This window comes from Centruroides vittatus, unplaced genomic scaffold, assembly GCF_030686945.1.
Source record: "Centruroides vittatus isolate TY-2023 unplaced genomic scaffold, ASM3068694v2 contig_393, whole genome shotgun sequence".
Taxonomy (NCBI): Eukaryota; Metazoa; Arthropoda; class Arachnida; order Scorpiones; family Buthidae; genus Centruroides; species Centruroides vittatus.
The window spans coordinates 2,018,809-2,280,751 of record NW_027122209.1 but is presented as its reverse complement, the minus strand read 5'-3'; the positions used below and the strand labels follow the sequence as shown (position 1 = coordinate 2,280,751).

At 30.7% G+C, this 261,943-nt stretch overlaps 3 protein-coding genes across 7 annotated transcripts; 2 read left to right on the top strand and 1 right to left on the bottom strand.

Moving 5' to 3' along the window:
• Window positions 1-4,939: 4,939 nt before the first annotated feature.
• LOC136976119 (uncharacterized) lies at window positions 4,940-5,920 on the bottom strand. Its single transcript, XM_067271333.1, has one exon. It carries the CDS (start codon window positions 5,918-5,920, stop codon window positions 4,940-4,942), a length of 981 nt encoding a protein of 326 aa, XP_067127434.1.
• Window positions 5,921-14,666: 8,746 nt separating this feature from the next.
• Window positions 14,667-59,071, top strand: LOC136976095 (late secretory pathway protein AVL9 homolog). The gene is made up of 6 exons (XM_067271311.1): window positions 14,667-14,818; window positions 37,481-37,561; window positions 44,032-44,146; window positions 50,034-50,087; window positions 58,526-58,614; window positions 58,831-59,071. Exons 1-6 carry the CDS (start codon window positions 14,695-14,697, stop codon window positions 58,956-58,958), a joined length of 591 nt encoding a protein of 196 aa, XP_067127412.1. The 5' UTR covers window positions 14,667-14,694; the 3' UTR covers window positions 58,959-59,071.
• Window positions 59,072-81,811: 22,740 nt separating this feature from the next.
• Window positions 81,812-261,320, top strand: Tlk (Tousled-like kinase). Of its 5 annotated transcripts, XM_067271300.1 has the most exons (21): window positions 81,812-82,201; window positions 135,602-135,802; window positions 148,255-148,405; window positions 157,370-157,515; window positions 185,217-185,301; window positions 208,562-208,795; window positions 215,536-215,590; window positions 216,996-217,048; window positions 218,494-218,715; window positions 221,270-221,380; window positions 223,076-223,212; window positions 226,110-226,277; window positions 226,394-226,576; window positions 233,261-233,342; window positions 237,288-237,379; window positions 239,110-239,199; window positions 240,472-240,641; window positions 243,830-243,968; window positions 248,890-249,001; window positions 257,587-257,694; window positions 260,407-261,320. In XM_067271300.1, the coding sequence occupies exons 5-21, from the start codon at window positions 185,230-185,232 to the stop codon at window positions 260,536-260,538; spliced, it is 2,160 nt and encodes a 719-aa protein (XP_067127401.1). In that variant the 5' UTR covers window positions 81,812-82,201; window positions 135,602-135,802; window positions 148,255-148,405; window positions 157,370-157,515; window positions 185,217-185,229; the 3' UTR covers window positions 260,539-261,320. The 5 variants fall into 5 exon arrangements, with proteins under 5 accessions (XP_067127401.1, XP_067127400.1, XP_067127402.1 ...); XM_067271299.1 differs by lacking the exon at window positions 148,255-148,405; XM_067271301.1 differs by lacking the exons at window positions 135,602-135,802; window positions 148,255-148,405.
• The last annotated feature ends 623 nt before the right edge of the window (window positions 261,321-261,943 follow it).

Sequence of the window (261,943 nt, the reverse complement as noted above, 5' to 3'; positions counted from 1 at the left end):
TAAAGTACTATTTTAGTTTACAACGATTATCGACTCTACCGTGTCGGAAACAACCGTTAACCTACCGGGTACTTTACTCGGATTCGCGTTAGCGTGCCAGGCCTGGACTTTAAGCGTGCACCGAATTAAATAAAGACAATATTTGTCAATAGAAAAAAACCAAAGATTTAATTAGTCGTTTAACAATAACTATGTACAATATTTAGTAAAAATCAAACAATTTATTCTAAGAAATTCAACAAAGTCAACCCGACAATTCTCGATTCAAATCTATGTCTAACTTAACTCTATTCCCCTTGGGAATCCGACAAAACCAAAAAGCTTAACTTATAACAATAATTCTTATAAACTAGAGATCCTAATCGTCACCTCAATATACTCGGAACCTATTTCCTTTTTCTCTCAAGACTCTCAGACTGTCGATCCAAATTCGAATCACTTTAAATCACCTTGGAACTATTCGAGATCCTATTGGACACCTCTCTATTACTGCTGCGAAGCTCACCAAGCTCGTTGCTATCAGAATTCACCTCCCCGTCTTCACTTGAGATTCGGGATTTATAGTGTGAGGTGACGTCACAATTCTTAATGCGGTCACTCCCCTCATTTACATACTTAAATGCTAACAATAACGTTTTTCATCGTCTGGCAGCCCTTTTTCCGACAGTTTACTCACTAACCTTTTACATTATTAGTTTTTACAATTCTTTCCGGGACGTTTTTATTACTTAAGGTTTAGCGAGTTTATTTCGTGCTTGTGGGTTCTCCCCCCCCTCTTCTCGGTGCGGACCTATTTTCTGCCGCTCGGGGAGCGCAAATGTGCGTGAGTCATATGGCGCTTTTCTTTCGTCGGTGAGTTGGGTTTTATTTCTTCTCTTTTTAAATACTTAAGGTGAATGGTGAGGAAACCTTCGTCCTAACAAAACATAAGCCCCAAACAAAAATAGAATAATAAGCAAAAAAGTAAAATAAAAATAACGCTCGGACTTGGTTCCTTACACCCCTTCCCCTTTAGAGTAAAGAGAAAGTTATTTCTCTTTTTACTTACTGCCAAACCTCCAACTCTTTTTTTTTTTTTTTAAGTAGTGCGCCTTATTTACAATTGCTGCCAGGTTACAAAGGAATCCGTCCCTTACAATGATTTATCATAAGCGAGAGTGACTCGTTGCTTAGTAACTTTATTCTAACGTAATGATACAATAGAGGGGAAACTGTTGACATGTGCTCATTTCGTGTTCCAAGGTTTGTTGCCATTTTCACGCTCTAATTTGGCGTGAACAGGGTGAAACGTTAACCCAAAATTTTGTTCTAACGATTATTATCATCTTTCTTACGCTACGGACTGATTGTCGGGTTATAATTTAGCATTGTTAATGGTTTTAGTATGTAGTTACTCCAGTCCGTCATCGTGAGAAAAACAAACAAAAAAATTTTGTTTTTTATTTTTTTTTTCTTCCCCCCCGTAGCCAAAATCCTTTCCCTTCTAGGGACCCTTGGATTACAATTTGGTCAAGGACCATCTGTAAAGAAAATATATATACCTCTGGTTTCCTTCTCTATCTTTGGGCTGTCGGCTTCCTGGTGAGACCGGCGAGTTGTCTGTAATCCACTCGTTGCATCGGTCGTAATCGTCGTTGGATGACTCCAGACGGTCTGGCTCTGGCGATGGACGGCGCTCGGGTTCCGTGATCCATCGACGATCCCGTAACGGAGTGTGATCCTCTAACGTTGCCCCTATTGGTTGCGAGTAGGGGTGTAGCAGTTTTCCTCTTTGGAAAAAGGGTGTATCGCTTCAGATTAGCGATATGTTGACTTCCGTGGCTGGCCCCAGTGTGGGGATCTTTTATCTCGTAGACTACTGGTGAGATAATCTTAGCGATCTCATAAGGTCCTGACCACTTAGGTGCCAATTTAGCGCTGAAGTGTCGGCTAGAAGAAGAAATAGGGTGAGCTTTTAAAACAACTAATGAACCCACCTTGAATGTATCTGGCCGTCTTCGTGAATTGTAAGCCCTTCTCTGTTTCTGTTGTGCAGTTCGCACGTTGTCTCGGGCTTGTTTTCTTATCTGTTGTAATTCTGCCCATTTTTCTCTAATAGTCGTAGGGCGACTTGGATAAGCCGTTAGACGGTCCCACGGGAGTGCAATCTCTCTCCCGAGATGTAGTTTAGCTGGCGTATATTTCGTCGAATCCTGTTCTGAAGTTCGTAAGGCCAGCGCAAATTCCGATATGTGGGTGTCCCATTCTTTGTGGTTCCTTTCGATGTATGCCGCAATCATCCTACCCAAGGTGCGGTTCGTTCTTTCCGTAAAATTCGACTGAGGGTGATATGGCGTCGTCAGGATATGCTTAATTCCGGTGCGGTTACAAACTTCCGCTAGGAGGTGAGATATGAATTGGGGTCCGTTATCGGATACTAAGATTTTTGGCATGCCATACCTGCAAAAGTATTCTTTATACATACAATTTACCACATTTTCCGCGGTAATCTTCCGCAGGGGAAAAATCTCCACCCACTTACTGAAATAATCCACCATAACAAGAAGATACTGATTACCTTTGTTGGACTTGGGATAGGGTCCCATAATGTCTACGCCTACCTTTTCCCCTGGTTCCGTTATCTCGGGGACTTGCATTAGTCCGGCCGTTTTCTTCTGGTCGAACTTCGTTATCTGGCATGTATGGCATCCTAGTACATATTCTTTTATGTCCTTTCTCATTCCAGGCCAATAGCAACGTTGTTGTATTTTTTTCGTAGTCTTTCGTACACCTAAGTGGCCAGCAGTGGGATGATTGTGTAGTTCTTGTAATACATCCTCCCGTAAGTTGTACGGAATTACTGGTCTGTAACCTCCAGTGTCATCTGTTTTCCGGCTATAATATAAAACATCATTTACTAGCCGGTAATGGGATGACTTACCTACTATTTCTGCTGACATGGCTGGGTCATTTGGTAAGTTCCCAGTCGCTAAGTAATCGTACAGTCCGCTCCACTGTGAATCAGTTCGTTGAGCGTCTATAAGGTCTTTCTCTCGTTCAAATGTTGTTACCGCTAACAATTTTGCGGTTATGTCTGAGTCGTTACTTAGTTGTGGATCTTCCAATGGACGTCTAGATAAAGCGTCTGGCAATTGATTGTCCTTTCCACTTCTGTGTTGGATTTGGAAACTAAATTCCTGCAATCTTAATGCCCATCTCATTAACCTACCTGAGAGGGATGTAGAACTATTAAGCCATCGTAATGCAGAATGGTCCGTTACGACGGTGAATTTGGTTCCGTCTAGGTAGATTTTGAACTTCTCTGTAGCCCATACAATGGCTAGACATTCAAGCTCCGTGGCCGTATAGTTCCTTTCGGCTGCGTTTAAAGTACGGCTAGCGTATGCAATGACTTTCTCCTGGCAAAGCACTGCTCCCAGTCCTACCGTGCTAGCGTCTGTATATAACGTATAGGGCACACCTGGCCTAGGAAGCTGCAAAATAGGTGCAGTTATCAACTTACTTTTTAGCTTTTCAAAAGCTTGCCGGCATTCTTCCGTCCACTCCCATCGTTTCCTTTTCCGCCGTAATTGATACAATGGTTCGGCAATAGTTGCGTAGTTAGGTATGAATCTACAGTACCAGCTGCACATTCCTAAAAAGGTGCTAAGATCCTTCGTATTTCTGGGCGTCGGAAACTCTCGAACGGCCCTTACTTTTTCATCTTCCGTCGCAATGCCTTTATTGCTGACTTTAAATCCCAGGTACTGAACGTCTGGGCGGCAAAAGTTACTCTTAGCCAACTTAATGGTTAGTCCTGCAGCTGCCAATCGTTTGAGCACATTGGTCAAATGTTCGATGTGTTCTGTAAAAGTAGATGAGTATATAATAATGTCGTCTAAGTAAACTTGGCAATACTTCCCTTTTTCTTCCTTTAGGACTTTGTCCATTAGTCTTTGGAATGTTGCCGGGGCGTTTTTGAGTCCAAATGGCATGACCAGGAATTCGTACAAGCCACTATTCGTAATAAAGCTTGTCTTCGGTCTATCTTGTTCCTTTAATGGCACTTGCCAGTAACCAGACGATAAGTCCAAGGTAGTTATAAAGTTCGCTTCCTTAAGCGAAGTCAGTAATTCTGAAATAATCGGTAAAGGATATTTATCAGTCACTGTTACCTGATTTAGCTTTCTATAGTCAATACATAATCTCCAATCGCCCGTTTTTTTCTTGACCATGACGACCGGGGATGCCCACGGAGAATTTGATGGTTGGATGATACCATCTCTTAACATTTCCGCTATCTGGCGGTTCATTTCCTTTAACTTTACGTCAGAGTATTTATACGGACGTCCACATACTGGTGTCGCTTTGTCAGTGACGATTTCATGTTCTATCATATTAGTTAGTCCCGGCTTATCTGTAAACAGTTGCGAGTATTGCAATAATACATTTTTCAAAGTTACTAACCTTTCACCACTTAAAGTGGTTTGGAGTTCGTCCCACTTAGGTGAAATTCTCTCTTTGGGATGACTTACGTCCAAAGAAATTGTCAAATTCTTAAAGTCCATTGTTATTCTATGATTCTTGGCGAAATCACGCCCTAGTAAGCATGGCATTATAAGTCCTTTTACTACTACGCACGTCTGTCGAAGGGTAACACTTCCAATCTGGATTTTTGCCAGGAATTTTCCAATGGAGGTTCCTTTTCCTCCTTCAATGGCTAACTTAAAATTCGGTCCTGCTTGTAACCGAATATTTCTATTCTGCAAAGAAATTCTCCTCCACACTAACTCATTGATTAAAGTAAAGTCAGAACCCGTATCAATCCGGGCTGAGGTTAGTACTCCATTAATAAAAATATTTACCTCAGGCAACTTGGAGGCTTCACTCACGATTAGTCCTACGGTGGAGGTATTTGGATCCATATCGGAGACAGGATCCTCCCCTCGCTGTCTCCGGTTTAGTTTAAAGGTTTTCTTTTTCCATTACCCTTCCTTTTCCAGGTTACTTTTCGTTCGGGACTATTGGGCGTCTTGACATTTGTTTGATCATTTTGTCCTTTCCCTTTTGGACAATTCCTCGAAAAATGTCCCACCTCACCACATGAATAACAGGTCATGGGTGACTTTGCCGGTGCAAAAGTTTTCGGCTCTAGCTGCTTACTTACTTTTCGACAGTCCTTAATCTGCTTTGCACTGTCAGGAGAACCTTGGTCGTTTCGTCTAAATTCGTACTCTTTCGCAGTACGCACTAACTCGTTTAATGAATAAGAACGGCGATTTTCCAGATACTCACGTAACGGAAGAGGCATCTGGGCAACTACACATTGTATAATTTCCTCATCCCGAGCTAAAGGTCTCCACGTGCGGTATAGCTGAACTGTGGTCCATATAAACTGCTCGACTCCATTGGTTCCTGTGTATTGTCGACTAAATAGTTCTTTAGCGACAGCTACTTCGTCAGCTAAAGGAGCGTAAAGATCCAGAAAAGATCGCTTAAACAACGGCCAACTGTTGCCGATTCGGTGGCGTCCTTCATTCTTCCACCACATTGCTGGGCTACCGCGAAGACAACTAGCGGCAGTATCAACCCATCTAGTGTTCGGTATTTGGTTTACCAGGAAATGCTGTTCGAGGTCCTGCAAGAAATCATTAGCAGTTAATGCTGACCTACCGTTAAATTGGATGGCTGGCGGCGGCGGTGCAGTCTGAAGCCAGACCATCGATGCATTAGATGTAGGCACTTCCTGTCTCGGAGTAGAAGTTTCGGGCCGTACAGCACTTGTAACGTTCGGTGTTGTTGGCTCTACAATTCCAGACGTGACACATGAAGTCAGATGAGTCACGGCATTTGACAAGGATGACACTTGTTGCAACAGTACTGACAATTGTTGTTGCAACTGGTTATATTCGGCTCGGGTGACTGGTGCACTATCTTCCATTTTTTTTTTGAGATTACGAGGTGTTATTCCTCTAAGCTAAAGTCAAGATCAACAAAGAAAGCAACAAAGTCTAATATTAACCTTTAGAGTCCCTGTTCGGGCGCCAGTTGTAAAGTACTATTTTAGTTTACAACGATTATCGACTCTACCGTGTCGGAAACAACCGTTAACCTACCGGGTACTTTACTCGGATTCGCGTTAGCGTGCCAGGCCTGGACTTTAAGCGTGCACCGAATTAAATAAAGACAATATTTGTCAATAGAAAAAAACCAAAGATTTAATTAGTCGTTTAGCAATAACTATGTACAATATTTAGTAAAAATCAAACAATAATTTATTCTAAGAAATTCAACAAAGTCAACCCGACAATTCTCAATTCAAATCTATGTCTAACTTAACTCTATTCCCCTTGGGAATCCGACAAAACCAAAAAGCTTAACTTATAACAATAATTCTTATAAACTAGAGATCCTAATCGTCACCTCAATATACTCGGAACCTATTTCCTCAAACTCTCAAGACTTTCTCAGACTGTCGATCCAAATTCGAATCACTTCAAATCACCTTGGAACTATTCGAGATCCTATCGGACACCTCTCTATTACTGCTGCGAAGCTCACCAAGCTCGTTGCTATCAGAATTCACCTCTCCGTCTTCACTTGAGACTCGGGATTTATAGTGTGAGGTGACGTCACAATTCTGAATGCGGTCACTCCCCTCATTTACATACTTAAATGCTAACAATAACGTTTTTCATCGTCTGGCAGCCCTTTTTCCGACAGTTTACTCACTAACCTTTTACATTATTTGTTTTTACAATTCTTTCCGGGACGTTTTTATTACTTAAGGTTTAGCGAGTTTTATTTCGTGCTTGTAGGTTCTCCCCCCCCTCTTCTCGGTGCGGACCTATTCTTTGCCGCTCGGGGAGCGCAAATGTGCGTGAGTCTTATGGCGCTTTTCTTTCGTCGGTGAGTTGGGTTTTATTTCTTCTCTTTTTAAATACTTAAGGTGAATGGTGAGGAAACCTTCGTCCTAACAAAACATAAGCCCCAAACAAAAATAGAATAATAAGCAAAATAAAAGTAAAATAAAAATAACGCTCGGACTTGGTTCCTTACAGTATTAGCATCCTTGTGGAAGTTAGTGTTCAAGAATTTGATCATTCATGATCAGAAATTTATGCATCAAAATTTCCCTGATACAGGAGGACTCAACAACAAGTAGCCAGCAATTGCATGATAAGTTTGTATCAAAGTATCATACTATCCATTCTGTGTGGTGAAGACCTGCATCCATATCACTTCACAATGATGCAAGATCTTCATCAGCAAGATTGCTGATGAGACAGGAATACTGTGAGCACTGTTACAGCAATGTACAGTGGGTGATCAGTTAACAAACAGTTTGGACTGTGAACAAATCAGACTACAAACACATGTTTGAAGTAATGAATACCTGACAGAGCAAACACAAGAAGTGATGATGCATTTAAAATTTGTAAAACTATATTTTACTGGTATCTATGAATGGTTTATGGAATGAGACTTTCAAAGTTGTATACATAACCTTTTTTGCACTAGTTGATTCTGTTCTCTGAATTTTTGTAAGTATTTTTATGAACTTTTTATTTTAAAAAACACTGATAATATTATTGGACCTAAAAAGAGTGGAGTGTCAAGAACTGTGTTCACAATAGAAACTTAGTAACAGATAATAGCCATGGTAGAGAATGGGCAGATGTCTAATGTTGCTAGGCAGTATGGCTTCAACAGGTCTACAGTACAATATTAGCTAAGAATGATAAAATCAAAAAGACTCAAGCAGCTAAAGTAATGAAAATGGACAGATTGCTGTTTGTTTGTTATTATATGTAAATAAACATATGTATTAAATGTAATTTTTTGGTTTCCAGAACGAAATTCCCATAAAAATCTATGGTAAATTGATAATCAGTTAACAGACAATTCGGGTAGTGAACATTGTCTTTGAATGGATTATGTTCATTAACCGATCACCCACTGTACTTTGGATAATGTTTCCATCTACCAAATCTTAAGGGCTGACAAAGCAACATTGTCATCTGAAGGTGTCTTTAACAGCCAAAACAGCCATGTTTGGGAATAAGAAAATCCCCCATGCTACATATTCACATGAACACATTCACATATCAAATCCATTGGGATATCAATATGCGGTGTGGTATTGTGTGTGATATTCTAGTGGGACCATATCTTCTTCCATAACATCTACAGCTGGAAACTTCCTAGTGTTTTGCACATTGTGCTGTCAGATTTCTTAGATTATGTAACTTTCGATGTTATTCACAGTCTTAGTTTCAGCATGATGGAGCACTGACACATTCTTTGTTGGTTGTTTGTCAGTGGTTGGATGGGAAATATCCAGGTCAATGAATTGCCCATGGTGGTTCAGTTACATGGTCTGCTAGATCATCCAATATGAATCTTGTAGATTTCTTATGAGGGCATCTCAAAACATTGTTTACAGATAGCCAGTAGACTCCCAACAAGATCTAGTGGCTTGCATGTGGCCATCAAACTATAATACTTGTCATGTTGCAAGCATACAAAATACTGTATTTACTCGTATATAAGACAATCTCGTATCTAGAATGAGGTGTGACTTTAAAGATCAATATAAAGAAAATTATATTTATTAATACAATTCTAATTTTATTTTGTTTAATCATAAATAAGATATCAAATGCACGTAAATTCACTCATTGTCTCGCAAAAATTACTGGCATTTTAAACTTTAAGGAAAAATATTGTAAAATTGACATAATTTGTTCATTTAAAGCTGGACAATTGGGAACTTTTTTGCCGATTCTTAACAGTCGAAACCACTCTTCGTTGATTACACTTATGAGTTTCTCTGATTTCTGAATAATTATTTGTTTTCACATGGGAATGGATTAAAACTTATATCGGGCTCCTGTGTGAATTTGGAATTTCAGTTTAGAATTTAATTTAAAAGCTTTGCTTTTTCTATTGCTATTCATCTTTACTCCTAACAGTACACAAGAACAATTGAAATCACCCAGATAAAATACTTTTGTTTTTAAACACTAGAGGGTGAGCATCTGGTAAAAAATGCAAATACATGGTTTACAAAAATTATTGCAAAAATGCAAAAAAATCATTCACTCATGCATATAGGATGACCTAGGCTTTTCGAGCAGTGAAAAATGAATAAAAACCTTGTCTTATATGTGAGTAAATAAGGTTATATTATTTGATGAGCAGCCACTTGTTCCTCGCTAGGAAGGGGTCATTTTGAACATTTAATATAAAATAATGTAACGAGTTTTACTACCATTTAATAAATAATTTCTTTCTATAAGAGTTATTTCTGATTTGTCTCTTTTAAACCAGAAGTGACATCATAAACCTTTTGACACAAATATCTCTGGAATGGATAGCAGGTTGGATAGCTTTTTTAGGTTGGTTTTTGACTAGGAATCATGTGGTATGATTATTGAGCAGTTTATTCTGATCACTCTGTATATTATAATACTGATAAAAATTCATTTTTCAGATATTAGTAATTGGATATATATGTAGATAATGGAAGTGTACAGACCTGAATACTATAGATGAATTATAAAATGATTATCAATAGTGCTCTTGTTTTTCCTGAAATTCATCTATTTTTCCATTATCATGAATTCCATTTTTTCTTCAATCTTTCTTGATTATGATATTCTGAGCATGCTATTAGCTAACATGGCTGATAAGTTTAATGGTTTTGTGATTGCTTTATTTTTAGTTGATGTTTTTTTTTGGGATTTGTGACTATTCATTTCCATCTTACATTAATTTTCAATTAGAACATTAAATATTCTAACTGTTTGAATGAAAAACTGATTACATCAAAAACATCAAAAGAAATAAATCTTCAAACTAGCAGAATTTATTCAAAAAGAAACAGTCAAATGTTTTGAACAGTTGTTTTCAGATTCTAAACTAGTGTTCTAAAATATAGCTGTCAAAATTGAGAATGTATAAAGTCATGGTGTCCAAAGTGTGGATTTTCTAGACTTATACTGACTCTTGTATACTTACTCTCCTCAAAAGGGAAATTGCAACACCACAAAGAAATGCATTTAGCTACATGCACATTGCAGGACCAATAGAGGTGATACAGATATGCAAATGATTAAGTTTGCATACACATCAAGTCATGTGGGACCTAGTTTCAGACTATAAAGACTAGCAGCTGGCTCTTGCCATAAATGCTATTAGCAATGGTTCATTGCAGTTGAACTTTTGAAGAAGCACAGAAAATGCCTCAGAGACAAGTTAGCTCAATACCACCAGTTTATGGGGAACAAGACTGCATCCTAAAGCTGCACAATCTCAGTTTGTCGATTTGTGCAATTTCCATGTGTGTTGGGCACGATGTGAATACTATCCAGCAATGTGTATAATGATAGACAAAGGAATGTCTGAAAATATGCCAAAGAGGCAGTGGATTGCACTGGCACATGAGAGTGCACAGAATGGCAGATTCATCAAATGACCTGTTGGGACCCATTCATCACATGACATGACATCTGAAGCTGCCTGTTGCCATTAATGGGTGCATCCATGTCCACCCAAACCATTCATAACAGATTACATGAAGTTGGGCTGCACGCATAGCAACCAGCAACAGGAGTGCCATTAACTGCTCGATGCATAGTTGCATGTTTGGTGTGGTGTCATCATCAACACAACTGGACCACTGAATGGCATTGAGTATTGTTTACAGATGAATCCTGCTTCTGTCTGTGAGGAATGACAGTTGTGGCAATATCTTGGTGAACACTATGTGCCAGCTCTTTTTGCTGTGCATCACACCAGCTCTACACAGAGCATCATATTCAATCAGTGGATAGACCTGGTGCAGGCCATACCCAACAGGGTGTTCCAGCAAGACAATGCCATATTGCACTTTGCACAGTGAACTCTCACTAGCCTGAACAGAGTTCACATCCTTCACTGGCTGTCATTCTCGCAGATCTCTCTCCCATCAAATACTTGTGGGAGTTCGTCTGACATTAAGGGCACCAGAGACCACCACCATATACTGTAGACAACATGTGCATGCTGCATTGGATGCAGCTTGGCAAATGATACCTCAGGCAACCATTAATTGCCTCATTGATAGTATGCCTCTCTGTATAGTAGCCTATGGGGGCCATATTTGTTACTGAATAAACAGGTGACTGTTGCATATCTTTGTTTGTTCTTTTAATCATTTGCATATGTCTCTCATCTCTACTGGTTCTGCAATGTGCATGTGGCTATGTGCATTCCTTCATGATGTTGCACTTTTATTTTTGAGGAGTGTATATTATTTATTTTTGTAAACTTGGTATGGTACATATTAATTACACATATATAATATCCAAACAAAAACATCTGAAATGTAAAAAAATTGCACCAAGTTAAAAATTATGACAATTTAGATAAAAATAAAATTTTTTTAATGAGTTTTTCATTAGTGCTTGGAAGAGATTTGTAGAAAACAATAATAGAGGTAAAAATCTAGTGGGTACCATTTTGAAGAAAATACAGCTTTTTTTAGCAATTTTTACACTTTTCTATTGCTTATTTTTCAGCAACTCCTTTACAGAAAATCTTGAAATTTTGCACACTAAGAAAACAAGTATCTTTTGAACAAAATATTCAGAATTACTTTAGGTATTTGGGAAGGCAGAGAAAGGGACCCCCAAAAATCAACAGTTCTGGTTCCTGTATATATAGTCAGTCAGTGACTTTTTCACTTGGTGCAGAGTCTCACGCCTGTGACTCTATTATTATAAGTTTGCTGGCTGTTTACATTTTCTAATAATTTACTTTGTGAAACAGCTGTAGGTGAAATGGAGTTAATAGAATTGCAAGAATATGAAGGCCTTAAAACATTTCATAAATCTGCAAAGTCAGTTAATGAATTTTGGCAACATTATCTTAAAAAACAAATATGAACATTTAAAGAATGTGTCACTTATCAATATTTGGAACCAAATATAGTTGAGAATAATATTCAACTATGAAGTTTATTAAATCTCAATATCATTCACAGTTAACAAATCAATACCCAAAGAAATTTATGTGGAGGCCAATTACTGAATACGGATTGAATTCTAAACTGTTAGTAATCCAACTATAAACCCACAATCCTTCCTATCAGTAAGTAATAAAATATACACACCCTTGGGGTAAAGTGATAGCTGGCTGAGTGCCAAAGTAGATGATTATAAGGCTGTGGGCAGTCATCCTCAGTCAGAACTGTGAGTAACCATGGATGGTTATATCTAAGATTAGATATGTCTGGAAGCAAAACATTGCTCATAGGTCTGGGTAGCATAACTGGTAACATATCTGCAGAGATTGTGGAGTTTGAGTTTCTCTTTAGGCCGATTCTTTTTTCAGAATATTTAATAAATTATTTATTAAATATTAATGTATTTTAATTATTAAATTTAATAAGAGATTGTACTTAACATCTAAATTTAGTAACAAATTACTTAAAATTTAACTAATAATGTAGCCAAAAAATGGTTGATGCATTATGGTATCATTTGGCATTAAGTAATGAAAGAGAAATGTTATTAGTTAATTAGTGTAATTAATGTGATTAATTATTGTTAGAAATGTTATGTATTTAGATAAAAAGAAAAATAATTCATTTATAATAAGCTTATTTTTACAAAAATTATTTTAGATATCTTTTCTTACTTACTCAAACATTCAATTTTTAACTTAATATAACAGGATATCTACTATAAAAAAGTAAAAGCTAAAGTGTTTTAACTGTATACAGCATGGATGGAAAGTAACTAGACATTGAGAAATTGCTATAATTTTTATATATCTAAAGCAAAGTTAATTAAAATTATTTGACATGTATCTTATTAAATGGAAATGCAGATGCATACTTAAAATGCAATGTAAACCAGTGGTTCTCAACTGGAGTCCATGTAACATTACTGTGGAAGTCCACAGAAAAAAATACCGATTTGGAGGTTTACGGTTATATTTTAGTGATCAATAGGGTAATTCTACTTCAAAACAATTGTTTTACTGAGAATTAAATTTCTACAGTATATATATTGTCAATTTCTTTATTACTCATTTCTTGCATAACGGTTAAAATATAAATTATTTAAAATATTGAAATACATATATGACATATATATCTCATTGACAAAGGTCAAAGATATGATATATATATATATATAATATATATATATATTTACTATTTCTTTTTTTGATACAATTCTTTTCTTTTTTATTAGTGAAAAATATAAGTTTTTTCTGTGCAATGTTTATGGGGGTCCACAAAAAAAATTAAGAGGAAAAGGGGTCCATAGGTAAAAGAAGGTTGAGAACCACTGCACTAGACACTATATCATTCACTAATGGCAAATTTTCATCAGGTTGTGATGTGGATGAGCAGCCATTTCTCTGTGCACCCATAACTGAATCTGTGGTCATTTTAGTTTCAAATGACATTTTTGTTTGTTTTCAGCTAGATTGTGGCATGATGTACTGTACTTTCACTATATATCATCATCTCTACACAATAACCACTGATTTTCATACCTCATAGCATGCAGCAATCTGCACTTACTCCTGAACAGACAAGCATTCAGCCATCTTTTTTGCCACTGCAGATGCAGCCTCTCTTGGTCACTGCTCACACCAACAATGCAGGAATTATAAAATTCCATTGATTGATGTACATGTACACGCAAATTTTATTATGATTGCATTATTATTATTATAAAAATTATAGAATTTCTCAATATCTAGTTACTTTCCACTTACTCTGTATAATATAAAACACCATTCCAATAGAGGATGCAGTTCTTATGTCTTTCTGATAGGCTATATAGTGCTTCAATTGTTACAAGATTTGTCCATCCTGGTATAAAGTATAATGAGATTGTAACTTATAATTTAAATTTAGTTTACTGTGTAGATGTCCTGCACTTTTATTTGTATTATCTACTAGTTTTCAGTATACAGTATTATATGTCCATCACTGTGATCGACAGTGATGTCTCTGTACATAATTCACCATTGATGACCACATCACATGGTTGATTTTGTTTTGTTGAGCACCACCTTGATAGGAGGAGCTATTATGTGGAATTGGATGCATTTTTAGCAGATTTGTGCATAAAATTATAATTTATGACAGCAAATAATAAAGCAATGGTTGTGCAATCCAACATACCATTATTTGAGGAGCATGTTTTTTGACTTCCAGTTATCTTTTCATTCCAGCATACGAATAAAATAATATATATATATAATAAATTAAGTTACTAATAAATTAAAACAAAAGCATTAAATATTTTTACAAACTGCCATTTGTGTAAAAAATGAAATAAATTAAAAGTATTGCAGTATCCACAACCATATCCTAATGCACATGACCTAACTGATATAAGAAAAGAAGTTGGGAATTGGAACCTCAGGTATTTAGGCATTTGGTAAAATGAGAAGTATAAATATTAAATAAATGGTATTTATAAATTTTATAAATGGAAAAATTGTTTTTAATCAGTAAGAAGGTGTTGTAATATTAATGTTTAATTTTTTTTTGTTTGCTGTAAAATAATAATAAAATTATTAATACTTACTAACATTTTATACTAATACTGATGCTGAAGAATTGTTCAGTATTAAATAAATAAATTTTAAATTGTCTATAAAGTTTCAAACAAATAATATATATTCTAATAGATTGATGAAGTAAAAATGGAAATAATTGATTTGGAGCTAAGAAATCAGCTCCATCTTACAACTGAAGATCTGCGTTTTGCTGATCACATCGTGCGTCATGTAATGGATGATACAGAAGATGTTTTTCTAGATGGAACTGGTAATTTAATTTTAAAGTTAAAATTTGCAATGCTTTTGACTTAAATGAAAATAAAGATAAATGTAGGAACTAATGCAAATTTATTTATATTGGTAGTATTTTTAAACTACACTTTTTCAATCATTTGAAATACAGATTAGATAGTTATTTTTAAAATATATATTTTTTTAATGAATGTTTTTAATCAAATGGATAGAAATGCTGTCAATATGAATAAATTTATGTTGGTTGCTATGTTTAGCTATAATCATTATCATCATTGATTTAGTTATGGATTGGATAGTTTCCTGCTTCATTTAGTTGAATAACATAGAAAATTGTTTCTTTTGTCATTTTGGATACCAACAGTGTAAATGTTTTCCAACAAATTTGAAGCTTAATTTTTATAGATTAATAAATGAGTTTTGATATTGTCCATTCTTTCAATATTTTCAACTTCCAAATTAGAGCATCAATATAAATACTGTATTTCTTCAGTTTGAAAACAAATTTTTAAAATTTATTTTTACTTGTCCAAAGTAGAATTACACAGCTTAGAACTGATGGTATCTTACAATTGAAGTCCAAAACAAGAATCATTGCAAGTGAACAATGAAATGTTTTATCCACAAAACCTATGCAAAGAGGGTTGTTCTATTCCTTCTGATGTGACACACACAGTTTGTTACATTTTCTCCCTTTATGCAATTTCAAGTGCATTAAGGGAGAAAATATAACTGTATTATAAATTGTTGTTGTAGGCTTTATTGTTAAAATTTTATCATACAGATTTTGGCCTTATGAGAAGTTATGAGCATTTAAACTTGTACATGTGGTGTGGCACTGTGTAAATGTGTCTGTAGATATCTTGATATTTATTTAATCTTTTGATGAATACACTCATATAAAAGTGATATATGTGGCATGTGCACTCTACAGAGTAAGCACTTATATGTGTTTACCATATATCTCAGCAGATAAGACAAAGTATAAATTTTCATCAAAGTTTTATAGTTTTAGCATATGTCTGTCCTATAAGATGACCCCCAAACTATCAACAGCCTATGAATTTAGTTTAGATCACTGATCATCATCTGAATAATACTATAGAGCATATATGGAATTATGTCCTATTTATAATTTTTCAAATAAACAAATTTTATTGTCTTGCATATGGCAGCACTGCCTTGCGATTGTTGCAAACATTCGCATTGATTCAGCAATTGGGTAAGACCTTGACTATTCACAAAAACATTGTTTGGGCTGTTCTATTTTGTGCACATACCCTACTCTCTACTAGTAAATAATTACGGTTTGTCCGTTTTTTTTATAATTGTTTTAATTTATATAAATTTCAATCTAATTTTTTTTGTATCTGTCCTGTAAGACAATCCCAGATTTTGGGGGCTTTTTTTATGATTCAACTATCATCTTATCTGCTGAGATATATGGTATGTATATATGAATATATATGTGTGTGTATGTGTGTGATCTTCAACTAGAAAACTTTTTCACTTGATTTTTATAAGTATCACAAGATTTAGCCTAAAATTTTCTAGCGTAAAGACAAACATGGAATCTAATTATTGCTCATACTCACTATCTCCCGAATCGTTGGAATTATTGAATACAATGAAATCATGAAAAGAAAATATTGCTTAGTTTACAAAGAAATATGAATTGGAAAATGACATAGTAATTTTTCTATAAATATTACAATTTGAGATATGTGGTTACTAGCACAAGTGCACACAATCTTTTTTAACCCTTTTATGCCAGTAGTGATGTCACTCCATGGCAGTGGCAAGTGATCATTGCAGATGCCCCATGAAACATTATTATTTGACCTCTTAGCCTTTTGACTCAATTCTTAGATCATTTAGAGAGAAAATGAACCATGTTTACTTTAAAAACTAACTCACTTTGGGAGAAGAAGGAGCCAGCTGTAAACCCATTCATGAAAGAGTTAAAAAAAAAAAAGAAAGAAAATGATAAAAAAAATCATTACCATTATGACTTGGTGGAATCATTCACTTTCTTCAAATAATAAACTGATAAAAAAGCTCATGCCACAGTGTGTTAAAGTCATGATGTTTGTGATAAAGAGAAGACATTGATTTTGGTTGATTTTTAAAATCTGTCCTAAAGCTTAGCTAATTGTCTTAATGAAACTCCTAGCCTGTGCTTAATGTGAGTCTTCTTGCTTCTAACAGTTTTCTCCTATTGCAAATGATATTCAAAGACATTCCTATATTCTTGAATGCATAAGTTAATTCTCTGTTGGAATGTCTCAGTTTTTAGTAACACAGTTTACATAACCCTGTTCAAATAAAAGTGTATTGGCCAAGATTATGGATTCAAAAATTGGTACTGATGGATATAATGAAATTACATTAATTTTTATGAATATGTGTGAATGGATTGTAACTGCTGAGTGTCTTTTGTACATATTATTTTGCTTGTAAAGAAGAAACTACAAGATCAGATTTTGGGAGATGGGTCGACAATAATAAGGTAGCACCCTCTAGAAAATATTCTAGGTGAGATATGTCTTATTGACTAAGCAATCTTTCAGTCTATATTTCAAAGAATATCCCAGGCATTCTGTATTTGGAGGCAAAGCAAGATTATCATCCAATGTAGATTTAACACCAGATAGGTCAATAATTCTTTTAATTTTGTTAGTAACTGATGGAGAAGGATCTATGGTAAGAGGAACAAAATTGGATTGCAGTAGAAATGCACAAAGTCTGATTGTTTCTTCAGAACAAACAGTTTACACTTGTCTTGAAATTAATAACTTTAATTGATTTGAATGTATAAATTGTTTGGCTGCCATTAATCACACGAGAAAGATTGTTCTTGGGTTTGGCCTTTTTTAAGAAGCTGCATAAATTTTGCCAGTGGTTGTAACATCCAATAAAATATGAACATCATCTTGCATCACATCTTTAGTTGCACTTAAAACCGATGATATTAACTCCTCCAACTGATTGCAAAGAACATCAAAGGTATATAAGACAGGACAAGCAGACCACTAACTTATTAACATCTAATTTTGATTCTCTTTGGACTAATACACAACTTCTCAAACAGTACAAAAATCAAACATGTACTCTTTTTGTTGGAATCTATACTCATTAACTGCATGAAACCATGTTACTTCCCAATTCTGGATATTCCTGATTACTGCTTATCTTTTTTTTAAAATGCTACATTAACCCTTGACACTATTAAAGATAATTTAGCAAAAATGGCTTCAAGAATATAATATCACATACAGATTTATTTGTTGTATATACCAATAATTCACAGTTTATAAAAAATTACATATAAACTCAAATGTTACTAAATTTTTAATTAGATAAATCTGATAATCAATCAGAGCATATATTATTATTTTTTGTCTAAAGCCATATTGTCTAGGAGAGAACTAACTACTTTTATCATAAAATGGCATTCTTGTACATATAAGTTTTTCAAAAATTTTGCTTATATTTGAAATTTTTTACTTTGTGATCTGAATTTTCTGAACTTACAATAATGGATTTCTTAAAATATTTGGAAAAGATTGTTTTTATTTTATGCAGATTTTTGTTGTTTTTTGATTCCAATAAAACAGATTTCAATGAAGTACAAATACTTTGATCCATGGTTAAATATCTTACCAAGATGGTTTATTGAAAATCTTTATTCCTATCTCCATTAGGGAATGCCTTGTTGTCATATGAAATTTTTTTACAAATTACAAATTTTTTGTTTTTGTAATGAAAATGATTGAATTAATTCTTTAAAATAAAATTTTCTTTTTCTTTTAATGATGATTCTTTGTTTTTGTTTGCTGTTATTTGATTACATAAACAAATACAAATTAACAACAAAAATTTGGTAAGTAAACATAAATTTAATGGCAAAATTAAGATCATCTACTGTTTTGTAGAATTTTCTTAACCCTGAAGATAACCATTGTAAACCATAATTTTTCTATTAAATTTATGTTCAATTGCTGGATTATTGTTGTTGTTAATTTATACAAGCTTATCCAGTTACATGGTGATTTTAGATAAACAATGGTAATAAAATAATACTTTTTACCCATTCTTTACTCTCATTTTATACTTCATACAATTTAATATTCATCATCTTGAAATGTAATACAAATAAACAAACTAACTTGTTGCTCATCAAAACTTAAGCTAATGACCCTAGATGGCATGGAAGTAACTCCACCTGAGCACAACTGCAATTGTAACAAGATTCACTAGTATATAGTTACACCTATCAAATCAATATTGGGTTGTATATACAAATGTTTGAAAATGGAACATCAGTTAAAAAGTTGCTACAAAGTGAACAATAATATATAAATTACATTTAAATTAAAATGAAAGTGTGTAATGTTTTGCATTATATGTATATTTAAGATATAAAACCTTATAAATATAATGGCAAAACATTTTAAATATATTTGAACTACTTATAGTTTTATCCATATACACTGTAGCAAGTAGGGATTTCTTAACACTCATCTTATAATTTGTTTTTATCATATTCAATAATCTTAATATAATGTATATACTTAAACAAACATAGCGAAACCTGACAAATTTGTAAAGCCAAACAACCACCAGATTACATCGGGATACTTTTTTGCGATTATATTTAATTAATTACTAAAAAATTTGTCACTAAAGGGAGGCATTGAGTGCAGGGTTCCTATGCACCTGGAAAGTCAGGGATTTTCATTAGTGTTCAGAAAAAGTCATGTAATGTCATGAATTTGTTAAAAATTATCAAAAAGTCAGGAAATTTGCTTCCTTGGTTGTCTTGTTGATTTTTTGCTGACAATATGATTGACTAAGTGTAGTCATCTGTAGGCAGCAAGAGGTAATGTGGTGCAATATAACTTATGAAAAGGAGTGCAGAATATTCAGGACTCAAAATTTCTCCCAAGCTTAAACAAAATTGTTCCAAAAATTTACAATATATACATAAAATGATAAATAATTTAAATGGTATTATTTATAATTTTTTTATTTTAGTAATTTTGGTTGCATAACAAAACAATTTCTGTTTTTTTCCAGTTTATTAATAGTTTATAAAGTTCAGGAAATTTATTAAAAGAGAAATTTAATAAATATATACTTTTGTACATAGATTTATATAGAATTTGTTGATGAATAATAAAAAATAATTGTTTTTTTTCCAAAGCCACGTAAATTTATGGTTCTGGATTAATAACAGAATTTAATAAAACATTTTATTTTTGATTTTAATAATTTGATAGTTATAAAAAATATGTAACTGTTAATTAGAAAAAATAACTAATTAAAACATTATATAACAAACGAAGCAAAACATATGTGCATAGGAAGTCAAGTGCTGTTTTATTTTGTCAATGTGCTATACTGTAAGGGATAAGGGTCAGGGAATTTGTGGGAAGTTGGTCAGGGGAGGAGGTCAGGGAAAGTCATGGAAATTAAAACAAAAATTTAGTAGGAATCATATAGATGCCATTTCTTATTAAATTTAATAATTATAATTAAATTAATATTTATTAAATAATTTAGAATATTCTGGGTTTTGTGAGGTTTGTTTGTTTGTGTGTGTGTGTGTATATATATTATATATATATGTATATGTATATACACATACCAGGGTTATGCGATGGCTGGCTGAGTGCCACGAGTAGGAGTTTATAAGACGAGGGTGCTGAAGGCTTCCCAGTCGAAACTGTTTGTAACCAAGGATGGGTAAATCTCAATTAAATTATGTCTGGAAGAGGAGATTGGAACAGAGGCTTGGGTAGTGCAACTGGCAACTCATCTGCATAGTAAGCAGGAGTTGCAGGTTTGAGTCTTGCCCCTGGTCCATTCTTTTCTTCCATAATATTCTAAATTATTTAATAAATATTAATTTAATTATAATTATTAAATTTAATAAGAGATGCACCTAACACATCTCTCTAGCGACGAACTATTTAATATAATTATATAATTAATTAAATATAATTGTGGAAAAGTAGTCTATTGTAATCCTATGATTGTTTGATTTAATATAATGTTTGTAAAATTGTTTTTGATTGATTAGCTATCATAAGCAGCATTTGTAATGCATTGAGATAATGTTGTGACAACAGATAAAGAGGAAAAAATTCAATTAATCAAGGTTATCAGTATATGCAATGTGTTCTCTCTTGAGAGAGAGTTTTTTAAAAACTTAAATATATCATTCTTTCTTCCACGAAAAACCTTCGTAATCCAGTGGTAGGTGTTTCTACAACAGCTAATGTTTTCAACCCCCACGGGGTCTTCTTCAGGCACAGCACAAAAAATAGTTTCAAATACCAGTGAATGGAACAAAAAACCGAGACCGAATTCTATTCCATAATTTTGAATCATGAAATTGGAAGATGAGATAGAACATTATGCTCGAGATTGGATGTTGTTTACGCATGCGTGTTATTACGTTTGCCGATCTTTAAATATATATTGAATCAAACCAATATTAGGTTATTTGTGGGTGCGCATTTCCCTCATAGCAATACTTCCAGGCTTGCGAGATGTTAATTGCATCTTTGTAGTTGATGCATGTGTTATGCAAACCCGCCTTATATAGCAACATCTCCGCGCATTTCCTCGACTTGGACATTCAGATAAGGGATAATAGGGCCACACATAAGGTTTTTTACAAAAAGTGCCATGTTCCTCTGTTCATACCAGCGTTCTCGGAAGATCCATACTCGTATAAGATAGCGGCTTTTAGGGCACTAATTAAGCGCGCGTTCACACACAACTCGAAATATGAAGACACATTGGCCGAACTTAGCCGTATCCAGGAAGTGGTATCACAACACGGTTATGATAGGAGCATAGTGTACAACATAGCACGCAGTTACACACAGGGAAATACTAGGAACAGCCTACGCACCGGGGTAGGATCCGTTGATAATAATGCAAGAAGAAAAATTGTAGAGTACAACCACCATATGGATGCGATATACAGAGAAATCTCATCCGTCACCCAAAATAAAATAGCTTATAGGAGGCCAAGGTCAGTATACAGCTTACTTTGAAATGGGAAGGACAGTTTGGACATGAAACACGCACCGGGTATTTACGAGGTTCCCCTATGGGATGGCAGATTTAATAGAAGTCTGGTCTATGTGGGTTCGACCAAACGCTCTCACCAGCAGCGCCTCCGGGAGCATAGGTACGACATTGCCAACAATAAACTATCCACCACACTGGCAACGTACGCCACACAACAGGGAATCGCAACCGACCTCCAGAATGCTCGTATAATCAGAATGTCACACCATACGGACCAACTTAGAATACTAGAGACCCTATAGATATATAAGGAGGGTTTGCATAACACATGCATCAACTACAAAGATGCAATTAACATCTCGCAAGCCTGGAAGTATTGCTATGAGGGAAATGCGCACCCACAAATAACCTAATATTGGTTTGATTCAATATATATTTAAAGATTGGCAAACGTAATAACACGCATGCATAAACAACATCTGATCTTGAGCATAATAGTAGTATAGAAAAGATACACTTTGGATTATAAAATTAAATTAATATAGATTTTAATGTAAATGAATGATACAAACTGAGTTATAAAAATAAAGAGGATTTCACTCTGAAGTCAAATTGCAGTTCATTTCATTATTTTTTAAAAATTTTAACGTTATTATATTGTAAAAATTATCAAATACGTAATTATGAATTTAATCTGTCAATTTCTCCGAAAAAAGTTCTTTATATTAAACAAAAAAGGACTTGTAAGTCCCATAATTAAAAAATTGTTATTATACATTTTAATTTTTTTATTAACTTATCTGTGAACAAACACCTCTTCCGATGATAAAATGAGAAATTTAAAAAAATTTTATCAAAAAAATAAAAATTCACCTAATAAAGGGTTAAACATAACTATTTTTGTTTATATACACACTAGCGCCCTCTATTGTACAGTTTGTCCTGTGAAATAACTATTCTAGAGATTAAAAATCGTCTCCCACCACTAATAAAATTTAATTTGTTAGAATTTAATGTAAAGTAATAATAAAATCGAATTATTTAAAAAAATTATACTAGCGCCCTCTGTCATAGAGTTTGTACCCTGAACTAAGTGGTGTAAACCTGTTGCTTTTCTTTGTGTGTTAGTAGACGCGCTGGATTTGAATAGCTGGAATTATTTTTGTCACAAAGTTGGGAAATATTGTAAGTTATTATGATATATATTTAATCTGTAGATAATATACGATCTAGTATTAGTATTTGTAATAATTTAAAAATATATGATTAGTATTTTTAACAAAACGTGAGGAGTGAACTTTGTTTCTTTGTTCTATTCAAAGGTTTAGAATCTCTAGATAATACACGATTGCTGTTAATTAAAAACATGCGATTGGTTGTTAGGTTTTTTAAAAGAAAATATGATTGGTCACTATTTTTATATAAATTACTTTCTTAAAAAGAGGGAACTAGTTTTATATTTAAACCAGGATCATGGGGATGTATGGTTTCGTACTTACTTACGGCGACTCTAAAAATTATTCAGCCTCTAAGTGCTTATATAAGAGCTTGGACGCATGTGTTTCTGCAGCCAAAAATTTCTCGTTCGATGTTCCTGATAATTTTCCATTTATCCTTCGTTATTTTAAAGTCAAAGATATTTGGAAAGGACAAGGAAAATATGGTTTTATAATTGTCGACGAGGATGGGGAAATTAATGAGGTATGTAATGGATTATATGGTTCGTTCGAACGGTGTGCAGAAGACATGAGAGAAATATGTTTAGAAAATGATAAGAAAACTTTACTGATGTTTAAAGAGATAAGTCCAGGAATGAAATATTATAAATTTTCTAAATTTCCAAAGGTTGACAAGGTTGATTAATATGTATTTCAAACATCCTAGTACTTGTGTAATTGTGGGTCCTTCCCAATCGGGAAAAACCACATTAGTAAGAAAAATTATTCACAACAAAATTTATGAAAATTCTCTGAAGAAGATTTTGTGGTGTTACTCTGTATATCTACCGTTTTTTCAAGAAGAAAAGGATATCACATTTATGTATGGGTTACCAGAATCTGTTGAAGGATGGGATTTGATAATAATCGATGATTTGATGCATGAGTTGTCTCCAAAAACAGCATTTTTGTTTACAACAGAATCTCATCATTGTAATGTAAGTGTGATTTTAATAATGCAAAATTTGTTTCCGAAAAATAAGATTATGAGAGATATAAGTTTAAATACTCATTACTTGATTTTATTTAAAAATAATCGTGATGAAAGTCAGGTGAATTGCTTGGGTCGTCAGGCTTTTGCAGGAAAATTTAATTTTTTCATGGATGCATATAAAAAAGCAACAGAAAAGGAATTTGGTTATTTGTTATTGGATTTTCATCCTACAACAGATAAGAAATTTTCTGTGAGAGATTCCTGTTTTCCTGACAAACAAGGTATTTTCTGGATATACTTGCCTATAAAATGAAGAACGTAAAGAAAAATTATCATATGCTGGCTTTTTTAGCGAAGACTACTCCTTCTCAACGAAAAGCAATATTGAAAGAAGCTACTCCAAATCAGATTAAAGTTTTGTGCGAAATATGTGATAATTTGCGGAGAGGAAATATACCTGCTGATGTTCGTAAATTAGGAAAATATAAAAAAATTATCAGGAAATTAAGTGAAAAACACATTCCTTTAAATACCAAGAAAAAAATTTTGGTTAATCAATCCGGTGGATTCCTTCCTCTTCTACTGGCTCCATTATTGTCTATGGCAGGAGGATTAATTGGTAAAGTAATAGGAAAAAGAATTTAATGGCGAAGCAGATGGCCCTAGTTCCTCCCGAATTACTGATGAGTTATCAAAAGCCTGAAATAAGAATTGGTTCTAATATCGAGGAATTACTTGAGAGTACAAATTTACCTGACGACAGTAAAGTCAAGCTATTAAGTCAATTGATTTCGAGATATCAGAAAACCGTTCACACTCCTAAAGAACCTGTTAGAGTATCTGTTGTGTCTAACCAAACAGAAGAAACAGAATCTCAACTAAAAGAAAAAGCTGATCACGACGATGGATTTATTAAACAAATAACTTTATCAGTACCTCAATTATATCAAAAATATATACCGCATTTAATTGCTAAGCTTGATCGAAATCATTATGGATGGAATTCTAAAGGCGAATTAACAATTGAAGGGAAACCCGTTATCGGAAGTCATATGGTAGACCTCGTTTCGTATGTTATGCGAAATAGGAAAACGGTATCACCTCCTGTTGGTTTTAACGAATTTTGGACTATTTTAAAGAAAATAAACCTTCCACAAGAGTGGATTGGAAACAAAGGTTTGACAACATTACCTGAAAAAATACAATATCAACCGAAATCACTCGAAACTCCAGAAGAAATTTTCTCTCCATCGCTATTTCATCAACCGAAAAAATCTAAGAGGAAGAGGAAGAAAAATTTTGAATGGAAAAACTTTTGAAATCGATATACTATAATCCGAAATCTCCAGCATCTTTTGGTGGTGTGAGTAAATTAGTTAAAGAATCGAATTTACCGCGATCTGATGTTAAAAAATGGTTGTCTTCTCAATTAACTTATACACTTCATAAACCTGTACGAATTAAATATTCGCGAAGAAAAACTAAAAGTTTTTATCCTAACGACTTATGGCAAGCTGATTTAATTGTATTAAAACAATTTTCTAGATTTAATAATGGAATAAAATATTTACTAACTGTAATCGATGTATTTACTAAGTATTGCTATGTCGTAGCTATAAAAGATAAAAAACCTCAGTCAGTTTTTAATGCTTTTCAAACCATTTTTAAAAAAAGAAACGTTCCGAAAAATTTACAAACTGATAAAGGAAAAGAATTTTATAATAGATTAGTAAAAAATCTTTTTAAAAAATTTAAAATTAATCATTATTCAACTCATTCAGATACAAAAGCGGCAGTTGTGGAAAGATTAAATAAAACTTTGCGGAATAAAATATATAGATTATTTACTTATCGTAATTCTTATAAATATATCGATAAATTATCAGATATTGTGAAAAGTTATAATAATAGTTTTCATAGAAGTATTGGCATGTCTCCATCGGAAGTTACCCCCCTACATCATAGCATGATTTTCGAAAAGTTGTATGGTATAAAAGGAGGAAATACGTTTAAATTTAATATTGGTGAGTTTGTTCGAATTTCGAAAATACGTAAAACATTTAGTCGAGGATACCTACCCGGTTGGACTAAGGAAATATTTATTATTCATGATCGTTTTCCATCTCATCCTCCAACATATATATTAAAGGATTTAAATAACGAGATTTTGGAAGGACGATTTTATACAGAAGAATTACAGAAGGTAACAAAATGATGCAATCAGACTTTTTTGTGACTCTGACAAGCAATGCCAGCATGAAGTTATTCCCTGAAAATAACCAGTCTCATTTCACCGTGAAAATGAGTCCGCCTATTGATTTACATGGAAAATGGGTGGTTGGTTTGACAGAAGTTATTATTCCTAGAAATTGGTTTAATATATCTAATCATAATAATGATTATACTATTACTAGACATAAGATTAGGAGAGAAAAAATAGAAGATAAAACATATGTGATTCCATTAACTACAGCTAAAGAAAATGAAGGAGAGACTCTTTTCGATTGGATAAACAAGAATATAGTTTCATTAACAGGGTCTAACACGGCAGAATTCGTTTTAGACAAGAATTATAAAGACATAAAAATAAATTTGAAAGAAGGATTTGAGCTGCATATTACGAAAAAAAATGCTCACAAATTACTTTATTTATTAAATTTTCCGCTGAAAGAAATTATATTTAAACAAGGCACTTCAAATTTAATATTGCGAGCAGAGTCAGGGGAATATATATCAAATTCTAAATTTTATAAAGATCAATTTATACTTTTAATAGAAAGAAATAAAAAAGTTGTCGAGGAAATTGATGTAGAGGAAAAAATTTTTATTCCTATTGGACTTTATTCATCTGCAGAAAAATTTTTAGGGATTTTTAAATATACTAAATTAGCATTACTACCTAATAACAAAATCATTTTAAAAGTTCCTAAAAATATAACGATTGAATTTGGAAACGAATTAAAAGATTTGTTAGGGTTTAAAACACACAAATTTTCTGAGGGTGAATATGTGAGCGACTATCCAATCGAATTGTCTGCAGGAATTTCAGAAATTTTTATTTATTCAAATATTGTTGCTTCTCATCGTGTTGGAGATATATCTGCTCCTCTTTTAAGGGTTATACCTGTGATGGGGGAGAAGAGCGATCAAATAGTTAGAGTTTACCAATCCCCTCTATACTTTCCATTAACCCGTAATTATATTGATACGATTGAAATTGAGCTGCGAACTGCTAACGGGAAAGAAATCATCTTTTTTGGGGGAAAAACATTATTAGTTTTATCTTTTAAACAGATATAAATATCGTTATATTTTATTTATTAACGTTAGTTCGTCTTTGAGAAGTAGAAAATGAAGCTCGATCCTAAGGATTGTATAAATTATTACTGCAATCAGGCAGGAGGAACAATATGGAAACACGATTTTCCTTTTACACAACAATTTGGAAGAGGGAATTATTTTGCTGGACCGCAAATACAGAGAGGATACGGATTTTTCACGAATCTGTTTCGAAAATCTATTCCCCTAATTTCTAAAGTGGGGAAGTATCTAGGTAGCAAGGCTTTAAAATTTGCGTCAAATGTAGGATCAGATGTAATTGGAGGGAAGTCGTTTAAAGAATCTACAAAGTCTCGTTTTAAAGATGTGGGATCTGAAATTAAGCAAGATATACTTAAAAAAGTCCAGACAGGATCAGGTATAAAAAGAAAACGAGGAAAAAGATTAATTCAGTCACAAAAGAAGAAGAAGAAGCGAAAACTTAACGATATTTTTGCTGATTAGAAATGGATCCTCATTCGTGTGGTTGTCTCAAATCAGAATTGGACCTATTTAATACTGTTTCGACTCAACTAGCAATTGAGAATACTTACGAAGTTATCGCTCATCCAGTAGCCACTATATCAGATAGCAGAGCACCTATTGAGTTTCTGATATCAGGATCGGGTGAGCATTATATGGATCTACATTCAATTTATTTATGCATTCAAGCAAAAATTCTAAAGAAGGATGGATCGAATCTAAGTTCTGAAGACAAAGTCACACCTGTTAATTATTTTTTAAATAGTATGTTTTCACAGTGTACGATGTTTTTAAATGATAAACAGATTAGCGCTCATGTTAATTACCCATATAAAAGTATATTAGAAGCCTTACTATTTAATTCGAAAGAAATGCAAGAAACTTTTTTAACAAGCGCATTATTTTTTAAAGATACTGCAGGACAAATGGATTCGATAAATCCCTTAGATGAAAATAATACTAACCATGGATTAGTTAAAAGATTTAACATTAGCAAAGAAAGTAGAATAATAGATTTAATGGGGCGCCTTCATATCGATTTAGCAAATCAGCCAAAGCTTTTAATAAACAATGTGGACCTGAGGGTGAAATTGGAGAGATCTAAAGAAAATTTTGCACTAATGGCAAATAACGATGAGTATAAAATCATTATTAAAAATGCATCGTTGAAAATTAATAAAGTAGATGTCAGTTCATCAGTTCAAATTGGGATAGAAAAAGCCTTACAAACCGGTATAATAAAAATGCCATTTCGTAGAACTGATGTTAAAGTTTTTACTTTAACAAGTGGAATTCAGTCTACAAGTATTTCGAATGTAGTTATAGGTCAGCTACCCTACAGAATAACTCTGGGATTAGTTTCCAACTCAGCGTTTAACGGAAATGTAAAGCGTAATCCTTTTAATTTTAAAAATTATAATTTAAATTATATATGTTTATCAAAAGACAATCAGATGGTTCCCGCTAAACCATACTGTCCGGACTATAGCAATAAAATTTATGCAAGAAATTTTATCTCCTTATTTGAAGATACTGGATGTATTCACCATCACAGATCTACAAATATATTTTATTTTAGTAATAATATCACCCATCTTAATTTAAATTATATATTTTTATAAACTAATTCTAGAATTTGACTTTGATTTCGAAAAGAAGACAACTAAGAAGAGAACTTCAAAAACAAAAACTGGGGAGACTACCGAAAAAAAACAGAGATTTGATTTGGATTTAACCGAGGAGAAATGTAAGCAACCAAAAATTCCTGACTTTAAAGTTAAAATTAGCGATTCGGAGAGAATTGAGATACAGGAGTTTAAGGCAAATTTTTGTGTGTGTCTAAGCAAATCCAGAGGGTCATACCCTCCCAACAAATACAATATCAAGGTGACTGACTTCAAGAAGTATAAACAAGCATTTAACGCCATACAAGAACATTTGGATGAGTACAGTAAAATTTAAAGTTCTAGTTTTAATACTATGTTTTAAGTGTATAACGGTTTTTAGTATATAAAATTTATTAAGAACAACAGTGTTCAATTAATACTATGTTAAGTATATAATATTATATTTTAAGTGTATAAAATTTATTCTATGGTAATATGGCTTTCACATTTGCATTAAGAAAAACAGCGTTCAAAGGTTATGTGAGAAGTTATAGAGCATTTATCTCTAATTATAGCGATCTGAGTATTTTACTTGAAAATATTAGAGGTACTATTTATAGTATTTTAACTAATAATGATTTAATTTCGAGAATGAAATTTTTATTAAATTTAAAGATAAGATTTATAAAATATTTGGAGGATGAGATTATTACTCAAGACATATTTTTCTCCAGTCGGGTAGAACATATTTTATCTCAATATATGATCAATGAAAGGTTAACAAATGCTTTCGACACAATTTTAAACTTCATTGATCAGTTTATTAAAAATGGGTCTGGGTGGATTATTAAAGAAATTATATTTGTGGATATTCATTTAGGAATTTATAAGGCTGAGAATGGGGGGTGTGCGGGGGTCATCCTACCCAAACGTCTATCAAATAAGCATTGTTTGTTGAATATTAAATGTAGTGATAATTACTGTTTTTTATACTGTATAATTGCTAGTTTGTATCCAAATACTAATAACAAAAATTCAATTTATTCGTATAGGAAATTTTTGAAATATTTAAATACAAATACTCTAAAATTTCCAGTAAATATTAAAAATATCCCTTCATTCGAAAAAAATAATTGTTTGAAAATTCAAGTATTTGGATACGAAAAAGAAATAATTTACCCTATTTATATAAGTAAATATCAATTTGAAAAAGAAATTAATTTGTTATTATATAAATCCCATTATTTTCTAATTAGAAACTTTAACAGACTATTGTCTGAAAAATCAGGGATTAGAAAATTCTGTCCCCGCTGTCTAATAGGCTTCCAGAGAAGCCATACCTTAAACGAGCACATAAAATTATGCTCTAATTATAAATATCAAAAAGTTTCTACTCCGACTGGAGAAAAGGCGATTGCTAAATTTAGTAATTATGAAAAGCAATTATATCATCCTGTAGTGATTTTTGCAGATTTTGAATCAATTCTAGAGGAAGTTCACGTAGATGCTGTAAATCTAAATTCTAGTTTTACTAAAACTATTCAGATTCATAAACCTATATGTTATTCTATTGTTATTATTGAAAATGATGATACTTTATTATATTGTAATTTTTATTGTGGTAAAGATCCTATTAAGCATTTTTTATTTGATATTCAGAATCAATTAAATATTTTATTAGATAAAATAAATACTTATGTAGAAATGAATATAGATACTATTCCCGATAATTATGAACATCAGTGTCATATATGTGAGGAGGGGTTTAATAATGATGATATCAGAGTAAGAGACCACGATCACCTGACAGGGAAATTTCGGGGAATGTCCCACAATCACTGCAATTTGAATTATAGATTCAAAAAATTTATTCCCATTATACTACATAATTTTACAGGTTATGACTCTCATCTGATTTTCAAAAATATCCCCCCAAAACTATTTTCGAGAATTCAGATTATTCCTGTAAATTCAGAAAAATTTACAACGTTTACTCTAGATCATTTTAAATTCATTGATAGTTATCAATTTTTAAATTCCTCGCTAGATAGATTAACAGAAAATTTAAAAAATGCAAATTATAATTTTCCTATTTTTAATCAATTTTTCTATAACAACAAAAATAAAAATTTGTTAAAAAGAAAAGGAATTTTTCCCTATTCTTATTTTAAAAACGAGGATATTTTATACGAGAGATGTTTACCCCCAAAAAAATATTTTTATAATGAATTATCTGGAGAAAATATTAGTGATGATGATTACCAGCATGCAAAATTAGTTTGGGAAAAATTTCATTGTAAAAATTTTAAGGATTATTTAAAATTATATCAATATGTTGACACTTTATTATTAGCTGATATATTCCAAAATTTTAGAAAATTAAGTTTAAAGTATTATAATTTAGATCCAGTATATTTCATAACAGCTCCAGACCTAACTTGGAATTGCGGGTTAAAAATGACAAAAATCGAGCTGGAATTATTTCGAGATATTAATATGTATCTTTTTATTGAGGGGGGGATGAGAGGGGGGCTATGTCTCTGCGGAAAACGATTTGCTAAAGCTAATAACCCTCTAATTCCAAAAACCTATGATAAAAATCAACCACATAACTATATCATTTCGATAGATGCTAATAATCTCTATGGATTTGTAATGAGTTCTTATTTACCTGTAAATAATTTCAGATGGTTATCTGAGGATGAGATAAATGCTTTAGACATTCGTAATATCCCCGATAGAAATGATATAGGCTATATTTTAGAAGTTGATTTAAAATATCCCCCAAATATTCACCAGCGTCATAATGACTTACCGCTAGCTCCAGAACACCTCATCATTCCTTATGATTTATTATCAAATTATCAAAAATCAATATTAACTAAATTAAATTTAAAATATAATAATAATAATAAGAAATTAATTCCAACTCTTTTTGATAAACAAAATTATGTAATTCATTATAGAAATTTAAAATTTTATTTAGAAGAGGGGTTAATATTAACTAAAATTCATCGAGTGCTCGGATTTAACCAAGAGCCCTGGCTTAAAAAATATGTACTTTTTAATAACAAAAAACGCCAGGAATCGACAAATGATTTCGATAAATCTTTTTTTAAATTAATGAATAACAGCTTTTTTGGGAAGACCTGTCAAAATGTGAGGAAACGCTTAAATTTAAAAACAGCTACAACTGAAAATCAATGTCGGAAATATTTATCCCAGATATCTCTCGAAAATTTCCAAATTATTAATGATAATCTCACAATTTTTAAAATGAAAAAAATTAACTTATGTTTGGATAAACCAATTTATGTAGGGTTTTGTGTATTAGAATTAAGTAAATTGCATATGTATCAAACATTTTATAAAATATTTAAAAATAAATATGGTGAAAATGTAAATTTATTATATACCGATACCGATTCACTAACGCTTCAAATCCATACAGATGACATATATGAGGACTTTAAATCATTTCCAGATATTTTCGATTTTAGCAACTATCCAACTACACACAAACTATTTGATGTAAGGAACAAAAATAAACTAGGATATTTTAAAGATGAGACATCATCTAAACCTATAATAGAATTTTGTTCATTAAAACCAAAAATGTATTCGTATATTTTTGATAATCAAAATAAAAAAACAGCTAAAGGAATTAAAAAATCCGTTGTTAAAACCTTTCACCATGAAAAATATAAAGAAGTTTTATTTAATAGTCGACTATTGAGAAATCAGCAGTTTGGAATTAAAAGTAAAAATCATGTTGTGACAACATATCTTCAGAATAAAATATCACTCTCACCATTTTATGATAAAAAATTTATTTCTGATAATGGTATAGATGTGACATCGTTTGGGCATTATAATTTTTATATTTAAATTCTTCCAGATTTTCTGATATCATCATACCCTCAATACGGTTATATATTATTATACAAGAGGAAACGAAATTCAAAAACTTGTTTAATACATGGTGTTTCGAGTAAAACATATCTTTGTTTAAAACAAGCTGTGAATAAGGCCGGATTATTTAAATTACCGGAGAATAAGAAATACTATTGTAAATTTTTTATACTAACTAACCAGATAACAATACTGTTATGTAATAAGAATTTTATAAAATGCGGTTGTGTTAATTGTAGTAATCAACTGTAATAATCATTACTGTACTTTTTTAAAAATGTTGTAACCAATAATATGTTTATGTAAAAAAAAAATAAAAACTTTATCCTAATATCGAATTTTTTTTATAGACTACACATACATTACTTCACTGGAATGGAAAAAATTCTCGAGTTTACCCATGGATGAAAATAACATCAGACGTTTTAAAAACTTTGTTAACTGGGAAATTATAAGCCAAAAAACTGATTTAAGTCGAGACTTCATTTCTGAATTTGCAGATAGTTTAAACTGGGAATTAATATGGAAAAATTATATATTCACTACTACATTCATCAAAAAACATATTAAACATGCAAACTGGAATTTAATTTCTGAACATCAAGTATTAGATGAAGAATTCATGGATAATTTTTCAGAATATCTTAATTGGGATAAAATAGCAAAATTTCAGCTTCTCTCTGATAATTTTGTTAAGAAATATATTGATAAATTAAATATGAGAATAGTTTTAAAATATCAACGATTAAAAACAGATACACTGAGGGAATTAAAAGATTATCTCCACTGGGATTTAGTTTCTCGCTATCAAATACTGAACGAAGATTTCATTCACGATTTCAAATATCATCTTTTCTGGTGTTACATTATAAAATATCAGAAACTAGATCATAAATATATTACCGAAAATTCTCATAGTTTGTTAGTCTATATACTTCAAGATATTAGTAACATCGTTGATGACATAATGGATCGGTTAAATAAATTCGACGAAGAAGAAGAAGAAGAAGAAAATTAAAAATCTGTAATATTATATTAGATTTTTTAAAAATAAAAATTATTAAATCTTAAAAAGAGTCAATTGTATTATCTAGAAATATATTCTGATATTTCTAACATCATTAGTAAAAACTTACGTCTTAAAAAAGAGCACAGGATTTTACTTCTGTTCTTCTTACAAAAACAAAGGCATATGAAGGCATTGGTAAAGAAGTGCTTCAGGTAGAGAGGCTACTTCAAGGATGTTAGAAAGGTGAATTTGTAATTACTCTAAGGACATTGCAAAGAATTTTCATCATCTATTTTAAAGCCGGGGTAGATATAAATCTCTCATTTAAAAAAAACCAGAGGCTACTACAAAAACGTCTAAGGTCATTAGGGATGTGGGAAAGAATTTTCAAAATCAGGGTATAAGACAATTTTTATAAATAGAACCTACTTCACAGATGCTGGGGAGGGATTTTTGTAATTATCTTGAAGTCAGTAGGAGATGATTATCAGACGGGTGAGGTAGGAATTCTAACAAATTAAACTTTATTGATGGAAGGAGATGATTATTAGATGGGTGAGGTAGGAGGGGAATTATTTTTGATGCTGATAAGGAACAATTTTTGACTTCACTTCAGAGTAGAGCGTAATCCTCTTTATTTTTATAACTCAGTTTGTATCATTCATTTACATTAAAATCTATATTAATTTAATTTTATAATCCAAAGTGTATCTTTTCTATACTACTCATAATGTTCTATCTCATCTTCCAATTTCATGATTCAAAATTATGGAATAGAATTCGGTCTCGGTTTTTTGTTCCATTCACTGGCATTTGAAACTATTTTTTGTGCTGTGCCTGAAGAAGACCCCCGTGGGGGTTGAAAACATTAGCTGTTGTAGAAACACCTACCACTGGATTACGAAGGTTTTTCGTGGAAGAAAGAATTATAATTTATCCAGTATGCAGTAAGAAGTATACGTGTTAAATATACCAGTTAAATAAACAGAGGAAAATTTTTTGTTAGACTTTTTTGTGAATTTTTTGGCTAATATGGTTAGAATCCTTAATAAGATTGTTCAAATATATTTAAATGCAACATAATATCCATAAACTGTAAGACATTTTAACAGTTTTGAAATCAATTTAAAAGTGCTAATTAATAACAAGTTAGATGTGAAAGAAATACTTAATAATGGTAAAATGTTTGATAACAGGAAGTTATCAATTGTTTAAGTTATTTAAATTTAGAATTAAAGTGCCATGAGATTAAGGAAAGTTATTAAGTAAGAACTGTAAGTTAGTTAACTTTTTGAAGTTAGAACTGTAGTAAAATAAATTTTCCCGTAACATTTTCTGAACAGTAACTGGATGAAAGAAACAGAATTTCAGCATCTTATTGGATGGCCTGACCATTACAATTCATAAGGTCTTTATATGGTAAAGAAGCTCATCTTTTGCTGAACAGGTATAATAGTAATTATTATTATTATTATTATTGATATTTTCAATATTTAATGTAGTTTAGGCAGTTCCATCTTAAATATTCCCTTTTTCTGTTTTACTTCATTTATAATTACATTTGCAATAAATTGCTAATGAAAATAAAATGAAAGAAATACAAAAAAACAAAATACTGAGACCATGCCTTCTAACTTGCATATAGCTTTAAATGATGTTTTTTAACAGCAACTTCAGAGACAGAGTCATACAGTTTTACAGTTTTATATGATATTTAAAATTATTTTTGATAATTTTATGCAGAGTATTTATCACTAATATATGCATGAAATTATAGTAATTTTAATGTAAATAATTTTATTTAATTCAAATATCTATTATATAAATATAAATTAATTAATTTTATGTATGTGTAAACACAAATTTTCAAATTTGTTGGAAAACAGAAATCCATTTGTAATTTAAAGTGTATTCTAATAACTGATAGTCTTCAATGGTAACAAAGATAAATAAAATTTATTAAAATAATTATTATTAATTTTTCAGAATATCATTTAAATTTCATTAATAAGCCATTAATTAATGTTCTAGAATGGAAAAGTAATTTGAACAAAATACAGTTGACTTGCCTTAAAACGAACTCCGATAAAGTGAATACTGATAAAGTGAATTCTCACTTTAAAGCAGAATTGCCCTGACTAAACACCATTGTTACAATGTTAATTTTCATGCAAAAAATTTTACCAAAATTTGTTAAACCAAACTGTAAATTACTTTCACAACCTCCAAGATTTAACTCTCATACCAATAAAGGTTGCTTTTTATACTTTTTTATGTGAACAATAAAAAGTGATGCTGTAATAAATGTAATAAATATTTCATCTTGAATAGAATAATTTTCTTCTCCTAGTAAGCAAAGACTGGTTCGATCTCTGAGTGTGTGCAAACTTTATTAACATCATTTCTATTTAACAAAATACTGTAAACAATTTGCATACCATATATCACTGACAACGATAACAAATCTTCAATTGTAGAGCAATTCAAACATCTGATTTTAGTGCAGCAATCTACTTCATTCAGAAAATGGGTTAAAGTTACGGGTGTCAATCCCTTTAAGTGGATGCTGTCCCAAGTGAACACATGCTAGTTTGCATATCAGAGTGCATACAATGATTTGAAAATCATTTAGAACATAAAATTTCTTCAGAAAAATAAATTAATTTTATTTAACTGTATTTAGTAAATTAATTCAAAATAATTTAGAAATTTTGATTATCTATTACACCTTAACTCCCTAAATTATACAAACTTGACCTTGGAAATCATCAATAAGCTGTTTCCCTAGCAATTTGTATTAAAGCAAGTTGACTGTATTCTAAAAGATAGAACAGTGTCTGATTGAATGGAAATAGTAATACTCACTGCAACTGTTTCCAAATGAAAAAAAATTTTATATCACTTTAAACTATGACCTCCACATCTGGGAAAGAAAGTCATTGTCTTTACAACTGATGGCAGTATTTTTTCAACAGGCGCTATGTATATCTAGTTTTTCCAATTTCTTGAGATGGGTCATCTTCCTGGTATGATGTGTAATATGTGCATTGTCAAGGGATACTTATACCTGATTGTCTGTGGCAAAAGCCATTAAGGCTGTGTTGCTGAGGACCTTCTCGAGTCTTCCATCAAGAGAGCCTCACCACCATTGCCTTAGCAGCTTTTGTGACAGACAATCAGGTGCAAGTATCCCACAAATACATCATACCAGGGAGAAGATCCATCCCAAGAATTTGGAGAAACTAAGATATACAAGGTGTTCTGTAAGAATGTATTATGCAATCATGTTAGCAAATTTTGCCAGATGTGATCCATCATGCACTGAAGCAGTGGAAATTTTGTCATCTTCAATGTCTGTTACACAGACACTTTGAGCATATTTTGTGATTATACATTTTATATTGTATTATTATGGGACACTTTGTATATATAGCCTGTAAAAAACTGCCATCAATTTTAAGGACAATGACACCCTCTTCCAGCATGGAGATCATATTTTGAAGTCATATAAAAATTATTTTCATTTGTAAAAGATTGCAGTGAATATCACTCTCTCATCCAATCAGTTGTTTGTTCTATCCCTTTGAATATTTTGTTTTAATCTCTGTGCTCATCAAAAATTTTTTATTTTTAAAAATATAATTTATTCTAGGATGGGAAGGTGGAGATGAATGGCTCAGATCACAGTTCAAAGCATATTTAATGAGTTTACTAAGAACATCTGCTTCAGAAGGTACATTATATTTGGATTTTTTTTATGAATAATAACTTTAATAGATGTATAAATCATTTCTTATTATAGAAATATTTGTAAAAAATTATCTTTATGGATTATGGTAGAGCATTAATTATCTGAAATATTTAGGACAGGACAATTTTTGATAACTGATCATGCTTGGTAGAGAAAGAATAAAAAAGTAAAAATATTAATTTTATGTTAAAGTATTTAATTCTAGTACAGTAGTAAACAAAATAATAAATACAAATTGTAAGACATACAAATAAGAAATAAAAAATTGTATAATTATTAAAAACAAGCACTACTTTTTATTGCAATCTACAGTGTATTATTATTATTATGTGAGTACTGTTTAGTGTTATGTGAGTACAGTATTAATAATATTATTATTATTATTAAAAATAAAGTACAGTACTCATATATTTATTTATTTCAGTTCCTTTTTGGAAGAAATGATTTCTTCCAAAAAAGAACTGAAATAAATAAATATGAAATAACTAATGAAAAAATAAAAACAAATAATAACTATAAATATAGCAGGAGAGAAATTTTTATTTAATCTAACTCTATTTTGTTTCAGTTACTGAGTTTTAGAGTTGAATAATGTTAACCATCAATTGCTATCTCAACACTTTCTAACTAAATAATAAATGGAATTTCATGTTACTAATTTTCGGTTTAAATATGCTTAAAATGTTAAATAATAAACTACTAATATTTTTCTAAACAGACTTTAGTAGATACATGAGTTAAGCAAAATTATTTTTTTATTAGCATGTTCAATGTGCAAATCAGCAATGGATAAAAGACACTGCAGGCTAGTTTCCATTGTTGTTGGAGAATGGCTAGATGTTGAATTGCAAATGATTGGTGCTAATTAAGGGGGGGTTTGTTTTGCTAGGTTCTTTTTCTGATCAGGTTAATTATTTGAGATTATGAATAATTATAACTTTGTAAAAATTTTATTGTAATTACTGGATTGAAGATTTTTAACATTTGAGTTTTAAATTAATTGTTTTTGTAGTTGTAATGTATTTTTTCCCCCTCCCCTGAATTTTATACTTTGAAACAGGCAGATTTATGGAATAAATAAAACACATTTGTTCATTAAACCCATTTTCTGGAAAAGTGTGAATGCTTTTGGCTTTACAAAGTATTTTTTTTCTTTTCAGTCAGAAAGTTCTAGTGCTGGCATTAATAATTTAATAAAGTTATTTTAATATTTTACAAACTCTGAGGCAAGAGTCATTTATTTAAAGTTTTTGGACCTTGCATCATGAGTCATGACAATCAAGTAGGCAACATTTACAAGCCAGGGATTTAACAGAATTAAAAAGAAAAAACAATGTGTAACAGTGCAATAAATGATTGCAAGTTCCAATACTTTTGGTATAAATGTTGTTCCTTTAAGTTTTTTAATCTATTGAGGTTTAACATAACTTCAAGCATAAAATATAACAAAACAAACAAACAAAACAGAAAATAAATAAAAATGTAAGTTATATTTAGTTAGTTTTATTAAGATTCTTGCTTATCTCGGTGAGAGTTGAAAAGTAGCTTCAGATTGCATTTCTACGTCAAGCTGTTTCTAATGCACAATGAACTATTCAATGCATTAGGATATTTTCTATTTGTACTGTAATAAGCAAAACCTAATACTAGTGTTGGTAATGAGATTGCTCAATAGTCTCAATCTCAATCTTTATTATTTGATATAATAGGTGTTAAAGGGATTAAAGAACATTGTTATTTTAAGTTAGATACATGAACAAAGAAATATAATTTATACAGAGTTAGCATGGCAAAACTATCACCGAATAAAATTTGGTAACAAGATTGCTCAATAGTGGGCCTACAGAAGATTACTGATAACTATTATGATGTAAAAACTATTTTTTCAGATTAGTTTTTATAAAGTTGATTTTGGTTAATTAGATATTTGGATAATTGATTCTTTACTGTATCTGTATACATGTGTACTTGTTAATAACTTTATATTAAATATTCACCTTATATGTTCATATAAAATATAGCAATTAAAAATATATCCAATCCTAATGTAATACCCACCATCTGTTCTAGTTTTTTTGGTGTTATGAAAGCGTAGTACTATATCAAAAAATGCACTGTAACCATTTCACTTGTGAATTGCCTACATAATATTGTAGATATTAGTTTTTTGCAGAATTTTTCTTTTTCATAACGGAACAGATTCAAAACATGCCCTGTCCAACTTTCCATAACTTAAAAAATAAGGATCACCCTCCTGTATAGTTGCTTTTTTTCACAAAATTCCTGTTAAACTGATTATAAATCAATTTGTTTTGTTTCTAAATCAAAACAAATTTGATCTTTTTTTGTTTAATTGTTAATAAATTTCTGAGATTATGTTCTTCTAATCAAATATTTCTATAATTATATTATATTCAAACTTTTAAATAAATTTTGATAATTTCATAAATAAATCCTAAATAATTTCATTAATAACTCTCATTTTCACTACAATACTTAAGTTTTACAACAAAATTCTATTGTAGTGAAAATGAGAGTTATTAATGAGATTATTTAGGATTTATTTATGAAATTATCAAAATTTATTATAATAGACAATGCTAGATATGATGAAAATGTTTAAAATTACATTAAAAATTTATTTAATTCAAAGTAATAATGCTGGAACAACTAACATCAAAACCATACCATTCATACTTTTCCAGCCTGGGTTTATTTAATATCAGTAAACATTTTTGGTTTATTCATGAATGTGCTTCAGGTTTAGCATTAACATTTGAAAAATACAGAATTTTGAAATTCCACAGTCAAATGTCAAATGCATTCTATCATAATGTTTAAATTTAAAATATTCAATCCGTAAAAAATTAGTATATTTTAAATTATTAAATATAATTAAGCAACTACTGAGCCCTAATAATTTGCATTTTCTCTATATAAAGCTCTCTCTTGTTTCTAGAGAGTTATCAAAGGAAGACTTCCAGGCACCAGAAAGGGAATCAATCAGAGTATAATTAATGCATTCATTTTTTAAATGTTGCTTTGTAGATCTCCAGTATTTTGAGTGAATGTTGCTCATCCAAGACTAGTTTTATAATCTTAGCTTTGCTTAGTACTGCAGACACCCCAGGCTCTGTTGCAAACTGTGCCAAAGTGGTTGTTGGTTTATTATTATTAATATCTTATATATGTTTCTTGAGCCTGTGTTGTAACAATCTATTTATGGTACCTACACACACAAGTTGACATTTGAATCTTTCATTTGTTATTGGTGTAACCATGGAGTTGGCACCTATTCAATTCCGCATCCAGATGACACTGCTGTGTCCCAGTTAACAGACACAGAAGCCGCAATGACGATTAAAAAATTATTCTTGTTTAAATTTGTTACATGAGCGGTTGTGTATGTAGGCAATTGGATTCCAGATGGAGGAGGTTTGCTAGACAGCAAGATGGATGTGAGTCACTCTGATACCAGTTAAACAAACAAATCTTCATTTAATTGAGAAGGAAAAGATTTACATGATATATACATATTGTACTACAGTGAAATAAACAGACCTCTTCACTATAGGTGGCCGCAAGAGAGAGAGACGTATATATCTGCATAGACGTAAATATCTGGGGTTTGAAGGATTGCTTGTAGACCTGATGCAGAGAAGGATTCAGCCTGACTCTTAGGAAGGTTGAATAAATAAGAAGGTTAGCATGTTAGAAGAGTTCTGGATGATGTATTATAAGTGGTAAATGTCCCATTCTGGGAGTAGATTTGAAGTCAGTGGAATCTAGGATTATTCTGGATTTCAAAGACGAGGTTATTCCAATTTAGAGGCAATAAAGAATGCCAATTCAGTGATGACAAAGTATTCCATTTCGGAAGCACAGAGTTAACATTATCAGTCAAGGAACTGGTGACGACTGTTTGTCTTGGCTGCTAGTTGCCATATTCAAATGGCAGAATAGGGAGAGCAGGTCAGAAGGTTGCAGGAAAGTGTCACTTACTTTTTATGCTGAGAAAAGATAGCAAGAGATGTTCCCAGCTGTAAAGGTTGATAGATATCAACAATATTTTCTATTATTATTTTGTTAAGATATTGAGATGGAGTCTGGGTTCTCACATTGGATTAGAGTATATGCCTGGTGCATTGTTATCTTATATATATAATTCTCCTTTCACAATTTTTGTTACCGTACTCCTCTGAAACGGCTTTACCGATTTTTACCAAATTTTGTATGCATACTCAGTAGGTCTGAGAATCGGCTACTATCTATTTTTCATACCCCTACACCATTTCCCCCCTTTCAAAAATATATTTATATATGGATTAAGGGTTTTATGTCCAACAGATGGCGCTACCTTCTGACGACCTAAGTTTGCTTTTCTGTGAGGCATTCTGCTTTTCTGTGAGAAAGGACTGAAGCAGATCATTTTCTATCTATCTATATAAATAAAATATTTAATATAACGTATAATACGTATAATATAAGTATAAATAAAATATAACGTTCGTTTGTTCCTACCGATTCCTTTGAAATTTTGACACAACGTTGCATTCGAATACGCACATGTTTCTATATAATATACATGTCGAAATTCTCCATACTGGGGGGAGATGGACGGGATTAAGGCTTACCGTGAAGAACTCTGCTTCTATTATACTATTTTACATGTGGTTTTTTGCGTTTTTAATTGCGTCAACAGAATATACACTAAAAAGGGATTTTTCGATATTCCCCAGCGGGAAAAGTGACGGGATTAAGGCTTACTGTGAAGAACTCGGCTTTTATTATACTATTTTAGATGCGTTTTTGATTGCGTTTTAATAGGGTACGTCAAGAGGATGTACACTAAGAAGGGATTTTTTGAAATTCCCCCCACGGGGGAAGTGTTATACATTTATAATAGATACATTTTGAGCCACAACAACGCGTGGCCGGGTCAGCTAGTAGTTATATCATCCTTAGGCCGCGACTCCACTAGCCGTAAAAGGGCCGTAAAACCCCTCACCGTAAAAGCTTTTAATCACGTGACCATGATATTTTACGCCTGAGCAGGTCGTAAAATATCATGGTCACGTGATTAAAAGCTTTTACAGTGAGGGGTTTTACGGCCCTTTTATGGCTAGTGGAGTTGCAGCCTTACTGTTACATAGAAACTTGTAAACTATGGAGTTTCTCCAGAAGCAAAGTTCAGCTTCCAAATACTTAGCTATTTGCTGTAAATAGATGAGAGTCTATGGTCATAATCCACAGTTATTTCCCTATTTGATATATCATGTGAATGTGTGTTGGTATTTTCCAGGAGTAGATGATTCATAAATTGATCTATTCTACTTGTCAAATTCTGAATCAGTTTTTTTACTGTACAGTTTTTCTGTACATTTGAGCTCTGCTACAGTGTTTGTGATGTCCAAGCATAGATGTATGCTCTTCTGATTAAAGCCCTGAATGCTGTTACTTTATAAGTAAAGGAGTCATATGACTTCAATCGTATAAATAATGGATGATAATGAGGTTTGTAGAACAACCATGTGTTAACACACCAATTTTAGAGAGTAATATCTGTCTAGATATTGGGCTGTTGTGTTACTACACTGTAGGAGAGCTCAAACATATAGAAAGAATAGCTAAGTATTTGGAAGCTAAACTTTGCTTCTGGAGAAACCCCACAGTGTACAAGTTGCTATGTACACTGTGGTAAGGATGATATAAACTATAACAATGCACCAGGCGTATATTCCATCTAAATAAGTTGACATTTGAATCTTTCATCTGTTATGTGCATAGGTGCCACAAATAGATTGTTACAACACAGGCTCAAGAAACACAAATAAGATATTAACAATAATAAACTAACAACACTTTGGCACAGTTTGCAACAGAGCCTGGGGTGTCTGCAGTACTAAGCAAAGCTAAGATTATAAAACTAGTCTTGGATGAGCAACATTCGCTCAAAATACTGGAGATCTACAAAGCAACATTTAAAAAATGAATGCATTAATTATACTCTGATTGATTCCCTTTCTGGTACCTGGAGGTCCTCCTTTGATAACCCTCTAGAAACAAGGGGCAGCTTTATACAGAGAGAAAATGCAAATTATTAGGACCCAGTAGGTGCTTAATTATATTCAATAATAATTTAGTGATATATTTAAGTTACATTTTGTGATTTAAAATATTCTTATTTTTATGGATTGAATATTTTAAATTTAAACATTAACATCATAGAATGCATTTGACATTTGACTGTGGAATTTCAAAATGTTGTATTTTTCAAATGCTAATGCTAAACCTGAAGCATGTTTGTGAATAAACCAAAAATATTTGTTTGTTGATCTTAAATAAACCCAGGAAAGGCTGGAAAAGTATGAAAGGTATGGTTTTGATGAAAAATTTATTTATTTTATTATAAATAAAAAAAATGTGTTGTTGTTGTTATTTTTTAATTATAGGAAGCAAAGAATATGAAACTTTTAATCCATCTTTTATGAATGCCTGGAAAACCACTCATAATTACAAAATATGGAGTAGTATCATGCATCCTGGTATTTTTGAAGTTAATCCAGGGTAATGTATTAATTTGTGTAATTTATAAACTTGACCTTTTAATAATGATCAAAACAGTATAATTTCTAGCTTTCAAAAATTAAACCTTACAACAACAGTAGGATTTACTTAAGGAATCTTTAATTTTTATTCAGTTTAATTGTTCTGAGAAGTAGGTCTCTCCATTTTCAGAATCAAAAGTAAATATAGTTATTATAATATTTACTTTTGATTCTGAAAATGGAGAAAGTTCTCTTAGACTAATTATTTCTACATAGTTTTAAATATTTTTCAAAGTTATTTGCTTAGTTTAAGATATCAAATTGAGTGTATATATGGATATTTTAGAGTAATGTTTTAATAATCAATGATTAATGAAAAATGCTTCCAATTTAGAGATACTAAAATATTTCTTAAATTTTTGTGCATTCAGATTTACTGCAATTATCTTGTATGATTAGTAGAAAATTTGATAATTGTAAAAAAGATTGTTCTTTGGTAGAAATTTATCAAACATAATGGCTGATTACAGAAGCGAGAGCTGACTAGTCCAAGGCTTAAGAGTAAACTTCAGTCTCACTAACATGGCTTAAATTTTAATTAAATTTGTTTAGTAGCTGTATATATGTTTAATAGGTGGTTGTCTCTTTAATCCGAAAAACATTCGGTAGACTAACTTACAGCTAAACAGGCTTAAAACTTTTTAATTGGTTCTTGGCTTAATGAACACAATTACATTTGAAGTTGCTCTTTCCTGCTACTTTAAAATTTTTAACCAATTGCACTTTTGTGAATGATGTCACAGAAAGTGACAATAGACAAGAAACTATCATGGACAATTAGACAAATTGTTTGAAAATAAATAAGAAGTATTTTTAATAAAACTGCTGAAAAATTTCTTAAGGATTTACATTATGTAAAAGCATAAACAAAAGAAAGTTTCTGCAAAAACAAAACTTTTTGGAAGAGAAAACAGTTTTAATAGACCTGATTAATGCTTCCTCAGCAATAGAGGAAGAGTGATAGGACATAAATCTGATAAGTTGAAAAAACATTTGAGGTAGAAGATTCATAAAGAATTTCTCTTGTCATTTCCCATAACAGTAGTTTGAAGTCTGAAATAATTGAAGGTTGTTACTAATGATACTTTTTTACACAACATTTTTACAAAGTAATAAACAGAGTCAAAAGTGAATGTAAGAATATGCTTCCTTATATAAGTTAATATGTAAAAAATCTGATGTATTATGTTATGACTTGGGATTTTTGTTCTAAATGTATAAATCAATTTTCTTAAAGTTCCCATCACTAAAAATTGTACGTTGCAATATGCAAATGAATTACTTGCATATTTGTGATTAAAGGCAGAAATATACAAATCAAAAATGACCATACAGTGTACACTTAATTGCTAATTTATTTTGAAAATTGCTCTGTTGTTCAAAGAGTGATATTTTCATTGTAAATAATTATAAAATACAATCTCACAGCTAATATAACATATTATTGTCATATGTACTGGTCATAAAGAAACTTGTGAGGAAACATGAAAACTGATCATACAGTTAAAAAATGAAGGTATTTATGTCTCTAAGAGAAATTGGATTTGTTTGAATTGAATGAGAACATCCATGCTGTAGTTTGAAAAATTAAACAGAATCCCAACACTGGTGCTGTTAAACTTGTACACGAAATCTCTGATGTGAAAGGAACACTAGTAAGTGCAACTACTATCAGAACACTGTATTTCCATGAATTTCATTGCAGTGTATCAAGAAAATGAAATTCATGGAAATAAGTAAATTAAGTCATCAAAAGCATTAAAACTTTGCAAAAAGATTCAAAGATGCTCTTTTAGACTATTGGAAAATGTATTATTTACCGATGAATGTAAATTTGAGCTATTTGCATCTCACGAACATTCAAAAATTTGAAAAACTACAAATTCAGAACTTTAGCTGAAGAATCTAGTTTCTACTGTAAAGTATGGTGGAGGATTTCAAATGGCTTGGAGATGTGTGGCATCTTCAGATGTAGGCCTCTAAAATGGATTGTTTTGGCTATTTAAACAAAAATATAACAAAATTAACTCTGCAAAATTCCTTGGTCTTTCAGCAAGACAATGACCCACTGTGAAGCAATGACTCCTCTGCCATGTACCAAAACAATTATATCCACCACAATAATTACCAAGTTAAATCCAATCAAACATTTATGGGAAATAATTAAGAAATGAAACTATTACAAGCAAAGACTCACTTCAGAAAGTACTGAGAAAGGAAGTCTATTGCAGGTACAGATACAAAAAATTAATTCATTCTATGCCAAGACTAAATTTATTTCAATTGTGTATTGTCATTTTTGCACAAATTGACATGCCATCACTACTCGTGAATAGCATCAGAGTTGGTAATGTTGGAGTAATGGCATTTTTTACTATTGTTTGCAATTTTTATAAACTTTTACAATTAGTACTTCAAAAATGCATCCAAAATTTAATAGTAAATGTAGCAGTGGAGATAAATGCGAGAAGTGTCACTCTGGAAACTAAACTTGACATCATAAACCAAGTATGTTTGATGAAAAAAACTCCATTTGAAACACCTGCTATTAAGCAGTAGTGAGCATGTAAAGGAGTGTAATGTAAATCAACAAAATAAAACCTTTTTTATTTATATCCCAGTGATCCCATCCTATAGATGAAGACCATGATAATGGTCAAAAATGTTAATTTTGTCTAAATCTGTTTGTACTGGAATATAAAAAAGGTTTTTTTTTTGTTGATTTATCCTTCACAGGGATTGTGCAAGAAGTTGAGTGTAATGTTTTAATATAAGTACACTGAAGGATCAAACACTAACAATAAGTGGTTATTCTGTATACAAATGTACTTTCTCAGTTAATTTTCGACTTATGGCAAAACCCTGGAACCTAACCTGTTCATAAGTAGGGGAGCACCTGTACATATATTTACAATTTTAACCTGTACAAAACATATTCCAAAATTCAATGTTGGAATATATTTTGAGATTTGTTTGATTTCTTAATATTCTTTTTTGAATTTTTATGACTATATTATTTCTTTGATCTTGTTGATTTAATTTGTCACAAATATTCAATGTGCAAAACATTCAAGTGGTGTGGGGGGTGCCTTTCTCCTGTTGGGTTTTTGTTTACTCATTATCATTTGTAATGGTTTTTGTTTACTCATTATCATATCAAATGTGCAAAACATTCATTTTTAAGTTAAATTCAATGAAAATGCAAGAAACTAAAACAATTATTTCTTTGGCTGTATTGTCTAAATGAAGCACTCAATTATTAGTGCTACAGTCTATACTTGCCTCTAGCAGAGTTTAACTTATGACTTTTATTACCAGTTTTTGATCCATGGGTTCCACCTACAGACAAAAATTTGTTTAAGAAAACTACAATTTAAGTCATAGCTGTGGCTTAGATATTGTTTCTGCAATTGGCTGAAAGCATTTAAGAAGAAACTAGCATTTAAAATTTTTTAAAATAATTACATTTTTATAATGTAAACTATATTCTTACATGGTATGACAATCTAATTTCCAGAATGGCCATCTAGTGTTGCCTGTGTAGCAGTGTTGGTAGAATCACATGTCTATGCATGTCTGAACATGTTTTAACCAGTATATACATTCTGTCAAATAAATACTGGGAATCGAATTGTCCATTTCAAAAGCATGTGTAAAAGATATGAAAACAAATTTTTTGCTGTAAGTTGGCACTACTGTACTTGATGCTATAAATTCACATGACAATTATTTGTCAACCAGTTTATTTACAACTGTTGGTTTTGTCATTGAACACGTGTGCTTTGCAATTTTTAAAATGGGCAAAAATATTGAACAGAGAGTTTGTCTAATATTTTGTGTTGCCAATGAAATTTCTTGTGCTGAATTATTGAAAATGTTGCAGAAGGACTACAGTGAAGTCAGCCTTATTCAAAACATATGCATATGAGTTGTACAAAGCATTTAAAGATGGCTGAGAAGAGGTGGAAGACTTGCCTCATTCTGGTTGACCTTTAACATCTTCAACTGACAAAAACATCAACAAAGTGAAAGAAATGGTGATGGAAAATCATCATTCGAGCTTGAGAGAGATGGCTCAGAATCTAAACATGTTTCACGAATTCACACCATTTTAGTTGATGTTTTAGGCATGAGATGTGTCATAGCACAACTTGTTCTGAAGGAACTGAATTTTCTTCAAAAAGAGCACTGAAAAAAGGTTGCCAAAGACATGCTTAAATGAGCCAATTTGGATTCTACATTCATGAAATGCATCATAACAGGTGAAGAGATGTGTGTTTGAGTTTGACATGAAAACCAGCCAACAAACTTCAGAATGGCACTTCAAGAATGAGCCAAAACTGAAAAAACCATGTTAAAGTCACTCAAAAATCAGTCATGTTGACTGTTTTCTTTGGCTGTCAGGTGGTGTCCACTTGGAATTTCTTCCAGAGGGGGCAAACAGTCAAAAATCAATTTTAACTGGGTGTTATAAGGCATTTGAGAGAGAATTTTTGCTGAAAAAGGCCAGATTTATGAAAGAATAATTCTTTGATGTTACACTACAATAACGCACCATCTCATGCATTGACCCTTGTGTGTGAATTCTTAACCAAAATCCAACAAATGTGATAGACCAAGCACTGTATTCACCAAATATGGTCCAATGTGATTTTAACATCAAATTGTGTGTGAAGATTAGCAAAAGTGTTTTTCAACTACTTTCAACAGCTGTAATGTATGGTGAGAATGCTAAGAAGTCAAGAGTCTTTGAGTGGCACAAGAAATTCAAAGAGAGTGAGATGTGAATGATGATGCCAGAAGTGGACAGCCAAAAACACAGGACAGATACAAATGTGGACAATGTGTGAGCTTTGGTGCAATCAGACAGATGATTAAGTGTGCAGTTAATGGCAGTGAACTACATTTGAATATAGAAATAGTAAGAAAAATTTTAATATAGGATAATCATGTAAAAATTTTTTGCATAGTTTGTCTTGAATTTTGACAAATGCACAGAAACAGCGCACACACAAATGGTTAACGTTTGCAATTGATCTTTCTGCAGATGAACATATGTTCAACAAGGATATTATAGGTAACATGGTATTTCCAGTGTAACTCAAACAAAATGCATGTAATGAAAAACATCAAATTTGCCAGCTCAAGAAAACAGCATGCATTGTGCTAACAGTTCAAGACCATGCTTGCGTTTCTCTAATCACAAGATGATAGTCCATTACAAATTCATTGAACAAGGACAAAGTCAATCAACAATGCTATTTAAAATTGCTGGAAAAGTTAGGTCTTTTCTTTAATCAAAATTCCATGAGCTGTGGCCTTACAAATGGATCCTCCATCATAATATCTGAAGTCATGATGCATTCAGTGTTCACAATTTCCTGATGAAATCAATTATCAAGTTGGATCAAATTGGGACTAAGTCCCAATTTGATCCAACTTGATTACTGATTGTGATTTCTGGTTCTTCCCAAAAATAGAAATCACCATAAAAGGATAAAGTTTTCAATGTTTTTTACATCCAGCATCATGTACTGTACCTAAGAAACTCAAGAGTATTTCAGAAACAGAGTTTCAGGTAAGTTTCCAGCAATGGCAGCAGCAGTCTTGTTAAATGTGTAGTTCTGGAAGGGGATTACTTTGCAAGTAACAGTTGTTAGTTCACAGATACGGTACATGCACATTTTTTTCTACAGGTGCATTTTGGAAATTAAATTGCCTTAGCTTGTAAATTTATAAATGTTCTTGTTTGCTTAATTTTCTCTCACTATTTTCAATTCTTTGATTATATTTGAGAGTAATAAAATTGTTATTTTGCCTAATAATGTAATTTGAAATTTTTCCAGGCATCCTTTTCAGGGTCAAATGAGCATGGCTGATATGAAACTAAGAATATTTCAGTAAGTTGTTATTAAATATCATAAAATCATATAGATTACTATTTATGAAATTTGATAATATGCTGAATTCATAATATAACCAAGTAATATGAATAAAATAGAACATAAAGACAAATTTCAACTATTGTCTAGTTTTTTTTGTTGTTAAGTGCATATTTATTATGTAAATTAGAAAAAATAGATAAGAATTTGTATGGTTGACTTCTTAAAGAAAGATGAAATTATACAACTGAAAGAGAATATCTAGTATCATGGCCCCCCACATCCAACAACAGAGCCCCAGACCAGGATCATTGGTGAGCTCCTTCCCCTCCTTCCACCATCCCAGACTTTAGTGGTGAGAGGTGAGGGACCTAATCACTTGGCCCCCATGGCTGCTTTGGGATATGATAAGGCAGCTAAATGACAAAAAATATTATTTTAATTCACAAATTAAGCACTCATTTACAAAAACATAGATTAAATTTATTAGAGACAATAGAGGAATTACACCGACAAATTTTACAATGATAAACATGACATTAAAAACAAAAACAAAATAGGAACCAACACAAGAACTGAAAGAATGACACAAATTGAAAAACAAAGCACATCAACGAGACAAAACCCAAGAAACTATCAATTAAATTATTTCGCAGTAAATTTTCTGGCTTTTGCCATAATTGTGAATGGGAAAAATTCTGATAAAAGTTTTTTCAGCTTTCCTCGTGACTCAGAAAGATAATTTTTATACTTTATGATTGTTATATTAAGTTAGTAATAGCAGCTTAGAATATTAATTAAACTATGTAAAGAATTAAATATTCCAATTAAATTGAACTCAATATTCCACAAGAAAATCCAAGCAAAACAAAAAATACAAGCTGGCCATTTTTGTACTGTGTCCCCATGAACCCAGGCTCCCTGATTAGGGTCTGGTTAGTCACTACAATGTGGAGGCCATGTCTAGTATTTTACTGAAACTTTTAAAATTTTGAAAAAGTTAGTTTGTTTTACAAGTCATGAATGTTTGATGTTGTGTAGTAACCACAGAACAAAATGGTTCACTGACAATCTATCACTATCTACCTGTTTGTAATCCACATTATTTTGAATTATGTTTTGTTTTAAATTGTTTACTTTTTGTTATATTTTGGTACATAGATTAAATAATTAAATGTAATATATATATATTAGAGCTAAACTGACTGCCATCTGTAAATATTAAGTTTTGTCATCATTGACATAATTTTTCATTTCCTGGAACACAATAAAAATTATAGTTATTCCTATCAATTATTGTCAGTCTAATCAATTCAAAAAAATTACAAAATCCTTAATAAGTCAATATAGTTTCACAAAACTACAACAGACTGCAGACTTAGACTAAAAAAAGGCTATATTTTTTGTACTAGGATACTGTAACTAAAAGATTCAAACAGGATACTGTACTAGGTCAAAAAGAATGTGAATGTGTACACTCTTCTTGGCCTAGTAAAAAATATTGCAAAAACTATGAGTGGAATAGTGTGGATTACTTGTTTTCTTTTCAATTTTGTCCTTAACTAACAGAGATTGTCCATTCCAATGAGTTGACAAGAGAATAAAATTTTCTTACAACTGTATAATGGTATGTAATATGCAATCCAAATTATCTTATAAATTATTATTGTGTTGGGTTAAGTGAGAGATACTCGGTTAACACCGGTGGCTGTGTACTATGCCGGACCAAAGTCAAGGCATAGTAACCAAAACAGAAATTAAAGAAGTGTATCAGTGTGTGTGTCTGTATTCAGGAATTTTCTCACAATATGACATGTATTCAATATAGTGGCCTTCTGTAGTGTGATGTATGTGTTTCTATTCAATTGTAATGTGCCCAGGCTTTTGTGTAGTGTGTGTGGTATGACACCTGTAGAGGAGAGAACAACAGGTACAATAAGCACCCTATCCATCCTCCACAGATGCCCTATTTCCTGGGCGAGTTCTGTGTACTTGCTAAATTTTTCAGCACATGTGTTTTGTATATTGTGAGTGTTTGGAATGGATATGTCTATAATGTATGTGATTTTATTGTGTTTGTCAATGAGTGTGATGTCTGGTCTGTTGTGGTAAATTGTTTTATCTGTGATTATGGCTCTGTCATAGTACATTTTGTGCGTGTTGTTTTCCAATACTGTCTGTGGAATGTATTTGTAGTATGGTTCGTGGATGTCTACTAATTTGTGTTTCTTTGCAAGCTCTTGGTGTATTATATTTGCTACTTGATTATGTCTGTGTAAATAATCTGTCTGTGCCAAGAGCTTGCAACCAGAGGTGATGTGTTGTATAGTTTCTGGCATGATGTGACATTTTCTGCATGTGTCATTTGTGAGTGTCGCATCTTTGAGTATGTGTTTTCTGTAGTTTTTAGTATTTATAACCTGATCCTGTATGGCGATCATGAATCCTTCCGTCTCCCCAAAGAGGCATCCCCGAGCTAGCCAGCTGTTTGACGCAGTTTTGTCAACAAAATCCTGGGCCAGATCATAAGGATGCCTGCCATGGAGTGCCTTTCGAGCCCACGATTGCTTAATGGTGTCTATGCTTTTTATATGTTGTGTTGTGTCCATATGATGCGAGTGTAAGTTTAATGGTGTGTTATTAGAGTCTGCTAGAGTTACTGCTTTATGTAATTGTGATGTTTCTTGTTTTTTATAGAAAAACTCTCGCAGCGACTGTATTTGTTTGTAGTGAAGGTTAACTATGTCAATCAGGCCACGTCCGCCATCTTTACGTGGAAGGGTTAATCTTTCTGTGGCGAATTTAGGATGATGATGTTTATGCTTAGTAAGTGTTGTTCTTGTTTATCTTTGGAGTTGCTCAAGATCTGTGTGAGTCCAATGTATAACTCCAAAAGAATATGTGAGTACTGGAATGACATATGTGTTTATTGCTTTAACTGTGTGTTTTGCATTTAACTGTGTTCTGAGAATAGCATTTAACCTACTTTGGTATTCTTTAATTAATCTTTGCTTTATTTGTGTATGTTCTGTTAGTTTGGCCTGTTGGAATCCTAAATACTTATAGAACTCGCCCTCTTCCATGGATTCAATAATGTCTCCATTTCCAAGTGCAAAATCTTCTTTCTTCAGGATTCCTTTTTTTATGTGAAGTGTTTTGCATTTATCTAGGCCAAATTCCATTTGTATGTCCTTGGTGTATGAATGTGTGATTTGTAGGAGTTGATGAAGTTGTTTTTGTGTGGATGCATAAAGTTTTATGTCATCCATGTACTGTACATGAGATGTGACAGTGTAAACTGTGTTGTTTTTTCATGTCTGATATTGTAACCATATTGCGTGTTGTTTAACATGTTGGATAATGGGTTCAGGGCCAAGCAGAACCAGAGAGGACTCAAGGAATCTCCTTGAAAAATTCCTCGCCTAATAAAAATTTGCTTTGTTTGTATGGAAGTGTTACTAACCCTGAGATGTAGTGTTGTTCTCCAGTGCTGCATAGTGTTTTGAAAGAATGCAATGAGTGACAGATGTATTTTGTACATGTGTAGAATATGTAGCAGCCAACTATGTGGAACACTGTCGAATGCTTTTCTGTAGTCTATATATGCCATGTGTATGTTTCTGTGTTGTTTGTGTGCTTGCCGTAGAATGACTGAATCTATGAGTAGCTGTTCTTTGCATCCCCTGTGATTTCTACGGCAACCTTTTTGTTGTTCCGTTAGAATGTCGTGTTCTTCAATATGTTTGTATATTTTGTTTGCGATACAGGATGTCAATAATTTGTAGAGTGTTGGAAGACATGTAATTGGTCTGTATTGTGTGGGGTCTGTGGTATTGTTGTTTTTAGGTTTCATGTAGGTGATGCCCTGAGTAAGAAAATTTGGCATGTCTTGTGGATTGATGATGATGTGTGTTAGGTGTTTAGCTAGTTCCTGGTGCAGTGATGTAAACTTTTTGTACCAGAAATTGTGAATGTTGTCTACACCAGGTGTCTTCCAGTTGTGTGTTCTGTTAACAGTGTATTGGAAATCATGTATGCTTATTTCAACACAGGGCATAGTTGGTATGTTGTGCAAGTTTCTGTTCTCCTCCTCAATCCAGCCTGCTTCAGCATTGTGCATGACAGCCCTGGACCAAAGAGAAGACCAATATGTTGCGAGTTCTTCTTCTGTTGGTGTGCCACTGTGCTGTGTATCAGTGTTTGCTTTGTTATTAATTTGTCTGTAAAAGAGTTTTTCATTGTTTGTAAATAATTTATTTTGTTGTTTTCGTAGTGTACATGTTTTGTATCGTTTGAGTCTACGTGCTTTGGCAGCAAGTTTTTGCTTTAGTGTATCAATGTATTCTGTAATGTGTGTGTTGTTATGTTCGTGTTTTGTGTGTGTTTTTATTTTCTTGAAAATGTTTTTGAGCTGTTTCCTTAATTTGGGTGTTATGTTGCTTTTAGTGTATTGTGTCAGCCTGCCTAATTGCTGTCTAATGTCATTTATTTGTGTTTCTATTCTTCTCTGCCAGGCAGGCTTGTGATAGAATTGTGTTTTCTGTGTATTTGTCTGTGATTGTACTTTCAGTCCATGGTGTGTCACTACTGTGACTGCCCCAGCATAAACTAATGTATGAATGTCTGCGAGTGTAGAAATTGAATGAATGTAGTGTGGTAATAAGTGAGTGTTTACATAATTTAGTGTTTTTCCTACTTCTTTTGACGTGTTGATTTTTGGTATTCGTGGTCGTTGTGTGGGATCTGTACCTGTATATTTAGTGAGTGTTTCCTGAAATATAAGTGAGAGCGTATTAACTAAATCCATGTCTATGTTATCAGTGATGGATGAGGAAGTGTCTGTAGTATCATTAGTGGTAATTGTTGTATGTGTGTTATTATCAATGCTTGTTGCTGGATTATCCTGACAGGTTACATGATCTTCATTAATGTTAGATGTTTCTGTCTGTTGATGTATTTGATCAGCAACCTGTTGTTTGATAAGTTCAAGTGTTGTTTGTGGAATAAGGTTGTTGTGTATAATTGTTCTTTTTTGATCAACAACCCTTTGTTCGGTGACAGTGAGATGAGGATACTGTTGTTTGAATCTATGGTGTAGTTGTTGTCTGTATGCTGTCATGTGTGTTTCGAGTTTTGTGATCGTGTAATAATTACGGATTATAAACTCGTTCATTTCTACTGTCCATTTCATCCGTTGGCGTGGTTTTCCAGCCTTTGTGGTCTGTGGATGCATTGCCACAGAAACACCAAGGCTGGGTTGGTTCCTCACATCTGTTGAGGGCATTGCAGTAGCCATGCTTGGGCCGGTGCTGCTTTCGCCACCGGTAACCAAGGGAGACTGTGACCTATTTTTCGAACGTGAGCCTCTGCCTAACCCACGAACGCGGACCTTGTTAACCCGGGCGACGTCCGAGCCGGTATCACACTTTGATCTAGTTATTACCATGATGAATATCTCCACAGAATGTGGGCGTGGTCACTCTTAGCTTCATTTCTCCCCATAGACCTTACTGGCATGGGTGTCCCTACCAGGAGCTTATGCTCCAGCCTGCATTGCCCTATGGATCAGTAAAATTACTGGGCTCTCCCACCACGACCAGGTGGTGACCACGGGAGAGTTATTATTATTATTATAGCCATTTCTAGCCCGATAATTCGGCTTTGGTTGGTGTATTGCTTTAATGTATATTGGGTTAGATGATGAAGTTTGTTTAAATGTGCAATCCACCTAGTTGTGTCATTGTAATATAAGAAATCTTGTTGTATGATTGACAAATAGTCTTGGATGTGCAAACTGTGCAAATAGTCTTGGCATAAAAATTTACAGAGGAAAAACAAATACACATGTTTATTTATTATCAGGACTAGTTAGATATCAATAGACAGGGATGTTTGACTGGATACAGCTGGCCTTTTTATCATTTACATCATAACTCTTTTGAGATGCTTTGGATAAAGGAAACAAATTTGCTGTTAGATTTTTCTGCCAGGATTGGGAGTCACATCAGTCTACCTCACCACCATCAAATGGTGAAGTGAGATTGATCCGTATCATGCTTAGAAAAGACTTTTTTGAAAACGTATTAGACAATCAACTTTTATGCTTTTGTGTCCTTAACTTATGTATTTATGTTTAAATTGTCAACAAGCACTTAATTTATTAATATACTAGATAACTGGTTCTGCAAGTTAAATAATCAAATCAGAAAAAACAGTCTTTTATTTTTACCTGAATACATACATAATATCTTTGTGTTTCGGACCTTTTGGCCCCTCATCAGCAGGTTTCCAATTGACATTCTCTAAAAAATCAATTATAAAATTGTTATAAATTTATATAAAACAAAACTTCCAACAATGTAAAACTTACAATATCATGGTTTATAAATACATCCTTGAATCCAACAATATTTAAGACAATAAATAATACATATCCAATCCTATTCCTACATTTAAAACAATAAAATCAATTAAATTGATAAAATTGGATTAAACCCTTTTTTAAAAAAAAAAAAAACTTACATTATTTATCATTCACTTTCAATTAAACATTGTCCAATCCTGAGTTGATCTTTCCATTTATCCTTCCACCCTCTGTTCAATTCCATGATCGGTGTATTTCCCTTCCTGTATTGTTGTTCATTTTTTTCTTTCTAACTATGTGAATGTGTTCATACAATTGCTGTTTAAAATTATTTCTTTCTATATTTTTATGGTGTTTAAATCTACCTTGCATCCTGTTGTATTACAATGTTCAGCTATCGCTGAATTTGCATAATTCCCTTTGATTGCTTGAATATGTTCTTTTATTCTTATTTTTAATTTTCTTTTTGTTTCACCAATATATGTTTTCTTTTGTTGACAACTGCAACTGAATGAATACACCACCCCATTTTCTTCCATTATTTTATATTTTTCATCATTTCTATAACAAATGTGTTTTTTAGTTATTTTATTATATTATATTAATTAACTTATTTTTTGTGGTATTAAATTTATCTTACTTCCTATTATTTTTTTAATTCTCTTGAATAACTTTGGGACATACGTTATTTTTACAAATTGTTTTTCTTTATCTATTAGTTATTTTGGCTGTTCATTTTTTTCTAATTTTTCTATCCATTTTTTCAGTAATATTTTGGGTAATCATTAGTGTAAACATTTTAATTATTTCTTCTTTTTCCTGTTTCTGAGTTTCTATTTCACTAATTGAAACTATAGATTTGTAATTAAGTACTTTAGGAATCTGTTTGGGTTTAATATATTTTTTATAAATTAATTTATCTTCTTTTCTTTCTATAGTTAAATCTAAATAGTTAATGCTATTCTGCCCCTCTATTTCAATTTCGAATTTGATATATTTTTTTATTTGGTTAACTTTTTTTAATATTATATTTTCACTTGTTTCTCTTTTGTCAAAACTTATAATGCAGTCATCCACATACCTGTTGCAAAATTCGATTTCCTCTGTATTATTAATCTGTTCATCAATTTGTATCATGGATAGTTCCACCAGTTTCTGACCTATGCATGTTCCCATAGGTATTCCATCTGTTTGGGTGTAGAATTTTCTATCATACTGGAAATAATTGTTCTTGATTATTATTATACTTAATTTAATTAACCAATCTGGTGCATTTATTCTTATTAACGAGCTTTCTATGTCTTCTGTTGTAATACTTGAGTACACGTTTTTAATATCAAGTGATACTAACTTCATATTATCATTAATTATAATATGATTTTTTAATCTTTTTAATAATTCGTCTACATTTTTTAAACTATATATTTCTAATAGATTTAATTAATTAATTAATTTTTTTAATTGAAAATGAATGATAAATGATGTAAGTTTTTTTTTAAAAAAAGGGGGGGTTTAATCCAGTTTTATCAATTTAATTGATTTTATTGTTTTAAATGCAGGAATAGGATTGGATATGTATTATTTATTGTCTTAAATATTGTTGGATTCAAGGATGTATTTATAAACCATGATATTTTAAGTTTACATTGTTTATTTTATTGTTGGGAATTTTATGTTTTATATAAATTTGTAACAATTTTATAATTTTTAGAGAATTATAAAATTGTTACAAATAACAATTATAATTTTTTTAGAGAATATTGGTCGGAAACCTGCTGATGAGAGGCCAAAAGGTCCGAAACAAAGATATCATGTATGTGTTCAGGTGATAAATAAAAGACTGTTTTTTCTAATTTGATTATTTAGCTTGCAGAACCAGTGATCCAGTATAATAAGTCCTAGTAGACAATTTAATCATAAATACATGTATTAGACAATCTTTAAGGAATTTTTATTCCGTGTTTCGCTTATGTCCTGCTTGGTAGAAAAGACTCAGCAGGCAATTAGTTGGATATCTTGTACAGATGCAAATAGACTTAAGCATTTCTTCCTCCACTGACACTTAATTATAAAATATCTGGAATCTTTTCAGTACAATGCAAAGCACAGAAAGGGGTCGAAGGCTGAACAAGATGGTATCAGGGACAGGAAAAGTGGTATCACAGACTGGAAGAGCTGTGGGTAAGCAAATTTTTCAGTTTTAGTGGATATTGATATTTTTCCTTCCTTTTCATTTGTATCTCTTCCGTTTGACAAAAGAATTGAGTTTCTGGAAAAAGGCCCTCCAAATTGAAGGATGTGTTTTCCAGGAACTTTTGCATGGATCAATCCTTCTTTTTATTGGGAAACATCAACAGTCACTTTTAATATTCCCTTCTCACATGATTTCTTTGGCAGGAGGAGCCATCTCTGGAGCAAGATCAGCCGTCTCTTCCTGGTGGTCTCATCTGGGTGGTGCCAGAGTCCCAGACCAGTCTACCAAAGAAGACATGGATCAAGATTTAACAACTGAATCCCAACTCTAGAAGACACCCAGCAGAAGAAAACTGACAACATTCCTCTATTTAATATTATTAATCTTAATTTTGTATTCTAAGTTATGTAATAAAATGTCGCACTCTGGTTATATGTGAGAAAAGCTTATCTTGCCCCTCAATAATAGCATTAGACAAAGTTTGGTCTATTATAGTTTTAAAATGAAGCTGCCAAGATTAACCTGAGTCATTTCCCTGAAAAAAATTTTACACATTTAAAACATTAAGGTTAGAAAATAAAATGCTTATGTATAGTGATTTATTTTCAACAATAATCTAAATTTTATATGAATATAACCAATCTGATAATTACTTCAAATATCAAACAGCCAGATTCTTTTATTGGACTATTAAGACTAAATAATCACTAAGTAATATGGCAAGAGGTAGGCAGTTAAGCTGCCATCACTTATTTATACTTATTAAATTTAATTTTAGAATATTCTGGAAGAAAAGATTAGTCTGGAGTTACTGAGCAAAGTTGGCACAACATTCACATTTGTGAGCTAGCCTCTTTCATGTGTGTATGGAACATGTGCTTTAAAGTAGGAACGAATACAGTAGAGCATCGATTATCTGAAACAATTCGGGACTGGGGTTTTTGAGATAATTGATTTTTTGGATAATCGATTATGTACAAATCGATATTCAGATAATCGATGCTCTCTACTGTATTTGTGATAATTGGCTGCAGTTGTCGTGTGATTTTGGCATCAACACATTTCTCTAGGAGGAGCACATGGTGCACTAGGTATTTTTAGATCTCATGGATGTTAAATTACAGATTGTTTTTGATAAAAGAATAATCATTTTCCATATAAATGAACAATAACTTGAAATTCTTATTTTTAACCAAAAAATGAAGTAGATCTCATTTCATAATTGTACTTGGCAACTTTGATGTTACATAAAATCAGCAAATACAATTTCCTCCAAATTTTACCTTAATATTCTATGACCATATTTTCCTTTTTTCCTTCACTATCTTCATAGGTCAAAAGGTCTAATAAAGAAGTATTTACAACCACTTTTTTGTTTATTAAGTTTTTGAGGCAGTTTATCTCAAACACACAATATTTGATATAACATTGCTTTATAACCTTGTGTAATAGTGTAATTTAAAAGTCTCATATGCAAGATCACAGTCAGTTGCACAAACATGTTTCTTCATTTTTCATCATAAACAACTGAGTAACTTGACAGTTACTTGGTTGTTTAGCCATCAGTTATATGAAGAAATATTTTCCTCACTAGATCAAAATTCCCTCCAAAAGGGAAAAAAGTAGAGAAATGCCAGAGGCAATTGTCATATTTGCATCAACCAAGATTATGGTTTAATGATTCAAGAAGGAATCAGGACATTTGCATCTGTGGCAACACCGACAGCAGTTGTGTTATTTACAATAAGTAAGGAATGAAGTTTACACCCAGAATGGAAAACCAGGATAAACACTGAAAAGGAGGTGGAGTAAAATTTGCCACTGGAGCCACCAAGAAGGCTCGGGAATACAATAAAGTTGGATTTTCTGATCTATCTTGAGTCATTCATCATGTAAAGTTCATCATAGCCAATCATTTCATGATATTTGGCTAAGTTATTCATCTTCAACATCATCCTACTTGTTTCTAACCACCAGATCTGTTGCTTGTCTTATTTTTCACGTTCTGTTTGTTCACGTTGTAGTACATGCTTTGAATCCTTGCTCTCCTGTCCATTTCTTTTCTAAACCTATTTCATCTAAGTATAAGCAGCTATCATGAAATGTATTGGAATCCATTGGGTTGTTTGATATCTAAGTTACATGTGTAGGGTCTGTAAATTCTTTGATAAGCCTTTTGTTATTTAGTTACAAAAACCCTCCTCTTCACTATAAAAGCCTATTGTAGAAGTTTTAACAGCACTACAAAGAATATCAGTCTACCAATACAGCTTTGCATTTGCATACTTTACTTGAGATAATAAGCTGTGTGTTGTTAGAGGTCAAACTATTTACAGAGCTATTTTGCCATCAACTTTCAGGAGATCACAAAAATTCTTTTGTGGTCTGCTGAGAGTTGATGGCAAAATTTACAATAGATAGCATACCATTTATTGGGCAACTATTAACTATATTGATAATTTTAACTTTATAATTTGCTTTTCCACCCAAGTTATATGAACAAATAGATTACTTGTTAGGAAAGAATGCATTTCTTGCCTATTAGTAAGTCTATAATAATTGGAAATCTTTTTGTTTTTATTTAAGTTTAGAATATGGATGGTTAATTCATGATAAAATTGTTTCACCCAACCTTTCATGTGTTTTTCTGCATTTCTAACAAATTATTGGGTTTTAAATGAAATTACTGTCTTATTCCATCATTTTTAACAATTTTAAACTAGTTCTCTACAGAATTCTTAGTGTTCCTGTTGCAGTCCGGGAGCATAATTCCACTTCATAGTTGAAAGTAAGGTAAATATTGATTAAGGGATATATTGAGAAGATTCTCAATGAAAAATTCATTTCCTTCAACAAGAAAAGTGTAATATATCTTGTCTTTAAGTTGTAGTTTATTGAAATATGGGGGGGGAAGTAGATGAATCTTTCAGTGTAGAGCTAATGGTGAGTGCACTGATTGTCAATACTTGACTGATTGCTTTCTATTCCTTCTATTTACCGGAAGTTTGACTCCAAATCATTTCAACCAAATTATTAAATTGTTGTGATGTGAATGAATGTCTCTTTAATCCGAATGAATAAATCCAGTAGACTTCATTCACATTACGTATATACAACTACCACATCTGACATTGAGAAGAATATTAAATTGTTGTTGAGCTATATCAGTTTTTGTTTTTGATAACAGGATTACAAATATGGGGGTAAGAATGTTATTTGCTATTCTTTTAAACATTTAAAGTGGACTTTAAAGTTCCTTAAATTAATGCCCAGCTAAAATCAATTTCAATTCTACTTACTGGCAAGCTTTTAGTTCCATCTATAATTTTATAATGGTACTGAACTTTATCAAAATACTCTGATGTTGGTACAGTATGGTCATTTCAAAACATCCCAGCAAATTCAATTGGTGGACTATATCTATTTGCAGGCTTCAATACAGCTGAATAATAAGACTTGTATATTCAGGTAAAGGCAATTATGATACTCCCTGTTGCATGAAAATATAGAACAGGAAGCATTCATCTTTCCCACAGCAATAAATTTATTATTTACTGATCTGAAGATAGTATTACTCAGAATGGTGTAAAGCATAATTCCTTAATATAGCTAGACTGCTGTGCTCACTGGTAGAAGCTTAATTAGATATAGAACAAGTGAGCAGCTAATGATTTTGTAAAGCTTAAATTTCCTGAAATAATAGTTTCAGAATGTGTGAAGGTAAACGTAGCTTTATAAGCACTTGGTATTTCAAATCTTCAGATGCTTTTTGTCAATTTTGCCCTTTTTAGATGTCTGAAACATTTTCTTATTGTTTAGGCAATATTTTTCCTTTTCTGTCTTGTACAACACCCCTATTTGACTAGTTTTTTTTTATTATAAAAGTAAATATCAAACAATTTTTGTGCACACAGTGTGCTTTAGCCACAATGTAATGATGCCTTTTCTTTCTACCAATAGGAGAAACATGATGACAATCAAAAACTAAACATTGTTTTGTTATGTAAATAAAACTTTATAAAATAATTCATTCCAACCTATCTGACAGTCCAGTAACACTTAATTGTTTCTTCTGAATTGGTAAAATATCTTTCCATTCTTTTTCACTTAAACTGAAAGAGAATGGAGTAGGTAGAGGAATTAATTCAACTTCAATTTCTTGAAGAATGTACCTTTTTTTAAGGGAGTTGTTACTACAGTATCTAAACTATTCAAATTTTTACTCTTATTATTGGAGCAAACTGATATATTGCTTATGAAATTTACTTCAGTATTAGTAATGTTGAAACCATCCTCAACACTTAAATTCATCATTTAGTAATGATGAATTTAATTCATATTTTTTCATTTTTTTCATGTATTGGCAATTTACTGTACATTCATTACAAAAGTAGGGTGTTAAATTTTTCTAAGTGTTCTTTCCTTATCTATACATTACAAATGCTACCAATGCTACACTTATCACAAGCTATCATTGATAAGTCATCTAATCACCTTTTACATAACTATCACAAGGCATGGCATAGTTAATGATTTTGTGGTTGTCTTTGGTAATTCTACATCAAAATCTTTAAATTATTTTGGCAAATCTATTTTCCTAGGCCCACCAGTGGTCAAGCGGTCTTCGTACCCCGAACACTGGGAGTTCAGTCGTGGGTTCGCACCTTGCTCGGACGGGCTGGCCACGAGTTTTTCCGGGTTTTCTCCACGTCTGTAATGCCTAAATAGGGGCCAATTCCCCTTAAAAAGACCTCGCAGAAGGCATCCCTCGGCAGATCACCTAAGTGTAGCATTGCCATAACGTAACAATTTTCCTAGATGGTGAAATCATTCCTCTCTGAAGCCATTTGACCATTAAATCCTAAAATTTCCTGTGCAATATTAATTGTCTCAGTAGTTTGTGCACATTCACTATATACCAATGTGCATAATATGTCCGATTCTGTTTCCTTATTTTGTGGATCTCTATTTTCTGTACAACTTAAGTTTTTAACTGAAGCAACAGAAGTTTAAATTAAATTTGGCATCTACCATTAACTTTGCTATACACATTTTTCCTGTAAACATCATATAATCAAATATTTATTTACTTATTTGCTAAATACCTACTTACAATTGTCCATATATTACTTCCTCTATTTTTTTAGATCATGTATAGAAGTTATTTATAAGAGTATTATATTTGACAACTCTTCTACTGTCACTTTTTCCCAGTTCTTCAGATATTGTTTCCTCTAACAATGTATAAGCCGAAAGTAGTTAAGCACACTTCAACAAAAAATTAAATGGAAACAAACTGAAACTAATCTCAAACAAAATGATAAAGGGATGGTTAAATATGAATACTACTACTACAATGGAATTTAGCCAAAACAATCAAATGTTATCCAGACAATGGAGTAGTTCGTATAGTGGATATTAACACTTAAATATGTACAGTACAAACAATGAAATAAAACAAGTCTTCTATAGCAGTGTCAACTTGTTCATGCAGAATTGTTTGCTGCATAATATTCGTTACTTTTAGAATGTTTTAAGTACTCGCAATTACTACCAAGTAGCTTACGCAGAATCGATATAATAACGTTTATTTCCATAAAACAATCTAGTTTACTTGTTTTACTTGTTGTATATACCAACTTATCCAGAAAAAATTGGAAAACAAGTAAACAACACATTCAACAAATGGTACTCTCTATACGACAGATGGACGATTTACAATGGGCGACGGTTAACTGGGGCATAAACTTAAATACGTTTGCACGCTTAGCAAGCTTACTATTTGTCGAATATTTTTTGGAAACATTGTTAACCATATTTATATTTATAGGTATTTTAAGACTTACGAAGTACGAGTAATTAGTTATTTCCAAATTAGGAAAAGGTAATGTTTTGGAACAACGTACGTATATCGTTAATTATTGTATGTCAAGCGGTTAACAAAGCACACCAAAGAAAAGTACTTATTCTTTCGAAAAATTTTTATACTTTTTTGTTTTAATTAATGTATGTGACATGTGTAATTTTTTTTAAATTATAAAATCGTTCTTTTAACTCGTTTCTTAAAAAAAATATTTAAATTTACCGGGATCAATAGAAACGAATGACGATTTTAATAAAACAATTAAAAAATTGTTTTTTGTCTATTATTGATCTCTCTTGTCGCCCATTTGGCGGTATCCCAGTTGACCGTGGCCTAGATGACTGTATCCCTCGAAGTACCTTGTGCACTGCTGGGTAGACGAGGCGACGCCAAAATAACGTGACAGCTGCAGCCAATTATCACGAAAATTCGTTCCTACTTCAAAGCGCGTGTTCCGTAGACACTTGAAAGAGGCTAGCTCATAAATACATGTGCCAGCTCTGTTCTGGAGGGGGAATCAAACCCGCAACTCCTGCTTTGCATGCAGACTCATTTTCGGTTACGCTATCCTAATTTCAATTTTCGCTTCCAGTCTAATTAACAACTGTAGATAATGCATAAAGTAAAAGTTAAAAAAGAACGCTCATATTTAGAGGCTCGGTACCTGTGCCTTCACAGCCCTTGGTCCGGACTAACGAAGATCTCGTAACATCAATGGCACACCCAGGGGGACAAGGGCCTTGGCACCCTCCAAAGAAAAAGGAAAACAAACAAAAATTTTTGGAAATTTTGTAGTAATTAAAATTCATTTTTACTTTTCCGGCTGTTATAACAGAAGGAAAGTATGGCGATCCGGCAAAAAAAATGACCCCCTGCAGATTTTTAAATTTTTGGACTTAGGACACCATAAAAAGTCGAGAAATGCAAAAAAATTCGGTGGCAATTTCTGTATGTATGGATGTTAGTGTCTGTATGTGGGGCGCAATTTAGTTCATCCTGATTGAAGCTTAATAATTCCTGTGCATTTTGTCGAAAACTTCTGAAATTTTGTGACCATGATATTTTACGCCTAAAAGCGAGTTTAGCAGTGTTCAACTCGCTTTTACGTTGGTTTTACGACCTGCTCAGGCGTAAAATATCATGGTCACGTGATTAAAAGCTTTTACGGCTAGTGGAGTCGCGGCCTTTAGTGTCTGTATGTGGGGCGCAATTTAGTTCATCCTGATTGAAGCTTAATAATTCCTATGCATTTTGTCGAAAACTTCTGAAATTTTGCAAGGAGGTTTTTTTTTTATTAGGGATTAATGCTATTAAATTTTGGTGGTTAAAAATCGAGAGTTTTTTTTTGCTCTCCACGCTGTGGGCACTAAGAGAATCTGTTTTAGCAAGCCCGTTATGAGTTCGCGGCCTGGCCCACAATGGAGAGGCCAAGTGGTGAGGGACGGGGGCCGCCATATCCGGTCGGATCATCCCCGAAAAATTCCTGGGATTTTTTTGACCTGTCCGGATTCGATCCCGGGTTCCCAGAGCGGTAGGCTGCAATCTCGACCGCGCGACCATCATGGTCGAAGGGTGGGGAGATAATGAGGTCGTGTGTATCTCCAGTAGGATCGGACTTAATAACGATTTTCCTTATTAGCTTTCTCAATTTTTTATAAAACTCATCCCTACCCTCAAAATTAAGCTTTTTGCTGTTGTATAATAGTTAATAATGTAACAGATGGCGCCACTAAAATGTTAATGTTGCCGGAAAAGTTGAGCAACTCGTTGCTGGTTTTTTATATTGTGTTGTGTCTTCCGTTTCTATACTACTAATCAATTAGCGGTCACATAAGGTGGAAATTTTATTGAACTCGCAGTAAAAATGTTTTTATTCGTTCGACTTGGCTTCCCTAAATTTAAACAGTGCGCCACTGTTGGGTGTTGTTATCTTTATTGAACGCACTGTGTTTTTATGTAGTTATTTGTTAGTCGTATGTTGACCAAAATCGGATTCCTTATTTTCAAGGCAAGTTAGCCACGAGTGCAACTAGCGCTACCTTATTGGAGTGCTGATCCGAAGCTGAATCAGTTTGTTTGCTCCTTTTTGCAGTCTGTGGGCTCTGCTGTTAGATATCATAGTATTTACGAGACTACAATATTGTAACGGCACGATTCGAGGGGGTCGGCGACCCTCCCCAAATTGTAGCCTCCCCTTGTGAGAACAAAAAAATATCTAATGAACTATACTCCTACACGCGACCTTTCACGAGATATAGGCCTCCAAAAATTACCCTACGGGTCACGTGACCGCCTTTTCGACACAATTCAAGCTCCGAATGAGGGAGTCACCGACCTCCTCATTCGGAGCTTGAATTGTGCCATTATAACTTACGATGTGCTTTGTGACTATGAGACTTTTTGTATCTCGCAACTTAGGAATTTCGTCACAACTTAGGATACGAGGAGTTTGTAAATCCGGGCCTTTGCCTATTAGCCTTCCCCGTGGTCTCTCGAGCCTTCTCATCCAGACTTGTTAACAGAAGTGGAAGTGACAGTCTGAATTAGTTGGACCCAACCCTGATTAAGTTTCTCCCTCCAATTGCTTCTTTGGAATTCCGGATTTTTATCCCAGACTGGATCTCAGTGAAAGAAATTTGGGGACATTTAGCCTTGTCATCTCACATGTAAATTTTTTTTATTTGGAGACAGACAAAAATTTTATCTGCTTCCTAGAAGAAAGAGAGAGCTGCTGTGCCTGATCTTGTTCCTAAATCAAGGATGACGGGTGGTATTTGGTTGACATTTATGGCGAACCAGCTAATTATTCAGGTGAGGAATTTCTTCATCTAGAACAATAGTGATGCCCAGAATAGTATGAAGTGAACTGTCTGATGATGAATAAAACCAACACATAAGCGAGGTTGAGGCCGAAGTTTTAAACGCGAAAACGTGTACGTCGGACGTTCGGCGCCGCTTTCCTGTAAGCCTAGAAGTTTGACAATGGTGTTTGGAAAGTCAGTGGAATCATGCTCGACATTCCAAACGCCATTGTCAAACTTCTAGGCTTACAGGAAAGCGGCGCTGAACGTCCGACGTACACGTTTTCGCGGTTAAAACTTCGGCCCCAACCTCGCTATAGAAGGAAGTGGAAAGTTTGTTTGTTTGTTTAGTTATGGCAACACAACACTTAGACGATCTGCCTAGGGGATGCTTTCCGGGAGGTCTTTTTAAGAGAAACTGGTCCCTATTTAGAGTCCCCTCCTCCTGGAGAAAATCCGGAAAACTCTACGTGGCCAGCCAGCCGAGCGAGGCGTGAACCCACGACCGAACTCACAGTGTTCAGGGTACGAAGACCGCTTGGCCACTGGTGGGTCCGGAAGTGGAAAGAATGTATAAAATTTTCTTATTCACTATTATCTGAAAAACAAGTTTCAGTCAAGTTTAACAGTAAATATAGACTGCTTAAACAGGAGTCCTACCATAAAAAATTAGTTTTTCCGGTTCTAGGGTCTAGGGCTGTGTGTCCATCTGTTCAAGAATGCCATTTAGCAGTTCTTCCCATTTCCACCACACTTTCCTACCTGATATGGCACCATTAAAGCACATCTTTGTAGCGCAATATCTGCGAAACGGCTTAAATGAGCCAAAATGACCTAAGTTATAGGCCTATATTCGTAATCAGCGGAAAATACAGTGCAAGAAGTAATTTTCTTGGTTTTTTACCGAGGTACGTAGTCTAAAGTCTAACCTAGATGTTCACAAAGTACAAGGACTTCGCCTTGTACTTCTTGAATATCTAGTACCGGAGCAGCGCCCTGGTACACCCTGGCACCACCAGAGAGCTGTTTTCACCTTCTCCGCTTTTTGTTATTCTGGTTTCTACGTTTTATATTCTATAACTTTCCTTCCTTCTGGACTGCAGAGCTGATCAGATAAGGACGGAGAAGATAGATCCCAGGGGAGAAGTCGTCTTTATGATATACAGTATATGCAGACGGGTTAGAGACAGATTTTATTTTCGTTCTCCTGTTTGGTGCACAGTAAGACTAGCGTGGAAGAAAGTGTAGAGCTATAACTGGCAAACGAACAAAGACGAAAGGAGAGAGAACGGATTACATGGAAATTTCATGTTTGTGTTTGTTGGCATCTATTTCCCAGGGTGGGGTAAAGATTGAGAAACGAAATTGGCATCGTAACTTGTATATAAGGGATATTGATGATATTAAATTTTGGTTGATAAAGGTCGAGGGGTGGAAAGATAGTGTGTCATATGTCATAATTCGAATGGGTCGGATTTAATGAAAATTTTACTCGTTATTGGCATTTACTTTCTTTTTTTTTATTAATTCATCTTTATCTTCGAAATTAAGCCTTTTGTCTTTTTACAATAATTAACAATATAAAAGTTATTTTTAATAAAATCTCCTAACAGATGGCGCCACACACAATTTTAACTTTGTACTAATAAATATTTTTCGCCGGGAAAGTTGCTGGTTTTATATTAGAAGACTAACAAAACATGCTAGAAATAGTTTTTCAATTCAAGAAATTTTGTGACAAGAATATGTTAATTAAGTCTCTTTGTTGAACATTGTTTAATTTCTACGCAGGTAAATCAAGTGTAATCTCTAAACCAGTGTTTTTCAACCTTTTTTTATCTCACTGCATACTTGAACCAATAATTAAACTTTTACGGAAAAAATCACGTGATTGAAAGTTGTGTTTGTAAACATTCTATCGCCATATCACATGCCACTTAACATAATTCTTTTCGTCTATATTGTGAATTAAATAAAACAGTACAGTATTGTTGTTCCTTAAAATAGCAGCAGGTTACATTAATAATTATTTAAATTAATAATTTTCATTTACATAAGAAAAAACAATTAACATTAAGTGTTAATTTGCATTTAAAAGTGGCACGATAATTGCCTTTAGAATCCTGCCCAATGTTCCGCTATTTCTAAGTTTAAAAGTTAATCTGAACTAAATATGGGTAGTTATGGCGCATTTTTCGCATGTAACACGACAGAACTCCGTTTCCCTCTTCTTCATAAACTGCATCGCGAGTGCTAATTCTCATTCCAAAAGTTCTCTTTCGCCTGTTTTTCTCATCTCACGTTTGCTTAAACGCAGCTTAGGGTACGTCCTACGTAGCAGTGGCATGCCGTCATTGGAAGCGGTGGAAGCGCCACTTCCACCGTCCAATGACCTTCCCTTGTATTTTCTAAAATATAAATTTTCATATTTTAACGTACTTTGAATTAATTAAAATTAATATTTTATCATTACTGCATTATGTATCTTATTAAAAAATTCTATACTATATGTGAAAAAAACGATAAGATAGCTATTGTATATTTGTATATTCGAATGTTAGTGGCGGAATGGAAGCGCTTCCGAGACAGCTTCCACGGCGAGAATAACTGAATGATGTAAAGCAGCCAGGGCATTGGCGCATGCGCTTTACAGCGCACCAACCTCAGCCGGTTTAACTGGTGGAAACTACACACGTGTAACGCTTCCAACGATTCTATTCCTTAGCCACTGGGTAGGGAGCTGTCTGACTAAGTGAATTGTTTTAAGATTTAAAAAATAAAGAGTATTCAATGTTATTTTTATGTACGTTTTTTTGCAAAGTTATATTTAATTGTAATTTTCTTTTAATTATATTGTAATATAATATATGTAATTAATATATGTATTAATATATTGACAGATTTTCAGACAAAATCTTTAGAATTTTTATCTTTTAGATGTTAATAATTTTAATATTATGAAAAACAATTTTCCAAGCGTGTGTTAATTTTTTAAATTAAGTAAATTTTATGGAAAATTTTTTGATCTATCTCAATTACGTAGTGAGTCGCAATATTTATATTCGTGTCCAGACTATATTCACAAGTAACTCTTAGACATAAAAAGTATTATAATTAATGTCGATCAGAACAAAGACGTACTAAAAAAATTATATGATTTAATATCATTAATTTTTACGGTACTATCCACCAGTGCGTCTGTTGAGCGTAGTTTTTCGACCACGAAGCGAATTCATACATTGGGCAGGAACACTCGGTCGGAGGATAAATTGTGGTCGCTAGCGTTGCTTTCGATAGAAAAAGAGCTTTTAAATACGTCGATGGAGTCGACGACCAGCGGCTTTTATGATAAAGTAATTAACGACTTTGCGGAAAAATCGCCGAATAGAGTTAGTTTATAAAAAATTAAAAAAACAAGTTTTTCTATCATTGTTTGTATCGTATCAATTTGTATTATGTATGTATTATTTGTATTTTAGAACTAAAATACATAAATTGTTTATTTTTGTCATTTCCAGTATTTGTTTAAAACTTTTATGGAAATGTCATGTACCGGACAGGTCTGACCCGTCACGAAAGACGCGAAAAAACGGTTAATTTAGAGAAAAATTTATTAGTTTAAAAAAACATAGGTAAAAGTCGTTTGTAGTCGGACACCCATTGTTTATATCAAACTGCCAGGCAGAAACCATAAATCGCGGAGGAAGTCGTCCTATGATCGGTGGAAGATCGAATTCGTCTTTCGATTTTGACTTTTCTCGCTCTTCAGGTAAGAGTCTCATTACGTTTAGTAACGAGGGATTAACCACTCGGGAAGCGTGATTGAGGGAGAACGACCAATCAAAATGGATGAAAGAAAGAACGGTGATTGATATAATCTCCGACAATCGAGGACACCTGGCACTCGGTTAACGTTCCGAATAACCAAAACGCGTGTCAACGCACAAAAAAAAGAAAAAAAAAACAGTTTCTCGTCTATTGTGCCAACCTGTAACCCGTGCCACTTCGGACTTAGACCGTGTCCTTGACTCCAACGGACGAAGTCTCCCCCTGCCTTACAGACTTGTCAACGCCACTGTCCCGGGGCCACCTTCGATCGACCATCGAAGAACCACATCGACGCCCAGGACGTCCGAACGGCTGATTGTCCTAAAGCAAACTATTTTGTACATAGTGTATGTTTATTTTATGTTAAAATAAACGGTGTTTTGTCAGATACTTCTTGTCTTTGTCTCTACAGCCACCATCCATGTACGAATGGACCCTAGACCATTACTAACGCGCAATTAACTGATTGCCCCTGAAAGTCGGCTTCTTACAGAAACACAGCTTCCCTATCATCAAACGCCACGGCACGCCACTGCTACGTAGTATCGCCCAGCGACTGCGAGCGTGTACAGATTCGGAAAGAATCTGTACGCTCTTCCAACTCACCAGCGACTTCTGTCCAGAGTGGAAGCGTGTTGTTTACAAAATGGCGACGACTTCGTCGAATGCTTGCTATGGAAAATATGACAAGCATTAAAACGTCATATTTGAAAGGTAAATGTTATCGCTAACTAGATGCACAACAAATATAATGAATCTTCATAGAATAAGTTTTAAAAAGTTTTATTTTTAAAATGTTGCATTTAAAAAACTCAGAAATTATTAAATTACGTAAAATTATTAAAATAAATACATGTATGTACAATTTAATTGTCGTTCTGTCTTCATTCGTCTACAAAATCAGCCATTTTCTAGTTTGGAAGCGCGAGCAATGGAAGCAGCCATCAAATTTGCTTGTAGTCTTGTGCGTTTTAGTTCACTTTAAAGATCGGTCAATTTAGTTCATTACACCTCAATGAATTAGTTCGTTCTTTTAGTTCATTAATCTTCAAATTACTTGTGCATCCTAATTCACATTATAGTTCGTTCAACTTAGTTCAGGTCAACACACCAGTGGAGATCACCTTTTTTTTTTTTTAACTCTTTCCGCCCTGTGGGCACTAAGAGGGTCTCTTACAGCAAGCCCATTATGGGTTCGGCCAGGCCCACAATGGGGCGGCCGGGTGGTGAGGGACGGGGACCGACATATCCGGACGGACCACCCCCCGAAAAACTCCTGGGGATTTTTCGACCCGTCCGGACTCGATCCCGGGTCCCACAGGGCGGCAGGCTGCTAACCTTGACCGCTCGGCCATCCGGCCGCAGTGGAGATCACCTGTGAACTACGTGTATTTTGTCCGTTTCATTCATTATCCTTGAAACGTATGTCATTTTCGACTATATTCATATTTATACAGGGTGGGCCATGCGAAAAACGAAACGGCAGAGTGTTCGTGTTCCGTCTGAAACTATAGTCTTCAGGTAAAATTAGTCTACATAAAACTATACTTTTTTTTTTTTTTCGTTGTTGCATGCGCTATAAGGGAAAGTGCAAAGAAAATTAAATTTAAAAAAAAATGCTATACACTAGTGAATGCGGGCCGATCACCGGACATTATACGGAGATACCAACTAAGAATTTAAGATACGATAAAATAAAGACTAATATATACAGGGTGGGCCAGCGAAAACGAAACGGCAGAGTGTTCGTGTTCGTCCAAGCAAAGCGCTCGGACAGGTCGATTTTACTCTCGAGGGGACATCTTTTGCAATAAAGTTTTTGCCATTCTGAATATTAACTAAACAAACATTTTTTCGAAATAAATGCTTGTTTAGTTAATACAAAATAAATGAGTTTTTAAAAATTTTTTGTTGTCTGTTGTATTCAGAATCGCAAAAACTTTATTGCAAAAGATGTCCCCTCGAGAGTAAAATCGACCTGTCCGAGCGCTTTGCTTGGACGAACACGAACACTCTGCCGTTTCGTTTTCGCTGGCCCACCCTGTATATATTAGTCTTTATTTTATCGTATCTTAAATTCTTAGTTGGTATCTCCGTATAATGTCCGGTGATCGGCCCGCATTCACTAGTGTATAGCATTTTTTTTTAAATTTAATTTTCTTTGCACTTTCCCTTATAGCGCATGCAACAACGAAAAAAAAAAAAAAGTATAGTTTTATGTAGACTAATTTTACCTCGAATAGATAAGTTCCACACGGTATAAGGTGAATAATTATTTAGTTTATTCAACACTTGAATACCTCATACACGCACATAACAACGAATTAGATAATACTGGTCAGGAACTGAAGTGAACTAAAAAACTAAAAAAGTGAGCAGTTGTGAGCTAGTTTACTTCGATCCCTTGAGAGATTGATCTTTCGAACTAGTTCGTTCACTATTTGCCCGAGCCTATTTGCTTTGTAGCTGCTTCCTGGGCCGTGTTCAGTAATGCAGAACACTTAAGTTAGAATTCTGAGTGGTTTAGTGGACGGAGCTAAGAGTAGATAAAATAAGCTAGTGGTGGGAGGAGTCAAGCAGTAGTTAGAAACGAGTTCAACATTACAGCATAACTAGATTTAGCAAAGAATTCTGCGTTACTGAACACGGCCCTACACTCACTCGTAGAAGCGTCATCTGGTGGTAGCTGCACGCTAAACCCGGTTACTTCTAACACGCAGATTTGCTTGAATCAGTTAGTCCGCTCCGCTTGGAAGTACGTTCACGTCCGCTGTCGCTGGACGCTGCCACGTAGGACGTACCCTAAGGCTTGATTCCACAATTTTAGTAATTGATTCTCAATCTTTTTGGTGATAGAATCTTTTGCCTTAGGACAACTGTAGTTACGGCACAATTTGATCTCTTATCACATAATTTGCGAATCACTTTACGATTAATTTTAGAACTGGAGTCTCTCGTTTGTGTATTCCATTCCTCCACTGCAATAGGGAAAACATATACATTGGATGCGTCGCCTATCAAAGCCGTTTTACTATGCAACGTATGTACCTATAGTCCTTCATAAAATCTTACCTCCGATGGCATCGTATCCGGCAAACAAGGGGACACCATTCCGTAGCGTCTTGGCGCCGATCCACCACAGAGGAAGATGAGGGTCAACGTACGACCTCTCATTTTTGTGGTCAGTGGCGCCCAAACTACGGCCCCGGTCAAATCCGAGCTCGCGGCACACGTTGATCTGCCTCCAGAACATACTTGTCACATCACTTATAAATGACAAAAATTGGTTTACTTTTAGTATATTATATGAAATATACAGAATATTTTTGGTCTACTTACCTACAACTCATGCACAACTTGGCCCAACAATAAACAAATTTGTGTACCACTGGTTGCATCGTCTGCGGAAAAATCGGTGTGAAATGTGAAATTTTTTAATTTAATAAATAGCGAACGCATCATCTGAAGTACCTATTGTCCAAATGTTTCATTTCGAACAGTAGAACACATTCCAGAGCCCTCTGAGTTGGGGAAGTTATTTTTTAACAATCCTGTACTTAAATATTAATAACTAGCAGATGAGCCTGGCGTTGGTCGGGAAAAACTGACAGCAAAAATTAAGATTATAAGATTATTTCGTACTTCTAACCCTTATATTACATCTTTTCATTTCCTTGTATTACATTATGGTATTTAATTTATACAGTATTTACAAAGGTTATCTTTAATTATTTTTAAAATGTGTTAGATAAACCCTTACATAAAATAATCTTTGTAGTTATATAATTCAAATACTATAATATACAAGGAATAAAACGAAAACCATATAAACAGTTTGGTTATTTGAGTCTACCATTGTCATTTATCGCCATACTTGGATGTTACGAAATGGCACAATTTTCCATTGGTCAGGTAGACACCAATTGAAAATATGATATCTTAAAACTTTTCAACATAGGCCTATCATATTTTTTCATAATGTTTTGTTTAAGAAACGGTATCATTCACAGCTGAATATCAAACGGTAATGCCGACGAATGAAATTTCGCAAAAAACGGACCAAATATTTAAACTCGGCAACCTCGAAAACAACTTAAAACATATTTTGTGATCGCTGATAACCTTACATTATATAATTTTCTTATTCGGGTAGGTTGTGATGGCCCGCACGTGATCTAAGTTGCTAACCTTAACTTCATATGACTTGTATAAATAATTACAAAAAAACTTGTAAAAAAGCGAGAAGAATTGCTTTTATGTGATAATATTGTTTAAATTTTGGCAACAGATTGTATAAACTATGTGCGAAGTATGTTTTTATAAATATTGTGTTCATAGAAAAATTATTGAACTGCAAATTAAAAAAAAAATATAGACTTATAAATTCTGACTGACATCCGCCTGCTGTCTGTCCTTCTTTAATCTCGAGGACGGGGTTAGATAGATGAAGGTCGAGACAAGATATGGAAAAACCTATGGCAGGAGACTCAGGCTAACTATATACGAACTTCCGGTTTGAACGAAAATTCAAGCGACTTCAATTCACAGTTTTTCCTTGAAAGGAATTAGATAGATAATTGGCACGACTCTACTACTAACAGGAAAAGTATGATGAACAAGGGAAGACACCGCTAAAAAAATTCAGAACAATATGACGAAAAATTGCAGCCCGGCATTGCGACGATGCCACAATAAATAATCGCTCGTTAGAATTAGTTTGGTTTATTTGGTTATCGCAACTCGACACTTGAGCAATTTGCCGAGGGGATGTAACCCCCGGGAAGGATTTTATGGGAAGCCGGACCTTATTTAGGTGTTACTAACGTGAAGAAAACCCGTAATACTCCAGGTGGCCGGCCATGGCCGAACCCATTACTAACTACCAGTAAGACGGCCGGATGGCCGAGCGGTAAAGGTGGCAGCCTACCGTTCTGGGGGACCCGGGATCGAATCCGAACGGGTCGAATAATCCCCAGGAATTTTTCGGGGGTGGTCCGTTCGGATATGTCGGGCCCCGTTCCTCACCACCCGGTCGCCCCATTGTGGGCCTGGCCGAACCCATAATGAGCCTACTAAAAAGAGGCCCTCTTAGTGCCCACAGGGCGGAAAGAGTTAAAAAAAAAAAAAAAAAAACTACCAGTAACGTGTTCCGTAGTTTTAGCCACTCGGCACTTCTTAGAATTAAGAAAGGTACAGTACTTTCTTAATTCTAAGAAGTTCAGAAGTGAAAAAAAACCCGAGTTGTTAGATATGGATTAGATATTAGATGTAAATAAATACTTATGTATTTACTAAAGACTTCACAGGGTAGCACTTTCGATTCCATGCAGGCAAATGCTATATGCTACCTGTCTATTTTGTGCTATATCATTGATATAGCACAAAATAGACGCGCTATATCATTGTCGCAGTAATTAAATGAATATAATATGTATTTTTTAAAATTATGTCTTTTTTGTAAGAATTATATTTAGTTTATTATTTTGTTAAATTTTTTGCTAATAGATGGCGCTACATGTAAATCAGCAAATCGAATAAAAATTAATAGAAATTAATTGATTTTCAGAAATACAATGGATATTTAGAGGTGGGATGTACGACATTATTTAAGTTAGAAGTGTACGAACGCAATGCCGAGTTTCCCAGCAATTGGTCGAACGGCTTAGGGGTACATAGCGAACAAACCAACAAACAAACATTTTCATTCATATATATATATATAATATATATATATATGGATTACAAATTCCCATAATTAACCACTTAGAATTCAAAGTTAAATGTTTCCTTAGCAGCTAAAGAAAATTAATTATCGTATTTACTCTAATATAAGACGAGCTGTGCCTTTAAAGATCAAAATAAAGAAAATTAGATTTATTAATACAATTCTAAGTTTATTTCGTTTAATAACAAATAAAATATCAAATGCACGTAAATGCATACATTGTTTCCCCAAAATTACTGGCATTTTAAACCAAGGAAAAATCTTGTAAAACGACATCATAATTTGTTCATGTAAAGCGGACCAATCGGGAACTTTTTTTGCCAATTCTTAACAGTCGAATTCACTCTTCGTCGATTACACTTATGAGTTTCTTCGAGTTTCTGATTTCCAAATAATCATCTGTTTTCACTAGGGAATGAATTAAAACTTATATCGGGCTCCCGTGTAATTTTGGAATTCAATTCAAAAGCTTTGCTTTTCCTATTGCCATTCATCTTTACTCCCGACAATATACAAAAACGATTCAAACAACCCAGATAAAATACTTATGTTTTTAAACACCAGAAGGTGAGAATACGGTAAAAAATGCGAATACACCGTTACAAAAACGAAAAGAATCCTTTATTTGTGCATATAGGACGACCTAGGTTTTTGAAGCAGTGAAAAATGGATAAAAACCTCGTCTTATATGCGAGTAAATACGGTAATTAAATTATAACCAGTCTTGTAGTGAGGAATAAATCATGGGGCAAGCTGATAAAATTCCGACTGATATTTTTCTGTTTTCAAGCTAGCATTAGCTACAATCTAAGTGCGAAACGTGTGATAAAAATGAAGCATATACTATATGCGGGAGGCCCATACGGCCAAGCGGTTCCGTTTCCCTGAACACGGGTAGTTCGGTCGCGGCTCCGCGTCTTGCCAGAACAGGCTGGCCACGTGGGGGTTTCTCCACGTCTTTAACGCCTAAATAGGAACCAGTTACCTTAAAACACCTCTCTGAAGCATCCTCCTAGGCAGATCGCCCGACTGTTGCGTTGCCAAAAGAAACAAAGCATGTGGACACTTTCGACTAAGCCCAGAGGGATTTAACCACCTCAAGCGGCCGGATGGCCGAGCTCTGGGTGACCCGGGATCAAATCCGGATGGGTCGAAAAACCTCCGGGGATTTTTCGGAGGTGGTCCATCGGGATATGTCAGGGCCATTCCCTCACCACCCGGCTGCTCCATTGTGGGCCTGGCCGAACCCACAATGGGCTTGCTAAAAGAGGTCCCGTTAGTGCCACAAGGTGGAGAGAGTTAAAAAAAAGACTTAGCCACTTCATAGCCAGCTGTAGCTATGGCTCTGAGTATAACTTAATTATTTTTATAATTTTGAAAAATCAGAGAGAAGAGACCCTCATAAAGGGAAGTTTTATAGCTACAACTAATCTTATGTAATATTAGCGAGGTTGAGGCCGAAGTTTTAAACGCGAAAACGTGTACGTCGGACGTTCAGCGCTGCTTTCTTGTAAGCCTAGAAGTTTGACAATGGCGTTTGGAAAGTCAGTGGAATCATGCTCGACATTCCGAACGCCATTGTTAAACTTCTAGGCTTACAGGAAAGCGGCGCCGAACGTCCGACGTAGACGTTTTCGCGTTGAAACTTCGGCCTCAACCTCTCTATTATGTACGGTACTTACGTATAGGCTATAGTGAATGATAATGATCTTAATCGTTACAATATAAATGTATTTGACTTTGTATTTGGATATTTACTCTCAATTTAAATATTTAAACTTTGGTTTTATTTCTGCAATCCATTAATATTTCTACCTCCAGATTCGTAAATATTTGTCGTGTGACTTTCTTCTATAGCATATTGAATTTACCATAAGAAACTTACAATGTTCTTGTAATTGGATGACGTTATCTTAAAAGCCATTCTCTTATTGGTTTAAATATCAGAATAGTGAGAGTACTATCGATTTAATGGAATAGCCAACTTACCAGTTTAACTTTGTACTTTTGTGCATTCGAAACAACTTCTTCGTTACAAACGCTTGTGAACAATGACGTCAGAGAAACTCTATAGCTGTGCCGTTCTTTAAGTTTTATGCATATGAACCTTCCACGTTTCATTCAGACCTCGTATCTTAACCTTGCGTTAGGCGTATAACCCTGCGTTAGGCGTACCCTGTGTGTTAAATGTGTGTCATAATGTACAGTACACATTATGAAGACTTATTTTAATCATACCCATCTTGAGTTCGGCCAGTTCCTCAATGAGGAGCAATACAATGGAAAAGAAAGGAATCCGATATCTCCAAAACCCATCCGATATGCCCATGAAAAATTCCTGGGATTATTCACCTGGATTCTTCTGAATCTGAGGATTGGCAGCCTGACGCCTTAACAACTATGGTTATCGTCTCATCATCGTAATCATCAAAGGAATGTAAAAATATTTCCAAGTTTGTTAATAGTTTTTCTTTTGTTCAACACTTTTTTAAGTTGATCTTTATTGCTATTATGTTTGGAATTTGAAAATTGGGAACCTTAAGTATGTCGTTCCTCATTCCTCACTACCCAGCCGTCGTCCATTGTGGGCTTTGCCGAATCCGCAATGGACTTGATGGCCCTTTTAGCGCTAACAAGGCGGAAAAAGTAAAAGAACAAAAACAAAAATATACAATTAGTGCACATTCTTTCACAAAACGAAATGAGAAAACGATGGGCCATGGCGCACCGTATAGTGCCGCTTTCTATAAATATGCACTCGTCAGAAGTGAAACAACAGCACGAAAAAATGCGCTAGCCACATGCAAATTGCAAGACCGGTAGAGATGACAGAGTAATGATTAAGTTTGCGTACGCATCGGATCATGAGGTATCCAGTTTCGGGATTAAAAGACCAGAAGCCGGCTCGGGTCGCAAATTCTATCAGCGACAGTTTGCGGCAGCTGAATTTTCGAAGAAGTGTAGAAAATGGAGTGCATCGGAGATGACAGCGAGCAGATTACCAACAGTTAATGGCTGGGGAACGAGACCGTATCCTTGAGCTGCGCGACTTTGATTTGTCGATACACGCAGTCGGCATGCGTGTTGGACACGACTTGAGTACCATCCAGCGATGTGTGACATGACGGATGCAGGAAATCTGTGAAACACACCGAAAGGGAGTGCATCGCATCAGTATACGATAGAGCACATTGGCAGATCCGCCGACTCGTTCGGTACGGCACGTGACATTTGAAGCCGTTTTTTGCCGTCCACGGGTGCATCTGTGTCCACTCAAACCATTCGCAACAGGTTATACGAAGTCAGGCTGCACGCACGGCAACTAGCAACGGGTTACCATTAACATTAAACAGAAACAATTATCTCTTACGTCTTCCCTAATATCGTAAGATTCGTTTTCTTTTCCATCTGTTGGAAATTGCGTGCACGACCAAAAAGGTTTCAATCAGTCCTATATGGCAATATGGTTCTGCAGGGCGCAAAATACTGTAGATGGTAGTCAGTTGGCGCAAAGTCGGGGCTGTAACGTAGATGATGCAGAATCTCCCAGCCCAGACTAGCCAGTTTCTCTAACATCATCTTTGCTGCATTTGCTGGCGAGTTATCGTGTCTGTATCGGACTTTGCCACTTTTACGACAAAGTTCTTTAATCTTAGCGTTCAAACGATCCAGCTGTTCACAGTAGTAGAGTTCTTTCGTAACAGTGATGTTGGTTGGAAGCAGCTCCAACGTGATGACGCGAAACAAACGCAGATCATCGCCTTCTGCACTATGGGTTCTTTGACATTTGCAACAGCTGGTTGATCTTTGTTCACCCATAAACGCTTTAACAAACGCTTTGCAGATGACATGGTAAGCCTTGCTTGCATTGTGGACACTTTTGAAGTGATAAAGCAACAGAATGCGAATGTGTTCTTTCGAAAGTCATATTTTCAGACTTGACGAATGCGTCTATTTCCGCCCTTTGGTTACTGTACTTATATATCTAACGTCCTGGAACAAGTTTCAATTCGTTTCTAGAAAAAAAATCGAAATGTCTAAATTTCACCTTTACAACCCGAAACTATCGTTTTATTGGCTGTGGGAAACGGTCAGTCTTAGCGGCAGCAACAATAATTCGGCAAGTCGGAGTTTCCTTAGTGTTGCGACTAGCAGCTGAAGAAATGTCTCGTGGGATTGTTTCCATAGCAACAAGTCCAATCGAAACCGCAAACGCCGTCACTTTCGATGGAATCATGGAATAGAATGCTATATCTTTGCTGCGGCGTTTTCCGATCGCTTCCACCAATTGTCTATTCACATCTCGCCAGTCGAAAGAGGATTGGTCAAATCTTCGATGCAGTGTCACGGTTTAACAATATCCATGCGCCGTACTATGATACACCGCTAGCGACTCGACTCCCTTTTTTTTATATTAATTTTATTAATTCTCCATACAACGCGTGCAATCTATACTAAAATATTGCGTTAAATTAGATGATAAATATCTAAAAATGCATTTGCGTAAAATAGGATGATTTTCGAATGAAATTAACTTTGATTTAATTGAGAAATAGTGAATTAAGGAGGCGAAGGATGAAGTTTGAGAGCAAAAATAGTAACGCCAGATGTCGGTAGTTGTCCGAAGAAAGGATTTTTCTGTCACTTGGCGCCGATGCGCTTTACAAAATAAAATCTGAAAAATTGGTTTAACGCTAAAAATCGCATCACTGCGCGACGGTCCGTTCTTTATAGGAAAACAAAAGCGATGGCGTTGGAGGTAGTGGGCGGGCGAAATATTTGGCAGGGTCAATTTCTAGTCCTTCGGTCGATTTTCTCCGGAAATCGGAGCTGGGAAAGGTGGAGGGAAAATTCCTTCCTTTAGCAAGTCGCGCGTGACTAGCGGCCATTCTCGCGTCTTCTCGGTCCGTCTCGGGATCGTTCGTCGTAACAATGCGCGCGTGTTGTCCTTTGACGTCATTCGACGTAGGTCACGTGCCCCGGTGCGACTTTTGCTCCCTCTGACGGGTCAGTTTGAAAAGTCGGGGTTTTTTTTTTACGATGATGATGATGATAATGATGATCTTCGCTTCGAATCGGATATGTTAAAATGGATGTTGTTTACGTGACTATTTCTACCCGGGATGAACCGATATGTTGCGAAGGGATTAATCCTCGGATTCCTATTATAAACGTGTGGTTTTAAAGAGAAAAGATTATTCTACCAGTTTGGATATTTTAAAGGAATTTCATTTAATCGGATGATTGTCCTCATCTCGATTCCGCCATCTTGACTTATATCCATAGAAAATCGGATGTTTTAAATATAAAACATCGAAATACAGGAAGCGATTGGGGTTTAGATACGTCTGTAGAGGGTAAGGATTAACTTATTATAAAGATGCCTATTTTCGGGAATCGAAATGGCCTCGGTGGCCACACAATAATTCCAATTAATTATTGCTATTAACGAAATATTCTTCCCTTCAACGATTTTGAAACGAATTAATCGAAACGTCTACGCTTTTATAAATATGAATGACTTTTTTGATTTTTTAATTTTCCACGCTATTAGCATTAGTTTAAATGCCACCACCGACCAAATCTCTAATCGTTTTATTATTCTCTTTAAGAACTCTTAACCATTGCTATATCACACATGGCAGGATTTAGATAATTTCTTAAATATATCCAGGTGTGGCTAATCCAATATGGCTTCTAAAGACATGAATGCAATCAAGTATGGCTTATTTCTTTCGTATCGTTCAAAATACGTGTTATGTTTCAGATACGTTCCAAATCTTTCGTGTAAGTTTTGTCGCAAAATCCGCAAAATCCTCTTACCTTTCGACTAATTCTGTCCAAATTAACCTCCATGTTTAACTCGTCGAAAATTTGACAAAATTTTATCGAATTCGGACTTAAAAAATTTTCCCATCAAATTTGTTCTCGTGTATATTCATAAACACTTATTTATTATGCTAAAGGACTTATATTTCTGACTTGTTAGTCACCTAATCGTTCTAAACTTAATGAATCAAAGAAATAGTTTTTCTCTATGATGTTTGGTAGAGTTTGAATGAAGTCTTGAGTCACCCATAGATTGGCTGTGTTTCTGTACCAAATGTATTGTGTGTGTGTTCTAATTTCTCTCCCTTCTGTCTGTTTTTCTTGGAATTGGTCGTCCTGGAGAATTTGACCAAATGGATGGCACCACATTGGTTCCCGGTCTGGTCGGTTTCCCTTTGCTTTGCCGTTCTTTGGAAAGATGGCGAGACCATTGTCAATATTACATGCAATAAAACCTTAAATCGCCGGTAAACAACTTTAATATACTTAATTTTTGAACAAATGTTTTCGATCTTGTACTAAGACGGGACAAAGCTGTTGTTGTTAGAGATGTAACGGGACAATACCATTGTGTGGTTTGTTTGTTCCACAAAATTTTTAGGATTACTTTCTATTTTGTTTTTCCAGTTCAGTATTTCCATGGATGAAACTTTTGCTTATAAAATTTACTAATTTCTTTTGTTACATTTCACAATTTGTTAAGATTGTATGTTGGTGAATTGTTGCTTTTCAATTATACCAAAAAAGGGGTCAAATTTAAATCGGTGGGATCCAAGTGGGAATTTAAAAATTAATTTAATCACTGTTTAACTGAAATTGAATGATATAAATGAATTTGACATATTTAATTCTGTGATGGGTATAATAGATAATTCATTTATGAGCAGATTAAAAACAACACACATTTTATTTGATCATATTAACATAATGAAATGATAAAAGTTGTTTATCATTTAAAAAACATTGTTAGCTTGTTTTGTCTTGTCATGAAATTTATAACATACCAAGTTTTACTTACATGGAATTAATTGTCTTGGTATGCACACTACTTTTTCTATCTATTCAAAGACATTATCCATATACTAGTTTAAATAGAATAACAGTAGTAGTTTACAGTTTGTTTATTTAGACACTAGAAATTATGTTAGGATGTCTATTTTGTTGTTATTTTGTTACATATTAAGGTAAAGATTCTGAAAATATATTGTTTTACAGTATAATGATAATATCAAAAATGTATTACATTTTATATTTCTGAAACTATGAGTATATAATAATTTATTTTCCAATATAAACTAAAACTGTTTGTCAAATACAGTATATACAAATGAATAATAGCAATTAAATTACAAACAATTAGTTTTTATCTTTGACTTTTTATTCTTTTGTTAGAAAACATATTAAAATGTCTAGCATTAAGATTTGTCTTTAAAGAGAGACAAAATTTCTCAAAAATACTTTAGATTTAATATTATGTCGTATGTTTTATATATGAAATAACAGTCCAAGAAAAGTACACTCACAAAAGATATTGATAGCATTATTTAATAAATTTGAATTGAAAATGATAAATTTTAATTTTTTAAATATATTGTATTATTAACAATAAAACAGTCATTTTTTTCCAGGATTGATTTCAAAGCATTACCTACCACAATGAATTAATTTAATAAGAATGCCTTTATTTATTAGTAATTCATTTGGTTAATGCAATTATTTGAATTGAAAGAAGAAAAGCAAAAGAAATTATAATATGCTAGTTTGATAGAAAATTTATATAAAATGTAACATTTAGAATGCAAACTGAATATAATTTTAAAAACATATTTATGAAGTGACTGGAATATAATTTAGTTGATTTGTTTTTGTATGTTTATAGGAAGGTTGAGAATTTTATTACTTAATGGCCTAAGAGATTTCCAAGCTTAAGTGTTTTTATCTGAAAAAAATGAATATGGATGTATAGAGCAATATGGTAGACTGCATTCATTAATAATTAGTAATAAAAGTTTACCTAAGTTCCAAATAAGTGACTCAAACAAACTGCATGTTAAATGCTGTTTTTGTATCTTGACAATGTGGATAGTTAATTTAATAATTAAAAAATTTCAAAAAATCTGGTTAAATTTTATAATCATTAAATTACTTAATTGGACTAATTAAATAATTTAATAATTATAAAAACTGAATAAAATTTATTAGAATAGTTGTTGCTGTTATTGCTATAGATTAGTGAAGTTTCCAAAAGTTGTCAATATCATTATGTTGTAATCTTTGTAAATTGTAATTACATATAAATTTGTGTTTCCTGAATAGGATTTAAAAGTACAATTATCATCTAATATTTGAGATAATATAGTATAACTTTTGTATATTGTCAGTTATGTCATTTTGATTCCAGAAGTTTCCAATTAGAATATGAATTTGAAGATATGGACAGTTATGTGCTATTTGGAAGGGTGCTGACACCAAACTTTCTCGGTTGACATGACAATTGCTATAATTATATTCTATTCAAAATTAATAGTATATCTGGGTGAATTTTACTTGAATTCCATATGGGATAACTGCCACTGCATTTTCATTTGGTAAATTTGAATTCTATTTTTAGTGGATTTTTTTAGACATCAAAATATTATTAAATTAATGTAAATTTACATATATGAAGTTTTCTGACGAGATTTCTTCTACAAATATACTTTACTTTATTTCTATAAATATTACTAAAATATTAATCATAATCTAGAATTTTGATCATTTTTGTTAATTAAATTAGGTTCATTGACAAAATCTGAAACAGAATTGTCTGTCATTGACAATTGACTAATTTAAACTGAGAATTGCTTTTCTATAAAATTAAAATTGTTCAACTTATCCAAAATTAGTCTGAATGATGTGTTGCTTACTTGCCAAATTGATTAACTCCATAAAACAAAAAGTGGAAAAAAGTGATGAAATAATATACATTATTTTTTAAAATTTCTTTTAAAATATAAATTCAAATAAACATTTTAGAATGTATTATTGTAGATGTAGCTTTTATTTAATGATATGTCATAATCGTTATTATTATTACTATTTTGGTGTGATTGAGGGAGTTCATCAATTTGGCAAGTAAAAAAAGTAATAACATCAAATTTTGTCTTCATATAGTTTTTTTATTATAGAGAAACTTCGTTATTGTACATTTTTTATTAAAGATTTTTTGCAAAAATGAATAATAACTGTTCTGTTACTGTTACAATGGTTGTATTATTATTATTATTTTGTTTAAATTGATTATTCAGCAACATAAATGATGTCTTCTTCGTCAGCTGTATTTGAGGTCCCATCACATTGATTTGTTCTTAAATTTTTGTAAGAATCATGTTTAATAGAAGGAATGAAACAAATTATTTTTAGTTTTATCCATCTTGATGTAACAGTATAACTTTTCTCTTTTCTAAAAACAATTGCCACCAAAATTAAAATCGTTCAATAATCCGCAAGTATATTTACTTCTGTGGCAGTTGGACTATAACTAACTAATTTCTTTTAGTTGTTTTTTCTGATGAGATAACATTTAATTTACCATTATCTACAAGGCACTGGTCAGCGCACACTGCGATTGCAATGCTGCAGTGTGCACTGGCAGATTTATGTTACAGTATGGAGTTAATTAGATCGGCTTCTAAAATAAATAAAATTTTTTTTTTGATGGCAAATAAAATTTTGTCATTAAGTGGCATTGATCCTTATTATTAGGGAAACTTATTATGAATATAAAAAGTTATGAGTGTATCAAGTGTTTTGACACTAAAATTTAAAAAACTTTGAAATGTGGAGTTAATCGATTTGGCTTGTGAATGAATGACTCATATATTACTCAAAAAGTAACAACAATAAAAGTAATCATGTATTTAGGTTCTAAACATATTAAAATACTTTATTAAAAACAATATAGTTATAGCATTTTAGAAACTATTGCTTGTGTACTTTAAGATACTATAATTTATATTACATGCGGCAAATAAATTTTAGTTTTAAGACCAAATACATTTCTTTTGAAGCTAAAGGGGTTTTAGAAATATGTTTGATTCATTTATGTAAAACTTATCTTAATTGATGTTTCTTTTGTAATTTGTGAATAGGCTATTCATCATCTAGATTTCAAACATTTGTATATTAACTGTTACAACTTTTACTTTAAATGTTCTTATTTCATACCTTTGTTTTTGTAAAAGTGTTATAAGAAATATAACTGGCCAAAGAACAATTTTTCTCATTCTCTCTTAACAAAAGTTACTTTTCTGTATGTAATTGATATACTACTAAATAAAAGATTTTCCATTTGTTTTTTTATATAAATATTTTAAAATTGTAAAAAGCTGTTTATTAATTTTACATCATAATGAATAACTATTAACAAATAGTTTGATCTCTAATATCAAAAAGTAACATATGTGTAATGCTCATTTACAGCTGCTGCTATTATACTGATCTAATGTACTAATAAACACAAATATACACCTATAATCAGCATAAAAACTGATAAATTTTAGTGAAAACAAATGTTTTCCTCTGCTTTAAATGAACATGATCATATTAGATGGAATGAAAATAAAATCAAAAGTAACATTTTAATCCAGTTTTTTGTTATGTCAAAAATTTATATTTTTGGAGATCACATATACTGTTTATTTGGAATAGGCAATCTGCATTAAAATAAACTTTTTTTTAAATGTTTACTGTGGTGCTTGGGAATTAAGTTTTAGGGTTATAAATTTAAATAAATTGACATATTACAATGATGGAACTCTGCAGTACTGTCAAAAGTAATTTTGAGCAGCTGCATTTTTTTTTTTTTTTTTTTTTTTTTTGCATTTGCTGTGTTGGAAACATCCTTTTAACTTTATTTGAATTTACAGTTCCTTTTCACATTACATTTAATATCCTTTAATCCTAAAATTGTCTTCGTTTTATTATAAATTTTATAGTTGAGAACAAGAATTAATATTAAAATTACACTCTCAATTATAGAAATATTAAAAATCCTTCAACAAAGCAGGAATCTTCTATTTAAAAAACAAACAAGTTTTCCTAATTAAAATTACTCATTTAATTGATTTTAATACTTGAGTTTATTTATTAAAAATCTGTTATGATTGAAAGTGTAATTTTAATTATAATTAAGAATATCACTGCAAGAAAGATTAAAAGGAATAATATGTTGGAAATAAATTGGGAAATTAATGAGTTAGTTTACTTCTATATTCTGTACTTTATAAAATATCTCTTATTGTTATGAAAAGAAACTACACACTATTATTGAACAGAACTAACTGTCATCTGTTCTAAAGTTTAGGATTTATTTAGTAACTTGTTTTTTTTTTGTTTATACATTTCAACTTTCATCTAACTTGCAAGAAAAGCTAATGTTTATTTTTGTTTCATCACTACAAATAACCAGAATAATTTGCATTAAACAAGATCTCTAATATGGGCATCTTCTTGCATAAGATAATTGCTATTTAAAATTAGATTGATTATCATAGCCAGTTTAACTCTTCCTCTTTACAAGTATCTTGGCTCTTTCAAATGACTGAAATGGCTTTTATGGTTTTCATGTGGTTTTATATTCACATAAACTATAATAATACATTGTATGTGAAATTGATTATCATTACTTCTCAGGTTCAGATTACATATATAGTAAACTGTCAACTTAATGGACTAATTGGGAAAGGTGTGTTTACTATTCCCAAAATGAACTTTTGGGAATGATGAACTTTAATGTATTACAAAAACATATATTAATAACAAACTTAAAATGTGCAAGATATGTTAAAATGTTATGATGTATAAGTATGAATAAAATAATATAATTAAACTTGGAAAATTGAGATGCAAATTTTCTGTAAGAAAAAAAGGGCTAAAAATGTGATGGATTTTTGTGAAAAAGTTTTAAAAAAAGTACTAAAAATGTAACATGCCATATAACAATATCACTGCAGAAATTCTGCAGTGATATTGTTATATGGCATGTTACATTTTTAGTACTTTTTTTGAAAAGTAAAATTTGGTATTTTCCATGAGACTCCTTCTAGAATCCAACATGGCTCTGGTAAAAGAAAAAGTCTTGGTTCTATTTCTTCAAGAATGAAGTTGGATTCTAGGAGTCTCATGGAAAATAGAAAAAATTAGATGCAAAATAATGAATGAGATGCTTGATAAGGCTAATAACAGATATAAAAATAAAACCATTTTATTGGACATTATAGTATACATATAACACAAAACTCAAAATGATAGAAAATATGAATTGGTCACTTCTGGAATCTCATTCATCAGTTTTGTAGTTTACAAACAGAAAATATTGTACTTGCAAACACAATTGTTCTATATTCTTCATGGTCAGCTACAAATGGTGCAAGGAAAGTAAATCTTTGAACTGCAAAAACAATCTCCACTTGTGAGAAGCATATTTGTTTTCACTAAAAACTCTAGGTTTTCTGACTGCAGATACTCAGGATTTGTGTTTTGATTATGAAACTGGAATATTCTGTCTACTAAGAATATCTGGAATATACTCTAGATTTTCTCAGTAGATAGACTGCTTTCCTCAAGCTTAGAAACTAAACTATACAGGAATTTGTGTGTAGAGTTTCTTTAAGATAGGTTTCTTATTTCACAGACTTTTTGAATTTTGTTGTGGTTGCTGAAGATTTTTCATTCAATTTATGAATGAATGCTCCTATAGATGAGAAATTTTCAGCATAAAAACAAGCTGTTAAGATAAACTATAAACTGTTAAGATAGAAATGAATATTTAAAATGCAGGTTGAGGTGACACGCAGCAATCCCTATGAATTGTCAAGCGATACATCCTCTGCCTGGTTAAGGCAATGGGCAAGACAAGTGACAGTCGCAGATTCAGATACATCAACTTCATATTTAAGCATGCACTTAGTGTATACAGTACAGTACCTGGTCGATTATAATTAAGGTTGCCAGACTCTTTTATTTAATTCCTTTATTAAAATGAGAAAGGATACAATTTGTCCTTCATTTTCATTTCTCAATGTGTATTGTGTAATGGCAATAGTAGATTTTTGGACAGGTATATTACTATCCTTACATATTAATCCATATCCTTACTCATAGAAAGTTATGGTTTATCACTAAATGTTTTATATTCTAAATTAAACTAAATTTGCAAAAATTTATAGTCAATATGAAAATTATAATTTTTAAATTAAGATATAAAATTATAGACAAAATGTTTAGGAATTAGCTAAAATATCATTCACTTTTCATTTTTGTGATGGGATGGACGGAGTATTGGGTTGGCCCATAAGTTCTGGTGTTTTTTTTTTTAAGTGAAAATTTTGCATGAGAAGTGAAATGTTTTGGCAATGCGTTTTATGTTATTCGATAGAGTATTATGTTCTCTACAAAAAAGTGTGTTTAGTTTTTTATGCTGATGTACTTTTTGTTCTTTCCAAGTCAATAAAATGGTGTGTCAAGTCAACAAAAAAGGGTATTTTCGACAACTTCCTAAGAGGCATGCTTCTTCACCATACACTTCACAAATCTCTCGAGCAGATACTGTGGCTTTGGCACCTCGATTAAATGCAAAAAGCAGACGGTGTCAAAAATGTTTTTTTGTCGACTTGACATTCCGTTTTATTGACCTGAAAAAAACAAAAAGTATAGCAGCATAAAAAAACTGAACACACTATTTTGTAGAGCACATAATTCTCTATCGAATAACATAAAATGCATTGCCAAAACATTTTATTTTTCATGCAAAATTTTCACTTAAAAAAAATGCCAGAACTTATGGACCAACCCAATAAAAGTTGGAAAATGGTGGTATTATCCATTCCTTTAATTCAGATGTAGAAACCTGCAACCCTAGTTACAAGTAACCAAGTTTTTCAAACTGAATGGCAGAGTTCCACACTTTGGCACATGCATCATTGAAGACATGCATAACAGTTGTGGAATTTGTCTTTTCTAATTTGTAAAGTCTTAACAACATGGATTGTACTAGCTTCCCTGTTAACAGTCTGACAAGAATGTTCAGCAGGTATGTCTAGCACATCTGTTGGATGTACCTGCTGAACATTAGTTTGTTTTTACTATTTCCTGTATTTTTTTGAAAGTTGCTTTATATGTCGGCTACACATAGCTTTTTGTAGGCATGTTTTAGTTAGGGATTGAATGCTTGTGTATTTTTTCTAGGCAGTTTTTATACTGGATGATTTACCTTGTTAAGTGCAATCCCTCAGTGTATTAAAACTGTAGCCAGTTCATAATAAAATTTATTCTTCTTACTGCATTGTCCTGTGCAGAATTTAATGATGCCAAAATAAAATTCTGTCTCATCATTTTTTCGTTGTTTCTTTTCTTGTTGGAAATATTCAAAATATATTTAATGTGCTGCTTAACCTGTAGAGATGCTTTTAGTCCAAATTTATGGTAACATCACACAGTTCACATCTCAAAATACCATTGTTGGTCATATTTTTTTTGTCTTTAAAACTATTTACTAACTCCTTTAGTTTTGACTTTGGTATCTTTGGCATTTTTTTAACCAGTAAGTTGTCATATTACCATTATAGCTCTTTTTCATATGGAATTGTTCATATCATTTTGCACTAAAGAAAGTATTTAAATATCAAAATATCAAAAAAAATTATTTAAAAATTTAATTTCAGTTTTATAAGTAGAAATAGAAAAATACACAAAATACCCAATTTAAGTGCAAAAGGAGAAACTATCAAAAAAAGTGTTCAGAGGTAAATAGCTAGGGCAGGGGTGGCAAACCTATGGCACACGTGCCCAAAGCGGCACATCGGAAAACTCATCTGGCACGTAATATATCATATGATTTCTGTCTTTTTCAATCATCCTTTCTGTTTATCACCTGACCATCCTTTTTTCAATTAGATTTTTTACATTTATTCGAATTAAAGCGTATTCTTTTAATTTTTTTAAATGTCATTATTCGAAGGCTAAGACTTTGGCACGCATTAACATCTTTAAAGTTAAGTATGCTTACAATATGGCACGCGGAATTAAAAAGGTTCGCCATCCCTGAGCTAGGGAAATGGCTAATATCTCATCCAAACAATTGCAAACTTAAAGAACTATCCTGTGATACTTTCAGTCTCTTGTGCAAATAATGAAAAGGTTTTCCCTTTTCATTACTTGCACAGGGCAAAAGGGAGATTTCAACTTTTCAACTTTAATTATAAACATATATTGAGTAATTTTTATTCATTGGCTACTTGTTCCAAAAAAAGGTTTTAAATTTTTTGTATAGGACAGATTTTTTGTTCATTATGTTCGAAGTCCATTTAAAACAGGGTCTATTAAATCAAGGATATACTATACCCGAAATCTATAAAATGCCAATAAAAGATTCAGTTGTGTACTTGGTGCAATGTTACTAGAGTATTCCATTTTGAAATCTACACTATAAACTTAACAATTACTTCAAATTCTTGTTCAAAAACGTTCATGTTTAATGTAATGTTTGTGAATTAAGTTCTAGGATTAGTCATTGGCATCTTTCTTTAGCACAATGCAGAAATTTTTCATACCACAAATGATCTGAGACAAGTTCAGAATTCTGATTTGAAATTTTGTTTTATTCTCAATATTTTCCAGATTGCTGATTAGTACTTTTTGCTATTATTGACAACCACATATATAGTCAAATATTTTGAAATATAGAAAATGAAATTGAATAGTTTTTGCTTCTTGGAAATGAATTCTATTTGGAATTACTTTATGAACTAGTATCTCATTGGGAAACATTTGTTATGATATTTAATTTTTGAAATAAATTTGTGTTTATGTTTTATTTTTATATTTAAAACATGCAAATTTTTTCTGATTGATACATTTTTATGCATTTGTAGTGGATTCTGTGCTTGGATTAAAACCTTTGCCAAAATTTAGGCCTGTAAACTGACAGAAATGGAAATTGTTAGACTATGAAATACTATGTAATTTGTTGGATTTATAAAGTGTCAAATAAAGCACAACAGATTGAAGTTTAGAATTAATTCTAAAGTATTTGAAGTATACAGCAGCAAATGATAAAAATAAGTATGATTATCATTATTATAAATACACTTGTAAGTCAATTCTTTGTCATTTTCTTTATAGTTTGAGCATGATGAGCATTAGATTTAATAAATCTTTTCATGGTATTTTAAAAATACTCAATTGGAGATCAATCTGAAGATTGCTGGCCATCTTCAGATCATATCTCCAATTGAGTATTTTCTCAACATTTCTCAATGTCTTGTAATAATAGCCTATTTATAAGACACACTGAATTTTCACGTTGATATTCGAATTGCTATAATCAAATTGGATAATTCTTTTTATCTGTGATTGTTTCTCAAATTATGATTCCAGGTATTACAGATGTATGTCTTTCATTAGTTAAACCCAGGTGAGCTCTTCAGCTCTTTGCAGGGCATATTAATTAAAATAACTCACTTTCAGATAGAATTTGGACTCATCACTGAACAGTCTATAATTCAGTAGTCCATACTAACCATAAACTAGGTCATTCTATGTGGCAAGGATATCGAGTTAAAGATAAATACTGCATGAAAACTTGTGATCTTAGGTCAGTCTCATGTAGTTTGTTGATAAGGTTTCTGTTGTTGTGATTTGTTAGTGTCATAGGAGCAATTTTTTGATTTTACCACTATTTACACTATTTATAGTGTGAGAAAATATTAACATAAAATTCCAGCAAACTATGCTTAATTTAATGTAATGTTTTCAATTGTGTCGAATGGCCTTCATTAGATTATCATCTAAATCAACATGAAAAAATAAAATTTGAGATATGGAATTTCTTTTGAACCTAGAATGATAACACAAATGTTTGAACCACTTTCCATTAAACAAAACTAATCAAATAAAAAAGTGACAACAAAATATTTAACTCATACTTGTTAATATCAAAATAGTAAGTGGTAAAAATGTTTATCAGTTAGAGAACACATTGTCAACAACCAAGTTAGTTTCTTTGACCAAGATGCTAAACGACTTTGAGTTGTCCCTGTTAAAATAACAAATCTATTAGATGAGAATACATGAAAACACTATAACAGAAATGTCAACCAGATGATTACTGGATTTAAATCAGCTACTTCACCTATAGTAACCTGATTTAAATCCTCATCATAAAATGTCAGGTTTTGAGATGTTCAAATGTCAACTAGTTTTTCTTTAACCAAAAGAAACTGGTTGACACACAAAAATACACTTTATCATAAGTTTAATAGTAGAATTGTTGACATAGGCTTTGCACAGGTAGTGAATATGGTGACACTTCATCTTATATAAAGATCATAAAGTTTTGGCATTTATCTTATTTTAGTACAGAAATTATGAAGATAGAAAACAAGCATCAATATTTATCATCTAACAAGACATTTAGACACATTGTAAATAAATCTTCAAATCTGCTAGAAACTTTTAAATGTATAAATACAAAAAAAGTGCAGAACATTTGCATTTTCATAACCTCCAGCAGATTGCGTGATTATGGATTTTAGTGTATTAATATATGAAGTACTGTAAACATTTTAGAAATTTGTTATTTTTTTATATTGACAAATATGTATTACAGTTAAATTTTTGGTTGTCACATTTTATTTGATTAGACATGCTTAATGGAGCATGGTTCATACATATACTTGTATTTCTGTTCTGTTTAAAGGAAATTTCATATTAAGCAAACAATTGCACCATAAATAGTGAAGCTTTTATCTATGGAAAATTCCCACTTTCTGTAATGTTATATAATTGATAAAAGTCTAATGTTTCTAGATGTACAGGGGTGGCCAACTTTTGTGCACATAAGATCTACTTTTTATCGTAAAAATGTGTCGCGATCGACTTGTTGTCATAGGCATAGTCTAAGTGGGGAGGGGGAAGTGTGAAATATACACTATGTTTATACACTGTTTCAGTACGAAGTGCACTCACTGCTTATGAGTCGAGTCATAACTGCATGCATATAGTTGCGTTCGGTTACAAATATAATACATTAAGTCAAGACATCACTAGCGATCGACCAAAATTGGCTTGGCGATCGACCGGTCGATCGCGATCAACTTGTTGGCCACCCCTGGTGTAGTGTATGTGATATCACTTTTATGGAAGAAAATACTGGCACAATGAATATCTCTCTTCCATTTTTGACAAATCCATTATTTCTTATGCAAGTTTTGTACACTTAGGATTTTATTGATTGATTTTACCAATGTTGGTATTTTGCATATTTTGAGTGTTTGTGATAGCTATTTCTACAATTTATATAAATGATTCTATTTTCTTTATCAGTGAATGTGATGTCTGGTGTATTCTAGAGGATTGTTTTATCTGTAGTTATAGCTCTGTCATAATATAGCCTAGTTTGTGTATATTTGTAGAATGTTATTTTTAGGGTTTCTCTACTGGATCTGGGATCTTGGTTGTTTTTTAACCATTTAAATTTCCTGGGAAATCCCACAAATTCCTTAAAAATTATTTTTTCTTTATTTTGTTGGGGAAATTTTGCTAATAGAAAATATAATTAACTCATACATTGTCAGAATAAGCTTGTATTTATTAATTTAAGCTTGCTTATTATTTTTTAAATTTTTGCTTGTTATGATTGTCTATAATCAATATATTTGTTGCAGGACTGTGAAAATTCTTTACTTATCAGAATGAGTAATATTGTGTATAATTGCACTTATGCTGTCTTAATTTGGAACCATGCTCAGTAGCTCCAGTAACTGCTTTATGCCAGATTGTGCAAGTATATGTGTGACAACTCCATAAACCTGATTATTAATTAAAGTCAAACAAACTGACATAATAAGGCTAATTAAATGATTATTGGTAATATAATCTTTTAATTAAGATAACCAAAAACATTTGAGAATTAAAAATTGTACTGTATGTTAAAGGTCTGCGTTATTAGTATCAATACTATGGTTTATTACAAGTGTAGTTTTCAGAGAAGTATCATGGAATTGCAGAACATGTGAGAACTATAAAATATAATTATAATAATAATAATACTAATCTTTATTCATAATAAAGGAGCCCCTGTTACAGGGGGAATTGATTAAGTACAAAGAATTGTAAGTACTGTACAAAATATTAGGTTAATTGTAAAGATGATGATAATTTACTTAAACATATAATTAATTTGTGTAATGAACATTCAATTCGTTAACAATTTGGGTAAAAAAATTAGCAATTTTATACATAGTCATTTTAGATAGATTGGCCAAAATGGATGTATAATTTAATTTGTTATTTGTAGAAAATAGGTCTGAAGTTTGAAATTTTTTTTGGTAGTTTTTCAAGGCTGTACAATCTCTGAGAAGATGAAGTGTGGAAAATGTGTTGGAATTACACCAATAACATGATCTTGAAAAGTCAATATAAGTATTGTTTACAATTAAGGAATATTTGTTGAGTCTCAGTTGAAGTAACATACGTTTGATATTTAAAGATGTGTTCATTGTGATAATGTCCGATTGAGTAGGAAGGCTTAGAATATGTAAGTACCAAGGATGATATGTTGAATTAATTATAGCATTTTGATCACTAATCATCGATTGCGAGAATGCAGAGTCCATTATCATAGAATAGGCATTTTTACAATTGTCAATATCGTTGTCAAATAAGGAACTAGATACTTCGAAAGATTGTAAAACTTTATTAAATTTATAGCACCATGTTGTTTTGTTGATATTATCGTTATTTATTTGAGTATTCATAATGTGAAATAGAAATTTAATATTATCATCTTTTGAGTTCAATAATCGGTAGTAGAATTTGATTAGTCTTTTCATAAAGAAGGGGAAAAGTTGACATCTGTTTGTTTCTGCACGTATAGCGTATCCAGGAACAGTACGTTCGAGTTTATATAGTTTTTGTAGGAATATGATATGAAATTTTTCCAAGTCATAAAATAAATCAATGGCCCAAATCGGACTGGCATACAGAATAGCTGGCATTATCATTGAATTAAACATTCTCATATGAAGTTTTAGATTCGTAATTTTTAAACTAGCACCCAAATAGAGGATGTTATTGATTAGTTGATTGATTTTAACATTTAAGATATTTCAAATGCATCTGAAATTTACCGTTCCAGTTGAAAAACATACCTAAGTATTTTATATTATTGACCAGTTCTAAAGGTTGATCATTTATGTAGAAGGATTTCTCTTGGTTTGCAAGTTTGATATTGTTTCTAAAAATAACTATTTTTGATTTGGAGATGTTAATCGATAAGAATATAGAGTTCAAGTAGTCATTAATTTTATTAAGCTTATGTTGTAGAGTAACTTTGGTTGGGGCCAATAAAACCAGGTCGTTGGCATATAAAATGTAATGAAATGTTCTTCCGTATATATAAATGCCTTCTGAATCATTTAGAAACAGCTTATCAATATCATTAATGTAAAAATTAAACAAATAAGGAGACAGTGGTTCACCTTGAAGAATACCTCGATTTATAGTAAATTCAGGATATCGCTGATTTCCATAAATAATATTGATTTTGTATGAGGAAAAAAGATTCATAATAGTAGCTGCAAATTTATTACCAGTTCCAAATATTGTAAATTTTTTAACCAAAGAGAGTGTGTGTATAGAATCAAAGGCCTTAGAAATATCAATGAATGCGGCAAAAGTTTTCCTTCGTTTTTTTCTTGAGTATATTTGGATTAAGGAAGTTAGCAAGAATATAGCCGTTTCAGTTCCTTTAGATTTGATAAAAGCATATTGGAATTTCAAGTTCAATTTTTGGTTTATAGTCCATTTTTGAAAACGTGTTGCTAACATGGATGTGAAACATTTTCTTATAGTAAATAGAAGTGCAATGGGGCGATAGTTCTCTGGTGCTAATCTATTTCCTTTTCTTCTGTAAATCATGAGTAGCTTAACTGAGTTCCATGATAATGGATCCAAGTTGGTGAATCGTAAAAATAGTTAAATAGTTCAAGCAGCATTTGTTTTCCTGATGGAGGTAGGAGTTTAATGAATTTGTTGGTAATTAAATCTAATCCTGGCGATGATTTTAGTTTTAGTTTTCCAATGGAGTATTCCAGTTCATCATAGGTAATGGGTGAATCAAGAAAATCATTCGTTAAGGCTATTTGGTAATTATTTGATAGATTTTCATTAATCGGAAATCTATTGAAATAGTTAAACCATATTAAAAAGTCTATATCTGGTTGGCGTTCTGGACGAATTTTACGCAAGTTTTGAATTGATGACCAGAAAAGTAGATTATTTTTGTTTACTAGCATTCGTTGTTGTAGGCTTTTAAAATAGTTTAATTTTTTTGCTTTTAATAGATTGAAATATGATATTTTTAGTTGTTTATATTGCTTGAAAGATTCTTCTGAATAACTTATTCTAAATTGTTTTAAAGCTTTATTCTTTTTAGTTTTGAGCTTGTAGCAGTCCAAATCATACCATGGTTTCTTGAATTTATGTGATATATTATACTTTGAGTTACGTGTATGAATAAATTCTTTTATTACTGATTCAAATTGAAGATAATTTTTCTAATCCCTCTGTTGGAGCATAATTCAGTAAATGTTTAATTCTGTTGCTAATCGAAAGTTGGTATTGTTGATAGTTATAATTGGTTATTTGATGAGATATTGATTCATTCTTATGTAGTTGATTTTTTGCTATTTGAATAGACATTTTTATTGGAAAATGGTCAGAGAGATCATAATTCAATACTTGGATCTGCATACATAAGTCTATAATTAGTTCTGAACATATGATTAGATCTATTGTTGAACAGCCAGAGTTGGTCAGACAAGTAAATTCAGACGGGTAATCATTTTTAATTCTGCCATTCAGTATATAAAGTTGTAGTTGATCCATATATTCAAGTAATTGCAGTCTTAATTTGTTATGTTTTTTATCTTTTGATTTACGAGTATTTTGAATTAATAAGTTGGGTCCCTTGTATTCCATGTCCATTTTTTGGGCTATTCTCGCATTTAAATCTCCTATTATTATAACGTAAGGGGTAATAATTTTCCATTGTTCAATGAGTTTAAAGACGTCTTTTAAAATCTGAAGCTGGTCTGGAGGGATATAAACTAGTATAATGGCTATTAATTTGTTTATCAAAAACTGTAAGTCTGGATTGGTAATTTGGATTAAGACTGCTATACAGTTATCAAGTTTTTGTAAATTCTTAAATACTCCTATATTTTTCTTGATGAGCAAGCTTAAACCACCATATGGGCGACCAGGGCCGACTGGTTTATGCGCCACGGTTGATATAACAGTATATTCTATGTGTTTATTTTTTAAACCTTCATGTGGGGAAGTCAACCAGGTTTCGGTTAGTCCCATTATATCGGTATTGTTCAATAAACATTTAAACTCCATACTATCAATTTTTTCAATAAACCATTACAGTTCCAGTTTATTATGTTCAGGTAAGGTTTTTCTTGATTTTTATTGCAATCGGTTTCATTATTGAGTGTTGTCGAAGATTGATAATTATCGGAATTATTTAAGTCGTATATTCTAAAAAATCCTCTGCATTTACCAGTTGATTTGTTGAGAAGCTGTAAGTTACTTTTTTCTGTTTAATTAGAAGAAAATCATCTCGTAATTTAACCTGTATATTTTGTTTTTTTAGATCGATATAGTAAGGTAGTGGAGCTTTTCTTCTCTTACTAGAATTAATAACCAAATCTACAGACATGTTTAAATTTTGCCATGGTCCCAATGATTTATTTTGCTTTAATTTATTGAAGGTGATCATAATTTGATTTTGCAATTGATCAGATTTTAAAGTTAAGCATTTCATATTAATCTTAGAATTAGGAATATTATGAATGGATTTTATTTCTTCATCCATTTTGCATGGAATATTTAGTGAATGATTCAAGAAATTCAATAAGTCTTCTTCATTCCCGTCAGCAAATGTTTTCGAGTAATCGTATATTATTAAATTATTATTGTTTAATTTATTATGCAGTGCATCAATCTTAAATTGAAGCAACTCATTCTCGTTTCTTAATTTTGTAAGCTCGGATTCGAATTTGTCATTTCTATCTCTCATAGAACGGAGTTGATCAGTAAAGTCACTAATTTCTTTATGAATAGTAATGATTTCGTTGCGGATTAGAGAAAATTGGTTTTCTATTTTTTCGTTACTAGAAGTAATCAGATTGACTATCTTCGTCCAGAGAAGTGCAGTTGACGAGTTTGATAGTTCCATATTTGAAGTTGCAAGTGAAGAATTCGAAGTAAAGAATTTACTTACCGAAGTGGTCGATTCTACTCTTCGTGGTTGAGTATATTCGGTAATCAAGTTGCTTTCACCTTCAGCCGACTTTGTATTGGACGAAGATTGCATAGCTCAAATTGTTGGAGGTCTACCTCTTTTCGTTGGAGTTTTTTGAAGAGGACCTGGGTTAGGCTCAATTTCGGACATTAGTAGTAATAATTGAGTCAATTTTAGAATCAACATAGTGGAAAAAAACACAGGAAAAATGAACTGGGTAAAATATTTTCCGACGAAACCGGGTGTAATCAAAAACTCACCAGTCTCTGTAACAATCGGAGTGCTCCCCTCTTTAAATCATATTAAAGAAAAGATTCATAAAATATAATTATTGTAATTTGGCAGTTGCAAGACACTGCAATGAACAAGGCTATGAGATTAAGTTAAATACTACAAGTTATTGTGCTTATATTTATTGGTAAAATAACAGACAAAACATATATTAAAACAATTATTATGTAATAGACCCTACATAATTAGGATGCCTTCCACAATTACAATGTTTCTAAGGAAACCACATTATAAAATCTTTTTTACAAAATTTATTCATCAGAACTTCAACATGCATTACTTAATTCAATAATATGTAGATTTTAGGCAGCATTTTCTTTCCAATTGCATAATACCTATTAACATTTACATTAAGTTTACATTGCTTAACTTTAAGTTATAACAAATTAATACTGTTATATTTACATATATCACCACATTTGGATATACTTCATATAATTTAATTAGTATCTCAAATGATGATACAATTGCAGTGCGGTTTTTCTGGCTTCTACAGGCACTCAATGAAGCTGCTGCTATATTATGTCATCAACTTTGCAGAACTGGTATACATACCTGAAGATGTCTGTTATATACAGTGGAACCTCGCTTAATGAGCATAATTTGTTCCAGAATATTACTTGTAATGCAAAATACTTGTTAAGCGGAACAGTTTTTCCTATATAAATTAATATAAAATACGATAACGCATTCCATGCTGAAAAAAATACTCAAATATTTTATATATAACATTTATTCAAAGAAAATTATACAATATACAGTACATTGTTAAGGAGCATGAATCATCATCATCTTTTTTTCTAGTGAGGAATGAACCAACTTGGAATGTGAATTCGATTTGCAGAAAAGAAAAAAAACAGATACTATGTCTGATAAACATGCCAAACAATATTCCAAATTCTTGGGCTATGTAAACACTATAAATAAATATTAGAAATTAATTAATTTGCCTAGAGGTAGGCAGTTATTCTGCCATCTCATATTAAATTTAATAATTATAATTTTTAATTTAGACATTTCTGGAATTTAATTTGGAATTGGTCATTAAATTTAATACGAGATGGCAGCATAACTGACTACCTTTAGTCAAATTAATTAATTTCTAATATTTATTTATAGCTTTTACATAGCCCAAGAATTTGGCATATCGTTTAGTGTGTTTATTATATAACTGGCTATGGTTGTTGATGTTTATAAGTAATGTGTGTGAACACAAGTTTGGAAAAATGTGTGATCATAAGCGACACAAAGATGCTAGCAGAATGAGTGCTAAACACAGACTGATAAAGCATGAACATAACCCGGGACTTCCCCTTTGCTGACCACTCATTATGCGAAACATCGCTCGTTAAGTGAGTCAATTTTTTACAATTTGTTTCGCTCATTATGCAAAACACTCATTATGCAAGGTTCCACTGTATTATTGTTTAGTATTTGCTATGTTGTATTTTAGCAATAAGTACAGTACATTGATTACATTGTAGCCAACTGAGGAGGAATGTGTGATTGAAAAGTATTTAGGCTTAGAAATAGTATAAATGTATCACTAAACCAAAAATTAAAGCGGGATTAGTCTGTTTAATTGGTCTTATAACCAGTATAGTATAAGATATCTGAAATACAGACAAAAAAAGCAAAACATTAATATAGATAAGATGCAAATTAATTTGTCTAGACACGGGTGCTTAGGCTTTTATCTTGTGCTAATTTTAATTTAGAATTTCTGTAAGAAAAGAATCAGTCCAGAGTGAGTTCAAAGTGCTCAGTCAATTGACTATCTTTGTTTTTTGAAATCTTAGAAAAATTTACATTGATAATTTTTTGTTATATTATTCTTTGAAATTTGAAGGTAATTTTTTCTTTAAATTTTATATGCAATTCAAAGGCATTTTTTAAAATCAGTTTTCAATGAAACTTCAAGCAATTTCTTTTATTTGTGAAAATTTCTATGTAATTCAAAGATAATTTTTAATACATATTTGACCCAGCAATGTTAGTTGTCTTTATCTTTCATGGAAATTGCAGAATATATTAAAAAGTGAAAAAATAATTGTTGTATCTTTTATAGCTGGTGAATGATAACTCGTGTGGGTTATTTCTTAAGATTGATCAAGCAAGCAGCACTGGTGGACATTTTTTAGATACCAACTTTTGGTTGGTCAGTGGTCGACATACAACCTGACATCTTTTACAAACTTAACTAGGTCCCTGTATTTATCCCTGCTGCCTCATGTGATTCCTTTACATATAAAATAGCAGCATTCAGGGTGCTTACAAGGAGAACCTTTTCTCACTGTAACAACATTTATCCCTAGTTTGGACCTCACAAAGCCCTTCATTAACAAGCATGCTCCCTAGCTTACTAGCCAGTTGGATTCCAATACAGCCCAGACCAATATCTCTGAATACCTTTCTCAAATGTCTCTGTAAAATCATGCATACCTTTTTACTGAATACAACCAAGTCTTACATTGCTTATACAAAACACTTCTGACAAAAGGGGTGCTAAGTTAACCTATATGCACATTCCTATATAAACTACTCTTCAGTGGGAAAGATAATGCCAGTAAATGCAAAACACTGGGGATATATTCTGTTCTTATGAGGAACAATAGATTTGGCAGACACCTTGAATAATAGGTTCCACCAAGCACTCACTTCATAGATGTTAGTGGAGCATCAGTAAGTGCAAAAAACATTCCATCTCCCTATCTGTTTACACCACTGATAATGATATACATAATTAGTAATAAAATTCACACCTAAACACTAATTCCAGCAGGTGTGAATTTTGTTAGTATAGTTCCAGTTTATGTGTGCTAATTTTTTGTCTGATATTAGTAATGCAGTTCTTATCAAGTAATGCCATAACAATCTTAGAATTTTATAGGCTTTAGAGATATGTAAGTCTCAATTGAGCAGTGATTGTATCAACTACAAGGGAGAGCAGCATCTCTCATATGCATAGCAGCATTTTTATGAAAAATCTTAGATTAACCTTTAATGACAACTGTGTTAACATTACTCTTGTGAAAATTATTGGTGCTTCGATATATTTTTATATTATTTTATTTATTTATATTTTGGTTATATTTCTTGTTTTATTTTTATTTTATTTATTAGTATGCATTTTAAAAAGGTTTGTTCTGTTTGAAATAATTACTTGTATATTTAAATAATGAATAACTTTAAATAACATTCTATTATGCATTCCATTTTGAAATTGTAATTAAGGCTTGCACACAACTTTGTAATGTTTATACTATATATTTTATGCAACTACATCTTATGATACATTTTATTGTCTCTTGTATGATATGTTTTCTATATGTGTTGTCTGTAAATGTTGTCTTTTAATTTTTTTTCCCTGTAAGATTTTGTGTTTATGATTTGATCTTATGAATCCTTTGGTCTTTCCAAAGAGTTATCCCTGAATCAGCCTATATAGTTTGAAACAGTTTTGTTAATATAATATGATGATGTTTATGGAACTTTTGGGTTCAAGACTATTTAACATTGTCTTTTTTTTGTATATTGTGTTGTATCAAGATTAGTTTTATTTTATTTGTAAGAATTACTTCTTTATTTAAATTTGATGTTTCTTGTTTATAGGAAAACTCTAATTGATTGTTTCCATTACCAGTTTCTGTAAATTTTTTAAGCCTAAAATTTTGGCTTTTTTTTAGTGACTTATATCACACAAGGAACTCTTATTGATATAGACTTTATTACTAGATGTGGACATGCATTTTAAGTCTTAATGACCCCTCTTCAGCCTTTATTTTTATATACAGATATTATTAAAACAAATAAAAGTTATAAATTACATCACACATATGTGTTTACAGAGAATATTTACAAAATATTTTTTCTATTTTCATTAGCTGATTATTGGATACAAATTGAAATTTAAAAAAAGGTGCTGTATAAAATATATAAATAAAAAAATATAATTTTTTCAAAACAAAATAATTTAAATTGCTACTACTTGTAGATGGGTAAAATTACAAGTTGGTAAGATTTAAAACAAATTTAAAAAATTAAGAGTATTTTTCGAATGAAAACTAATAAACAGAATTAAAAAATGTGGGTTTAAAAACTTTTCTTCAAAAAAGTTGAAATTAAAAACTCTTAAAACCATTACAAAAAGTACAAATTACACTGTGTGAGAATCAACATAAATTGAGAATAATACACAGTGTGTTATAACCGGATGGGGGAACAGGTTTGAAAGGGATCTGCAGTGAACTCTACCTGTTATTAAGAATTGGTTGCTTGATCTCGCTAATAGTCAAATCATTGTTTAAGTTTATTTTATATTCATTTACTTTAATAATTTCTAAATGTTCATGTAATTTCTTTTTAATAATAATTTTTTTTTTCTTTGAGGATTTTAATATAATCAAGTGAGATCTTTCAACCTTTCTCATTACAATGTATGGCTACCACTGAATTAGTGTAATTATACTTTAGAGCACACAAATTTTTCTTAGTCTGATTTTTAGAGCTCTTTCGGTTTCATCTATGTATTGATAATTTGGCTGGCAACTGCAGGAAATTCTATATATAATATTATTTTGTTGCATTCTATCAATATTTTGAACAATACTTTCTTTAGTTTTTAGCAATTTTTTAATGTCGTTATTGAATACTGGAGCAAGAATTATAATGTATGGTTTTAATAGTTTTTAACTTTTTTAAACACTATGGGGATATAATTAGAATTTTTTAGGTCATTTGACTTTGTAATGTGTTTTATTGAGATCAGTATTGTTAAGCCATTGTTCTATTACCTAATTTGGATAATTATTTAGTTGAAAGGTTTTATAAATGTGTTCTGTTTCCTTAGTTTGTTCAATATAACTGCTCATATGTATTTTAATTTTTGAAATTACCTTCTTCTTAGTACTGGAATGAATCACAAACACACTTTAAACAATTTGTTCTGCACATTCCAATTTGGAATTTCATTAATTTAAGGTCTGAGGTAGACCTTGGTCAAAGTCAAAAACATTTGTCAAAAGTGTTTTATTTAAAAAATTTTTGTTACTAGACTTTAAAGGTTGTTTAAAGTGTTTGTAATTTTTGTGATGTATGGTACATGTTAAATATATTTCTCTTGATATACATAGGTGTACTGTAATAATAATTAATGACTTTACCTACATTACATGGTGAAATGTATTTTTTAAAACTTAAGCTATTATGAAATCTTTGGACTGTGTGAAAATAATGGTATTTCACCATTTTTAGACATAAAAATGGTGAAATACCATTATTTTCAATTTCAATATCAAAAGTTATATTAATTACTACGCTATTGGTACAGTTAAGGATTATTTGAGGGTTGGTTAGAGTATTATCATAAATGATGAAATAATCATCTACATACCTATTATAGTCAAGTATTCCATTGAGGTTTCTAATAATTTGATCTTATTTTTTATCATATATAATTCAGCTAGTTTAGGGCCTGTACACGAACTCATGGAGATACCATTCAATTGTCTAAAAATTTGGTATTACAAATAAAATAATTATTATTTAAAACAAATTGAACCAGTTCAATTACTCAATTATCACATTTTAAGTTAGTTAATGTATCAATTATAAATTTTTTATATATAGATGGATACATATTTTTGCATCTATGCTCAACATTCCACAGTTATTATTAATATTAAGTTTTTTATGGTTTCAAGGAAAACACATATATGATTTATAGTGCAGATTTATTATGTCAATGTAACCTTGTCTTCTGAACAAGGAGAATCGGTTTTTCTGTAGATTTGAATGATGTTGGATAGAGATAGGTGAATATTATTCATAAATAACTCAAACATTATGTTGATGAAAGATAAATTTGAATACTATGGATATTTCCTGTATTATGCCATAGATACAATGAAAGATTATATACACTAAGATGGTCAACTCAGTCACAAAAGTAAAATCATAGCCCAACACTTTGAGTATGTTCTTCCAGAACTACTTGCAAATAAGTTGATTATATGCTAAATACGTTATTTTAGCTTTTATAAAATACAGGTAGTTCCCATCATTACAAGTTAATTGGTTCCTAGAAGTTATTTGTAAAGTGGAAACTAATTTTTTATACAAATAAATACATAATGCAAAATTATATTCTTGCATATGGGATTTCAGATAGGAAAATGTTGAAAAACAACAAAAATATTTGACGACAAAAATTTTATTAGTATTTTATTTGCATTATAATAAAATAAAAATATTATATTTTTAATATTAATTAATTTATTTTCAAGCAAAAAATAAACAAAATTACTTCTTTAAATATTATTTTGTCCAATGCTCAGTCTTTTCCATAGGCTGATTAGATGCAGTAGTAGTGCATCTGTTGAGAAAATTCTTGGGATTTTTAATTTCTTTTAAATATTTTTCTTTTGCTTCAAAATAGTACAGTCAATAAAACTTAAAGATCTTTGCACCAAATATTCTATAACAGTTCTCCCAGCTTTATAACTGCTTATAATTTTGTACTTGTTTTGTCAAGTTATTGATTTACGTTGTTTTTTGTTGTTTGTAACAGTAACGGTATCATCTTTTCTTTTACACATGTTGAAAGAATACATGAAATATTTGAAAGCATCAAAATTAATAAAAATGAACTTATACACAGCTACAAACAAACATATGGCATCTGCTCTTAATGATGATTTATTAAGAAAACAGTCATTCACTAAATCATGCATATTGCAATGTTTCATTAATACTATCTCTTCCAATGCAGTAATGAATGAAATTGTAAAATGGGAACTACCTATATGCTTAGAGTCTGCAAATGTATTGGTCTGTAACACAAGAAAAACTGCATGTGAGAAATCTCTCCCAATTTCCACAAGATAAAGAAAGGTAAATTTTATTCTTTATTCTCCTATTAGATTTATCTCTAAAAATTCAATATATTAGGACTAAATATTTGTTACTGCATGAAAGATGATTATTTAAATATACAAATTATAATATATTATACTCATATTTCATATATTATATGTATGGATAATATATTTTGCATAATATATTACACATAAAATATGAATTTGGATAAATTGTTAATCTACGTATTTCTGTCTCAACAATTTAGATATTAATTACAGATTAATTAAATATAAAAGTCAGTATAATAAATAAGTATTAGTTTATCAATTTTGGATATTTAATTATAGTAATAATACAGTGTTATTTACTTAACATTAAATAACCATATTATATAATAATATCAAGCCTCTCCCACCAATTTATCATAACTGACAATTTTGCTGAAATTTTGTTTTTTTGTCACAAATGATGCACTTCAAATCATGCACTTTATTATGCACTTCAAATCGTGTCACAGAATTCTTGTAACACTGCAGACCTTTAAAAAATTAGAAAGAAGAGAATTTTATCATAAGTTTTGTTTACACTTACTCTATATTATATGTGACATAAAAAACTAGGTAAATTTATCACAATTTCTCATGAACATCACTTATAAAAAAATATTTGCCAGCTTGTGCTGCATATTTTAGTTTATTCATATTTTGAATTCCAATGGATAAGTGACTTTTCTTGTTTTCAAAATTGAGTTTTTTGGTAATTAGCTCACTTAAATAATATAATTTATCTTTAAATTTAAACATGTTAAGTTATTAGCAAAGATCTTCCATTAAACATGAATTTACCAAGAGCTGTTTCAAGTTAAATTACAGCTGCCAGGCTTGTTGTATACAGTGATAGTGATTCAAATGACATTTCGTATACTTTGATGGATCTTGATAATCAAATCATCATGTGAGAAAATAAAACAGAAGATTTTAATTATGGGACTTTTGTTTTGGAACCTGGGCTTTCAATTTTCAGTAATTCAATGCAAACTTACCTCAACCAGTACAGGAAACATTCAATTAACATTATTTACAGCCAAGTACTGTACATCCTGGAGATCAACTAACTCTTTTCCATATCAAACAGATGCCTTTCTTTGTAATTCTAGTTATGCAGATTCTGAAGATTCTTGTCATCTGAAGTCTTTATGTACAGGGTCAGCTGACTTAACACAAGTTAAATTTTATCATGTGCAAAGCATGCGCCACTGTACTCTTTCTGGGCCTGTAATAATGATAGCAAAAGTATTGTAACTGCCAAAACATGTCTTTATACTTTAAAAAAATAAGTAAAAGTATTTTTATTAGGTGAAATATCCTAAAAACTTATTATACACAACAAATTTACTTAATAGCTAATGTGTAAGAGAAAATAATTTAAAATATTGTTTCTTGTAAAATTTATTTTTTTGGCGATTACAATAAATTGGCAGGAAGGGCTCAATATATTGATACTTTTGAATTAATTATATTGCTTTATTTTAATATATTAATTTTGTAATGTATTTTTATGAATAAAAATTGTTATTTGTTTATTTATTTAAGATTTTTTCTTTTGTAGGTGAAAATCAATAGGAAATGTATGCAGGTTTGATGTGTTTCAAAACATATGACTAAAAAATTAAAACAAAGATTTTTTTCAATCATAAGAAGAAAAAATTATTGTTTATAGAAAAGTTTTGAAAATATTTTTATATATTGTTCATTTAAACTGTATGTTTACATAAAAACAAAATTAAAAAAAGTATTTTTTCTAACCTGTGTTTTGTAAATTTGTTTTAAATATTAAAAAATTGTTACTAAAAATTTAACTATATATTATATTAGATTAATAATTTAGTAATTTCATAAGAAGAAATGTCATCAGCATAATTATAAGACTTCAATATTTTAGAATGCAGTATGTAAAATTAACAAATACTAAAAATAATGTATGCATTTCTAATTAGTTATTAAAAGAATTATTACTGGTAATCAGCTTTTTTATAAAGTAATCAGTTGTCTTTTTATATTCATATGAGTTTTGTTGCTGAAATTAATTTCAAGAGATTTCTATGAGAGTTGGCTATCTTAATGTATAAGATCTTTGTGTGCAGTCACAGTAGTGGTTCCAGAAGACCCAAATGGGGGCTAACTTAAAAATTTTAAATATTGAATAATTAATAAGTACCTTTTATTAACATGTGCACACTAATTGTATTGCAAATGGTGTAATAAATCATATTTATCCTTATAAATGTTCTTAAGTTCAAATTTATTTTAATTTTTTTTTTGTCAGTGATTTTACCTTAAATCTGCCATTGCATATAGACCTCACCTCTTCAGCTTCTCTGATTTAATTTGTGACAAGAAAAGAAGCACACTAAATCCTGAATGTTTTTGAATTCTTATTTTCTTAAATAAAAATCTTTAGTAAGTGAAAATGAGAACAATTATTTTTTAATCTATTGTAGTTGAGACAAGAGTACTTAAAAGAAGCTACTTTTAAAACAAAGGAAAAATTGTTTGAAATTGAAGTAAAAAGAAAAACAATTTCATGTTTTTCTTTTTACTTTTTGTTTTACTTTATTAATTCATTATTATATTGAAATAAAGAAAACAAATTAAATAATAAATATTAAATAAATTATTAACCAAAGTTACATAAGTTAAGTTCACTAAGTATTTAAGATATTTGAGTATTTGAGAACTGATGAATACAGTTTGGAGGCATTCAGAAGAGATAAAGTACAAATTTTTGACCACACCTATTGATTTGCTCAGAATATTTTTTATTCACTGACATTTTCAGCCCACTCTTATAGGTTATCATCAGGTTTCTTAAAACTGTTTATAGAAAACGTTCCATGAATAGAATATTTCATTTAAATTTTAACCTTTGAAATATTCTAAATACAAATTTAAATTGAAACAAATTAAATAAATAACTTATGAAATATAAGGTTAACATTAAATAAAAATAAACCTAAAAATATACAATGTTAACAAAATATGAATAAATATGCAAATAAGAAAAATATATAATAAAAACTATGATAGTATAACGCAAAAGTGAAATGTAATTATAGGGGACACATAATTCAGGGGTTTTTGTAACTCCAATGTCATCTTTTTGGAACCCTAACTGTTCAACAGTTAGGGGTCCAAAAAGATGACATTGGAGTCACAAAAAGAAACCTCATGGTGTGACTCAAGGAACACAAGTACAATGTAGAAAAAGGCCATAGCAATACAGTTTGTGGCAGTGTCTGGAAGGCTCTGTGATAAAGTGAGATGAAGCAAACATCATTAAAAAGGTATGTTCTCCAACCTTCTCTATGGATATGGAATAAATAGAGATTTATAAGAACAAGATCAAAGAGCAGTGCCTGAACATGAGAGATGCAAACACATTACCTTCAGCCTGGAAATATATCATTGAAAAAAGATTTGGACACAAAAACTCCTTAATTATGTGTCCCCTATAATCATATTTTGCTTTCATGTTATACTATCATAGTTTTTATTAAATATTTTTCTTATTCACATATTTATTCATATTTTGTTAACATTATCCTAATCTATAATTATATTTTGTTAATTTTTAGGTTTATTTTTATTTAATGTTAACCTTATATTTCATAAGTTATTTATTTAATTTGTTTCAATTTAAATTTGTATTTAGAATACTTCAAAGGTTAAAATTTAAATGAAATGTTCTATTCATGGAACATTTTCTATAAATGGTTTTAAGAAACCTACATCAAACGAAACCCGATATCATAAGCAAATACACCAACAACTGCCATAAATAATCAAGCTAAATTTTTGAATAAATGATTATAGATTAGAAATAAATTTGGCACTAGAGTTAGGCAATATCGAGTTTCGTTTAATATTGTTTCGTTTGTTATTGTTTGATATCATTTTGAATTCGTTTAGAGATATCGGGTTTCATTTGATGTATGTTTGTATATATATACCTTGCCAGGTTGTGATGGCCAACTGAGTGCCTTGAGTGGATGTTTCTGGCCGTGGGTGCGGATGTGTCCCCAGTCGGCACCATAATAACTGTGGATGAATAATCTTAGTCCTATATATGCTGGAAGAGGAGTTTGGACCGAAGGTCCGGGTAGCGTAACTGGCAATGCGTCCACACAGTAAGCGGGAGTTGCGGATTTTGGCCAATTCTTTTCTTCCAGTTTAATCTAAATTAATTAATTAAATATTATAATTATTAATCTTAATAAGAGATGGTACTCAATGCCTAACTCTAGTGCCAAATTTATTTCTAATCTATAATCATTTATCCAAAATTTAGCCCGATCATTTACGGCAGTTATTGGTGTATTTGTTTAAGAAACCTGATGATAGCATATAGGTGTGGGCTGAAAATGTTAGTGAATAAAAAATATTCTCTTAGCAAATGAACAGGTGTGGTCTAAAATTTGATTTGGTTAATGTTTAAATTTGAGGAAAGTGATATTCACCCATCTCTAATATCTGATGATAATGATATAATTAGTATTATAATCATTATCCAATATAGTCAATTGCAAAAATTTTTTTCATAAAAGGAAGATATTTAGTTTTCTTATAATGCTCAAAATTGAAGCATAATAAATCAGTCATAATGGCTGGCCATATACCATCAAGTAATAATTTACATTGCTTCATTTGCTAAGGTACAGATGGACAGAACTTTTTAAAAGAGCAAAAATATGGTATTCTTAAAATGGAATATTATACTCATGTATAAAGTAAATAAAAGATATATATATCATTAAAAATAACATAAAATAATATCTTAAATTTGAAGTAATAAGTTGGAATTATAGTAATGATTGAACTGTTAATATTTTTGTATTTTTTCTGAGTATGATTTTTTCTTGAGCCATACACAGAAAAATATAAAATCACTATCAAATGAGCTCAGCTTTGCTCATGCAAAAAATAACAGCAAGAAAGATTAAGATTATTAGATTATTTCATACTTCTAACCCTTCTACTATATTATATTATAGTATTCAATTTATATTTACAAAGGGTATCTTACGTAAGTATCACACTGACTGCCCAATTTAACACATTTTAAAAATTCTTTAACTTGTGTACAGTAGAGGAATAAAGGACTTTTAAAATGTGTTAGATTGGTCATTTGGTATGATAAACCCTTACATAAGATAACCTTTATAGTTATATGGCTGATCTTACCTGTTTTCACAGGTGCAAGGATTAGGTCCCCGTCTTATGAGTCTAATTAGAGAATTTTTAGATGGATGTAAAAATATGTTCGATTTTCCGCAAAAACATAAACTGCATTTAAAATAGTACAGTAGAAGCCAAGTTCTTCAGAGTAATCCTTAACCCTCTCCCTTTCCCCTGTGGAGGGAATTTCACAAAATTCCTTCTTAGTGTGCATTCTTATGGCATACCCTAACTGTGTACCAAATTTCAACTTTCAACTCCTAACCATTTGGGTTCTGTGCTTATTATCATCAACATCCCATCTCAATTATATTATAAAATTGAAAGTTAAATTTATTTATTCTTGAATTTGCTTATTATTGTGAAATTTCATTACTTCAAAGATGAAATTTTAAAAGTTTTAAAGTTAAATATCTGATTTAATGAATATTTAAATTCATATATATTGAGAAAAATTCAGCATTGATTATGATGAAATTTTAGATTGATTAATTATATAATCATTAAATTTTGTATTATTTTGTAAGGTTCTACCATAGAGATAGCTTTTAGTAGGAATGTGTGACAATTTTTCTCAAGTTTAAGCTTCTATAGCAGAGGTTCTCAAAGTGGGCGATACCGCCCCCCTGTGGGCGGATGAGTAAATCTAGGGGGCGCTGGAGGCAGGGTACTGAACAGTGACCAAAGGCAAAAGTTGGGGTCACTGATGGGTTAGGGGGCGTTGGGTATAACTTTATGGAACAAAGGGGGTGGTGGATCAGAAAAGTTTGAGAACCAATGTTCTATAGCAACAAATAATTCTGTAAGTTTTTGAAGATGAGTAGTTAAACTTGAAAGCACTTGAATATTTAAATTTTTGTAGTTATTACTCAATTCAGAACAATGTTTTCTTTATTGATCTTTGTTTTATATTTCATTATTTATTTTGTTTTTATATTAATATGCTTAGCTTACTTTATTACTCATGGATAAAATAATAAAACAAATATTTTAGTTGTCATACAGATAATGACTCAATGTAAGTGTTTAAGTATATCAATACCTTTTAATTTTATAATGTTCCTGACTGTAGTGTATAATTTATTGATATCATATCTAAAGAATTCAAAATTCTTTTAAGACTCCTTTTTATTCAGCTTTTAAACTAGACACACTCCAACAAGTTTAAAACAACAAACATTTTTAATCACTATAATCTTTTTGATCATTTTTAACGATCTTCGTCAAGAATATACAACAGAATGCCAATGTTCTAGAACACAAATTTTTTAAACATAGCAATAGGATCATTAACTAATCATAAAAAAGAATGCACAACTGTAAATTAATTTAAAAATAATCCAAAAAATAATAAGACAGATAATAACATAACAAATAAAGTAAAATCAATACTAAACATAAATATATACAACTACAATTAGGGTTTCTCTAATGGGATTCCAGGATCCCGGCTATTTTTTAACCTGGGAGATTCTTCTTGTTCCAGGAAATCCTACAAATTTCTTAAAAGGTCACTTTTTTCTTATTTTGTGTTAAGATTGAGAAAATTTTGCAAATAGAAAGTATAATTAACTCATAAACTGTCAGAATACATTTGTATTTTTTAATTTTGAGTTTGCTTATTAGGTTTTTAAATTTTTGCATGTCACAGATGGTCAATAATCAATATGTAGCCTATTTGTGGCAGGACTCTGAAAATTCTTTATTTGTCAGAACTTGTAATATCATGAATAATTGCTCTGATGCTGTCTTAATTTTTAACCATGCCCAGTAGCTTCAATAACTGCATTATGCCAGGTTGTGCAAATTGGGCAAGGATACAAACAAGTGTGAAGTATGAAGTTTTTTGTCATAAACCTGATTATTAAAGCCAATTGAACTGCTGAATTATTGGGCTATAAGCTTGATGTTGCTATTAAAACAGCCAAGGTAGACAAATCAAGAATACTAGACTAATACTGCAAAGCATCTCGAAAACAAACTAGAAATCTTCGAGACTACAGATGAGAAAACACATAACATCTGTCTTCTCTTAAATGCATTAAATATGATTTCAGTCAAATCAATTGAATCTGAAAGGGCATTCTCGATAGCAGGACTTTTTATTAGTAAAATAAGAACTAGATCAAGTGATCATTCGGAGTATTGACCATCTCTGCTTTTTAAAATCTTATTATAAAAATTTACAATAATATTTTATATTGTTTTATTTATAAAACAAAAATTATCTTCTAAGTTAGAAGTTTGATCTAAATTTATTTATTTTTTTTGAATTTTCAACTCAATTCAAAGGCATTTTTTTTAAACAGTTTCCAACAAACTTTAATAAATATTTTCTATTTGTGGAAATTTCTGCATAAATCAAAGGTAATTTTTTATACATATTTTACACAATATTATTATTATTTTGGAGGTTGCATGACATATTAAATTGCTTAAAAAATGAAAAATAATTATATTCGATTTCAAGGTTTATATCTTAAAAATAATTAATTATATCCTGGAAAACAGATCACTTTTTCTCAGCATCCCGAGATAAACAAAAAACCAGGAAATGAGAAACAATAACTGCAATATATACACAAATTAAAAAAAATAAATAAATAAAGTAAAAACTAAATGGTCCACACCACACTCTACATGGGTTACAAGTCACTTTCTTATTGGGTATTCAAAAAAGAACTTCCATGCTGCCGAAAGAGTTGATGTCCCTATCAACTTCAGGGGACGTCAACTGTCAATTATTTTAAAATCAGTTTGCAGTCATGTGTTCTTTTTTATGATTGGTTAACGGTCTTATCATTGTTTAAAAATTTGTGTTTTAGAACATTGGATTTTTGTTGTATATTCTACTTGAGGAAGATCATTAAAAATGATAAAAAATGTTAGCAAAAATTTTTAATAACTATGTCTGAAGGTTGTTTGAGTGTATTTACTTTACTAGGCAGCTGTGAATTAGTTTTAAACTAGATGTTACATGTTATTAAAATTGCCTTACTGTCCTTATTTCTAATTGTATTATTGTAATTGTCTACTCGGACCTTACTTATTAGTAGGACTTCTTACTGGTCTCTAAAAATTTTTGGCACAATGACAGGTGAATTTTAATAAAACTTTATTTTCTCTGAACTGTCATTGTGCCAAAAATTTTTAGACACCGGTATAAAGTCCTACTAATAAGTAACGTCCGAGTAGACAATTACAATAATACAATTAGATGTTACATGTTTTGACATTATTGCCTTCTTCAGATTAATAAATATAATTTTATCTTAATTTCATACAATAATACAATTTCATCTTAACAATATTCATTACCTATAAGCTTAAGAGAATACAATCATAGTAGTATAATTTGCTCTTTGTTTGCTTTAATAATCTTGATGTACCTTCAGCTATTGAAGTGCCTCTTCCCAAATCTATTATAATGATCAAAAATAACTTAAAGTGACTGTTTTTTCAATTGCTTTAAGTCATTTGTGGTTGTTGTCATAAGTTTGGGAAAAGGCACTCCAATAGCTGAAAGTATATCGATACAATCATATTTTTAATTAAATACAGTTCTGTAAGGATTTTTATTCACTTTTCATGATTTTCATCAATAAAAAGTTATTTTTTGGATATTTCTGCTAAAATGTAGGTTATTCTGAGATGATATAGTACCAAGACAACTGGTACTTGTGTTATCTATACTTCATTCTTATATATTATAAATGAAAACAATGTTAAACTGTCACCTTAAGCTATTATATATGAATCATTTTATGTCAGAATCATCTATACTTTGACAGCTAGATCCAAAAAAGTAATGTGATTGATGAAAAACATGATTTTGAGTAAAGGACTTACTATTAATTGTATCTCATTAGAAATATGTTTATAGTTTCTTAAGGTTATATAGGTAATAAATATAGTTATTACATGTCTTAGCCTAAAAGGCAAGAATGTCAAAACATACCACTTCCAGTTTAATAGCTATGTAAAAAGGAGTCTTACATAAAACTTACACACAAACTGGTACTGTATACTAAACAAAACACTAACACCTAAATGCTAATTCCAGCTTATATGCTAATTCCATCTTTAATGTTCCAAATGTTTTCGGCCATCTTTCAGAGGCCCTTGTCAGGAAAGAATGCAAAAACAGAAAAAACAGTTCTATCATTTGAAAAGCCTTAGCTTTCAAACATAGCTGTGTTCTAATTTTTTTAGACATTCCAACGATGTTCAGAACAGAGATTGTTACGTATTACAACATATAAATAAATTATTTTTTAAATAAAGCTATAAATAAAGCATATGCCACAAAGCATAACAATAATTTTTGACATCCTTCATATGTTAAAAAATTGGGCTAACTTTTACAATGCCATATATTGTATTATTAATAATTTATTTAAAGCTTTATTTAAAAAATAATTTACTTATATGTTGTAATATGTAACAGTCTTTGTTCTGAACATCATTTGAATGTTTAAAAAAATTGGGACACAGCTATGATCAAAAAGCTAAGGCTTTTCAAACAATAGAACTATTCTTTCTGTTTTTGCATTCTTTCCTGATGAGTCTCTGAAAGATGGCCGAAAAAATTTGGAACATTAAAGATTATATGCATGGAATTAGCATTTAGGTGTGTTAGTGTTTTGTTTAAAAAGGAGTCTTAAGAGTTGTGAATTCTTTGGATATAATATCAATGAATTATATACTATGAAGTTGTGGAGAGTACAAAATTAAATAATATATGTTTATTATAATCTTTTCTAATAATGTAGCATACTAAATTGACAGTAAAAAATGATACATTTCAAAATGGAATATTTTTCTGCTATTAACTGAAAAAGAATATAATGTATTACTTTGCACAGTATGACTTTGACTACCTTTTTTATTTTGAAAATGTTTTTCTTCCACTATCGTGAAGATCATCTTCCTCGAATCCTATTGCAAAGTGTAAAAGTTTGGAATATTTAAATTCTGAGAATATTATAGGCCAGTGATTCTCAACCTTCTTAGCTCTGCGACCCTCCAAATAGTAAATATGAATAAAATTAATATTTTATGACCCCCCACCCCCATTCCACCCAAAGGAATAATAACAGTAAGCCTTACTATTACTAATTGAATTTTGAGTGTAATTATAAATGTAAATTTTTTAAAATATTATATAATCACAATGCACTAATTTTATACATTAAGAAAATACCGACAGTATAAAAAATGTAATACAACTATTCCTATTATTTTATGTTTATAGTGACAGGTATGAACATGCATGTATGACGTGTACATATATGAGCAATTTACAAGTTCCAACTTGATGTGTACGTGCTCTTTGTAATTTGATCCACGTATGGAGAAAATTTTAAATGAAAGACAAATGCAACCATCACATTAATTTCTTTTCTTTACTTGTGTACTTATTGTAAGTAAAACATTTATAAGTTTATAATAAATGATTTTTTCTCATAAAATGATTTCATTATTGTGTAGCAACCCCCCCTTTAATATCACTGCGACCCCCAGGTTGAGAAATGCTGTTATAGGCCTACTGCACCTAGTGACATTCCATTTTACATTTGTTAGCCTGATGACAACAATTATGTATTGTTGAAAGTATTTGCACTATAAGAAAAGATTTATCATCATCTGACAGTGTATACATCTAATATAATAAGATCATCTTAATTGTATCTCAAAACAATTAGCTATGTATTGAAAATAAAGACCTAAGTGAAAAATTGATGAAAACAATTTTGTTATCTTCACAATGATGGAATAAAAACATTTTCAAGGTGTAAAGTGGTCAAGGTCAACAAGCTGACCTTGAAATAAAAGTTCGTTTTTCTTTAAGATGTGTGATCAATTGCAATAATAAAGCTTTGTATACTACTAATTTGGAAATTTGACCCTGGACCTAGGTTGACAGTCATGAAAGTTTTAAAATGCATTTAAACTTCATTAGTTAAGCAAATTAGTGATTAGTGGTTGCTTTTTAGTTTTAGATCTTCCTAAGATCTGTACAAGACCTCACTAATAAAAAAAAAACCATGTTTTCAAAGTTATAGAAAAATCTACTCATCAGGAAAAATATGCCTTCATTAAAGAAAAAAATTATCAAAATGGTTCACTAGAATTGAAATATTCGAGAGATAATATTTAACAAAATTGACACTTTTTGTGCATAACTCATTATTCAAAACTTTTTTGCATTCAATGTTTTCTATCAGCTGGAAAAATTTCAGAGACATCTTGTATATATATAATAGTTCTTTTTTCCTAAAAAATTTACTCCCAGTACCTATATATTATGACTAAAAATAAAGTTCTGTTTTAAGAAAAAATATAACCATAATTAAAAACAGTGTTTAATTCCACTAATTAGTTTTAACGTTAACTAATTGTAATGCTTTTAATATTATCTAATTTCTTTATCTCTTTGTACACTTTCTTTTCTATTTCTTGTTTTGAATTTAATGTTAGTTGCAGTTACTAAATGGTACCATTTTAGTACCAAGTTTTTACCTTTTCTCTTCAAAATATTATTATTAGTGCTTTTCTATATCTTATTTCTTGACAAGAATGTATGGGGATAGACAATTACTACATACTGAGTTTTTAATAAGCCAACAACTACCAGAAGTATTACATATGTACTGTACTTTGGGTTTGTAGATATTGGTTTATGTACTGAATTATTTTCTGTTCATTGAATGATAGCAAGACAGGTTCTTACCCATTTGCTGTTTATGTTGGCTCAATTCAGTCCATGGCATTTTTTGTGACTAGTAAAGTGTTGCAGTTAATTTTGTTCATTTCTATCATGCCAGTTACTAGACTCTTTTTGCCTGAACATTTAATTTCTTTTTTGTTGAGCAACTGTAGGTAAATAGTACCAGCTATAGATACTTTTTGTTATCTGACATTATGGCTTGCTTACCAATGTGTTACGGCTGAAAAATGAACATATATAGGGCTATTTTTATATGTATAGTAAATGATATGTACTACATAATCACAGTCTAACATAATTAAATCTTTGCTTATGTAACTTTTACTATAATATTTGGGTTTAAGAGTTTCAGCAATAATTGGGTATTGGTATTAATTTAAAAGTGTAGTGAATGTTTTTTAACATAATATTTCTATCTGTATATCAGTAATGACATGCAGAATTTGTTGATAGTAAGATAATCCTGTTTTTTATCATCACAGTTTTGCATTTTTTTTATTTATTCTGAAGTCACTGTATCTATTACTGTATATCAATACATGTATGGTACCTGTGAAATACATATAGTATTATCTTATGCAAATTGCTTTTTATTGTGAACATGCCTTTTTATGGTAATTGTAATAAAATTCTTGGATTTTTCCAAGAATTTTAATAGATTTTTAAATTTGGAATTTGGAATTTTTAATGGATTTTTCCAAGAAAATTTGAATTTTCTTGGAAAAATCCATTAAATTTTAGCAGTTAAGTGATTAACTATTAAATTTATAATAATAATTTTAATTTATTTACATGTAAGAAAACAAATTATTTTTGATGCTATGGCAGTTTTGATGAGTTACTGCTTGTAATTATGTTTTATGCATAATGACAAATCTACCAAGACAAAATCTTATCAGCCTACCAAAGGAAAAAATTATATAGGTGTTCACTTTAACATTTATCCAGGTACAAAAGAGTTCTTTCCAGCATTGTATGAGTGTATGCATAGCCTAAAGTGCATTAGTTACACTGAATGCATACGATAAGATAAATCTGCACCAACTGCTATATAATATTGAGCTATTTTTTGGCAATTATAATTTTAATTACTGATTAATTTGACTTAGAGGGCAAATTAATTAGTAATTATACAGCAGTAGGTGTGGCTTTATACTAATATATTGGGTTTTGAGAAATGTTTACAATAAGATAAATTAATTTATTAAAAAGAAAAGACAGGTTTACGTCACAGGGAAGTTCTGTTGCAATATATAAGTTTTTCCCATCTCTCCCAAGTGCAAAGATAATGGAAGGAAATCATTTTAAGACAGTATAATGTGCAAAAAAATATTTTTTTCTTAAGGGATCTAAACCAATATTGTATAAATTAACACAATAACAATTAGTTTTATTTTGCTGTAGTATGTATGTATAATATGTAGTAGGTATATTAGAAACTTTTAATCTTGGTGCAGCTGGAAAATTCTTGTGGAATCTACATTTAGCTGCTTGTGCATTTTCTCTCATTTCCACATAATGTATAATCATTTCATAATAATGTTTGTGAGTCTTAAACTCATCAACACTACTGTGAATTATAAGCATCATGCATAAATGATATTGACATTGTGTACTGTCATGATTTGTGAAGATTTCATTTTTAATTTGCAGTTTGTTCTTGTTTGAAAAATTTATGAATTGCCACAGAACTTTGGTATGATGTAAACATGTTTCTTTTTTGAACAAATTAATTTATTTTATTGTAAACATTGCATTGGAACTAATGCACCTTAGACTATTCATATACTTGTGCAATGCTGAAAAGATTGGTTTTGCATCTGGGTTAAAATGAAGTTATTCCAGTTCTAAAAATTCCAAATGCTTGTTATATGGGAAACCTTAAATAATTTAGATGTGGATTCATGTAATCATTTTACTTTGGATCTCTTTACTATGTAGTTAAATAGTCAGGATATGTTTATTAAACTTTTTTTAACATTCCTTCTTTATTTTTAATATTTCTGTATTACAAAAAATTCCACTTATCTAAACCTGTAACCGGTGTGTAAAAAAACTAAAAAAAAAACGTTTTCTGAACATCTTCCATGTTCTTCATCAGGTAAACTATCAATAGCTGGATTCTTTATTTTGGAACACTGTTACGAAACTTTTAAACAAATCCTCCGGTTTTTATGCACCAGTTACAGGTTTACGTAAATGGAATTTTTTGTTATACACACCCCGGTGTGTGTGTAGAAGTTATTTCTGTATTACTTTAAAATGGTTTATTTAAATTTTTATTTTAAGTATAAATAATAAATTCTGATTTTCTATTTGAATTTAACACGTTCTTCTATTAAATTATTTCTGAAGATGATGATAAGTTTTTGACAATACTTATAAATTTTTCAACACAAAGTATATGTTTTATTATTTTAAGTAAAATATTTAATATCAAAAAACTATTTCTTACATTTTTATAAAGTACTTGATTATGATGGGAGTTTGCATAATAATTCTTATTGCACAGTATTAAATGGAATTTAATATTACAAATTTTATACTGATAATTGCATTTTATAATAGTAACATAAGAAAAATTAGCTTTCAAATAAGATACAGGTAACCCCTGTATAACACGGCACTTTTATAGCATGGATTCACTCTAATACAGCTCGAAAATTGGGTAAAACCCTTGTACAACATAAAATGTAATAAAAACTATTAAAAGTGAACTTTATCTAATTTTAAATTAGGGAAATCACTGTACAACAGTTCAATAAACATGATAAAGCTTTTGAGTGTGAAAAATACCTCATTTCACATTTTTTATTCAAGCACATACGTACTATCAGATTTTCTTGCATAATTTTCGTGAACTATTAGTACTTAAGTACAGTATGTAAATTTTCTTTTCCTGCCTTCTGTCAATACATGTGGTCCTTCTCGAAACTTGTTTCAGTGTTGCCAGATCTCAACGCTTCTGCTTTTGTATTTGTTGGTGTTTAATTAATATATATCACTTCTTAAGAAAATTTTAATAAAGATAGTTATCTTAATTATGAAAATATAATTGCATGTTTTTTTTAATTTTTGAACCTAACCCCCCTTTTTGTACTAGTTCTTTGTTTTGTGTAACATGGCAATTTTTTGGAACATAACTTCCGTGTTATATGGGGGTTACCTGTACAGGCATCTCCTACTTATCATTCTTCCAGTAGAATGTTTTTTGATTTTTAATACCTAAACTGAACAGAATGTACTGTACAGTACATATCTCTTGATCCAATGTTTTTCACCTACTAACTAAACAAACTGGATAAAATTTAAAATCACAAATAAATATACATTATACTTAAAAATGTTTTGTTTACTGCAAGCATTTTTGACCTTATTGAAATGTCTTTCTTAGGTTACATTAAACATATAATACAATTGTTAAAAGATCAATACAGTAGAGACTCGTTAATCAGAACCCTGGTAATCGGAATCGCCGGTAATCGGAATGATTTTCAGTCGAACTGTGTCGTGCTGAATCGAACGTTTTTGATACTAAATTTACTTCTAAAGTATAATTTTCATGTTTTTTATATTCTTCAATATATTTATTTTGTTTGTACAAAATGCAGAAATAATTTTTAACGATACGATAGCCTCGATTATTATTATAAAAATTTTCATTAGGCTTAAAATCGACAAAAATTCAACACGAAGTGACACGCAACAGAGAAAAATTTGAACATTGGACAGGTTAATATATTTATTCGTACATAATCGGTAATCAGAACAAATCACTAATCTGAACAACCTCAGTCCCCAATTGATTCAGATTTTCAGTTCTCTACTGTAGATTCAAATTTTATATTTAAAATACAGTGGTACCTTGGTATACATCTGCTTTAGAATACGACTAATTCGGAATATGTCCTGTTTGGACGAAACAAATTTTGCTCGGTATACGACTTAATTCAATTATACGCACCATCTATGAACAAGTAGCACTATTGTTGTACTAGACCAGACTAGACATTCGCAGTGCCACAGTCTATAACTTTGTTAAATTTCTTCTGATTTTAATTTGTAAGTAAAACTTTATTATTTTTATTAATCATGAATCGCAAAAAGGCAAACGAAAAGCAACAGAAAACTAAAAAAATGACTAGAATCACAATGGAACTGAAAAAAAGATTGTTGAGAAATATGAAGGGGGCATGGGTATTCGAGATTTAACTGTTGCATACCATATTCCGAGAACGACGACATCGACAATCGTGAAAAATAAAGACATTGTTAAATCTGCTAACATTGCAAAAGAAGTTTAATCAATTTCTAAACAGATTATTAGTATTAAAGAGAATTTGATTTGATTTTATTTGCTTTTGATTTAATCATTTAAATAATATAATACAATATACTGTAATAACTTTAAAAATCTATAATAAAATGTGCTCAGTGTTAAAATTATTTTACAACCCCATTAATATATCATATCAAGAGGGCTTTTTTTTTACATGAAAACGGATTAATCATTTTTACATTACTTCCTATAGGAAAGGTTGGTTTGGTATACGTCTTATTCTGTATAAGTCCAAACATCAGGAACGGATTAAGGTCATATACTGAGGTTTCACTGTATTATTATATAATGTTGGGCCGTCAATTACAATTTTGAACAGTTTTTGTCCATTGTTTTGTGAGTTTGAAAATGTGAATTTTTGGATAGGATATGTATAATTTATTTGCTTTTCTAAAATATTAAACAGTAGTATTTTTTAACATTTATGAAAATTAAATACTGTATATCTCGGTGGATAAGACGACCTTCAGATAAGACGAGGTATAAATTTTCGTCGAAGTTTTATAGTTTTAGCTTATATCTGTCCTATAAGACGACCCCAAACTATCAACGGCCTATGAATTTAGTTTAAATTGGCGATCGTCATCTGAATAATAATGCTGTATAGTGTATATGGAATTATGTTCTATTTGTAATTTTTCAAATGAACAAATTTATTTTCTTGCATCTGGCAGCACTGCCTTGCGATTGTTGCAAGCATTCGCACTGATTTGGGCATTCGGGTAATGACCTTGACTAATCACAAAAATGTCGTATGGGCTATTCTATTTTGTGCACATACCCTACTCTCTATTAGTAAATAATTACGGTTTGTCTGTTTTTTTATAATGGTTTTAATTTATATAAATTTCAATCTAATTTTTTTGTATCTGTCCTATAAGACAACCCCAGATTTTCGGGGCCTTTTTTTATGCTCAATCTTTAATGCTTTAATGCCTTTTTTTATGATTCAACTATCGTCTTATCTGCCGAGATATACAGTATTTTAATAAAAAAAAGAAAGGTGGAACACATTTCCATTAAATGAGTTTGCTGGAATTATATGGTGTATTAACATGACAGGGTGTCTGAGAAAAATCTGCATTATTATAAATTCCATTTAAAAAAACAAGATGGTTTATTGAAGTGCTGTTTGCAGCAAAAGAAAGATTAACTCAAAAAAATTTTTTGTTACAAAAACAAATGCAAATCAACTTCATGTTTGGATTAATTTTTGTAATAAAAATCTTTTGAGTTGATCCTTCTAGTGTAAACTGTATCTTGATACTGTTTCATTTTTGTAAATGAAATTTTATGATAATTTCTTGGACATCCTTCATTTGAGTTTTTTATTTTATTTAGTTTTTTCATTCAATTTAAAGTAAATGAAATTTTTAAATATTACTATCTATTTTGCTTTTTCTTCAAAATGTAAAATTCTTGGCACCATATTGTAAAAAATAGAAATCCACACTGCTTATTTAGGTAGCCAAAAAAACCGCTTTAATGCCGTTTTTTTGTTGTCTTATTCTTTTTCTCAAGATAGTCAAATATTTATTATACACTAGCTGACCCGGCCACGCGTTGTTGTGGCTCAAAATGTATCTATTATAAATGTGTAACACTTCCCCCGTGGGGGAATTTAAAAAAATCCCTTTTTAGTGTATATTCTGTTGACGTCACCTATTAAAACGCAATTAAAAACGCAAAAAACCGCATGTAAAATAGTATAAATAGAAGCCGAGTTCTTCACGGTAAGCCTTAATCCCGTCCATCTCCCCCCGTAGGGAGAATTTCGACATGTATATTATATAAAAACACGTGCATATTCGAATGCAACGTTGTGTCAAAATTTCAAAGGAATCGGTAGGAACAAACAAACGTTGTATTTTATTTATATAGATAGGTAGAAAATGATCTGCTTAGGTCCATTCTCACAGAAAAGCATAATGCCTCACAGAAAAGCAAACTTAGGTCGTCTGAAGTTAGCGCCATCTGTTGGACATAAAAGCCTTAATCCATATATAAATATATTTTTGAAAGGGGGGAAATGGTGATCTTCACATATGCCACAAACCTTTGCGGGAATGTATTAAACAACTTCCCAAAGTTTCATGGCAATCGGATAAATGGTGTGGTAATGCATGAAGGACAAACACACACACACACACACACACACACACACACACACACATTCGTTTTTATATATATAGATAAAAAAAAAACATTATAAGTCTTTTTTAGGTTAGCTTCAGTTATATAGAACTCTTCAAAGTGGAACATAATTCAGAACATTATAGAATTGAGTAACAATTTAAGTTAAATTTAACATGTATATTTTTTGTATATTTCATGGCTACAGGTTCCTCATTTGTCTTTGTCCTTTTTTTTTCTTTCTCATCTTAACTAGATTTCTTTGATATTGTCACCATGAACATTGCATTCTAAAATTCTACTTGCTGTTTGATAACAGCTCATATCAGCATTCAATTTCTGAACTGTAATTTCTTCAAATGTTTCTTTTGGGTGTGTCTTTATTTAATTCTAAAAATTGTAACCGCTTTTGTTTAATTTTTAAGTTATTTTTGTTGGGATAAACTGTGAGTGAAGAAGCCACAATCTTTATTCTTTTATTCATGACAGTATTAACTGAAAACTCACAAACAAAACATAGATTCACATTAGCAAAATATAGAGTAGACAATTTGCTAACATGCAATACAAAGTGTAAAAGAAGATGCATTTAGCAACATCTATAAACTAAACTTTCCCTTTGGTGCAAAATGGGTTAAGTACTGGAGAGATCCTGTTTTTACACTAATATACATTCCATAAATCATAAAGTCCTTAAGCAGCCAAGGCAGAAATTTCTTTTTGACACAAAACATTAAATCTATCCTTAAATGCTATGTAATGCTCAAAATATTTATTATTATGTCAAAAATGTCACTTGTCTCCTTTTTGCAATCATCAACTCAAAAACATTGAAGACTGTATCTCAAAATGGAATAAAGTTACCTTGAAATTTAGAAACAACATAGCAATCTTGTATTCAAACAAGGAATCTTTAAACTACCAATGTTACAAAAAGTTTGCAAAGTGTATTTAAGAAGGTAATAGGTCTATAATTTTGAGAATTTGATTTATCACCATTATTTATATATCATTATTAAAACATTATCCCAAGTTTCTGAAAGATTTAAAGTTGATATAATAGACTTAAATCCATTTATTGGATGATAAATGGATTGTAAATATTTAATAAATTCATTCTTAGTACAGTAATGAACCAAATATCCAGATTACCAGAAAACTGTCTATTTTGAATTTGGAAGGCTGCATTACAGCTGCAGTTGCATGGCATCATATGACACCATTTCCAGTATAAGTGATGGCATACAGTGTATTAAATACAGTTTGATTGTTTATTTTACAATTCAAGTATATATGTAAATTTACGCTGTGTCCAGAAAACTGGAAAGTCAAGAAATCTGGATCACTTCCAGTTTCAAGCTTGCCAGATATTTGGTCTGATACTATGCATCTTGACCTGGAGAATTGCCACATTTCATTTGTGATCACTTTTCTCAATTCATCTAATGAGAATGAGTCAGCTAAATTTGAAAAAGTAGTATCATGTAGTATATCAAATTGGACTTGAGCATTCAAACTCATAAAAAAGATTGGAAATAATCTATCCATTTCTCGTAAGAAATCTTATCTACTCTACTAGTTCTAGCAAATATATTAACATCTACCAAAATTCTTTAGAATTTTTTATATTACTCAACAGTTATAATTTAAACTGTATTTATTAATTTTTACCTTATTTTATCTTTTTTTATTACTACTTTTTTTTTTTGCCTTACATGGCAAAAGAAATTTATTTTTTCTTTTATTGCAATATGTCTCAACTCTCACATGTCACTTAAAACTTTTTTCTTTTGTTTTAGTTTCCCAGCTCTGTTATTTATAACAGAGGGAAAGTATGACAATCGGTAAAAAATGACCCACCCTAGATTTTTGCATTTTTGGACTCAGGGCCTTGAAACATCAAGAAATCCAAAAAAAAAAAAAAAAATTGGGGGTATTTTCGATATGTTTGAATGTTAGTGTGTGTGTGTGGGATATGATTTTATTCACCCTCTTTCAAGCTTAATAACTCCTGTGTGTTTTGTCAAAAACTTCTGAAATTTTGCAGGAAGGTTTGTATATTAGGGGGATTGATGATGATAAATTTTGGTGATTAAAAGTTGAGGGGTGGGGCGATAAAGGGAGTTGTGTGTCATATCTGCAGTAGGGTCAGACTTAATGACAATTTTACTTGTTATTAGCATTTATAATGTATAAAGTTATAGTTTGATTCGGCATCTATAGAAGATCAAACAACACCTTAAATACTTTTTCATCAACACTATATTTTATTTAAACAAATGTTTTTTTATCCTTTTTATAGATCTGACACACGCCTATGAAAAGAGTGAAAAAAAAATCTTTAAATAAAATGTAGTGTTGCTGAAAAAGTTTTTAAGGTGTTGTTCAATCTAAACCAGTTTCAGCTTTTATAAAAGCATTTTTATTATGTATAGAAGAGGTTAGCAAAGTAACAATAACCTAATTGTATTGAAAGATAGAAGAAAATCAAAATTTCCATTATCCACAATACAGCTTGAACCTCATGCAAAATATCACATTAAAAGAAAGTAAAAACACACTGGGTGCAGCATTAACAGGAAATTCATTTTCATATGGAAATTTCTCTTTACAACAATCTTGGAACCATGCAACATGCCCACACTTCACCTGCCCAGCTTGTTAGTTGCCCTATATAAACATCTAAACAGTGATATGTTTCTGCCATTATGCTTTTGATGTGGGTGTACGCTCCTGCATGTGTGCTACATGATTTTTCAATATGTTGTGTAATCAAACTTTCATCAAACACACAACGACTTTTAATTTCGATTTAATGGTATTTGTTTCATTTACATTAGAATATTGTGTTCTGTTTTAAATTTTGTTCATCTGAATATGAGTTCATTGAAAGCACTAGCAAAAATTTAAAAAACTGTTAATGCCACACTTAGTGTGTTTTTACTTTCTTTTTTTTATTCCATTATTCACAAATTGTAGTGGAATATTCTCTGACATTTTCATGAAAACATAATATTATATTATCTGTTATATTATTCTTATATATTATCTGTTATATTAATTATACATCTATTATAATTAAGCAATAGTCTTTTTGCATCAAAAAATGCTTGACCTGTTTATAAAAAATCTAAATTTTATCAGCTTCTTCACCATAAGTTCATACATATGTCTCTGTTTATCTAATGTTAAAACATCAGTTTTAAGTAAAACTTTCCTATTTTTATATTTCTGAAAAGGAGAGAGAGAGAGAGATCCTTACATCCTAAGCGAGATTGATAATAAATTGTTGAATACTTTAACATTTGAATATTTTGAAGAACCATGCAAATTTTTAATGTTTCTGAAAATTAATTTATCTTAACTTATCTTGATTATTTCAGTAATCTTTGTTGTTGAAATCCCTTTCCTTCAATCTCAGAAAATAGCTTTAAACAGTCTCAGAACTGCTCTAGTCACATTCTTCTGGTTAAGGGACAATCCAAAAGTAACTAGGTTACACTTACACTTTCTAAATTAATTTGCAACACTATTTGAAATAAATTAACTGATTTTTTTTAATATTTTGAAATAGTTCCCTAGTGTCTAAATATTTCTTAAATTCTTTTTTCCATTTATAGTAGCTGCTGCTTGTTCTTCATGTAAATTAGATAGAACATCTATTCTTGCAACCATGTCTGTTAAACTAGAAATAATCTGCTCAGACTTGTCCTCAAATGGAAAAGAATTTCTGAGAAACCTGTGGATGAGGCTTCAATTAATGGAAAAAATTCTTAGTCTGGCTGTTTTAAAATTCAGTTAACTTGGAGATTATTGACACTTACTAATTGGTGTAATTTGAATGTCCAGTTAAGTCTTTGGGTTTAGTGTAGGGAAGTGAACTTGGGTTAATCTTCAATCCACTTATAAAAAAATTGTTATTCTAAAAAGGAGATATTATTCATTGATCATGAAAAAGCAATTCTTACAAAAGTTTACCAGTAGTAGTCATTGCTAAACAGCACCTCCTCTTTAAACATATTTTAAAGTTTAAATACAATATTTATGTTATCAAAATTGAAAATATTGTAAATATAAAAAACTTTTTATATTTACAATTTTTATAAACTCAATTTATATTTTAAAATTTTTAAATTGATATCAATACTTTTTATAAAATAAAGTAAAATGTTTTACATTAAGATGCTATAAGTGCAATCAAATTTAAAAGTATTTAAAAAAAAATTGAGAATTTTTGCTGTACTGTAAAAAATAACATTGAAAATAAGATTTAATGTAAATCAAGCCACTGTTATAATGTAAATTTTATAAGAGATATAATTTTAATTGATATATATGATGAATATTTAATGAAGTAAATCAGAAATATATAATGTTATTTCAAGAATCTATCAAGGAAAAAATACTTGCTTTTGGAAAGTTTAGATCAGAGGTTTCCAATCCTTTTCAACCCCTTTTAAGAAAGATTTTTTCCATTGATACCTATTATAAATATATATGCAAAAGTCCTCCTATGTAATTTTTAGAAAGCATCTTTCTAAGTGAAAAAATATGTAAAAGTTTTATCAATTCCTTTTCAAATTTTCATTAACTTCTAAGACTCAATACAGCTGACCCTTGATAATCCAACAGGTATGGGACCAAAAAGGTGTCGGATTACCAAAAGTGATTACATATTTGGCATTGTTTTGCTAGCAGTAGCCTACAATATTCCTACATTTTATGAGTAAAATGCTGCCTAGGTTAATATGGAAATGAAACACCCATTTTGGTTAACTAAAACATGTTTATTAAAGAAATATGGAAGCCAATTAATGTACTACATACAGTATGCATAGGCATAAATAATACAGTACATACAGAACTGCTCATGGAAAACACAAGAAATGTGTATCATCGTGTAAGAATTGGGTGGGGAGATTCATGTCGCGACATCCTTCTGTGCAAGCAGACACGTAACGGGACGGGGACTACGGTGACCTTGACAGGAGGTGCGTTGGACTACTGAGCATGTCAGATTACAAAAGCATCAGATTATCAAGGGTCAGCTGTACTGACTTTTAGGAAGCCTGATTTACATAAAATGAAAGCTTTTTGATAAATTTTAACTGCAAATTAAAATAAGCCAGACTAATTGCAGGATTATTCATTGGGCTGTAACAAGGCAAATTATTGAATCAGGTTGATGTATATGTAATAAAGTCAGTAGATAACCCATATTGTCTCATAACCCATATCTGCTTTCAAACTGACTTTTAAATACTATATATATTTAAAACTTCACAGGTTATTTTTTCAAATTATGATATATACCCAAGATAAATTAAACTTTGCATAATTTTTTTTTTATATTTGGTTGCAAAGAATTTAATAATTTGTGATTTTCTTAACTTCAGTTCATAAAACAATTTCTAAATAAAGCAATTTCTTCCAAGAATTGAGTTAATGAACATTTTATGAAAAAAATTTATCCTGTGATATTTTGATTACCAATAAATTTCCTAACACCTGGCTCGTGGAGACTATTTTGGCACCTTTGGTTTTACTAACCATGCCATTTTTTGGAATGTAATCCTGCAGTTGGCAAGGAATGTCTGTAGTTTGATTTATTGACCTGAACTGAAAATCTGATTGAACTCTGTGAAATGTTGAGATATATGATTGTTATTCTTGTTATACTTTTCAAATGTCATATTAAATTTTAATAAAAAGGGCTAATATTTGGGTGTTATGAAGATTAATAATGTTGAAAGATCTTAAAAGATCTTTTAAACTTTGAAAGAGTTCGAATTCCATTACATTCTAGTAACGAACCTGAAGAAGATCTCGATGTGAGATTCGAAAATGTTAGTTTTTCTGCTATTTTTTCGTCTTTTTACCGGAAATGTAAAGGTTGATGATGCTGTATTGAGAGTTCAAGAAGTCATCTATTTATTATGGTTTAAATGTTTTTTGGGATGATATATTTCTCATCATCAGATCAACATTGATGATTAGACATATTGGCACAACAAACAACTGGCTCTACCTGATTCAAAAATTATAGTACTAAACTAGACTTCAAAAATTTTAGTAGTTTTCAATGAGAAGAAAAACACCATAGATGTGTTTTCCATTCATTCCAAAAGACAACACAATTAAAAGGAGCTTTATTTTGTTTGCCTTTAATCATTACATGTTTTGGTCTTATTTAGACAACAACACAAACAAAACAAATAATACAGTAATGTTTAAAAAATAATCTTAAAAATCAACTTACTGTATATTGAAGACCTCACTAAATTTAAACCAATTTACAACATAATTTTAAAATTTACAGACATTCAATACCACATAGCATTTTGGTGTTCAAGCCACATTCATTTTCCCCATCCAATAACCTTTTATGAGTTGTTTTATCACAGTATGTGACCCCAAGGAGAAAGATAATTTAAATTATATTGCATATTAATTTTTAAGAATATTTTTTCACAGTTTTTTTGACATAATTAATATTTATTTTATTAAGTTGGTCATTATTTTTTAACCATATCAAACAACAAATGTTTTCGAACAGCTTGACTGTCCTGCTTCAGGTCAATTACACATGTATCCTAATTACAATGCTTGTTCTATAGCCATTTTTCCATTTTTAAAGTAATACTGGAATAAAGGAAAAGTTACCAATGTGATTAATATTTATATTTTTCCAGTTAATTTTTCTTTTTCAATAATTTTTATGGAGCTTTTATGGATATTCTTAAAACTTTAACCCTTACAACAGACCTGTTAACAACAAATAATACAACTGAAATTATATTTCAACAGATGAAATTTAATGATTATCCAAGGAGGATGTTATTAAAATGGCATGAAAACCAAAACAATTTTAATTTGCTTGGCTTTCCTATATCTGAATATATTATGCTATATATAAAGTATTCATATGAAAAAATTGAAAAGTTAATACAACTTTTACAAATATTATTAATCCCTAATTTAAATAAGGTGGACAACCTGTGTTCCCTGGGCTGTATGCAGCTCGTGTTGCACAAAATAATAAATATATCAATTTCCCACCTTAAGGAAGTATGCAGCAAAAATTCTATTGTTATTTTCTACAAATTATGAATGTGAACAGTTTTTTCCACAAATAATTTAGTAAAAAGTAAAAAAAGAAATTGTTTAACAGACTCATGTTTAAACCAATTTAAAATTAGCCGTCATGATGCATAGGGTACAAAATTATAAATTAACAATTTATAATTTTGTAGCCTATGAATAAATAATTGTGATTTACCATCATTTTCCCACTTCTTATGCAGCCCATGTCAGTTCAAAAGTTTTAAATGCTGCCCTTACATAGAAAAAGGTTGCCTATCCCAGATTTAAATAATGATTTGGTTAAAACATTAGAAGTTGCCAATAAAAATAAAAAGGCTGATTATTTATACTGTATTTTTACATACAGGTGCCATTTTTAAATTTAACTGTACAAATTCTAATAAATACTATTACATAGGAGAAACTGATCAATTATTAGAAGTATGATTAAAAGGACATTTAGATTCGGTGTGGTTAAATTCGGTTAAATACTTCAGCTATATATTTACGTATAAAAAGCTGTAACTGTACTTTAGATAATAACTTACTATAATGTAGATAATATATATATATATATATACATACTAGCAGGTGTGCCCAGCATTGCTCGGGCAAAATTAACGATAGTGAAGATTAAGATTATTACATTATAGTCAACCTTACTCGTTTTCACAGAATGCAAGAATTGAGATCCCCTGTTTCCAGACAGAATTAAAGAATTTTTAGATGGGTCTAAAAATATGTTCGATTTCCCGCAAAAACGAAAAAAACTGCATCTGCGTCTTGCACGTCGCTTTCTCTTAAGAATTTCATTGTTACATAACACTTTTATTGTTGACAGTTCCATTGTTACATAACACTTCCATTGTTGTGTAACACTTCCATTGTTGATGGAAGTGTTAAGCCTTATTCTTATCCCTCTTCCCCGTGGGGAGGAATTTCGAAAAATTCCTTCTTAGTGTGTGTTCTCGTGACGTACCCTAACTGTTTACCAAATTTCAACTTTCAACTCCTAACTGTTTGGGCTCTGCACTGATTATTATTATTATTATTATTATCAACTCGTCTCGATTATATATATATATATAATGACCAGCTTAATAAAATAAATGTTAATTGTGTTAAATGAACTGTGGGAAAATATTTGTAAAAATTAATGCAATTTAATGTAAAATGTAATTGTAATGTAATTTATATCTCCTTAGGGCCATGTACTTCAGTAAAACAACTCATAAAATATTTAAAAAATTAAAAATATACAATATACAGTGACCTCTCAGTTATACAACTTTAAAGGTACCAATTACCAATGATAAAAATTGTAAAAGTGAGATAGTTGTACAAAAGAGAGATTGACCAACTTAAATGAAAAATGTTAAAAATATAACTATGATATTACCACTTGTTTTATCTAAACATATAGTCAGCAGCCATTTTTTTTTCCTAAAAACAGATATGTCCAGCATGATAATCTTCTCTACTTTCTTATCTTCCTGGACACCTGTTTGACCTATGGCAAAGTGATCCCACTCTGTTTTTGTGATTGACAATAATGACAGTAAAATGTGGGGAAATACATTTGTTTGAAACATTTGTAGGGTTGTAGAACTGAAAGAATTGCTTAAGTGAGAGGTGACTGTATTTCTAAAAAATAAAAATATTTCATTCTGTATATTTAATTTATTTTTTATTTTATTTCGTTTTATTACTTCTCATCAATGATTATTGGTTGGAAAAAAAATGATTGTGGCTAAACATCAAAATGTTATCATGTGATATTAAATATCTATATATTATTGTAATTATATTGTAAATTGGTTTTAGTTTAGTGTTGTCTTCAATATATAGTAAGTTGGTTTTAAGATTACTGTATTGTTTATATTTTGTTTTTGTTATAATCTGAATAGGGCCAAAACGTGTATAATGCTTTTTTTAAAAATGAAATAAATCTTTTAATTGGGATGTGAATGAATGAAATTACTGAAATACACATCTATTTTTTTCCTTCTCATTGAAAATTACAGTAATGTAATCTTTCATCCATATTATACATCACGACTTCAAAAATATTCTCAATGTATATGTTAAAAACATTTAAATAATTTAACAGCAGTTATATAAGCAATCTGTGATTTTTGTTAAATTATTTGTTTTTTTGTTAAATCTGTTGTATTTAGGCCATTTTGATGTTTTTTATGTTAGTTGTTTGTTACATTCTAATATACAGTTTCGTTTTTAATAATAATTTAATTGTAATAATCTTTAATATTTAATTTAAAATATATGCTCTCCACCTCAAATTAGTAGTGGCTTGGCCCTATACATCATACTTTTTCTTTAACAATAGTCATGCCAGTTATCTATCTAATACCTTTAGGGGAAAATTTTTGAATTGAAATAACATGACTTCTGGTTTGCATTGGAAGTTTGTATATAGTTAATTAGAGCCTCCTGTCTCTAAGGTTTCCATAAATGGTCTTGTCTTTCATCTATCTAACTTTGTTCTCAAGAGTAAGGCAAGATGGACAGTCAGATGACAGTGGGAATTTATAGGTCTACAAGTTTTAGCATCAAATTTTCTTTGTAGTACCTTCTAAACAATTCTCTAGTAGCTTATTATTTTGGCAATGACTAACATTTTTTTATCCTTCAGCTGGATCATCTTTGGGTTGAACATTGGTGCTATAATTCCACTCCAGTATTAATAAGCGTGAGTGGAACTGTAGAATTTTTTCAAATTGCAACCCAATGAAAGGATGACTTCTTGACCTTTATTACCAGTATTGTGTTTCTTAAGTTTAAATGAGATTATTATTTAAAATTGTTTATTTAATACTGGCATTTATGATGACTATACATTACAAATTAAAATACAGTTTTATTTGAATTTTCTATTTTTATTTTCTGTAGGTATTAGCATACAAGAAGTAAAATGGCAGTAATATTGGACTCTAATTATACTATATAAATATATAATAAATATTCCTTGTCATATTTGTATGGAATGCTGATCAACTTAAGAATTTATTTTTCAAGATTGTTTCTTCTCCAGTGTAGTAATAAATGTGCATGCAGGTGTTAAAGGATTTCTCAGAATTCATCGGTTATAGGGTATGTAATTGATATTATTTAAATGTAACAACAGAACTAACATATAGTTATTTCTAATGCTAAATTGTTAATACATTTCCTACTGATAAATGTTGATGTCAAATTTATAATAAATAAAACTTTTAAGAATGTTCATTTCAATAATCCAGCAAAATTATGCAAAAATTTTTCAGCTGTTTGAAAAGTCATCTTAAGGTTACATATCTTCTTAAAAGGAGCATTGACTATTGGAATACACATAAAAAAGTCATTCAATTCTAATTGTATAAAAGCCCTCAATAATAGAAAGAAGTAAACAAACTTTTTAATTGACATTCTAGAACACACAAGTAACATACTGATGTTGATACCTCTGTAGTAACAAGTTGAACTGTAGAATTCCAATTATAAAAGTATTGTTTGCTTCTTCATGTACAATATCACATATCCTATTGTATTCTTTATACTTGCAGCTAAAACAATTATAATATTAATATAACAACAATGTAATGTTCTATCTTATTATGGGAGAACAATTGTTAATCTGTGTGGGGAATCATTTTAGCTGAGTTTCACAGCAGGTCCAAATAACAAGAAGAATATTGTTACTAACATTTTCTTATTAGTTAAACACATGCTATTTACCTGACTAAGAGGATATATTTCTATGATCAATATTTCTATTTTTTTTTTTTTTTTTTATAAGAAAGTAAGACTATTTGACGAGCAGAGGGGAGGTATAAGGCTGATCAGTAGTGATATCATTGCATTATGACAAAATATACTAGTATCCTTGAGCCATGCAATTGCTAGTGAGCATTATGTGTTTTGTTTGTGTCACAAAATTGCTTTGCCTTGCTTGTTTCAATTAATATATATTTTAGTAACAAACTGTAACAAATACATGCATAATAGAACTCTACCAACTTGAATTTTAAAAGCTGAATTGATTTCTGTTAAAAATTGTGTATGAAAATATGGTTTCTTTTAATTTTTACTATTTACTTATGCAAATTAACTATATTCGTTTGAAGCTGAGAATTTCATACTTGATTTCAGTTTTTCCTGAAAACCTGTGATTAAAGGTAGTAAAAAAGTAATTGATGCAGTGAAAAAATGAATAGAATATATTCTATGCATGAAACAAAAAAATTTATTCTAAACATAAAACAATATTATTAAGAGCTTTTCTAACTGCAGCAAGTTAAATGAAATAAACATCATCATAAAAACCAAAAAACCAGCAGAAAAGGTAAAAAATTTGCATTAGTGAACATTTTCTTCCATATTAAATGGACATTTTCAGGTATTTAACATTCTAAATCCAAATCAAATGAGATGGAATGCATCAATTCAAAATATGCAGACTTGTTGATTGGTGGACTAGGTCCCTTGATAACTTGTAGATTGTAAGATTATGAAGAGAAGTAGGTGTTTCAAACTAATAGAAACAAATTAGCATTCTTGAAGTTAATGACTGTCTCTGTAAATTTTTAACAATTTTAAAAATCTGAGTCAAATTCTATTGTGTATGCAGTGTAGAATTTGGGTACTATCAAAATGTACTGTACCTCAGTTTCAGGGCCACTGACATAGATGGCCAAGGCATTGATGTTTAGGCTCTTGTTTATAGAATTTTGATGCTCCTTTATGCAGGTGATGATGTGTCATTTTGTGAATCACACATATTTTAATGCTCTGTTAAATCAGTGGTCCATAAGTGGTATAGAATATGTCCCTGATAAGTGCTGACAGCTAGGTAGAACTTTTGCATTCCTGAGGAGGGAATTTATCATCAGGCTCCTTTTGAAAGCCAGTGGGAAACTGAGTCTTGCTATCTTCCTGTACAGAAGTGCAAGTATCTTATTATGTGATGGCCTTGTTTATAGTTGCATTAGTGGTGCTGTGTGGAATGTTGGATATATCGAAATTGTAGTGTCTATTAAGGCCTTAAATGATATTCCATGAGTAGCCATGTTGTGTTGCTTGTGCTGTGATAGTTTTTAGCTTCTCCTTTCTTTCGTGTGCATCCAATATATGTGTGTAACTCTACAAAGCAGAGTTGAAACCTGCCCTTTTGTAGGAAAACTGGTCATGTGAAACTCATACTCATGTTATTCATACAGGGCCTTATGTTTTGTCATAATGCAATAATGTTATTGCTAATACACCTTCACTTCTCTTATCAAATAGTCCATGTTTTACTTTCTTATGAAAGATAGAAATATTGATCATAAAGAGATATCCTCTTAGGTAAATAGCATGTATTTAACTACTAAATAAATAATAGTAGTAAGTATTATACAACTAATAATAAACAAAATTATTGCTGTAATTAATTGGCTAATTAAGTGTTATTATTAATGATTAACTTATTAAGTAATTTGTTACTAGAGATAGGCATGAGGTGCCATCTCTTAAGACCGTGACACACTAGCTAATTTTTGTGGGAGACATGTTGCTGGACAACAGAGAAACCTGTTTCTCGAGCAGTGGAAGAGCAATCGTTGGGGAGTCAAACCACTTTAACTGTGGGAGACAAAAAGTCTCCTGTTGCTTGCTGTAACCAATGAGCACACACAGATTAATCACATAAGTACAACTCTTATTTACAACACAAAAATAAAAATGGAGGATAGTCATTAATTGACGATTGATATGATATGACATTTAATTTCATTAATTAAATTGTAGAACTAATTTACGGTATATCCACACTATTAAAGAATATCACAACAAGGTACTCAAAGATACATGCTTTTGTGCTGTTAGCGAAAATTTATAATTATCAAGTAGAAATGTTGATTATATGATTCCGGTAACTTATCTGCTCCTGTGTCCGAACATTGCCAAATGTTAACAGGTTTTTGTCACTCAGAGGAATGTCTCCAGGACAAGAAATTGCCTAGTGTGTCATGGCCTTTATTAAATATAATAATTATAATACGGTAAGACCCCACTTAATGCTGATTTGATATAACACAGTCTGCTTGAAGCCTAAAAAAAAGCTCAAAATTTATGCTGATTCAAATTATTGCGGCATTTCATTGATTTGTATATAATGCAATTATTCCCAAACACGAATCAATCAACAAAAGGTGGCAATTTGTTGTATCACTGTACTTTCCTTAAATCTATGTTTGTTTTGTGTAGTTTTTGAAAAAATATAACATTATACATACTATAGGCAATATCGACTTCACTTGGCAAGAATTAACTGATAAATGCATGACTGGAGTGTGGAAGAAGTTATGGCTGGAGGTATCCAAGAATTCTCAATGAGAAGAGCTTGTTGTTGACCAAATTGTCAACCTAATTGATACAGCAGGACTAGGCGATGTAGACGAACAGGATATTGAGGAGTTACTGCAAGTTTCTGGTGAGAGCCTTACCAACAATGACCTTCAAGAACTGGCAGAACAAGTAATTCTTGTAGAACTGAAAAATAGTGATTCTGAAAACAAAGAATCCAAAGAATTTTTCTACAGATTTCTTTAATAAAAGTTTGGTAACGATAACCAAAATAGTTGATAAAATTGTAGCGAATGATCCAGATTTTGAAAAGAGTGCAAAAGCAAGACGAGACATTTTGGATGCAATCTCTTGCTACTGACATTTGTTTAAGAAAAGAAAAAGAAAGCGACAAATGAACTACACAACTTTATCACAAAAACAAAAACAAGAATTTCAGAAGAGCCAGACCTTCATCACAAAAAATGAACTTTACATTTCTGTGTGTATATGTTTGTCTGTTATTTAACATATATTATTATGCAAATTAATAAAAAAATAACTTAAAATTAAAGTAAAATCTGTTTATTTTTGGTGTGTTTTCCTTTTCTTATTTACTCTGTTAAAATGACCTCATTTAATGCTGTTTTGCTTAGCACTTTGTTGTCTAGGAACGTATTCCCTACGTTAAGCGAGGTCTTACTGTATTTACTAATTAATTTAGAATATGGGGGACGACTCCTAGGTGAACTGGGAGTGTAGGAGTCGTCCCCAGTCAGTACTATGAGTAACTGCAAATGGTTATATCAATAATTAAATATATCTGGAAGTGAAGAGTGGCCTGGAGCCTACTTTTTGAACTTCACAAGGCATTCCAAGTAATATTTTTTGTTTACTTTGCAATGAATCAGTTGGGAATAGTAATTGGATAATGAGAAAATGACATGTTACTGTTTCATTGTTCAATTAGCAACGTTTTTTGCCTTATGCTAATCTTGCCTTTTTCATTTTCTGTGTTAATAATGGTTTATTTTTAGTCTTGTTTGCAAAATGCCTGCTTAACAGAGACTCTTATGAACAAGATATGGACTTGCAATCACTTCTGTTGATGCTTTCCACTTCTCTATATTTGAATGCTTATTTGAATTTTATTCCAAAAGCTGTTATGAAGAACCATTGGAGAATCATTACAAAATCTGATAAAGAACTTGGAAGGAGTTTGAAAATGTTTGTTTTGTTTATCTACACACCATAATTGGTTCGGAGTACATGATTAGTTTTCCACTTCATTGTCAATTCTTGAGATATAGGAAGTTGTTTTTTTTTTGGCTAAAATGCAGAGAATTTTGTCATCTCTTTAACAATATATGGAATCACTCACTAAGGTTAAATTATCCATGTTTAAGGGCAAATCAAACAAAAGTTCTGTTCTAGTTTTAAAAAAAAAACTGTTTACACTTTTGAATTATCCCTACAACATTCAGTGGAAATGCACAGATGTTTGCATATGAGATTCTGATTCAAACTTTTTTGAGTTGGACAATGTACAAAGAAGTCCTGAAATGTCCAAAATGTTTAACCAAATAAAAAGATTTGACTTCTATAATCTTTATAGCATTTGTGTTTCTTATGATGTTGTGATATTGTCATAATCTGAAAAAACTGCATTTAGTCATTTAGTAAATAGCACTATTACTCCATAGTGATGTTTTGATTGCTTGCTATCAGTTCATTATTATGGAGTATTAGTGCTATCACCAGAACAACTAATAGTGGTAGCTTTTTTTCTAATTTCATCAGGTTCAGAGCATAACTTTATTGGATATAGTTGATTTTTGTTAAGTTAATATCAATAGTAATTATCTGTTTTCTCTAATATCTCTCATTGTTTATTCTAAAAGACACGTGTTTCATTATTATGTCACTAAGTGCTTCAAAAATATATCATGTTTTTATTTGAGAAATGAATCATACATAGAGATTCAATTTATCAAATTTCTCACCCAGTTTATATGGCAAACAAACATCATAATGAGATGTATTGGGTTATCCAGAAAGTTTTCTAGGTTTGTAAAGGAAATCTTCAGAACTTTGTATTTTACTAATTACTATATTTTAATGAATGATGTATTTGTTGTTGTTATCAGGTATCTTTTTGCCATTTTTCTTTTAATTTATGAATTCTATTATTTTTTGTTTCATTAGTTTGTAATGGACATTTTCTTGGCAATCACACCAAACAGATATTGCCTGCTTTTGGTAAACACATGTTTTGAGGGTGGTTAGTGGGGTTTATGAATCTTGCTCCAATTTTTTATGTACAATTTTGTTATACAATATCAAAAATATTAAAAACAAAAAACCTTGATAATTCCAGCAAAAAATATTTAATAATAATAACGTTTTCGACTGTTTTAAACAGCCATCATCAGTTAAAACGAACTTAAACAATATACAATATCTATTTTTCATCTCTAATTACAAAGTAGTTCAAAAATGGATCTTTCTTTTTGATGAAACATCAACCTACTGCATATTATTATTCTATCCAACAAAGTTTTTCATTTAACTAACTGATGAATCACCTAGACATCTAAGTGATTCACATAGCTTAATTCTTTAAATTTTTAAAATTTTGCAGAAGACTATCAAGTCCCAATGTCAAGTTCTTGTACACTCATTCTAGGGTCATTTTGAACTGTAAGCCTCAACATATCTTTGTCAATGATTGGAAGTGTTTCTGCCCAAAATTCATCTGTAACATTTGATTACCGATTTTTGAATATCTTTAACCAATATTGTACCATTTTTTTTGACATAGCAACCTCACTGAAAACTGCATAGTTTTTCTTAGCATCTGTTGCAGCATATATTAACCTAATCTTTCAAATAAACTATAAATTATCTTAATAAGACATAATTGTAATTTTATACAATTTAACACAGTGTTCCATCAAGATAATACTCAACTGCATGTTGCAAGTCAAACTCTTGCCATCCTGAACAAATTCACATCCTTCCCAGGCCAGTAGCCTCACCAAATCTCTCTTCTATTGAACACCTGTGAGACCTCGTCTGATATGAGGTGTATCGGTCCACTTCCACATACTGTAGGTGACATGTGCACTGCAGTGGACATAGCTTGGCAAGGGATACCTCAGGCAGCCATTAATAGCCTCATTGATAATATGCCTTACCATATAACGGCCTGTGTAACTGTCTGTGGGGGCCATATTTGTTACTGAGTAAACAGTGTTGCTTATCTTTATTTGTTCTTTTAATCATTTGCATATCTCTTGTCATCTCTACCGGCCCTGCAATTTTTCTGTGGATATGCACATTTCTTTGTGGTGTTGTGATTTCACTTTTGACAAATGTATATGTAGGCCTTACCCTTCATTCTCTTTCATTCATTATATGCCAGTTCATATTTCATGAAAATGGAAAAGAGAATGTCTCTCTTAAATTTGTAAATTTTCGTCCAAATAGCAATTATATTATTAGGTTCTGAAGACAAAATCTTCTCAAAAAGTCTCTCTTCCCTTTTCTGATATTCTCTTCTTATAAACATTCATACTATAAAACAATGAAAGAGAGAAATGTGCATGTGTTTTCAACAGAACTGTAAATACTGAAAGTATTTACAGTTTAAAATATGATATCTCTTTGCTACAACCAAAAACATGCCTGAGTTATAAAATTCTTTAAAAAATTAAAGAGTACATGCAGTTAATTAATTTGAGAAGAGTGAGCAAAGAATATTGTAATCTTATAAAATAAATTAAGGAAGATGATCCCAAAGGGTATTTTTGATATTTTAGCTAAGTTATATATATATATATATATATATATATATTATACAGTCAAACCTTGGGTTTCAAATGCCTTGCATTTAGAACAGTTTGATTTACGAACAAAATTTTGAATGCCATATATGCTCCAGTTGCTATATGATAACTTAGTTGCTGACCGTGCTGCTCGGCAAAGAACTGGCCACAGATTAGAGAGAAACAGACAGTCAACTCCTTATACTCCCTGTGTTGAAATCAATGGTTTGACCAATCAGTGCCAGGACTATCGATTCAGAAGTTCCTTGAGATCACATTGTGTCATAGACATCACAACACAACCATTGATGACGTTGTTATTCAAATTAGATTTCAATGAGCATGCGGGTAAGATACTACTACAGTTTATCAGTACATGTTGCAATTGAATTTAAATCAAATTAATTAATAAAACTACATTAATTGACATTTGCATAATGTAAAGGACACACATGAATCCATGTTCAAAGATACTTAACTCAAATTAAATAACAAAAATTTATTAATATAATATTATATATTATAATAATAATTACTGTATTTTACGGACTATAAGACGCACTTTTTTCTTTGAAAAATTGCCTCCAAAATTCAGGTGCGTCTTATACTCCGTATCGTCTTATAGGTATTTTTTTTAAAAAAATTGCTTAGAAATTAAGGTGCGTCTTATAGTCTGTAAAATACGGTAATTTAATATTTATTTATACTAGGTAGCCAGTTAATTAAAACCCTGTTTTTCACACCAAAACTGAAACTAAAATTAAAAATAAAACTAGAATTAATTAATTAATTAATTAATTGAAATTTAAATCAAAGCAATTGAAACAGATATTTCAGAAAGTGTGTACTTGTTGTCTGTCTTGATTGATTTGGTTATATTTCATCCAGGCAGAGTCAAGTCTATTTATAGCACTTTTTTGTAAAGTGACAGTTTTGGTTGGTGATGATGGAACATTTTGCTTTTAATATATATATATATATTAAATGCATGTAGATATAGATACTACATTATATTGTGAAGCTTCGGAAGTGGGCCTACTATTTGTGCAAATAAGAAAATTTTTTTTTGTAATTTTTGTATAGAAGCAAATAATAATAATTGTTGTTATTATAAATTAACGTTGTAAAAAGAAACCATCAGACAAGAAAAAAAATAGTTAAACGAAAAGTGAATATTACATGTCCATAAAAGGACATGACTGTAGAAATTTCTGAGAAAGTTATTCTTCTCAGGTTGAAACAATAGATAAATTTGAGTACTTAGATCGAACATCTTCGGTAGGAATCGAATTGTCAGTCGATGTTGACTCATCCGACGACCGGGGTTCCGATCTCGTTACAATGCGTAACGAGGGGGGGGCCAATTAGAGAGCGGAGTCAAATCGACATCGACCTATCGGAATGTTCGATCTGGGACTCAAAAGAAAGTTATAAAAACCCTGAAAAAAAGGGATGTGACGTTCTCTCGGTTATTAGTTCTCTCGGTTCTTGGCTCTTAGAGCTTTGTCTCGCGATTTTACGACGGGGTTTTTTTTGTTGTGATCTTCGGCAGTTGGATTACATCTCTTTTGGAAGGTCACCCACTCCCTTGGATTTGTCACCTGTAATTTGAATCGTCCCTGCTTCCGGAACTCTCCCTCGAGAAACTGAACAGTGCGCCCCGAGGCCATCATACTCCTGCGAAACATCGGAGGACTTTTCTTGTGGACTTTCGATTCCGAGAGGAGGCCCAGAAGACTCGAACGCCGCCGCTGATAAAAGTATATTGTAGTTGTAAGCACTTTTTGTTATATAAACGGGTTACGAATGAAAACCTGTCTCTTGAGAGTTTCTTTCACTCCCACACGTGGATCGTGACCGCGCGACATTCTGACTAACGTTCGGCAAACCTCACAATATATAATATAATATTGCATTTGTAAGTATTTTTATGCATGAAATACAACTAAAAAGGTAAAAAAGAAAAAAAGAATTTTTTTTGTTTTGGGGATCAGGAATGAATTAATCCATTTTATATTGTTTCTTAAGGGAAAATTTGTTTTGGTTTGAGAACAAATCAATTTTTCAAACAACTTTTAGGAATAAATTAAGTTTGAAAACCAAGGTTTGACTGTGTATCATTTCAATTTTAAGTATCCATGCTGAATAATGCAAACAATTGTGGACTTCCAGCAGAGTAGAATAGAGCTTTTGTTAACTTTTCTTGCTAACCAAAAAGCAATGAAAGTATGTCACTAGTAATGTGCAAATCTATTTAGTCTCTTTTCTGTTCTCATAAGGTATGAACTAATCTTCTCTGTACATCAATCATAAGGTCATAGAAAAACTTTCAAGATCTAAAACAATTTGAGTCAATACTTTTATAAATTGTGGATTAAATGTGTTTTTAAATCTTGTTTGCATCATAGATGAGATTTAAAACTTTCAGACAAGTAATTTATTCAGATGAACTGTTTTAGCATTTACTGGTGTTTTTGGATGTTATGAAGATATGGAGTCATTTGTTTTAAAGATAGTGCTTTAAATTGATATTATTAAACATTTGATATTCCTACTTGGACATATATCTTGAAAATTGACAAGTTTCTGGTGATTCCTTTTTTTTTATGTAATGGTTTGGTTTTATTTGATTATGGCAACATAACACATGGGTGATCTGCCAATAGTGTTGCCACCAGGCTAGTTTTACTCAGACAAGTCAGTTTTTAAATTTGTGGTCTGGATTGATTATTACTTTGTCTGATTTTCGTAGAAATTGTGAAATTATGATAAAACAAAATAAATATATAAAAATATTTGCGAGTATTTTATCTTAACGGTTAAAAACTTTAACTTTTCGCTCCCACCCAAACTTATCCCTAGGCTAAGAGTGACAGAAAATGTACATTTATAATTCTAACTTGCAAATATCTTTAGCAAATATTAAGTTTGTTCCAATACAAGTCTCTAACTGGTTTAAAGCTGGTATGTGCATTGTTCAGTTTTTGGCTGTAAAATGACATTGCGCATGCCTCGTACAGTTTCAAATTCAAACCAGTCAGGAACTTTTGTTGGAACTAACCTATTGTCCAGGTCAGCAATTTTGAAAAGGTGGCAACACTATTTGCCAATGGGGAAAGCCTCCCAGGAAGTTTTTTTTATTAGAAAGTGGCTCCTATTTAGACATTACTGATGTGAATAAAACCCAGAAAACTCATGGCCAACTTGTTGGTGAGGGAGAGGCATGAAACCATGACCAACTATTAGTTTTCAGTGGTTTTATCCACTCAACTACTGGTGGACTTCTAGGTAATCACTCTCAGAAAACTATTTAGAAACTGGTTGTTGTTTCTATCATGTGTTACTTCTTTTCAGCAAATAAGAGTTGAATGATTGACACTTGATCTATTATTATTTCATATTTTTATTTGATAAGATAGAAATGATGCAAAACAATGTGTAAATTCATTAAACAATTGTATTTTTGATATAATGCATTTTAGGAGATTCATTTTCATGTAGAGGTTGCAAATTTATCTACTTTTTTATTACTGGAAAAACAGTAAATTTCCAAAACATTACTACTGTACCAGTAAATTACTAGTAATTTTTAAATTTTGACTCCAAATTCAAAAATTAGCACACTAATGATTGTTTAGTTGCTAACTCAATGATAAGTTGGCAAGTAAACAATCTTTAATGCTCTTTGCCAATTGAATTTCCATTTTTTCTTTTTTCCTGTTTTGAATAACAAAAGTTTTGTCACCTGAGAAATAGAGTATAGTGTAATTTTTTAGTTGCTGTGAGTAAAATGTGGCCATTAAAAGCACTCATATTTAAATAAATGTATTTCATTTTGTCAACTAAAATCACTATTGATATCTAGGTATAATGGGTTAAGAAACAAACTGCCAAACTGTCCAATATGAAGCTGTAATATGATACTTTAAAAATTGTAAAGAACTATAAAGTAGTAATTTAATAGATAAATGATGTAAATTATTTTTACAATTTAAATAAAAATGTTTGATGCTTCTGTCTTTAATTTATAAAAATATAAATATAGGGTAGATGGACCAGTTTTGGCCAGTGTACCAGTTCTGGCCAGTGTACCAGTTCTGGCCAGAAAACAAATTTAACTTAAAAATATAATCACCACATATTCAAATCTGTCCAATGAAACAAACTTTTATTGTTAACTGTTCACACAGTTAACAATAAAAGTTTGTTTCATTTGTGATTATATTTTTAAGTTAAATTTGTTTTCTGGCCAGAACTGGTACTATATCGGCCAAAACTGGTACATCTACCCTAGGTGAAAGTTTACACAAATAAATATTTGGCTTAAAAAATTATCATGTATCAATTTATCAGTAAATATAACAAATTACTGATATATTTATCAATGCATTTTTTATCAGTAATGTAATCCCTATTTTCAAATATTCTAGTTTTTCTATTTTTGTTCAGTTTTACTTATGTTGTAATGACATCTGCAAAGAACTGCTAACAAAAATAAAATGAAAGAAATTGGGAAAAAAAAAAAGTTTGTGTGAGACTGTATTTTCTAAGCTGTGAACCAGCATCATGTTTTTGATGACCTTGAAAAAGTGCAAAATATATATAGTGATGGATTATGCAAAGGTTTTTTCCCCATACTAGCAATTTTTTGTTACTATATGCCTGTATGGGTTATACATAACCATGGATTATTCACATGAAATTATGGTAATTTATATTTATTATTGTATTCCTTTAAGGTTTTTAAAGGAAATCATCTATATGTAACTCAAAGTCTAATCATTAAATTGTTTATTTGTTCCATTTGTCACTTTAGGAAATTTTTAGAGTTTTGACAGTTAATTGATATTTGTGTTAGTCTGAAAGTATTTTAAATTGAAAATTATAACAGAAACTGTTCAATCTGTCATTATATTAAACATTTGTGCTGGAAGAATAAGGCTGTCTTATTATTTATAGCCTAAAACTATTCTTAATTGATAACATTAATCATAAAAATAAAAGTTTAAATAATTCAAAATTGAAGTGAATATGCTGTATTAACATTTTTGTCATAATTCAATAAGTTTATTTTTAAAAAGTATTTCTATATTTTTGTATTTTTAAATATGTACTCTGATTATGATCCTATTTAATGAGAAAAATTAAGAAGTTACAGACAGCAAGAAATAATGCTTTAGTTCAGTTTTCAGTTATTCTTCATATATCAATATTGAAATTACCCTTAATATTTCATGTAGTCTCATTTATTAGAGAGAATATATGTAGTGAATCATCATTGTTTTTATAAGGATTCATGCATTTGAACAGAAAGATCAATGGAATTTTGTTAACATGTTGTTTTGTTGAAGTATTAACTTCAATACCTGATATTTTCTATTATCATTTAGATTTATTCAAATTTATTCATTTCAGATCAATCATCTCAGCTACTGTAATTTTGTATGGATAACCCATGGTGGCATATAACTTTTGATGGTGTAAACCCTGCAGAAAATTGCAAGAACAAAAATAAACCTTTGTATAACTGTCTTTGGGGCAGCTGTCAAAAACAAGATAATTACTGGTATGCAGTTTAGATGTTGCCATCTCAAGCATTAAAATGTTGCTTTTTCTAGTTATATCTGACAGGAGATAAATTAATTTATTATCTAAAATATAAAAACCTAAACCCTATAAAGGATGGTAATTTGAGAAATAAAACAATCACTTCAATCCTCTCAGTGGTCTTTATTATTAATAGAAGTAATTAAATTACACCATATGCTGTTCTGATTCACATCCTCTTCAATAGTAACACAGAAAAAAAGGCACAAGTTTATTTTGCTTCACTTGTAGTTTGACTTGACAAACCATGAGAGAATCAAGATACAACTTTGTCATGCATTGCCAAATGATTTAATAATATCATACCATCCTGTTAAAATTTGGATACCATCATTTACATTCAGTTTATTTTTAGTATTGATTATTAATAAATATTCTTTAAATTTCCTTTTTTGAATATTCTAATTTTAGAAATATCAATATTATAATTGGTTTCTTTTACACATTTTTACCATGGTAAATTTACATATTTTAGTCTTATTGCTGCTAAATATTCTTTAATTTTTTTTCTCCCATTTTTCCTATACATATTTTCAGTTCTTGGCATGTACTGAACACTTAATTTCATATATAACTTCTGTTTCCTGAAAAAAATCAATTTGTTTCTTCAGACATATTAATCACTTAACTTATTCTTCATTATTTGAATCAATATAATCTTTCTCTTCTTTAATGTATTAGTACATTTTTCAAATATTCTTTTAATATGTCAAAAAGCATTGTATCATCCCATCAGGTTTTTATATATCCTTTAGATAATGTAGTTGACACTGACAAGCACAAAAAACACTTTCCTTACTTACTCCATCATTGTTTATTCTAAATTACAAATGCATTTCAGCTGCATGTCGGTTAATTTATAATGTAAATTTCAAATAAAATCTTATATTTAGAACATTTCTCTGTTTTTGAATCAATATAACAGCTTTTTACTACAGGATGGACTCTAAATTTGGCTAAAAACATTTAATTTAGAATAAACAATGCTGGAGTAAGTAAAGAACGTGTTTTTGTTTATGTCCGTGTCAATTGTGAACAGTTCCAGTATATTAAATAATTTAATTAATTAAAATAATTGAACTTGGTTAATTCAAAATTCAAGGAGAGTACAAACTAATTTGAATTAACCAATTTTATAGATAATTATTAAGTGATACAGGTACAGTGTACTTACTTTGGTTGTCATTACATTTTCTTGTTAAGCTTAATTCACACTGAGAATGAATTGCTGGCAAAAGCTTTTTGAGTGAATAACATCATTCATGACATCATTTCTGGCAAATTTTATCATTGTACAAATCAATCAGAAGTTTGAAACTGTCAAGTGTTTTACTAGTAAAAAAATTTTACTACCAATCAGTGCTATTTGTTGTCAGGTGTTTCTAGTGGATTTTTAAGAAGGTTACAAAATCATCACAAAAGACAGTTGACATTAAAACTAGCATTAAAAAATTGCAAATCACATATTTTAAACATTTTTTTTTTAGATGTCTTTCATGTTTTGTAACAAAGATGGAATAGTGGTTAAAAACAGAATGCTGGAAGTGCTTCATTTTTACTGATGAGGATTGTCTTGATTGTAAATGATTGGTTACTCAAAATTTGCAATTGCTTTTGGTGTTTTAATGATGTCTAGACCATTGCATTCACTTTTCACTATTTGCTCAGTGTGAATTAAGCTTTATTATTGTTGATGTTTAGTCATTCTATCTTTGAAAAGAAAACAAACAACAGCAAAATAAAATACAATTACAGTACTGTATTTCATTTGCAAAACTTTGTAATTTTTGTTTGATTTACATAATATACAAAATTTTCAAGATCACCCAGAGAATGGAAGATGTGATTTGTAACATTTGTTTGAGCTTCTACAAATTCTCTTATTTTTTCTAACATGTTCACAGCTTCTGCAGTTGTTGGTATAGGGATGTGTTTTGCATAATTATCAATAGATTCATTTTCATCATCATCTTCAGAAGACTCCATAACTTTTTTCTCCTCTTTTTCTTGGCAAACTCTTCCACTTTAGCCTGTATCACTGAACTACTTAAAGTTATGTTATGTTCTCATAATCATTGAAATCACTGTTAAGTGCATTTATCAATTTTAGGATACTGAGCTTCCCTCAAACATTTTCTGTTTGCACTATATGTAGCAAGAAATTTTATTGTACAAAAATAATTTTGCATTTATTTATCTGCAAGTGTAAAATGAGGGTTTAAAGTGGGTTGTATTTTTTACCAGAATGCAGTTATGTGAGGTTTATAGCATGGAGTCCAAACATGAAATTAAAATAAAGTTTTTATTGTTACTGCAAAAACATTTCACAAGATTTTTCTTTATTTTATTTTATTTATTTATTCATTTTTTAATATTTATTTTAATAAAGTAATCTTCTAAACAAAGTGTACAACATTATCACACTTTGCATGTAGTTTTGAAAGTTATCATGTTACTAATGTTTTCAGTCCACATCTAGGACCTTCCTCAGGTAGATCTTTTTAAAAAAGATTAATATTTATTTAATTTAATTTAAATATTCATTTCTGTATGTAATAATGTTAGAAATTGGCATTCAAAGTTTTACACTAGCTATTTCTAAGCAGAGTTAGGAGCTTTTCTTTTCTGTTTTTTCATACATTGGTTGCTTAGATCTGACTGTCGTCTTTTTCTAGAGCAGCTTTTAATGTATGGTGCTGGATTTCACATCCTTAAATATGGTCATTTGCAGACTAAAACATAAGGTCAAAAACATATAGCGTGCTGATTCAGTTGCATAGATTCCTCAACAGTGGATTCATTGAACTAAACTCATGTTCTTACTTTTCTGAGCTGTGTTTTTGCATATAAGCAGTTTCTGTATATGCTGTTGAATGATTTTTCCATTGCTACTTTTATGATCAGCAAAAACAAGAAGGGTCCCTTAAACGTCCAACTTAAATTGATTAACTAAATTTTTTACCTGTTTCACCAAACCACAAAACAACTGATTGCATGTTCTTATTTTTAAAACAAATTTCACTACACTAGACACATTAGCCAGAAGTAAATGTTTTTTAATTTGCCTATCATGGCATATTCATCATGATTGATTTTACAAGGTGAAAATGATACAAGAAAAGGAAGGATTTCCTTCCATCATTACCATCGTAGTGTAATATGTCTGGATTTTTCTTTGAAGCTTTCAATTTGCATTAAGTAATCAGTGACTGTTTGTAAGTTATAATATCTCAAGCTTGAAGATGAGAGAGAGATCTTTTAACTCCTGCAACACATTGCACATTAATCTTAAGTGTTTCATTAATATTGTTGTCATGAGATTTTTGACCAATCAAGCCTGTTTCTGTTTGTAGCATTTGCAGATGGTTAAAATGATCTTATAAAGCAGGGATCACCAAATTTTTTTCACAGTGGGCCAGATAACTGAGAGAATGACGAGCACTGGCTGTATAACTATTTTGTTCAATACAGCACACTGAATTCAGGTATACCTTGAGTTACATTGTTCTTGATTATATGTCGTTTGTCAAAAAAGTATATGGAAAAATAAAAATCAAGTTTAAGTCATTTTATTTGACTTTACATCCCTTCCACCACAAATATTGAAGTCGTAATATCACTAGAAAAGCGTTAAAAACACACAAAATCATATTAAAATATGTACAATTACAGTAAATGTTAATATAATCATCATAAATCCTGGAGAACAAAACATGAAAACATCTGTGTTTCTGTCTTGTCATCTTATTTAGTGGTCTTTAAGTGCTCATTAATGGTGTTTTCCACCATAGTTTCGACTTATGTCGTAACTACACAAGAAAATTTGACGTGCATTGTTTTTTGACTTATGTCGCTTCTCCTCGAACCAATTACCTGTACACAAAAAATAAAGAAAACCAACATATTTATTTACCAATACACAAACACAAGCACTGCAGTAAGCTCATAATCACTTTTCTTAGAAACTTCATGGCAGGTACTTATATAAAAAGTGCTCTGATATCCAAAGTTGCAAAAAATTGCAGAATTTTTTATTTCAAACTGTTTATCTAAAAATTATATTACTGTCAGATGCAAAAATCAGATTGGACTAATTTTGGCATTTTTACTTACACTTAATTTAATTTTATTTACATAGTAAGTTTATCCACAATTTGTGATATTTTTATATAAATACAAGGGCAGTTTTTCAACTTCCAATGGTATGTAAAACAAAGAATAGTGTAAATAACAAAATGAATTTATTACCAAAAGTTAGGTCAAACGTGGTTAACTTTTTGACATAATCACCAAGAAGATCGATGCATTTGTCATATCTGTGGACAAGCTTTGCAATCCTCTCTTCATAGAATGTTGCCGCCAGTGACTTGAGATGGGCCTTAACATAGTTTTGAAGAATGTCATTAGTCTCAAACCTCTGCCTTCCTAGCCACATTTTCAGTTCAGGAAAGAGGTGAAAGTCTTTGCACATTAAAGGTGTGAAGACTTCCACCCAACATATAGCCCGATTTGGCACCAAGTGACTTCCATCTCTTTCCTGAACTGAAAATGTGTCTAGGAGGGCCGAGGTTCAAGACTAATGATGATCTTCAAAACAACGTTAAGGCCCGTCTCAAGTCACTGCAGCATCATTCTATTAAGAGGGGATTGCATCCACAGATATGGCAAATGCCTCACTCTTTACAGTGATTATGTCAAAAAGAAACCATGTTTGTACCTAACTTTTAGTAATAAATTCATTATGTTATTTACACTTGTCTTTGTTTTATGGGCCATTGGAGGTTGAAAAAAAAACTGCCTATGTAATTATATTTTAGCTCATTTGTGGCATAGTATGGCAATGGGCTGGATAAACTGACCTTGCGGGCCATAGTTTGGTCACTCCTGTTATAAAACATGGTACCAGTGCATGTCTGAAATTTCATTTTTTGCAAAATGTTATTAACAATGAAGTCAGCTGTTATCTACATTAGTTTAATCAATTTCAATATATACATTGATTTTGAAAACAGGGACGCTATCATGCAAGCACAAAGAAAAGGAAGTTTAAAATGTTTGTTGTTTTGTATTGTATCCAAAGTTTTTTGCTTTATGTTTGAGCCAAAGACAAAGATAGATATAGGCAATACCTGAAAATGTTTATAAAACTAATTAAAATAGCTGATAAAAAGATAATTTAATGAAGTTTCTTGCTTTTTCTTAATATAAATTTTATATTCTAAAAGTAATCATTTCAGTTTTAAAAGATTAAACTACTTTATTTAAAATTAATATTTTTTGTTTGACATTTATATATTTTTAAGATCAAATACCATGTAATTTATTATATTTAATTTCAGAAGCATTATAAATTTGTTGGAATTTATCAGTATAAATAGACTATAAATCACATTATCTTACTGATGATAGCAATTAGTTATAAAAAACCATTTTGGATTTTCAATATTGGGAAAGTATAACATATGATGGAATTTATGATATCATTGCCCAACTTTGTGATTCTATATTGCATAAGTTGTTGATGTGTTGTAACAAAAACATATCATTATTATGAAAAAAATAATGCTTCACTGAAATTTTTCATTGTACTCTGCTAAGATTTCATTTCTTTTTGAATAAAAAAAAAACAAATTATTAAAATTCTATAGCCATCCTTGTGTTTGAATTTTGTTATTCTCTGGGATGACATAAACTCCTTTCTTGTTGGTTGTTGTCAGGGTAAAAATCTTATTTGGTTTACTTACAAATGAGTCTGTCCCAAAATAATGTCATAATGGTAAATAAGTAGTGTTATTACTACCATGGAATCCATCAGAATGAGAAATAGGTTGGATTTAGACAGTATTATTTTACACAATTTCAAAATAATGCAGTTTTATAGTATACATTATCATATATAAAAAAATGAAAATTTGGCTTAGTTCATACTGATGTAAACTTAAATTATTACAAATATTACAACATAATATAAATTTATTAAATTTATAAAACAGCAGAAAATGTTATAAGGTGATCACTTCAAATTTATTTCTGGAAATAACATTATAATGTTGTTATAAAAAACAGCATATCCTGCAAAACTACAAAATCTAGGTTATTAACAAATTTGGATTTGTGCATCATCTTCTAAGAAACTTTTATAATTCTATTGCATATCCAGGGTTATATATGCATCCACATTAATAAATTGTTGCATAAAGTGTTGGTGAATTGAAAAACAAATTTTTCTTTTTCTCCAAAGCTTCTTAATGTGGGATATGCCATTTTTCCACCAAACCTCGCAGTTGTATTAATTTCATAAATAAACAATTACTATAAAAATTTCTGATAAAAGCATTAACAGTTACAGATTATTTTTTAAAAATGCTTAATATAGATTGGTAAAACTAATCAGATAATATATCTTATCACTTATTGATGGGGAAAAGAAAACTAAATTAATAGAAAGAACAAATATGGAAACAGAAGTATTGATTGATATATTAAGAAAGAAAGTATAATTAATTTTTATTAAAATGTATTTTTTTAAGAATGTATGTTTTGATAATTACAAAATTATTTATCAAAATATTCAATATATAAAATTTAAAAAAATAGATTTACTGCCAGCATTTACTTTAAAATCTTATAAATTTAATTAAGTAGAAAAACACAAATTTCATTTGTATATAAGTATGTGTAAAAAATGTGTTCTCTTTTTTCTTCCTTGTCCTAGCTTTTCTATCAATCAGGTGTTGTTGTCATTGCTTTCAGATTTTAGCCTTTAACCCTCATATTCACGAACATGAGTTAGAGTTAGGATTAAATCTTGAGTTAACCAAACACTGTTTGCTTTACTTTTAGTACATGAATACTCATAGGTTAATTTTTAACTCTAACTTGTGTTGGTGAATATGGGGGTAAGACTGTCACTTTGTTTTTGTTTTTATAGATTAATCTTTGTATTTAGTAAAGTTTATTTAAACATTTTTAAGTGTTGTTAATCTTTTTTTGACCATAGGTGAGCAATCATTTGTAAAAATGATGAACGAAATACAGCAGTATCTTGGTACTCAAACAGTTCAGTATTCTAATAGAAATTTTTGGAAAAATCACTCAGTCCTCAGTTGAACAAACACAATTCGCTAGAACAAATTTTTGATTAATAACATATTCATTGGAAATAAATTATTGATTACTTTAATAAACATATTTCTCTTAGTAACAAAAAAGAAGAATATACTTTTGCTAACTTTTGGAACCTAACCCCATGTTTTGTATTAGTCCTTTCTTTTGTACAGCACTGATTTACATAACACTGCATTTTTTCAGAATGTAACTACTGTGTTATAAGAGGACTTATATCTATATATAAGTACATGTATGTGTGTGCATGCTTTTTTACATTACAGTAAATAAATAAATATTATATTAAAATAAATAAAAGAAAAAAAATCTTATAAAATTTAATCTAATACAATTTTTTAATATGTGGCTTTTGTGATCATATAAAAGTCATCTTTCATAGTATTATTAAAATCATTAAATATTTTATGAATTTACTGTGTTTAAATTTATTTGGTTTTTCTTTCAAAACTTTAAATTCAGATTGGTATAATTTATACATACTTAAAGCATATGTTCTTCATTACATGGTCTTGAAAATTATTGACTAATTCCTAAAAATATCTCATGTTGTTGATATAAGTAAATATATTCATTCGTCAAATATAAACTTAATATAGACTTATTACTATAAATAATTCAAATGAGATTCTAAATGTATTGATATATTTTTCAGTTGTCTTTAATTTGTGAATATTATATTACTTTTAACAGAAAGGAAACTAAATAGTAAAATATCTAAAGCTTTTATGTAATATAACTAATTTAATATTTATAATATATTTTTAAAAAAGACTAAAAATGAAGTAAAGTATTTCAAATGTATATTTTTGATAAGACTATGTCTCGTCTCTAAAATCACATTGCTGTCAATGGCTGCACACCTTAGAGGTATGAAGGAGTACAGTACATGTCAAGAGTTGCAATTTGGCAGAGAGTATTTGGTGTCCAAATCATGCACATATAAAATAAACCAGACCTGTAGGTAGTCAGAGTCAAAATAAAAGACAAAACTGGGAACCAGGTCAAAATAAAATACAAAATGCTGAGACTGTTTCTACAGTCTCAGCATTTTGTATTTTATTTTGCAGGTATATTAATTAACTATAAAAGCTTGTTACTAACACAATTTAAAATAATTTCATTACATTTAAATTTATATGGATAATATAAACACAGACAACTAAACCAATATTAACAACTATGTAATTAATAAATAAAGAAAATATTTACTGACATTTTTGTCTATTTACAATAGACATCATCAGGTATATATGCCAGAACAAAAACATCTTATATCCATAAACCGTTCTCAGATATTCCTCACTAGATGACACGGATATGAGCTAATTAATGATAATTAAAGTGGCATTAATGATAATTTAAATTAAATATGTTATCTGTGTCAAAATAATTATTTTGAAATTGATTTATGTCATTAAAAATCATTCTTTGATGGTTTTAAATAATATACATATATATTTTGTTTGGGATATAATTTTAAAATGTATTTGATTTTAAATTGTTAGCGCAATGTGTTCTATTTACGTTGACAATTTGAACATGTAAAATGTGTTCGATTTTTATATTAGGATTTGAGTTTTTTCTAATATAGTAATAATTTGTTTAGTATGATAATGTAAAACTGATGCCAAAACTAAATTAAATATTTACTTATCTTTTGCTATTAAAGATAAAATAACATACATTTAGAAGTAAACTTTTGAAAAGTTACATTTTACTCCTGAATGAAGTTTTGTTATGACCTCAACAGTAAAGAATAGTAGCAATAGTCTTATTTTTGTTTTGAACATTTCAGATTACTACCTGAACAAGGATTATTCAGAAGTTCATCCAGAATACAATACTTGCATTGTTGGTGAATAAAATTTGTATAGAAAAACATACTTTCGTCAAGAAAATCATGTACAGTATTACTAAGAATGCAGTATAGAATGTATCTTTGTAAGTTTATCTTAACTATTCTATATATATTAAGAAACTTATTATTATAATTAAATATGAATAAACAAAAGCTGTTAAGGTTACCAAAATCATTTATTACAAAATGTTTTAAGATTTTGTTTGGACAAGCTTTCAGCATGTGTGTAAATCAAATATAGAATAATGAAATGGAATATAATATTCACTTTTATAACCAATTAAAATGGAGGTTTATTCATCCAAAAACCTCCATTTCAAGTGGTTATATAAGTGAATGATTATATCCAGCAAATATTTTTAGTTTTAGCTTCGTACTAAATAGAATATATTTTTTAAATTTACAAAAATTAAGAATTTACAACATCTTGCCAAATTACATAAATATAATAATCATATACAGTTAGTATATAATCTTTGATAATGAAATAAAGAATTAATTATAATTTTATATAAATATAACAAAATACAGAAACTGGAGGAAATGTCAGAAAATAAATTCATACCTTAAAAATTAACCTAATTTGATAGTTCTTCATCACTTGAGTCTCAACAAATGAAGACCTATCAGTTAGGTTGAAAATGTTTGTTTCATTAAACCTTTTACTGGATTGATTTTTAAGGTGTAAATTTATTTTATTTATATGAACAATTTTCAAATTGCTTTTGAAGATTATTATAAGATAATGATCATTTTATTAATTTAATTTTGTTTTATTCTTTCAACTAATATTAAACATATACATTGATTAGTCTTTCTGTTGATATTAAAATACAGATTTTGTTGATGACAAGCATATTTTTTGATAAATGATACTGTACAAACTGTTTGTAAATTAAACAATAATAATATTTACTTCATCCAGCAATAAAATTACAAATGAACAAATGTTTTTGAGTCACTTAATGACTCATCTTCAGGTTCAAACATACCTAATAATCCTCACTTATGGGCATTCCATGGATTTACAATAATTTTTAACTTGAAATTAACCAAAAACTTTTAAAAACATAAATATAACTCATAATAAAATTTAAAATAAATACAAATAATAGACATAAGAACATAATATAACAATAATAATATGAATAACATATGTCAAACTATTAGTGTTTTAATATGCATTTTCATGCATTCAAAATAGATGCCATATTCCTTAGTGATGCACTATCCCATTTTGCTAGCTTTGTGTATCTCCAGAATCTTGGTGAAATTGTCCTAATTTTTTTGTCCTTTGCCTATCAGACTATCTTAGCACCCAACTAATCAACAGTGTTGTCTTCCTGAAATGTAAATGAGAATAATGCTGTAGATAATTTTGGTTTAAGTATGTTGTATCTATGTTTCTTTATGTACTGATCAAGGGGTCTAGATGTGTAGCCCATATAATTACAGCTATATCAAATCTACTTTCCAATGCTGAAATCATATACTGTACAGTACGTGCCTATCTTTTTTTTCCATACTTTGTTCTGTGCCATTTCTTAACAGATTGTAGATAGTTGGTTTCTGTGATGTACTTGTCTAATCATTCTATCTTGGGCAATTTGCTGATACATGAAATTCTCGTTAATTTGAATTTGGATAGTTCAAAATTTTGTTAGTTTGTCCTGGCTGGGTATATAGAGATTTTCATGTTAAGGAATTTGGTTAGTTTGAAATATAGCTACTTCGTAATTCAAAGTGATAATTCTGTCTAAACCGTGATATGTGTACATTAATTTGTTTGTTTAGATCAAAATGCCTCCATGCTATAAGTGAACAACAGAGTGCCAAGAACAACTCCCTGGTCAATATGGCTTTGCTTTTACAGTAACTCATTTTTGGGTGTCTCCTCATGGACTACTACTTTTTTCTCTTATTTCATAAAATTTGACTGGGTTTCAGGGTTGCAAGATTGAGCTATGAGTATTTGTAAGGCTCTAGGCTATTACTTTTTGGGCCACTTTAAAAATAATTTGGGCTACATTCAAGGAATTCTGTTTTACTTTTTATAAAATCTATGTGGTGACCTGTGAGGTTCTCACTAGACACATGTCATTTACCTTTAGTTATTTATATTATTATTATTATTTAATTAATTAATTAACGAAAATTGCATTCCGTATAAGTAGCCATATTCCATTTGCTTAATAAATTACATCAGTTACATAGCATTTGACATATTATACAGAAATATATAAATCTTGTATAATTTGGCATCACAAATATTTCACCCCCAGAATTTCAAACTAATGAAGATTTTTTGTAAATGCCATGATGAATTATGGCATCAACATCAGAAGATAAAATGTAAAACCCTGTAGCCTCAATTAAGAGGTCATCTCTGAGAATGAAATTTGTTTTTTGGATTGTCACTGCTGATTATAGACAATGGATTTGTGAAGACATTTTATATCTTCAATATATTTTTACATGAAATCTTTATTTGAAATATTTAAAGACAAAAATAAATCCTATGAAACTATGGTACCAAAGATAAACATGCTACTTTTTAAATAATTTTACAGGAAACATAATTGGTATAATATAGATAGTAATGATTTAGGGCATTTATATCAGGCAATTGTTTGGTTGCCCAGTATATTCTGGTAGTCATTTGGCTTAATATATAACTATTGGTTTTATATATTGATAATTGAATGTAGATAGTTTTTGTAGAATAGAAAAGATAAGAAAATTTCAGCTTGTTTTATACAGGAGGTAATGTCTGCTTCATTAAGATGAAAATTACATTAATAACTGGATATTTTTCAATATATAATGGAAATATACAAATGAGCTGTTCACAGGCCAAATTAATTGTCTCCCTTAGTATATATCCTTGGAATAATCTTTATTATTTTTACATTTTTCACATAACTAATTTTATATCATTACATTAAAGGTACACTTTAATGTAATGATATATAAAAATATATTCTATAATCTTTATTTAAATTTAAATTTTAAAAAGAATTTTTTTTAAATTTATATAGTGGGTGATTGGTTAACGAACAGTTTGGACTACGAACAAATCAGATAACGAACACTTTTGCAAAAGATTTTTATGTTCAGACAATGAACACCTCACAGAACAAACACAAGAAGAAGCGATGTAAAATAATGAATACCGATCGATTTTCCCTTGTCTTCAGGCAATGACTTTGGGAGACATCGACATTGATGCTCAACCTAATATATACTGATCGGATAGTATTCCTTCAAACTTTGAAACTCTTATAATTCCAGCCTTTTATTTTTCTGACAGAATGAATTTTTTTATAGTATTCACGAGACTGTCGGATGGGCACTCGTTAAGTTTTATGTTGGTTTTTATTTTCAAAAGGTGAGAGTATAGTGGCAAAGATAGAGAGTGGGCAGATGTCTGATGTTGCTGGGCAGTATGGCTTGAACAGGTCTACAGTAGGTCACAGTTCAGTCTTATCTAAAAAATATACAGTATAATCAAGAAGACTCAAGCAGCTAAAGGAGTAACAAAAATCACATCTGAGAAATAAAGAATATTGAAGAGCTCATAATGGAACCTGAAACTGATCTGACAACAGAACATCAAGAACTCTTGAATGAAAAACACCAAGAAACTCGGTGACATATGTTTTCTTATGAAAAGGAGGATTAATGCCGATAGCTGCTATTAAAGATTTTTTGAAGAAATAGGAGGATGTCAGAACAACAGTCTTAGAATGGCATCTAAACCAGGTTGAGGTTAATAGGCTTGGGGATCTCTACAATTACAATGCTATTAATTACTTCTGAAAAATCATGGAGAAGAGAGAAAATTCAATCGACATTGGACAGATTCTTTAATGCCTCACAAACAGAAAAAAACATGACTGATAAAAATGCAAGACTGTGTATATATGTATATTTATCATTACATATAAATAAATGTAGTAAGAAAGTATATGATTTTTTATTTTGGGGGTCTCCAAAACGGATTAATCAAATTCCCATAAAAATCTATGGTTAACAAACAATTCGGATAGCAAACACAGTCTTGGAATGGATTATGTTTGTTAACCAATCATCCACTATATTATCAGTTTCTCTACTTTTTTTTTTTGGAATTAATTGATTCAGCAAATGAGCAACTCAAATTTTGATGTGTTAGCTTTAATGTTCTATTTAGTTGGGTAGTGATGTGGGAAAAGACCAATAGGTGATATAAGGGACAACTTAATGGAGCTCATACATGTCCAAAGTCAGCATGGGACATGTGCGATTGGTATGATTTGTTATGGCTCCACACAGAATGGTTTGAGTTTAAAGCTGGTTTGATCTTTCTGTAATTATCATTCAGTTTTCTCAATGGAAGTGTTGATTTCCACAGTACAAAATAGAAGTGTACTGTGGAATAAAATAAATTACGCTATAAAAAAGTTTATAGTGTAACTATGACATCCTGCATGTATTTTTTCTGCGATATAATCAAAGATATTGTCATTTTTGTATGTTCACAAAGTACCTTTTCATCCACTCATAACTGAGGATACTGATGATGAAATTTACCATTAATCAATCTATCCCTGTAGATCATACCAATTTTTTCTCTGTAACATTTTTTTTAAAAGTATTTTCAATGTCACTAAACTACTTTTTATTAGTAAAATGGAATATACCATCATTATTCAACTCTGAAAAACTTTCTTCTACTAATAAATTGCTCATAATGTAGTAAGAAGATATATTGTAATTTGCCACCTTTGGTCTTCCTGCAAATATCTGGGATGCATGCATTAAATGCAGTGCCCTCATTACATGCACTTGCATTCAGCTGGGCCATATTGTAAGGCATTCCAGAAGAGGCAGAAGTGAACATAAATGCTGAAGATTATATTCTTTTTGACCAAACCATCAAAATTGAAGTAAACAGAAATACTGTTCTTAGATAGTTGGAGCAACAATTCCCAATGCAATGAAGACAATGTTGTTGAAATAACAACAGAAATATCAAGAACAGGAAGGAAAGAATCCAATTCAGTCATTTTCTAGCTTTTTATTTGCATTAAAATAAAAAATTATTTTCTATTTAAGATGACAGAACATTCATGCAATGCATTACAAGAAGTAATTGAAGAAACTGAAAGAAATCTTAAAGCAAAAGCATTTACAGACAGATGTGTGCACTTATTTCACTTTCACTTCATAAATTCCTTAAAGTGTATGCCTCTTATTACAATTATATCAGTCTATTTGTTAAAATGTTAGTTTAACTTTAAGCTGAAATACAATACAGATTATTTTCCTTAATACAGTCCTCTGTTGTGTAAATTAAAATTGCCATAGTCAACAAAAGACAAATTAAAAATAAGTAATCTTTTTATATTGTAATTTTGCATTTTGTCCTTTGCTATTACAGATAAAGTGCATAGGCAATTGAATTTCCATTTTTAATAGATTTTAAGGCAAATTCTCTGTTAAGTGAAAATCTCTTTATAACAGGAAACTTTTACTCCTAAACATCTCATTTTATAGAGACTCTTTTTTGTATTTTAAAACAATGTAATCTCTTGTGTTTTCAGTTTGTGATACTTAGATTCAAAATCTTTTTATTTTGTTTCAGGCAGTAATCATATTCCTTCTTTTATCTAACAATGGCATAGCTATCACAATAATCATTATTATGTGTATTGAATAAAAGAAATGAGTGGTGATAAGAATATGTCATGAAATTGAAAGTATTCTTTAGTGCCAATGACGAAAGCTAGGTGTACAGTACATGATGATTCAACTAAGGGAAATTAATTTTTTATAGTTAGAACTGAATTTATAACTACCTTGAGATAAGAATTCCCTATTTATCTAAAATTTGCAAGATTGTTTTTGATCTAATCTGATTTAATAAAAACGAGCATACTTTGTAATTAATGTATTCTTCAATTAAAATGAATTTGGAGTTTTTTAATATTACAACTTAGGGACTGAATTTAATATTACAACTTAGGGACTGAATACCTTATATCCTAAGTTACTGTTGCATGGCATGTTCAATAGAAAAACGGAACTGGACTTTTTGGTTGGTTTTTCGACAAGGAATCACGTGATATGATTATTATATGCAGTTTTAATCATCATGTTTTATTTTAGTATCTCTTGATACTAAAATAAAACATGATGATTAAAACTGCCATGATGATTAAATATGACATGATGATTAAATACTGTCAGTTATGGACTATGTTTGTACTCAGAAGTCTTAATACCTGCAATTTCGTAAGAAAGAAAATTATACCGCCCACCAAGCCCATGAAGTTCCCTTACAGCCTGCATCCAGAATAGGTTGCTCATCACTGGTTTATGTCTTGAAGCAGTAACCATTTTCTTGTTTCAGTTGGTATAAGATGGAAAGCCTACTTAATTCTGGAATTCGATGCAGTTTCAGCTTTTACAGTTTATATCATTCGGATAATTTTACGATAGCAGTGAGATGCTGTATCGTATGATATGAGCTCCAATTCCAGAAAATAAAATAAGAGCGGATTACTAATTTTAGATTTATAAATCTTTGAATATTTCTCATGAAATTTATAATAATTGCATTGTTTGTATTACACTATTTCGATCTACCGTATTTTATGGACTATAAGACGCTACAGACTATAAGATGCACCTTAATTTTTAAACAATTTTTTTTAAAAAATACCTATAAGACGCTACGAAGTATAAGACGCACCTGAATTTTGGAGGCAATTTTTTGAAGAAAAAAATGCGTCTTATAGTCCGTAAAATACGGTAATTAAGTAGCTTTCTTTAAAACAGTAGAGGCTATTTACAGTTTCAGACGTCTAACAGAAAGTTCTAACGGTAAGAACATCCTATTTATTCTCAACTTCATAAATTTCAGTAAGGCATGTGATTCAATTAATGGTAAAAACTCATAAATCTTGAGCATTCCTGATGTTTCAACTACTGTATATAATTAGAAAAGCAATCACAACTCCGTACTCAAACTTTGAGAGTTTTTTTTAATGGCCATGTTCTAACTAAATCCCTTGAATTGATGTTAATGATAATTTTATCCAAGTGTTTTGGCTAAATCAAGTAACTCTCTTAATAAATAAATTGGCCAGGGTGACAGTAACATATAAAAAATATTTATTGGTTTTGATTTTATGAATATTTTCGTAATTCGCCCGTTTCACCTCAAAGAACACAACATTCTTTAAGGCTGATGTCAAGACGGACAGGCACATGAAATAAAAGGTCGACTCCACTGTAAAGGCTGTTTGTGTTCCTGAGGTGTTGATAAGACAAAATATGAAGACATCTATGGCTCTTCTAATTTTGTGAATAGTTTTTCATATAATTAATCATTTCTTAATTTTGAACTTCATCTGTATAGAGCTCACTTTACCGATAAAGTTCATATCACAAGCGGATAAAAATGACAGTATTTAAAAACAAATGGATAAAGAAAGAACAAAACTTTACATTATCTGGATAAAGATGAAATTTTAAGCCCATCTATCATTGTTTGGATAGAACTGAATATAGATGTTACCTTCCTATGGACATGAGCAATTTATTTTTATTAGCCAGTACTTGGATATCTGTCTGGTCTGAAAATTTTTCTCTAATTTCAAGCCAATCTGAGTATTGGCAACGATTTTTTCGTGCCTATGGTAAACTCCTTGAAAACATTTGTAGTGTCTAGTTAATTATATTAATGTTATATTAATAAATACAATTGAAGACAAAAATAAACATATGTTTTTTTAAAGTCCTAGCTCTATCCAATTAAGTCAGAGATATTACAGAGAATTTTTATCACTCATCGATAATATTTTCAGAGTTCTCAAGAATTGTGGAAAGAAAACAACTGAGCCTACTTTGGATTGACAGGACACACGCCCAAGGTGAAATTAAGTTTGGCAATTTAAATTATCAAGTTTGACTGATGATGATGTGCTAATTGATATTGACATTGTTCCAATCCAAATTCATTTTGATACATCGAGTGTTATGGTTAAGTTTGAAGCCAATACGGAAGAAATAACAGCAATGGATGTGTTTTAGTGTAGAATTTACATACTGAAAACTTTAGGAATGCTTTTGAAAATGTAGAGAATCTCCGACTTTTAGACTAGCTAATCGAAAATAGTGTGAATGACATAATTACAAGAAAACGAAAAACATTTAGCATTGGCAGAGAACTCTATAATCTGGAAATCACGAACGGTATCTCCTCCGACTAAAATTAGGCTATATAATACAATATACAATTTTATCGACAAATGGATTGTTTGCATAAGAGTTATCTTGTATCAACGTATTCGATGATAAATATTTGTGAAAGAAAACTCATAACTAACGAAGGAGAGACTGACGACAGTAAGAATGTACTGTATAGACCTGAATTTGAAAATTGCAGCCCAATTAGCATTTTTCCTATACAAACCACTAGATAAGGTATCTTTGTCTAATGTGCACAAATATAAAATTCAACAACTAAAATACTTAGAGTTAAAAATGAAAATTGCGATATACGATCTGAGATGAGAAGAGAACTATGACTATAAAACTAACTTGGAAATCCTGCTAGAAGTCCATCTACTCTGTTTGCCAACATGGAAAAACAAAGTTTTTGCACCTGGTTTTTTCTGGAGAATCTTCCAAATGAGTATTTCTGATTTTTAGTTCTCTACATAACAGTTGATTGCCACAGGAAAAGAAGAACAAAAATTCGGTTTGTGAAGTATATTCTGTTAATTAATAGACAAATAAGGAGATTTGGCACATTTTGGGAGCATGCCTGAAACAAACAGGACTGGAACCATAGGTGTAATGGTTTAAGATGTTCAACTTAGGGACTGAATTTAATATTACAACTTAGGGACTGAATACCTTATATCCTAAGTTACTGTTGCATGGCATGTTCAATAGAAAAACGGAACTGGACTTAAACTATTACACTTATACCATCCTAAACTATTACACCTATAGATATTAATCTGTACTTCCCTATATGCAATAGTAAACAAATGAGGATAACAAGGAATTTCACTAGCATGGATTTGTTATCTACCTTTAAGTTTTTTTTATCCAAAGTTATGGAAATTTTCATGCGGTTTCTAAGCTAATTCCAATCTTCGAAAAGAAATTTCGCCTAATTTCCTATTTGTTCCAATTTCAGAGGAATCTTTTTGACTCCTCTGAAAATTGACATAAATTTGGCCATAAAAATGAACTTTTTCTTAATGTCTTTGTTTTTTTGGTGTATGGTTCAGATATCGAACCTAGTATATCAAAGTGAATTTTAACAAATTAAATAAAATAATTGTAGCTTTAATATACCCAATAAATAATAGCCATCCCTTGATTAACGTGATTAATCAATTCTTGGATGCTTGATGCTACTGCATATATAAAAATTGTGTTAATCAAATACATTGGTTCCGAACAGTTACGACCCGCTGGAACAATTTTCGGTTAATAAATATTTTTATTTTAATCTTGTCATTCGTAAAAAAGTTTTCTATGATAAAAATGTGTAACTAATTTAAAAATTAAATGAAATCTTAGCGCTGCCTACCTTTGTCAGACAAAATTATATTCCATCCTGTTTGTTTTTTTTTTCCACATAATGTATGGGTAACAATCGTCATGTCCATGACACACTAAGATTTGTTGCAAGTTCACGAGGAGTTGTTTGTTTATTTTTAATAATTTTTTTTTCTGAAATTCCTCTTCAACGGCATTTGGGCGGCCTGTACGTTTATATCCTTAAGTTCAAAATTTTCCGAAGGAAACTTTTAGAACTTCACTTGCCACGTCCGACATTTAGGGAGCATCTTTCCCATACGTACTATGAGTATTTTTTACTGTTTGTATGGCATTATATTTTTTTACGAAACTTAGAACATAATACGCCTGATATGCATTTTATCGCATATGGCCACGAACACACATGCGTAAAATTGTGTGGCAGAAAACTGAATCAGAAATCAGCTTTCAGTTCAGTTTCTGTTTTACGCTTTTATGCCAGAACACACATACGTAAAAATTCTGACCGAATAGGAAACACCACTGCCACCAACAGTGCTAATTTTATTAATTTTTTCTTGTCATATATCTATTCCTTTGTACCTTCCATTTTTTCCGCTTCCTCTGCTATAATATAGAAAATTTAAATTAATACACTTGTATTCCGAATTCAAATAAAGAACTAATCTAAATACTAAGCCTATAAATCAATTCTACTAGACCTACCTGTTATTTGAAATTTTGCACTTACAACCATCCATAAACGTTGTTTAAATACAGTGTCTTTATGCATGACACTGATGTGGTCGAACGGATTCGATAAACCCCTGTATTTCATTTATTTTTTGTTTTTTCGAGACCGTCACAATTGTAGGGTTAACCCTCGTTGCCGCCATTGTTAGAACAAAAAGCACGTGTCTACTTTGACGTCACAGCAAAGACTTCTCTTTATTGGAGGAATTTTGGCGTAAAAAGTAGAAACGCGCTCTACTCTATTTTCAGTTCTGTTTCAGCCAAAATTTCAGAAAAATTTTTACGTTTTCTGTTTTATACTAGATTTTACGCCGGATTTTACGCATGTGTGTTCCTGGCCTTACGCCGAATTTTACGCATGTGTGTTCCTGGCCTATCAGGCATTTCGATTTGATTTTACGCAAGCAAAATGTGAAGTAGTTATAAAATAAGCTTCTTAACAAAGGATACAATTTCACATTAGCAGTAATGTATTAAATTTCACAACTATCATAATTAAACTAGGTATATCTATATCGGAAATTATCCTCAGCAAGAAAATACCAAATTCACCAACGCCTTATTTGCTGAGAAAAATATATAAATGTTAAGTAAAGTCAGCTGTTAAAGCAGCGTTAATTAAAATTTCTGCCGCGTATATAAAGGGGATTGTCTCAATTAATTTCGCTCGTTAATCAAATTCCGCGTTAAACAAGGGATAACTGTATAGTACTTCGGGATGAAGTTATTCCTAGCCAAAGTGAAATATAATGCGGCCCCTTATTTACTTTTCGTAAGATTTCGATACAACGAGCCAATTTTTTTTATTCCTATTCTCGATTTATGAGAGAAAATATTCGATATAACGAGCACTGACTGATATTTACGAAAACAAAATATTCTAATCGCGAGTATAATGGGAAATTTCCGCGCGCTTAGATTTGATGTCTCCTAGATTCCATTCTGTATATTCTGTTTCATTCGCACTGTGTCTTCGTCCTTTAAGAGTTCTAACGTGATGTATACTTTTTAAATAGAATAGATCCACACTACTGAGTCGCTCACGGTCCCGTTTGGCCATTAAGTCTGGCGCAAAGTTAACAGATCGTTTTACAAACAAAACTTTTTAAAATTAAAATTACTGATTAGAGAGAGTATTTTTAGAAACACTGAACCCTATTTCAAAATATAAAATAAAACGTTTTCTTATATAAAAATTTTTCTTGTGCTATGACACTGTGGCTAAGGCCACGAACACACATGCATAAAATTGTGTGGCAGAAAACTGAATCAGAAATCAGCTTTCAGTTCAGTTTCTGTTTTACGCTTTTATGCCAGAACACACATACGTAAAAATTCTGACCGAATAGGAAACACCACTGCCACCAACAGTGCTAATTTTATTAATTTTTTCTTGTCATATATCTATTCCTTTGTACCTTCCATTTTTTCCGCTTCCTCTGCTATAATATAAAAAATTTAAATTAATACACTTGTATTCCGAATTCAAATAAAGAACGTGCGTGTAATCTAAATACTTAAGCCTATAAATCAATTCTACTAGACCTACCTGTTGTTTGAAATTTTGCACCTATAGCCATCCATAAACGTTGTTTAAATATAGTGGCTTTATACATGACACTGATGTGGTCGAATGGATTCAATAAACTTCTCTATTTCATTTATTTTTTGTTTTTTCGAGACCGTCACAATTGTAGGGTTAACCCTCATTGCCGCCATTGTTAGAATAAAAAGCACGAATCTACTTTGACGTCACAGAAAAGACTTCTCTTTATTGGAGGAATTTTGGCGTAAAAATTTTACGGCGTAAAAAGTAGAGACATGCTCTACTCTTTTTTCAGTTCTGTTTCAGCCAAAATTTCAGAAAAATTTTTACGCTTTCTGTTTTACGCTAGATTTTACGCCGAATTTTACGCATGTGTGTTCCTGGCCTAAGAACATTATTTTTAATTTTGAAGTTTAGACTATTTACGAAAAAATATAATATTTTTTGAGTCTATCTTTAATTTTTTCACACTACCATAGAAGTAACAGTTACAATGCTGTTTTTAGAAGAATAAACTTCTTTCACAAGGTAAAAACAGGTAAAATTCACAACGTTAAAAACGATCAAGTGCCAGCCTTTCATTAGAGGTTCTGACACTTTTACATTAAAAACAAAGAATTCTTCTCACCATACTGTCCTTATCCAATTAATAACTGCTTCTAGCCCCCTGGTGGTAGGTACGAGTTATGCAAATCAAGTGAGTAACTCGTATCTACCACCAGATGGCTAGAAGCAGTTATTAATTGGATAAGGACAGTATGGTGAGAAGAATTCTTTGTTTTTAATGTAAAAGTGTCAGAACCTCTAATGAAAGGCTGGCACTTGATCGTTTTTAACGTTGTGAATTTTTTTTTACCTGTTTTTTTACCTTTTTGTGAAAGAAGTTTATTCTTCTAAAAACAGCATTGTAACTGTTACTTCTATGGTAGTGTGAAAAAATTAAAAATATATTTTTTCGTAAATAGTCTAAACTTCAAAATTGAAGATAAAATATCCTGAGTCATCATTGAACATTATTTTTATTTACTATTATTTATTCAATCCTCTAATCCAACATAAAAATATAATTTAAATTTGTCCCTTAATCAGGGCTGGCTGAAGATTTTGCGCAGTCTCAAAAGATAGGTATTAGTGAGACCTCAAAATATTTGCAAAAATAATTTTTTTAATGAAATTTTTCTAGAAATTTGAAAGTGCGGGCCCTCGGTCTGAGGCCCGAAAAACCGATGTCCGAGCTGGACCTGCTCTTAATGAATTTTTGAATTTATTAAAATATCAATAAAGTGGAAGAAAACAGTATCGGGAATGCGGTTTTTTTTTTATCACAGCGATCAAAATTATCACTAAAATAAAAACTGCAAAATGATTGAAAACATTTAAATTACAATTATGATTTTTTGTACTTTGTTTCCATTTGTAGACTTGTCTTAACACCTATCGGTAAATTAAGTGACAATGTAATTAAGAGTGGTTCGGAATGAAATAATCTATTTCGAAATTATTTAAAATCGATATTCGATTATCAAGAGTGTTGTAGATTTTTCCCAAATTCCTAATTTTGCCTAATGCATTATTTTGAATATCTCAAAATGTTTTAAGCAGTAGTCACATCTTGCAATTTCAGCCGCGCAGACAACTGTAACTGCAATGTTTGTTCCCTGTTTGTAAACCACCTCTGAAAACCTGCGCGACCGGGACCGTAATACCCTATTCACACTGTACATTTTAAGCGGGATTAAGATTTAAGCAGAATTAAGTTAAGTCGCATTGTCGAAAACAAGATTAACTACTCGTTCATACTAGGTAATTAAAGCGAATTACAGTAGAGCATCGATTATCCGATTCAATTGGGGACGGATTGGTCGGATAACTGAAAAGTAGGATAACCGAAAAGTATGAAAAAATACATTATTAGTATAGTGTATTAGGTCTGGTTTAAATACTAGCCTCCCTTTCATGGTCGAGCCAGTGCTGCCAGCTAAAACATGCAAAAATTTAACAGAAATAACATTAAAGTAGCCAAGACAACCAAATATTGTAGCGCCACATCACTAGCGGACATTTGAATTTGCCGACTAGAACGCGGTAGGTTAACCGATAAGTCGGTTAATCGGGGGTCGGACAATCGATGCTCTACTGTATTCGCTTAGCCCTCAAGTGGGTGTACTCAATATTACATTTTAAATAAAATCAAACTTTTGCTTATTTTTCGTAAATCATCATAAATTAATTTATATTTAGTAATTTAAAATATAAATAACTTATTTAAAATGCATAAGACGTCAGTTAGGAATTATTAACATTTATTATCAGTGATGTGGTTGTCGTTGGCAGCATGATTCTCTCAATGTTTATATCACTTTAGCGATAGAACTGTGATAAGAATGGATTTTTTGACAGAAATTTATATATATATATTTTTTTTTCGTAAACAAGAAATTTATATTATTATTTAAACTTCTTGTACCGAAGCAGCATATACATGCTAACAGAGAAGAGTTTCGTTTGTTCGAATATTTGTACCTGTACATCTGCTTCCGCCATTATTTTTGAACTTCTGGCGGTCCTCGTGGAAAGCTTGAAGCAATTTAAGCTTCTTTGAGAAAGCGACTTAAGTTGAGTCGGTTGTTGGTAGTTAAACCGGTTTAACGTTAAGTCAGTTCCGTTCATATTTCATACCTTAAGCTGGCTTAAAATGTAGTGTGAATAGGGTATAACAAGAAACAAAAAGTTTGTTCTACTCGTGCCGATTGCAAACGCGCATCCAATCAGAAAACGCCTTTGTGCACGTCATACGGTGGCAACTTTGAAAATAGTTATCATCATGACGGAAAGTGAGAAAACTGGTACAGCTTTAGAATCGAGATTCATCGAGCTGATTCAGATTTTAATTTTTAGTTTGGTCGAACATAAGACAAAAGAGCACAGGTATGGCGTGAGATAAAAGAAAGTACTGTACATACGTAGGCGTACCCACTTTTAGACTTCTGGATATAAAATGTTTATTGTTTTTAGTTTAGTAGCTATATTATATTAAATACACCTAAAGATTAAGTCAGGAGTAGCATTATTTGCGATCGATATTAATTCGCTTTAAAAAAGTAGAAGATAGGCGAAATGAATGTTGGTTTATTTTAAGATCACGTGTTTTCTGGTTTCACCAACGAGCAATGTGACCATGACAAGATGAGCGAACTCGTACTCGTTGCAATTGCCTGCTCTTCTAGAAATTGCTAGGTGTGACCGCTACGTTAAAATATTAATGGAGCTGTAGACATCAATATAGTGTAATATGCGTAATATCAGTTTGCCCCATATCGTCTTCCGTTATCTAACCCTGGTGTTTTCAATACCTATCCTTATATGTTGCAATATATAATTCCTTAAATTAACACTATTAGAATTATATACTGTACAGTACATTGATTAAATAAATAACTAAATAATTTTAAAAATTCAAAAAATAATAATCGATAGTAAGACAAAAGAAAATTATATAATTTAAACCAGATTCACTGCTTATTTTATTTTTTATCCTTTATGTTATTTTACTAATCTGATTTTATTTATATTCTTTGTATATTTTAAATCATCTGTTGTAGTTTTATAACTAAGAAAGAATATTTTCGATATTTATTGAAGATACTAAACAATGCAATCGCAATCTATACGATCTGACTTTTAATTAATAGAATCTTATAATGCAAATAACAATAAATCTTGATTTTTTTGGGCTACAATTTGAAAAAAAAAATTGTAGACTTATAAATTTCCACTGATGTGCAGGGCAAGACACTGCTAATTTGAGGTGGAGAGCATGTTTTAAATGAAATAAATTAAAAATATGATTAAAAATTTCAGCCCGGCATTGTGACGATGTGACAATAAATAATTGCTCGTTTACCTTATATTTTAAGGTAAATATAAGGTAAATTTTTGGTAAGGTTGAATTTTTAAAAAGTTTCATACAATATACCTAGTACGTAAGTTTTTGTTATAAATTTTATTTAAGATTCAATTTAACTGACCTAAATAAGGTAAAGTTTTTTACACATGGCATAAATCGAACAATTTTATTTTAATCTAGTAATTAAAGCGTTTAAACCGAAATTTGATAATAGAAACAAACTTATCCAAGATTTTCTTATGATCAAAATTTGTACCTCGTTTCGGGAAAAATTGGACATCCAAATCATGTTCTCCAAGCAATATTAAACTGCCGTAAAACACCTATTTGCCTATCAATCGATGATTCTAAATTAAATTGGGATCAAATTAATTCGAATTAATTCGTTGGTTGATTGACTGAAGAAATGTTCATTAGATATTTAAGAGCTGCATCACATTGTATTGAATAATGTAGAAATTTCCATATCTGTACCTGAAATCATATAGTTTTCGCGACAGCTTCATGTAATATCCGATTGTAATTTACGCCAGAGTTATATTCTGGAAGCGCGCGAATAAACAAAAATTCGCGTAATGTAGAAATAACTTTCTTTAAAAATGATTTTTTGAGAACGAAGTACGCTCGTAAATTGAGATTGAGTCTATAAATTCGTAATAATTGGTCATATGATTTTTTAAAAATCTTAACTATCCAACTTCAATTTTCATTTGAATTCCTTAAAGTCGCGAAAGATTTAATAAATTGCTCGATTCGACAATCAAATCGGTTTTAGGTACTGTAAATTGAATAGCAATGCAATAGAAAGAGGGGTTTCTTGTGATTTTACGTAAGAAACAAAAGGAAAATGAGCGCAAAATTAATTTGGTCCGAGAGATATCAAACTGTGGCGGTTGCCATTCCACTCACTAATTCTACCCGGTGAAATTATCCGGAATGATTGTTGGATCCTAACTCGTTTGGATTTTGTAGATGATTAAGGAGGTACAGTAGAGCTTCGAAAATTGGAACCAATTGGGGATTGGGGTTGTTCAGATTAGTGATTTGTTCCAATTTCCGATTATGTACGAAAAAATATATTAACCTGTCCGATGTTCAAATGTTTCTTTGTTGCGTATCGCTTCCTGTTGAATTTTTCTCCGTTGCGTGTCGCTTCGTGTTGAATTTTCGTCGATTTTAAGCCTAACGAAAATTTTTATAATAATAATCGAGGCTATCGTATCGTTAAAAATTATTTCTTTATTTTGTACAAACAAAATAAATATATTGAAGAATATAAAAAACATGAAAATTATACTTTAGAAGTAAATTTAGTATCAAAAACGTTCGATTCAGCACGACACAGTCCGACTGAAAATCGTTCCAGTTTCCGGCCATTTCAATTACCGACGTTCCAATTACCGACGCTCTACTGTATTACCGTATTTACTCGCATATAAGACGAGGTTTTTATTCATTTATCGCAGCCTCATATTCCTAGATCGTCCTATCGCGCGAGGGAATGATTCTTTGCAAATAATTTTTGTGAACCGTGTACTCGCATTTTTTACTGGATTTTACCCTCATATTTTAAATATACGAGGGTAAAATCACACAAGTATTTTATCTGGGTCGTTTGAATCGTTCTTGTATATTGTCAGGAGTAAAGATGAATAGCAATAGGAAAAGCAAAGCTTTTGAATTAAATTTCAGATTGAAATTTCAAAATCACGAGGGAGCACGATATAAGTTTTAATCCATTCCCAGGTGAAAACAGGTGATTATTCGGAAATCAGAATTCGGAAAAACTCGTAAGTGTAATCGACGGAGAGTGGATTCGACTGTTAAGAATTGGCAAAAGAAAAAAAAAAGGCTCCCGATTGTCCAGCTTTACACGAACAAATTATGTTGTCGATTTTACAAGATTGTTCCTTAAAGCTTAAAATGCCAGTAATTTTTGTGGGACAATGTGTGCATTTAAGTGCATTTGATATTTTACTTGTGATTAAATGAAATAAAATTAGAATTGTATTAATAAATCTAATTTTCTTTATTTTGATCTTTAAAGTCACACCTCGTCCTATATGCGAGTAAATACGATATTTTCGGATTCTTACATTTGTCTTTGATAAAATTTGGGCATTGCAGAAATAATCCCTTCCGCTTATATCAGAACAAAATTCTTATTAATAAGTTATAATTCTTACGCTCTTATTATAGAAACGAAGACTTCTAAACAAAGTTCATTATGCATGTTTTTTCCGAAAAATTCGTACTTAAAAAAATTGTTAGATCAACAATATTTGAAATAAGTTATGATTTTAATAGGTGAAAACATTTCGAGCGATTCTTACTATGTTCAAACTCGAAGTGGTCGTATTAACGAGTTGTATTTTACGTATAATTCGAATGTACAGTACTCTTTCCAATGGCATATTGTTTTAGAAAGTATACCATTCTCAGTTCGTTAGTTTTATTTCTTTGATCTTGGCAGTCACGGTTTAGTTTCTTTTCGTAAAATTCTATCGGATGGAGAAAATTTAATAATATAGTTTTATTCGAATTAATTGTAGTTTTTTTTAGACTACCTGGCCCAAACACTACAACTTTATAAAGTTGCAGCATTGCGTATATTACAATTTTTGATGCACTCTTTCTTCTAAAAAAGTTTTTTTCAGTTTTTATCATGAAGTTTACATGTGACTGTTGTTGCATACCGCCGCGATAAACAAGCCAATGAAGATATAATAGCGAGTTTGAGGCGGAAGTTTTAAACGCGAAAACGTGTACGTTGGACTTTCAGCACCGCTTTCCTGTAAGCCTAGAAGTTTGACAATGGCGTTTGGAACGTCGAGCATGATTCCACTGACTTTCCAAACACAATTGTCAAACTTCTAGGCTTACAGGAAAGCGGTTCTGAACGTCCGACGTACACGTTTTCGCGTTGAAAACTTCGGCCTCAACCTCGCTATTATTTTACTCGTCTATTAAGAACATTAAACTTTGCTCTATTAAGCTATTAAGAAAAAAATAAAAATAAAAAACTGCTGCTTTTTATTTTTGAATCAGATTTTAAAGTAGATACGCCGCCATGATTATACGATTGTGGAATTGCAATGCACTGATGTAAACAATAGATAGTTACTCTGATGTGCGATCTAAGTCATGCATAGTATCTTACAGTTTTTGCGATATACAGTATAGTGACAGCAAAGTACCTATGTGGCTTTTATCAACACAACTTTCATTTCAAAAATGTTGCAGCGTGTTCGGAACCTATTGCAATCTTAATACCAGTCTAATCATTAACCTTGCTATATATTTCTTAAAACGTTTTGGTTTACATCTCAGGGAACAGAAGATCTCTTTCTTTATGGAACTCTGATTGTTTGGAGAGAGCGCTATTTGTTTATTAGGTATTCCTTTCGACCTTTCTATATTTAAATGTAATAAATACTTGCTTTACATTTACAAGATTCAGCTTAAACGTCAACCGAAAAAAATAAATTATTTTCCGAAACTTGTGTGGGTGTTAATCTTAGTGGGGTTACGCAGTTACCGGTGGCCAAAGATAGAAATTTGGTATGGTGTGGGGCTAAATATCCGCTTTCAGACTTATGTAATTATGGAAAGACTGCTGTTTTTCACGCCAGTTTTTTTAATGGGAACTAGTGTCCCATTTTAAAACTACCGCAAAAAACGATTGTTCGGATAATTACGAAGGAAACTGTGACTGTATGGGCACTATTACTAAACAAGAGCCGTTGATCCTTTACAGAAGATCGTTTACAAAAGGCCGAATAATTAAACGGACATGCTGTTTCTAACCCAATTAGCCAAGAAATGATAACATGTAATAAGATCGGAATAAAGAAGCAGTCATCTAACTTTGATCACTCTCCTCTGAAAATTCATCCGAATTTTGGAATGTAATGAATTTCTCTTCCTGTTCGGGACCTACTCACCGACGTATAAACGAAAATCCTCTGTCCAATGGAGCGCCTGACTTTTGGCATATTAGACGCAGACCACTTCAATGACCCTTCATGCCCAAACGGACAAAGAGAAAAAAAAAGGGTACGGAGGAACCTGCTGTTTTTCATTCGTTACCTACTAACACCCCAAAAAACGTTAAAGATCGAATGGGCTTACGTCGAATATGGAAAGGTCGATTCCTTTCGTTTTATTTATTTAAACTAGCAGACGCGCGAAGCAATCACTCTGCTAATATGTAACTTCTGGCAAAAATTATGGAATCACTCCATCCTAAAGACATTTTTGCAGTTTTTTAAGCATGTAGCAAATAAACAAAACAAGCAATACAAAATACTTTTTTTAAGTAATAGTCACACCTTTTGACTACTTTAAGTAAACGTTTGGTTTGAAAATTGAAATAACAACATATAAATTAAACACATTTTTTAACATATATATGTTTAATATATTAATTAAATATTTTTTAATTTCATGTATAAGAAAAAATTGGAATCATAAAACTAAAGAAAAAATTATAGATTCAGTCAACATAGATAATTTTATTAAAACTTTGTTGCTTCATGTCGAGCTTTCGTGACAACCTTAATTCTTTCAGGAATGGATTTCACTAATTAAAAACAATATTTGCTAGCAATAATTTTTTTTTTAAAGCTTTTCCGAATAACAATCATGAGATTGATTTGCAGCTTTGTTTTGAACCAATTTCTTTAATTTCCATTATATGTTTTCTATTGGGTTGCGATCTGGGCTGTTTGCTAGTCAGTCCATTGTGTTAATGAAAATCGTTAACCATTCGAGACTTATGACAACATGCATTGTCATCTTGTAAAATGAAATCATCACCATCAAGCATAAACATATTTTCAGTGGATGGAATAAGAACAGTTATTGCCAGGGTATACGTCAATGTATACCTAGGCATTAACTATTGATGCAATAGTGACTAGCATTATCTCCAAATAATAATTATGGTAGGAAATTTTGACGTTTTCTTTAGGCAGTTATCCTTATAAGCGTCACTAGAATGGTACCAGACAAAAGTTCCAGGATCATCTCCATGACCAATACAAATTTGTGACTCATCACTAATACAGTAGAACCTCGATTATCCGGACTAATTGGGGATGAAGATAGTCCGGATAAGGGAAAATTCCGGATAATCGAAAAATAATACTGTACAGTATTTAAATCGTGATCAAATTTTCAAGAAACAAACGTTCGTTTTGAATTTGGACTACTACTGACCAGCACTAATGCTGCCTTTTGTTTAAAGGCCGTCTGGTGGCGCAAGAAGACGGATTTTATAAAATAAAAAGCAGTTGAAACTGTCAAATTTTTATTCATAAAAATGCAAACTATTTATCGTTTTATGACGAGTAAAATTTTTTCGTCGCGTTCACGGCTTTTAATTAATGCATTCGAGGCGCGAGGCCGTAGGCGGTGGCCCACGTCGCCCATGCCTTACACCGCCCTTGGCCATAGAAATGATGTAATTTGAATATAAATTATTTATAAATATGTATGTCAAGTTATATTTTTATTACGACGCAAAATGTATTGAAAAGTTTAGGACCACTGTGCCGGGTGAGACGTTGTTGGGACAAAAAAGTTATGCATTCCATCACGTACAGTACATAAACAGTGTCGCAATCGCCAAGTGCAAATCAGCAAATTTGTAAAATTTTTAATAAAAAGTAATAAACATTACAGATGGATACTAGTTCAATCTTCTCTGCTTGCCATGTCAGATCACCAGGAAACAATAGTTCCTTGCAGAGACAACCTGTTCTTTAGAGGCTATGCCTCTGCACAAATATGCAAAACAGTTTAAAACATGGTTGGACATGGCAACCAGAGAAGATTGGACTAGTATCCATCTGTAATGTTTATTACTTTTTATTAAATTGTAATTCTGCCAGCCCATTTCTACAAAAAAAAAAAAAAAATACATTGTAAAATTTTTATTTTGAACAATCCGGATAATCGAGGTTCTACTGTATTATACTTTCATTTTGTCTTCTACAGTCCACAATTGCTTTAGCCCGTTGTAAGTTTGCTTTCTTATGATTTGGTATCAGTTCTGATTTACGTTTTGCTTTTGTATATAAAAATCAAATTTCTTTCAAAAGATTTCTCGCTGTTCTGGCACAAACTGCAACTACTTTCCACTTCTATTCATCTCTCTGTTGTACACTGTACATTTCCTACTTTCAAGACATATTGCTTTTAGTTTTCTATGTTTATGTTTTATACCTTTTGTGATCGACGATATGTTTTATTTTTATAACAGTTTTGGTTTGTTTATATTTACACGTGCACCAAATTTTACATAGAGCTGACTATGAACAATCACATGTTTTTCAACAGTCTTTACTGAATTTTTTTGGTTAAGCAGTTTTACAATCCTTTTCATTGTTTCGACCTTCTAGGTGCGATGGTTATGTTATGTTAACAGAAGAGTAAGGCAATTCGCTACTCTTCTAAAATTGGCTACGAGCATTCACTTTATATTCAGGCTTACTATTTGCATATTGAACAATATAGGAAACAATGTTTTAAATTTGCTAAATATAAGATTATTCCGTGAAAACCATTTTACGGAATTGTTTTCAGAGAATTGCATAATGAACCGTACTGTTTGTCACAACAGTGACATAAACAAACATTACGGTTCACTATGCAATTGTCTGAAAACAAATGAATCATTTAGTTACCCAAGGGCTGACATCTTAGCATAACGTAACTTTTATGTAAACTACCCACTCCTTGTATCGCATCATAACAATTAGCTGTATACCCACCCGCTATATCTGTTTATGTAATTTATGGACAACCCCTGTGTTTATTAAACAGAGAATAATTTAATGTTAATTGTGAGTCGGATACTTGGGAAAAAAATTATGGGATGTAAAAATTTTAATTAGAAGATAACTTTTTAAAAAAATTAAGAAAGCAAATTTTAAAAGACTAAATAGAATCGCAGTATAACAGAATCGGATATGCCGCTATTTTTATCGTACTGAATATAAATGGTTTTTATCTTAAACATCTATAAACTCGAAAGTAATTAGGAAAATATTTAATAAATGTACTCTATAACTATTGTCAAAATATATACAGATTATTATAGTGAGAAATTATGGTGACACTTTCGGTTTGCCAGAGTGCGATGATAGGCTTGTATGATTGGCAAAGTATAGATTACGGATCGTACGTAAAACTTTGATTCTAATTCTCTGTGTGGTAATTATCGATGCTTATTCCTAAATATATAATTTACGTAATAAAGGTAATGCCATGACGCGAGGAAGATTCCCGAAAAAACAATAGAAACGGAATGCTAAAATATGAAAATAATAATACTTTAAAGTATATAAGAAGAAATATACGACGTACTGTACGTAAAAAATGTGATGATAAGATAAAATTAAATAAAATTTAGAAAAAAAAATATATATATATATATATATATATATTTTTTTTTTGATATTTGATAATTGATATTTTGTTATATATATATATATATATATATATATATAACAAATATATTCAAACTCAGCTTTTTTAAAAACACTTAATGATACATCCAACACCTTCTATTCGTCGAGAATTCTTTATTTAATTAAACACTAACGTTTTCGGCCTAATGGAATAGGCCATCTTCAGGTGTACTGGTATTCGAACATATTTTAAAATTGTAACAAACGTAATGTACGTTCAAACATTATACATTCAAATTTTAAATGAAAATAATAAATAAACAAATAAATAACGAAATAAAACATACTAAATACACTGAAGCAACGATGATATAAATAATAAAATAAATAACATAAAATAATATAAAATAAAAGTAAAATAAATACATAAAAAAAGGCATCAAAACATAAGGGCAGGTACGGACTAAGAATTATTATATCTTAATTTTTCTTTTATATAGAATTTCCATGCAGAAGCGAATTTAGAATATATATATACTGTAAATATAAAATGATATGTAAATATTTTACAACGCGATGCGTAATTAATCTTCGGTATTTTTGTACATTTTCAGTAGCTCGATAGAAAAACGAGCTACAGTTATTGAAATAATATCTTCAAAAGCTTGGCGGTGGGCTTGCAGTCTCTCAAGAGATGTACTAAAGGTGGCTTCATCGCTGCGAAGTCCGGGAGACGATGACTGCCTGTTTTCTTTAAAGAAAGTAGTCCACTCCTGTTGGTGGTTAATAAGGACCGAATAGAAGAAACGGCTCCGGTGTACAGTACGTTCTGTCAAATAGAAGCTTTCCTTTCCCGCCATTCCATCGGCCGGAAGTAACCTGTCTCTTGTTTAGGAACCCTTCCGGCGAAAGAAGTCGTGAAGAGGAAAGAATTCTCCACTGTCTCTGTTCAAATTTTTTCAAGCATTGTAGCCTGTAGCCCGCTTACTCTATTTTTCAGTGGCAGATTTCTCCGATAACTTTCGTCATTTCTTCCGTTCCTTTCTGTAAATCTCTAATTCCCTCTATTTCGATCTATTCCTCTTCGTTTGGCTTCCTACATGTCTCTAACAAGAAGACGAACCCATCGGAGAACTTTCTCCCTCCGCCAACGCCACTATCCGACCTGTTAATTCCGCCGGCGAATGTCCCCTTTCTCCTATCTTTCGCATTTAACGGTCTTCGAACGATATTAACGGAACGACCGATCTCCGCTCCTTTTTCTTTGCTCGGGTAATAGGGGGCCCGCACCCGTCAGGCCCTTTCTCCGACTCGATTAACCTCTTCTGTAGAATCAGAAGTTCCAATTTTCGTCTTTCGTCGGAGAAGAGATCGGGCTGCGGTCGACCGAAGGCGGTTTACCCCTACTTTGGCCTCTTTCCGAAGACAGAAGCTCGACCGACCCCCGTCTTTATTTATTCTCTTCTTCCTACGGGGTTAGGAAGAGAAGGATAAATAACCCGGGGACGTTACTCGGACGGGATTCTTTCCGACCGAAACACCAAACGCGCTCGGTAATCGGTGGAACCCGGAATGAGAAACCGAGCCACTTTTGCGGAAAAGATCTTTTCTCCCCGGCCATTTGTTGTGTCTTTCCGGCTAAACACTAACGCTCCCCGTCTGACCACGCCCCCGTAGGACCGCTAAACGGAAGGGGACGGAAAGACGCCGGATGCCGCGGTTGACGCCGGTCGGCGTAGCGCCGGCGCGGCGCCCGACGCCTTGGCCGTCTCTGTCCACCAATCGGGTCGGACGGGACTCAAACCGCCTTTTCCCGGCGTGGGTTTCCCTCCCGTCTCCCTTCTTCGGTCCGCTGGTAGCCGACTGGGCGTTTCTCCTCCGCCCGGCGTCGCTTCCGCCCTCGGTCCGCGGATCCGCCCTTTCTTGCCTTTCCCGGTCGACGGTTCGTCCGTCGGAGTTTTCGGGCCGCCGCCCTCCCTCCGGCGGGCCAAAGGTGCCGCGGGCTGGTTTCGGCGGGTCGGCGGCGTTTCGACAGGAACCGCGTCGGCCGTCGGGAGGCGGGTCCCGTCTCCGCCCGCCCTTCTTTCCGGATTCGTCGCCGCGCGTCTATCGATCGTTCCCGGACATCGGCATTTCGGACGTCGGGCGGTTGGCGACGCGTCCCGTCGCCCCGCTGGCTCTTCTTGTGTCGCGCGCTCGGACGCGACGGGCGGCGCGACTCCCGCCGTAGAAAAGCCGTTGGGTGCGGGCGCTAGGTATATGGGAGTCCGGCGGGGAGACCGATTTACGGAAACGAAGGGGCCGACGGGAAGAGCCGGGTCGGAACTGCGGATTCGACGCTAGTCGGGAAGGCGTCGCAGGGGGGGAGAAAAGAACCGGTCTTCCGTCGGGAATTGCGAACTAGACGAAGGGAGGGAGGGATGGAGCGTTCGATATTCGGACGAGCGGTTCGACGGCCGTCGTCGTCGGCGAGCGACGACGCACTGCCGGCCGTTGCCGTGGAGGTTAAGGTTGGACGGTCGGAGGCTCCCTTGGAATCGTGATGGGAACCCTGCGTAGTAGCGTCGATGCGGATACTGTGCGTCGCAACCGGTGGTGGAAGCGTGTGTCCGTCCGTGTGTACGTGCGTGTGTGTGTGTGTGTGGTGTGACCGTCGTGGCTCTTCCGCCGTCGCACCCCGCGTTCGACCCGCGGAGTCCAGCATCTTCGGACTAGGATCGATGGAGATTCCCGTCCGGAAGCCCGTCTTTCGTAACCTCCGGTTACGTTACGTACGACTTTCTTCTCGTAATTAATTCTCGTCGCCTCCGTCGAGAGTCACGTCGACTGCTGCGGACGACGACGACGACAACGACGACGACGACGTCGGCCGGCATCCGGTGGCCGTGTGCCGTGTTTCGGGGCCGCGGCGAGGATTTCCCGTCGGCGCGTGTGTGGTGCGTGCGATTCTCGGTCGACGCCATGGGACTCGCGCCACGTCCTTAACCGTTGCGGGGATGGACCCCGATCGGAAGAGACGGAAGACGTCCGGTCGCCGGTGAGGGGAACGACACGCGGAGCTGGTGCGTGGAAGGAAAATGTTCCCCTTGCTGTTACACGTTCATAGCAGGTGTGCAGTTTTTTGTTTTCGTCCCTATGTCTAGCTGGGCCTTACCGTCGTTTCTCGCGTCGCCTCGATTAATATTTACGCCGAGGACTGCGGTCGAATTCGGCTTTCCTTTCCTTCCCTTCTGTTCAAACCTACGTTTTCTGCAATTCCGTCGACGTTTCTTCTCCATTAATTACGACGTCTGCGGATCGATGGCCGGACCACCGTGCCGTTTACGCGTCCGTCTCGGACAGAAAACGTGTGACGCTGACGTTTTAAACAAACCGAAAAATGTTTAACGTTTATCTGCTTCTTCATCCGCCCGTTTTTTACATAATAATAAAATTCCATTTCACACCTCTCCCGCCCTTTGTTTTTTTACGTTTTCTCCTAATCGAACGTTTCGTTTTTTCCGTCGGTAACCCCCCCGCCGTCGTCGACTCGTGGATCGAGGACGCGTGGGAAAATGGGTTGGGAGGGACGGCCTCCCCAGAGGGCGTCCTATCTTCTACCTGCCTTCTGACGTTTTTGAGAGGAAGCCTTTTCCCCACTATGTCAGGGGCAGCTGTCTCTGCATCTACAGATAGGATCCAGACATGCACTTTGATCTGTTTCTATTGTAGGCAGCATAGAGGGGGCGGGTTGATTACGGTTTTGTATCTACCCCAGATTGCTTTTTCTTTGCAGGTTGGCTGTTCTAGAAAAGTAGATTTTGGCGTGCCGACCTAATCGGTACGAGTCTTTGGCCATGCTTTCCAGGCTGTTGCGAACGGGATGCTTGGGGGCAACGAGAAGAGTTGTCTTTGTATTTAGTCGTGAGAGTGAGGAGAAATAAAAAACAACAAAAGGGTGGTGAAGAGGAGTTCGTGTTTGCATCGGATTGGTTAGTCGGTCGGAAAATCTGAAATTGTCCGGGAATAATATGGATGGAGGGCATTTGAGAGGCATTCTTGGAGTTCTGCTTGTAAATTTTGTCACTAGTGGGACAAATACCTAAAATTTTTATCGTGGAAGGGTCTTTGGAAAGAGTCGGTTTTATGTGGTCTGTCGGATGTGAACCCGGTCAATTTTATTGTCGGATGCTACTATCTAAACACATTCGTGTATTTGTGTTACATAATTTAGAAGAGTATTTTGAATATTTCCTATTTAAAGCTTTAATTATTAATTTAGATGTGTTTGAAAAATTATAGTAAATGCTTTAAAGGAGCAGAAAAAATAAAAAGATTCGAGTGCTTTGAAGTATTATGTACTTATCATAGGAACCAAAGAATGCTAAATGGAATTTAGTTACTTAAAGAATGAAATAAATTCAAGTTTGTTGAAATTAAAACATTTATTGTGATTTTTCAATATTTTTGGTGTTAACTTTACGAAATTCTTCTGATCATAATAACTTATTGACTAACTTATAAGTTCTATGTGTGTTACATAATTTTGAATGATTTAATCAGAATATGAACTATATAGTCAATAAGAATATAACTAAATTATTATAGCTAAAATGTTTAATGATTATTGTATTTAAGGTGGAGCTCCGAGATGATGGACAATCTCCACAGCTTAGATCCTCGAAAACAAGAACTTTTGGAGGCAAGGTTTCTAGGAAATAGAGTAAGTTCTTGTTAACCAACTTTTGTATATAAATTGATTTCTTTTGAAATAAAATTAAAGTTGCACCAATTGATACAAGAGAGAATTTTTGAAAATAACACAGAACAGTTGTTAAGTTGGAATCTTTTATAAGCGCATTGTTTAATGAAATTGAATTGAAATTTATTATCACTAGCTGGGATAATAGTGAGCCTTTAACACTTTTCCTTTTATAAACCAGATATAAAGAATTTAGTGTCATAAAATATTCTGTCATATATCTTCTGTATAAAAATTAAATTAACTTACTTATTTAATTGTTTACAAATTGTCTACATTAGTAATAACAAAACTAACAATATTAATATGAAGAAATATTAGCCTTTGTATATATTGTTTGGAGTCTTATTATTCATTATTAGAACAAATATAGTCATTTATAAATTTAATATACTATGTAAACTAATAACAATTATTTATGATTTCACATAATATTCATATAATTCATGTAATATTCTTAACTAAGAATTAAAAATTTAGTTAAATTTTTTTTCATATGATATTTTGTGTGTAAACAATTCCATACGTGGAACTTCGCTTAACAAGCATAATTCGTTCCAGAGTCTTACTCGTAATGTGAAACACTCGTTAAGCAAAACAATTTTTTCCATAGAAATTAATGTAAAATACGATAATGCATTCCATGCCAAAAAAAAAGAATACTCAAATATTTTATGTATAACGCTTATTCAAAGAAAATTATACAATAAACATTGTTAAGGAGTGTGAATCATCATCTTTTCTTCTAGCACGGAATGAACCAACCTGAAATGCGAATTCAATTTGCAGAAACAAAAAAAAGCATATGTAAAGCTATAATTAAATATGGGTATGGGCTATAATAAGGGCTATGTAAAGCCTATAATTAAATATTAGAAATTAATTAATTTGACTAGATGTAGGTGGATAGTTATGTTTCCATCTCGTATTAAATTTAATAATTATAAATAATTAATTTTTAATTTAGACATTTCTGGAATTTAATTTGGAATCAGTCATTAAATTTAATATGAGATGGAATCATAACTGCCTACCTCTAGTCAAATTAATTAATTTCTAATATGTAATTATAGCCTTACATAGCCCAAGAATTTGGCATACCATTTGGCGTGTTTATTATATAACAGGCTATGGTTGTTGATGTTTATATGTAATATGTGTGAACATATTACATATAAGTTTGGAAAAAGTATGATCACAAACAACACTAAGATGCTAGCTGAATGAGTGCTAAACATGGACTGATGGGATATGCACACATCCAGGACTTCCCCTCTCCTCGCCACTTGTTATGCCAAACGTCGCTTGTTAAGCAAGTCATTTTTTCACAATTTATTTTGCTTGTTATGCGAAACACTTGTAGTGCGAGGTGAGGTGCTTGTTAAGTGAAGTTCCACTGTATTTCTTTATCCAATATTTTAACTATGGTAATGTATATTTTTGTTTCAATCTCGAGAATTCAAATGTTTTTAGATTTATATTATGATTAATGTCAATACTTTTATAAATATAATCAGAATTAATACTAATGATTTTACATAAAGTTGTTGTATAATGTTGATTCCATATACTTTATTACATAAATAGATTTCTTAGATTATTATTCATACATTGTAGTAGATAAACAGGAGCAGATCTCCAAAGTTCTATATTTCATTTTTGTTTAAGTAATAGTATTATAAAGTTTTATAAATTAATGTTTAATTTATAACAAAATTGATAAAAATAAAATGTTTTTATAACACATACAGATTGAGTTTGTTCTTTTCTATTGTAATCTTTCAAAACTTGTAAACATTTTCACATGTTAAATTTTCATTTCAAAGCACTTTCCTCTGAATACGTTGATTTTTTTTTTTTCAATTTCAAGCATGATCTAGGGTCAATGATAATGTATATTGAACCTCATCTAAGTTGGGTATAGATTATATCAGTGGTTCCCAAACTTTTTTAATTCTAGGTACCCATGCTAAATGCAGATTTTTCCAAGTCTCCCTATGTCAAATTCTAACAAGCATGATACATTATACAAATTTTAACAAGTACATTAAATTCTAACATTATAAAAATTTTATAACATTTTATGGCATCCCTGTGAGGAAGCCGCAGCTCACACTTTGGGAACCGCTGGATTATATATATAAATAAATAAAATAAAGCAAAGCAGCACTTTTAAAAGTTATTTGTATGTATAGTTAATTAATATATGTTGGTTTGTTATAATTTTACTTTTCAAAATTTTTTTCAGTCAGTTACTGATGATATGTTGAAATTAAATTACAGTAGAGAGTCGAAAATCGGCACCCTTGTAATCGGAATCGCCCGATAATCGGCACGATTTTCAGTCAGACTGTGTCGTGCTGAATCGAACGTTTTTGATACTAAATTTACTTCTAAAGTATAATTTTCATGTTTTTATATTCTTCAATATATTTATTTTGTTTGTACAAAATAAAGAAATAATTTTTAAACGATACGATAGCCTCGATTATTATTATAAAAATTTTCGTTAGGCTTAAAATCGACGAAAATTCCAACGCGAAGCGACACGCAACGGAGAAAAATTCAACAGGAAGCGACACGCAACGAAGAAAAATTTGAACATCAGACAGGTTAATATATTTTTTCGTACATAGACCGTAATCGGAACAAATCACTAATCTGAACAACCCCAGTCCCCAATTGATGCCGATTTTCGACTCTCTACTGTATATATTGTATTTCTGTGCTTACAAGAGCATGCTCTTATGTTTGAAGTATGATCTTATAAGCAAAACAGGACATGTATTCCAAAAATGCAAAACAAAGTGATTTTTATATAAAAGAACATACTCTTATTTGAGCAGAAATACATAATGAAGTTTAATATTTTTAATTTTTTGACAACTTAATCTCTCAATGTGGCAAGCTGTTGAAACCTTAAATGTGTTTAGAAATTAAATGTAAATAAAAGGTTCTGTTGAGTTTAAAAGTGCATATGTATATGAAAATTTCAGTATGAAATGAATGAGATGAAAGCAGATTTTAATATATAAAATAGTAGTAGTAAAGATTTGGAAAAATAAATATAGAGCTCATTTGAAGCAGCAAAGATTAAGTTTTGAACTATCTATATTTGTTCTATGAATTTACAATAGATGAGTATTAGAGTGATGTAAATAGAATTCAGCATAAATAACACAAAATTCTCATAATGAGTTTTCATAATCTCATAAAAATCTAATGCTATATATAACTATCAAAACTGCATTTTAGAAATAATTGCTTATATACAGGATGGAATTTATTAAATAAAATTACTTTACATTACAGATTTGGATAAGATTGTATGATCTTTCTGTCTTATAAATATAAATGTTAAATTTCAACAAATTGAAATTGAAGCAACTGTGTTCCTTATTTGACAAGATAAATGTGTTTGATTAATATTGTAAATTTTGTTGAATTCATATCTATGAGTAAATTGTTTATTATTTCTGACTACCTCTATTTTGTCACAGTGACAAAGTTAAAATTCATTTTAATTTTAAGATTTACATATTCAAACATCTCCAAACCCAATATATTAGTACTATGCCAAACGACTACTGGATTAAATTGGGCTACTTCTTCACATTTATATTTAATTAATTTCTTAATAATTTGTCATTAAAGGCAGGTGTTAGGTGTCATCTCTTATTAAATTAATATTTATAAATAATTTAGAATATTCTGGAAGAAAAGAATTGGCCTGTAGTGGCACTCTAACCTGCAACTCCCACTTATTGAGTGGAAGTGTTACTAGCTACTACCCACTTTCAGACCAATCTCTTCTTCCAGACATATTGAATTGTGCTATAACCATCCTTGGTTCCTTATGGTGCCATGTGGGGATGTCTTCAGCATCCTTGTTCTATAATCATCCACTTATGTACAGAGTTGAATGGAGTAAGTATCCTATACATAAAAGTTAAAGTTTTGTTGTTTTCATCTTGTATTTTATTTTGAGTCCTTAATTTGAAAATACACTCTTGTCCAAAAAAATAAACATAGAGAGAGGGGAGCCCAAACAGAGAAAATAAACATAACCATTAATTCAATTATTATGCCTTTGTGTCCTTTATCATAACTTAAATTTATCTTTGTATACTAGTACATTTATCAATTAACAGGACTTATTATACTGGAAAATTATGGATGCAGATATTTAGTCTTACAGATCAGAAATAATATTTTTTATTTAGTTCACCTGTTAACACATACACTTTAAGCTTGTGTTTCGGACTTGTTTGTCCCTCCTCAGCAGGCATTCAAAAAGCACTTTAGATTCTGTATTTCCGAACTTCTTTACAAATCCAAATATACTTGTAATCCACATTAACCATATAATTCGAAATGTATACATCTTTGATTATTTTTTTTCACTTAATCTATTTAACCATTAATTTTTGGTCTAAATCCCAGCTGGCACTGGAAGAGGAGATCGGTCTGGAGGCTCACACTTTAGATAACTGGCAGCACATCCATACAATAAGTGGAAATTGTGGGTTTGAGATGTCCTCTAGGTCAGTTCTTTTCTTCCAGAATATTCTAAAGTGGATAGTCGCCTGGTTTAATCTGGTAGTTGTTTGGCATATTTTAAGGTTTATTATTAGTAAATTCAAGTAAGCATTATATACATAAAAGTTAAAATTTTATTGTTTTTATCTTGTGTTTTATTTTCTGAGACCTCAATTTGAAAATAAACTCTTGTCCAAAAAAATAAACATAACCATTAATTCTGGCCTAAATTTCAGGCACTACCTGATAGAACAGCATAAAACTTAAGATACATGCAGAATGTTGTACTCTTTTAGAAACAAAATGATTGAAAAACAAAAATTTAATCTAAATTATGTAAAACCAAAAACAAGAAAATATATTTTCAAATATCTTTTTGCACAGAGAATGTTAATATGGCCTATGATTGTCTCCTGCATGCACACACTGCACAACAATTGCTGATACTGATCATAACATTGTTCATTTGCTTTGTTGGTAGCAAAGTCCATTCTTGAATAAGAGCATCTAGAAGCACCTGGAGTGTTTTTGAATAAAAGCTGACATAATGCAACTCTTCTCTCTAGATCAGAGGTGGTGAACCTATGCCACGTGTGCCCAAAGTGGCACATAAGGAGAAATCATCTAGCATGTAACATATCATAAGATTTCAATTTATCATCTGTCTTTTCAATCATCCTTTTGGTTTATCACCTCTTTACCCTTTTTTCAATCAGCTTTTTTACATTTATTCAAATTAAAGCATATTTGTTTAATTTCTTTAAATATTGTTATTCAAAGTCTTAAAACTTTGGCACACATTAACCTCTTTAAAGTTAACTATGCTTACTGTATGGCACATGGACTCAAAAAGGTTCACCATTCCTACTCTAGAGCATCCCACACTTGTTCTGTGAGCTCTAGTTCAGAAATTTTATTGGCCATTCCTGCAATGAATATCTTCACTGTCAAGAAAGTTATTGATAAGTGTAGCCCCAATGTGCAAGGGCATTATTCACTCTGAAAATGAGATCTGCATCCACAGCACCTTAGAAGTCTCACATGGAATTTGAAAACTTAATCCCTGTACCTTCTTGCAGTAAATGCATTCCTTACAAAAATGAGTTTAGTGTGGCCATTAAGGATAATACTACCCCAGACCATCTATCATCACCTGCAAACCAGGCTCTTTCCATGATGTTTATAGGACTGTATTTGGTTCCTCAATCTCTCCAAATTCTAATCCAACAAGAATCATTCTATAGATTTATTTGGACTCATTTATGACTAGAACATTGTCCTATTTATTCAAAGTACAATGTGTTCTTGACACCATCTTAAACAGGCTTTTCTGTGCACTGGAGTCAATGGAACTTGATGTATTATATGTCTGATAAAAAGACTATTTGCCTGAAGCCTGCTCTAGATAGCTTTTTATGAAACTCTAATGTTGGTGACCATAGATACCTGTGTAGATAGCTACTATCTGGCATTTTTCAGTTATGAAATAGCATTAATATCAAATAGTGGTCCAATTTAGGAATGTTAAATCTTGGACATCTACTTCCTCATTCTTTGAAGTTTGGATGAAAGCCTAGATATAACATACTTTGGCACATTCAGAATCCTAAACATGTTTGTGACTGTTGTTTCTAATCTTCTAATAATTCTTCCTTTTGTAAAATTGTCTATATGGCATATTTTTTGGGATTGTCACTATCAAGATCATACAATAAAACCATAAAGAACTATCCTTGATGGTCAAATTTCAACTGAATCAAGGCCATACTACTACTGTTTATGTAGCTTTATACTTAGCACGAACTTGTGCTTTTTAATAGAATGTTTGATTATATCTTGGGTATTTTTGTATCTGAAAACATTCATGAAAATTTTCTGCCATTTTGCTTATTTTTTGCTTTATCTATGGATTGGGTGATTATACCTATTTTTTAGACATGAGTGTATTATTTTCAATAGAATTCAATAATTCAGTCTTGTTTGTAAAAACTCATGGAGACATTGGAGATTTGAAAAATTTACTTTTGAATATTAAATAAATATTTTAAATACTCTATCTAATATTTTAACATAATACAAACTAATTTATATAATAATTCGTAATTAAGCATTGGATTTTGTATATTTTTGTTATTCTCAATTTGAGAAGAACAAAAATGTATTCACAATGCCAGGATTAATTTTTCAAAATTTCAGAGAATGTACTTTTACATAACTGTCAAGGTTTGGAATAATTGGGCATATTTAAGTATATTTTGATATATTTGAGATTTTAAGGCATGTCCAAAAATAAAGCGTTAGTTCTTTAAAAACAAAAAAAATTTATTCTGTTTTTTTATATCAAGATAAAATCTATGTTGCTTTAATTAATAGATGGGTCTACCTCTGGCTGAGTGGATAAAAACAACTGAACTCTAGTAGATGGTTGTGGGTTTCACGTGACCAAATAGACTGATCACATGAAGTTTTCCAAGTTTTCTTTACGTCTTTAACATCTAAATAGGGCCAATTTCTCATTGAAAGTCTTCCCAGGAGGCATTCATTCCCTTGGCAGATTGCCTATGCCCTTTCATTTCTACATCAAATCAAGCTGACCATACTAAGTTTCCAACAGTTGCCTTGCATCACATAATTTCAGCAGGCCATCATAAGCACAGTAGAATTCTAATTGTGTGAGTCCTGAATAGCAGGTTCCTCATTATCTGATGTAAAGCTGTAAATGAATATACTTTTTTTATAATTTATAAAAGCTTTGCCACAAATGAACTGAGCATGTAAATACTACAGTACTTTTAACCTAGTCTATACCACATGAGTTGCTGAAGTTTTAATGTTTTCGTACTGTATGAACTAAAAGGAGTGAGGTGACTATAGGACATTGTGGCAAAGAAGGGAGGAACTGCTATAAATTAAAAACTCTGAAGGACTTTCTAGAGTTTAAAGCAAATAATATGTAGCTTATTATAAAATGATTTGTTTGTTATCTTTTATCATTTAACTTTTATATGAGGCAAAACCATTTATATTATTAAAATGTAACTACAACAATATACATTTTTATTCTTATATAGTATATTCTTCGAGTAGTGGATACCATTGGGACTGAGAAGTTTGTCTGCTATTTAGAAGTGTCCTTCATTTGGAGGTACATCCTGGTGGCTATACTGTATTTTAATGTGGTCATCACATAGGAGAATATGATAGATTACAAAAACATCAAATTTGCATTAGGAGAGTGAATAAATCAGAAAAATTAAATAGAATTTATAATAAAAAAAAATATATAGTACTGTATATTATTTATCTTTTCAGCTGTAAATATTCATTTTAATTGAATTCTAAATAGCAGACAGATTTAAGAGGATATGTTAAATGGAACATAAAAATTATGTCAAAACTTAAACATTGATTAATTATTAATTCATCAAAAATGACATGGGTAGAAATATTGAAAAAGAAAAATGAAACTGTTATGAACAGAGGGATGGATGGTCAATTTAGGCAGTGAGAATTTGAATGTTGAGTTGCAAAACTGATTTGCTAGCCACTTCAAAAAACAGAAGCACAAATTTCTGCTGTTATAGGATGTTCAAAGACCATTGTGAATGCCTTCCTACAAAACCAGCTGAATGTGGAACGAGAAAGCAGTCAGGAAGACTTCCAGTGTTAACCAATCACCTGAGAAATCAAGCAGCATTTCTTGCATATTATGACAAATGCTTGTCTTTGGAAATAATGTTATGTCTGGATCTTTGATGTGCCTCCAGAACAGTCCAAAGAGTCTTAACTTCAGCAAAACATTATGCTTTACAAAATTTAAAAGCCATCCTCTTTTTTTTAATCCAGAGAAAGCACGTGTGGCATTTGCTCGTCATCATATAAATAATCTTTGGTGAGAAATGAAACAATGTTGTCTTTTCAGATGAGAAGTTTAACTTAGATGGAGCAGATGCCTTCCAATATCACTGGTATCATATTTGTGACAATGAGTATTTCTCAAAATGTTGGTTTGGATGAGGGTCAGTGATGATCAGGAGTGCATTTGTTGCTTGTGGTGATCCACCAGTTGTGACAATTTCCACGTGAATGACCTCATTATATCAAGATATGCTTGCAGAATTTTACTAACATAATCATTGCTGTGTAAATGGATTTTTCAATAGGATAACCCTCCATGCCATCAGTCTGCTAGAACCAAGAAATGGTTTTCAGTCAATACTATTATTATTCTGAACTGATCAGTATGTAGTCTGAGTCTGAATTCAATGGATAATCTGTGGGGCTTATTCAATATTTCTGAAAATGAGTGTTGTCAATTTTACCCAATGGAAAAACAAACAAATACCATACAGACATCATGGGAGAGCTTTCTGTTTCTTTTTTTCATTTTTTTTTTTTTAATGTTTAAAAGTTAATAATTTCTTTATTGCTTCTTTTTGATATTGATTTTTCTCTACCATTCCTTGATATACAGGTAACCCCCATATAACATGGCACTTCTATAGCACAAATTCACTCTAACACGGTTTGAGAATTGGGTAAAACCCTCGTACAACATGAAATGTAATAAAAACTCTATTTAAAATTTATTTTGTATACTAGTACTTTCTATATATTAACAGGACTTATTATACTGGAAATTATGGATGCAGATATTTAGTCTTACAGATCAAAAATAATGTTCTTTATTTAGTTCACATGAACACATACACTTTAAACATGTGTTTTGGACTTGTTCGTCCCTCCTCAGCAGGCTTTTAAACGACACTTTAATTTTTGTATTTCCAATCTTCTCTACATTTCCACTTAAACTCACGATCCACAGCAACCATACAATTTTACACATTCCTAATTTTTATACATTAAAATCAGTTTAAAATGATAAATTTAATTATTATCTAAAATATTATTATTTCAATTAACTTACTTCTTTTTGTTTATTCTTTTCTACTTAATTTCTATTCTAATACGTTCCTATCACTTCTTTTATACCTCTTCCTCCCCCCCTTTTTATAATGCTTAACCATGATTGGTGGATCTCTCTACCATTGTTGTTGTAGAGTTAAAAAGGACACAAAGGCATAATAATGTAATAAAAACCATTAAAAGCGAACTTTATCTAATTTGAAATTAGGGAAATCCCCGTACAACAGTTCAATAAACATGATAAAGCTTTTAAGTGCGAAAGATACCTCATTTGACATTTTTCATTAGAGCACGTACGTACTATTAGATTTTCATGCATAATTTTCGTGAACTATTCATACTTAAGTACAGTATGTAAATTTTCTTTTCCTGCCTTCTGTCGATACACACGGTCCTTCTCAAAACTTATTTTAGTGTTGCCAGATCTTGATGCTTCTTATTTTGGTGCTTCTTCTGAATCAATACTGGATGTTCATATTTTCCCACATGCAATCATACTCAGTGTCTTTTAAAGCGTTGAGAATACAATATTTCTTGAAAGAGTTCCACATAACTTTTTCTGGGATTTTCATCTAAGTACTTATGATGTTACTGCAATAGACTAATGAGATTCAACTAAGTTGACCTTTTAAATATTTTTACTATGATAAATTTAATAAAATCATTAAAATAATGCAATGGAATTAGTGAGAGAAATAAGATGCTGGGCTAGTGGTCACTAATTCTGACATATTGCAATGAATCTAAGAGAGATTCTATTTTCAAAGATACTGTAACACATTGTTTTAGGTTTTAAACAATATGTTACAGTATATTACTCTATTTAATAATGACAAGAAATTAGAAGGATTTATTACAATTCCCTAAGTGAGCCAGATACATGGATTCTCATTGAGACTCCTTGCTTTTTTATGTATATTCTTTGATCAAACTAGAAGACAGTAGAAGAAGCAAATGATATGTGCTAGATTTACTATTAACTTCTTTACAAATGAAACTATATAACATACAAGTCTCAACAGCTGGAATGTATACAAATTAAAACTAAACACCATATACACAGTCTTCCAGCAAATATGTATTTGAATTAAATAAAAATGGAATGTTTTCAGCCTTGTTCAGAGGCCTGCATCAAACTTCAATTGTTACAAAAATGTTTTGTTTTTAATTAATGCAAATACTTATTATTTGCTGGAAGACTGTGTGTATGGTGTGTAGTTTTAATTTCATACGAAATACTTGTAATACAGTAGAGCATTGATTATCCGACTTAATTGGGGACTGGGGTTGGTCAGATAACCGAAAAGTATGAAAAAATACATTATTAGTATAGTGTATTAGGCCTGGTTTAAATACTAGCCTCCCTTTCATGGTTGAGCCACTGCTACCAGCTAAAACATGCAAAAATTTAACAAAAATAACATTAAAGTAGCCAAGACATAACGAAATATTGTAGCGCCACATCACTAGCGGACATTTGAATTTGCCGACTAGAACGCGGTCGGTTAGCCAATAAGTCGGTTAATCAGGGGTTGGATAATCGATGCTCTACTGTATAGTGGGAAGTCACTCATCTCATCAAACATGACTGCAATAAGATTGCAAAATATAAACGTTTGAAAACTAATACTGTAATATATTTTTCATTGATGAGTGAAATCCTTGGTATTTTTGTAACTACTTGGAAAGAATTCCTATACATGACTTTGTGATCTTTCAGGTCTGAAATGAAAAACTTAAATTTTTTTTAGAATGATAGGTTGGAAATTTACATTTTTACACTACTACCAGTTATGATTGGTTTCTTTTGGTAAATGTAAACAGTCTATAAGTGTACAATGATCACACAAAATAATAGGAAGTAATTATAAAAGATCTGATTTTGAAAGAATTTCACTGTTCTTAGAAATTTATTTTAAAAATTGGTAAGAGTTATGGAGTACTCTATATTTGTCAAGAATAAATTTATATGTTGGTGAAAAGATATTGATTTTTTTTTTATATTTGAGATTCAAACAATTTTTCAGACATTGCAACTGTTTAATTAAAAAATAAACATAATTTAGAAAATATTAAGGTTGTTATACTAATATATTTTAAGGTTTTAATCATTATTTGGTTCATTTTGTACATAGGCCATTTTGCAAACATTTTTGAGTTCATACATCATTTGATTTGAAAACAATTTATGAATTTCTTTACTTAAAAATCTTACTGAATGGTTAAAGCTAACTTACTAGCTGTTGCTAGATGCTCTTCTAGTATATCCAAGTTGTCATTAGAAAAGCGTGATATATGAAATTTTTGATTATGTATTACCTGTCCATTCAAAATTATGTTCAGATTTGTTAAATTTGCAGGTTTGATATTTGAACTGTTGTGTCAAACTTGTGTAAGATTAGGCCACCAAATACAGATTAAAAGTGTCTGCAGACTGCAAACAAAAGATGTTTTACATATATATTTGAAAATAACTAATTTTAAATTTTACATTTATTTTTTCTTAATGAATTTACAAAACTTAAAAAATATATTATTTCTACATATTACTTTTGAATAAAATTTAAACTTAGAGAAATTTAAAAAATTGATATTTTTTTTTTTACTAGAAACTTGGCATCTTCTGGCAGGAACAGGTGTAATTTTTCAATAATGATGTTTTTTATGTAGATGTAAAATCCACATTTGTTAATCTTGCCCCATGTGAACACTTATTAACCACTAAAACAGAAAATAATTGTTCACATAGGTATATACTACCAAACATTATCAATATTCTTGCAGCAATCATAAACATTTAAATAAAATGTTCTGTCAAGTACAGATAAAAGTCTGGAATACCAACTTTATTTTAGTTTTCTTTTAGCTCATTTCAATCAATTTCATTTGGATGTTTCTTTTTTCTTCTTTGGCATTAAGAGAAAAAGATGCACTAAATAGTAAAATATCATTTTTGCATACATTGAATCCCTCAAATCAGTTTTCAAATTCAAATAATAATACTTGAATACTTGTATTATATTAAAATCACAACTGTAATATAATTCTTTATAGTTTTTGCAAGTAGGAAAATGAACTAAATCATAATTTTGCAATTGTTTTCTTTTAAAATTTCAAGTTTTAACTTGAATGTTTAATGCAGTTGTATGGGAATGTGACAAGTAGATTTTGATCTTGAACTTTTAAATTTAATTAAATGTCACATAATATCTGTAATGAAGGCCAAATCCTGCAACCAATTTTTATCATTCATTCTTCTTTCATTTCTATAAAAAATTTTGATTTCATAAGTTCCCTAAAGCACTTTAGAATTTTGACAGGAGAGCTAATGTTTTTACTACTATGAAACACAATACTTTCTGATGTATAATATAGTGAATGGGATAAAATTTCCTATTAGGGAAGATTTCATTCTGCTTAGCTAATAATTTAGCTACAAACCTTTTGTCTTTCCTGTCATGAATATTGCTATAGACATAGTTTTAATAAAGGAAGATTGTATTTTATTAAAAGCTCATAGACTTTTATTAAAAATGTCTTCATCTATAGTAGAGATTGAAAATCAAGCAGTTCTTCAGTGACAGTAAGATATCTATCACAAACACAAATAAACATGGCCACTTCCACCAGTTCAGTAGTATCTGTAGTTTCATTGACTGCAATTGAAATCTAATTGAAAAAGTCAGAGATTTGCAATCTGAATTCAAGATTTCACTGATGTTAGTTGCAATTTCATTAATTATTTCTTTCAATACAGTTTCTTGATAGCAAAATATTCTGAATAGTTTTAACTTTTTCAGAAAAAAGTTTTTCTGTAGTTTTCAGATACATTGTTTACCTTCACTAAACCCTTCTGAATGTTTAGCTATAAGTTCCACAATAATAGAACTAGCTTTCACTATTCTTTTGCTGTCTTCAAATATTTTTTAAAAATACTTATTGTTCTTTCTGAAGTAGAAATTTCAAATCAGTATATTTCATATTATTTTAAATTGTATGTCTTCAATACACTGATACTTCATCTACAAATTAAACATGGTGAAACTTTCTTTTTCATCTATAAAAAAAAGTAATGTAATTCCCATCTTGCTTGCAATATATTAAACATTTTTTTCTATTTTTTTAAATTCTATTTTATTTTAATAACATCATCTTTAAGCTTAATGCCATGGGCTGCATTACAGAGTCTCTGGGGCCATATGTAGCCCACAGGCCATATGTTTGACATCACTGCCATAGAATATTGTTTACAAGGTTTCCCTAATAATAAAACCATATATATATTTTTCTTTATTATATTTCCCTGTTTATCCTAGCTATTTTTCTTGGAACTCAGTTTCCCAAGATAAAAATTGTATTGCAAAGATATTATTTCTATAGAAATGTTTATTGCTTCACAAAATTTTTGTTTCATTTGCTTTTCTTTTATCTTTCTGAACTGTGTGTTAAAGCAAGAAAAAAAAAAAAATTTTATACTATTATTGTACTTACTAAACATTATGTACTTTATATTCTACTGCTTTTACCTTATTTTGTTTTATACTGCATATTTCATTGTGCAGATTTTTCATTAAAGGCAATTCTTAAAAATATAAATTACTGTTATAAACTTATCTTTATGGAAAAACTGTTTAAAAGCAAAATATATTGTTTGATTTTAAAAAGTTTGTTTGTTTTGGTTCATGTTCACTATTTTTAATGAAATGTCTGATTACAAGACATTCTGATCTTACAAAATGTTTCATCAATACACATTTGACTACTGTATCATACTTATGGTTTTATTTGTTTGTGGATGTAAGATTTTTTAAAATTTGAAATTAGTAAAATGAAAACTAATAGTTAATTATTGTTATCATTAAATACTTCTTTACATGTGACTGTTACATTGGCAATGTCCAAGTCAGGACTGACACTGTCTGTGACTTTAGGAGCACAGAAACCTTCTGAATAATTATTGTGCAAGTGGTCACATATGAGTGAATGAACAGGCTCAGAATGGAGGAGATAGTCTAGAGACAGTGTACTGGAAATAACACACTCCACTATGCATTTAACTATAAAACAACAAATAGTTACGCTTCAAATAAATATAAATTTACAAAGAAAAATATAAATATAGGGAGAATCTAACCGTGAATGCTCACCTATCAGATAGAGTGTGTTGTTAATTGCATACACGGGTCGATAAATACTTGGTTTTGTGATATTTGGTATGATGAATCCTGAAATAGCTCTCAATAGTTAGTTCAGAGTGGCCAAAGTTCGGTAAAAATAATGGGAAATTGAGAAGATTGGCAGTAGAGCACAGTGGGGATGAGCGCACACTTCAAAATGAGCAGGCAAACTCTCTCTTGACCTTCCTTTCCCTTTATTTTTATTTTGGGTTATTCCTCCCCTGCTATTCTGATGACCATATTTGGTAAGTCATGCAGAGAGCTGGTGGTTAGTTCAATCCCTGATTTTTTTTTTTTTTTTTTTTTTTTTTTGAGAGAGAGAGAGAGAGAGACTTCCTTTGATGAATAATTTTTATCGAAACATGTCACCCATTAAGAAAGTGTTATTGCTGGAAAAATCTTGTGAATTTCCTCTATTGAATTTGTTAATTTGGGCTTAAATATAATTTTTTTTTCTTGAACAAAAATTAAATAATTAGGGTCATCAAAATTACAAAAATATTAGTCTGGAAAATAAAATTCTTACATATATAATATGGATAGCATACTGTTCATAAAATACAAAAAAAAAATAATTTTATAGAAAATATGACAATAAGTATGACAAACAAAATGCTGATTGAGTGACAAGTGCTCTTATTTGATAAATGAAACACTAATTTACTCAGTAATGGAATGAAATAATCTTGTTCAGTTTATTCTTGAAAATTTGTATATGGAATAGTTATGGGGAAACCAGCATATGATAAAAATTCAAATAAATTGATAGTTATAAAAATTAAAAGATATTTATACAAATAAATCGATTAATACAGTCTGTTTTTGTAATAATTAGAAATATATTTTACAGTTGTTTACAATTTGAAAACAATACTGTAAGATACAGATATTTTGAGACTAGCATTTCATTCTTAATGATTACAATCTGTAAAATGTATTCTGTTTAAATTGTATTTTTTGGCATAGTGAACTTTAATTTAGACAGTTACATCTACTTGCAAATTTTGTTTTTGTATAATAAATTCTAATGAATTAGGAAATGTATGGATGATAGCATTTGTATTTGTAGACATTTATAGATAGATTGAACATTGATTTTGGTTATTCTTTAGCTTTCACTCACATTGATTGATAAGTTACTACTGGACTTGTCCATCAGTGTCAGAGACAGATTAGTGGTGGAATCATGCTCTTTATTTCCCAAGTGTTTATGTAGCATATATAAAGACTTTTTTCTTTAACATTTTCTTTATTATTGAATATTAATAAATAAATTTAATAATTTATTTCTTATTAATATTTCTAGATTTATCTGGCTTTTCCATAATATTCCTGCCAACATTCAGAAAATACTGATATTAATGGCATAAAATATGAAAAAAGTTTTGAAAACATAAATCGTATACTACTAATTCTATCTTTCATATTTTATTTAATGATAAACTATCAGAACTCAGAATTACTACTTTCTTTGTTTGTAAAAAACTTCTTAATTGAGTTAATTGTATATGTGCTATCAAATAGGATAAAAAAAATTCTGCTTTATTCAATTAAATATAAATTGAATGAATAAAATAATTCCAGTACTTTCAGACTTCAATAAACATCCATCTTTAGTAGGGTATCTAACCAAGATTTAAAAAACTTTTGTTTTAGGAATGTTGTTTTTAAAACCTAGAACGTTTTTTTTAAATTCAAAGTTGTCTAATTTGAAATGGATCACTGTATTTCTGGTACTCTCTGATAGATTGAGAGTATTCATCCAAAAAAGTTCTTTTTATTATTGTTACTAAAAAGATTTTTAATCTAGCCATATTTCTATTTTAAAACTCACTTTCTTATATTAGGTAAGCTTTCTGAATCTTAATACTAAACACATCATTATCTAAACTTTTTCATTATCTAATCTATCTTTTCTGTATACTCTATATTTCTCCCAAATCCTGATCATTATCTCACTTTTTATTTCTCTTCAATTCTTCCTGACTAACTGTGGTACTATTATTATTTCTTGTCTTAATATAACTTTTTTCTTTGTATTCTGTATTCTTATTCCAATATTTTAGAGTGGATAAGATAGAAGTATGAATGTAAAATAAAGAAAAGTACAAGAGTTAAATTTATAGTTATTTTTTTTAATAACCTGAAGGGAAATTTGAAAACAATTGTTCACTCAAGTAAATATCGTAACTTACTGGAAATACAAAGATTTTGAAAGGATTAGTTACAAGATTCCAGTAATCAAGTAGTGTAAAGTTGGATATAAATGTATAATTTATCAATTTATAAGGACGGACATGAATTAGCAGAATATTTTAAATATTAGCAGTAAGTATATCAATTCAGCAGTTGGTTTCATTCAGTAATAACATACAAGAAATATATATATATATATATTTCTTGAATTTTGCATTGAATTTTCTTAAAATATAAAATGTTGTATGTTATTACTGAATATATATATATATATATCTTTAAAGATCAGTTTATTTACTTATTTTTATATAGCTTTAAGAAGAAACAAATAAACTGCCTGAATGAATCAAATAAATTAAAACATAAATCTATAAATAAATGCTAGTGGATTTCAATAAACATTGTTCATTTGCATTAGTCTTGAAAAACACTATTTTATGGAATAAAATTTGGATTATTAAATGTGTTAATGCAAATTAGCCAAAGTTCAGGAAATGCTGGAGATATATAAGCTTTTAAAGGACTATAGTAATAGTCTGAGATGCATATTCATTTTGTGATGCTTTAAGATTTGTTATCAAATAGCTTTACTTCTTTAGTTTTGGAAGTTTAATTTTGTTTATTAATTTTTACATTTGTTTGGTACTTACTCTTATTATTCATTGTTTTTAATTTCATTTTATTTTATTATATCAAATAGAATCTATTTATTGTAATTACTTTGGGATTTGTCTATAATGTTGATAATAACTGACCATTATCAACATTATAGACAAATCCATTCCAAAGGATATTATTTGGGTAAGTAAATAAGATTTCAATTAGTGAAAATTATGGTTAATTGATTCTGATTTAAACTCTTGCTGTAATTAATTGGGCTATTATTATTATGCTATAATTAATAATTAGAAACTAAGTAAGTTGGTACTAAAAGTAGACATTAGGTGCCATTTCTTATCTAAGTTAATAATTATAATAATTTAATACTTTATGAAATAATTTAGAACATTCTGGAAGAAAAGAACTAGCTCAGAGCAGGACTTGAACCTGCAACCTAACAAAAACATAACAAAGCAAAACTATAATACTTAAAGATGTATCTAATAATATATTTATGAATGTCATTTTTGCATGACTTTCAGGTAATTATTATAATAAAAATTATCTATTTCCTGGAACTCTGAAGGAATGAATATGGTTCCTATCACTTACAGTACTATTAATCTACTCTGTTTGCAAATATTATGAATTCATCAATAAGTATAAATTTATTTCTACAAAAACTAAGCAAAAATACAACAAACTATATTTTTCATATAACCAGTAGTAAAGCATTAGCTCTATCCACAGATTGTCCTGCAGCTGACCCAAGACATCAATTTTATGAATTAATTTATTGATAAATTTATTTTTTAAAGTTCTTTTTCATACAGTTAGACTCTAAAAAGTAATTAGATTTAAAATAATTACACTTGGAATTAAGTATATTTGATGAGTGCTTTGGTTTTCTCACACAGTCTTGGATGGTACAATTAGTTGAATCCTGGAGTAATGCAAAACTGCAAGAGTTTCTTGTATGTAAATTTATTTTTTTTCCCCCCCAAATAAAAACAAATTCTTGTTTCTTAATAAAGTTAACTCATTTTTTATTAAAAAAAAATCAAGCAAAAATGATTATATTTCATAATATACCAAATTTAGAGTATGGATGGATTCTTTTCATATTTTGATTTCTGCATTAGTTTACTTATTGACTTGAATCAAACTTAAGCCTAAATTGCCAAATTATTTCTCAGGCTACATTTAATTAATGCATCATTCTTATTTAGATTAATAATTAGAAATTAATTTTGAATTTAATTACGTAAATCATAAAATTCTGAAAGATGACCTGAAACAGGACCTGGATATAGAAAGGTTTTAAAAAGACTGAAACAGGACTTTAATCCTTATTTTAATTTTGGTAACAAAGACTCACATCCTAATCCTTATGTTAGATTTTAATCTTAAAAGTATAGGTGAAAAAATAATTTAGCAGTTTAGATTTTCAGTTTGCTAACAGCTTGGGTTTTGATTATATTGTATATATGTAAATTCTTGTAAACTTATATTGAGATTATTCACATGTACCATTGAAACCATTCAATAAAATTTCTTTTATCACTGGATATACTTACATAGTTGGTCAATAAGTCCTTGTACTGTACTTGCCATGATGTAGATAGCTGATACTGACAAAAAATTTAATTTAAATAGCTAATAATATGAAGAAACTGTTACACAATGGACATTGGACACACATTTACAGATATCATTCATATTATGAGACAAATTTTAAAATGATATTACAGATATCATTTTGAAATTTGTCTCAGTTAAAAAATTGGAGGTGTAGATAGAATATTAGTGTGTCATAAAGCTTTTGGTACTGCTGAAATCAGACAATGCAGAAATTCACAAAGTCACAGTAGCCATTTGGGAAAATTGTCCATGACACAGCACTATTTATAAATGGATTAGTGAATTCAGACAAGGCAGTAGACTATTTTTGACCATCTAGGAGTAAAAAGAATGTGCAGAAATTTGCAATGAAAAACATTAACTGTTCAAGAACCTGCGATGGCATTGGTCCGGCAGACGATAAGAGACTCCCCGGAGGGGGGAAAGAAGTGGCTTTTATAGTTTTAGGCTGGAAAAATCAGTCACGTGATCGATGGTTGCTGGCGATTCGGGTCATAGGTGTTCCCGGAACTGAAAATATATGACGAATTCGAACGTTAACTATAAACTGAAGGTGCAAGATAATCTGTATACAGCGAGAGAACAATGGATAGTTGACAGTTATATGGCCAGGGACACATATTTTCTCGGCTAGAAAATTTTTCTATCGATGTTGTTTATATTAGGGAAAAATTATTACAATTTTGAGTCTGATGGAATTCCAGATCTCACAATGGCATGGGTAGAAATTTTGCCACTACTTTGTTCCACAGTTCCTCATCCTGGAAATGTGTGAACATTGTTTTCAGCATTGCTCTGCTCTAGGACTGATTGACATGTATGGTGATGAATTCATCAAAAATATCATAGACAAAACACCAGTCAGTTTGTACATTTTCAAGAGTAAGCAGACCTATACAGAGTGGCGATTTCCATATGAACCCAAACCTCAAACTCTGAAGTGGAACATGTCACAAGCAAGCATTTATGCTCACTGTATTCTAGGACCACAAAGAAGTCATCAAGATTGATTTCCTTGACAAAGATAATGCAATGAACAGCACCTACTATTTAGAACTGGTAAGAGAAATCCACAAACTGTCAGAAATCAAAAGCAGTTTCTTTTTCCTTCACAACATTGCATCTGTCCACATCAGTCATGTTACAAAAGTGACAGTTGAACAGTGTGGATTTTAAGAATTCTCACACCCCAAATAGCTCTGATCTCACTTTTAATAACTTTGCTATTTTAAGCTGAATTAAACATCTAGTTGGATGATGCTTTGCATCAGTTGATAAACTGAAGAAAGAAATGATCAAATTTTTGAGCACCCTTTCTCCAACATTCTTTAAAAAGGTGTTTGATAATCATGTCTATTGCTGGAGAAAATAGAGCAAAATTAGGTTTTACATTAAAAAATAAATGTACAGGAAATTCACACTAACTTGGATTAATAGATGTGAAGGTTGTTCAAGTTAGCAGATGTTTTCTCTGACAATATGGAAAATGAGAACATGGATATACAGTACAGTAATTTGGTTCTACGACCATAACCGTCTGGATAACAATAGGAGGGTTATTGTCCAGAGGGGTTTTTTACATGGGGGGTTCTGTCTTGTTACATAGTAATTTATTATAATCAGCTCTCTACAAAAGTTTTACCAAGTTGAGATTATGCCCCTGAATTTATTATTACAGGAAGTGAGCTCAAAAAAATTTTATTACATGTACTTTACAGTATTTAATAACTTACAGCTACAGTAATATAATACACAGTATCACAAAGACTTCTGGATATTGAAAGCACTTATTAATTATAATTTTTTTCTTGGATTATTAAGTTTGGTTTCCCATCTTTTTAGCAATTTTTGTGGAAAGCCCGCTAGAAGAAATTTCTTTCTTAATTCCATAAGGTCTTCGTATATATGTGTTTCTTGACTTGTTCTGTTTATAATTTTATTATATTCCATTTTAAATATATTATACTTAACATATAACAGCATTTTAGATTGATATCTTATTGTTACTTGATTAGAGCTTGGTTTCTTGAATGTTCTATATTTGAGATGTTTTAATCTTGTTATTGTAATAGAAGTCAACAAAGAAATAATAGACCTAATAGAATTCACATACAGAAGTAACTATTTCGAAACCAATGGAGAATACTATACTCAGACGCATGGAATAAGTATGGGATCAGTTATAGGCCCAAAACTTATAATTTTTTATTTTTAAGAAATTTTAAATTACTGTTATGAAAAAAGTTATGCAAAATCCAAATTAGCAAGGATTTACTACATATAATAATGCATTATATTAGCAAAAATTTTAATAGTTTCCTGTTTTTCCACCCTTATAAATCAGAGGACTTATTGATCCACTCATTGACTTCTTGAACTACATATATGCATTAATGCATATATGTAGTTCAAGAAGTCAATAAGTACAGTGTACATATGTCACTGTACAAAATTTTATTTCACTTTGAATTCATTTTTATTTTTGTTATATATCCTAATGAATCATATATTGTTTTCTTCAGAATTGGAAAACCTCTAAAAATATGCCCTTCCTAATCAAATTATATTACAATATAATAAATTTTAATTTTTTATTAGTAGAAGAAAATGATATATTGCATAACTTGGGTGGTTTTGATTTTTAAACTAATTTATCTAATTTATAAAATTGATAATTTTTATAATTCATCTATACACACCGGGGTGAAACCATTTAAATCTCCTGTAAACCTTGTAACCGGTGCTGTCAAAGTTCGTACGCGAACGTTTTCGGCCCCTCACTAGGTCCTTCTTCAAGCGATATTTTTCTTTTTTGACTGTGATAATTTTTTTATTTTATTTGTAAAGTTAACAAAATAATAGTGATGTTCTGCATGAACTACATATGTTCAATCTTTAGATAATTTAGAAAAGAAGAAATTAACTAATTAAACAAACAATAAGTGAAATCATGGATGTGTTGACTACAGAAGTGGGCCATGACTTGGAGGCATATTTTGGATTAAGGACTAAAGTGGCTTTAGCCCATGACCATTACTACTTAATGGAATCCAAGCCCTACTTCAAACTTTATTTGATTGTTTTTTAATTGCAGTTGATATAAAAGGATACTTTACATAAATATGAAGTAACTTAAAAATGAAAATTAAGACTAAAAATACATATTAAAAAATAGATTAGTAATTTTAAAAAGTTTCTCTAGATAAAAATAATAAAAGTAGTAGTAGTAGTAGTAGTAGTAGTAGTAATTTTTACAATTTATAGAATTATAGTTCTTGACAGTTACATACACTAATATTGACAGTCTTGTTGCACTTTTATAGCAGATTCAAGGTGCAACCTCGTTGAACCTATCAAACCTATTCTAGTACTACAACTACTATTGACTGGTTCACTCAGTGGCAATACTGGAATTGCTAGAATAAACCTGCAAGCTATGACCAGTGTTGCCAATTTAACTTTTTTTAATTAGGACTTTGCTATTTTTATTTAACTGCAGTTGGTAAGGCAGGCAAACAGCCATTGATGCCAAGGAATAGGTAGAAAGGACTTAGCTCAAGGTCACCAATGACCTTAATCCAGCCAGCAGTGTGGATGGCATCAAAAGTTTAATGGGTTGTCAAATGCTTTTCAACTTAGGACTACTCAATTGAATATGCAGTATCTTGTAACAAGTTATCATTCAAATTACTAGATTTTTTTATGTACTAAATTTTAATGAATTCAGGATTATTAACAAAATTTGGTTAGAAGTAGGTGAAACTGCTTTCCATAAAATTTAATAATAAGTTCACACAAGATGATTTTATTTGGGTCTAGTAAACAAAACATGATGATGAAATTATATGCCTCGATTTCTTCCTATTATTGATTACCTGTCTCCAATACATTATCTACCTATCTCAATTTTGGCTTGACATTGGTTGTCCTCTGGTTTGAAATCAAGATTTACTTCTAAGCCAAGTTTAATTAGTTAATTAAAATTAATCTATAAAATATTTGACAGTTTTTTAATAATGGGTGAGATAAATGGCAACAAAATGGATTTGAGATAAAATAATGAATTTAAAAAAATAATTTTATATAATTTAAAAACTTATCAATTATATTCTAATACTTATTTTAAACTTTTTCTTTTTCAGCAACCTCTGCAAGGAATTCCTAATAGTGTTCAAGAGCAACATCTTCAACAGCAACAGCAACAGTTGTTACAGACAGCAATGTTACAGAATTCAATTGCTGTTGCATCCACCCTAAATCTTACTTCGGGACTTGGTTTAAGTAATGCTAATAGTGGAATTAATGTCAACCATAATCAAGATTCTAATTTAAGTACAGCTAGTTATGGTTCTGGACCTAGTGATAAAGAACCTGAGGTATGGTTATTTACCTTTGTGCTGAAAATTATGTGGTAAAAAGTAAGATATAGTTTGGGGAATTAATTTGTATTTTGATGTGTATATCTCTAATATAGAAGAGTATTGATTAAATAAACATGGCCAAGCGGTTGAAGTGCATTTGTGTTTCTTTGAAGGATCCAAGTTTATTTCTAGATTGGATTCTTACAAATTTTTGAGGTGGTCTCACTTAAACTTGATCTACCCCATTTCATACTATATTATCACTCCTCCACAGTGTGACAGAATTTATAATTGCTCTTTAAAAAACCTTCTAAATGTACATAAGACAAGAAGAGTTAAAAAATAAATAAAATAAATGATGTTATTTTTATGTAGTAGTATCATACATGATTTTTTAAAATTAAAGTGAAAAGATCTGTTGTTTAATCGTACCTATTGTGTTTTCAGTTAGTCTAGGCATGAATAATGTAGGTTCACACATTGATAAACTTTAATAAAGTTCCTCTCAGTTGGAAAGAAAGGAAAAATGAAATTTATCAGAAATAGCAGAAAAAGAAAAGAATTTTACTTTTCATATAAAAATCAAGGAATATTTGGAATTTTCCAGAAATTCATAGCTTTTATGGGTTAAAAGAATATTATAGTTATTAACCTGTAATCACATATACTTTTATTTTGTAAGAGCACATGCATAAGCAGTAATTTTCTACTGATTTTTTGTGCCTGATTACACTGCACATAATTGCCATTTCTAGAATTTGATAATTCTGAAAATTGCTGTAATGTGTCTTCTCTGTATATGCCAAATTTCAATGTTATACATTGTTTTGTTTACAGAACACTGTCTTTGACTGGGCTTCCAAAGGGAGCCCTTGAAACTTTGCAGTAGCATGGGCTAATGTGAAACAAGTTTAGCTGGAAATAAATGATAACTGAGGTATTTCTCAGAAGCACTAGAAAATAATTTTTCTGTATTTTTTACACACGAAATAAAGCCACAAAACATTTAAATTCTTGAAGATTTTAGCTCCCAGGTTCTTTTATGTAAATAAGCATTTATGGTTGTTGTGAGTTACAGACTGCTAAGTCATTATATTATACATAGGCAACAAACATCTGTGATGTCATGACTACCAATAGAAGTCTTATACAATTGACACAAACTTTTGTGTCAATTGTATAAGACTTATATTATATCATTTTTAATGACATAAAGTCATCAAAAATGACATCAGAGCAGAAAATCACTATGTTATACAAGTGACTATGAAAATAAAAAAATTGTAAGTGGTCATATATGTAAGACAGTGATTTTCCAAAAAAGGTCATGCAGCCAGTCTGTGATAAGTGGAAAAAGATTTTTAACTGAATTTTTACAGTTACATGAATAGCATGTAACTGTAAAAATAAGGAAGCATAGCTAAATAAGTCAATTTAGTGAAAAATGAAATGAAAAAGTAGTAGTTGCAGAAAATAGCTACAGCTACAAGTGATTGTGGTTTAATGATACTAGTTGTGTTCATGCAGATTGTTCACACATATATAAAACAAAATATTGAATACAAAAATTAAATTACTGTATTTGGAAAATTATTATGACTGGAAACTCGGCAAGGAATTAGAAGTTAAAGACGTGAAGAAAATCCAGAAAAGGTCATGCAGCCAGCCTGTGTTCAAGCACAAATTCAGGAACTGCCAGTGTTTAATAGTTTTATATACTTGTTTTATGTTTTTTAATTCTATGTCAATAGTTAATGATTGCTTTCCAGGCATTGCTGTCATAATGGAATTTATATTTAATTTAATAATACTTTTTAATTTTTGTTTGATTTTAAAAAACATGATGATTTTATGTTGAAGAACACACACATTCTTCCAAATCAAACCATTTAATGCAGAAAGTGAGTACTGTGAAATCATTACAAGAACTTAATCAAAAACATTTGAGAAATAAACTTTTACTACACCTTAAACAAAATCATTAGTATTCAAATTGAGATTTTTCTTCATTTTTTGAATTGTAAATTTTCTGAAGGTCAATGTAAGAAGATTGAAAGCATTCAAGAAAAATTTTTACTGCACTGTAAAGGTAGTCATACTGTAGTTAATGTTTAATATTAATATGAAAAGAGAAAATAAGTGATTTTCAGAGAGTATGATAAAATAGGTAAACTTTAGGTACTTATTAATAGAATAGGCATTTTAAGGCACTATTACTTTTTTGTTATATTAATTAGTGTCCTCTGATATACGTTTTGATATAAAATTGAACCAAATAGAAAAAGTAGGTGTTTAGCGTAATGTCCTAGCTTTAATGATATATTTTGTTTGTGATGCATGAAGTGAATATTTTTTAGTTTGTTAGGAGACATGGGATTGGTCTGTATTATGTAAGGTCTTTGATGTCATTTTTGGACTTCATGTATGGTGTATGTAAGAAATTTTGATATGCTTTTTGGGTTGTTGATTGTGTATGTAGAATGTTTGACTATTTCTTGATGCAGGGATGTAAATTTTTTGTACAAGAAATTGTGAATATTTTCTGCATCAGGTATTGTGTATCAGTATGTGTTCCTTGTACTGCATGTTTGATTTGTATATGTTTATTTTAACCACAGGGCATGATTGAAGTCTTGTGTATGTTTTATTTTTTCTCTTTGATCTAGTTTTCCAATTTTGTGTGATTGGATAGAACCAAAATGCAGACCAATAGTTTGTGAATTGTTTTTCTCTTTGCATGCCATTATGCTATGATTGTGTAGGGAGTTTGGTACGTAGTTGTCTGTAGAAAAGTGACTTGTTGTTTATGAATAATTTATTTTATTGTTTTTGTAGATATAGGTTTGTATCATTTTAGTCTTTGCAACTTGGTTGCTAGTTTTTGTTTGAGTATGTTAATGTCCTGTGTTGTGTAATGTATCCTATTTATTGTATTACTTGTGCTGTATGTTTCAGTTTTCCTGAATATTTGCCTAATCCCTGTCATTAAGTTTAGTATTTTGTTTAGTGTATTATGTCAACCGCCTAATTATTGTAATTTTATTTATTTGTGTTTCTAGTCTTTATGGTAGGCAGCAGGACCAGATTAACCCACTTTGGGGCCCTAGACATTTTCTTCTTACCGGGCCCCCTCCTTCTCCCACAAGAAATAGAGCACACAAAAAATATAAAACAATAAATAAAACAAAACTAGATAATGTGAAAAACTAAAATAAATCTTAAATTTTTATTAATAAAAAATATTTAATATATAACAATAAATTTTAGTTTTTCTAGAAAAGTTTGCACAGTTTGTTTATAAATTTTAAAAAATTGAAATTTATTTTATTAAATGCCTAACAAAAGTTGTTATACAATAATAATATTACCTTAAAATATTAATTGTTTAATTTAACCTTTTTGGTTATTATTTAAATAATATAATATATTACCCATGAAAGGTAAATTGAATAATGAAAAAGATAATTTAAATAAAAGCCAAGATAGTTTAAAAAAAGTAAGTATATAAATATGAATAAACTTTATTTAAAAATTCAGAAAAGTAAACTATCTTATTTACAAATCTTTTCAAAATAGACAGTTTGACCAGGCCCTTCAAAAAACCGGGCCCTAGACATTTGTCTCATTTGTCTATGTGATGATCTGGCCTGGTAGGCAGGCTTGTGATTTGTCTGTCTTTATTGTGTTTATGTTTGTACTGAAAGACTATTATGTAGCTAAAGTCAATGCACCAGTATAAACTAATTATGTATGAAAGTTTTGATTATAATTGTTTGTATTTTGGTGATGTGTATTTAAATCATGTGTAAGATTTTTTCTACTTATTTTGATGTGTGTATTTTGAGTGTTCTCAATCTGTGTGAATTCTAATTTTGTGTCTATAGTGTCATTTGTAATTATTGCATTTAATGTAAAGTGTAAACAAAAGTGGAAAAATGTCAAAAACTCATACAAAAGACAGTTTTTTTTTTCTGATCAACAATCATCTGCTCTGTAATAGTGAGTTGTGGATATTTTTGTGTGAATTTGTCATAGTGTCTGTCTATATGCTGTCATGTCTGTTTTCAGTTTTATGATAACAAAGTATGGTTAATGTATTGTAAGTATAAGTTTGCATGATGAATTGTAAATATGGATGATAAAATTGTTCATGTCTTTTACCCTCTTTATCTGTTGGTATTAATTTTAGGCTTTGGTCGACAATTGTTGGATTATCACTAAAGCACTTCAGTTGAGTTGCTGTGTGTTGTCCATTGGATGTGAGTGAGGGAGTGAATATTTGTAATGCAGTAGTTATACTTGAGCCAGTGCTGCATTTACCATTGAGTGGCTAAGGGAAATTGTGGCAGAATTTTTGAATATTAGTTCCTGCCTAACCCCGTAAATGCAGGCCTTGTTAGTCTGGTGATGTTTGAGATGGTATTATTCTGAGAATGTGTCACAACATCCTGTTTTTTCCACAAAGTGGGATTTTTTTATATCCATAAAGCCAGGTTTTTTAAATTTTAAACTTTTTCTGCCCTGTGATCATTAAGAGGATGTTCTTAGTAAGCCCAGAATGGGACAAATGGATGGTAAGAGATGAGCCTGACATATCCAAGTAGACTACTCTTGAAAAATTTCTGGAGTTTTTTTACCTGTCTGAATCTGTCACTTTTACTACTTGACTATCTGGTTGTTGAGCCAGGTATTTATAAATCAGTAACTTCTAATGAGGGGAATGGGCAATGTTTAGCATCTGTTTACTGTAGGGAGTCAGACTGTGTAGGTGACTGTTCTCTCTTCATATTTTTTTTCATATATTTTTCTAGCTATAAACCATAAAGCAATTATTGTAGTAGCATAAGATTCTGTAAGTATTGCTGTACAGTTTATTGGAGATAATGGTTCTTTACTTTGACTAGATAGAAACAATTGAGAGCATTTATTTTATTGGATAAATCAAACAGAAATAAATGATAGGATAAAATTTTCTTTATTTGGTACTCTTTGGCCAGGAGAAAATTCTCTGGGCTTGCTTAGCATGCACTGCATGCTTAAGAGAAAGTTTTGACTGTCAATATACTTTTTATATGAGAACAAATATGCCAATAATAATTTATTCTAATGTGTAAACTCTTTTATCATTTGTGTTTGCTTTTACATTGGCAGCTAGTAGCTAGCCATTTTAAGTCAGTGCGATGATTGTGGGAACTCAATCACTTGCTTGTTTGGAGGTTTGCCATGGCAAACAAGTGCACACACATGACATCATTTGAAGCATTTAACATGGCCAGATTGTATCGAAAGCTTGCAGTACCCAGTCAGTGTACATGTGTTATGTACAGGGACAGATCTACGTAGAGATTAATAGGGCTTAAGCCCTGGGCTCCCAGGGTCAAGGGCCCAGAAAATTTGAATTATTATTATAAATTTTTAATAATTTATAAATTTTTATTAAATTTTTAATTTTTTAATATATTTCATGTGTAGATATAATGGGCTTTATAATAATCCATACTTTTTTATTCATGCCAAATAATGTTTCTGCCTATTGTTTAGTGCCTATTAGTGTTAATGCTAAAGTGAAATTTTTTAACACCAAACTCAGTGAATTTTCTTCCAGAAGCCTATTATTCTTATTATAACTTTCAGCATGCCCAAAAATTTTGGTCAGGATTCACCCTTGTCTTTGGCACATATGAAGTTTAGGAATATTGGTTTTTCAGTATTGTTTTTTAAATTATTTTGTAATTACACCTAAAATAATTTGATAACTGAAGTGAAACAAAAAAACATCACTTTAAGATTTTAGGTATACATTCTAAACTTCATACTCATGAGTTTCATGCTTTTAACAGTTACTCCAGAAGTGTTGGATATACAATGTTGTCTATTATGTGAAGGTTTCATCTTTATTTTGTAGTTTTGTATGTTAACTTGAAACAAAAAATGTTTTGTGCTTGCACAAAATTCCATGTATCACCATTTTAATGTATTTTTATTATCTGGCACAAAAAAAAAGTAGTTCATATTTAGTGATTATTTTAAGTATATTTCTCAATTGTCACAGTTCTTCAAATCAAAATGATAGCACTTTTGTGATTATGGCCAAGGAATATGGCATTGTTTTGGGAGCAGACAATGAGGGTAACTCTCAATAACAATGTGAATACTCCAAAAAATGCTAGAGTTGATGAAATAATTGGTGAAACTAATGAATCTCAGTTAAAATATTTTCAAAAACACAAAATAAGCTAGTAATAAATGGAATGTATCATTGAATCAATTTAAATAAACTCAGCACATGCACAAAAAGTTCTTGGTTTCAAGATAGCAGATGGTGACTATAGTAATTTTCTACAAGGTTTACATCAGTGAGGATCATACTTTATTGTGAGATATCAACACTAAATTACGGTGCTATTATACATACATATTTAAATTTATTGATATTTTTAATATTGTGAATTTGCATTAGGAGATTATTCAGAAAATAACTACCTAATGAATCACTTGAGAAATTTAACATTCATAATATCATTATTTCAATTGTAAAAGATAATTTGTCTGAAATTACAAATGGAAATTAACAGATGAAAAAATTATGACTAAAATTTAGACAAATACATGATTTTTTAAGTAACAATTAGAGGACACTTAAAGTTAAAAGTACTAAATTATTTTAATATAGTCAAATCTTATTTATAATAATGTAATGTAAAAGAGAATTACACAAATAAAATATTTTACAAAAGTTTGGTAATTTTTTTCAGACTCCAGAAAAAAATACGCAGCATAGGAAAAGAAAACGGAAAGAAGACGGAACAGGTATTCTGGTTCTTAATTAATTGTCAATATGTTTTATTAAAATAATTATGACTATTTTAAAAATTTTGCTACATTTAATTATTTATTAAAATTATATTTATAATTTCCATTAGCAATGGGAGTAAATTATAATTTGAAATCTAAAAAAGAAAATAGAATATTTGTGGTTTTATGTAATCTGATTTTTACATAAGACTTGATCATATTTTTCTTATTGAAATAAATAATGATACCCAAAAGGATGTTTTCTTTAACATTTTTTAATAACTGGTTTTGTTAGATCTGAATAATTATATCTTTTAGTCCCAGTTTAACTGGCATGATAGTCAATTTGTGAAAATACAGTGTATATATATTACAATCCAAGAATTTTTTTTTTAATCCAGCAGAATAATATAAATACATTTGCCTAATTTTTTATCAATCATCTTCAGGTTTTAACTTTAGAACATAAACTATATGGAATGTTACTTTCTGGAATATCACATGGCAATGCTTTTCCTTATTCAATTGATTCAATTTAATATTTAAATGTAATAATACAGAACACAAAATTAACTGACAAGTAAACTAGTAAATGTGCAGTACTACAAATGTAAATAAAGTATAGAAAAAATATTTGAAGTAAATAATGATAGTTTTTAATATTCAAATATGAAATAAAAATGGTCATTGTTGGGGATCTTACATGTTCACAATACATCGTCCATGCATTCGATAATTCATTAACGTTATGATGATTTATGCAGCTACCTGCTGTATTATATTTATAAATCTCAATGATTTCTTTTGCTTGCTAATATTAGGATCTTCCTATATTGCAAGTGTAGAGTGCCATAGTGTTGCATTTCTTCATGGCATCATACTGTTTTTTGAATCTTGTTCTGAAGTGTCTGGATATGTACAGAGTACTTTCTGCATTTGTATTGCAAGAGGACATGAGATGAGGCTGGTATAATCAGACCCATTGAGGATCCTGTGATTAGCAGATAGATAGAAAACATTGTGATTTACAAACATACCATAACAGTCAACTACATAAATCACAAATGCCACTTGACATTCCATATAGTTTGTGTTCTGAAATTAGAATCTGAAGATGTTTGTTCTGCTAGATTAAAAAAATATTTTTGGATTGTAATATCAACTGAATTTAGTTTGCTTGCTTGTAAACTTTTCTGGATTATACATATATGAGATAATATGAAATCACTTTTTACTTACTATTATTGTCTGCCTTATTATTTTTACATACAGGATAGTTATTACTGTTGAATGGCTATGAGTTAAATAACATGAATAAATGAATATTTATTAAATAAATATTAATAAAATAGTAATTTTTGTTTTAATATTAACTTTATTTTTAATATCATCTACTTACTTTATATTATTTTAATATTAGTGAAAAATCAACCCAGAGCAGAACCGACAAAAAAAATCAATGACTATTTCAAGGTATGATAGTTTCTTTAAATTATTAATTTAGTTTGAAACAAGTAGTTTTTTTATTTAAAAAATAATAATAATAATAATTAATATAAGAATGTTGGATTACTGACAAATGTATTAAAATAAAAGAGTTTCAGAGATTATATTCAGAGGAATTGTTTTCAAATTATTTAATATTATTTGGAAAAAATAAGTATTTAATATTAAGGACAGATAAACTTAAATGAATGCTTTGACACACACACACACACCTTATGCTTTTGAGAACCAATATTTATTGTCTTACAAACGTTTTCAACCTGATCTACAGGCCATCGTCAGGTACTTTGAATTTTTCTGGAATGTTTTTTGTATTGATTCCAGGTTCAAACAATTATGTGAAAAGAAATTCAAATTTTTTAAATTTTCATATCTGTTCAAACAATTTGTTTAAATAACAAATATATATAAAAATGTTAAATTGAACTAATTAAAATACATGTATTCAAGTAAAGTAAAATAAAATAAATAAAAAATACAAATTCGAAAGCTTCATCAGGGCAACAGACATCTTGAAGTCCACCAGGTAACCGACCCTCCTGGTATCAATCAACTCGGGCTTGGCATCTGTGAAAGTTTGCTCTGGGACTGTGTGTCTCTGGCTGCCCCTAATATTGTCTGTGCATCACGGTATTGTTAAGGGTCAGTTCGCCTGGTTTCGGGCTGTTTTTTGTACATCCGGTTGTTCTCTTTCGTTCCCTCCCAAGGCATGGAGGATTTGTTTGTCTTTTCTGCAATCGGGTTGTACATTCGCACGTATATGTTTATTGAACTCCAAGGCAAGTCAACCGTAATGGAGGTCTTACTGCCTCAATACGAAGGCAGTTATTCTGTATACCAGAGTATTTTGGCTATTTGTACTTGTTTGTATTTAATAAATGGCACTTGGCAGGTGCTCTGAGATGTCATATTTCACACTTTCCTATCTACCTTTCTATTCTCTTTACTCTTCTCACTTCTACTATAACTCTTAATCTTTCATTTTCCAAGGCTATCCTTTTTGGTGGAGGCCTTCTAATCCTTTAGTAAATGTAAATGCCTTTCTTTTTAAATAGATCTTTCACAATATAGATTATGAAGAAACAGACAAAAAAATTAATGATTTTCAAATATGAAAATGAAATATACACAGTATAATACAGACTAATTCAGATGGTCTAAATTTTAAATCTGTAAATATATAATAAATATATTGGAGAATTCTCAATCACCAATAATACATATGAAATAAAAACATGAAAAGACAGTTAAATGCACGACGTTGTATTGTAGAATTAAGTAATAAATTATGTTTAAATTGAAAATGTAAAAGTTTTACAGAATTTTGTATATAAAATATTTCATTAGATTGTAGGATTTAAGATACACAATTGCATATATTTGATTAAAATTATTGACTTATTAATTTATAGTATCCTCAGTCACCACAAGGAAATCCCCTTGGTTCTCCTATTCCTGCTTCCATCAACAGTGGTTTAGAATATAGTCTTATTGCACCATTACAGCGACCCATGGTTCAAGTTACAAGTCGGCAAATTCAAACCGACTTAACTATAAATAAAATCAAAGAGTTAGAAAATAAGTCAGCATTGGATTTAGAAATGAGAGATAATAGAATAGATGAGTTACAAAGGGTAAGCTAATAATAATTTTGAGACATTTTTACAAATATAAAAATATTTTAAAACTACTTAAGGATACTAAAATATGATTTACTAATTACAAATATATTTGAGTATAATTATTAATTATTTTACAACAGATCTCATTTAAAAGATCTAATCTTTCTGCTCATCTTCTAGTAGAATTACAATTAGTATTTTTTTCACTAACATATTTGTTAGTAGTTTCATGTTTAATACCATTCTGATAAGAAATTTTTTCAGATTTTTGTCTGGATATTTTTCTACATTGTCTGTCTTAAGTATTTTAATAGTTTTGTTATTTTGATTTTCTGCACAAATTTAAAATTTATAAAACTTTAAAATAAAAGCACCAACTATCATATTCCATAACCTGAAGGTGGCAGTTGAAAATGTTGTTCTTATAATAAATTTGTTCATTTCAACTGGATTATAGGTGATAGTTGGTGCTTTATTGTAATCTCATTCAGTTTTGCAGTATCTTTTCTTTAAAATTTTTGTTTTATACTCTTTAAAAGTGAAATTGCAACACCACAAAGGAATACACATAGCCACATGCAAGTTGCTGGATCGGTGGCAGTGACAGAGATATGCAAGTGTTTGCATACACATTGGGTCATGTGGTATCCAGTTTCAGGCTATAACAATCAACAGATAGCTTTGGTCATAAATGCTATCAGCATGATTTGCAGCTTTGAACTTTCAAAGAATCATAGAAAATGCTTTGGAGATGACAGTGAGCTGAATATCACCAGGTAATGGCTGGGGAATGAGACCATATCCTGGAGCTGCACAACCTCAGTTTGTTAATGCACACAGTTTCCATGTGTTGGGCACAAAGTGAGTACCATCTAGCTATGTGTGACATGATGGGACACAGGAACGCCTGCAAACACACTGAAGAGGGAGGGGATTGTACTGGTGCACGACAGCACACAGACTTGCAGATTTGCCAAACAGCTCATCAGGATTTGTTTGCCTCAGCATGTGACATTTGAAGCTGCCTGTTGTTGTCAATAGGTGCATCTGTGTTCACCTAAACTATTTGTATCAAGTTGCATGAAGTTGGGATGCATGCATGGCAACCAGCAGTGGGGTTACCATTAATCACTTGACACAGGACTGTACACCTGCATAGTGTCATTGTCATCACAACTGGACTATTGAATGGCACCACATATTGTTTACAGATGAATCCAGCTTCTATTTTGGATGAATGATGGATGTGGATTGGTGAAGAGCTGACACATATAGTTTTGACACACTTGGCATCATCATCTTGGGAGGCATTATGTTTGATCAGCAGACAAGTTCAAGTTCAAGTTCTTTATTGCCATACTAAGGTACAAGCCCAGTACCGCATAAGCACAACCGGTTGATCAGCAGACAGTCCTGATGCATATTTCCAGTACTCTGAAAGCAGACTAGTACATCACATGAATTGTGGGGCTTGTGGTTTGGTCACTGGTGCAGGCCACATCCTACACAGTGTTCCAGCAAGGCAATGCCCAACTGCATGTCACACACAAACTCTCACTAGCCTGAATGGAATTTATTTCCTTCCCTGGTCAGCAGCCTCACTAGATCTCTCTCCCATCAAACATTTGTGGGATGTCATCTGATGTGAGGTGCACTGGGAACCACCATCACATACCATAGACAGTATAAATGCCACAGGGGACATAACTTGGCATAACTGCCATAGTGAATTGAATAGTTGCCTGACATAACTCAGGCAACTATTAATTACCTCATTGATATTGTGCCTCATCGTATAGTGGCCTACATAGCTGTCCATGGGGAGCCATACTCATTACTGAATAAACAAATATCTGTTGCATATCTCTATCAAATCTACCAGTCTTGCAATGTGGATGTGTGTATGCACATTGCAAGAATGGTGTTGCAATTTCACTTTTGAGGAGTGTAGGAAATTTATTAATTTAAAAAAAAAAAAAAATTATATATGTAACAGCTAATTAAGCATTACATACTCATTGCTTTCACTTCTATTGAACCACACAAGACACTGTACATCAACTTCAAAACTTCGTCTATATATTTAGATTTTTATCTTTTCTTGACTGAGTTAACTACTTGTTTAGTTTTGACATTATCAATGCAAAGATTTTAATCAATATTATTTGCTTCGAAATCAATATCTATTGTCATGACTTAATTTCTTTCATACTTTTTTCATTTAAATCTAATTTCCTGTGCCATAGTTCTTTATTTTATACTGTCTTATCTGTCTTGCTTTTATAATCTGGCAAGAATTTAAATGCAAGTCAATTATAAAATTATGCTCACAAAATTGTTGACATAAATACTATATGTTGACAAAAATATCTATAAATGTTCTATACCTAAGTGATAAATTATTCTTGTTAAAAAAAACTGTAGTAATTAAATATAATTGTTTATAAAATGTGATTTATGGTAACTTTTGAGGAAAATACTATTTACTAATTATCATATACATTTATTTTTTGTTTAATAATCTCAGGATAATTTACTAATTTTAAGAGGTTTGTTCCTATTGCAGGCTAGTGAAGAATTAAAACGTCAGATTCAAGCTCAACAAAAATTAATAGAAAAGCAAAAAGAACAACTAGCTAAGTGTTTAGATGTTACTAAACAACTTTTAATTGAAAAGGTAATTTAATTAACTGTCATCTGTTTAGTAATATAAATTGTATACATTTTTTATTAATGAGAACAATACTTTATGCACCTTCACTTTTAATGAATTTAACATCTAATGATCATTGATGCATTAATTTCATCAATGATTTTGATGAATTTAATGCATCTGTCATACGACATAAAAATACAGTAAAAATTTTAGACAGAAAATAGAACCTGAATATATCAGAAATCTGCCTAAATGGAAAAAATTCTTTGGAAAAAGAGTGATTTTCTGTATTAAATTTTATTATAAGCCAGAAACTTGTCAAATGCAGAATAAGACATTTTTGGTTACAAAGAACCTAACCTGGATAAAGCAGAAAATTAAGATTTCACTTGTAGACAAATAAACAATATTGGTTCCAGGTATGATGGTTATCAAAAAGCTTGACAAAGTTGTATTCTGAGAATAATTTTGAGCCTTGTCAGAGAAACAAAGGATATAAGGACACAAAATCTATCTGTTAAGTATTAGTCTTTGATAGAATTAACTAGAGATAGAATCAATTACTTTTAAGAATCTAGAACTTTCAAGAAATCAAATGAATTGTTGAGAACAAGCAATGAATATACGAGGGTCATTCTAAAAGAAAAGAACGTTTTGATCTGAGGAGCCATGCAGTTTCTCCCACCACCCCCCACTGCCACGTCACGGACCTTCCGTTTTTTCACGCCAGTCTGATGCTAACAGCGAGCTGCAATGATCATTTACTGTTTATAGTGTAACTTTGAAATGTGTGACAAAATTAAAGATCCCGTGAAGCGTGAGGTTTGTAGTGTAGTACAGTTTTTGAATGTGAAAAAAGTCCGCCCTATCAAAATTTACAGACAGATAACAGAGGTATATCTGTCTGTAAATTTTCACCGACTACGCTGTGCCATTCAAAACAAACGGCAGGAATTGTTGAAAGAACCCGTTAATGACTGGTTCAAGAACTTGGCAGTAACTAAGTGTGCAAAAGGCATAGAAAAGGTTGTGATATGCTTTGACAAATGTTTAAATTTGTATGGTGACTACGTAGAAAAATAGCTAAGATTTCATGTGTTGTAAAATAAGTTTTGTTTCATTATCTTAAATAAAAATATCTAGAGAAACAAACATTCTTTACTTTTAGAATGACCTTTGTAATTTGTGAAAACAATGAGAATAAGGTAACATATGCTACCACTTTGCTTTGTTCAGAATAGTTAATGACTAATATTTGAAAATAAGTTGATTCACTTTGTTGGTTTTTAAAAAGATTAAAGTAAACAGTTAATTAAAGTATTAAAATTCCTTGAGAAGGCAGATATATTTGGTCTTTGTATTACTGTAATGCAGTTAGAATTTCTGGAAAACAGCAGATTGTTAAAATAGAGAAAAATTTAAAGGAACGAATTTTGATTGTGGTGTTTGCATAGTGTTGATACCAGATGAAATTTAATTTTTCTTTTTGAATTTAAAATGTTGCAGAATATTTATTATAATTTGACTTTTTTCCTTTTATCTATAAAATTTGATTATGTTTTTTCCTGTTGATGGACTGAAGAACTTTTCAAGCACTTAGAAATATGCTATTTAATTTGTATTTGTACTCCAATAAAGCAGTTTTTTATGCTTTATTTAATATTTTTGGAGTGTTTATAATTATTGTCATATTTTAATTTTGTTTATCTTTTTCAGTCAACGATGGAAAAAAAAGCAGCGAGACAAAAATGTATGCAAAATCGGCTAAGGTTAGGTCAATTCATAACACAACGGCAGGGAGCTTCTTTTGTGGAAAATTGGGTTGATGGCTATGCATTCACGGAGTTAATTAAGTAAGTTTTTTCTGCAAATATTTCATTAATATTAATAATAATGATAATAATAATTCTCTTGAAATTACCATATTGTCAAGTTGAGAGAATATAAAAGAGTAGAGTGATATACACAAAGAGTTACAATAGATAAAAAAGAATCATAGATAAATAATGATAGAAACAAATTTCATTTTAAAATTATTTATGTTCTATTGATATGTTTATATATACAGGGTGTCCCAAAAAGATGTACTCACTCTTTGATTGTCAAATATATAAATATTTTTTTGTAAATAGACGTGTCTTGACAAACACACAGTCCTAAGAAGTTAAATCAATAAACAAATAAATAAATACATTAATTTAAAACCTATTACTAAATTAAAAAAAACATATTATTAATCATCTATCAAAGAGTGAGTACATCTTTTGGGACACTCTGTATATGTATATATATGTATATAGCCTGATGATGATTGAGTTATTTACTGAAAATGCTTGCTTTTTAGTATCATTTTGTCTTTATTGAAGTAACAGTAAAAGACAGTTGTCTTTTGTTTTATATATGAGAGAGCTTTGTAATTCAAGTAAATGATGCAGTAATGCTGGTGGAAGCTTAAGCTTCTGTTAGGATTGCCATTACTATTAAAGTGTAGAAAAGTGAAACTACAAGTGAAAACATTTGATATTATTTAAATGTAAAAAAATTTTTGATTTAATAAAATATGCAAAAGTAAAAATTTTATAACTTAAAAAGTACTATTATATAAAAAAAAATAATTAACAAAAGAGAAAAATTACAGTACAGTGAATAGTTTGTAATGTAAGCTCATTGTTAACTGTGTCACTTGTAGTAATCTTACAAGTATTCTTTATTAAAAATGTTTATTATATTTTCACTGAATAACATCTTATTTAAAATATTTTGTCTTTCTCATTTTTGTTTCCTTACAAATGCTCATTATAACATTGTATAATATTTGTAGATCTTATTTAAATAAAATAAGATTAAAATTATAAGATTAATTTTTCATAAATAATTTTTTTTCATAATTAATGAAGAAATTCATATCTGTTAACACCTAAAATTATTTTTCAATATTAATTGAATTTGATGTAAAAATGTTTTGTATTTTCTGTCTTTAAACATAAATATTTATATAATGTTTTATATTTAATAACAATAAAATAACTTAGTGTCCCTGGTCATGTAAAGAAATTATTTAATTTGAAATTAGAGTCAACTTTTTATATAGGGTGCATTTACTTCTGAGCTAATTTCACTGTCAGCACGCTCAGCCTGTATACTTTCGTCTGAGCACCACGCTCATTGGTGTTTACTTTAGAACTATGTGACGTCATGTTTAGCAAAATTGGTAAGCTCGGAATGCTAGCTTGTTCGTTGTAGAGCTTTGTGATAATTCAATATGGCTGCTCCCATGAAAAAATTACTTTCTGTACAAAGTAATGAAAATGGAATTCTTTTTGGAAAAATAAACGGCAGAAAGTATTTTTATTGGTAAATTTCAATTATTTGTTGTATAAAATGTTTACAATGATCTTCTTTTTTTTATTGTAAGGTTCAATAGCTTTTTTTCATAAACAGATGTGAAAAAATTTAAGTTTGACTAGTTGTTTATGATTAAAAGTTAAGTTCACGTTATACGCATTTGAAATCTTCAGAAATGTTATGTTCAGAGCATTAAATAAATCGTAAAGAAATGAACAGCATTAATAATAATCCAAAACTACATAAGTTCGTATACTCGAATGAATTTTTACTTACATATGAGAAATGACTTCTCAAGAAATTGCATCATTTGAATATTTGAATACCATTTTCTCGTTACAAACTAAACTTATATGATGACAGAGTAATACTTATTTCTACTGAAGTAAGCTGCTGCTTCAGTTGATGTCTTAATGGCCATATGCATTTCATCAATAGAGCCTCTAATTTCAGGAAAATCATATTGGGTATAAAATTCCATTATTCTTACATCATCCTGCCCTGTGATAGCCAAGAGATTATTTTTTTCATTTTCATTTAACACTAAGAGAATTAACAACCTTATTTAAAATATTCCACGCAGTCTGTCTAGACATATTAAAACGATCACCAATACCCTTAGAGAAAAGAAAGAAAAAAAAAGTTTTGTATTTAATATCAATTATTTGTTGATTTTAAACTCTGTTTAGTTACATCATAAAAGAGCAATGTCACATCCACTCACTGGGTAAAACAATAGCATTAAATATGTATTATATATTGCTTCGTATAAACAAACCTGAATGATTCTTGATTTGCCAATGCCCAAAGGCAGCATAAAAAGCTGCTTTTGAGGATAGACAGATCGTCTTCCAGAGGAAGTAATTTTTCCGTGTCTAAAATTGGGTTTATTTTTTTAAAGGAGACTTTCAAAAGATTCTCTTGTAAGTCTAAGGTGCTGTTTAAAATCGGTTGGATTATAAAAAGGTACAGTCTCTTCAATAAAAGTTTCTATCTTTTTTATTTGACTTTATTTTTCTTTTTTCTTCTTTCATTTTTTCTACTATTATATCCACAATAAGATCATCCTCGTCTGATTCGGAATCAAGTAGTTCTATCTGTAATGCAACATTTAAAATAGCAGCTTTGACAATATTATTTGCAGGAAACCGCCATATTTCCTATTAGCGTTCACGTTTACTTTCGAACCTGACAAGCAAACATGAATACACGTGCTAATGACGTCACTTCCGGTGTTCAGAATTAGCACTGCTAACTCAGAAGTAAATGCACCCATAGATTTGTTTCAAAATTAGGAAAGGTTGAATTACTTTTGAATTTACATTATTGATGAAGAAAGTTTTTGATTAAGGAACAAAAAGAGTTAAATTGATTATGAAATTAAATTTTGTACTATTTTTTCTAGAAAACAAGAACAGATTGCATCAGAAAGAGAAGAAATAGAAAGGCAACGAAAGCTGCTATGCAAAAAGAAACCAAGTGCTGGTACGCAAAAGGGTAGAGGAAATAATGGTAGTGCAACTTCATTGGGATTAACCAATGGTGATTTTGCTAAACCAGATCCTCCAAAAGAGTATGTATTTTAGTTAAACAATAAATATTGATTTTATTTTTTTATTTACACTTTTTATTAAATTGTCACAGTTATGAGGGTGCTATATTATATGTATTTTCAAAAATTAATTTCAGGAGTTGTTTTCTTTTAAGATTAAGCTGGCTAGAATATTATGAGCAGGAAGAAATTTTAAAATTAAGACAAGCTTCCTTAAAGAAAGAGGATACTGATTTACAGATAGAACTTGAAAAACTAGAAAGAGAACGAAATCTCCACATTCGTGAGCTTAAAAGAATTCATAACGAAGATCAATCTAGGTAAACATTTTCAGTACAAATATTATATTTGTTATGATGATAATAGAAAATAGTTTGGTTTTTAATTATTGAATAAAATCAATTTAAATTTTTTATAAATATGAACAGATATATATATATATATATAGGTATTCAAAAAAATTCCTGGAAAATGGTTATTAATCATAAACTGAATGCTGTATTTACAATTAATTGATGTAAGTGTAAACTTGTTGATACTTGTTTTATCAGGTATTTGCATCTAGTCCCATCAAACTTGTTTTAATTCTGAAATTTAAAAAATGACATTAAAGCCATTCACTGGCAGTCAATAGATCAAGTGAGACATTTTATCAAATCAAAGAGCACTGATTTTACCAGAAGGGCTTAGGGGGGGTTGCAACCCATATGGAAAAATGTTTTAACTTAAATGGAACATATGTTGAAAAATAAAACACTAAATTCAGTTTTCTGACGTTTTATTTTCATTTTCTGGGAACTTTTTGGATGCTCTTGTATATTCATTATTCCATATTTTTGTGTGTGTGTGTTTAAAAGACAAGTTAAATGGGAGTGGGTTATGCAATGAGATGGGATATATACCAATTTTAAATTGCAATTAAGAAATTCACTCCTGTGATGCAATGGATGCTTCATAGGCATGAGGTATATAGTGGGACAAGTTAAGCAGCAGTTTTAATTTTGTTTTAACAGTTCTCTCTTGTTATATGCTGTCACAGATATATGGCAGTCAGGTTGTGGATTATATGCACAAAAATATGGTACTTATTGTTTTTAGGTAATATTACATGATTTGATCATAATAATCTTTTGGCCTGTTTGTTTACATATATTTATATATTTATTGCTTTTACTTGTGCAATAATTGTATTTTTCCTGAAATGTGGCAAAAATTTGTGTTGTACCTGTTATATTTCACATTTGGCAATAACTTGTAATTAAGGATTTTTCAGTTGAGATAGTAAAAATACAAAAGAGCTTTGGAAAAAATCTTCAGATAATATCCCTCAAATTTTCAGAATATAACATTTAAAAACTGTAAATATATCTATGATTGAGTATTATTTCAGTATATGTCTTTAGAAAAGTCTTAAATCAACAAATATTTTATTATAACAACTTTTTAAAACCTCTTTAATTTTCAAATGTTATAAAAAAATATATATATATATATTCACTACAGCATGATTTTTTTAGTGTCTGTTTTGCTATATTCTGCTTCATAATCTTGCTAAAAATTAGTTCTGTTTTTTATTTCATTTAATAAAATTGTGTCTGTGTGAAAAAATTCCAGTTTATTACATTTTAATATATAGATTATTTAATAATAAAATTTTTGCTTATTAATATTTTGTAAATATTTTTTAAAAATCACAGAAGTACACCAGTTAGTACAAATGATGCATTCTAGAAAATTGCCATATTAACTGAATCGGTACAAATCAGAGAATGTGTATAATAGAAAAATGGTAATTCTTTTGAAAAGGGATATTTTTACTTAAAAGATAATTAGAAATGACTTAATAATAATTCATAAAATACTTAAAAAAACTACAAGGGAAAGAAATGAAAAGATGCTATTAAATCTAACTTTTTATTAATTTATTTTGCAATCAAATTTTTTAAATAATATAATTAAAGGAAATATTAATCAAATTTTGTTTGAAATTACCTTCCCTTTTCTGTATGAAGCTCTTAGTAGTACTGAATTGTGTTTTCTAATGCTATTTTGTGTAAATGCAAACTTCTTAATATGGGTCATTATTCAAAATTATTCCAGATATGGACCTTTTTTAAAGATATGTACAAAAAAGTCCAAATCCTGTGGCACCAACAGATAATGGATAATATAATTGGGGATGAGTGTTAGACTGAGTGCTGCTAATTATTTTGCCAATTCTCAATTTAAATTGGCAGCATTGTCACCAGCAGTGTATAATACAATATTTTCTTGTTTAAAAACTTTTAATCACTGAAAGTACAACTACAAATTTTTCTACACTTCCAAAATGATGTGCAGATTTTATTGAAAGTTATTAATGCATTTAAAATGATCTTAATCTGCTTTTTATCATTTACTTACATTTATGCTACTTATTACTATAATTTTAAAAATAAATTTTAATAAAGTTCTCTTATACATATTAGGTTGACAGTGACTGTATTGTAGGGAATCATTGTGTATTAATTGAATCCTCTAGCACATATTATAAACTACAATGTAGTGAATTCCATACTAAATGAAGTTGCACTAAGCAAGGTATTCCTGTATGTGTGAATTGGATATCCACATATACAGAATAGAATTATTTTTCTAGATCAATGCATCAACTGTATTAATTATGTTTGCTTATCATTTATTGTTTCAAGCTGCTACAGATAATTTTTAAGAAGACATCAGTAAATTGTGATATCTTCAGAAATAAAATTTTGTAAAATTCTTGGCATCACATTATAAAATTAGCAATTTACAACTTTTTATTATATTTAAAAACATTTTCAACCTTTTTAGGCCAGTTCCAGTTATGTAAAATTCTTGAAAATGGACTATAGTTTAGAACATTATAAAATCTATTTAACATATAACTGTAAATAAATAATAAATATAACTATAATTCTGTTACTATATTATTTATAAGTATACAAATATAGAATATAATAGAACAGTTGTAAAATTAATCTAAAATAAAATTTTGCATGGAAGTTTTTAAATATGATGACTACATTATGACATCATAAACTTCTTAAATGATTACTAGGTGCAAAAGTACTCAAAAATAGAAACAAATGAAACAATTAAGAGGTTTTTCTCTAACAAAACCTTTTTTATGTATGGTAAACATTTAGTTATCTAAAGAAGTACTGTGGATTTTTAATTTTAAAATAGCGATATGCTACATGAGGATTATTTATAATTTGCATTTCTATCATCTTACATCATTCTGTTGCTACAATTATCAGTACAGTTGTAGCACACACTTAACATGTAAATGCAATCATTATTGTTTTTAGCTTTGTATTTATGTCATAATGGCATTAACTACATTTGTTTGTTATTGTTTTCTGCATATTTTTTAAGTCTTCCTATTTTTTGTTTAATATTATCTGTTTCTTTTAAAAATAGATTTCTTTTCTTTCAAAATATGATGCTATAGTTGTCAATAGACTTTGACATATTATTAACATGTTTGTTGAGTTTGCATAAATCATAAATTATTACTTTGTAATATTTTATAAATTATTATTATTTTGTTTTTTGCAGTATATATTGGTTATCAACTAATAATTATTTGAATTTAATTATTGTCTGTCTGTTTTTGAGTATGTTGACAACTTGTTACACTCTATTAAATAATATCTGCACTGTGCTTTATATATATATGTATGTATGCAGTGGTGATATTCGAAATATTTAACAAAGGGTTCGCTAGCAGAAAATTTTTCCCTGACAATCACCGACAAACAAAATGGAAGTTTTGGCTAGAAATAAATACAATACCTTTTCTTGCGAATATCTAATAATCAGTGGCGTATTTGGAACGTAACGAGCCCTGGGCGAAGACCAGGTAACAATAGTATATTAGTGCTGTTGACCTTTTTTTTTTTTTTTCTTTAGGCAGAGAAATTTTTTACCACGAATGGTACTGCTGATAATAGACAGATGTCATCATCTCTCGAAATGCAATATCCTTTTTATTTCGCTGTCCATAGCCCGACATGTGTTCCACGGCCATCTTGTATTATCTCGCGAGCGTGGGATTGTGGGATCTCTCTTATGACTGGATCTAGTTTCAAGAACTCTCTTGAATCGATCACGATTAAACCTCGTTTCGGTCGAGATTGAAACAGTCGAAGAGAGATCGCACAAAGACATAGTCCCCGACCTTGCTCACAATCTAGATTAAAATGCTCGGTGCGAACGGGGTATAAGGCTCTAGTTTAGTAGTATTACAGAGTATAATACGTATACTTTAATATATTTTTTAAAAGAAACAAAACCACTGAGAAATGTTACGTGTGTTTAACAAGGTTCGGGAAACTGAAAATTTTACCAATGGGTTTGGGCGAACCCGTTCGGAAAACTGAAAATTTTAACAACGGGTTCGGCCGAACCTGTGCGAACCCGCTGAATATCACCACTGTATGTATGTATATATAAATTTTTCTAGAAACTTATATATTTTTAAAGTCATATTTTTAAATATAAAAGTTACATATTTTTTCTTTAATTTTTAATTTTCATTTAAATCTGATTATTTGTTCTATTTTAAATGATGTTTTTTCATTCCTGAAATATACTTACTAGTCATCACACTTTCTATTATATAAGATTCTTATGTTTTGATACTAGAATCACTGGTTATTAGATATTAACTACCAAATCTTTTCATTTTGACTATTTACATAATAATTCTGAAAAACTGTTGCTCAAGTTTTACGAGGTATTGTTATATTTTAACTAAAGTTAATGTAAATGAAATCATAATACATTTTAAGTGTGAAATTAAAACATTTATTATATTTTTTACATATAATAATGTATAATGTATTTTATAGTAATGAAGGAGTCTTTCTGGTGCACAAATTTTTAAAATTGATCACATGAATTAAGGTGTTGTTTTGCATTTAGTCATTTGGCTTGTTATTTTGAATATATTATTAGTTTTTTTCTGAAATTATCAATGCATATAAACTAAATCTTGAATCTAATGACTATCTGGAATTTGCTTTTATTATATATACACTCAATGACAAAAAATGTTACACACTCAGATAGAATTGATTAATTACTGCAAAATCTGTATACAATGGCTGGACTGCTACTATGTTCTGTCATTAGCACTCTGTCATCAAAGGCTCATTTGCATTGGTACTATGACAGAGAAGCATGGATTGTCAACATGCATCTTTAACAACAAATCCTAGTTCTCTTTGTAAATAGATGATTATTGTGTTAGAATGGTGGACTATAGATGAGTGCTTTAACTATTGCTGTTACTTCAAGCACTATTTGCCTTTCATATACAACTTACTTTGCAGCACACTGTCCCACTGCTGGCATGCTAATCTGCAGAGCCATATCATATGACAGTTTGTTATTTCTAATGATGGTATGAGAGACATTGTTGGCAGGACAGTATATTTAGGAAATCCTGTGCTCTCATATGGTGCTTTTCATGGCAGAGTTGCAAACAGCCATTTTCTAATAAGGTTCCATACACAGCTATAATTTTGCAGGAATGTGTGTCATGATGTTACACATTGCCTGGTCTCCAGAGTTGTTGTCCATCAAGTGTGGGATTAGATGGTATATCAATTTTGACCATCTCTGAGTGTGAATTTAGAGTAGCAGTTGCAACATCTGTGGACAAATATGTCACACTGATAACATATGGTGTGTTATGCCTCCATGCTTAATCATGTCATTTCATGTTTCTAGGCAAGTTGAAATACTACAAAATATTAAAGGTTGCTTTGAATTCTAGAATTGTTCCTTTTGCTATGATATTGTTATTGCTTATTTACCATTGTCTTTACAATTGCACTAATAAGGTCTTGGTGCATATTTTTTTGTCAGTGAGTGTAATAAAAAAATTACACATGAACACTATGCTATACATTGTTTTTAACAGTTGATGTGTCAAATGTATATCACTAATGCAAATGGTAGAGCATAAGCAAAAGCATATTACAGTGTTTTACTACCATATGTAATGGTAGTATCAATAATACTATTTTGTGTAAGCTATTAATAAGGACTGTAATGATAAAAATTGTAAAATTCAAAAGAATAATAACTTTTATTTCTAATGTAATCAGAAAGATTTTACTTTATTTAAAAGTTTCTTTTTAAAATACACTTAAGACTTAAATAATTATAATGGTTTGTTTCATTCCTTTCAAAGTTTCTTTTGAATGCTCTTTGTAAGATTTTTAACAGTGTTTCTTTTAATCATTGTGACTGCTCTTTTTCACTTTAGAGAAAACTCTAATGTCTTTTGCTGGTTTTTTTTTTTGTTTGTTTGTTTGTTCTATTTTACAAAATATCAAATCTTTCTAACAGTTGGCATTGTGGTATATTTGGTGGATTTGTGTGTCTAGTTAAGAATTGACTCTGTGATGTTTTAGCTAACTTATTGTAGATTTTGCATAGTGTATTGTTGCCAAATCTGGCCAAAACAGTTTGCATAAATAAATAATACAAACAAGCAGTTTGCCAAACTAAAAATGTTTCAGGAAACTATTCTGCTGAACAGATGTGAATCAATTGAATCTCACTACTGGTGTGATTTCATTATATGTTTTTATGATGAGCTACTACTGTTTTCACAATTTAGTTCTAGTCTACTAGTGGTCTATTGTACATTTGGGGCCAGCTTACATGGCATATACTGTCTAGGTTTAAACTGAAATTTTGAGCTGAAAATCTTGAGAATGATCTATATGCCAGCATATTAAATACTATATTACTTTTATTTATAATTATAATTATTATAATTACATATTAATTTTGGAATTATTTCAAATATTACATAAATATTCAGAATAATATTTAAATTAAAAGATGCTCTTGCTGCTTAAATAAAAAATATAAAGAATAATTAAATAGAAAAAAATAATTTATATAATGAAAATATATATTAATAAATTATTTTTACAAATTTATTGGTTTTTTTTTTCTAGATTTAATAATCATTTAGTACTGAATGAAAGGTATCTTCTGTTAACATTATTAGGAAAGGGAGGCTTTAGTGAAGTTCATAAGGTAAGTTTAAATCCATTTATATTCTGAAAATAATTTTTTTTCCTTAAAAATGTATATAATTTGAAATAAAATAATTAAAATTAAATTTTTCCTTGTTATGTTACAACAGGTTTTATGTTTGAGGATGATTTTCTTTTTTTAAATCAATAAACTAAACCTTAATATTTATTTTAGACTATCCAGTTTTCCATATGCTTAAATATTTTCTTTGTTTTTTCTAAACATTTATTTAAAAAAGTCCTTATTTAAATAAGTAAAAATGAATTTTATCTGAAATTTTTTTGTTAAACTTCTACCTTTTTTATAAGGCTATAAGGTTGTTTAATCATCACTTAAATTTTTTTTCAACAATCAGTCAGGTACAATATAAAACCAAAAAGAAGTTAGTGCAGTGTATCAAAATAATCATTATTTTTAGTGTACAATTATTAATCAAGTATTTTTATGAATTTTCACAGTACATTAAAAATGTTATTTCTAGCATAACTAGTAATAACAATGTCATCTGTGTAGATTAAAATACTTTCTTCTGGAACTATCTAAAATAAATTGTTAATATACAGATTGAATAGGATAGTCCCAGGACTGAACCTTGAACTCCTTTTAGAACGTTGAAACTTGCAAATACACCTTATGCTATTTTGCATAATAGTTTCTGTTTCTCAGATAAAACCTAAGACAAGAACTTAAAGTCCATACATATGTAACTAATTTATATTCAAGACTAATACAGAGAGGTCTACACTGTAAACAGCCTTTGACCAATCTATAAAGACTGAGATTATGATATTCAATTTATCCAAATAATCAGTGATATTTTTTATTAATTTGTATTGGATTACTGCATCATTTATAAATATATTTTTTGTAAAGCTAAATTGCTTGTGATACATAAACATATTTGTCAGTGAATTTACTTAATCTTCTATGAAAGGCTTTTTAAGATTTTAATATTATTGGATAATCAGTATCAGATAATAGTTAGATTTCTCTCCTTTCAATTTGAAAATGGAATTATTGTTTTGTGAGGATTTTTCTGGGATTCTCTCTCATTAAACGATTTATTTATAACAAAGGGCATTGCAGAATCTAGAAGCATTTCCGTTAGATTCTTAATTATATTATCAATATCAGGAGTATTATATTTAACATTTCTAATAATGTTAAATATAATAATGTTTTATTATTGTTTGTATTGTAAAATTATGTAAAATACAACCATGAAAATTGTGACTAAGCTGTATAAACTTAAACAACTTACATTATAAAATAATAATAACAAGCAGTTATTTATTGTTACAATGTCACAATGTTGGGCTGCAATTTTTAATTTATTTAATTTAAAATATATGCTCTCCACTTCAAATCAGTACTGTAGAGCAGTGATTCTTAACAGGGGGTTCACGGCCCCCTGGGGGTCCATAAGAAGTTTGCTGGGGTGCTGCCAAATTATGCAAAATTTCCTTCAGAATATCATTAAAAAAAAATTGATGCATAACCGAATATCATATTGAAAAGTGAAATAAGAAAGATAAAGTTTTCCTGTTTAGTTTTTTTTTTATTTATTTCTTATTTCTTCCTACAAACAACTTTGTTAGTACAAAAGAAGTAAATGCAAATATACTACTTACACTGCAGTATTTACTTCTTTTATTCCAAAGTAATTCTAAGAAACTATTAATACTTGGAATTTTAAAAATAATTAGGAAAAGTAGTAGACTTAGTAGTTGGCTTTGGAAATTTAAATATTTTTGCAAAAGATACACAAAATCTTTACGACAAGTTGTGGGTGTTGTAGTTTTAGTTTAGTTTTAGCATCGACTTTGGATCGAATAATAGTGCATTTCTTTCTTATATTGTGTGTTTAGTTTTAATTATTTATAGTTAACCCATAAAAATGAGCAAAAAACAGAAAGGAATGTTAGAAAAATTTTTTAATTTAAGTAATCGCTGACCGGGACCTTCAAAAAGAAAATATAGTAAAGAAAACTCTAGTGAAAGTTTTGATGATGATACAGTGAAAAATGCAACGGAAAAAACCACGAGTCCTAAAACTAAAGGTGTAAAATTAAGTAACATTAAAGTTAGAAAATACGATTGTGATTATATCAAATATGGGTTTGTAAGCATAGAAGTTCAAGGAATTACAAAACCACAATGCGTCATTTGCGGTGCAGTTTCCTCCAATGAAGCAATGAAATAAATTGTTGAGGCATTTAAATTTTAGGCACAAACAATATAAAAACAAAACGCAGGATTTTTTATAAGAAAAAAAGACGAATTAAAAAATCAAAAGACGCTCATAAATGTGACAACTACTAAAAATAAAGAATTATTAAAAGCTTCATTTATTGCAGCTCTTCACGTTGCTAAAGCAAAAAACTATTTACAACAGCTGAAGAATTATTAAAACCTGCCATGTTTAATATTTGTAAAGAACTATTTGAACCATTTTGTCAAACAAAATTATTTAAATAGATTATGAAATAATAAAGTTATGATTAACATTTATTATATAAAAAAATAAAGCAAAAAAAATCAATTTATTCTAGATAATTTAACAAATATAAATTATTATTTAAAAAATGGGGGTCACAAAAAAATTATGAAATATTTGGTGGGCCACGAGTATAAAAAAGGTTAAGAACCACTGCTGTAGAGTCTTGACTCTGTACATCATACTTTTCCGTTAGCAATAGAGTCGTGCCAGTCATCTATCTAACTCTTTTTAGGAGAAAATTTTTGAATTGAAATGTAACTTTCAGTTTGCATTGGAAGTTCATATATAGTTAATCAGGGCCTCCTGCTCCTAAGTTTTCCATATCTGGTCTTGAATTTCATTTATCTAACCCCATTCTTGAGATTAAGAAAAGATTGTGGGGATTTATAGGTCTACAGTTTTTCAAATTGCAGCCCAATAATGAATTTTTAATTTTACAATCATATTAATTTTATAAAGTTTATACTATAATCAGGGTTACCAGAGTGGAGGATTATGAAGGGTAATTGCTGCTTCTGAGATTTTTTTTATTCTTTGATTTCTTCTTTATCTATTTTAATTAATAACTTTATAAAGCAAAGGTATTCTATAATAGTAAATTCATTTTAATTTTTGTTATGCTGAAGTAATCACAATCTGTATGCAGCAAGATGGGTTCCTGTGGTTCATCTTTAAGCCGTATGCAGTCTTCACTACTTAGAACAATATGTTTATAGGGTAGTTTGAGATTTTGCTTGTTCTTTAGATTTGTTTATTATTCACTCTCATGATGATAGTATAAACAGAAATAAATTTGATTTAAAAAACATGATTTTAATGAGTCAACGGTTTAGCTGATTTAAAAATTTTGTTTTCTCTCACTGAGACAAAATTTTACAGTTGTTTTTTGACTGTAGTAATAAAATCATTTATGTAATGTGACTTTATGTTTATAATTGTAAATTCTATATGTTTATTTACTTTTCAGTCTAAAAAATTCTTAAAATCTATGTCATAAAAATGTTTTTTTATATTTCCAAAGTAACAATGATCACACTTGTTTAAATAAAACTTTAATGGAAATAAATTTATAATTTAATTAGATCATTTAGCTTATTCTCAAATTTTTTAATGAACAAATTTTAACCACAAACATTTCATAAAATTAATCCAAATATTGACACACTACCTAATTGAAATAAAGATGGAAAACATAGAGCTAACTAGACAAAAACATTAGTATATTTGGACTTTTTTCTTCAGGGTGCTCAAAGACTGGCTAAAAATGTTAGCATGTCTAATCATCTGTAGTTCTATTAGTTCCATTAAGCAGTTTGTCCATATTTGCTATAGTTTCAAAATTACATATAAAATTTTAATACAAAAGGAATTTGTACTAAAATTTATCTATCTAATCATATTTTGTTTTCATTTAGTGTTAAATAATTTTCTTTGTTTATTTTTAGGCATTTGATCTTAAAGAACAACGTTATGTTGCTTGTAAAATTCATCAACTTAATAAAGATTGGAAAGATGATAAAAAAGCCAATTATATAAAGTAAGTAAAGTGTTTCTGATAATTAAAGACCAAAAATTATTATTACAAAGTTAAAATTTTCTTTTTAAGCAGTTTTTATCTTTGGTATAATGAATTGTTTTTTTTTTTTTTTTTTTTTTGTGAAAAACTAATTTATTTTAGCTGTCTTAGAATAATATCGATTTTTAGTTTAAGATGAACGTTATCACCAATGTTCTTTTTAGAGATTTACATTTGGAGTTTATTCTTTAATGTTTATATTTTGCATTGACATTACCAAATAATCACTTTTCTGTTGTGAAATGTCTTAATTTGATTTACTTTGCTTTATTATTATAAATTTTCTTTATTTTATATCATATCTATACCATAAATTCCAGATGGTTGATTTAGTTGTATTTAATAAATATATTGGACAAAATAACTAAAGAAAAACTTATCTGTTTAAGAATTTTATTATATTTGCCTTAGTGGTATAATAAATACAATTTAGAAAATAGTTTTGTTTGTTTTAAAAACTTGTTTCTAGATAACTTGATATCATTGCAGTTACTGAGCCTTTAACAACCCCATCAAATTATATTGAAGATTATCATGTTTATATTTACATTCATTTTGATCAGAAACACACACAAACTTTTTGTATATGTCCTATCTTAAGTATTTTTGACTTATATTTTCACAAGTTCTGATTACTTTTCGTAGTAATTCTTGTGTATAATCATTTTTGTATATGATAAATGAAATTTCGACATTTTTTACATATCCTATTACATTTGGAATCAGTTTTTGCACAGACTGCATACGTCATGTTTTTGCATGGTGCTGTCTACAAAACAAACTTTTGAGATTTTTCTTTTTGGTTTGCATTGATATTTTGCTTTTCAGTTGACTTTTTTCAAATTTGGAAAATATATGAGAAATTTTATAGATTTTTATGTTATACCATAATTATTTCATGATTGTTATACTACTATAAATGTAAATCTTTATTCTCCAAAGACTAAGAAACTTTATAGCTCTGTATAAAAATAATTCCTTACCAGGTTGCTATACAAATTTCCCTTGTTCCCATTGTACAGATGGATTTCTTTATCTACAACTTTGAATAGAGAGTTTAATATATATTTACTGGTTATATAATAGCATTAGTTAAAGAAAAAATATATGTAAAGTATAGAGAGGTTTGGCACAAAATGGAGGTCTATTATTCTTTTTTAATGCTTTGATAAATCCATTGATAGTTTTCAAAAAATTTATTGCATCTAGAATTTGACCGAGGATTGGAAATAAATTTAGTAAAAGAAATAAAATTCCTCAACAGAAGAGAAATAAACTTCTGAAACTTCTATTGGGGGATTAAATTAATAGATATAATCTGTTCTTAATGAAATGAAATATATAAACTTACAAATATTGAATGTTGATATAAATGTTTTTGAATCATCTTTACTTCTTCAAATGATTTTTTTGTTCTGTTCTAATTATATTGTTGCTTTAGAATCTTAAGTTATTTTCAGTTAGAATATGCTTTCTAATAAATTGTCATGTTTTTTAAACTTAGATACATCTAATATAAATGTGATATATGATGATATTGTTAAACTTATATGTATCTTTTTTATAATTTTATTATAAATTATATCAAATTTCTTTAGCGTTTATACAAATAAAATACTTAACATGTTGTAATGTAGTTTGTAACTTTTAAATTTATTTAAAAAATTACATATTTGTAATTTTTTTTATAGACATGCATTAAGGGAATATAATATACATAAATCTTTGGATCATCCTAGAGTTGTTAAATTGTTTGATGTGTTTGAAATAGATGCTAATTCGTAAGTATGACATTAATTTTCTATATAATTAAATACAAGTTAGATTAAGATTTAAAAATTATGCATATTTATATTTATTTAAAATATTGAAATAACGTATATTAATAAATATTCATAAATATTAAAAGATAAAGAACAAAGAAATCTTATAAACTCTTATCTTATGGTCTTCATCTTAAACTCTTTTGACTTTCCAGAAATTGTTGATGATTGTTGCATTTTAAAGACAGTACATAAAATATTTATCTTCTGAGCTTTTCAAATTTTTTTTTTTACTGCAATTTAATAATAATCATTTTTAAATGTAAAAAATATAATTTAAAAGAAAAATATTTTATTCATAAAGATAGCTTGGATTAATAAAAATATTAACATTTAAAATTCTGTTGTAAAATTCCAATCATATAAGCATTTGAATAATCAATTTCTTCTTCAAATATTTTAAATTGATTTTGTTTTCATTTTATATTGATTATATTCTTCTTTATAATAAATAATTTAATTTGGATTATTTTATGTAGGAGAAAAATTATTTTTTCAAGAACATTTAAGTAATACTTCTACTAAAAAGAAAAACAAATAGTATTATTCAGATATCTACCCCATTTATATATGGAAGACTTCATGCTATTTTTATTTAGGAGATTGAAATTATTTAACTTTAAAAAATGTTTACTAATGTTTTTGGATATTGGTATAATCATGGAGTAGACCTTTATGCTTGAAAATATTTAATATATAGCTTTTAATGAAAAGTTATGATCAATTTGGTTTTATTTACCGAAAATTAAAACTGCAATGAAGGACAAATGCAAATGATGATAATGGGTCGGTAGCTGGTGATCCTATGCAACAAAAGTAACAAGCTAATTGCAATACTTAAATTTAATTTTCATGCATACTTCACCATTCTAACTAAGCAATGTCCAAAATATAGTTCTTGAAATAGAAAGATTGTTAAGTTTGGGTGTGGAAGAAATTTCAGATAACAGAAAGGATTTTTCTAAATTTTATGTAAATAATTGAATTTACTTAGAGAGAATCCTGTTATTACCACTTTTTTTGATTCCTGAAGTTCTATGACTTCTATGTTTCAATGAGTATAAACTCAGAGTATTAAAGGAAGAATAGCCATTATGACAGAAAACTAAATTATGATTAATTTAAATATACATATCTAGCCATATTACATTACATTAAGAAAGCTAACAACTCTGATAATTCTTTCAAATATTTATATAAATTGAAAAGAATTTGTTTGAATTTTTTCAGTTTTTGTACAGTATTGGAATATTGTGATGGGCATGACCTAGATTTCTACCTCAAGCAACATAAATGCATTCCTGAAAGAGAAGCTAGGTGTATCATCATGCAGGTTGTACATGCATTAAAGTATTTGAATGAAATTAAACCACCCATTATTCATTATGATCTCAAACCAGGTAAGATTAATTTTACTTATTTAAATTACATGTTTTTAATATAATTTGTTTAATTTAAAAAAAACTTATGGAAATAATTTTATATGTAATTTGTATATTATATAATACAAATTAGTAACTAGGCAAATTTTTTAATCTAATGTATATTTAAGAATTGTATTTTCATATGTTCTGAGAAGTGGTGTTATAGTAAAATTACTTCTCATCCTCTAGAACAGTGTTCCGCAACCGGTGTGCCATGGCATACTGGTGTGCTGTCACAAGGTGAAAGGTGTGATGTGAACTTTTACATATTCTATTAATTTCAAGTTTTATTTATATATTTTTATCACAGTTGCTATGTTTCTTATGCTTGTATTTCATTCTCTGTTGCAGCACCGATGAAATAAGATGATGTTTATTTATTCTTTATTACAAGCCACGCATTTTTATGTATTCTAAAAAATTAAATGTAAAATAAATTTGCTCGCAGATGTTGATGTCTGTGGGCTGCGGAGTTGGTAAAAAACACTCGACTCCAACTCCCAACTCCAGCAAAACTAAATACCAAGTCATTTTATGGGAAGCAGAGGTGCTTTTAGGGGCTTAGTCTACTCTGAACTCTAAAAAGAGCCCTGGACATTTACCCAAATACTTTTATAGTTAATATTTTTAATATTTTACTTACATTAATTTTATTATACAAATAAATATTAATTTTTAACAAATATCTATAAAAGGAAAAGGGGACAATAAAATTCTACATCTACATATATTCGACAGCATTTGCACTTCAATTTCACCTTCCAGAAGAGTTAGTACAACTAAAAAGTGTACAATCTAGCTACTTCAGCCTCTTGTTCAGAAAAGAAAAATATACACTCTGATCAATTAGTCTGATTCTTTCAGTAAAATAGAGTACTTATTTAGAGCAAGGATAATAAAAGAATGATTCAAAAATATTTAAACTCAATTGGGTCAAAATAATTTAACTACTAAACACAAATACTACAGAGAATACTACATATTTAATAAATTTAAATTGATGCATTTTGTATTTAAAATAAATGAATTATAATAAAATATAAAAGATTTTTAAAAATTTATAAATATATAATAAATTTTCTTTCATTTAAATAAAAAACTAAAGTAAATTTAAAATGCAGGAGTTGGAGTTGGAGTCTACACATTTTTTCTGACTCCGACTCCTCTGGCCAGAAATTCCTCCAGACTCCGACTCTGATTCCACAGCCCTGATAATAATAATAGGTTAGTGGCATTATGTAATTCTATTAACAGGATCATATCATACATTTTTGAGGAAAATAACATTTTGGTGCATCGTGTTGAGTCATGTCGAGTCGTGGGTGTGCCGCAAGTAGATAAAGGTTGTGGAACACTGCTCTAGAATACCAAAGGAATAACATTGGTTCCTATCAATATACAATCTCTGGAAAAAATTTCTGATCACCCCTGAATTTTCAAAGTCAAACATGTTTTGAAGTTTATTACAAAAAGCAAATCATCATAAATAAAACAAAAGGATGATCTTCCCAGGATAAACAGAGCTTATGAAGTGTCATGATGTACCAAGCAGCATTAATGGTTTGCCAAGGTTCAAGAAATTCCACCTGAATCACCCCATCTACATCCCAGAAAATGAAGCTTTGTGGATGGCCACTACATGGCTGATCTTCAATGCTTGGGTTTTCATCTTTAAAATGTTTTATCCATCATCTAACACTGCTGGCACCCATACATACATCTCCATATGCATGCTGAAGTTTCTGGTGAATTTCTGCAGTGAAGATGCCCTCTTTAATGTGAAATTCAATCACAGCATGCTGGCAAAATGAAACAACAGTTGCAGCAATTTTGTAGCATCTGTTTATAGTCACATGATGGAAGCTAATGACATCATGACTCCACTCATGGCATTGTCTACAGATTATGACAATGTTCTTAGTTTTTTTATAATTAATAGATTGTGATTTATAAAAAATTATTGCTCATGACTTTCAGTATGGCCTATGTATAATTAAGTTTAACAATAATTTTGGATATTGTATTTCTGTTTTATCAATCTCATCAGATATCAATTTTCTGTTTCTATATCAAAATAAATTACTTTTAATGTATTCTAACTGAAGTAAAGTAAAGTAAACATTAAAATGTGTATTATTTATAACAAAACTTCCTGATTTAATAAAATTTCTCAAGAAAAATCATTAAGAATATGAAAATATGTAGGGTGAGCGTGGCACTCATCCTGAAGTAACGACATTATAAATCTGGTGCAGTGCTGGGTTAAGGATTTTTGCAATATACTTCTATGCCTAAAATTATCTAGAATGCAAAATCTTATTTTTTAGTAAGTCAATTTATTTTTGTAGCTTAATTTTTATGTTTTTATAAAATGCCAAAAATAGAATGTGAATTAATCCATTTTAATTTTCCATTTTGTCTCTAGCTGCCTTCTGTTTAATTAGTATACCATTTATTTATTAACATTTAATTATTAAAGTATTGAATTAAGACTGATGATGATAACTAGTAACAATTGAGGCTGTTAACATGAAAAAATATCTTAATGCTTATTTACCTGAAGATGATGATAACTATAACCAAAAGTTGATTACAATAAGAAAATTTTTATAAGTAAATTTTAACTTATGTTTTAGGACTTGTTAATTTTGATAACAATATATGTGGTATATGATTACAATAAATGACTAATGCTGTATGATTTTTTTCAAACAAGCTTTTAATGTTTGCTACCATAACAGATGGATTTAACACTTTTTAAAATGTTTGTCATAATTTCCCTTGTTGCCACTGTTTCGTGCTGTTGTGGCCAGCACAAATAGAATGTAATTTTATAATAGGTTTGTACACATGCAAAATGCAGATTTCAAACTTCTTAAATCCATATCTTAAAATTTTGGAATCTACATTGTCAAATTGTAATTTTTTAAACAAAATTCACACCTAAATGCTAATTCCAGCAGTAAATGAACAAGTAACTTTAATGCTCAAATGTTTTTGGCGGTCTTTCAGAGGCCCTAGTCAGGAAAAATGCACAAAACAGAAAAAACAGTTTTATCTTTTGAAAAGTTTTAGCTTTAAAACATAGCTGTGTTCTAATTTTTAAATGCATTTTGAGAATTTTACTCTTTCTTTTTCTTTTAATTTATTTTTATTTCTTTCAGGAAACATTCTTTTAGGAAGTGGTAGCCTCAGTGGGGAAATCAAAATAACAGATTTTGGACTCAGTAAAATAATGGATGATGATAATTATAGTCCAGATTGTGGCATGGACCTCACTTCACAAGGTGCTGGAACATATTGGTATGTATCAAATTATTTAAAGTTTAGAAAATTTATTTATTATGTAATAAATAAATCATTACATTTGTTAAGGTCTTCATTTAATTAAAATCAGCATGAGAATTAAATCACAATTGATCATTAGTACAGAAATTCTTATCTTCAAATTATGCAAAACTTAGTACTATCTTGAATAAAATGAAGATGCTGCTTGATTATAATTTACAACCAAAAAGTTTGTTAACATATTCAGTTTTTTTCATGCTTTTGTTGTTTATGTAAATGGAAAAATTCAAACAACCGAATGTAGAATTCATCCTCTGCATTTTATGTTTGAAAACATGTCAACAAAAATTTTGGTTACCTTAATCCAACAGTGTTTTAATTTAGGAATTTAATGTTTATTTCCTGTTTCTTTCGTTTTTTTTCTATTAACAATTCATTTGTAGATATAATTATAAATTAGGTAAAGTGAAAAAAACAGAATATTTAAGACAGAAGTTGCATATTTAATACTTAACCTGTACTAAGTATTGAAAACACAAAAGGCCATGAAATAAAAATTTTTTTTTTTAATTTGTTTTATTATCAAATATTAATTACACCTGTTAAATAAAAGATTTCTTTACATGGTAAAGACTTGATGGATTGAATGATCAGGCTATCCAATAAGATGCTGAAATTCTAACTTGAAGTTATTTAATAAGATTTTAAATTACTGATGAGCAGCCTTTTTTGGATGTGAACTTCACAGACTTCCAGCAGGCAATGTGCATTTTTCTTCTTAGAGTTGCAGACTTTAACAAACCCTTCTCAGTTGAAATTTTTTCAGGGTTACCATCCAAAAAATGTTAATTTTTTTTTTGTTAACCTTTTAACAGTGGAACAGTTAGGTGTGGGGCTCCCACTTAGTTGTGGAGAAGAAATGTGGGAAATTTTTAAAGTATATTTTCAAGCATTTTTTCTCATTACCGTTTCGAAAAAAGATTTTGTAAACAGTTCTGTCTAGTAAAGAAAAGTTTTTTTTATTGTTACATAATTCATTTTTTATGTGAATTTCTTTTTCGCGGTAGTTTTTGGCGATACCCCCAAAAAGAATTTAGCGATTATAGTCGTCCCTCACCACTGCCACACGATTGCCTTGGACGATTATAATCGTCCCTCACTGTTAAGAGGTTAATATTCAATGTACAGGGTGTTTATAATTAAAGTTCCACTTTGAAATGGCCATAAAATGAAAACCACTGGACAGAATGTTATCAAACTTGGTAATAGTGTACAGGACATTATGGGATTTTATTTCTTGCGAAAAAAATAGTTCAAAACTTCACCACAAGCGGGGAATGGCACTGTATGCAATATTGTTAAACGAAATAAGACATGAAGACATTGGTTGAAAAGGTTTTTAATCATTTCTAAAATGTATTACAAAGCATATTCAATGTGGCATCCACCATTTTATGAAAGCAAGTTAAATCACATTACTGTGTTCTCAACAGTAGTTCTTAACATATCAGGAGGAATGTTATGGACATGTTGGTGTATTGCATTTTTCAATTCCGCCAAATTGTTCATTTTCATTTTCAACCAATGTCTTATTTCATTTAACAGTATTGCATACCATGCCATTCCCTGCTGGTGGTGAGTTTTTAAACTATTTTTTTCTTGGGAAATAAAATCCCGTGAATCCTGTACACTAAAAAATTAGCACTTATATATGTTTTATTTCTAAAAATAGAATAATTTATATTATTTTATTAATAATTTTGATTATTTTTTGAAAAAAAAAACTACCAAAAATAATTTACATAGATGCTGTCATATTCCAAAATAAACTATATTTTCTCACCAAAAATGTAAAATAATTTTTGTAACATAATGTCATCTATTGAAGAAATAGTGAAGTAAATATTTAATGACAGTAAACACATCAGAGATGTTAAAATAAATATTTTTATAGTATTTTTTACAACAAACATATGACATATGTCAAAGCCAAAAAAATGTCCACTGCATATGAATGTATGTGATACAACAGTGACCAAGAAGGATTAAGCCTGATGAGTATCAATATACTCCATAAATGCCAATACATTAGTTACTTAAATAATATATGAATGATATTATCATTTGCATATATTATTTTAGTAACTAAGTTGAGAATAAAGTATATACAGTAAAACCTGTCTATGGCAACCACCCATGGTTTCTTCAAACAGTGGTCTTTTAGACAGGTGGTCGTCCAATACAGGTGGTGCTGTAATACCACATTTCTGTACGTATTTTGTGCACTTTTTAGCCATTTCCTCTAAGCAAAATTCAAAGTGAGCAAAATTACGCAAATTTTTTCAATGATGGAGTTATATTGGTATTGTATTTTATTCTTATTGGATAACTTGATTAACTTGATTGAATCGTCATGATTTTATAAGACAGATTTAATACCAATATTTTAAAGATTAATATAATATTTGAATTTTCTCGATTATAATGCGCACACTTTTTTCTGACTTAATTAATTCAACTTTGTTCTTTTCATTCGCTCCTCAGTTATGTGTATTATGTCATCGATATACAAGCACGTCATATCTCTCCATCACTTTGGTTTTGGTTTTCATTAGTTTAATCTTATTTTAACTTTAAAAATACTGAATTTTTTTAATATTTAGTATTTTCTTAAGTACAACAAGAAAAATTATTAATTAATAATAAAAGGATTTTATTGTTTTTTCTCATAATACAATTGATCATTAGTACAGAAATTTGAAATACAGAAATAGTGGAATCGAAATTCAAAATACAGAAATAGCAGAATTGAAAAAGGAAGGTTGCCTGTAAAACTGATTTTTGCATTAATGTGTTTATTGTTTTTTGAATATTTTGTGTGCGAAAATTACTTGGATATTATTTTTCAAAAAATAAAGTGGAAATAAGGTAGGTTGATACAGAAACTATTTATCGCACATGTACTGTATATGAGCTTCAAAATAAATAAATAAATAAGATCAGCTGATTAATTGTATCGTGTATAATAATTTATGCCCCTAAGGAAAATACTGTAGATCTTTGGTAAAATAAATTTTGTTTTCTCACAGTTCCCTAATTGCCATTCTGATAAACCATTTTCACTTTCTCTGATAACTTTAAGATGATCTTCTAATGACAGCACTTTGCATTTCTTTTGTTTTTCGGACAATTTCGAACAAACTGAAATGAATTTCCTTTGTTGCTAGACTAATTCATTAATACCTGCCCTAATTTCAAGGGTGGGAGAATGGGTTCCAACAAGAGTTTAGACTAATTCATTATATTAGGAGGGGGAAACATTGTTGAGATGAGTTCGAACAATAGTTTAGACCGGATATATTCACAGAAGTGGTCACTTATTACAGTTGTTGTATGTTGTTTTGGACCAAAAATCAATACCTGCAGTCACATTACACAGGTGGTCGTTTAATACGGGTAACTTACACTAAGACTCTATGTATAAACTATTCCGTGCCAGAAATTTTTGCCTGTTTTGACAGGTGCCTGTTGAATGCAAGTGGTCGCCTAAGCAGTTTTCACTGTATTACTAATTTTCATATTATGCAAGCTAGTAATATAAAGCTTATTTTCATATTTTCACTGATGAAGTTTGAATGTTTGTTACAATTATTAGCTTAATCAGGGTTGTGTAATGACCTGAGGCAGAAAACAAGAAAATAAAATTGTTGCCAAAATCCTAGAGGCTGCATTTGACTTGCAATGGGTTGCTCATGACAGTTTTAAATTATATACAAGTGTTATTTTAATTAATATAAAACAGATTTCTGCAATTTAGAACAAAAAAATGAAGCAAATATATCAAATGGCAATGACATCATCTTTAGTTTCTGTTTTGTTAGCAAAGTAGCAGAAAATAATGCTATTGTCTGGAAGTAAATTTTGAGTAGTTAAGTTAGGACTAATGTTTTAAATATACACAATTATTTCAATTCTCAAAGTTCACTTGATGGAAATTAAAAAAAAAAAAAAAACAAGAATTTATAGTCTATTAGCATTACAAATATAGACTCATATTTTAATTGTCAATGAGACTGGTTGATCCCTCATCAAAAATGACTTAGTTCATCTTTCATCAGACAGATTATAAAAACATCATACATTTGTGTCCAAAAAATAAGCATAATCATTAATTTGGCTTATATCTGAGGAACTACTGATAAGAACAGCATGAAACTTAACATACAAACAAAACATTCTTTGTTCTGTTTGTATGTTAGTTGTATAAAGAATATATTGTATTCTTTAAACAACAAAACAATTGAAAAGCTAAATATAATCTAAACTATTTCAAACCAAAAACAACAAAGAAATATACTAAACATTGCTATACATCTTTTTGCATAGAAAGTGATTAATTCACTTGACTCACTTCAATTAACTCGCATTTTATTATATCATTGTTGATGTGTCAAGAAAACATAAATGACAACATTAACTTGTATAAACAATATGACAAAAACTTTTTAATCAATGAAAAGTTTTACTTGTGCATTGATTTATAGGCAGGCAACTACAACAAAAAGATTCTGAAAATGAGGACTAAGAATATTAAAGATACAAAATAAGCAAATTATTGTATGATTCACAAATGAAAACTGAATTATGGTATAGATTTAATTTTATCAGTTAATTACTTTTCACTTTGAAAAAGATTAAAGCATATTTAGATAATAGATTTTACACGATAAATCTTGTATACATTATTACTTTTTATACATTTTTATTTTTAGAAATAGACATATTAAAAATATTTAATTTAATCAACTGTTTTATAAAAGTCAAATTGAAAGTAATCAAAAGTGTTTAAATGTTATAAAACTTAATATTATTTATATTAATTATTGAATTTTTCAAATAATTTTATATTTAATGTAAAATATATTGTAAAATATAGGTATCTTCCTCCTGAATGTTTTGTTGTTGGAAAAACTCCTCCAAAAATTTCATCTAAAGTGGATGTTTGGAGTGTTGGAGTAATTTTTTATCAATGCCTCTATGGAAAAAAGGTTTGTTTTTTCAATACCTTTAATAAATACAGATGTAAGATGTTTATGGCTATGATAAGATTTTAATAATTAATTTAAATAATTGTAAGTTTTTAAAGATATTTATTAAATGTGCAAATGTTAATAATAATGTTTTCAGTTAAACTATGGTCATTGTCAACAAATCATGGTATAACTATGTAGAACAAAAAACAAACTATGAAATATAGAAAATTTTCAAATTTAAATAATTAAAATGAGCTTAACAATTTGTTAATTATCAAGTTGATTTTAACTTTTGTAATTTTTTTAAAGTGTTATTTCCTACCTGGTACATTAATCTTATATTATGAATTTAATTACATCTGGATGTAATTCAAGATTCAATTCAGAGATTATAGAGAGAATTCAAGATGTAATTAAAGATATACATCAATTCAGAAGTTATAGTTTTTGATTTCAATTACATATAGATACTTGATTTTAATTAATTTTGATTGATAACAAGAGTTAATAAAATGAGATAATATGAGATCAAAAATTTCTCTAGTAGTTGGAGGCATTTTTAGAAGTTTGACAGTTTTTTGGTCATAGCAAGTAATTTCTAGCAAATCAATAAAATAAGTTAACATCATGTTATTAACTTTATCATTGATTAATTATTTTTTCAATAAGTAATCAGAAAAACTGGAATGTTTTGAAATAGAAGTTGTTCAAATAACTTTTTTTTTAATTTATTAAAATTTTGTATTACACTGGTCATTTTCATTTTATAAGAAATGTACAGTAATATTTATAGATTGGTTAAAAAGTAAGTTTGAGTATCTTACCATTTGGGATACTGAATTTGTTGAAATTTCAAATACTGATGATATTCTTGATCATATGGTTGTGAATGTGACATCTATTAGAATATTGTTTGAAACATGTGTGCAGAAGAAGCTTAACTGTAGCAATTTAACATGCTAATTGGAAGACTTATATTATATGAAAATCTAGAAGTGTAGTTTTTATGAGTATAGAAGTGAGAAGATTATTATTCAGTAATATCTTGCAATACATTATTGATACAGAAAGGGATTTCTGTCAATATTAGGAAAAATTATAAGATGAATCACTTTATTAATGAAGAATGAATCACTAAGAAAAATTAAATTATTTAGTTCATATACGCCAGGGATGGCCAACCCGCAGCACGCGTCCACAGTATCGCATGGCAGAGTTTTAACAGTGGCATGCAAAAACTTATTGAAAAATTTAAAAATTTGAAAAAATAATAATATTTCCTTCAGGGACTTTGTCAAATTCCGTAAAAACACTACTCATATGCTACTGAATACAACAGTGCCGGAAAACGGCACTGCTTGACACCAGTACAACGATGCGGTAAGATAGCGTGGTCATGGAATGAGCCCAATGGTTTGAGTTGCCTTGCTTTGGCACCATTGTGTCTTGCTACAGTTGTCCGTTTTCAAGTAAGAGTGAGTGCGACACTCTGGCTGTCTGGCTCAGTTGATTATAATATTGCCACCTTTTCAAAATTGCTGACCAAGACGTCAGGCAGGTTTGTTCAAAAAGAAGTTTATGATGCATGCGAATGTTATTTTATCATGCGAAGAATAACATGCAAGCCAGTTCTAAAGCCAGTTAGGGACTTGTGTAGGAGCAACTTAAATTAAGAAATGAAATAACTTAGATGTAAAGAGCTGAGAAGCAAAAAAATAAAAAAAAAAGGGTTGACAGGTTGCGACATACGTCAGCATAAGGTGGCGAATTAAGTTTCGGTGAGAGTGTGAAGTCTTTCACTGTTAAAATAAAGTAAATTTATAAAAATATTTGCTAGTACTTTGTTTCATCATAATTTCACAATTTCTACAAAATTTTGGACAAAATTAATAGTTAACCTGGACAATGAATTAAAAACCAGACGGGTGGCAACCCTAGTTGATTTTAAACTGCTGAGCAAGATGTTAATCTTTTTTAAAACTGTTTTTAGGTTTTGATGTCGGGCATCGTTGTTTTAAAAATTTTATTTTCACTATGTCCGTGAGTAAACCTTCAACATCGAAAAGAAAATATGAAGAGGATATTGCAATTCGTGATTTTAAAACTGTCTGGGAAGAACAATTTTGTTTTCCCATCAAAATACTTCCAAGCCTGTTTGTTTGATATGTGGAATTTGTGTAGCAGTGCCGAAAAAATTTAACCTGGAACAACATTTCAAACAACTGCATAGGGATTTCAACAGCAAATATCCTGTCGGCTCACACTTGCAATCGGAATTTATCAATAAAAAAAGAAATCTTTAGCCGGCCAACAATTCTTGTTCCAGATGAGAAATGACAAAATGCAAACTATGGTGAAGGCTTCTTATGAACTTTCTCTGTTGTCAGCCTACAAGAAAAAACCCTATTCTGACAGAGAGGAGATAATAAAAAATAGCCTTTTAATATTTGCCCAAAATGTCGGTGATATAAACATCAAAAATATGGTTGATAAAATAGCTTTGTCTAGAAATACCATCGTGTCGTATAAATGACATGGGCTAGGATGTTAGCAAACAAATTGTCTCTGGACTACAATATTGCAAATACTTTTCATTAACTTTGGATGAAAGCTGTGACATCAAGACAATGTGCAGTTAAGCAGATTTGTGTGTTACACGAACAATAATTTTGATATTGTGGAAGAACTACTTGATTTGTGCCAACTAGTTTTAACTACAGGCAAGGACATTTTTAAAGAAGTTAAAAATGTAATTGAAGTTAACAAAGTAGAGTGGACAAAATTAGATAGTGTTTGCACAGATGGAGCATCTTGCATAGTTGGCAGGATAAAAGGTTTTGTTACATTGCTTGAAAATTATTTGAGAAGAAAAGTTTTTAAGTATCATTGTATTATCCATCAAGAAGCTCTTTGTGCCAAGGACTTAAACCTGTCTTCTGTTGTTGACCCTGTAGCACGCTGTATCAACAAAATACGAGCTCAAGCTCTGAATCGACGACAAATTTGTGAGCTTTTCCCAGAAGAAACAGAAGAAGATGGCAAGTTACTCCTTTATTGTGGTGTGTGCTGGCTTTCCAAAGGAAAGCCTGCACACACCACAATGAAGGTGTGTGTGCAGGCTTTCCTCGCGAGTGCATTTTTGCACTCGCAATATTTTGGAATTTGAGGGAGTGTGTTTTAAAATATCTGGAAGAATACAATGAACTGCCCAGTAAGTGCTTGCTACTCAAGAATGAAGATTGGCTATGGGATTTAGCTTTTCTTGCCAATATTATGGGGCATTTAAATAATTTAAATTTAAGGTTACAGGGAAAAGATTGTTTTTTCCTACCCTAGTTGGTCATATATTATCTTTTGTGAACAAACTTTTGCTTATTTCTCTCAATTTTGGAGAAAAAAGATTAACACATTTCACATTAATGCAGGAACTAGCTACCAGAGTCAATAATGCTCCAAACTATGATAAATTTAAAAATTTAATATCCATTTTGCAGGATTCATTCAGTGTAGGTTTGATAATTTTCAAGATGATAAAAAAATGCTGATCTTTTCACAAATCCTTTTTCAATTTCTCTGCAAGACATTAATTGTTATTCACCTGAAATCCAAATCGAAATTATTGACCTACAGCACCATACTACACTGAAAAGCAAATATAAGGAACTTATTTCAACTGCAAGTGATCCAAATTATATTGAATTTTGGAAATTTGTACCAACAAGCAATTTTCCAAATTTACACGATTTGGCTGTCAGACATTGTTGTAGTTTGATCAACATATGTTGTGAACGAATGTTTTCTATTATGAACATAATAAAATCAAAATATTGTTCAAGATTAACTGATATGCACCTAAAACACGTAATTTTGTTAGCATCTTCAAGAACTAATCCTAATATAGATGACTTGGTAAAAAAACTACAAATTGAAAAGCCACATTAATTAAGTACTGACTATTTAATAATTATTTAGAATTAAATGTTTCAAGTTATTAATTTTTATTGTAAACATAACCTAACTGACTGAACCTTTAAAAATGTTTATTAACAATAAAATGTTTGTACTTTTGTTTCGTTTATTATATTATTTTTTAAATCTCCATTACTCATGAAAAAACGTGCTATTTGCGTAAAAATCCCATAATCAGCCTATACATAACGTTTTTTCATCTTTATATGTTTTTTAGTATGTTGGAAAAGTTGGAAGTGGCATGCATAATTTTTTTCTTTCAGATAGTGGCACTCTTCCCAAAAAGGTTGGCCACTCCTGATACAAGCCATTCACAGGCCAAATCAACTCCATTACTATATTATTGGAATAATCATTACTTCTACATTTTTGCATGTTATTTTTAGATTTGTTAATGTAAAAATATATGCAAAAATGTAACAACATATAAAAGTTTTAAAAGAAATTTTTTAAAATATTTTATGTTATCAACTTCTCTATTTTTTGTTTTATGGAATTAATTAATTTGGAAAATGAGCAGCTTATATTTGAAAAGCTCAGTAATTTGAATTTGAGCTTACATGGACAAGGAACAAGTGTATTAATGCCAAAGAGTAACACTGAAGTTTTTAGGAAAACAGAATTTGATAATAAGAATAACATTATAGAAATATTAGCATGCTTTTATCTTTTATGAATTTAAATGCATTAGTATTGATATTCTCATAATTTAAAAATACTGTTTTTTTTTTTTTTTTTTTTTTTTTTTGTTTTCAAAAGTTCTCAGAAAATATTTTAAAGGATTGTATTGCATTTCTGAAATAAAAATTAGGCTGGATTCACAATTCACTTTATTTTAATAAATTAAATTTAAATGTTTCTAGTAAGTAAAAACAATTTGTGCATATGTTGTCTTATGAAACATTACACATTAAATTTTTAAGTAAAGTTCTAAAAAATTCTTGGTTTTCTGTCAAAGATGATGCTGGTATTATTCTTATTCTCATCCATGTCTATACTAATATTATAAAGAGGTAAGTTTGGATGTAGCAGGTAATCTCCGAACTACTCATCCGATTTCAAAAATTCTTTCACCAATATTTAGAATGGACCTTCAGGGTGGACATAGACTGTATATTATTCCGTTAAACATTGATATAAATTAAAAGATATCATCTAGGATTAAGGCTTTCATGTCCAACAGATGTCTAACTCTGCGAGTATGACCTAAGTTTGCTTTTCTGTGAGGATAAACTAAAGCAGATCATCTTCTATCTATCCATATAAATAAAAATGTAATGTTCATTTGTTCCTATCAATTCCTTTGAAATTTTGACACAACGTTGCATTCGAATACGCACGTGTTTTTATATAATGTACTGTACATGTTGAAATTCCCCCACTGGGGAGAGATAGACAGGATCAAGGCTTACCGTGAAGAATCAGCTTCTATTTATACTATTTTAGATGCAGTGTTTTGCATTTTTGATTGTGTTTTAATAGGGTATGTCAACAAAATATACACTGAAAAGGGATTTTTTGAAATTTCCCCCATGGAGGAAGTGTTATACATTTATAATAGATACATTTTGAGCCACAACAACGCCTGGCCAGGTCTGCTAGTATTATACAAAAGCAGACTCTCAAAATTACATTGCTGTAACTGGTTAGAAATTAAGGTGTGCTAATTGTCTAGTAGTCAACTGGCTTTAGATTATCATTGGTTCTGGCAAAAATATTATACGGTAGAGCATCGATTATCTGAATCATTTGGGGCCTGGGGTTGTTCAGAAAATTTTTTTGGATAACCGATTATGTATTAACCTATTCCATGTTGAAATTTGTTCAAATCCTGGCACATTCTTAAGTTTCCTTTCATGGTTGCACCAGTGCTGCCAGCTAAAACACGCACACCAACAAAAATAATATTGGAGTAGCCCAAGACATAACCAAAGATTGCAGTGCCACAGCACTAGCGGAAATTGAGTTGAAATCAGTTGTCCAAACTGCAGTTTTTTTAATATATAAATTACCACGTAATACAAAACAAATTACCACACTAACAAAAAATAAACTGTTTTACTGTGCACACTACACAGTCATTCATTAGGTCTATACATAAAAAGAAATCTTGAATGTCTTGAGCAACCTACAAAGTGTCTGTTTACAGTAAGTAGCAAGTTATAAACATTGAGTAGATAAATTCTTGTTAGATATGTTACAAACTTTTTGCAATCAATTCTGGACTCATCTGGCCAATGTTCTGTTTATATATAAATTATTGTATGTAATAGTTTAAAACACATTTTTACATTTTAGATTATTTGAAATTTTTAATTTATTTTTTACTTTATAATTATAAAGTAAAAATAAATCAAAAATTCATTTTAACATTTATAAAAAGTTGCAATTGCAGTTTTGAATATTGTATTCAAAACTGTAAAACTTACAAAGTTAATTTATGAAGAATGATCTGAAACTGTTATCTAATAATAAATTTTTTAGTAATAAAGATGGTAATGAAGGTAAGATTATATCTTTCATTGGGTTTTTGCATATGCTTTGATGTTAGAGATGCCAACTGTTTGGAATTTAATTACTTTTTAAAAATTATTAATAGAATGAAAACTGTTTGGAAATGTTCTGAAAAATGTTTGAGGTTTTGTTTCAGCTTATTGTTTTTCCTTATGAGAAGTTGATACTTTTAACTGTAATCCAAATTATTATATTTTCACTCCCACTAAGTTATTTTTTAATTAATTAATTAAATTTTATTAATTGTAGCAAAAAATAGCCAATTAATTACGGTGATTTTTTGCTATGAAAGTTGGCAACCCTATTTACTATGTTGAATGAAAGTAGCTGTATGAACGATATAGAATTAGTTAAATACACCTATCCCTCGTTTTACACGGTACTTTTTTTTACACGTTTTCGCTTTTACACGGTTTAAAAAATAAATGTAGAAAATAAACTGGCTATGATCAAAAGGAACAATTTTTAACTCTAATCTACATCTATATTCCAATCCACCTTAATTATATGTTATAGTTGATATTTAGGATACTAGGTGACAGTTTTATTTCAATCCGTCAAATAGTAACCGATAACCGATATACGGTACTCCCCCATACGCACGAAGTTGCATTCATTGCACATAGTTTTAAACCAGAAAATTTTAATTTTTCATATTCATAAGTAACAAACGATTACATTATTTTTAATTACATTTTTTACATTACATTACATTACATTACACAATTACATTACATTTTTATGAATCTATCAGATTTTATTTTTTGTTCCTTTGTACTTTGTATTTAATTAATAAAAGAATATATTTTTTTTTGCCTTTCAATATTTTTGTTTGATTTATGTACCTTTAAAAAATTGAAAAAATTCATAATTAATAAACAACGAAATTATGCGTTTTTTGCATACTTTTCGATTTACACGGTTTTACATTCAAAAAGATACAAATTCGATTTACACGTTTTTCTCAGGAACCTATCTTCCGTGTAAATCGAGGGATAGGTGTATTTAGATTTTAGTGAGGGTATGAATAAGTGGAGAAATCTATCGTTGTAATTGACTTATATAAACACAAATTAAGAAACATTGTAAAGAGATTTTATTTCACAGTTTAATTTCTTATTCACTAACAAGCTTAAATATTTATGAAATTTATGTAACTTGATGTAGTATTCTTAGAATTTGAGTTTTATTATTTTCTCTTTCCAAGACTTGAAACATATTTCAAGGTCAGAGAGTAACTGGACATGAAAAAATTTAAATTATGAAAGTTATTTTTAATTATATTTATTATATTTCAATACATTTTATTGCCATTTATTAAATTTTTGTAAATAGATATAGATTATAAATTAAAATTAAATGTTTTGTTATACATTAATAATAATGTAATATACTACTAGTTTACTTTATTTGATTTATTTTACATATAATTGGAAATGTCTTATGACAATGGATTTTCACCTCCATCAACAATTTACCTGCATTGTACAATAAAATAACAGCTAAATAAAAATCATAAATCATATATACATGTATTAAAAAAAGCTATAAATTATAAGTTAGTGACATTATTATAGGAATTGTGTCAAAGATATAATAAATGTTTATTTTGAATTAATTCATACAAAGTAAAAATTTAAGCATAAAGTAAACAAAAATTATGTGTAAGTTGATATATATCAAATACAAGCAAGTTGTTACATTTAATTTCCACTGTTAAATGAATTGAAAAGTTGGAAGGATGTTTTTTTCATTTAACAGAAATTTGTTATGGTCAGTGAGAAAGTGTTTTTGCATCAGTGCAAGAACAAAATAAGTTACTATGTTTACATTTTTTGTTTTGTAGGTTTAATTCTTTTGTATAATGAAACAAAGATTACTTTTTATTCTGCCTTAAAATCTAGAAATATATTATTATGATTGATGTAATTATGTACTATAAAGTACAACTATTGAAAACTATTAAAGAAATGATCATAAAGTATGCTTATAAACTTTTACCTGTAATAATAATTTACATAAATAGATTGATTAATTTATTTGTTCAAATGGAATATTATAGATATTTTAGAATTTATTGTTTGTATTTTCATGATATGCAAATTATAATTTTTCAGCCTTTTGGCCATAACCAGTCTCAGGCTACGATTTTAGAAGAAAATACTATATTGAAAGCAACGGATGTAGAATTTCCACCTAAACCTGCTGTCAGTGGTGAGGCTAAAGTGAGTATAAAATAAATTTCCATTTGTGTTAATACAAATTTAAAGTGTTTAATTTTTAAAATAGAATCAAAGTTAGAAAAATGGTATAAAAATATAAGCTGTTATCAATTTTAAAGCAGAATAATTTGTTTAACAAAAAGATTTTTAAATCTAAAAAGAATAGATAGACAGAATTCTAAATTCATTTTGATTTTCAAACATTCGAAATTTTGTCTAGTTATTTTTTTTAAAAGCTATCCCAACATTTTACTGGTTTGGAAGTATTAAATAGTTAAATTAGCATATTGCTGATGATTATATCACTATTTACAAATAGAAAATGCTCTATTACCATATTATATATATATATAGTTGAATAATAAATGTTTCTATACAACATTTGTTTGCTCTCAAACATTGATTGGCTCCTAAAGTTGGAAATTTACTTCTACTAACTGAAGACTTCTGGTATTCTACTTAGTGGAGGAATTTTCTTTCCACTAAAAAAGAATTTTATCTGAATCATCTGTAAGTTAAGACTTTTACTGCATGATATACTTGTTAGAAGATGATTCCAGATGTAGGACAGCTATTACTATAAAGATCAAAGCTAAGATGACTTCATTTCATCTGTCTATTTATATAATGTGAATGGAGGTGATGAATAAAAAGTGGTCCTACCATTTGAGATTTTGCATTTGCAGAGCTCATCTTACTTTAGTACTACAGGTATGTAATGAATTGACCATGCTGTGACAGAAATTGAGCTAATTGAATGGCTGGCTGGCCACACATCTCTTATGAAGATGTTTAGTAATAAAAAGAATAGTACCAGGTGATTTTGCTTTATGTTATGTTATTCCATTTCTGATGCCAGAACTGTTCTTATTTACATAGACATAATGAGTCTCTGTAAATAACAAGAAATTTGAGATGAGGGATAACTTTGAAGCTTCCTCCATAACAATGTATATAGATATTATATGAGAAGGTACACAGTAATATATACAGTAGAGGGTGGGAAAGAAACTCACTTAACACATTATTCTATAGATAATATGATTGGAGAAACTACATTTACAAACCTTGGAAAGAAGAGTAATTGCTTTTGATTTTGTTTCATTCTTAGTGTGTTAGGAAATATTTTTATTGTGTTTCCTAACATACAAAGATTTATTCAGATAAAAAGGTCTCCAAACCCAGTCTTAAGAAAATCATCAAATAATTAAATCTATTCTACGTAATCAAATTCTGTGGTTTCATTTTTAAACATTCTGATTCACAAGTTTGAATGTAACAAACAAAAGCACCCATTGGGGCTGTCCATAAATGACGTTCACACTAAAAATGAAGGAGGGGGTATGACAAGTCCAACAGAAGGGAGGTTGAACTGCGTTGTATTTCATTAAATTTTACTCAGTTTATATATTTTATTATGCTTAAAGTGATAAAGATTTTGAGGGTGGTTGAGTTTTGTTGGACATCCAAAGGGGGGTTACTGAAACTTCATGGTAATAATTAATTTCAATCGGTCATTATTACTGTAGCGAGTTTGGGATAGTAAAGAACTGAAAGATTATTTATCTTTGCTCTTGAATTTGTGGTATTCTCCTGGGTGCTTAACTATCAAAAATAAGCTAAAAACATTGTATCGAAATTTTGTAACAAAATCACTGAATTGCCCATCCATATTACAATGCAAACACAATGCCACTGAAACAAAAAAGCAGAGATCGAGAAAGCATTGCTCTCTAATTTCCACTTTCATTAGCGGGAATTGAACTTTTCACAAAATGCACTTGGAATAACTTTGCAATATCGGGATTTTTTTAATTTGGATATTGGGATGTGTGCCAAAGAACATCATTTAGATTCTCGATAATGGCTGCAATTATTTAAAGAATGGAATTGGAATGAAATGAATTTAAATTTGTTGATGTTTATTTATAACTGTTACTATTTTTAACGTCTAAGTTTAATCGTTAAATGTTTTTAATTAATACAATCGTAAAGTTTTGTTGAATTAATGCATCTTCCCATACGGAAATGATTTACTCTCTGTTGTGGGTGGGGTTGCCACGTGTCCTACTTTATATTTTTAAACAAAAAAACGTCTATATTAAAAATTAACTCGTTTTAAAAGAGACACTAAGAACATTCAATTAATTTCTGAATGCACATATAGGATTTTGTGAACACAATAAACATCTTCGTTAACAAAAACATTTTCAACCAAGAATGAAAAGTTTCGTTCTACTACAAACTTTCATTTTTGGCCACGGTGGGAAGCGTTATAATTGCCATTGGATTTCATTGAACTTATCAAAGTAGAGTTACTTATAATCGTCAATTGTAAAAGCAGTTGCATACAATTTTTTGAAAAGGTACATAATAATATTTACAGAATAACTATTGAAATATGTGAAGAATGATTTTAAAAAATAAGTAGACATAATGAATGAACAATATATACAATATATAGACTATTTGTATATACTGCATTATATTAAATTATTGTTCATTGTCACCTAAATTTATTCGAAGTAAATCAAAATTTTACTATTAATAAACTTGATTTTCTTTTATTAATCCCTTTTTTTATTGTCGAATCGACCTACATTCAGCAGGTCAATACGTGGAAACCCTAGTCGTGGGTGGTATTATATTTTAACCCAGAGGTGGGTGGAGAAGATAGGGATTGAGTGACTGATAGAAATCGTTTTGTATTTTCAGCAATTCATCCGTCGCTGTCTGCAGTACCGCAAAGAAGATCGAATCGACGTCTTCTCGTTAGCCAGCGAGGAGTATCTGAAACCAAACTATCCTAAACACAGTCGCCAGTCGAGCACGTCGGAAAAGTCGTAGCCTTTAGTCATCGTTACCAGTAAAGAGGAAATAAGCGGCGGGCGGGTGCCGGAGGAGCGCCCGTCTCGTTCTCTATCACGTCTACGTCAGTTGTTTCCGAATATAAACAATACCTACCGGACCCGGAAGAGTGTATTTTGTCTTTCGTCGTCGAAGAAACGGCGCCGAGCGCGCGCCCGGTCCCGGACCCCGGGCGGAAGGCGCGTGATCGTCGTCCCTCCGCCAACGTCGAGCCACGCTTTCTTCGGCTGCGTCGTCGGCCCAGTGTGTACATTTTCCCGGGACGACCGGCGGTTCCCCGCCGAAAGGAAGCGGCGCCCTCCGCCGACGAACGTTAAAAAAGGGCCGAATGGGGACGTATTTATACTCGACGAAGTACGCCACATATCTTCTTTCTTGGTAGCCCGTGCCCACCGGGACCTCGTCTCTTCTTTTATTTGGTTTTTTAGCGGAGCGGAAAGGACGGACGCGCGTAAGTAGCCACCCACATTTACCGGACTTTGCTGTTACCGGGTCTGACGACGGGGAGAGGCCGAACGGACCGCGCGAAAACGACGGGTGCGTCTGCATCGGTCGAAGCTTCCTCCCTATTTTCCATAGTTAATGTAATATAGTTCCACGATGTACGTAATCACTATCGCTGTTAGTAGGCTTGCAACAGTGACCGACCGGCGCACGCGCCAAATACTTCTGTCTGCGGCAATCGAGTAAAAAAAAAAAAAAAAAAAAGGCTACGATACGAGCCTGTGTCTTGTTAGTAAAGCTGAAATTCTTTCACAAAATTCACGTTGTGTTTGTCGTTTTCTTTTCGGTCGCGACGCGTCCACGCATTTTTAAATCATGTTTCCTCGGGCGAAATTTATCGTAATTTGATATAAATTAAATAAAAACTGCTTTAATTTAACGACGACGATTTTAAAACTGTTTCCGGACTGCATTCTTTACCACCGAAATTCGGAAAGAGGACGCCACAGACCGTGTCTGTTCTGTTCCTTCACGATTCGTCTTCCTGCAGGATAATCGACTCGAACGGAAAACGTCGCCTCTCCGAAAAGTGGAAGGGTAAAAAGTGGACAGATTCAAGTACCTTGGGACACGACGTTGAAAAGGCTCTTGTAGAAAGCGCCTTCTTTAGAATAAAGAGTATTGGTCGGTAAAAGCTGGTTCACATTATACATATTTTTCTAACATGTCTGTATCGTAATTTTTCTGCTTGAAGAAAAATTGCTGTTCGACGGGTCATAGAGGCCCGTTTTCGTATCTTTTCGTCCTCCGACTTTCTTATCTTAATGAAAACAACTCGTGGGATTGTCTAGTTGGTGTTGCCACTTACTACGGATAAACAAAGCGTTCGTGAAACAAACTGAAAGTCATGATTAAAGTATAGACGAATAATCAGTATCTG

Bases quoted from the DNA above. Each gene is read 5' to 3' on its own strand.
- LOC136976119 (XM_067271333.1), bottom strand. From the start codon at position 5,920: ATGGAAGATAGTGCACCAGTCACCCGAGCCGAATATAACCAGTTGCAA.
- LOC136976095 (XM_067271311.1), top strand. From the start codon at position 14,695: ATGGAAATAATTGATTTGGAGCTAAGAAATCAGCTCCATCTTACAACT. The intron at 14,819-37,480 runs GTAATTTAATTT...AATTTATTCTAG, and splicing joins TGTTTTTCTAGATGGAACTG to GATGGGAAGGTGGAGATGAA. The intron at 50,088-58,525 runs GTAAGTTGTTAT...GAATCTTTTCAG, and splicing joins ATGAAACTAAGAATATTTCA to TACAATGCAAAGCACAGAAA.
- Tlk (XM_067271297.1), top strand. From the start codon at position 183,677: ATGTTCCCCTTGCTGTTACACGTTCATAGCAG. The intron at 226,278-226,393 runs GTATGTATTTTA...AATTAATTTCAG, and splicing joins AAACCAGATCCTCCAAAAGA to GAGTTGTTTTCTTTTAAGAT. The intron at 233,343-237,287 runs GTAAGTTTAAAT...GTTTATTTTTAG, and splicing joins GCTTTAGTGAAGTTCATAAG to GCATTTGATCTTAAAGAACA.